Source organism: Bufo gargarizans, chromosome 2 (genome assembly GCF_014858855.1).
Source record: "Bufo gargarizans isolate SCDJY-AF-19 chromosome 2, ASM1485885v1, whole genome shotgun sequence".
Classification (NCBI taxonomy): domain Eukaryota; kingdom Metazoa; phylum Chordata; class Amphibia; order Anura; family Bufonidae; genus Bufo; species Bufo gargarizans.
The window spans coordinates 655,673,213-655,961,570 of NC_058081.1; the positions used below are offsets into that span (position 1 = coordinate 655,673,213).

The 288,358-nt window shown below is 44.6% G+C and overlaps 2 protein-coding genes across 8 annotated transcripts in view; one reads left to right on the forward strand and one right to left on the reverse strand.

Annotated features, from left to right (window-relative positions):
• Positions 1-25,991: 25,991 nt before the first annotated feature.
• On the forward strand, positions 25,992-200,712 carry DSCAML1 (DS cell adhesion molecule like 1). 2 transcript variants are annotated; one of them, XM_044278433.1, is made up of 32 exons: positions 25,992-26,137; positions 37,496-37,642; positions 145,071-145,217; positions 145,321-145,599; positions 147,715-147,990; positions 149,304-149,600; positions 158,112-158,384; positions 162,841-163,119; positions 170,777-170,896; positions 171,187-171,363; positions 176,782-176,981; positions 177,084-177,180; positions 177,269-177,397; positions 179,154-179,321; positions 179,796-179,866; positions 180,543-180,783; positions 181,940-182,086; positions 183,568-183,723; positions 183,838-183,977; positions 186,021-186,174; positions 186,289-186,406; positions 187,047-187,210; positions 187,339-187,437; positions 188,585-188,773; positions 188,946-189,233; positions 195,128-195,283; positions 195,497-195,527; positions 195,735-195,853; positions 196,598-196,753; positions 198,179-198,373; positions 199,317-199,625; positions 200,262-200,712. In XM_044278433.1, exons 2-32 carry the CDS (start codon positions 37,540-37,542, stop codon positions 200,708-200,710), a joined length of 5,727 nt encoding a protein of 1,908 aa, XP_044134368.1. In that variant the 5' UTR covers positions 25,992-26,137; positions 37,496-37,539; the 3' UTR covers positions 200,711-200,712. The 2 variants fall into 2 exon arrangements, with proteins under 2 accessions (XP_044134368.1, XP_044134367.1); XM_044278432.1 differs by having other exon boundaries at positions 196,601-196,753.
• Positions 200,713-263,210: 62,498 nt separating this feature from the next.
• The window catches only part of CEP164 (centrosomal protein 164), a 101,288-nt gene continuing 76,140 nt past the window's right edge, over positions 263,211-288,358 (reverse strand). For 2 of the 6 annotated variants that reach the window (XM_044282244.1, XM_044282242.1), the window contains exons 25-32: positions 287,704-287,774; positions 287,120-287,315; positions 274,198-274,305; positions 271,425-271,533; positions 269,665-269,997; positions 268,934-269,000; positions 266,613-266,735; positions 263,211-265,666 (exon numbers count right to left, since the gene is read on the reverse strand). In XM_044282244.1, the coding sequence (XP_044138179.1) occupies positions 265,570-265,666; positions 266,613-266,735; positions 268,934-269,000; positions 269,665-269,997; positions 271,425-271,533; positions 274,198-274,305; positions 287,120-287,315; positions 287,704-287,774 (1,104 nt within the window). In that variant the 3' untranslated portion in view covers positions 263,211-265,569. The remainder of the gene's footprint in view (positions 265,667-266,612; positions 266,736-268,933; positions 269,001-269,664; positions 269,998-271,424; positions 271,534-274,197; positions 274,306-287,119; positions 287,316-287,703; positions 287,775-288,358) is intronic. The other 4 variants (XM_044282243.1, XM_044282245.1, XM_044282246.1 and 1 more) reach the window with 4 other exon arrangements.

Genomic DNA, 288,358 nt, shown 5'->3' on the forward strand with positions numbered 1-288,358 from the left:
GCTCATAGCTAAGTTACTGGTCCCCTATAATGGTCACAGCTTTTGCCAGCCTGGACAGGAGAGCCTTTAGATACTGGTTCTCATTGAAGAGACTTAGGCCTCATGCACACGGCCGTTGCCCGGCTGTGCCCGTATTGGAGCCTGCAAACAGCGGGTCTGCAATATATAGGCACCGGCCTTGTGCACCCCCCATCATGGATTCACTTGAATGGGTCTGCAATCCTGAAGGTCCGGTTTGGGACACAGGCATGGAACCCCAAGGAAGCACTAGTCTACAGAGTGCTTCTTTGGGGTTTCTGTCCGTGCCTCCACACTACATGCACTACTTTTTTGCGGATGTGGACGGATCACGGACCCCTTCAAGGTGAATGGGCCTGGATCCGTCTCCGGAATCCGCACAGATGTTGCCCGTGCATTGGGGACCGCAAATTGAGGTCTCCAATGCACAAAACGTTCGATCCACGGCCGTGTGCACGAGGCCTTTTTTTGAGGCAATGACCCATGGGACCCATCCCAAAAATAGAGTTCCTCTAAAAAAAAGGGAGTCCAGTTTTGTCAACATATAACAGAGTGGGTGGAGTCCACCAACTGGGCCCCCGTTCTCCAAGGGCCCCTTAGATGTGGTCATTCTATGACCCTTGTCTATAATATATCCCCTAGAGTGGCTCCAAGATAGGACGCCTCCTTAATTTTGCTAGTAAAATGTGAGAATTGACCTCCACAATGAACTGGTTCTTGGCGCTTCTCCCTATGTTTAACCCTTCACAGACCACTGATGTATGTTCCACTGTTCCCTGGACTTCTTTGGACTATAGGCGTATCATTGTATAAATCAGAAATCAGTCTTTTCATACAATGAGAAATTGTTTTTCAGTCATATCAGGGCCAAATTACTTCTCCATAGTTGATTTTTTTCTGCCCGTGACCACATCTACATGTCTGCTCTACAGAGCAGAGACCTATAGCTCTGTGCAGTGAAGGTGTTAACGTATGGCGCGGCGCAGAGACAAAGGCTCGGCGTCAGTCAGCGCGTGTAAGAGGGGTAATTACTGTCAGCCTGGTAATGAGAGAGGAGAGGGTCGGATTGTAACCTTCCCCCATCTCTATTACCGGTTTCACTTCCTTTAGCCGCTTGTTTCCTCAACAACGTTCTATCAGCTGTAATAACTGCAACATGGGAGGTTAGTCCTGGAAGTGGGGGACACCTCTTACCCCTCTCAATGCATTAAAGGAGCCCTAAACCTTAAATACATACCAATTCACTTCAGTAAAAGAACCTCCAAGACCAGTCTCACGTCTGTGTCTACGTTCCTGGAGGTTCTCAGGACCTGGAGATCTGTACCATTAATTAATGACCATAGAGGTGGACATTCCCATGACTCTGCTCAACCTGATAACAAATAACAATAGGCTGTCCTCAGCTTCACAAAAAAAGGTTTATAGTTTTTAAAAAAATAAATAAAAAAGGGGCTGTCCATGATTTTTTTTAAACTTTGGCTTTAAATTGACCATTTTATTACAAATAAATTAATTTGGTTACATTGAGGTGGCCCTCCTTTTCATCACAAAGCCATCAATTCCCGGACTGCTTGATCTACACTACCTTTGGTAGCACAAGACACTTCCTGCTGTCCTCATGATGGCCAGCCGTGATCACGTGACCAGTGCCAATCCAAGAGCAGGGCTGGGCAAGCAGGAAGTGTCTTGCACAGTGTGTATCAGGTAGTGTGAGCAGTGGTGAGGCCATCTTAGATGACAGAAGAAGACCCCTGGAAATAATGTTTTTCAGCTGAAAAATGAAACAGAAGTCACCATGTGATTGTTTTGTTTGTTCGCCACTTTTTTTCTTGAACCGGAGGGTCGTTTTAAGAGTACAGCCAGACGGTGCAGCACAACATACAGTCATTTTTTGCCACATGTGGCCGGCCATACCATAACACTTCTGCTGCTTTTATGTTGTGCCAGTTCCCCCCACTATAGACTCAGGATCTTGTATGCCTTGCAGACATGACCTTCACACCGACATGTGCAGAGACCCCAGGAAGGGGAGTGGAGGAAGAAGGGAGTGGTAGTTTTGGCCCTGGGCGTAGTAGTAGTACTCATAGTTCACGGTGGCAGTTCTCCTCCTGGCTGTCCCTGGGGCCATGCAGTGAATGGAGGGCACACCCTTTCTTCCCTTGGAGCACACCCTGATATTGGGGCTCCTGTCTGGTGGTACTTAGGGTGTTCTTGATGAACTACAACTCCTATCATGTCCAGGCTGTTATAATGGGATATCAGAAGACAATTCAGACAGGGAATATAAGAGGAGAGGACTACCATTTCTCCACTGCTGAACTCCACCCCAGCCTGCAGTGATCACATGACAGTGACATCATCACGGGTCCTTACCACTTCTCCTCTCCACTGCTGAGCTCCAGCCTCTCCTGCAGTGATCACATGACGGTGACATCATCACAGGTCCTTACCACTTCTCTCTAATACTGAGCTCTGGCCTCTCCTGCAGTGATCACATGACAGTGACATCATTACGGGTCCTTACCACTTCTCTCTAATACTGAGGTCTGGCCTCTCCTGCAGTGTTCACATGACAGTGACATCATCACCGGTCCTTACCACTTCTCCTCTCCACCGCTGAGCTCTTCTGCAGTGATCACATGACAGTGACATCATCACAGATCCTTCAGCTCTTCCCCGCACCCTTGAGAATCCCAGACATTTTTGATCATTAAATCATTTATAAATCCAAGCCAGACAATTTTGTTAGGTCCCAGAAAGAGGACATATCCAGGAAAAAGAGGACGTATGGTCACCCTAGTGTTATCTTGCCATGCAAGTTTTAGACCGTCTCAAGATGTATGTTCTCCTTCTTCCAGAAGTTTCACACTAGCACTTTTAGATCCGGCAGGCTGTTCCTGGAGGCAATCGTCTCTGCATTCTGGTATTGTTAGAAATTACATTATGGCCGTCTGCCCCATTACCTATAATGGGGACCAGCGGAGATCCGTCCGCAACCCAGCAAATATGCCAAGAATCGGCCAGACGAAAACCGCTGCGTTTTAGCAATAATTAACCCTTTGCAGTGCCCTTTCTGGGGTACTACGCATGGCCTTCCCTCCAATCCATACATTCTACTGAGTTCTGTACATGGCATCTCCCCCAATACATTGCACCACTCGTATAGCAACCACGCGATCGCCACATTGTGTGGTCGCTTTGTCTAATAGATCCAGGACAGTATTCAAACATTGACAGGTTTCATTTTGTTGCCTCCTGAGATGTCTGCTTTAGTACTTGTATTCCCAATAGCAATTCTGGAGCATCTTTTCTCATAATTCTGCCTTGTGCTGTTCCTCTGGTATTCCTCCAATAAATGTATGATTATTTTGACAAGTGGACTTTACTATTCCACTTGTCAAAGGGGTATGTCCTGGCACAGTCTGAGGGTGCAATCCCACATGTGGCCAAGCCATGCCCACCCGTGGCAATCAATGGCTGCATGAGTTTGCTGCAAACTTGTGTGGCCATTGGTTGTCACAGGCGCTGCAGCGTCGCAGTGTATAGGAATACACCCCCAACTGGTAACACTCAGTTCTCAATATACAGCATCTATATATTTCCAGGAGGAATAACAGAAGATCCGCACAATACAGCAATATAAGACAACACGCTCCAGAATTGTTACCAATGAGGGTTCTTCATATTGAACTGGAATATCTTCTCTCCTAATTTCATGCTGTATATTTGATCTGTTGTCCATCCGTGGCGCTTCCTCCTCCTCGCTGATCTCCCAGGTCCTATTCTGGTGGCAGGTGGCCGCTCCACAGATGTCTCATGTGATTTATAAATATTACAGTCTTAGTTTGATGTTTTTCTTTTTAATCTGCATGATTGGGGTCCGATTTTATATGAAAAGGCAGCATTAGGCTAGTGCTGTCCCTGTTATATTTCAAAGAAGATTATGTGGTTTTAAGGTCATGTCCCCCCCCCCCACCCTGTCCATATCTCATCCCCCCCACTCCCATTATTAAAAATCCATCCCCCTCCATTGCTGGAACAATCCTCTGTTATAATCCCTGGGATTTCTGTTCATATCTGCTCCTATTTCAATTTGCCGGGCTGACACATACAGACATAAGTATGCCAGCCGCCTGCTGCACCCTCTCTGCCAATAGCACCCACATAGCGCCCTCTTTTATTAACACCTTCGTTTTTTGCTGTGCATTTCTTAGCCTCGCTCCGGTATCCTGCTTTTCCTGTTTAATAACACACTACACTGTCAGATTTAGTTTATATGGAAGGGGTATTCCCTATGCCACCAAAGTCACATAGGTGCGGGTCCCACCTCTCAGACCCTTACCTATCTCCAGAACGGGCCCCATGAAATTGAAGGTGAGCGCATCGCACATGCGCAGGGTGCTCTGCATTAATTTCTTACGAAAGTAGCCTAGTGAGCGGGTTTGGCTATTTTTGGAAGTCCCATAGAAATTAATGGAGAGCGGACCACGCAGGCGCAGCCATCGCTCCATTCACTTCTATAGGACTGCCGGAGATAGGGAAGCAAGCACTTAGCTATTTCTGGCAGCCCCATAGGAATGAAGGGCGTCTGCGCTTACATAGCTGCTTTCCTCTCCAAGGGTCCCGTTCTGGATATATTGGTGGTCTATCCTAAAGAAAAGTAATCTAATATGAGACAGCCCCTTTAACAAGAAACATTTAAAATGATCCCTTTTTGGTGACAGATCCCTACTTCTCTGTCTCCTGACCTGTAAAATAGTGGCCGCTATTTTGTGCAATTTGTGTTGGACAAGTCCCATAAAATTTGGATCCGTCAGAATCGAAAGTTTCTGGGAAATTTGCAACGGACTTGGTTCATTTAGAATCCATTCGCTCATCTCTAGCTCCAATTGTTCAATAGGGGATGTTCTTAAAGGGGAATCGTTATGTTGAGAATCCTATTTCAACTGCAGGCAGCAGGTTATAGAGCAGGAGGAGCTGAGCAGATTGATGTATTCAGCGTATATTGTAGTTAATTCATTTCAATCGCTACTCATTTTGAGTCCAGTGGGCGGTCCTAGCAGTGATTGACAGTTCCCTTTATCAGTAACTGAGTAGGACCGCCCATAGAACAGGGATCCGAAAAAAATACGAATGACGTCCGTGTGCATCCGTATTTTGCAGAACGGAACAGCTGGCCCCTAATAGAACAGTCCTATGCTTGTCCGTAATGCGGACAATAATAAGACATGTTCTATTTTTTTCCGGAACGGAAAAACGGACGTACGGAAACGGAATGCACATGGAGTCACTTCAGTTTTTTTTGCGGACCCATTGAAATGAATGGTTCCGCATACGCAAAAAAAAAATAGAAAGGACATGGAAAGAAAGTACGTTCGTGTGCATGAGCCCTTATGCTGTGTTAAAATTAATCTTTAGTAACGACCTTAGACGGCGGCTGCACGGGGGAGGCGTATTCCTTACATATACACTGTAGTCGCCTACACAGACGCTCTGGATTTGCAGTTCGTCTATAGGAAACTGTATATGCATCACATCCATATGGCAATATAGCATTCAAACCGCGTGGAACCCCATGCAGCTGCACTGTTTAAAGGTATAATGTGCATTTTTACTGATATTATCATCATTATTAATGCGGTTATCTTTACGGAGCTCTGTTCCTAATGCCAATCGGCCTTTCTAAGAGTCTAAAAAATTCCCCAGATTCAGTACAGCATCTGTGTTCTCTAAACCTCGCGTGTCCTCATCTGCCCGTCTGTCTTGGTCTCCATTGACCGATCAGTCTGACACTAGACAGACAGGCAGCATGGACTGTGGGCTTAGATAGGACTTACCTGCTCTGTCCTTAGGGGGTTACAATCTGTTAATAATCCTTTAGTCTACTCTTCACACCCATAGAATGGGTTAAAAATGCTTATTGAATAAGAAGGTGCCAGTTTAACTAGGCAAAGAGGCAAAATTATATATATATATATATATGTGTGTGTGTGTGTATATATATAATAAAAGTGATTTTCAGACTGTGTGGCACCCAAAACATAAGGCTAAGTTCAGATCTTCTGGCATAGGGAGAAAATACCAGAATCCAGCATATGCCGGACACTGTCGGAGTCCAATGGATCCCATTCACTACAATGGGGTCTGTCTGGAATACTGTGAAGAAGGTATTTAAATGAGCTTTTAGCAAGCTCTGCTCATTTCGCTGATTAAAGAGGACCTTTCACCACTCCTGACATGCCAGTTTTAATAGCTTCATGCATTCCCTGTGTAATAACGATTCTGGAGCAGCTATTCTTATGTCTCTATGTTATGACGTTCCTTTATTATTTCTACTAGAAGTTATGAATAAATTCCTAGCAGTCTGGAGTAAGGGTACAGAGGGGAGGTAACCAGTTGGGGGGGTGTACCTGCACAGTCTGAAAATGGCAGCACTGATTGGATAGAGTGAGTCTGTGCAGGTACAGACCCCCAACTGGTTACCTCCCCTCTGTACCCTTACTGCAGACTGCTAGCAATTCATTCATAACTTCTAGTAGAAATAATAAAGGAATGGCACAACATAGAGACATAAGACTAGATGCTCCAGAACTGATATTACATGGGGAATGCATGAAGCTATTAAAACAGGCATGTCAGGAGTGGTGACAGGTCCTCTTTAAGGAGATATTGTACCTCCCAAATCCGGTATGAATACCAGCATTCTTCTGGAATCTGTGATGGAGGCCCCTGACAGAACTGATCCAGCAGGGATTGGAGCAGCACTGCAACGGCATCGGTGGGACATCAGTGAAGACGAGTTAAGGTGGGTTTATACGGGACGAGGAGTAGCTGATTATCGGGTAGGAAGCTTTCCTTCCCAACAACTGGCTGCTCGTTAAGTGGAGGTGAAGTGCTGCATTTACAAGCAACGATCACCTCCACAGTATGAAGAAGAGCAATCGCTTGTCCTCACACAGCTGCATCATTTCTGGGCAGCAGATCGCGTTTAGAAACCCTGATCTCCTGCCCAGAAAGGATAATCTAGGTGCCTGCACCAACGACTGTTTCACCCGACGTTTCGTTCGTTCATCGGGTGATCGGCTGCACCTTTAGACGGGCAGATTGTCGGGAACGAGCGTTCGTAGGAATGTTCATCCCTGATAATCTGACCGACTATGGGCACATGCAAACCCAGCATATTTATTCTTTCTTTATTTTTAGCCCATTCTGACCAGTTGTTTAAAAATAAATCAATAAACATAACTACATAAATAAATAAACATACAGATTATTTCCCTGGAAACCCCATTAAATGGGGCCCCCTAAGCCTTTGGGCCCTATAACAGCTTCTATGCCTATAGCAAGCCTATACTTCCATTCAGGGAGCTATGCATACACAAGTAGTATATATTCTGTACACTACTATGAGGACTATAGGAGCTACTGATTTATGACACTGCAAAATCTACATCATACTCCAGTATATAAACTATTTCCTTCGTTATATCAGTAATTAAAGTGACAGAGCCAAGAAAAACATCGGACAGATTGTGAGCTTTGAGACCAGCTCTGTTTGTTCATAGATGAAATAGATATTGAGCTCCTGCATCCGGCCTGACATATGTTCTTTACTGTATTTACATAGGGAAACCATATGAAAAATCTACAGCCGAGGCGCAAGTGAGCTGCTCCTGGAGCCCATTATAGACCACTGTGTCTGTGTATATATATATATATGTGCGTGTATGTATTTAGTGTGTCTGGGATACAGACTGACAGAAAACAGGGCTGGCGTGAAGCCATGGGGCATTTGATTTCCCTGTGGCCTCCCTGCACTGAGGATCGCTCCTGCTTGTAGTAAGAGGTTCATCAAGTGTAGAAATAATTGACAATTGCATTTTTGAGAACGCAGATCAGTGTGACTATTTTTTGTACTACAGCACATTGCATTTCTTACTTAGAAATGACAAATGATTAGTTTACAGTACATGTATATTGTGCTTAAAAAGGTGTTTAAGTCAGTGATGGAGTATTCCCATCTGAGACAATGGGGGCATATTGCTAGGATATATCCCCATTGTCTTATAGGTGCGGGTCCCACTAGGGGTGGGCGATATGGCCTAAAATCTATATTGCGATATAATTTGAAGCATGTGCGATATGCGATATATATTGCAATATATAATTTTCTTCTGTATGTATACAAAAAATACAAATTACAAAACTGCCATCAGACATGTCCCCCAGAGCCAGTGCCATCAGCCCCAAGCCCCATGGCCATCCTTTGCAAATAGATCCCCCACCCCCCCGATCCTCCAGCACCCCCACCCCCAGAATAATTGCTATACTCAACTTTCCTGCAGGGTGCTCGGCAGTCCGCAGGTGTCGCATCTTTCTCCCAGCATGCATTGGGCGGGACCTGACGTCACACACAGCGTCAGCCAGCGGGCTGACGCTATGTGCACGCCAGGCCCTGGCCACTCCAGTACAGCGCGGTGCGGACTGCGGAGTCGGGAGCTGGAGCCACGGAGTGGTGAGAAGCTTCTTCAATTCACTACCGCTCCGTGGTCATATCGCGGTCCGGCGATATATGCGATATGGATAAAATCTGTATCGTTGCACAGATTCATATCGTGCTTATCGCATATCACGTATATCGCCCACCCCTAGGTCCCACCTACATCGAGAACGGTGCAGCTGCCCTCCATTCATTTCTATGGAGCTGCCAAAAATAGCTGAGCGCTGGCTCGGCTATTTGCGTCGGCCACATAGAAATAAATGGGTGCAGTGGCCGCACAAGAGCGGTGCGCTCTCGTTAAATTCTATGGGGAGAGCTCTTGGCAGTAGCCGGACCCAGGAAAACCCGGGGTCCTCCGGCCGCCACCTTCCCCGCTCTGTTCTCGGTGTAGGCGCAGGTCCCAGAGGTGGGACCCGCACCTATCAGACAATGGTGGCATATCCTAGCGATATGCCCCCATTGTCTGAGATGGGAATACCCCTTTAAAGGGATTTTCCAACTTTTCTATACTGATGACCTATCGTCTGGGTAGGTTATCAGTATCTGACCAGGTGGGGGTCTGACATCTGGGAGCCCGCTGATCAGCTGTTTGAGAATGCCGTGGCACTCCTGTGAGCACCACGGCCTTCTCATAGCTTTGCCTAGGCCAGTGACGACACATTCATCGGTCTCATGGCCTAGGCTCAGCTCAGCCTGCATTAAAGTGAATGTGTCTGAGCTGTGATACCAATGAAAGCGTACAGTGTACAGCGCTGTGCTTGGGGAGCTTTGAGGAGGCAGAGGCGCTCTCCAGTGCTCTGCAGTCTCCTCAAACAACTGATTGGCGGGGGGTCTTGGGTGTCAGACTTCCTCTGATCAGATACTGATGACCTGTCCCGAGGATAGGTCATCAGTATAAAAAAGTCAGAAATTCCCTTTGAGCCTCTATGTTCCACACTACCTAGCAGCTGCAGAAAGCCGTTCTGTGACAAAGCCATCTGACCAGTCTCCTGTCCCTCTCTGTCCTCTCCTGAACGATCTTCTAATATGATTCATGCCCAAATCAAAGCTCAATAGATGATGTTGGGAGAGAGTTGGGACGCCCCTATGCCCATCAGATAGTTGACTGGCCCTGCTGAAATTGGCAGGTTCAGCTAGTGATAATCTAATATGTACGGGGGGCTTTAAAAGGACTGTCTGAATTATAGCAGAAAACCCATTCAAAATAGTCTGGGAATACCTGTGATTAGAGGAGAGCCCCCCTCATTTAATAGGCAGGGCAGAGAGTATCTGCAAAGAGCGCCTCTCATTCCCGACATCTGCATTATACACTCGGCATGCTGATTTCAGGGGGCGCTATAATGCCTTGTTTCCCAAGTGGCGGCACTGCCGGGAATTTGCTGCCAGGTGTCCTCACAAATTACAGGTTATCTCCATCGGCCTTAGGAGTGGAATGCCCTGTAATCAGCCTATCGTCGGGGGACCCCTGTAAGACAAAGGACCTGTCCACAGATTTTATATTGTATATGTTCCCTATTGTATGTCCTGGAGTGGCACAGGAGAGATGGCCATACAAAACCCTTAGGTAACCTACAACTATTACCTCCTGACCCATCCATACACAAACTCGGCTGAGCATGCATGTCTTCTCAATAGGGAGAGGGGTATAAGTCACTACCAGACACTTCTGGAGGTGGCTTGTCTCTTTTGAGAGGATATACTGTAGAAATCCAACATGCTGGACCCTCTCGGGGGACAGATGAGACACCACCATGCACGTTAAATGGTCGACCTGTCCCACCGAAATCGGCATATTACTCTAACGTGTATGACCATATTTACTGAGAGCTGTATATGGAGGTCTGACACAGGAGCAGCTTTCCGAATGCGATGGTGACCTATAGTGTCCTGTGAGGTGCTGTAGTCCTCTGCTGTAGTGTAGCTAATGTACTGAGCCGCGATGTAGGACGAGACGTATATACATCACAGTTTATACACTATCGAGGTGTAACAGTTCACATTATAAGCGGTAAAATTCCTTTAGGATCTGGCAAATTGAATTTCTATACATGATCAGTTGCTAGAACAGGCAATCAGGCGGCAACTTTACCCTCCCTTGCCTTTGTAGACACACGTATGCTTGGCTGAACTGAGCATGCATGTGTTTAAGGGGAGTTAGAGGAATAGCTGTCGGCCAAAGTCCTTTGTCTCTATGACACTCTCTGACCTGTTACATGTGCGCTTGGCAGCTGAAGGCATCTGTGTTGGTCCCATGGTCATATGTGCCCACATTGCTGAGAAAAATGGTGTTTTACTATATGCAAATGAGCCTCTAGGAGCAACAGGGGCGTTGCCATTACACCTAGAGGCTCTTCTCTCTCTGCAACTGCACTTTGGTTGACAGGGCCTGGCATCATGACGTTTCCACTGCCTGACTCTGTCAGTCAAAGTGCAGAGGACGCAGTAGTTGCAAACAGAGCAGAGCCTCTAGGTGTAATGGCAACGCCCCCATTGCTCCTATAGGCTCATTTGCATATAGTAAAACATCCTTTTTCTCAGCAATGTGGACACATACACTGCCTGTCCAAAAAAAAAAGTCGCCACCTGGATTTAACTAAGGAAATAGTTATGAGCCTCCTATTGGATAATTCCTCCATGGGCGATTATCTTTCAGCTGGCAATAATTTATTTAACCCCAACTGGTGCAATGAGTTGTTTCTCATTTCTTAAACAACCATGTCGAAAGACACATCTCGTGGTCGTGGAAAAGATGTTAGTCTGTTTGAGAAGGGTCAAATCATTGGCAGGCATCAAGCAGAGAAAACATCTAAGGAGATTGCAGAAACTACTAAAATTGGGTTAAGAACTGTCCAACGCATTATTAAAAACTGGAAGGATAGTGGGGACCCATCGTATTCGAGAAGGAAATGTGGTGGGAAAAAAATCCTGAATGATCGTGATCGGCAATCACTTAAACGTTTGGGGAAATCAAATCGAAGAAAAACAACAGTAGAACTCAGGGCTATGTTTAATAGTGAAAGTAAGAGCATTTCCACACGCACAATGCGAAGGGAACTCAAGGGATTGGGACTGAACAGCTGTGTAGCCGTAAGAAAACCACTAATCAGTGAGGCAAACCAGAAAAAAAGGCTTCAATTTGCTAGAGAGCATAAAGATTGGACTCTGCAGCAATGGAAGAAGGTCATGTGGTCTGATGAGTCCAGATTTACCCTGTTCCAGAGTGATGGGCGCATCAGGGTAGGAAGAGAGGCAGATGAAGTGATGCACCCATCATGCCTAGTGCCTACTGTACCAGCCTGTGGGGGCAGTGCTATGATCTGGGGTTGCTGCAGTTGGTCAGGTCTAGGTTCAGCGACAGTATGTGCTCCAAGAATGAGGTCAGCCGACTACCTGAACATACTGAATGACCAGGGTATTCCATCAATGGGTTTGTTCTTCCCTGATGGCACGGGCATATTCCAAGATGACAATGCCAGGATTCATCGGGCTCAAATTGTGAAAGAGTGGTTCAGGGAGCATGAGACATAATGTTCACACATGGATTGGCCACCACAGAGTCCAGACCTTAACCCCATTGAGAATCTTTGGGATGTGCTGGAGAAGGCTTTGCGCAGCAGTCAGACTCTACCATCATCAATGCAAGATCCTAGTGAAAAATGAATGCAACACTGGATGGAAATAAATCTTGTGACATTGCAGAAGCTTATCGAAACGATGCCACAGCGAATGCTTGCCGTGATCAAAGCTAAAGGCGGTCCAACGAAATATTAGAGTGTGTGACCTTTTTTTTTTTGGTGGCAACTTTTTTTTTTGGACAGGCAGTGTATGAACACGGGACCAACACAGATGCCTTCAGCTGCCATGTAACAGGTCAGCCAGTGTCACAGGTACAAAACTGCTGACAGATGCCCTTTAAGTTTTTGTACAGTTTCAAATATGCATGACGTATTCTAGGGATAAGTCATTAATATCTAATCGTTAAGGGGGCCGACCCCCAGCACCCCCACCAATCAGTGCCTTCTTAGGCCACTTTCACACTAGCGGCGGCAGCCTTCTCCGAAACATGCCGAGTGGCGGCCGGAATAAAACTACAACATGTCGTAGTTTTATTCCATGTTTGCCGTGCTGCCGCCAGAACCCCGGCCCGCCACTATTACAGCTAATGGGGCCGGAGCGGACCTCTGGCGGCACGCGTGCACTAGCGGCAGCATGGATCCAGCAGGCTGATCACCCGCTGAAACAGCCTGCCGGAGAAGGCTGCCGCTAGTGTGAAAGTAGCCTTAGAATATCAAATACAGCGCCATACATGGTACAGTGGCCGTGCTTGGTACTGCAGCTCAAATTGACTTGAATAAAAAAAAGTCCAGATGACCGATGAACGTGACATCACCGGTCAAGGAAGCACGAATACCACGTCCCTTCCAGCAGCTGATCTGCAGGGATGCTGGGAGTCAGGCCCCCATCTATCCTGAAATATACCCCATGCTGTTCTTCTGTTCTGTGCTATGGTAAGCTAATATAGGAGGGGTTCGTATACAGAGCAGAGGGGATGCATTCAAATACATTTTTTTTTATGGGACCCCCTGCTGGTTGATGTCATCACACAGGCCAGTCTGGGATATATGATGCTCCCTGTGCACACCCCTTCCCATCCTTGCAGAAGGCCAACATGGCCCTGAAGCCAGTTCTGCTATACTTCATATATGAATGAAAAGTGCAGCCGCCAGTACAAGTGAATATCACGGTAATGCACAGTCCACAGCCGAGCGTGCAGACTGCTGCATTCATTACGGCAGACGACCACTCCAAGCCAGTGACCTGTGAATATCGAGAGGCACTTATCAGCACATTACAGGAGATCGCTGCCCTGTAACACGTCCATTCTCCTCTGCTGCATAGAGTACACTGTGTACATCAGTACATCGCACAACACAGTGCGCCGCAAAGGATTGCTGCGTGCAGGATTGCTAATGGTTTCCCATTATCCGGTGACAGAGAGGATTGAAGTCCTACTGATACTACTCACGTGCCATAGTAGATGCCTCTGGGTACTGTCCACAGGGTACACCTATCAGTTATAACAATGTACTCACCAATTTGGTCTGTGCAAAAAAATTACACTGATAATCTACTGTATGCAAATACACTCAATTATTGCAGATTGTACCTAATGATATGCAAATATATTGAGATAAATATTCAGTATAAATTCGGAGTCAGCAGACCTGCGGGGAACAGATTGTGTTCCCAATCACTAAGCATAGCACAAGCCCGCTAGGACAGTGGAGGACGCAGGCCTAGCAACTCCATTTTTTGTCCAGGATTATACACCTTCGGGGCAATTTTTTTCATGATTGCATTTTACTAGTTTCAGGCTAAAAATCTTTTTTTCAATTGGTATTTACAATTTATTAAAAATGTTCATCCGTTTTTTAGATTCAAGGGTTAAAAAATCAGTCTATTTGCAGAGAATCTCAGTCCTTTCAGCCGAGGGCTCATGTGAAGCATCATCTCTGACCTGAAGCACTCATTATAGCTAAACCCTGATCAAACTGACAAGAAATTAGTGTTTATGAGGCTTCACATGAGCCGTCAGCTGACAGGACTGAGAAGTGATACTCTGCAAACAGACTGATTTTTTAACCCTTGTAACTCGAAAAACTGGCTGATCATTTTTAATAAAGACCAATTGAAAAAAATGATTTTAGGCCAAAATGAGTAAAATGAAATCGTAAAAAAAGGTATTGTCCCGAAGGTGTCCATAGCCTAAAGGCAACAGACTTAAGATGCACTGAAAGTGAAAGCTGTAGAGCAGGGGTAGGCAACCTCCGACACTCCAGCTGTTGTGAAACTACAACTCCTAGCATGCATACTTCCTCTGCTCATAGAACTCTCACAGAAATGAATGGAGCATCCTGGGAATTGTAGTTTCACAGACCATGTATGGATGAGTTGTTTCACTTGTAAAAGAGTCCTTCTGCTGTTCAGAAAAGCTTCCTAGGAGTCGTATCCTGCGCCGACTACACGATGGCCAGTCCTCAGAACAGTCCCTCAGAGATGCTTTACACAGGACCTGTCACCTCTCCTTATGTCTCTGTTTTTGTAAATACTTGCATTCCCAATGTAAGAAGAGCACCTCTATATTCTGCCATTCCTCTGTTATTCCTCCTAGAAGCTCCTGAATAAATTGACAACTGGGTGCGACCATACTTCCTCATCCAAGCGGTGTGCCCCTGTGCGCTTCTGCTTATTAACTGGACAGTTTCAGCCTGTGTCCAGATGCACACCCAGCTGCGCATGCGTACCCAACCCCTGACGAAGCATTCTTAGGAAAGGCGTTGGGTGGGTGAGGGACGCTGGTGTGGTTGCCATTTGGCAGATCTTGTGTCTTGAGTTATTTTCAGTACGTGGAGATTTGGCCCCTTTGGGTTCAGTTTACTGTGGATTCATTGTGTAATGGTCCGAATCGTCCGATACTTACGTATAAGATCACAGGGGAGTAAATCTCATTGTGGACACGCCGCATGTTTTTTCCTACCAGTTGTCCCCCAAATCTTCATTTCACCCGTGTTTCGGCTCATGCACACGACCGTATGTATTTTGCGGTCCGCAAACGGATGACATCCATGCGACGTCCGTGTTGCCTCAGTTTTTTTTTTTTTTTTGCTGATCCATTTTAAAAATGCTTGTCCTTGTCCGCAAAACGGACAAGAATAGGACATGTTCTATTAAATTATTTTTTTTTTGTTGCGGAATTGCCATGTGGATATACGGACACGGAGTCATTTCCGTTGTTTTTTTTCATGCCCCATTAAAGTGAATACTTCCGCATACGGACCTGTAAAAAAACGGAATATGTTTATTTTATTTCCTTGTCCGTTCCGTTTTTTTTTTGCGGACCGTATGCGGAACCAATTATTTCAAAGGATCCGCAAAAAAAAATTGAAGTTACTCCGTGTCCATTCCATTTCCGTATGTCCGTTCCGCAAAAAAAATAGAGCATGTCCTATTATTGTTTGCATTACGCACAAGGATAGGACTGTTCTATTAGGGGCCAGCTGTTCCGTTCCGCAAAAATACGGAATGCACACGGACGTCATCTGTATTTTTTGTGGATCTGTATTTTGCCTACCGCTAAATCCAGACGGTCGTGTGCATGAGCCCTTAAGGATGTCTTTTCAAAGGTATTGTTGTCTTCCATGTGATTACTGGGTGCAAACACATTTATGATTGCATTTTAGGCCGGGTCCATTTAGCAGGTGCACACCCAACTAGTAGCACCCGCTTCTCAATTCTGTCATAAATTTCTACATTTTTTAGTTTCTGGTGAGGCCCGACTTAGTACGTTCCCATGAGACGTGGAGACAGGGCAATTACTCTGTAATAATTAACCCTTCTTATCTTCCTCCACCTGACAGATGTTCACAGCAAACACTATGTAGGCCCAGGGTGTGGAGACGTACACCTCACACATGTCATTTTTGCCAACTTCCTTCTTGGTCCAGATGAGTTATAAAAGGGTTTTCTGGGAATCTGTCAGCATGTACTTTGGGAGATGCGCGCTGAGCAGCTGAATCCAACCACATTTGGGCCATGTAGATATGTGGTGGCAATCCAGAGATATGAGCTATTTTATATTATCCTAATTAGCCACTTGGTGCAATGAGGGCGCTGCCGTTGCACCCGAAGCTTCAGTAAGTTTCTGTGCCAGCCACGCTCCCTTCGCTGTGAGTGACAGGGCCAGGCACGATCACCTTTACCTTTATCACGGCAGTACGTGCCCCTCTTTGATCGTACAGTAATGAAGCTCACCGGGTGGATGGAATCCGTTCTGCACATGCATCCATCCGCCCGGCGGGCTGCATTACTGTACAGCGCGTGCGCCGATCAAAGAGTTAAACGCACTGCTGTAAGATTTCAGGGCCAGGCGTGATCACCTTTACACTGTCTGGCCCTGTCACTCACAGTGGAGGGGGCGTGGCCGGCACAGAAACTTACTGGAGCTTCGGGTGCAACGACAATGCCCTTGTTGCACCAAGGGGCTAATTAGCATATTATAAAATACCTCACATCTCTGGATTGGCACATCTACATGAGACAAATGGAATTAGATTCAGCTTCTCTGCACACATCTCCCATGGTAGCTGGATTTATTTCATGGTACGTGCTGACAGATGACCTATCCTCAGGATAAGTCATCAATATCTGATCCCTGGGGGTCTGCAACCCCTGCCGATCAAACGTTTTAAGGGGCCACCGCCCTCAGACAAGCGCTACCGCCTGTTCATTTTACATCAAGCACAGCGCCGTACATTGTATAGTGGCTGTGCTTGGTATTGCAGCTCAGTCCCATTCACCTGCATTGGAGGCCATGGGACCGATGGACATGATGTCACAGGCTGAGGAAGAGGTGACAACCCTTGAGCGAGTGCAGCGGACCCTTCTAACAGCTGATTGGTGAAGGTGTCAGATATTGATACCCCGGAAGCTGTAATCCTCTGGTGGCTCACAACCTATTGGCAACCGTCTGAAGGGGGTTTAGCTGCCCACCTGATTCAGGCAGCGAGACTATTGATCCCATTGAAATGGTTGAGTAAGGATCCAGCCACCATAGAACAGTGGAGAGACAAAGTAGACCAGGTGTATCGCCTAGAGGGGTTGGGAAGAGAGAAAACATGAGAAATTCCTAAAGATATGGAAACCCTGGAAGACCTATAGGCTCAGCAGATCCCCTGATCCTACGTTCACAGAATACAGGCAGCACTCTGACAACCCGAACATTGACAATACCGTGTGACTACTGGTCACTTCCAGTATACTTGCAGGAGGCTTAGGCTTCTTGCAATCGAACGTTTTTTTTTTCCGTTTCTGTTCCGTTTTTTGCTTTCCGTATACGGACCGTATACGGAACCATTCATTTTAATGGATCCACAAAAAAACGGAAGATACTCTATTTGCCTTCTGTTTCCGTATTTCCGTTTTTCCGTTCTGTTCAAAGATAGAACATGTTCTTTAAGGGTCTATTTACACGTCCGTCAGTGTTCTGCGGATCCGCAAATTGCGAATCCGCAAAACACGGACACTGGCAATGTGCATTCTGCAATTTGCGGACCACACATCGCCGGCACTATAATAGAAAATGCCTAATCTTGGCCGCAATTGCGGACAAGAATAGGACATGCTCTATTTTTTTTGCGGAAACGGAAGCACGGATGCTGAAGTGTGTATCTGCAAATGCGGATGCGGACAGCACATTCCGGCCCTACTGAAAATGAATGGGTCTGCACCCATTTTGCGGACATGTGAATGGACCCTTATTGTCTGCATAACGGACAAGGATACTACTGTTCTATCAGGGGTTCCATTCCGCAAAAAATGGATTGTAAACAGATGTCATCCGTATTTTGTGCGGATCCGTTTTTTGCAGACCGCAAAATACTGAAAGGGCCATACGGTCGTAACATAAAAAAATGTGCTTTTTATGCGTACGGGCCCATGTGTATTTTAATACTTGGAGGATGAAAGTCTGCCTACCTGGGGAGATTGGACGTGGGATGAATCCCCCCCCCCCCCCCCTTCATACCCCACCCCGTTTTTTTTTTATCCCAACTGCCCCTGATACCTTACTGACAATTTGCTGTTACGATCCGTACTATGTTTGATAAATAGCTATGTCAATTTAGTATCTCAAGCCTTTGTACTATTTCTATCAGCCATGTATGTTTTACTTCCTCATTAATCAATAAAACGAAATTTATTAATATTGATGACCTACCCTGAGGATAAGTTATCAATATTAAAATCCCAGAAAACCCCTTTAAAGGTGGGTGTTTTGGGCTTATACATTGCACAGAAGAAACTCTAGCGGTAGACATACTAATATTACCCCATCTGGACAATTTTGGCAAAAGCTGACCATCTAATATTCGGTATCCAGGAAAAAAGGATTGGACATGTTGACCCATCCTTTCTTGGGAGATAAATCGCTCCCCACAGGTTTCTGTCAGTGGCATATTTCTCTTTCCCTGTTGAGAACACGTGCATGCCTGGCATAACTAAGCATGCATGTGTATGGGGGCGGGGGGTCAGAATAAATCGCTGTTGGGCACAATTAAACTGGTTATTTTGGCAGCCCCATAGAAATAAATGGAGGGCATCTGCCCTTAACTTTCAGCGATATGCCCCCATTGTCTGAGATGGGAAAACCCCTTTAATACAGGCCTCCGAGAGGGGCCGACCGCGATGTTCATACTTACCTATTCCCCGCCATTGGGTTTGAAGATCTGTCGCTCCCATAGAAATGATTGGAGCGGTGGCACACATTTTCAACCATCCACTGCTTCCCTTTCATGGGGGCTCCATGAGATGCAGGGTCTCAGTTCAAGTGATCGGTGGGGGTCCCAGTAGTAGGACCCCCACCGATCTAAGAGTTATATCTTATCCTGTGGATAAGGGATAGCTTTCTGTAACCTGAATACCCCTTAGACTGACACAGAGGACATCAAGAGGTTATAGCGACTTTAACACAAGTTATCTGTGTAGGATCAGTGGGGATCAGACCTCTGAGGCCTCCATCAGTCAGCGCAGAACTTCAGTACCACACACAGGCACACTTGCCTTTAAAAACAAGGAACAGTCTGCGGCATTCCAGCACCTTCATTCTGCAGATAAGATAGGGTGCAGGTTGTCGGATCCCCACCCATCATACATTGATCACTTACCTGAAAGGGGTCGTGCAACCATGAAATGTCATTTTAATATAATTCAGCATGAAAAACGAGTTACTTTCTGTTCTGAAAATGCTCTCTTTACTTCATTATACTGACAAAACCTGGTGTTTCATATAAATAGTAATGTACACGTCCACCTACTGATTGCATGTGCTCAGTTCCATCCCTGAATTGCCACTAGTGTATCTACTGTTAGAAGTTGTGACAGTTACAGCGAGATAGCTGTAGCAGAAAGGACACAACCCCTGAAAAAAGACACACATCCTGGGCTGTGATAGGAAGAGAGCTGCAGTAAAAAAGACCCCCCCCCCCCCCCGAGTGGTGATAGAGAGAGATGCAGTAGAAAAGACACACCCCCTGAGCTGTGATAGGGAGAGAGATGCAGTAGTAAAGACCCCCCCCCCCCCCGAGATGTGATAGAGAGAGGTGCAGTAGAAAAGACCCCCCCCCCGAGATGTGATAGAGAGAGATGCAGTGGAAAATACACCCCCCCTGAACTGTGATAGGGAGAGAGATGCAGTAGAAAAGACCCCCAGCTGTGATAGGAAGAGAGATGCAGCAGTAAGGACACACCCCCTGAGCTGTGATAGGAAGAGAGATGCAGCAGTAAGGACACACACCCCGAGTTGTGATAGGAAGAGAGATGCAGTAGAAAAGATACACACACCCTAAGCTGTGATAGGGAGAGAGATGCAGTAGAAAATAGACACACCCCCTGAGCTGTGATAGGGAGAGAGAAGCAGTAGAAAAGACCCCCAGCTGTGATAGGAAGAGAGCTGCAGTAGAAAAGACACCCCCCCCAGCTGTGATAGGAAGAGAGATGCAGCAGTAAGGACACTCCCCCTGAGCTGTGATAGGGAGAGATATTCAGAGGCAAGGACCCCCCCCCAAGCTGTGATAGGGAAAGAGATGCAGCAGTAAGGACACTCCGCCTGAGCTGCTGGTCTGAAGAAGATCTAGCAGAACAACTGGAGTAATGAATGGGGAAATCTCCATGCGAGGTACAGGGTTGGTTCTAGCTTTGTCAGAAAGAGATTGATAATAATCATAGGGTAACTTCTTTAAGGATATGCCTTTGATTGTAATGCCAAGAAACCCTCTTTATTAAGATCTGAACAACCTGACTTCCTTGGAAGTCGCTGACTGATAACTAGGGCAGCTCAGATGTCCATGATCCACAGTATTCAATGTCCCATTCTGTCACTGTAACTTCATGCCGTGCAGGTACGGGGTCAGTGATCTCTATAGCCCTTCCTCTAATTACAAAGAAACAATTTACTTATTGAGAGCACAATTAATAATAAAGTAATCCTGTCCATTCAGACATGGCACCTACAACACAAGCTGCGACAATTGCGCATAGGCTTCCTTCAAGCAGGTGTCTGAGCACAGCATTGTGACATCCTTGTGCTTGGGCAAATTCTTAATTTGAAATTCTCCAGGAATATTCTGTCTGGAACTCAAAAGTTCAAGTAAATTTCTATATTTGCTCCAAAAATGTAATCAGCAACCTGTATATTGTGTTGATCTTCACGTATGACTTGGGTCCTTCCAGGGAGCACAGAAACAAATATAAAGGCGGTTCCTAGGAGTTTGATATAGGTGGCCTATCCTCTGGATAGGCCATCAATATTTGATTGGTGGGGGTCTGAAACCCAGCACTCCCACTGATGAGCTACTTGTAGAGGCTGGGGTGGTCCTCATGGCATACCAAGCACAGTGAAGGCCATGTAAGCAATGGATACAACATAATAAGCCGAGGAAGAGGCAGAGCTCCTGCCTGAGCACCATGGCCCTTAGAAACACCTAATTGATGGGAGTATCAAGAGATGGACCACAACCGTTCAGATATTGATTACCTATTCTGAGGATAGGCCCGGCCATTAATATTGAACTCCTGGAAAATCCCTTTAAAGGGTTTTTCTGCAACTTAATAATCTAGCCTCTGGATAGATTATCAATATCCAATAAGTTGCAGTCCATCTCATAGCATCCCAACCAATCAGTTGTTTCAAGGAACCATGGTGCTCAGGCAGGAGCTCTGCCTCTTCCTCGGCTTATGATGTGGCATCCATTGGTTCCATAGCCTTCAAGTAAATGTGATTGAGCTGCAGTATGAAGCACAGTCGCAGTACAACGTACATCTCTGTGCTTGGTATGCCATGAGGACCACCCCGGCTTCTACAAATAGCTCATCGGTGGGAGTGCAGAGTTTTGGACCCCCACCAATCAAATTTTGATGGCCTATATATCATCTATATCTAACTCCTAGGAACCCCCTTTAAATTTGCCTCTGTGCTCCTTGGAAGAACCCATGGCCTTCAAGTAAATGGGATTGGGCTGCAGTATGAAACACAGTTGCTATACAATGGGTGGTGCTGTGTCTGGTATACTATGAAGAGGCTGCGGTGCTTGACCGAGTTTAGCTGTTTACTTCCTGTTTTCCTACCTACAGTTTCACGGTAAATGTTCTAAAATCTTCTGGGTGTCCCCATAAAATGAAATAATACAATAAATACTAGAAAGGGGGAGGAGGGGGAGCAGTGGTGAGGATACATCTGACCTGAGTGCTGTGCACAGCCCTATGGGATACTGAAAGGGCATCTGTCAGCAGTTTTGTACCTATGACACTGGCTGACCTGTCACATGTGCGCTTGGCAGCTGAGGGCATCTGTGTTGGTCCCATGTTCATATGTGCCCACATTGATTGATGTTTTAATATATGCAAATGAGCCTCTAAGAGCAACAGGGGCGTTGCCATTACACCTAGAGGCTCTGCTTTCTCTGCAACTAGAGGCTCATTTGCATATATCAAATCTTCATTTTTCTCAGTAATGCGGGCACATATGAACATGGGACCAACACAGATGCCTTCAGCTGCCAAGTGCACATGTAACAGGTCAGCCAGTGTCATAGGGGAAAAACTGCTGACAGATGCCCTTTAAGCTGCAGAAAACAACAGTAAATCAAATATCACACCAGGAGTACGGCAGCGTACAAGAATAAGCAATACAAAGGCAAAATACACTTGAAAATTCAGGTTAGTGATGTAAATTGGCTGCTGTTCATCTAATACACAATGCTATTGTGCTGGTTTTCATGAAAATATTATTGGTACAAAAATTTTGTTGCCATAGAAACTTGATGCCCGGCATCTTGTGCCCTGAATGCCCACAAAATGACTTGTATGGCTTTACAGTATCTAGTTTGCATTATAATGGCTCATTAACAAGGACAATTTCTCGACATTGTGCATGCATCGGTGAGCACACACACCCACGAGAGGAGCCATACCTCCGCTCCTTGTGCTACCCTTCTAGAGTACAAGGAAACTTCACCCACAAGTGTGCACAAGTGCAAGTGCCCTCGCCTCGACACTTTACATCTAATTAATGTCAGTCCCACCTAGCCAGTAGCCCCTTGAGCACGTTAATGGAGGAAGCAGGACAGTTTATTTCTTACTTGAGTCATTTATATATTGGTTCATGAAAGAATCGAGATGAATATAATATCAGAGTTTAGTTCTTCAGGGAAAATGAATACTAAAGTATCCATATGTCTTCCATAGTGGCCAACAGTCCCAAATTTGCAAGGACTGTCCCTAATTTTCAGAGACAGTGCCTGCAAATTCGGACTGAGGTGAAATAGGCAAGGCTTGTGTAAGTCCCACCCATAATATGGGAGTTCCCCATGGGTTTGGGGACATTCCCAGGGTAGGGCTTACATGCCCCGAATTTACCAACTACAATGTTGGTAAGTATGGTCTTCTATGTTCTTAACTGTAGCATCTCAAACTTACTTAAAGGGGTATTCCCATCTTAGACATTGATGGTATATCGCTAGGATATCCCCTCAATTTCATGTAGGTCCCACACCTATCTCCTAAATGGGCCCCAGAACGTGAAGCAGACTGCACTGCCCACACAGAGCCACCTCTTCACTCACCACTATGGCTTGACTATTTCCGGCAGTCGAGTAAGGGTGAATGAAGAGGTGGCCATGCAGGCACAGTGCGCTCACCGCTCACTGCTATGGGACAGGACGCTCACTCAACTAACTTCAAAACTCCCATAACACGTGAATGGAGAGCATCTGCGCTTGCGCAGTGTGCTCTGCTTCACTTTGGAAGCCCTGTTCCAGAGATAGGAGTGGGTATTTCTTAATATGGTGAGGGTATAGAAGTGGATGTAGGTAGAGATAACAAAGGATAAGTAATCACGGGGCAGTAGGAACTACCTGACAAAAAATGTTGGATCAAGATTCTAAGTCCTAAGTTAGATGTTCGAGACTGAAACAGTCATCTGGCTTCTTAAGGGAAGTCTGCCAGCAGTTTTAACCATGGTAAACTGCTGACAGTAGTAGGTAGTGCTGGGTAGAGCAGTATGCAGTACGCCGCCCTGCAGGGTATTGCGATGTGAGGTCACGGTTAATGGGCAAACCAGGGTTACTCACAGTTTGTAGGGAGACCCTGGGTAGGAGTACAACAGTGATGGAGAGGCTGACACTGGGGCACTCTCTGTATTTAGGGACCAGGCCTGATAGTGGATGAGGTGCCCTGGATGTTGCAGGTGTTTAATGTGCCTGGGGCAAGTTCCCTTTAAGGTTCGTGACGCCTGTGCCTGTAACGGTGGCACACCGGTTTATAGTAATAAGAAGTGAGGAATACGGTGTTGTGGTGAACCAAACTTTCTTTACTGGAAACAGTTCAACTTTATACAGTTTGAGTTCAGTTCCACTTTGCAGCAGCAATCAATAGCAGGCTTTTACATCAATGGCAGGTACACTGTTCTTTGCAAGACACTCAGAGGGTAAAACAACACTCACAGACCAGGCTGCACTCTTCCTTAGAAATCCTGTGCACTATTCCTGAGAACTCCTGGCTGTCTCAATCCCAAGGCCCATATGCCCTAATACTGGCTTTATCCTTGGTAACAAACTTCCTCAGGTATATATCCCTTGCTTGGAGTTAATAATACTTCTGCCCTTCAGCTTAATTGTCTGGCTGGAATACTCTTCTGCTCTGCTCTTTGCTCTGTGGGAACTGCAGGTTTCTCCCAGGAGGTATACTCTTCTCCTGGGGTAAATCTTCTGAGCTAACTCAGCTCAATATCCTCAGGCTGGTCTCCTTTCACTAGCCTCCTGGTGGCAACTAGAAGCCTGGGCTGTCTAGCTGCATGTCGGGAGGAGGCCCCCAGCCTGTCTCTGGCTGGTGCCCGCTCACTTCTGTCTTTCCACAGACTCCTGACTACACAGACTAACCCCTCCCTGTCTGGGCCTAAATATATATACTAGGGGCTCCCTATCTCCCTCTAGGGTCTAGGATGATGAACTGCACCCTAATAGGCCTGCTACACACATCACAGGGAAGAATACACATAAAAGCATATGGAAATACATTAAAATGGACTGTTAAACACACTGCCACTGTCCCTCAGGAGTAGGAGTACCACGTGGCCCAATTGACCCTTGTGTAGTGCCCACATTCACCTAGTGGGACACTACAAGTATAAACATTAAAGTTTTATTCTTAAACTGCCTCCTGAGCTGTGGTAGGTAGAGCATGGACATGTCCCCTTAGATGCAGCAGAAAGGACACTCCCCTTGAGCTGTCAGCTTGATATAAATCTAGAAGAGCAATGAATGGGGAGATCTCTGAATCCATGCAAGGTACAGGGTTGGTTCTAGCTGTCATGTACTATATGATGTCTGATTTTAATTTTTTACATTAGTCATGGGATAACAGATTTGCTATCAGGAGAGGTAAACTATTGTCAAAGTTGTTGCCAGTGGATCTTTTATTATCTGGAGTAGTATGAATATGCCCCCTCCCCCATCTGCCCTGTGTGACAGCTGTAGCATCCAACCAGGAGACCTCTATTGTTGTCACTCAGAGCAGAGGGAAGAGCTTCATTCAGAGGGCACCCACAGTGAAACTCCACCTTTTGTCCATTTGCTGGAGCAGAACCTGGCAGAATAAAAGTTCATATTCACCCTACTGTTGAAAAAAGCACCACAAAAAGTATGTTTGTACTTCTCCTCTCAGTCCCTAACTAGTGCTGTCAGCAGTTTAGCATGGTAAGAACTGCTGACAGTTAAAATTAAAATTCTTTACTTAGAGTCTGTGCTGTACTGTGCTATACATGGTGTCATGGTGTTTTTTTTTATCTCCTTCTTGTGTGACATCTTGCCCTCTGAATGAATGGTTATCACGTCTTACCATCACTCTGTGTCCCTGGAGGAGTCCTGTGTAACATGCTGGGCAGCAAATTCTCTTAGTGGCATATTTGTGTTGTGTGTGAGGCCATTGAGCAATTACAGAACTACCTAACACCTTGTAATAGACTGGTAATGTCTGTGACAGGAAAGGAAACTATAATCTCCACCCACGGAAAGCCCTAGCAGCATTAAAACAATGGTGCAGCACAAAGTCGGCAAGATAATGAAAATTATGTTAAATATATACGAATCAGCTGAGAAAACCCCATTAATACATATATTCTTAATGTTATTTATATCTAGTGGCAACTGAAATATTCCTGTCACCAACACGTGTTTTTTTTTCTCTCCGCAGCTTGCTCTGAGGATGCCAGCACCAGTTTATACTTTGTGAACACTTCTTTGCTGCAGATCACCTTCTCCAGCACAGTGGGGGTTTTCATCCCCTGCCCTGCAGCTGGATCTCCCAGCGCCACCCTCCGATGGTACCTGGGGACAGGAGATGACATTTATGATGTGCCTCATATTAGGCACGTCCACGCCAATGGCACACTCCAGCTGTACCCCTTCTCTCAGTCCGCTTTTAATAGCTTTATACATGATAATGACTATTTCTGTACAGCAGAGAACTCCGCTGGAAAAATCCGGAGTCCAAACATCCGCGTCAAAGCTGGTAAGTGGCATTGCTGTTTGTAGTAGTAGAAAAACTGAAACAGTTTGATATTTGAATGACTGTGCCAACCACATGTCAGCAGTCATATTGACCATGCCAATAATTGACCGTTTTTTTTTACATGCTGACAGCTGATTGGCCCATCACGTCTCACATTGACTTTTCAGTAATAATGAATGTGATTGGTCAAATCCCTCATAGAAGCTGCAGCTTTTAGACTCATTTAGAAAAGACGATACTCTGAGACTCATTCACTTCTACGTAAAAGTTTCTAGAAAATTGACTGAATATATTGCAATATGACAATGACTGTAACCTGTGACACCGGCGACAGATGCTCTATAAACACAAAACATAAGATTTACATAGGAGCGCCTGAAACAAAAACATTTCTGACACGATGTGATCAAATATTTCCATCAATTCTTTTGTAACCTTTGCTAATGAAATGTTTTCATTAATTCATTGTTATATTTCAATATTAATTAAGTTTGAGCTGTGAAAACTGATATTTCATTAGTAGTTCTTCACTGTGTGAAATGATACTGCTGCTGTATATTTTATACCATGACCTGTGCTCTGCGGTGTCCAAAGATGGATTGCCATTACCAAAATTGTAAAATGGATGGCCACTTCTTAGCTCTAGGGTTCTAAATCTGCTTTTATACTGCTGTAGAGGAAAAGAGATTTCCCCGAAAATGTATAAATTATAATTTAACTGCTGATGGTACTGTACAAACACAGAATGAGTAATACGCACCTCATAGACCCCCCGAGCTCCCATACCGACAGTAACCAGTCTCCTGCTACTCTCTGTTTCCTGGTCCAGCGGTGACGTTCTGAAAACGTCTAAGAAATAACCACTGCAGCCAATTTCTGCCTGCATCAGTATCCTGTTGCAGTGGTCACTGTTAAAGGGCTTCTGTCAGCCCACTAAACCTTTTTTTTTTTTTTTTGGTTTACTTATAATCCCTATAGTGCGATCTCTGCATACATAAGCTAAATAATCATTTCGGTCCAGTAGAATTTGTTAAAAACTTAATTTTAAAATATGCAAATTACCTTGCTACCAGCAAGTAGGGCGGCTACTTGCTGGTAGCAGCCGCATCCTCCGATCAAAATATCGCGCCTGCGCCGTACCTGTCTTCAATCGGCGCAGGCGCACTGAGAGGCGGCCGCTCGCTCGGCCGCTCCATCCTCAATGCGCCTGCGCCGATGACGTCACATCTACACCCGGCGCAGGCGCATTGAGGATGGAGCGGCCGAGCGAGCGGCCACCTCTCAGTGCGCCTGCGCCGATTGAAGACAGGTACGACGCAGGCGCGATATTTTGAATTCAAACAGGGCCAGCAGAGGACGATCCCGTTCCCTGGCCCTGTCAATCAACATGCGGAGGGGGCGTCATTAGCATCAGAGGATGCGGCTGCTACCAGCAAGTAGCCGCCCTACTTGCTGGTAGCAAGGTAATTTGCATATTTTAAAATTACGTTTTTAACAAATTCTACTGAACCGAAATGATTATTTAGCTTATGTATGCAGAAATCGCACTATAGGGATTATAAGTAAACAAAAAAAAAACGGTTTAGTGGGCTGACAGAAGCCCTTTAAATGCTCTGCTCACCTGCTTCGGCGCTTCCAGTTTCCAGCAGCTCTGACCCGCCTGCCTCTCTCTCCTCATTCCCGCCAAGCCTTTCGCCAGTCTAGCTCTGTCCCTCCGTGTAGGCTGCAGCCTGTTTCTTGACGGCTGGGCCTCACTCTGCCCATAGGGCACGCACGCATTCCCTCTAGCCCCTCATACGCACCTTATTCTTCCTGAGCCAATGGCTGGCTACCCTGGGATACTTAAGGCACCTTCACCTTATAGGAAGATGCCTGAGCAATAGGTTGTAGTCCCCTAGTGTCCTGCTAGGTGTGCTCTTCTACGTACGTCTGCCATGTACTGACTTCTGCCTGTTTCCCGAATTTTGAACCTTTGCTGCATGACCTGACCTCTGCTTGACCTCCGTTCTCACCCTGAGCCGCTCACCCTGACCTCAGACTGTTTATCAAATTGCACAAACTCTGCTTGATGTTGCCCTGTCCCTGACTACAGTTTTGGCTCCTCAGTGCACCACAACAGTGTCCTTTGACCGTTGTAGGATCATCAGAACAAAGACTGCTCCAAATGGTAGCAGCCTGGAGGTTCCCCTGCAGAGGATTCCAAATTCCTGTATATGGGTTAAAGGATAAAAATCGGGGGCCACTTAGATAAAACACTTAGGAGTAGCCGTAAGCCAAATCTATTCAATTCACACTGCAGATATGCTTCCACTTCATAAAGTCACAAGACCCTGTGGTGGAATATCATTACTGGGCCAGGAAGCAGAGAGCAGGGGGGACCAGGCAGCATTGATATGGTCAGCATTGACCACCATCAGCAGTTTACCCCATAACTTTTGTTGCTGGAAAAAAAAAACTTTAAATATTTGCTGCCGGGAGCCACCACTAGAGGGAGCTTAATAGTATATTCCTATTTATTGTCGATTGCAATTGGGACTGTAACAGAGTGCGCCCATAGTGGTGATTGCCATAATATTTTTCATTTTTCTAAATGATTATATATTATTGGAGCTCTGTAATAAGAATGACAACCCTTATAAAAGTGACTATAAATTTACTAGCACATCATTTTGGACACATTTTGATTGAAAAAACAATCCAAATAGTTGACATTCACTTTAAATGCAAACTGTAATACTTATCGTGAGTTGGTGATAAAAAGAGTGACACAAGTGGTAAAACTGGAGTAAGAACAGATAAGAGAAAGCTATTTACACAAGTCAGCGATTGGTCCATATCGCCGATCAGTGCTCGTTCAGGAAAATCATCTTCTTGTTTGCAAACAATATTTATTTTTTCAGAATAATAGGTGAATTGTTTCTCAAATTTTTCTTCTGTGACCGGTGAACCGTAAACCAATTTACATATCAGGGGAACATTGTGTCGATATATTTGATCAGTTCCCAAACGAAAAAAGACAAATTACCATAGAGAAGATGAATTGTATTTGAAAATGACTATTTATGCAGTTCTCTAAAGGGTATCTATAAGGCTACTTTCACACTAGCGCTTGATCGGATCCGTTCTGAACGGATCCGATCATATTAATGCAGACGGAGGCTCCGTTCAGTACGGATCCGTCTGCATTAATAACTTAGAAAAATTTCTAAGTGCGCAAGATGCCTGAGCGGATCCGTTCAGACTTTCAATGTAAAGTCAATGGGGGACGGATCCGCTTGAAGATTGAGCCATATGGTGTCATCTTCAAGCGGATCCGTTCCCATTGACTTACATTGTAAGTCTGGACGGATCCGCACGGCCAGGCGGACACCCGAACGCTGCAAGCAGCGTTCAGCTGTCCGCCTGGCCATGCGGAGGCGAGCGGAGCGGAGGCTGAACGCCGCCAGACTGATGCAGTCTGAGCGGATCCGCTCCATTCAGACTGCATCAGGGCTGGACGGCTGCGTTCGGGTCCGCTCGTGAGCTCCTTCAAACGGAGCTCACGAGCGGACCGACGAACGCTAGTGTGAAAGTAGTCTAAGATGCCAAAGTTAAGGGAAAGTAAAGGGCCAGGCTTTTTTGGGATGTTGGAATGATCGTGCTCCTTGTTTCTTTGCTATCTAATGCTAGGTTCACACTAGTGTTAGGCCTCTTTCACACGAACGTGTGTCCACTGTGGCCGTATTGCGGCCCGCGTCCTGCAGGTCCGCAATACACGGGGCACTGGCCGTGTGCATTCCGCATCATGGATGCGGACCCATTCACTTGAATGGGTCCGCAAATCCGGAGATGCGGTGCAGAACGGAACAGAACCACTGAACGGAAGCAATACGGAGTGCTTCTGTGGGGTTCCGTTCTGTTCTTCTGTTCCGCATAAAGATAGAACTTGCTCTATCTTTTTGCGGAACGGAGGGATCACGGAACCCATTCAAGTGAATGGGGTCGCGATCCGCATGCGGCTGGCCCACGGTCAGTGCCTGTGCATTGCGGACCGCAATTTGCGGTTTGCAGCACGACCACGGGAGACACACGTCTGTGTGCAAGAGGCCTTAGGCAATCCACCAGCATGTTGCGGCAGGCTGTTCCAGCATAAATGCTGGCCTTTGGCCTGACTTAAACTGCTGCACGCCGCGGTATTTCTCTGGGAGATTGGCGGTGAATGGCAGTATCCAGCAATGCCGGATACAGTGAAATCCAGCGGGTTGTTCTCTGCTGGAACAACCTGCCGGATTTCCTAATGTCGGTGTAAACATACCCTAAGCCCTCTTGCACCACTAACCTCTTCTGACTTGTAATATTTTTGGGGGTAAAAAAAAGGGTCAGAATCTCATTAACGAAAAAAATAAATCTATCCCCTGTTAATCTTCCGACACATTCTGGGTCTGCTGCTAAACTAATCCCTAGCCCTTATAGTGATTATCGCCAGGTATCGGTGGTCTGCTTTTATACAGGGAGTCAAGTGAGTAAGGCATAAACCAAGCTTTTAAAGGCGAATAACAAGTACACAAGTTGGAAGGAGATAAGGCCTTGTTCACACAGAGTCTTTGGATGGTGGAAATTGATTCCATGATTTAAAAAAAAGCCACAGTGGTCACTCAGGATCAATAGGAAGATGCGCTGCAGCCACTGGCATCACTAAAGGCTCATGGGCCCTGGTGCAAGGGTTCAGCTTGGGCCCCCTTCCCTCAGTGCTTTGTGGCCGGGGCCAGGGAAGCACATAGCCTTTCTGCTGCAAACATTGAAACGGATCCCCCCCAACCATGCCAAATTCTTTACCTAACCCCTTCCCTCCAGCCAACTTGACCAACATGCACTTTCTATAATTCCGGTGTCTTCTCATGCAGCACAAAGGTCTTTGGGCCCCCTCAGGCTCCAGGGCCCGGTAGCGACTTATACCTCCTCACCCCCTATAGCTACACCCCTGTATGCAGTTCATGTGGCCATGGTTTATAGGCGTGTCCTTTATTGTCGTTTCTTGGTGCGGTTTCCGGGCAGAAGCCGCTGGAAATCGCTGTGGGTTTCCATTTGTGGTTTAGCTCCATTCCGTGGTCTGCAGCATCCACATTGATAAACCATGGCACAAACAAGATGGGTTTTGGCCACGGTCGAATATGTGGTAGATTTTGACTTTGCAAAACCTGTCATGTGAACGGGGCCTGAAAGTCTTTTTGATAATTTATTAAAAATATTAATCTGCTGGATAATCCCTTTAAACAAAAGCAGGAACAGAGCAAAGAAGGGAAGGAAAACATCCCCTTTTCTTCTACAATCCATTTCTGTTTTTGGGTGGGGTTGGGGTGGGAAATGGACCTTTTACAATGCTAGTCACTCTTTGACATTGGAGGGGTCCACCCTGTTCTGTGGCTGTACACCTTCAATAGCTATAATTATTCGGAATGGCTCTTCCATACACATGAACCCCTTCAAAACCAAGGATCAGGCATGTTGAAATGCAACTGCCTGATCGTTCTTTCCCGCACCTACATAAGGTGTTTGGCAAAAAATAATGGATTCGCCAACATTGTTATTATTTGTATGGACACCTTAAAGTTTTTTGGGGGGATTTTTATATTGATAGCCATCAATATCTGACCCTCTGGGGATCCAACACCCTGAACACGCACCAGTCAGCTGCTTTGAGTAAGCTCCAGCGCCAGATGTCCGAACTACACAGCTCCCTCTACTGTGTGGTGGATGACGCTGGTTACTGCAGCTCCCATTCGCTTCAAAGAAAGCACCAGTGAGGTTATCAGCTCTGTCACGGAGCTGTGCATGGAGCTATGTAGTACTGGCACCAAAGCTACTGCCGGACAGCTGATTTGTGGATGTACAGGGTGTCAGACCCCTACCAATCAGATACTGATGACCTACCCCCACTAATTAGATTCTGATAGGCTTTTTTTTATAAACACCTTTAAAAGCTATATGCACTTTTGGGGACACTTTTTTATGATGACCTTTTTACTCAATTTGGGCTAAATATAATTTTTTCAATTTATAAAAAAATTTTAGCAGTTTTTTGTCATATAGGGTTACATTTTAGCCTAGTTGTGAGCATCTAACTTTTGCTTTGTGCGTCATCTGATAACCCTTTTCTCTGAACTACTAGCAGCTCATAAACACTTATTTAAGCCACAGTCTTATCAGTAAGATAAGAATTGAGCTAGAATGAGTGTTTATGAGCTCTCAGGAAATCAGATGAAGGTCACATGAGCCATCAGCTTTGCTCCCTGACGGGACACAAATAGCTTTGTAATAGAGAATCTCAACCCTGGACAGAGAAAAGGGCTGACATTTTTAAATAAATACCAATTATAAATATATATAATTAATATATTTTTTTAGTTAAAATGAGTACAATATATTAATTTTAAAAAATTGCCCCTAAAGGTGTCCATAGCCTTTAAGATTTCATGTACAGTACATAGATGCATTTTCCCTTGAGAACGAAGGATCAGGATGGTTAAAAATGTCTCAATCCTTCTTTCCCCCACAATATAGGTGGTTTGCCGTTCTTGCTAAAATTGTTCGGTTGGGCCGATCTTGATTTCAATTTATACAACCTCCTTTACAATAGATAAGTGTATTTTAGCCAAGTTTAAGGGTGCAATTTTGCGGAACAGGTGCAGACCCATTCTGTCACACACAGGGGGGGTAAAGAGAAGTGCATCCCTGACTGCCACCCACGCCTCTGTCCATGCCTACTTGCACTTATCCGTCCTAGGTAACGTGGTGACGTGGCCAGCGTCACATGACTCGCTCTCCTGCACCCAGCTGAGCGCCGAGTGCTCGGATCGGCGCTCAGACTCAGCCCTGTTACTATGGAAGCGGAGGACACCAGCCACGCTGGAGAGACGCGCGTGGCCGGGTCCTCCCCCGCCCCTTGTTACTCTGTAGACGAGGGCGCAGCGCGTGTCCTCGCTCCGATGTCACTGCAGGGCGCCTGCTGTGCCTCGTCGGCGCCCTGTGACACATTCTTTGTGAAAGATGTGTGCTGTCCGCATCCGTACTTCCATTCTGCAGCTCCACAAAAATATAGAACATGTCCTATTCTTGCAGACAAGAATAGGCATTTTCTATATAGCGCCGGTCAAGAGCGGTCCGCAAAATGTGGAACGGACACGGCTGGTATCCGTGTTTTGTGGAGCAGCAATTTGCGCACCGCAAAAAAACACTTACGGTTACTGTTCATATTCTGGAAGTAACCCCTAGGGCCCCTGTGTGCTTCTCATGAACCGAATTTTCAACATCACGGGTCCCTACAGTGCTGGGAATTCAGTTCAATAGAAAGAGCATTACGTCTAGCGTACCGGTTGTTAAACAGTTAATAGTACAATACATCAATCTGAACAAGACATAAATTACTGTGTATTGTCACCGAATAAACCTTAACCCAGACCCACATACGGCTTCATTATGAATAGACTTCGGTTAGCTAACTATAATCAGTACCATGGACAGCTCCAGCCAAAAGAAATAAAAAATCCTGCACCCTCTGTAGCCGAGGAACAAGAAAATAAAGCGCTGTACATGTGTATATAGCTTATAATATTGTGCTTGATGACTTTGGAGATACATTGCCCATTGTTTTCAGAAATTGAAACTGTAATCTTTGAATTGATCATAGGGAGACTGAGCGCAGACGATCGCGGCGGTTATTCTTTTTCAAGGTCTTTAGTACTGCACGGTGGTAATTGTTATTCGATAGGCTTGCTAGGAGCAGAATGGATCTATTATAGCGCGAATGGCAAGTCATACTTTCAATATTGTACTTTGCAGAGAGAGGTTTATTGATCAGGTGATACGTTTTCCGTGCATTTGTATTATGGAAGGCTGCGTCGCCAGACTCCGAAATATATACGGCATGCAATATCACATGAGATATAAGCACACATGGATTGGGTTTGATTGGGTTAAATATTGAAAAGTGCAGGTTTACTTTTAGAAATATAGAGACATTGAGACATCCCATATGATGACATGATCTGGGGCCCCTATGATTGCTAAAATGGAAGGGCCCCGTGCTTTTCAGAACACCATATCTTGGATATCTTTAGAGCCCTCACCTCTGTGAACAGATCTTCTAGATTTCACCCAGTTGCATCTAAGGCCCCCTCCTTGCGTATGTCCGCTGTTCCGGTTCACCTTCCCTCCTGCGTGGTGCAGAAAAAAAACCTGAAGCTAGAACTGATCCCATAGTTTTCTGCTGCACACTATATTTGTCCGTCCCGAGCTATCAGTCTGTGAATGCTAGACCTGTGCACCTTCGGAGCTATTTTTTTTTTATTATTGTGGGCTAAAAATCATTTTTTCAGTTAGTCATTATTAAACATTTTCAGCAGTTTTTTAGATACAGGGGTTAAAAATCAGTCTGTTTTGAGAATATCACTTCTCAGGGATCAGCTGAAAGCTCATGTGAAGCCTTATCTCTGATCTCCTGACCTCATAAACACTAGTTTAAGGCCTCATGCACACGACCGTTGTTGTGTTCCGTTCCGCAAAATGGGGTTCCGTTGTTCCGTGATCCGTTTCCGTTTTTGTTTCCATGTATCTTGCTTTATTTTTGGAGGATCACTATACATTAAAGAAAGTAAAAAAACGTCTAAGACAGGTTTGCCATGCAAATGATAAGAAAAAAACTGACGCGGACGACAATCTTGTGTGCTTCCGTGTTTTTTAGCAGTCCTATTGACTTAAATGGGTCCGCGAGCCGTTTTCCGCGAGAATAATAGGACAGGTTATATTTTTTGGACGGACTTGAACCACGGATCACGGACGCGGTTGACAAACGGTGCATTAGCCGAGTTTTCAACTGACGCATTGAAAGTCAATGGGTCCGCAGAAAATCACGAAAAACGGCACAACGGACACGGAATAAAACAACGGTCGTGTGCATGAGGCCTAAGCCATATTCTTATCAGTTTGATGAGAGTTTAGCTATAATGAATGTTCAGGAAGTCAGGAGATCAGAGATACGGCTACACATAAGCTATCGATTGACAGGACTGAGAAGTGATACTTTGCAAACAGACTGATTTTTTACCTGTGTAACTCAAAAAAATCTGAAAATTTATAATAAAGACCAATTGAAAAAAAATGTTTTTTTGCCCAAAATGAGTAAAATGCAATCGTAGAAAGTTGCCCCGAAAGTTTCCATAGCCTTTATCTATTATATATGGCATTGATTTTTTTTGTCTGTTTCCTAATTGCAAAACTAAGTAAATGTTGAAATAATTGTCATAAAAAATTAGGGGTAATTTCACACTTGCGGCAGAGGATTCTGGCAGATAGTTCCGTCACCGTAACTGCCTGCCGGATCCGTCAAAACGTATGCAACTGATGGCATTTGTCAGACGGATCAGGATCCTGATCCGTATGACAAATGCATTGAAATGCCGGATCCATCTCTCCGGTGTCATCCGTTGGATCCGTTTTGCCGGAACACTCTGGGTCGGATATGGCATTAATGCATGTCAATGGGAAAAAATGCTGGATCCGGCATTCCGGCAAGTGTTCTGGAATTATGGACGGAGATAAAACCGCAGCATGCTGCGGTATTATCTCAGTCCTGAAAAGTCAAAAAGACTGAACTGAAGACATCCTGATGCATCCTGAACGGACTGCTCTCCATTCAGAATGCATTAGGATCAAACTGATCAGTTCTTTTCCGGTATAGAGCCCCTGTGACGGAACTCAATGCCGGAAAAGAATAACGCTAGTGTGAAAGTGCCCTAAGTGGTATGTTGCTGCTGCTGTGTAACTCCTTCACCTAGCTGGTTGTCCTGCTGAATCTGACATAGATTGGATAGCACACTGTTCATGTCTTTGCCAGCTCTCTCTGCTGTGCTGGGGAAAATGTTGTGCACAGCAGATCAGAGAGTGGAGAGGAGGGAAAAGCATCCCAAGTTTATAGGAAGAGAAGATCACACATGTAGATAGTGAGAAAAGCTCATTCAAGGCAGTCTGGATAGGAAGAGATCACACAGGTTATTTATTAGTGTAGATGAAACAAGAGCACACAAAGCAGACTCTGTGGCTGGTGGGATTGGGGGTTGGTAGGTGGACAAGACACTTCTCAGCATCAGTGACCGTCAGTACAAGGCTAGGTTCCTCATGAACTGTAGAATAGGAAAATGGTCCAGGAATGAAGCTGCACTGATACATGAGAGCTAGTGAGGACAGCAGCATACTGGATAGGCAGATCTCATGTGTTACTAGTCTGAAACCAGGAGTGTTACAAGTGAATATCAGGGGGTCCAAAAATGAATGAAGATGTCTAACCACTAACATATGTGAAGGCATATTTTTCCTTGTCACAGGTGTCCATTGCCTCTAAAGGGACCTTACTTCCCAGAGCAGTTTATTCCCAGTACGTTGAATAGGACTGAACTGTAGTAGCCGGAACAGTCATAACCATATGTAGGGTGTAGACAATGGGTTCCGTTTACTCTGTGTATTGGCGGGGTCCTGGGGACCAGACACCTACAGATCAGATATGGTAATGTTTGGACAATGGACATTCATGTGAAAATCCCAGAAACTCTAAATTAACACCTAATTTGCATTGCTTCAGGGAAATTGCCCTAATATTGAAGGGGTTATCCCATGATTAATGTAAAAAAATGACAATCAGACATCCTATAGTACATAACAAAGCTAGAACCAGCCCTGTACCTCACATGGATCCAGAGATCTCCTCATTCATTGCTCCTATTGCTATGCTAGATTCTCTTCAGGCTGACAGCTCATGTGGGGTATTCGATCTGCTGCAGCTCGGGGGGCGTGTGTTTTGTGGTGAAGACCAGGGGGGTGTCCTATCTGCTGCTGCACTCTCCCTGTAACTGCCACAAGCTCTGCAGTAGATATGGCTGGTGGTATTTGAAGGATGGAACTGAGCATGTGTGACCACCTCAGTGATGTTACTGAAGTGGACAGAGAAATAACAGGTGGTGCCATACTGATACATTTTATTGAATAACTCAGTGGCTTTGCTAAAAAAAAAAAAATGTAGCATTTTTCTAAAAAAAAATTATATTAAATGTAGAATATTTTTTGTGGGAAAACCCTTTTAAATAAAATAATAATAATAATAATAATATAATATATAGGTAATATTTTGTGCTTCAGTATATTGTTATAGGCCAGACAAGCACCACCTCCGTTTCTTAGATTGTCAAAGACAAGGGTTGTTATTATATTTTTTCTATTACTATTATTACCTGTGATGTTATATGTATTTAGGGGCAATCTCATTGTGTAAAATGTTGACCTATTTAGCTACATAGCTGCACAAGTTATTCACAAGTGCCTGTACCTTAGTTTTCAGGGAGCCGTACACAGTGCGTGTGGAGGACCAGAGCGCCATGCGTGGAAGTGCGGCTGTTTTCAAGTGCCTCACTCAACCCTCCGTGCAGGAGTATGTCAGCGTTGTGTCCTGGGAGAAGGATACCGTATCCCTCATATCAGGTAGGTCAATCCACTGGGCTACATGGCAGCTTGCTGTTCCTCACAGGGATAGTCAAGCAACTTAAAGTCAAAAATTTTGAGGATTTTTTTTTACTACTACTAGGAATTCAATTTCAGTGCTCGGTGCATGATCTCTATTAGGATGCAACATTTGCAGTGAAACGTAACATATTTTGGGATTTTTGTACTCATTCAGTTGCTCAGGTTGATCATCTCAATGCAGTCCTGTGGCCATGACCATAATACGAGGTGGGGTCATTACGGGACTACAGCCAAGTAGCTCCTGCTGAACTCCATGAATTGTCATTACACTTTTTGCCATAAAGTCTTTATCGTTTTCAGTTGAATATGATGTTTATTCAGTTGCTGTCCATGGGTTAATATTTAAAATTATTGCTACTGCTTTATTAGGGATATCTATACATCTTCTCAAGGGAGTGACGGTCCAGTTTTGGACCAGGAAAAAGCACTAAAATTGGTAATCTGAGTGGTTCGAGCTTGATTTTTTTGGATTCTTTGTTCAGAATTTACAGATAATGGTCTACTCGGAACCAGATTTGTACATGAGAAGGTCTTTTAGGAGGTCACATAGTGGGCAGATTGGTTTACGTAGATGGGAAGGTCACAATAACGGAAAAATAATCACATGTCACATTCAGAAGAGCATCTGCTAGACGTGAACTTGAGGAGCTATATTCGCACTGGCTTCCGTTCCTGTCAGCAAAGAACAGGAAACAGAGGTTCGTGGTCTGGTGATTTCTGCTGTACCAAGTAGATGATAAGATCAAAGGTTTGTAGAAGGTACATAAAGCCATGAAATCATCCGGCCTAGCGTCATGGTTGTAATGCAGTGGGGTGGCAAATGGTTTCTTGGAAGACTTTAGACCCCTAAAGCCAACTGTGCATCTTTTGTAAGTGTTCCTCACCAAGATCTCTTTTTGACCCAGCTTTCTTGTACCAGGCACCTCATCGTGATGGTTCCACAAGGATGACAATTTGTGTACCTCAGTGGCTGCACAGTCACCAGTAGAGCATCATAGGGATGTTGTAGAACGGGAGCTTCATGATATAAAGGTGCAGACGGCAAATCATGTCAGCATAGACTTGAATCTTTATAGAGGCTGTTCAGTTTTTGGAAAACAAAAATCCTGAAATATTATTAAAAAAAAACAAAAAAAAACATATACTCCTCCAATCCCTTGCCGGTCCAGCGCGGATGCTCTGGTGGTCTCCCAGTCTTTGTCTTCAAGCTGCCAGCACATAACCACTGCAGCCAACCACTGGTCTCAGCAGTCATGTGGCACACTATTGGCATTGTGGTTCTGTGCCGAGCCTCGATGCCAGTAATATGGAACTTGACCACCGGGGCCACAGATTGGTTGCAGTGGTCACATCATCACTGACAAGGAAGACATGCGGGGAGCATCTGAGCTGGATCGGTGAGGGACTGATGAGGTGAGTAGTGGTATTTTTTATTTGAAGTTATTTTAGGCAGACCCAGTAGCCAAAAGTGGACCTCATAAAGTGTTTCCTAAAGTGAATCTTAGTTGCTGAAGTTATCCCGCAACAACCAGGCCCCATGCGGTTTTACCAGTTGGCCATGGTGGTCTATGGTTTTCTTGAAAGAGCTTTTCTTGCTTTTGCGGGACGTGATCTGATCCCATTTTCTGTATTACGTCTAAGGCCAGTTTCACACCGGCATATTATAGGCACAGTTCTGTGGACACATGTCTGGGCTGACCTGGGGTCTACTGACCTGAATTCACTGCATCATAGAGTTTGAATCAAGAGACCCTTGGTCAGACCGGGGCTCTTGTCCGTAATACGGATGCAAAAATCTGCCGGTAATACAATGTGAAACCGGTCAGGGAAATAAAAACTGTTGCATTTGCCGTAATCCTCCTCAACCCTTTTTTACAAATATACAACAGATTACTAGAGAACACTTAACTGTTCAAATGTAATTCATTTTATTTGACCCAGATTGAAAAAATAAAGTAGCAATTGACTTTTCAATTATGCTTGAGGACTATAAAAATGGAAATCTATCGGTACATCGCTCTGGCCCGCCGTTGATATGATGTGACATTCTTCTTCATGATAATTGGGAGGTTTAATAGCCATAACTGTTTAGGACACCTCTATGCATTTATATATCCAGACGTATATTCACCAAGAGCTACTCTATGTATTATATTGTAACCTCATTGTGTATACACTGTAACAGGGTAAGGCACTGTTCACATCTGACTCGTTCGACGTGTCATAGGCCTCATGCACCCAGTGTTTGCTATGAGTGTTTTTTTGGCATAAACTGAGCTGGTATGTGTCTGCATACCATTTTCCTCTATATGTTTTTGTGGGCTCCTGGCCACAGATATTGATGACCTAACATCTGGATAGGTCATCAATATCAGACTGGTGGGATCCCACACCTGACAACCCCACTGGTCAGCTTTTTCAGGCAGCCGAATCCTGGAAGCTAACAGTATATGGATGGAAGCAGAAGGCTCCATTCACTGTGTAGTTTCGGGCCCTGGAGTACTGAAGCTCAGCTCCCACTCATTTGAATGGAATCTGAGCTGCAGTACCCAGCAGGGCCACTATGCATTGCATGGCACTGTTGCCTCCAACTCCGTACACTGTATAATTTTCAGGTGCTGCTGCAGCCTGAAACGGCTGACCGGTGGGGGTGCCGGGTGTCGGACCCCTTTGATCTGATACTGATGACCTATGTGAACCCCTATAATATGTATATGGCTCTGTATACTTTTCTTTTACAATAACAGCCTACAGGCGGTATCCTACTGTATATCTACAGTATACACCTTCCGTAGAGGCTCCTCCTAATGTACTGTATACCTCCGATGTAGGCTCAAAATGAGAGTTTAAAGGAGTTGTCTAATGACAACAACTTATCCCTTCTCCACCGGATAGGAGATAAGTGTCTTATCTTCTATATCATCCTTCTTCGCCTTTCGCTTTCTAAAACTTAACATGGATAAAACAGAATTCATCATCTTTCCCCCATCTTGCTCAACCCCCCCAACAGACCTATCTATCACGATCAATGGCTGCATACTCTCCCCGGTCAACCAAGTCCACTGCCTTGGAGTGACCTTGGATTCTGCCCTTTCCTTCCGACCGCACATCCAAGCCCTTTCCACCACCTGCCGCCTCCAACTCAAAAACATCTCCCACATCCGCGCTTTCCTTAACTTTGAATCTGGGAAAATGCTTGTACATGCCCTCATCATCTCCCGCCTAGACTACTGCAACACTCTCCTCTGTGGCCTTCCATCCAGCACTCTCGCACCCCTCCAATCTATCCTCAACTCTGCTGCCCGACTAATCCACCTCTCACCCTGTTATTCCTCTGCCTCTCTCCTCTGCCAATCGCTTCACTGGCTCCACATTGCCCAGCGAATTCACTTCAAAGTACTAACAAATACATACAAGGCCGTCCATAACCTGTCCCCTCCCTACATCTCTGAGCTACTTTCCCGATACATCCCCACACGCACTCTCCGATCCTCACAAGACCTCCTTCTCTCCTCTCCTCTTATCGCCTCTTCCCACAATCGACTCCAAGATTTCTCCCGTGCATCCCCCACATTCTGGAACTCACTACCCCGACATATCAGACTCTCACCTACAGTGGAATCCTTTAAAAGAAACCTGAAAACCCACCTCTTCAGACAAGCCTACAACCAGTGACCCTGCTGCCTCTATACCGCCATGACCAGCTTCACCCGCACCTACTGTGTCCTTCTCCCATACCATGTAGACTGTAAGCCCTCACGGGCAGGGCCCTCTCTCCTTCTGTACCAGTTTATACCTCGTCTTGTTCATGCTTAGTGCAATTGTCTGTATTATGTATGTGCACCGCTTATCATATGTACAGCGCCATGGAATGAAGGGTGCTTTAATAATAAATAATAATAATCAGTGAGGGTACAACCACTGGGGCCCCCAGTCTTCTGCCCGGCTATCTCCAGCAGCCCCATGCATGTGAATGGAGCAACAGACAAGTATGGATAGGGGATAAGTTGTTGTCATGGGACAACCCCTTTAACTCAGCTCTGGAATTCAAGATTTAATAGATTTTTTTTTTTCAATTTCTCCATTTTTTTAAAACTTTTAATCTCATGGACCAGATTTGAGTCTTAATTGTGTGTGAGTACATACTGTACTACGGCTTTTATATTAAGTGCATGAGCAGCTTTTTAAAAAAGCTCTGTCAGATCTGTCACATTCTCCATCTGTGTAGCCGAGGAAATGAGTTTACATGAATTACCAGAACTATTCACAGGGACATCTCGGCAGTGATACATGGGCTTCAATGTAGCCAATGCCTCAATACTGGGTTTAGCTCACAAATCGGTCATTCATTAGTTCCTGGACTTATTGTGCCTGTAAACTCGGAGCTTATCGACTTCGGACTCCACTTGGGACATACATTTGTCGTCCTCCTCTGCTGTTCCTTGCTATTTATTGGTTCAATAACAAGGTCTTATTCTTTAACATTCACCTCTGCGTCATCATAAACCTTAAGGGAACCTGTCATCATGAACCTCCATAGTAATCCAAGTAGGAATCCAATGGGTACATTCTTGAGATATCCTTGATTTTGTGATAGATGTTAGATCTGATGATTTTTGTCTGTTCATCGTCGTGCATGTTTGAAATTTCGAGCTGCGAAACGTTTTTTCATTGTATAAAAAAAATTGTATATAAAGAGGGTCATTTACTAACAGATGTACGTCACTTGTTGGTTATTTGCGCCACAATCTGCGACTTTTCTCCGCTCACGCCAGGTCTAAAAAAGGGGGTGGTGAAGGGGGGCAGGCCCATTTCATTTATAATTTTCTAGGCCTGTTTTAGGGATCTGGCGTAGATTTAGACCAGCGGTGGATGTGCCGAAGTTATGTCGAAGCTGGCGCATCTACATAACTTGGGAGGATCCACCCCCAGCTAAAGGGGTATTAAGACCGGCATCTAAAATGCCAGTCTTAATAAATAACCCCCAAAGTTTCTTCATTCCAATTCTCACCAATCCCTCATTTCTCTTGTTCCGATGCTTACCGGACCCCCGTCAGTCTCCACTTCCTGATCCCTCCCGTCACAGAAATGTGACTGGCACGATGAACCACCACAACCAGTGATTGTCTCAGTGGTCAGTTCCAGCGTGTCGAGAAGAACCAGAAAGTAGGGACTGGCGGGCCACCGGTAAGGGCTGGGGAGTGGTGGGGGATCAGTTAGGGGAGTATGACGTATTTTATGATATTACAACATACTTTTTTTTACTTTAATTCATTGTAATCCTACAATAGATTACTGTAGAATTTTTTTGACGAATCCGCCACAGGTCAGCAAAAAACCAATGTTCTACTCAAAGTCATTACTCAACTTCTGCTAGTTGTTAGCAAATTAAGTAAGGCTGAATACACAGTCCAGGAGTAATCTCATAGATCCATCAGACACCCAGATGGGAATACCTTCCGCTTTCGATATACAGGTGAACGGCTAATTATAAGGCTATTACAGACTAATACTATTACTGGTAATGCTAACGATGAGGCTATAATTAGTGCAGCCCCTGCGCAGGTGCAGCCGGAGGGTGGGGGGGTGATGTCTGCCGGATTTCTAAGTATAGCACCATACGTACTGTCACCCTCTCCAGACAGCAAATCTGAGAACATATGACCTATATTACTCCGGTGTCCACTTTTTGATGATTTGTACTAATGTAGTCATTGCCATTCACATTATTCAGTGGTAAGATGCAAGATGTCCTGATAACCTACTGACATGTCATGTTATGAGATGGCAACGTCCATTGTGGGTAGGTGACTGATATACCTTAAAGGGGATGTGTCCTCAGAAAATGACATTGATTAAGTCATTTTGATTTTATTTACGTTTTTCATTTCACTGTCTACTTTATGTTAAGTAACAATCCTGAAATCTTGCAGTTTTCATACTGACCAATAAGCTTCCTAATTGGCTAACACATCCTGTTCTGTAGAGATCACTTCTCAGCAGTCATCTCATTATCACAAGAAGTATTACAATGACAGGTAATATATATATATATATATGTACTGCCCTTCCAAAAAAAAGTCACCACCAAAGATATTTCGTTGGACCGCCTTTAGCTTTGATTACGGCACACATTTGCTGTGGCATTGTTTCAATAAGCTTCCGCAATGTCACAAGATTTATTTCCATCCAGTGCTGCATAAATTTTTCACCAAGATCTTGCATTGATGATGGTAGAGTCTGGCTGCTGCGTAAAGTCTTCTCCAGCACATCCCAAAGATTCTCAATGGGGTTAAGGTCTGGTGGCCAATCCATGTGTGAACATTATGTCTCATGCTCCCTGAACCACTCTTTCACAATTTGAGCCCGATGAATCCTGGATTTGTCATCTTGGAATATGCCCGTGCCACCAGGGAAGAACAAACCCATTGATGGAATAACCTGGTCATTCAGTATGTTCAGGTAGTCGGCTGACCTCATTCTTGGAGCACATACTGTTGCTGAACCTAGACATGGCCAACTGCAGCAACCCCAGATCATAGCACTGCCCCCACAGGCTTGTACAGTAGCACTAGGCATGGTGGGTGCATCACTTCATCTGCCTCTCTTTTTACCCTGATGCGCCCATCACTCTGGAACAGGGCAAATCTGGACTCATCAGACCACATGACCTTCTTCCATTGCTCCAGAGTCCAATCTTTATGCTCTCTAGCAAATTGAAGCCTTTTTTTCTGGTTTGCCTCACTGATTAGTGGTTTTCTTACGGCTACACAGCTGTTCAGTCCCAATCCCTTGAGTTCCCTTTGCATTGTGTGTGTGGAAATGCTTTTACTTTCACTATTAAACATAGCCCTGAGTTCTACTGTTGTTTTTCTTCGATTTGATTTCCCCAATCGTTTAAGTGAACGCCGATCACGATCATTCAGGATTTTTCCCCCCCACATTTCTTCCTCGAATACGACGGGTCTCCACTATCCTTCCAGTTTTTAATAATGCGTTGGACAGTTCTTAGCCCAATTTTAGTAGTTTCTGCAATCTCCTTAGATGTTTTCTCTGCTTGATGCATGCCAATGAATAGACCCTTCTCAAACAGACTAACATCTTTTCCACGACCACGAGATGTTTTTTTTCCGACAGGGTTGTTTAAGAAATGAGAAGCAACTCATTGCACCACTTGGGGTTAAATAACCTGTTGCCAGCTGAAAGATAATCGCCCAGGCAGGAATTATCCAATAGGAGGCTCATAACTATTTGCTTAGTTAAATCCAGGTGGCGATTTTTTATTTGGGACAGGCAGTGTATATATATACTGTAGATAGATAGTAACTCAGGTTACAGTATAATCACAGCTCACACCCTCCCCCTCCCTGCACAATGACCTCTACACAGGTCACAGAGCATGTCCACAGCACTTTCGGGTGGAAGTCAATAAATATCTTTAAACTAAAGGTTCCTATGGTCAGTGCGACTGCTGTAAATCAAAGCTTTCAATATCTGGTTTAATCAGTAAAATATGTTGGTGATACATTCCCTTTTAAGGCTGCCTTAAAGGGGTTATCCGACTATAAAAAGGTCCCCCATATGCTGGGCCCCTCATAATGAATATACTCAACGGGCTCCTTGCTCCCTGAGCCGCTGCTTCTCCCCTCGCGTGGAGGAAAGCATCCAGTGTCGGGGGACGAGCAGCCAATGGCAGGCGGTGACGGGGACGAGCCTCCCTAGTATCGTCGGTGATGCTAGGGAGGCTCGTCCCCGCCTGCCTCTGATGTATTCCAGTACATCGGCCATTGTAAAAAAAAATATATCCCATGTGGTATATGTGCCCTGTAGTAAACTACACAATCCTCGACAGTGACAAGGTACACCCACCCATATCTGCCTAGTGTTTGCCAAAAGGACACATATTTCTGGCGCACAGTTGCGGCCTATTGACCCATCGAAGGTAGAATATCAAGGAATACTCCCAATACTCTCAAGTTATACCTCCAACATCTGAACAGTGCCTTAGATATATTTTTATGACTCTCCTTATATTATTGTGTTTTAGTCCTTTGTATTAGCTGTATTACACAATTTCCCATGTCTTGGGACACAGCAACACTGAAAAACAGTGGAAAAACAGCTGAAGAATGGTCACACAGCCATTTTTTTAGAACAATGCAAGTCTATGGGCATATTCACATGGCTGTTTTTTTCATGGCCATCCAAAAATAAGACATGTCCTATTTTTGGCCATTTTCACGGACCAACAGCCCCCATACGATTGAAGGGGGCCTTTTTTTTAACAGAGGTGTTTCAAAGCATTGGTTATAAAAAAACGTCCATTAAACATGGACCATTTTGCCCTTTTTAACGACTGTCGTGTACCCTAAGAGAAGTTTATCCACAGGACTTCTGAGGACTATTTCAGAACAGAGCGAAATTTTGGACAATGAGATATTTCCCATGTTTGGGGCTTGTACTGTTCATATATTTACTCAGGGCGATCATTAAGCTTCGGATTATAGTACAGCTTTGAATATGATTATCATACATGGCGGAGTCCATGTCCCATGGTAGTGTAAATGAGCGCTAACAGACATCTTTTATGTACAGTTCCTTTCCGACCCTCTTGCCTATAGGGTCTTGGACTTGGGGTTGGGACATATTGGGGCTGGAGGGGGGGTTGGGGGTAAGGAAATATCAAGCTCTCAGCGATCTTCCCTGTGAGGCCCGGCTTGATTCTTATCTCATCACCATGGAAACGGGAAGAGAAGGTGCGAGATGTTTTCATTTTCTGTGTTAATTCAGATATTCAGATGAAGTTGTGAGCTGTGCATAGAGAGGAGGGAGAGGGGAGAAGAGAGGAGGAGGGAACAAAGGAAAGGATGGGGTGCGCTGGGACCGAGGGGGTGATTGATGGACAGATGTGAGAGAATATTCTAAGTGTGGAAGAAATGGCAAAGTGGGAGAATGAGGAAGAATTCAATGAAGACAAGGAGGGAACTTAACGGATGATATAGTCCAGGTGATTGAAAAGAAGACATATTTTCTCCTGGTTCAGCCAGGGCTATTATATAGTCTTCTGCTCTCCTAAAGTCAACCTCCCATGGTGTCCTCAGCAGTCCTCTAGATCTATTACCATAATCGGGGGAATCGTTATTGAGCGTCATCATTCCACATTCACCTCCTGGTGACCATATCAACAGTATTTCTCCACATTGTCTTCTGCTTGAGGCACCTGCTGCACACATTGGGCAGTTTTGATATACCGTAAGGTTATCTTCTCACAAGGTGGACAAGTTGATGAGATTTTAGCAAACATCAGGAAAAAAAATCATCCCGGATTCTGGTATTTAATTTTTTATTTTGGGGTAAACTGTAAACCGATCTCATTGACGGGGGTTCTGACTCACCGCACCTCCGCCGATCTTCCTAGGCCAGTAATGTCATGTCCATCGGTTCTGTGACCTGTTTGCAGCTCATTCCAATTCAAGTGAATGCATCTGGGCTGCAATACCAAGCACAGCCACTATACTATTCACAGCGCTGTGCTTGGTAAGCTGGGGAGAAGGCTGCAGCGCTTGCCGAAACACCGCAGCCTCTTCAAACAGCTGATTAGTGGGAGTGCCAGGTATCGGGCCCCTTAACTGATCAGATATTGATGACCTATCCTGGAAAACACCTTTAAATCCACAACACATCAACTTTCTTTAAGAGATTGTGGTGATGGTGAGTACAATAAAGGAATTCAAGAGGGGCCTGGATGTATTTCTGGAGTGTAATAATATTACAGGCTATAGCTACTGGAGAGGGGTCGTTGATCCAGGGAGTTATTCTGATTGCCTGATTGGAGTCGGGAAGGAATTTATTATTCCCCTAAAGTGGGGAAAATTGGCTTCTACCTCACAGGGGTTATTTTGCCTTCCTCTGGATCAACTTGCAGGATAACAGGCCGAACTGGATGGACAAATGTCTTTTTTCGGCCTTATGTACTATGTTACTATGATTGCATTATCCACTCATATTGCATCCCATATGGATATACTGTACCCTAAAAATCTGTCCTAGAAATGTTAAAAAATTTTGTCCAATCCGCCAAATTTGTGAATATGCTGAATTTTGGGGTTACATTTCTGCATTATTCGCATTGTGCACATTGGAAATAATTGAAATTATCCACTAGTTTCCTTGTTTTTATTGGGTTTATTGTATTGCATTATGAAACATCTCTGGGGAATACTGGTTCTCCTTGAGGAGATCCAGCTGGTATAAGGAGTCTTACAAGCAATGCTGTATGGGGGGGGGGGGGGGGGGGGGGGGGAGTATGCAAATTAGTGTCTCTCTAGTGCCACCTATAGGTAGTTAACCCTGTAAATCAGTGTCCAAACCCATAAAAGAGCATTGAAACATGATTAGGAGGAACATCCAGACCTCCAGCTGTAGATGGCTGGGTTGCTCATTTCATAACTCAAACATGAAAAATAAATAGCAGAACTGAGATAATGAACTCCTTCTCAGGGGCTCTTGAAGTGTTCATGTTGCCAGTACATATCGGTGATGGCACTTTGGGTATTGAACCAATGTTCTTGAGGCCACATGCAGAAGGTGCTTCATGAGCAAAGCAAGGAGGTATAAGGACCCTGGTACACACTGCGCTGATATACTTCTAGGGGCTCGTAGTTTCTGTTTCTCAGTTGTTGGTTTTTTCCCCATCTGTATAAAGGCTCATTCAGACAGCCGTATGTTGCTTTCCGCATTTGATAAGTGATTTTGCAGATTAGATGGCACCAAAAGACGCGGAGAGCACTCCGTGTTCTGTCTGCATCATTTATTCCATTCCACGGCAACAAAAGACAAATAAAACATGTCCTATACTTGTCAATGAAAATCGGGAAGTGGCCCCATTGAAGCCTATGGGTCCGCAAAAGGGCAGAATGCAATCCGGATGTCTTCAGCTGCCAAGTGCCAGTGTCATAGGGACAAATCCGCTGACAGATGCCGCCCGCTGATCAGATTGCACCTTGACCATGGCCACATGATTGCAGATCGGAAGTTAGAGCAGAAGACAAAGTTTGACGATTATGTTACTTAGGGCTAATGCACACGATTATAATTTCTTTCCGCTTCCGTTCCATTTTTTTTTTTTTTTGCGGACCGTATGCGGAACCATTCACTTCAATAGGGCTGTAGAAAATACAGAAGTTACTCTGTGTGCATTCCGTTTCCGCAAAAAAGTAGTGCATGTCCTATTATTGTCAGCAAATCACGGTCCGAGGCCTCATTCAATGGTTCCGCAAAAAATACGGAACGCACGTGGAACACATCCGTATGTTATCCGTATTTTGCGGATCCATACTGTAGAAATGCTATGCGCAGCCCATATTGCTCATGTGTTTGGTGATTAATAAGTTACTGGTTCTGTATACGATCCGCAAGAAACGGATCAAATACGGAAACCATACGAATATGTTTTGTGCAATAACGGAACGGAAGAGGACTTAAATCAGAGGGGAAAAAACCCTCAGATGCGGAACAACAGATCAGTGAAAAACAACAACGGTCGTGTGCATGAGCACTAAGGCTGAGTTCACATCACCGTTTAGCTTTCCGTTCTTCTGATCCGTCAGAAGAAGAGAGAGAAAAAAAAAACGGATCCTGTTGCATCAGTTATGCATAGGATTGCAACTGATCAGGTTTTTTATACAGGATCCAGTAAAAAAATTCATCCTTTTCCATCAGTTGTCATCCGTTTGAGCCATTTCCATTTGAGATCCGTTTTTTTGGGTGAAAACAAAAGTACTGCATGCAGGACTTTTTTCCCCATCTAAAAAAACGGATCTCAGACGGAAATGGCTCAAACGCATGACAGCTGATGGAAAAGGAGGATCCTGTTTTTTTTCTCTCTCTCTTTTTCTGACGGATCAGAAGAACAGAAAACTAAACGGCGATGTGAATGCAACCTTGCAGATGTCTTTCCATTTCTATCCTCCATTGCTGCTGGATTTGCAGCCATATTAGCTAAACCTATAGTTTTATGTAGATCCCCTAACAGCATATTGACAAATCACAATGGGCTGCTCAAAAGTACAAGCTCTGCACCATTAGCAAATTCAGCACTGCTACATCTCTGCTTTATTCCAGGGCACTGCTTGCATGTACAGGTATTGTGTTACTTAGGTATTCATCAGTATATAACAGGTATTCTCCATTAAACTCTCCTCTCGTTTGCCATCCCACGTCTCGCTATGATGAATATTTAAGTTTGCCAGTTTTTCCTCTTTATTATGTAAATGATTTGGCCTTGTTACTGGTTGAGACTTGATGGTGCACAGGCTGTGTACATGAGATCCGCAGCAGCTGTCAGTGATACAAAGTATCTGTGCTCACATTCTGTCAGTGGTACATAATATCTGTATACCTCCTGTCACTGATACACACACACCTATGTGCAAATATCTCCTTTATGACAGGTGGACATGGAAAGGGCACTTTCATTTGTTTAATTTCGCATTGGTACAGCTGTTCAGAGCGCTGCAGCATACTCAGGGCATTATTATATGTGGTGATTGGACTTGTAATATTATTTGTAGTGGGAAAGGAATGAATGATCGTATCCTACTGAGCCTAAGAATCCCTGAAACCCGCTAGACATGATATAAGGCAGGCATGCTCAACCTGCAACCCTCCAGCTGTTGCAAAACTACAACTCCCAGCATGCCAGAACAGCCTACAGCTATCAGCCTACAGCAGGGCATTGTGGGAGTTGTAGTTTTGCAACAGCTGGAGGGACGCAGGTTGAGCGTGCCTGATATAAGGTATCAATATATATAAAAAAGTGCATCATAAATAAGTAAAAAAGTGCAATACTGTATGCTTTGGAATGACAATTAGCATCCTTGTAGTTGGCTTATTAATACTGATGCAAAATACTTCCAAAATGCACCCATGTGAAAGTGGTATAAGGAACTGAAATAATGTGTCCTCCACAAGAAAGGCTTTTCTAAGTGTTATGTAATGGAAAGACATGACCGATGCATTGAATGGTCACTAACCTTTCAACAAACTTTGCAGAAATCAATAGTACAAGCAAATATAAGAAACTTTGTAATATATTTTACTAGAAAAAAATGCTTCTTTTTCCACTTTGAGCCACTTCTTCTCCATCCATCTCCTGATGAATCACCCTCTGCTCACAACTAAAAGACAAGAGTAGAGATAACTGAGGAATCTGCTTACCTGCTGCTTTGCTGATGCAAAATACTTCCAAAATACACCCATGTGCAAGTGGCATAAGGAACAGGAGTGCAGACCTGAAATCAGGTGTCTTCCACAAGAAAGACTTTTCAGACTTTTCTAAGTTTTAACTAAGGGAAAGACATGACTGATGCATTAAATGGTCAACAATCTTTGCATAAATCAATAGTACAAGCGAATATAAGAAACTTTCTCATATATTTTATTTAAAAAAAAACACTTCTTTTTCCACTTTGAGACAGTTTTTCTCCTTCCATCTCCTGATCATTTACCCTCAGCTTATAACTAAGGCTACTTTCACACTAGCGTTTCTATTTTCCAGTATTGAGATCCATCTCAATACCGGAAAAAAACGCTTCAGTTTTGTCCCCATTCATTGTCAATGGGGACAAAACGTAACTGAACAGAACGGAGTGCTCCAAAATGCATTCTAGTCTCATACCGGAGCGCAGCATGCTGCGGTTTGCTTTCCGTCCAGGGATGCGGAGCAAAACTGATCCGTCATGACCCACAATGCAAGTCAATGGGGACGGATCCATTTTCTCTGACACAATAGAAAACGGATCCGTCCCCCATTGACTTTCAGTGGAGTTCATGACTGATTGTCTTGGCACTGTTAAAGATAATACAACTGGATCCGTTCATAATGGATGCAGATGGTTGTATTATCAGTAACGGAAGCGTTACTCAAGGGGGATAGAGGCGCAGACACACATTGATGATGCTGCAGCAGCTAAGAGTGAGTTTTATTCTCACCCCAATGCTGGATTTGTAGCTACACTGCTCAGTACTGCTGCATAATGTCTGCAATGCTACTGCTGCTGTTTCTGAGGATTTTCTACAGAGATGGGAAGCATGATCTTCTCTGTATATGGGAGACATCATGGCAACTATTCCCCACCCACTAGTTCAGGGAAGGCTGACAGTTAGAGATGGAGTCTGTAGAGTGGAAACCGGAGATCAATATAGAATACAAGTCATATGATAGCCAGATATGGTGTTACTCATACATGGCAGCTTATTCTGAAGAGTCTCCAGTAACAACAGTGATGCTTTTATTTATATTGATGAGTCATTGTGGGGCTTAAAGGGGTATTCCAGTTTCAGAATGTCACATTCGTCGATCACTTGTCCTAAGCACACCTCAGTCCCTTTCAAGAGAATGGGCCTGAGCTGTAGTGCCAAGCATAGCCGCTCTCCAATGTGTAGAACTGTGCTGAGGAGGCAGTAGCACTCACAGGCGCGAGGTGGCCTGTTCAAACAGTTGATTGACAGGGATACCAGATGTTAGACTCCCATTGAAGACTTAGGGCTGTTTCACACGAGCGGATGCCGTGCGTGGCATCCGCTCCGTGAAAGAGTGCCAAGACCCGATGCAGACTACAGAGGCACGGAGCATTAACATGACTGATAATGCTCGGTGCCTCTCTGTGACCTCTTTACTACGAAATCACAGTGACAACTTTATCTCACTTTGATTTCGTAGTAAAGAGGTCACAGAGAGGCACGGGGCATTATCAGTCATGTTAATGCTCCGTGCCTCTGCAGTCTGCATTGGGTCTTGGCACTCTTTCACGGAGCGGATGCCACGCACGGCATCCGCTCGTGTGAAACAGCCCTTAGTCTGAGGGTATTTCATCAGCATTAAACTACCAGAAAATTATGACTTCATGAACTTGTTCAAGGTGGACATCTTCTCAGGATTGGAGTGGTTGCCATTTAAAGAGGTTCTCCCACAAATGATAGTCATTGCCTGTCCACAGGATAGGTGATAAATATCTGATTAGTGGGGCCCCACAGGTGGAAGCCGGACGATCACTAGAAATGGAGTCGTGAGCCCATTTTGGACCAGTCATACAATCAGGACAGGGTCGGACTGGGAACTTAAAGTGGCCCTGAAAAAAATACTAAAAACGGCCCAGTTTTGTAGTCGGGTCTGAATTGATGGAAGGCAGGGTCAGCAATACCATATTGTGGCACATTATGCCACCCCAACAGAGCCAAATACCACAAAATACTGCCAGCAGTACAAAATACATCCCCAACAACTTCTACTGGCTGGCAATGAGGAGGGCTCAGGCGGCCTACTGGGCATTGGCCCACCGGGAAATTTCCCTGTAAGATCTATGGCCAAACTGAACCAGGAGAACGTGGCACAACGATGCTCAATTTTGCAAGTACTTCCCACATTTTTCTCTCGATAGGAATCACTAGTAACATTCGAACTCCAAATGTACACTTCTTATGTAGACCATATCTTACCTGTCATCTCCATTCTGTGCTATTGGCAATGCTGACTACATATAGACTTAGCGCACTGATAGAAGTTTGTCTCTCCGCACTCTGTAATAAATCTATGACCCTTGCGGCGGTGAGGCTGGATATCTTGTGTGTTCTGTCTGGAGAACTAGATACCTTTATACTCCCTGTCAGACATACTGAATGTTTGTGTGTGCCTCCTGTCAGCATTACTGAGAATCTGTGTACCAGTCCTGTCAGAAATATTGAGTATCTGTGTACACATCCAGTCAGTAATACTAAGCATTTTATTCCCAGCATGTATCTTCGATACTACGGGGCTGAATTGCTTTGAAATGAGGCTGTTTACCTGAAGCTTTAAACAAATTCCTCCATTTTCGCCCATTTTATTATTGCTAAATGAAATGCATCTCTCTCTCGCCTATCACTTGTTCAGTTATGTACACATTTTATGCGTCTTGAGAAACACTTTGTAATATTCAGAGGCTGAAAAGCTGCATTGTCTTTGCATATAATAGGTCTACGTACAGTACGTAGCCTGTGCCTACCTGCCCTATAGGCTGCCATAGAATATGCTGTCATGCATATGTACATACCATACATTATAAATATAGTGTATATACTGGGAGATAGCTCTGTTTCTGACCATTAAGCACTGAGATCTTTAGGAAGAATCAGCCGGAACATATAATGGTGAATAGCTACACGTCCCTTGTGGTCAGTAGTATATTTGGTATCTAATGGTCCTTGGTACTGCCGTTGGCTACTCTCTGGTTGTCAGAGCGAGTTTGGGACCTGTTGGCCACTGTAAGGTTCCAGACTGGTCCCATTCACTAATGAGCAGTCAGGAGTTCAGGGGCCATCCGTTATTCCTGGATCCCCCTCCCCCCAACACATGGATGAATGTGCATGTGCTGTGGAAGTGGCTTATCTTCCTTGAGAATAAAGGATCAAAGTTGTTGAAATCTAACATCAGGTAGTTGGTATACCCTTATGCCACTAGATGGTCAGCTGCGTTTGGCCTTCATTCATGTAATGTGTATGGCATTACTGCTTGAGCCAACCTATCGAAGTTTTTTTTTATAGTTAGGATACAGCTTCATGGTGCAGCCGGCCACATACAGATCAACCAAACAAAGGGAACACAGTTATTGGCTTACATCACCAGTCACACAGTGATGGTCTATCCTAAGGGTATGTCTCAACAGTTTGGCCGCATGATTTTGCTTTAAAATTGTATGGCCACTAGATTCTGTGACTGGGTTTGGCTGCACCGTCGAGCAATACCCTTAGGATAGACCACCAATATGTGATTGGTGATTTACGCCTAAAGCTGTGGTTTCTTTGTTTGGTTAATCTGTGGGAATTCTTGGGGATCCCAACAAATTGCACATTGATGGTCTACCCTTGGAGATGCTTACCTGTGGCAGCCACTGGCTGTATGATTTTTCGGTAAAATTGTACAGCCATTAGATTCTGTGGGTGGGTTTGGCTCTGCCATTGAGCCATACCCATAGGACTGACCACCAATGTGTGATTAGTGATTTAAACCTACAGCTGTGGTCCCTTTGTTTGGTTGATCTGTGGGAATTCTTGGGGATCCCAACAAATTCCACATTCATGGTCTACCCTTATGCCTATCCTCATTCAGTCAACAACTCAACAACTGTTCCTCCTGACCACCAAATGCACATGCATGCTTGTCTTGGCTAAGCATTTGTCACGGTGGGAGCAGTGTACCCTGAACTCACCAGTCCCATCTACTTGCACGATTCGCCCTAGACAGTGGCCCACAACTTGTCGACAGTCCCTTCCTCAATAAGTGCAAGGGTCTATACGGGAGGGAAGACCAGGAGGAAAATACACTAGTGACATGTCGGCAGCCACGAAAACAGGAATATGACAGAAACCGGAATATGATGGAAACAGACAAGGCAGATCAAAACCAAGAGAGACAAAACTAAACCGATTCAGGAACCGTAAAGCAGACTCAGAACCACACCAAAGTCAATACCAAGATCGGGGAAACCAGAAATAGACAAATCCAATATTCTACCAAACCAGGGTGAAAACCAGGAAGAAATGTCAGGGTCCACATCATCAGGCAAAGATCAAGGTCAGGGTGTAAATCGGAGGTCAAGAATCCAGTAGGCTAGATCTAGTGTTGGGACACCATCATACACATTAGATGGTTGGCTGGTCTCGATGGGTATGGCCGACATCTATCTAATGTGTATGGCCACCTTAGGGATGGAGTGCCTGTTCCTAATGAATGGAAAGCACTTCCCGTTAATTCCTTCCTGATCAGCTATAAACCCGCTAGCACATTGTATAGATGAAGCTGTTATAGCTTATTAATGGCTCAGTGGTCTATTACTATCACCGGCATAGGATGTTAATGATGAAATATTCTGAATTTTGCAATGGCAAGACTGGTTATAAATATAACTTTAGTGAATGGATTTTTTCACTCTTTGTATAATTAGCTGAGCCGTTTAGTTCAATAACATGGCGGTAGTTTACAGTCCATTGTACTTGCCGCTTTGTCATGCCGACTTCCTTAGTGATGGTACTTAAGGATTAAATGAGAATCTGTCACCTGTTGTCAGCTGTTGTTTTATTATATATTCTATATATTCTCGTTGGACTGTTTTTTTTTTTTTATATATCCTGTTGAGACTCTTTTCAGGACTCGTTAATTATAGTTTCTATGGATGGGTCTAAGGGGTTTCCTCTATTTATATTAAGTCTGGTAGGTAGAGCGTGTGGATTTGTTTGATTGACCAATAGCGTTCACTGTTGCTCAGCAGTGTAGGTATACAAGGAATGTATGCTCAAAGAGAAGTGGACTGTGCCCCTAATGAATATACATGAGAAGATACACTATATAGAGAAAAGTATTGGGAAACCTACACATTACACCTACAGGAGCTTTCATGATATCACAAATCCATAGGTATTAATATGGAGTTGTTCTCCCTTTGCTCTTCTGGAAAGGCTTTCTACAAGATTTTGGATGTGTCTTTGGGAATTTTTGCTCATTCATTCATCCAGAAGAACATTTGTGAGGTCGGACATTGATGTTGGAGGGGAGGGCATGGCTTGCAATCTAAATTCTAGTTCATCCCAAAGGTGTTCCCATGGGGTTGAGGTCAGGACAATGTGGCCAGCCAAGTTCTTCCTTACCAAACTCACCCAACCATGGACCTTGTTATACAGCTCTCCATCCGACGCTTGGTGATGTAAGGCTTGCATGTAGCTGCTTGGCCATGGAAACTCATGCCATGATGCTCCAGGCACAGCACAGCTTTTGTCATGATGTTAATGACAGAGGAGGTTTGACCTCTGCAGTTATGGAGTCAGCAGAGCGTTGGTGACTTTTATGCACTATACTCCTCAGCACTGTGTGACTCTGCTGACCTTTATGTACTATGCTCCTCATATATAGCTAACAACAGGATTCACTATCCACAGCAAGTGAGGGTCACAGCTTATCTACTTCCCCTCCCAGCAGAATGACCTCTGCATAGAGCACGCCCACAACACATAGAAATCACTGAACAGCTCCAGGCTACAGGTCCATGTGGCTGTCATAAAGTAAATATTTAAAGGATGTTAACAGTAGCAAAAGCAAGATGTCTGCCCCCATAATCATGTACAGAATAGAAAAAAAAATAACTATCTATATTTTCACAGTAATTGATCTTTAACATGCCTTTGACAATAATATTTATCTGAAAGTAAAGAGGAAATAATATGGAGGCAGCTTAGATGGAACAGGGGATATTTTTCTGCCATCCACCGTCTGTGTCTTCTTCTGTTTCTTTAAGACTGAGAAACTGGATCTGACATTTTACGTGTTAAATATAAAAAAAAGGACGGTGTGATACGTAGATCAAGAACCGCTAGTTTATTCCAGTCCCCTCCAACTTTCTTGAAGGCTTCTTCCTGCAGCTTGCTAGGATGAATAAATGAATCATTGAGAGAGAGAAAGAGGGCTACTGTCTTCCACAAGATGATTTCCGTCCACTGACACAAATCTCTGTATCATTATCACTGCCAAACGCAAACAATGCCCAGTGTCCACCGATCAATTGGAAGCATTTAGTCTTTTGACTGGTGGAAATCAATGTCCCTGAAGCTGCTAATGCACAGGAATAAGGATAGAAAAATAGCACGACCATTATAAAAATTAAAAATGGAAATATAGCAGGCATCTCCTACTAATCATCTTCTACTTTCTAGATGCTGCTCACATTTGTAGACCCCTGGGGGGAGAGAGCGGTAGTTATACATCCCACTCACTTGAATTAATGGATTACCATATAATACACAGACAAGCCAGGACCAGACATGCTGTTTTTTAGGCGGGCCTTACATTTTAGATAGCAGTCAAATGAACACCATACATGTGGGGAAAGGGGCTGCCAGACTCCTCTGGCGGCAACATATCTCTGCTGAGAGCAGAAGGATCAGGCATGGTGACAGATCGCCCCGAGGTCAACCCTTGTGGCATCCAGGCAATCCCGCTTAGCCAGATTTTGGTATTGATGAACTGTTCTCAGGTTACAGGTAGAGTAGGTGGTAGGTCATCGATGTCTGATCGGTCGGTGTCTGAATCCCAACACTCTAACCGATCAGCTGTTTGAAGAGGCCACAGCACTCCAATGAACGCAACAGCCTTTTCCTAGGCCAGTGACGTCACGTTCATCGGTCACATGGTCTATGCACAGCTCAAGTGAATGGGGCTGAGCTGCAATACCAAGCACGGCCACTATACAATGTACGGCGCTGTGCTTGGTAAGATTTGAGGAGGCTGCAGCACCACGGAGTCCTCAAACAGCTGATCGGCGAGGGTGCCAGCAGTTAGACCCCCACTGATCACATACCAAGGATAGGTGATCAGTATAAAACATTTAGACAACCCCGTTAATTACATTTCAGGTATGTAGCAATTTATATTGCACATCACATAAACCAAAATGAAAAATGCTCGTGAAGCCTTCCTTGCCTGAAGAATATTTCCATTGTATTTCCAAGGCCAAAGCTGATTATTTTCATAAGACTTGTAGACGTATTTCTGTAGCGTTCTGCTAATGCACTTATTACAGTGTATGGAGGCTTTAGTTTCAAGGAATAAACCGCTTGAATAGCTTAGTATAGATCTGTATCTGCATATTACATGTATGAATGTAGATAGACTGCCCCCTAGCCATACTTCGGGCTCGTCTGGTTGTTGTTCAGAGGTTTTAGGGCCACACGGTCGGGTTTCCTGATGCAGTTTTGGAAGCCAAAATCAGGAGTAAATTCAAAAAAAGAGAAGCTGTATCTGTCCTTTATACGTTCTCTCCTTTTATGATCCGCTCCTGATCTTGGCTTCCAAAACCGCATCATGAAAGTTGACTGCGCGACCGTCCCCTTATGGCGTCAAATGAGTGACAAAAGCCGTTACAAGAGGGTTGCTGATTTGGTAATATCATGCAAAGACATCTTCTTTATCTACACTGTATATATTGGTGATCATACACATACGTTTAGTGTCAGCTGAACCCGCCGACTTTGGCAGGACAAGTCAACCATCTAATGCGAGATCCTAAGATCAGATGTTGGCGGAAAGGAGGATTGAGCTAATATAATTCAGCAATTCAGCATGCCCGATCCTTTTGTTCTCAGGTGGAATAACAGAGAGGTCTACCAATAGCCGAGGCTAGGTTTACATCTCTGTCTTGCAAATCTGGTAGTCTGCTCAGGCGGAGGAACAGACTACCGGAATGAACATCTCCTGCATAACCAGACACCGACGGGCCCACAGGATCCCCACTCCCTGTAATGGGATCTGGTGGGTTTCCGTCATAAATGCCATCTTTCTGCCGCATGCAGCTTTATTTCTATGGCAGAAAGCGTTGTTTTGCAAATCCGGTAGTCTATTCATACAGAGGAACCAGACTACCGGAATTACTGTAGCCACCATAACCGGGCCTATTAATGTACCTTGCAACAAACCAGCTGATTTTGGCAGGACAATTCAACCATCTAATGCCTGTAACGGGTGTCCTGACTTTCTCCTGACAGTAGATTTTGGAGGAAAGAAGAATCGGGCTGATGTAATTCAGCATGCCCGATCCTTTATGTTCTCAGGTCAAAACAGCCACCACCAGAGGGGTCTGATAACAGTTTAGGCTAGGTTCACATCTCCATAAATCTGGTAGTCTACTTAGGCAAAGGAACCGACTACCAGAATTACCATATCCGGCATAACCGGACACCAACAGGCACTGCCGGATACCTATTCCCTGTAATAGGACCCGCCGGGTTCCGGGCCATCTGCATGCAGATGTATTTCTCTGGCAGAAAGCTAGTATTTGTGACGGAAATTTGACAGATCCCCGCCAGATCCCGTTACAGTGAATGGGGATCCCCCGGTCCCAGTGGTGTCTGACTAAGATGTAAATGAAGCTTTAGGCTACATGCACACGACCATATGTGTTTTGCGGTCCGCAAATTAAAACGGATGACATCTGTATGCCACCCGTTTTGTTTTTTTTGCGGATCCATTGTAACAATGCCTAGAACAGACAAGAATAGGACATGTTTTATTTTTTTTGCGTGGCTACGGAACGGACATACAGATACGGATAGCACACGGTGTGCTGCCCGCATTTTTTGCAGACCCATTGAAATGAATGGGTCCGCATCCTATCCGCAAAAAAAAACTGAGCGGACACGGAAACTAACAACATTCGTGTGCATGTAGCCTTACTTCCCTTTCTCCGTTCAGAACAGATGCACACTCAGCTGAGCCAAGCATGCGTGTGTATGGGGACTGACGACTACTGGAGGTGTATGCCTCCTATGGGTAAGGAGTTGGCACATCTGCAAATTCCTGGGTCTGCTCGGCACTTAGTAGACGCAATTTCCATTTATTAACACATCTGATTAAAAGTGTATTGCTGTGCCTTTGGGAAGCTTCAGATCTTCAAGGCAAGCGTCTTCCTGAGACCCGATGCAGAAGACTGACACCCCCTGAGTGTAGAGGGACAGTCGGGGGAGCTGGGCTGGCATCACACTGTCAGCCAGGGTTGGGCTGGAGACATTAGCATATTGTTCGCACAAACTTCAGAAACAAAACTTTCTTTTTCTTGTAATTTAACTCAGGATTCTGTCAGTTGCTCATCAGCCCAGATTGCAAACTGACACTTTTTTTTTTAGTAACAATACAACAATCTTGATAAAATGACATTTCGTAGTCTGTTGGTAAAATGATAAGTAAAGAAAATTTTTCATTTAAAGGGGTATTCCAGCTTTTTGCTATCTTATCCTTTCAGCTATTCTCCCGATAGGTTAGTAGTATCAGATCGGTGGGGGGTCCAACAGCTGGCACCCCCACCGATCAGCTGTTTGATGGCTGCCGCCATGCTGGAACCTAAACAGGACGGGGAGCTGGAGGCACCAGAATAATGCAGCTCACCCCCCCCCCCCGCCCCCCCCTTATATGGGAGCTGAGCTGCAGTATGCAGACACGGCCACTAGCCAATGGACGGAGAACTCTGCTTCCAGTTCAGTCCACTGTATAGATTTTTAACGCCAACGGGTGTCGGATCCCCACTGATCAGATATTCATCTTTTGTGGAGGATAGGTCATCAGTATCTAAAAGCTGGAGTACCCCTTTAAGGGCTCATGCATACAAAAGAGCTTTGTGCATAGAGGCTGTAAAAGAAATGTGTAGGTCGAGTAGCGCTCGCCTTCATTGTGCTGTTTGGCGGGAATAAGTAACTGATCGGTGGGGTAGGCTGGGACCCTCACCGATCCTGAGAACATGGCTTCTGTAACGTAATGCTCCAGGAGCAGCAGGCCCTGCCGGCCATTCATTCTCTATGGGACTGCTGGAGATAGAGCCCTCAGCTTCTTCTCATAGAGAATGAATGGAGTGGCAGTGCGTATATGCTTGACCTGCCGCTCCACCAGGATGGGGTAACGGGACAGTGGGGGGGTCAAGCGGTCAGATCCCCACCTATACAGTTAGTTAGTGGATAGGGGATGATTGAAGTACGTCACTGGAATACCCATTTAATTTTAATTTACTATTTAACCATCTTGGTAATTGTAATATATCCGTAGTATCCTGATTATCTTCAGCTAATGATGAAGGTATACGCCCCAGACCGGAGCGGATTAGGGAGCAGGATCGGGTGTTAGAAGCACATTCTTCAGGAAATCAGCTTGACTGACAGCTTAGTAAAAGACCCATTTTCTATAACAGACTGTCCTTAAAATGTTCAAAGTGGATTTTCTATCCGAATAACCAGGCATAAGCGAAGATGATAACATAGCAACCACTGGGCTCTGATGTAAATTTCTTTACTACTCTGCTTGTCAGAGATCATTCAGACGCAGAGTTATTTTTCCAGAGATGGTGGGTTGTAATGAGATGAGCGAAAGTGGAGTTATTAAAAACCTAAGCTACACCCCAGGACTGGCTATGTGGATCCGTTAAAAGGGAAGAAATACAGATCGCGCAACTGTTAAACGAAACGTTTAAAATGTTAAGAAAATTACCTATTGTTTAAATCACATTTTTATGTTTAACATATTTTTAAAGAATTTTTGATAATGTTCTTTTTAATTTTCCATGTCAATATCTATATTTAAACAACAGCCATAAAATCTTGCAGTTTTCGCACTGGCCGCTAAGCTTAACTGCAGTTACCTGCTTATCTGTCATTCTAATCCTGCCTGGAATGATATCACCTCTGTGTCTAGATAAGACAGGATCCACCATTCACAGTAGGTGATATCACAGCTTATGTAATCCCCACCGACAGGTCACAGAGCATGGCTAGAAAACTCTCCCATAGACGTCAATGAGGTCCCCTACTGACCATTTTGTCTATGGCCCATGGGGCTGCCGTAAAGCAATTCTTTTAATGCTTTGTAAATGCTGTTAAGAACAGCTCAGGCAAGATGGCCGACCGCCCATAATCATGTTCAGAAAATAGAATTACACAATATACAATCAGAAAATAAAAACAGATTAGAAAAGAAGGGGATGTGTTGCTATATGGTTTTAACTGGCAGAAACAAATATTTGGATGACACATTTTTGGTACCTGGAAAAATTCTCACTACTAGAACAGTTGAAAGGGTTGTCCCATGAAAAATATTGTACAGTTTTTAAACCAGCACCTGGATCTGAATACTTTTGTATTTGCATGTAATTAAAAATTTTGCATAGCCACAGAGTTATTCAATAAAATGTATCTGTATAGCGCTACCTGCAGTTTGGTTTTCTCTTATTTCTTTGACCTGCTCACTGAGATGGCCGCACATGCTCAGTTTCATCCTTCAACTGCCTCCTGAGTTGTGATAAGGGAAAGCTGAGACACACCCCCTGAGCTGTGATAGGGAGAGCTGAGACACGCCTCCTGAGCTGTGATAGGGAGAGCTGAGACACACCCCCTGAGCTGTGATAGGGAGAGCTGAGACACGCCCCCCTGAGCTGTGATAGGGAGAGCTGAGAAACGCCCCCTTAGCTGTGATAGGGAGAGCTGAGACACGCCCCCTGAGCTGCAGCAGAAAAGACACGCCCCTTGAGCTGTCAGCTTGATATAAATCTAGCAGAGCAATGAATGTGGAGATCTCTGGATCCATGTGAGGTACAGGGCTGGTTCTAGCTTTGTTATGTACTATATGATGTCTGATTTTCATTTTTTACGTTAGTCATGGGATAACCCTTTTAAGAACAGTTCGGGCAAGATGGCTGCCCCCATAATCATGTTCAGGAAATAGAATTAAAAAAATCTACAATCAGAAAATAAACAGATTAGAAAAAAAAGGATATGTGTTACTATCTGATTTTAACTGGCAGGAAAAAAAAATTGGGTGAGACATTTAGTTTTTTGGTAGATTTTCTGGAAAAATCTCACTGCCAGATTTTATTTTAAAGGAGTTTTGCACCTTTTTATTGGCCAAAGAGTTTTATGCGTGCGCTCTGTGAGGCCATTATGAACTATGGTACAGTGGGTTTCTGGTCTAAAAAAGTCGCAGATGGCGTTTTTGCAGCTTTTTATGTGGCTTTTGACGATTTTAGTTTCTTTGGTCAATTCTGCAAGAGTTCCATTTTCTAGACGAAAACTCCAGATTAGACCGGGATTATGGCGCATTTATTTTTTCCAAATGACGCATCTCAAGCCATGCCACCTAAAAGTACTAAACACAGATCTCTGGATTCATGGATTTTTTAGGGGCACCAGTTCATAAATTTGGTGCAGGCGCACAAAGCAAAGCCAGACTTAAAACTGACACGAGAACAACCGCAAATGATATAAATGACCCCCTAACCTTAGATTGTGAGCCCCGTTGGGGACAGTTGGATGCTAATGTTTGTAAAGCTCTGCGGTATATAGTAGCGCCATATAAGTGCATACAATAAATAAAAATAAATAAATAAATGCAGTAGAAAAAGAGAGAGTCAATTTAATTCCGTTGCTTTGGCTAATATCATAGATTCCGATTAATTTCTCTTCCATCTGAATTATTCAGTAGATTTTAGCTTGGCCCTTTCATCGTTGCTGTAGAGAATGGATGACTCGGTGGTTATCATGAAGATTTTGATGTAACCCACTGATTGCCAGAGCAGACTCTCGTCAGCTAGGAACGAAGTGCGTTGCTCTCAGCTGTCTTGGTAGTGCGGGTGTTAACATGAGATTTCCAGGGTCCATGTGGCATTCAATGAAGCATCAGGGAACATTCTCCATGTGGGATGAATGGCGGCTCTGGCGCTCTGTCTTTCTCCCGCTGCACGCATCATTTTCCAGCTCTAGCAGTTTCTATCATATTATCACCATACAGAGTACTCAGAGAATACACAAATTCCAAGTAAACTCCAACCTTTACCCTTCCCTTATGAACACGCGGTGGAACACGTTCCCAGATCAGGCGCTTAAGGGCCATAGGGTTCCAATCAAATGGAGCCGGCGAGAGTCTTGATTTCTGGGACAGAAATCCCTGCTGATTAAGTAGCAGACAGTGTGGGTTTTTTTGTACTAAAAGTGGTTTCAGGGCCCTGAAGCAAGGAACGGCGCGTTTACATCTAATCTGCAATAAATAATTCAGCTTAAAACCAAGCGAGGTGTTGGAAATCAGCATCTCTCCTCCTCTCTCCCCCAGCATTTACTAATCACGGCACACAGCATATTGCACGGCTGGAAAATATTGCGCCTTGGATAGTATGGACTCCCATCCCCAAAACAGAAAAATCAGGCATTGCAGATGGCAATTACCATACACGTTGCTTCTGTAGGACAGGACTATTGACACCATATTAAAAAATATTTAAAAAAATATAAAAATTTGAGTTTTCTATGCTTCCTCGGTGACTCCTTGCAATGGATTTAAAGGGATCTTGTAATATCTGTAATGATGAATGAAAGACCAACCCCTACGTATCCTGAGAAGGCATATGGACATCCCCAGCTCAGGGTCCCATGTATTAGCCAGAGCCATCCTGGGACCAGCACAGTATACGGAGGCACTCTAGCAGGCACCATGTATGGGGCTACTCTAGCACGTACAGACACTCCTGGGACTGGCACAGTGTATGGAGGCACTCTAGCAGGCCCAATGTATGCGGTCACTCTAGCAGGTACAGACACTCCTTGGACAGGCACAGCGTATTAGGGCACTGTAGCAGGGACAGTCTATGTGGGTACTCTGGCACACAGTGTATGGAGCAATTCTGGCAGGCACAGTGTATGGAGGCACTCCAGGACAGACACAATGTATGGGGGCACTGTGGGACAGGTACAGCGTATGGAGGCACTCTGGCAGGCACAGTGTATGGGAGAACTCTGGCAGGCACAGTGTATGGGAGAACTATGGCAGTGCGGTGTATGGGAGAACTATGTCAGTGTGGTGTATGGGAGAACTATAGCAGTCATAGTGTATGAGGGCACTCTGGCAGGCACAATGTATGGAGGCTCTCTGGCAGGTACAGTATTTGGGAAAATTCTGGCAGGCACAATGTAAGGCGGAAGTCTGGAAGAACAGTGTGTGGGGGCACTCTGACAATCATAGCATACGAGGGCACTCTGGCAGGCATAGTGTAAGGAGGCACTCTGTTACAGACAGTGTATGGAGACACTGTGGGATAGACTTAGTATATGGGAAGATAGGGGGGGGGGGGGGGGCGGTCAAAGCAACAAAAAATGTCCCTTTCTCCCAGGTACTGGATGTAAAAAGTTGGCAAGTATGTGCTCTGGTGATCCCCACCAGTTTTATTGGTCCTGCAGTGGTGACATCAATAACATCTACATTACCACTGCAGCCAATCCCTGGCCTCAGTGGTCTCATGCCATACATGCAAGCATTACCAGTGATTAGCTGCAGCGGCCATGTGAATGTGCATAGTTTGTAACAGTCACAAATTTGCAGGGTCTGTCCCTAATTTTCAGAGACAGTCCATGAAAATGGATGGGACTTGTGCAAGCCTCGCCCCAGTGGCCTCCACACACTGTTTGGAGACATATCCATGGGTGGAGTGTATTTGTCCAAAATTTACCAACTGCGATTTTGGTAAGTGCGTGTGTGATGTAGCAGCTCCTTGAAGAACAATCTAGTAATCTGGTCTAAAATTTACACATCTCATACAGAGCCATTCATCAGGTAGAAGCACAGCCATCCAGTTTTCTGGCCTAGAACAAGCAGTCTAGGAGGACTAAATTTGAGAATTTAGGAGGAACACTCCTAGAATAGTAATTCTCCTAGATTTATAGACTGAACTCTGAATCACATACAGTATATGTGACCTTATATACATTGCCTGCTTAACAGATGATATCACATATATTTCCTCCATTTTCGCCTTTCTCACGTCAGCTCTCTATCCATCTCCTCCTCCAGCTCTCTGCCTTTATGTCCCCTCATACTTCTCTCCCTCTGACTCTTCTCCTGCCCCAGCTCTCTGCCTTTATATTATCCCCTCATACTTCCCTCCTTTTGACTCTTCTCCTGCTCCAGCATTCTGCCTTCATATTGTCCCCTCATAGTTCTCTCCCTCTGACTTTTCTCCTCCTCCAGCTCTCTGCCTCCATATTGTCCCCTCATACTGTACTTCTCTCTCTCTCTGACTCTTCTCCTCCTCCAGCTTTCTATCTTCATATTGTCCTCTCAAACTTCTCTCATTGTGACTCTTCTCCTTCTCCAGCACTTTGCCTTCATATTCTCCCTTCATACTTCTCTCCATCTGACTCTTCTTCTCCTCCAGCTCTCTGTACTCATATTCTCCCCTCATACTTCTCTTCCTCTGACTCTTCTCCTGCTCCAGCTCTCTGCCTTCATATTGTCCCCTCATACTTCTCTCCCTCTGACTTTTCTCCTACCCCAGCTCTCTGCCTCCATATTGTCCCCTCATACTTCTCTCATTGTGACTCTTCTCCTTCTCCAGGCCTTTGCCTTCATATTCTCCCCTCATACTTCTCTGCCTCTGACTCTTCTAATCCTCCAGTATTCTGCCTTCATATTGTCCCCTCATACTTCTCTCCCTCTGACTCTTCTCCTGCCCCAGCTCTCTGCCTTTATATTGTCCCCTCATACTTCCCTCTTTCTGACTCTTCTCCTCCTCCAGCTTTCTATCTTCATATTGTCCTCTCAAACTTCTCTTATTGTGACTCTTCTCCTTCTCCAGCACTTTGCCTTCATATTGTCCCCTCATACTTCTCTCCATCTGACTCTTCTTCTCCTCCAGCAATCTGTACTCATATTCTCCCCTCATACTTCTATGCTTCTGACTCTTCTACTCCTCCAGCATTCTGCCTTCATATTGTCCCCTCATACTTCTCTCCCTCTGACTTCTTCTCCTCCAGCTCTCTGCCTCCATATTGTCCCCTCATACTTCTCTCCCTCTGACTTCTTCTCCTCCAGCTCTCTGCCTCCATATTGTCCCCTCATACTTCTCTCCCTCTGACTCTTCTCCTCCTCTAGCGACTAGCTCTCTGCCTCCATATTGTGCCCTCATACTTCTCTCCCTCTGACTAATTCTCCTCCAGCTCTCTGCCTCCATATTGTCCCCTCATACTTCTCTCCCTCTGACTCTTCTCCTCCTCCAGCTCTCTGCCTTCATATTGTCCCCTCATACTTCTCTCCCTGTGACTCTTCTCCTCCTCTAGCTCTCTGTCTCCATATTGTCCCCTCATACTTCTCTCCCTGTGATTCTTCTCCTCCTCCATCTCTCTGCCTCCATATTGTCCCCTCATACTTCTCTCCTTCTCCCTCTTCTCCTCCAGCTCTCTGCCTCCATATTGTCCCCTTATACTTCTCTCCCTGTGATTCTTCTCCTCCTCCATCTCTCTGCGTTGATATTGTCCCCTCATATTTCTCTCCCTCTCCCTCTTCTTCTCCTCCAGCTCTATGCCTCCATATTGTCCCCTCATACTTCTCTCCCTGTGATTCTTCTCCTCCATCTCTCTGCGTTCATATTGTCCCCTCATACTTCTCTCCATCTGACTCTTCTTCTCCTCCAGCTCTCTCTACTCATATTCTCCCCTCATACTTCTCTGCCTCTGACTCTTCTACTCCTCCAGCATTCTGCCTCCATATTGTCCCCTTATACTTCTCTCCCTGTGATTCTTCTCCTCCATCTCTCTGCGTTGATATTGTCCCCTCATACTTCTCTCCCTCTCCCTCTTCTTCTCCTCCAGCTCTCTGCCTCCATATTGTCCCCTCATAGTTCTCTCCTTCTGACTCTTCTCCTCCTCTCTCCCCCTCTCACTCGCCAGTATCCCAGTATATTCTGGTAGTTGGGATGATGAATGATGTGGAAGGCCTCTGTGTGCAGGAGATAAAACTCAGGCTGTTTGTTTTCAGGGAAGCAAAATAAACGTTCCCAGTTGAAGGGGAAGAACAGAGACTCATCTGTAACTTATAGCCCTATAAATGATGGCTTCTCAGACAGTAAAATTGCCAGACTAGGAATAGACTGATAGGTTAATATCACCAGTATAAATTTCCAAGACTCTTGGGTTCTGTCTTTGCTTAAATGGCGAAATCTGTAAAGCCTGGCGAGCCACCGCCTTAGAGGCTTGCACTTCAGTGCAAGCGGCAAAACAGAACTGGTGACAGCAAAATCATCCGTCTTCTTCGATACAATGGATAATAAGTGTGTGCATAGTGTTCTCCAGACAGACAAAATGTTCATGTGCTTCTCAAAAAAAAGACTCGCTGGCATGTGGAGGGGAAGAGAACGTAGATGGAAGGGTCTCGGGTAATGGTGGTCTCTGGCAGGCTGCCAGCTTCCAGAGCTTGGCACACACTAATCAGCCTCTCAGGCACGTCCTCTGAACATATCCTGCCAATCAGCAACCCCCTTCTATGCTCAGCTGTACCAGTGTGTAAGCGTGCCAGATGGCAGGGCTGGGCACTGGGGGGGGGGGATGATGGCAGGTATGCCCGCCTGTGTCACCGTGACAACCAGCATGGCACTGCCAAGGAGGGAGGAGGCAGTGCAAAAAAAAACAGGAATAGAAAATTTAACCAGCCATGGTGATACATTTCTGAATCACGTCTGACAGTCTTCTTCCTAATTTTTGCACCTCAAGGTTTCGTGTATTCTGTAGTCGTTTTACATACCCTTGTTTATCCTGACCACTCCCTATTCTGGAATCCATCCCCTTATATAAAGACATACCGCCCAGCTAGGTAAGCAGATGCATCGGATCGTCTACACAATGCAGAGTTCGACCAGTTTGCATAAATCATAATCTGTGTGTAATGTAATGTATGCGGCAGGGAGGGAGACAGACATAAGATAATGATGGAAACAGCACTGGAATGGGGCGGCATAGGGGATACGTAGAGCTTATTAGGGGGCACTGGGTGCAACAGGTGGGGCAAATCTAGATTCTAGATGATCCAGAAATGCAATGTCTTTCCTGTATTCCACCGGTGAGCAGCGAGATAAAGATTGAATTCCGATGCCGGTGTGCAATTATTAGCTATTGAATAGCATTGCGTGCCTTGTGATGTTAAAGGGGTTATCCGAGACTAAAAACTGTACCGCGCAGGGGCGTAGCTATAGGGGAAGCGGCTGCTTTGGGGCCGTGACCCAGAAGGGACCCATCCAGGAGGAGGACTAAAAGATTTTGTCAGGGCCCCCTCAACAGTATTACACAATTAAATTATATACAGTGGCAGTATAGACAGTGTATAAAACGGATGGAACAGCTGCCGGGCCTGGTCTGAGAGAGCGTACTGATATCCAGTGACCGACTTTACTTGTGACATGTTATTATATATGTCTTGGTCTTGGATGTCCAACCTTCCTTGATGTGAGGTGTTATTCATGAGCAACCAGTTATTTATTTATTCTGCCATATAGTATATACCCCCCTTGTGGGTCATTTCCACTACTTGCTATGCAGATTTGGTTGTCCGTGTACCATAATCACCTTTACCTGTAGGTTATCCATGCTTATCTTTGCGTGGACACACATGGTTTCGCAATTGTGTATACTGCCCTGTGCTTCTCTGTATACTGTCTACCATCCTGTCTTTTCCCCATTTTTATATTTGAGAATAAAGTGATATTTTGGTATATTATCTCCACTTGCTTTTTCGTTTATCGATCCTTACTAGCCACAGGAATGGGGGCGACATGAAAGGAAGTGGTTGCAAAAAAATTACTGGGGGAGGGGGGCCCCATTCAAATATTTGCTGTGGGGCCTGGTCATTTTTAGCTACGCCACTGGTACCGCGTATGCTCGGACTCCTCACACTGAATATACTTACCTGGCTCCCTGCGCCGCTCCTGGTCCCTGCTGCTTCTCACTGTGCGCGGATGAAAACATCCGGTGTCGGGGGGGGGGGGGGGGGGGGAGCAACCAATGGCAGGCGGTGACGAGTCTCCCTAGCATCGCGGGTGACGCTAGGGAGGCTCGTCCCCGTCACCACTTGCCATTGGCTGTCCCCCCCCCCCCCCCCCGACACCGGAGGTTTTAATCCTCACACGGGGAGAAGCAGGAGCGGCTCAGGGACCAGGAGTGGCGCGGGAAGCCAGGTAAGTATATTCAGTGTGAGGGGCCCAGGCATATGCTGTACATTTTTGTAGTCTCGGATAACCCCTTTTGCAGAACGGGTGCGGATCCATTCATTTCGATGGGGCCACAAAAGATGCTGACAGCACACTGTGTACTGTCCACATCTGTAGTTCCTTTCTGCAGCCGCTCAAAATATATAGAGCATTTCTATGTAGGGCTGGCCGTGTGTGTTCCGCAGATCCACCTTGACGCTGACAACCCCTATGGTCCGGACCTGTGCCTCAGAACATAAAAAAGCTGACTCACTTGCTGTATCATCTTGACAGTAGTGACGTAACCTCTGAAGGGGTTATCCAGGAATTAAGAAAATGAAAATACCTAAATATTACTTTATAATAAATATATTCCCAAATCCCTTTCATTATTTATAATGGCTCATTTTGTCTGGGGAGCCAACATCAGAGGAAACAAAATGGCCTCCGTCCTGTTAGTACATACAAAACCTGTCCTAATCACACAGCAGGAAAAGTTACTTCACAACACTGAGCTAAAGAGCTGCCTTATCCTCTCTGCTCTGCTTGTCAGGGATTATGATCCTGAATACAGCTGATAAGATCTTTAGTTGAATCTCTGTAGGAATGGAGTTCATGAGGAGACATGAAGTACAGAGAGGATGGACAGGACAGACTGTGGTAATGGAGACTGAATATAATAGATGCTGCTCATTGTCCACACCCTCCTCTTTGTACTTCATGTCTCCTCATGAACTCCATTATTTTAAGCCGGCCGCTGCGCTGCTATACTATACTATATAGGAGGTACAGGGCGCATGATACTTGCAAAGTGTAGGGGGCGCTGTCTGCTTACCAGCTCGCTTGAGCTTAATTTCTTCTCTACTGGTCTCTGTCACTGATGCTGCAGTGCTGATGGTGGGCCTTAACGGGCCTCCTCTGGGCAATTCCAACATGGCACAAGCTCTCACGGGTCATAGAACAGGGGGCCCACTGCCCCACACAGCACCACAGTTTGGTATCTGCAGCACTTGTCTGGGTTCTCCCAGACCTGGATAACAGCAAAGTTATGTAGAGAGACTGACATCTCCAAGTAGGTGTATATGTACTAAGCAAGTGTACAGTATGTGTAACTGTATATATGCTGTGTGTAGGTGTGCCATCTGCCTGCCAGTCTGTCTGCCAGTCTGTCTCATATCTATCTCATATCTATGTATCCTATCTATCTATCCATCTCATATCTATCTATCAATCTATTATATAGCTATCTACCGTATTTATGATATATCTCATATCTATCTACTGTATTTTTCGCTTTATAAGACGCACCCTTTTCCCCCAAAATGGGGGGGGGGGTCAGTGCGTCTTATAGAGCAAATGTGCCAAAATCATGGTGACTGTCGCTTTGCAGATGTGTTGGTCAGCCGGCAGTAGCAAGCTGTAGTGCGGGGTGGGCGGCAGGGACAGTGAGGCATGCTGTATTGTGAGGCAGGGTGGGCGGCGGCAGTGAGGCATGCTGTAGTGCAGGGCAGGGCGGGCGGCGGTAGAAGTGAAGCATTCAATGAAACTGAATGCTGCCAACCCGCAGCTGGGGTCCATTCCAGAGGAGAAGAGAGGAGAGCCATTCTCTTTCTGTGAACTGCCGACTGGTGAAGATTACCGGCGTGAACTGGTGCTCCACCGCATCCACCAATCAGCTCACTCCCGGCCAGCTGACTTGCTGACAGTTTCCTTTTAAATCCACTTGATTAAGGCCTCTTGCACACGACCGTATGGCTTTTTCAGTTTCTTGCTGAACGGGACAGCTGGACCCTGATAGAACAGTAATATCCTTGTCCGTTATGCGGACAATAATAGGACATGTTCTATCTTTGAACAGAACGGAAAAACTGAAATACGGAAACGGAAGGCATACGGAGTACCTTCCGTTTTTTTTTGTGGATCCATTAAAATGAATGGTTCCGTATACAATCCATATACGAAACGCAAAAAATGGAATGTAAACAAAAAAAATTAATGTTTGCGTGCAAGAGGCCTAAGTCTCATACACATGACCATATTGAGTTTCCGAAACCATGGATCTGCAAAATATGGATACCGGCCATATGCATGCCACAGTTTTCTCACTTCTTTCACTGGAAATTCCTATTCATCTCTGCAAAACCGGCAGAATAGGACATGTTCCCAAGGATGTTCTGTCCGCATCTTTTGCGGACCCATAGAAATGAATGCGTCCATAAAAAAATACGGACCAAAGATGCTTTGTCTAAGGCTACATGCGCACTCCGTGGTGTTTCTGGGCGTGCCTCCGCACAGCAAAAAAGTAGCTCACTACTTTTTTGCGGTGCGGACCATCGGATGCGGATCTTGGACCCCATTCAAGTGAATAGGTCCGCGATCCGCATGCGGCTGCCCCTGTCTAAGCCCGTGTATTGCGGACCGCAATTTACGGTCTGCAGCACGGGCATGGAGCCCTAACGTTCGTGTGCATGAAGTCTAAGTCCTTAATATCTTTATCTTGAAAGCTCGCGATATTATTAGACTCATGGTCGTCCAAATGTCCATCTTTCCACTTCCGCCAATCCTTTGTGCCTTGTATTCTTGTTTTTTCCCTTTCCCACCTTGCTTGGCTCATTTCGCTTTCTTCCGCTTCTGTTCCCCCCTCTTCCATTGCACTATTTTTATTTATTTCCTCCCCTCCCACTCATCTCGTTACAGACCCCTCTATCTCGTTCTTCCACTATCTTCCTTATTTCTGCGATCTCTCTGGTTCGCCCTCCCCCAGGCTCCTCTGGCTCAGACGGGGGGGCGGGCGGGTTTGGAGGGAGGTTCATTCTCTTCTTCGTCACATTAATATTCACGCAGCGTTGTGGGTAAATAATTAATATAATTTGTTGCTAGAACAGCTGGCCCTGATGGGGAAGAACTTCTTTCCCTCCCCCTCTCTGTAGATCCCTGACACTCAGTCAGGATTCGATTCGGCAGACGGGTGCAGATCACACGCTGCAGTTATTTTACGCCACATACTGTGGAAAGATGTCACCGCTATATATCAATCAGATAAACACAAGATGATCAATATCTTATTATTCAACACCTAGTGGAAGTTCCATCATCGTAGGTAACTCACCGGCGCCGCTGACATGTCAGGCGTAGCGTCTCTTTCTGGGCGCACGGAGATCGTTGACTAATAGGGAATTCTGTGTTAAGAAATGGACTGTAGATTAGAAGAGCAGGCAACGACACTAAACAACACTAACAATGTGGGTTAGTTAAGGATGTCTGCGCTCGGCGTGCTTGATGTGGTTAGGAGGAGGGCGGTATTTGTCCTGGATTCTATGGGAATCTATGGCGGTGCAGAAAAGGATGTATTAATCATATGAGGCTCTAACGTAGGCGACTTTTATGGGTCTTCAAAGGGTTGCTCTGTTTACAGTGTTCATTTATAGATGAGGATGCTGGAATCATGTAATGCTGAGTAATACGGTCCAGAATATACAGGATATAGGAATAGGTATTTAAGGGAGTCAGTAACCAGAAAATTCACAATGCTTTGTAGGTCTAGCTCAGCTGAATGCAATGATACTTTTCACTTAGCGATTTGTTGCTTCATTCTGGAGAAAAAGTACTTTTGATCCATATGCAGAGGAGCAGTTAAGTGCACTGAGGGCGGGCTCAAGCCACTCTGTGCACCCGTGCACCGCCTACTTCCTCTGTAATCTAACAAACTCAACTTGTAGCCATTGTGCTGGAAACAAGTTTTTGGGAACCAAATGGCCGGACAAGTGTATTAGAAAATGAGGACTTACTGTATATTAGGCTGTTTACAGCTGGAAATCTTGCTTTTTAAATTCTATATTTGTAGAGGGGGCGTAATGAGGACAAAAATTCCCACAATTCAGTTATCTGTGGATGTTCCATGCGCAAATCAATATTCATGGTGTACTTGTCTGAAAAGAGAAATCAAGGAGATTCCAAAAATGTACCATGAGTGATTTTACCATGTGACCCACCCATTTATATAGGGCATGATCAGCATTTCAATTAAGGATGCATATGACCTCTTCACACCCCAAAATAAATACAGACCCCACAAAAAATATAAACCTGCCAATCAAATACAGACCCCAGACCAGACTTCCTAAACAAATTCAGATCCCTACACAAATACATACCTCAGAGCAGACTCCCTAAACAAACTCAGATCCCTACACAAATACAGACCCCAGACCAGACTCCCTGAACAAATTCAGATCCCTATACAAATACAGACCCCAGACAACAAATTCCGATCCCTATACAAATACATCCCCCCAGACCAGACTCCCTAAACAAACTCAGATCCCTACACAAATACAGACCCCAGACCACAAATTCAGATCCCTACACAAATACAGGCCCAAGACCAGACTCCCTAAACAAATTCAGATCCCTACACAAATACAGACCCCAGACCAGACTCCCTAAACAAACTCAGATCCCTACACAAATACAGACTCAGACCACAAATTCTGATCCCTACACAAATACAAGCCCAAGACCAGACTCCCTAAATAAACTCAGATCCCTACACAAATACAGACCCCAGACCAGACTCCCTGAACAAATTCCGATCCCTATACAAATACAGACCCCAGACCAGACTCCCTAAACAAACTCAGATCCCTACACAAATACAGACCCCAGACCACAAATTCAGATCCCTACACAAATACAGGCCCAAGACCAGACTCCCTAAACAAATTCAGATCCCTACACAAATACAGACCCCAGACCAGACTCCCTAAACAAACTCAGATCCCTACACAAATACAGACCCCAGACCACAAATTCAGATCCCTACACAAATACAGGCCCAAGACCAGACTCCCTAAACAAATTCCGATCCCTATACAAATACAGACCCCAGACCAGACTCCCTAAACAAACTCAGATCCCTACACAAATACAGACCCCAGACCACAAATTCAGATCCCTACACAAATACAGGCCCAAGACCAGACTCCCTAAACAAACTCAGATCCCTACACAAATACAGACCCCAGACCACAAATTCAGATCCCTACACAAATACAGGCCCAAGACCAGACTCCCTAAACAAATTCAGATCCCTACACAAATACAGACCCCAGACCAGACTCCCTAAACAAACTCAGATCCCTACACAAATACAGACCCCAGACCACAAATTCACATCCCTACACAAATACAGACACCAGACCAGACTCCCTAAACAAATTCAGATCCCTACACAAATACAGACCCCAGACCAGACTCCCTAAACAAATTCTGATCCCTACACAAATACAGACCCCAGACCACACTCCCTAAACAAATTCAGATTCCTACACAAATACAGACCCCAGACCAGACTCCCTAAACAAATTCAGATCCCTACACAAATACAGACCCTAGACCAGACTCCCTGAACAAATTCAGATCCCTAAACAAATAAAAGACGTCAGATTCCCTAAATAAATATAGATCCTGGCGCAGCCTCCCTAAATACAGACACATCCCCAACACACAGACCTTATAAATATAGATCCAAGACCTCATAAACAAATACCACCCCCTGTTACATAGACCTAGACGAGACAAGACCCCCCTAATAAATACAGACCCAAGTTCTCCTAAATCAGGGATGGGCAAACTGCGGCTGTTGTAAAACTACAAATCCCATCATGCTCTGCTGTATGCTGATAGGTGTAGGCAGACTGGGCATACTGGGAGTTGTAGTTTTACAACAGCTGGAGAGCTGCAGTTTGCCCATCCCTGCCCTAAACAAATACAGGCCCCAGACCAGACTCCTTAAGCAAATTTAGACCATTAAGCAAATACAGACCAAACTCCCCAAACAAATACAAACCTCAAGTTCCCTAAATAAATATTGACCCTAACCCAGCCTCCCTAAATACAGACCTTGTCTCCCAAACACAGACCCCATAAATATAGATCCAGGACCCCCTATAGAAATACTGTCCCTTGTTATGTACACCTAGACAAGATCCCCTTAATAAATACAGACCCCAGTTCTCCTAAACAAATATATACCCTGGCCAGACTACCTAAACAAATATAGATCCCAGTCCAGCCTCCCTAAAACAGACCTCGTTAATACAAATCCAAGACCCCCTAAACAAATACCATCCACTGTTACATAGACCTAGATAAGACCCCCTCAATAAATACAGACCTTAGTTCCCCTGAACAAATACAGACCCCCCCCCCCCCCCCTAAATATAAAAACCACCCAAACCAGACTCTGCAAATAATCACCTCTCTTAGTTTGTTCTGCAGGCCGAGCCCTGAACCTAGCCCCACAGTCAGGACATTCAGGACATTGTCTGGGTCAGTGCTTGAGATTGAAGTGGATCACATTTACCAGGAGAGATGATGTGGGTCTCCTTGGAGTCTGGCCTGCACTTCTGGGTGTCTGGGAGGTCTCCAATTTTCTAGGAGACTCTTGGAAATATGGGGAGATTTGTCAAGTAGTATGATTTATGGGACTGTCCTTCCAGCACCATATTTATGAATGAGAAGAGAATATTCTGTGAATGGAGAGAGTGGTTGTCACCACGCTTCTCTGCACATTGTGATAACACCTCTGATCTCCCTCTTCTTGTGGTGCTGAAAGAATAGATGAGATGATGTCCCTGCGCCTGCTCTCCTGCTCGAGTATAGAATAACCCGAGACACAGATATAGAAATTATTGGTGCTTGAAATCTGTATAAATCAGATAGTGATACATAACCTTTTTTTCTATGACTCTCTCGCTGCCTCTCTCTCTCTCTCTCTTGAGTTGCTGTCCTCTTTCTATCTCTCATTCTCTCTGACTCCCTCTTCTATTTCTCTGTCTTCTGTTTCTCTCTCATTCTCTCTCTCCTATCTTTCTGTCTTTGGCTTGTTCTTCTCTTTTTCTCTCAGTTTATCTTTCTCTCTCTCACTCTCTTCTTTTTCTACCTCTCTCACTCTCTCTTTTCTACTAACCTCATTCTCTCCAATTGTTCTGTTTTTCACTTAACACATGTTGTCTCTCTGACTCGCTCTTCTCCTTTCTTTCTATCTCTGTCTCTCTTTTTCTCTCTGACGTCTTTATTTCTTTGTTACTCTGTCTGTCTAACTCACTTTCCTCTCTCTTTCTCTCTCTCTCTATTTCTCCCTCTGACTTCCTCTCCTTTGTTTCTTACTCTGTCTCATTTTTCTCTCTCTATCTCTGGCTTGCTTTTCTCTTCCTTTCTCTCTGATTCGCTCTTCTCTTTTTTTTCCCTCTCTGCCTCTCTGATTTGCTCTACTTCTTTCTCTCTGTCTCGCTTTCCTGTGTCTCTTTCTCTGACTCACTCTACTCTTTACCTCTCTGTCTGTCTCTTTCTCTAACTCACATTCTCTCTCACTGGCTCACTCTCTGTGTCTCTTTCTCTGATTCAGTTTCTTTCCTCTATTGCCCTTTCACTCACTTTCCTTTTTCACTCTCTCTCTCTCTGACTCTTTCTTTTTTGGTTCTCTTTCCTTTTTCACTCTCTTGACATCTTTTTAGACAGCCAATTAACCTGCTAGTACTTTGTTAGACAATGTCAGGAAGCTAGCACTCTCAGAGGAACCCCAAGCAACCATAGGGGGACATACAAACTCCATGCAGGTGGTGCCCTGATCTGAGCCTCATCTGGTGTGACACACGCACTTCTCGAGTGTGACCTTCTTTCTTTCTAATTACAGAAGCTATAATTAAGATATTTCCAGACATGACAGAATATAATTTGAGTATTTTCAGTGTTTTGTTACCTTATGGTTCATAAGGAAGACCTGGTGCGGTATTTTCCCCTCGATGGGCTCTTTGTCTGTTAACAGTAGTAATATTGCCAAGCTGCTCAGACAAGCCGTGTCCCAAAGGTAAAGACTTGGCATATTCTCATTGTGTCATGCCCCAGTACATCACCACAAGTGCAGGCTTGTACCAAGTCACACAAGCCACATTTGATCACTTTTTGCTGTATTTCTGCAAATCTATTTGTTTTTCTGTAAATCTATTTGTTTTTCTGTAGGACGTTTGGGCCGGATTGTATAATTTAATACTTCAGGGGGTCCTTGAACGTTTAAGGTTGTTTTTGTGTCCGTTTTAAGCCTGCACCAAATAAATGAACTGGTGCCGCTTAATAATCTATGTGGCGTAAGTGCAATGTGGTGAGAGATGTGAGATTGTTGAGGCATTTTGAAAAGTTGCACATACTAAACGTGCCATAATCCCAGTCAAATCTGGAGCTTTCTTCTTGCAGAATTGACGTAGAGACCAAAATGTCGCAAAAAACTGAAAAAATTGCAACAATGCCATCAATGCCGACTTTTTTAAGCCAGAAAACAGGCGTACCACAGTGTTAACTTCTGCATTCTGTCAGTTCAAAGGTATTTGACAGTAGGTGTTAATCAGGTGGCCAATAGTTTCCTAAATAAAACGACTACAGCGTACAGCGCTTAAATAAAACCGACATACTGTGCGTTGACCAAAACAAAGCAACCTAATGCAATGTCTAAATAAAATGTGGTATACTTAATATTGTTGGGGTATTCCGGTGGTAGTGAATGATCACCAATCCACTTGATAGTGGACTGCTAGACTGGTGGGGGTCCGACTACTGCCCCCCCCCCCCCCCCACCTACTACCAGAGCGTGTTTTTTTCTGCGCTCTTTTGCAGGCAAATCTCCATTCCTTGCAAAGTCTGTGGGACTGATGGAGACCAGATAGGTGATAATGTGTTATTTCTGTACCCTTTTACATATAAGTTTCATTTTCCGTACTACTGATCAATCAGAAGAACGGAAAACCGCAAAAAAAAAACAAACAAAAAAAACAGATCCTTTATTTTGCATCAGTTTTTAGCTATTTCCGTCAGAGATCCGTTATTTTAGACTGTAGAAAAAGTCCTTTCTTTACCGCCCCAGCAACCTCCTGCACTCCAGCTTTTGTGAAACTACAACTCCCAGCATGCACACTTACTTGGCTGCAGTGCCAGAGGTTGCGGACCCCTGCATTGTAACCAATAGAGGCTGGGCTGTTACACAATAGCATAGGTAAGAGTGCATGCTCCTGTGGCCTATGATTCCTGGGGACTTTCTGGTATATCACTGGACATATTATTACGCTATTGTATTTGACATTTTTCACATAGGTTTGTTCTCCCTTTTCCTCTATAGTCACTATTCCTTATCTATGAGCAATGAATAAAAGGCAATGCTACTGATCCATCGTGCCCTATTCGTGTGGGTCCGTCTGATGCCTTTCTCTGACATCCTTCCATATTATATATATATTAGTGTATATAGGACCGTCCCGGGCTCTTTACCGAGTGCTGCTTAGTGATTGTGGCCTTTAATGGTGTAAGTGACTAAGAGTAACTGTGCCCAAGGGGGTGGTTACATTAGCTAATTATTCCTCCACCTCTAATATCTGTGAATAACGAGATCCCCTATCCTCCGCCTGTTAATTACATTCTGTGCTCTCGTAAAACCTTTATTATATGGTTAGCAAACCTACAATAATTATTATTAATATATAAGTGGATCCAGGTCCCAGTGACATTGTTACAGCGAGAGGCGGTGTCTGCGGAGCAAGAGCGATGGTGTGAACATCAGGGGGTATACGCAGCGGAGGTTTGTCAGGACTGTGGATGCAGATCCTAAAGAAAGTCTTAGGACTGTGAGACTGTAGTACGTTTACCTGCAGTCCTATGTACATGTAAGTCTATCTGCAGTCCTATGTACATGTAAGTCTACCTGCAGCCCTGTGTACAAGAAAGTCTACCTGCAGCCCTGTGTACAAGAAAGTCTACCTGCAGCCCTGTGTACAAGTAAGTCTACCTGCAGTCCGGTGTACAAGCAAGTCTACCTGCAGCCCTGTGTACAAGCAAGTCTACCTGCAGTCCTATGTACATGTAAGTCTACCTGCAGTCCTATGTACAAGTAAGTCTACCTGCAGTCCTGTGTATAAGTAAGTCTACCTGCAGTCCTGTGTATAAGTAAGTCTACCTGCAGCCCTGTGTACAAGCAAGTCTACCTGCAGTCCTATGTACATGTAAGTCTACCTGCAGTCCTGTGTATAAGTAAGTCTACCTGCAGTCCTGTGTACAAGTAAGTCTACCTGCAGTCCTGTGTATAAGTAAGTCTACCTGCAGTCCTGTGTACAAGTAAGTCTACCTGCAGTCCTGTGTATAAGTAAGTCTACCTGCAGTCCTGTGTACAAGTAAGGCCTCTTGCACACAACCGTATGGTATTTTCAATATTTTGCGGTCCTCAAAAAACTGATCCTCAAAAAATATGGATGACGTCCGTGTGCATTCCGTTTTTTGTGGAACGGAACAGCTGGCCCCTAATAGAACAGTCCTATCCTTGTCCGTTATGCGGACAATAATAGGACATGTTCTATCTTTGAACGGAGTGGAAAAACGAAAATACGGAAATGTAAGGCATACGTAGTACCTTCCGTTTTTTCTCGGATCCATTGGAATCAATGGTTCCATATACGGTCCGTATACGGAACGCAAAAAAATTCACGTAAACGGAAAAAAAACGTTTCTGTGCAAGATGCCTATAGCTACTTTCACATTAGCATTTTCAATTCCGCTATTGAGATCCGTCATAGGATCTCAATGGCGGAAGAAAACGCTTCAGTTCTGTCCCCCATTCATTGTCAATGGGGACAAAACTGAACTGAATGAAATGGAATGCACCAAAATGCATTCCGTTCCGTTTGGTTGCGTCCCCATCGCGGACAGAATAACTCTGCAAGGAGCGTTTTTTTCTCTCCACAATGTGGTGCGAAGCAAGACTGATCCGTCCTGACCCACAATGTAAGTCAATGGGGACAGATCTGTTTTCTCTGACACATTATGGCACAATAGAAAACTGATCCGTCCCCCATTGACTTTCATCCGTCATGGCTATAGAAGACATAATACAACCGGATCCGTTTTCTCTGAAACAATTTGACACAATAGAAAACGGATCCGTTCCCCATTGACTTTCATCCGTCCTGGCTATAGAAGACATAATACAACCGGATCCGTTCATGACAGATGCATGCGGTTGTATTATTGTAACAGAAGCGTTTTTGCAGATCCATGACGGATCTGCAAAAAACGCCTATGTGAAAGTCGCCTAAGTTTACCTGCAGTCCTATGTGCAAGTGCTAAAAAAAGGAAGAACATTGAAGGTAATCCGCTCCGGGGTGTTGTCGGTAGGGTGACTATGTTCACCTCTCAGAGTGGTCCTTTATAGCAGAGGGACGCACCAGAACTGTCGCTGTCTAAGGATACTCTCTAAACGTAACTTTCAATTAGCTTGTTACATCAAAATGGAGAAATAAACAAACAAGAAAGAACAATATATATAATATAATATAATAATTGATAGATAAAGCCCGGACATAGTTGTGGGAAGGATCAGATAAATCGGATGTATATCCAGTAGCCGTAACAGGTGAGGACAATATTTTACCCACAGTTCAGTTGTACAGGGTTTAGACCATATTTATGATGCCACCTTGAAGTTGGGATCAGGAAATAGATCTGCCCCTGCCTAAAAGCAGAGCACCTGCCCTGAAAGGGGTGACCCCACATCTCGGGGGCTAAACCCTTATAATGTCACCCGGAAGGCCCTGAAATAGAATCTTAATTAGTTTTATGAAAAAGAGTCCCGAGACGTTTCCCCGCTATTGATGTTTATGGTTCTTCCAGGGACCAAAGTATGAAGATGACTATCAGATTATCTGATGCTATTGGTTACCAACTGGTGACACCCCTCTGGACATTGGTTACCTACTGGTAACACCCCTCTGGACATTGGTTACCTACTGGTAACACCCCTCTGGACATTGGTTACCTACTGGTAACACCCCTCTGGACATTGGTTACCTACTGGTAACACCCCTCTGGATCTTCATTGCAAACTGCTTGAAATGAATTTATAACTTCTAGAAGGAATAACAAAGGGATTATGGGGGTCATTTATGAATAGATATACACCAATTTTTTGCCGGGAACTGCAATCTCTTTCCCATCCACGGCAAGTACGCCAGTTCTGAAAAACGGGGCATGGTGCAGCCAGCCAGTAGCGCAGGGGCAACACGTGAGGTGCACGGTGGACCGATGAGGGGCCAAATAATAACACAAAGTTCATCAGTTTACTCACGGTTAGCAGATAGCCTCCCTGGGCCGGCAGCACAGTGTTGAGGTGGACAGCACGAAATCCTCCGGGGCATGCTCTGTGGTAGGGAAGCATCAGCCAAGATGGTGGTTGAGGTGCCCTTGATGTTAGGGATGCTTGTTGCGGCTGACTCCCTTGATGGTATTTGTCGTGACGCCAGTACCGTTAATGGTGGTACAACCAATAGTGGTAATAATGAGGTAGACAGTGGTAAGATACAACTCACAACTTTTACTGATGTTGGTTCCAGTTGATACATCAAACAAAGTGCAGTCTTTTGTTAGTACTGGAGTTATTCTGTGAATCCACTGTTTATAGGCTTTCTTGGGCCCTGATTCAGGCTGTGGTTATGGAGTACCTTACTTCAGTTGGTATGCTCAGTCCTATACCTTGTCTTTTCCCACCAAGCTGAATATTGGGACAGGTAGCTAATCTGTTTCCCAGAATTATGGTGTGGCTGCCGGAAGCTATAATGTCCTCCACCATGCGCAAAGGTGTCTGTGGCCCTAAATAGCGGCTGTCATCACCAATGAATCTTTCTGATGCTTGTTTCTATTCCAGTGAGGCAAACTCTCTCCTACTGGTCAGGGATACAAGTATATAGTCCGGCCACAGAAGGAAAACGCTATTCTGCGCCTCACACCCTGGTACTACCTCATAGCGAAGTTTGCTCCACTCACTAATCTGTGGTGTGGAGTCTTCACTCTGCATAATCTCTCCCACTACTCTCTATCTCACTAGGCCTGACCTAAATACTATCCCCATCTAGTGGTGGGATGTATAAATTACACCAGACCAGCCTATGAACAGGGATACAACAGGTGTTGTAGTACAAATAACATACAATATGATAATGCAATTTTAAGCTATTTTGCAGTTCCCACGTGTCCTGAGTGGGACGCTGCAATGGCATGGGCAGGGAAGGCGGGGGGCCGGCCCATCACATTTATAATTTTCTAAGCCTAATTTTGTAGTAGAAAAGGATCAAAATCTATGCCAGCAAGAAAGCCGGCATAGATTTAGGCAGGCGGCGGATGCGCCCAAGTTATGTAGAGGCCGGCGCCTCTGTAGAAAAAGAATAGTCAAGTGAACATAATAACAGAAGGGTTGTGTCCCTGCACCTCGGCTATACGGCTTCATGGTGACGCCCGCTCGTATCTCCAGAACATGGTGCGTATTGCAGGATTGTCCCGTAACTTTGTACTAACGTTTTGTGCTATTCTCTTGTCCGTCTTTTCCATCCATTGTCCATCTGCTCCAGCTTTTTATGTGTGAGGATCCCTGTGTAAATCTCTGCCGGATCCTGTGTGTTCAGTCTGTGTACGTGTGGCGAGTTCATTGCGTGCGCCGTGCCCAGGGCTGCAGCCTCTCACATCAGCGGAGCGCTCTGCATGGATCTGACAGGGAACATGTGGGTTCTGGGGGGGCGTCCTCGGGCTGCATCCTTCATGGATCATGGGAATCCCTCCACCCCCTGCTCTCCACTGTCTCCGCACTTGTATGTCTGACTTTCCTAGCACCCTGGTCCTCTCCCCCAGCGTCTCTTCTGCTCTTCTTCTTGTTTCCGCACTTTAAATTCATTTTGTGAAGGGGGGGGGGGCGATCTCAAACCTTTAAGAAGAAGTGACCGCAGCAGTTCACACACACAGTTTTTTGGCACTGATTTTAGAGCATTTTCACCCCAAAATCAGCTAAAAAAAAACGCCTCCAGTTCATTTCAATGGTAATCAGCACTTGCTTCTTTTTTTTTTACCACGTGCAGAATCCGTTCTGAATCTCCCATTAAAATGAATGGAAAGCATAAAAAAACTGCTCCGTATGCTGTGCGTTTTTTTTTTGCCACAGATCCGCACCAAAAACTACCAGCTGAAAATGCACTTTCGTATAGAAAGCACATCAAAAATGTGTCAAAAACAGACTGAAAAAACATGAAGATTCCGCACTGAATTTTCTAGGTGGATTTTCAAAAACATACCCTAAAAAAACTAAAGCTTTTTTATGGATTCTGCACTGATTTTAAAAGTGAATGTAACTTTAGACATTGCAAGAATTAACATTACGGTACTTACCTTGCTTGGTTTTACTATCTGGGATGACACTTGCATCAGGATTTCCGTTTTTTACAGGAGCGATGACGGATCCATTATGATTCACCGTGATCAGTTATGATCTACTTAATGGATCCATTTTTTTCTCCATTGACTTACTGGCTCTGCATGCTGCGGTATTTTGTTCTGGTAAATTGATGGTGCCCATGGAAGAAACCATAGGAACCCATTACACGTCAGTGGGGGCTGTTAGGCCCCATAGGTCATATAACTGGTGCAGAATTAGCAAATATAGGTGTGAACAGAGCCTTACAATGGGTCAGTCAGCTTTCCATCAGGTACCAGGGTGCATACAATATTGCATCAATCTACTAAATTCTGACCGTCCAAAAATAAATAAATAAATGGAGTGTGACGGAAGAGAAGCTAATGCAAGTGTGAACAGAGCCTTAGAGTGCACCTGCAAAATGTATAAAGTGCAATACCTACCAAAGAGGAGCTGTCCCCTTTACTGACATGTCTGTTTTAGTAACTACTTGCATCACCCGTGTAATAGCAATTCAGGACCACCTGGTCTGCTGTCCCTCTACTATTCCTACTAGAAGTTTATAAATGAATTGTCAGCAGTCTGTGTCAAAGCATCTGGGTGTTAGGGGTGTGCCCCTGCATGGCCTGACACTGGCAGCAGTCCTTAGATAATGTCAGACTGTGCAGGGGCACACCTCCAGCTGGTAACACCCATCTGGACCTTCATTGCAAACTGCTGGCAGTTCATTTATAACTTCTAGCAGGAATAATGTGTTCTTACATCAGCCTTTTTTTTTTTTTTTTTGCAAAAAATTGGCTGAACCTGTGGCTGGCCAACCATGTCATGTGTACAAGGTTGTTGAAAGTCATCTGGGGAGAGAAAAGATCATGCATGTTAAATTCCAACGTGCCCGATCCTACGAGGTGTCTGACAGCGAATTATAGGGGCCATTTAATAAAACATAAAACTTAAAGGGGTTGTCGCACTTCAGTAAGTGGCATTTGTCATGTAGAGAAAGTAAATACAAGGCACTTACTAATGTATTGTGATTGTCCATATTGCCTCCTTTGCTGGCTGGATTCATTTTTCCATCACATTATACACTGCTTGTTTCCATGGTTACGACCACCCTGCAATCCATCACCAGTGGCCGTGCTTGCACAGTATAGTATGCATGAGTGACACCGGACTGTAACTATGGTGTTCACCACTTGCCTTTTCTTTGGCTAGTTTTCACATAATATTTTCCATCTTGACCCCTCGTCCCCTGATGAGTCTGGTGAACACCATAGTTACGGTCCGGTATCACTCATGCACTAAGGGAGGGCCAGTAAATCTCCCTCAAAATGCCGCCTGTATTGGATAATTTTCATATCATTTTTTTCATTCGTCCCCTGATGAGTCTGGGGGAACCCATCAAGACGAAACGCGTTGGGCCATTTTTTCTTTGAGACAGTAAATTGTTTCTTTTGTTTTTGTTTAGGATTAGGGAAGGTATTGTCAGATATTAGGTGTTCCCTCTTCCATCTCCCTGTAATAGGGTTTTGTTAGGGCCTGGTAATAGGGCAGGGTTTCGGACGGGGCCGCTCTTGTGAGGGCGATGACTCCGTATTTAGGAGGTCATTATGGAAAAATAGACTTGACATTGCATGGTAGGGACAGAGCGCATGTACCATCCTACCCCCCATTATTGGCCTCGATTTAATCAGCATTCAAGTGCCAATCGAACTAGCAGCATACCGCTAAGGCTACATGCATACGACCATTGTGTGCTTTGTGGTCCACAAATCTGTGCGCGTTACGCAATTTGCAAAACGGCACGGACAGCCTTTAATATAACTGCCTCTTTTTGTCCGCAAAACGCGGATAAGAATAGGACAGGTTATATTTTTTTTTACGGACCACGGAACGGAGCAACGGAGGCGGACTAGTACACTACTAGTTAGGGCTCATTCACACGACCGTGGTTTGGTTCCACATCCGAGCCACATTTTTTGCGGCTGGCGTGTGGACCCATTCACTTCAATGGGGCTGAAAAAGATGCGGACAGCACTCCGTGTGTTGTCTGCATCCGTTGCTCCGTTCCGTGGCCCCGCAAAAATTATGAGTCTGGTCCTATTCTTGTCCGTTTTGCGAACAAGAATAGGCATTTCTATAAAGGGCCGTCCATTCTGTTCGCCAAATTTCAGAAAGTACACGGGCGGCATCTGTGTTTTGCGGATCCGCAAAATACGGCACGTTCGTGTGAACAAGCCCTTACTCTGACGTTTTCACACATTTTTCGGAATGGTTGACAGCGACTTATTCGCTTACCTTATTGAGAACACCTGCAGACTCACCCACACTGAGTGTGCATGTGTATGGGGAGATCGGATAGTTACTCCCCTTTTATTTAATTCCACCTGATTTGTCCTCTGGCATCAGTTGATTGAAGGAGGAGGTCCACCCTGCTGAGAACGATTGACAACAGCTTAGACTTGCTCTGTCTGCAGCTCTCCTGTAGGGAAAACACAGCAAAACAGTCTGTCGATAGGCGATCAATGGAGCTGTTCACACAGGCGTGAGATGAACATCTTATTTCAATACACAATTGACCGGGGCCCTGACATGGAAGCCCCGTCTCCTCACTCTACAGCAGGGATCAGCAACCTGTGAAACTACAACTCCCAGCATGCACACTTACTCCGTTATTCTTGTATATATACTGTTTAAGGACCCCCATACAGCTCTGGCTACAGGACCCCCAAACATTACTAGATATAGGACCCCCATACATTTCTGAAAACAGGACCCTTATACATTGTTGGCTACAGGAACCCCATACAATATTGGTTACAGGACACCGATACATTACTAGATACAGGACCCCCATACATTTCTGGATACAGGACCCCCAAACATTTCTGGATACAGGACCCCTATACATTTCTGGATACAGGACCCCTATACATTTCTGGATACAGGACCCCCATACATTTCTGGATACAGGACCCCCATACATTTCTGGATACAGGAACATTATGCATTTCTGGATACAGGACCCCCATACATTTCTGGATACAGGACCACCATGCATTTCTGGATACAGGACCCCTATACATTTCTGGATACAGGACCCCTATACATTTCTGGATACAGGACCCCCATACATTTCTGGATACAGGAACATTATGCATTTCTGGATACAGGACCCCCATACATTTCTGGATACAGGACCACCATGCATTTCTGGATACAGGACCCCTATACATTTCTGGATACAGGACCCCCATACATTTCTGGATACAGGACCCCCATACATTTCTGGATACAGGACCACCATACATTTCTGGATACAGGACCCCCATACATTACTAGATACAGGGCCCCATACATTTCTAGTTACAGGACCCTCCATACATTTCTGGATACAGGACCCCCCATACATTTCTGGATACAGGACCCCCATACATTTCTGGATACAGGATCCCCATACATTTCTGGAAATAGGACCCCCATACATTTCTGGATACAGGACCCCCATACATTTCTGGAAATAGGACCCCCATACATTTCTGGATACAGGACCCCCATACATTTCTGTAAATAGGACCCCCATACATTTCTGGATACTGGACCCCCATACATTTCTGGATATAGGACCCCCAGAGTTTATAAACTGAGAGCGTCGGCCAGAAAATTGTACTATATATGCGTTGTTTTTCTATCCAACGCTTTTTGACATCACAACCGATGTGCCGGATGTATATGAACAAACCCACAGAAAACTATGGGGTCAGTTAGACAGTAGCCATATGCAGGCGAAGTAAGCCAATATGTGGTTAGAAACCTGCTGTGGTTGTTAATCATGAGAGGTAGCAATCCAGCCCTTGCAGGGAGGGTGCATGGCATCCTAGTCGGCTCCGTCACTCTACTCTCTTAAAGACGTTGTGCACTAATTTCCCGACCTCTCAGACTAGTGGGAACTTGCTTACATGCTTACCTGATCTCTGACACTGGGTCTCAGCTCGTTTGCTCCCTGGCCCACTTATCTCATGTCTCTCCCTGTAAACTTACAGTTTGATGCAGCTACGCCCAAGCACTGGCTGCAGCAATGATTTGCTCCCCTTGCGTCCAGTGACCATTTGACATGACCCAAGAGTAGCAGTGATTGGCTGCAGTGGCTTCAAACAGGACTTTTACATGGAGGGACGCGAGACAAGCAGCGGAGGCAGACAAGCCTGGACTCTGCACCAGGGATCAGGTAAGTATGACGACCAACGTGGGTCCCACCAGTCTGAGAGGTCTGGAAATTATTTTACAACCCCTTTAAGGTCGAGCAGCTATCTCTCCCGACTCCCCCCATACACATTCAGTTCGAGCAAACATGTATGTATATCCAATGGAGAGAGAGGAGGAAACTGGTGCCAGACACTTCTGGTGGCGCCTTATCTACTAGGAGAACAAAAGGATCAGGCAAAAATGTATCAGTTCTCCCAATCCTTCTCTCCCCCAACATCATCCACTGAGGGAGAGTTGGGAGCTCCCCGTACACATTAGACTGTTGGTTGAACCTACCATCCTTCATTAACCACTTCAACCCCGCTAGCTGAGACCCCCTTAATGACCAGGCCACTTTTTACACTTCTGCACTACACTATTTTCACCGTTTATTGCTCGGTCATGCAACTTACCACCCAAATGAATTTTACCTCCTTTTCTTCTCACTAATAGAGCTTTCATTTGGTGGTATTTCATTGCTGCTGACATTTTTACTTTTTTTGTTATTAATCGAAATTTAATGATTTTTTGGCAAAAAAAGTGACATTTTTCACTTTCAGTTGTAAAATTTTGCAAAAAAAACCGACATCCATATATAAATTTTTCGCTAAATTTATTGTTCTACATGTCTTTGATAAAAAAAATGGTTTGGGTAAAAAAAAAATGGTTTGGGTAAAAGTTATAGCGTTTACAAACTATGGTACAAAAATGTGAATTTCCGCTTTTTGAAGCAGCTCTGACTTTCTGAGCACCTGTCATGTTTCCTGAGGTTCTACAATGCCCAGATAGTACAAACACCCCACAAATTACCCCATTTCGGAAAGTAGACACCCTAAGATATTCACTGATGGGCATAGTGAGTTCATAGAACTTTTTTTTTTTTTTTCACAAGTTAGCGGAAAATGATGATTTTTTTTTTCTTTTTTTTTTTTCTTACAAAGTCTCATATTCCACTAACTTGTGACAAAAAATAAAAACTTCCATGAACTCACTATGCCCATCACGAAATACCTTGGGGTGTCTTCTTTCCAAAATGGGGTCACTTGTGGGGTAGTTATACTGCCCTGGCATTTCAGGGGCCCAAATGCGTGAGAAGTAGTTTGAAATCAAAATCTTTAAAAAATGACCGGTGAAATCCGAAAGGTGATCTTTGGAATGTGTGCCCCTTTGCCCACCTAGGCTGCATAAAAGTGTCACACATCTGGTATCGCCGTACTCAGGAGAAGTTGGGGAATGTGTTTTGGGGTGTCATTTTACATATACCCATGCTGGGTGAGAGAAATATCTTGGCAAAAGACAACTTTTCCCATTTTTTTTATACAAAGTTGGCATTTGACCAAATTCCTTTTAGGAGGGCATTTTTAAACATTTGGATCCCAGACTTCTTCTCACGCTTTCGGGCCCCTAAAATGCCAGGGCAGTATAAATACCCCACATGTGACCCCATTTTGGAAAGAAGGCACCCCAAGGTATTCCGTGAGGGGCATGGCGAGTTCCTAGAATTAATTTTTTTTGGGCACAAGTTAGCGGAAATTGTATTTTCTCACAAAGTCTCCATTTCCGCTAACTTGGGACAAAAATTCTTTCATGGACTCAATATGCCCCTCACGGAATACCTTGGGGTGTCTTCTTTCCGAAATGGGGTCACATGTGGGGTATTTATACTGCCCTGGGATTTTAGGGGCCCTAAAGCGTGAGAAGAAGTCTGGAATATAAATGTCTAAAAATTTTTACGCATTTGGATTCCGTGAGGGGTATGGTGAGTCCATGTGAGATTATATTTTTTGACACAAGTTAGTGGAATATAAGACTTAGTAAGAAAAAAAAAGAAAAAATTCCGCTAAGGGGGGTGATCAGGGAGTCTATATGGGGTGATCACCCCCCTGTCATTGATCACCCCCCTGTAAGGCTCCATTCAGACGTCTGTATGATTTTTACGGATCCACGGATACATGGATCGGATCCGCAAAACGCATACGGACGTCTGAATGGAGCCTTACAGGGGGGTGATCAATGACATGGGGGTGATCAGGGAGTCTATATGGGTGATCACCCCCCTGTCATTGATCACTTACCCTGTAAGGCTCCATTCAGACGTCCGTATGCGTTTTGCGGATCCGATCCATGTATCCGTGGATCCGTAAAAATCATACGGACGTCTGAATGGAGCCTTACAGGGGGGTGATCAATGACAGGGGGGTGATCAATGACAGGGGGGTGATCAGGGAGTCTATATGGGTGATCACCTCCCTGTAAGGCTCCATTCAGACGTCCGTATGTGTTTTGCGGATCCGATCCATGTATCCGTGGATCCGTAAAAATCATACGGACGTCTGAATGGAGCCTTACAGGGGGGTGATCAATGGCAGGGGGGTGATCAATGACAGGGAAGTGATCAGGAAGTCTATATGCGTGATCACCCCCTTGTCATTGATCACCCCCCTCTAAGGCTCCATTCAGACGTCCGTATGTGTTTTGCGGATCCGAACCATGTATCCATGGATCCGTAAAAATCATACGGACGTCTGAATGGAGCTTTACAGGGGGGTGATCAATGACAGGGGGGTGATCAATGACAGGGGGGTGATCAATGACAGGGGGGTGATCAATGACAGGGGGGTGATCAATGACGGGGGGGTGATCAGGGAGTGTATATTAAGTGATCAAGGGTTCATAAGGGGTTAATAAGTGACAGGGGGGGTGTAGTGTAGTGTAGTGGTGTTTGGTGGTACTTTACACAGCTACCTGTGTCCTCTGGTGGTCGATCCAAACAAAAGGGACCACCAGAGGACCAGGTAGCAGGTATATTAGACGCTGTTATCAAAACAGCGTCTAATATACCTGTTAGGGATTAAAAAAATCACATCTCCAGCCTGCCAGCGAACGATCGCCGCTGGCAGGCTGTAGATCCACTCTCTTACCTTCCGTTCCTGTGAAGGCGCGCGCCTGTGTGCGCGCGTTCACAGGGAATCTCGCGTCTCGCGAGATGACGCGTATATGCGTCGTTGAGCGCACAGCTGCCACCTCCGGACCGCAGATCGGTGTTAGGCGGTCCGGAAGTGGTTAATGGGTATGAGGTCTTTAGGCTAATATTCTGTAGGACCTTTGATTGATCTATCTTTTTGGTCTAGTGTCAAATAGTGTTGATCGTGAATATTCTAATCGTGAATTTTTATCACAAACATTGGCACTTTGAGAATTTGCGAATATCTAGAATATAGTGCTATATCTTCGTAATGGCGAATATTCTAGATTTTTTTTTTTTCATCAGTACCCATGATCGCGAATTTTTGTATCGTGAATTTTATCGCAATCAAGAAAATAATGACTGGAGATCACAAATTGTTGAATTCGCGAATATATGACGAATATTCTCCCAAATATTCGCGAAATATCGCGAATTCGAATATTGCCCGTGCCGCTCATCACTGGTGTCAAATAGTCTACCTTGTCATGAAGATCTTGGACCATTGTGCCATTGTTCTTCACACTATTTATTCAAGAGACTGGAATCTTGTCAGGCTCTTTTCAGTTTATCACTGCCATGAATGATTAATTTACATTACCATATTAATGAATGCTCCCCGTTAATTATTAATAATATTGCATTAACTCGATAATAATTCTGCACCAGAAAGTGGGCTTTAAAAAAAAAAAAAATAGCATTAAGTTGATAAGTATCTGGGTAACTCATAATCAGGTTGTCTTTTATCAGATTGTACCGTGTCCAGGGGGATTGGCCGGTAGACCGCCCATTTGATGCCATGCGGTGAGGAGGACTGAGTTGGTATCAAGAGAGCGGCCTTCTCTTACATTACCAGTCTAATCAACGTGCACTAGGATAGAAGAAAGCACTCCGGTGTAGAAATATCAACTTGTGTGATATTCTCAAGTGCTCTGCTCCACTTTAGACCCGGTCTGGGCGCCACTTCCAATGACTATTATAATTTACTTAAAAAACGCCATACAGAAACTGTGCATTTCAATTCGTAAAGTCCTGTCCTTCGCACAACGTTAACCATAAAGTGCCACATACAGTATTCCTAAGTGTCCGGCGTTGTAAAGCAATACAATTATACGTCAGGATTAGGAATGAGCGAACGTATGTTTCAAGTTCGGCCTACAAGGTTCGGGTTATCTATGGATTCGGTTATGGATAACTTATGGTCGGTGGTAGCGGAATCCATAACGGAATTCTTAGATAACCCAAACCTTATAGGCCGATCTTGAAAACACAAGTTCGCTCAACACTAGTTAGGATTACTTGAGTTTAGCTCCAGGTTTTATATCTCAGCAGGGTTCAGCCTTGGCAAGTGAGCCAACTGATTTGTATAGTGAGGACAGTAGAGTTTGCCGGCATTGTCCGCCCAGTTTGCCTGGAGTCTTGCAGCATCTGACACTGAGCTATGATTTTCACAGTAAGTGTTTGTGCTCCTGGTGTAATAAATTATATATCTTTGACTAATGTTTAAGGCGGGATGCTCTGTGTGAGGTACTACTCCATGCTGCACTACGCACTAATACAAAGCGTACCAGTGACTTAGGGAGGTTTGGAGGCCTTGTTCTTTTGTGGTTGGTGCATGACAAAGCTAGAAGAGAAGCTGAATGAAGTGCTTTGATGGAGTGATGACTGTAGATACAGACGGTCAGATTATAAAGAGGGTGAATGAACATTTCTGGAGCCACAGAGGAGCTCGTCATGGACGTTAGATCAGCATTATCTGCCACCAGTCATTCTGATTCATTCTGTAAGCCAACTACCAACAGAACGTCTTGAAAATGGGATTTGCCAAGGTGGATGATGTTGGTCGTTACTTAGCTACCTATGGACATTATAAGACCAGGGCAGGGTTGCTTTGGTCAACCAGAGTATCAGAGGATCCTCCAGTAGGTCCTGACACAGTAGTGGAAACCAAAGGTCCAGCAGAAGACAACTCCATATGGATCTGACTATGGAGTCAGATGATACCTTATATCAGTTTTTACACTGAACTGAACTTCCCAGATACAACATCATAGACTAGGAAGCAAGATCAGGGTTAATTTGGAAACCTAGTCAGAGACTCATGACAAAGGGACATAATAGGACTGTGAAAATGATGGCCCATTATTAGGGATGACCATCAAAATCTGAACGGTGGGGGTCCACCACAAATCGAAAAAGGTTTCACAGCAAGTGCCATGTCCTGCTCATGGTTTGCAGTCACAGTGGACATTTCATTGTACTGTGCCATACTTACCACCCTTTTCGTTGGCAAATTCAGGACATTTAAGCACTGAAACCCACCCAGGACTGCCCACCTATGGGTGGGGCTTACATAAACCCCACCCATTTTTAAGTCCAGGTGTCACCGCCAGACATCTGAGAAGCTCTGACAGACGTTCTTCAGAACCTCCTGCTTGAGGTTCCTTTGTTTTGCTTTCGTTTTGTCATCTCGTTTCCCTCTCTCAGCTGTCATCTAGTTGCACTGATTGTATCCCTTTTAATCCCCTCCCATACTGCATCACTTTGCGGTTTATACAACTTCCTGGAGTGTGTGCATGCTGGATGCTGCAACTGATGCTTCTACAGATAAGTTTGTTCAATTATTTGTGTTTTCCTGTTTGCTTGATCCTAGGTGACCCTGACTCCCTCTGTATTAAGTGTAGGGAGCCGGTGGTCGTGTCCCCTCACTATTATAGGGTGTTCAGGTGTCATACAGTCGAGGAACGAGGGTATGCAATTATCTACCATAGAGATTTTTGCATAGGCTGAGCAGTAACGGAGAGAGCTAGGGCTGTTACAGGGCTTACCCTTTGGTTCCTTAGTTTTGGATCAAGTCAGTCAGATCTTCATTTGTGTCGTCTAGTTTTCTGTAACACCCTCCGTGACGCCAGGACAGCCCAAATTTGAAGGGACTGTCTCAGAAAATTAGGTACAGTCCCTGCAAATTGGGGACTGTTGGCAACTATGCTGTACGGTAGCTGAAGTCCCTTCTCTTGAATGGAACTGAGCTGACGGCTGAGTATAGCGCCACACTTCTCCAAGTCTGGTATTGCAACTCTTCTCTATTGAAATGAATAGAGCTGAAGTGCAATACTACATACGACCTATGGACAGGGGTGGTGCTCTTTTCTGCAAGAAAGCAGCCATTTTATTTTTTTATAATAAAGGGAAAACCACATTTAAGGTGGTTTCTATTTAAAGGGGTTGTCCAGGGTTTTACAAGTCATTGCCTATCCTCAGGATTGACATATATTGAAGTAGAGGATTCACAGTCGAATTCATGGGGCTAATAAGTGGGTACGGAATCCACTAAATCGGTGTATGTGAATGGGGTTGCACATGGATTCCACATGGAAATCTGCGTCTAATCCTCAGCGTCTGCGACGTAGCCCTAGAAAGATGCATTATAGGCAGTTCTCTACTTTTACTGAAATTATTGCTTGTTTGTGGAATTGCCCCATTTAGAAGTGGGATCAGTTTTACCATACCTTTTCTTGCAAATCATAGTCCCTGTCACATGCTTTTGTCCTCCTCCAGAAACAGCGCCACTATTATCCGCTGGTTGTTTCTGGTATTGCACATCAGCCCGTGATTGACTTGCGGTACTTAACGCAGGACAGGGGTAGCACTATTTCTGGGAAAGAAAGCAGATTTTTCCAGTGTCAAAAAATCCTGCATATTTTACTACATTTATTTTTGGTATTATATGGACAGCCATAGCGCCATTTTTTCATTACTACATTTTTGTTCAGGTCGCAGTCCAGTGGTTTTAGTAGCCAGGGGGGTATTTTCCAGTGAAAATCACAGTGTGCTGTGCGAGGACAAGCAAAATCCATTTTATGTGTGCGGCTAAATACTAAATCTGTCTCAAAAGATTTAGATGAATGCAAAATCCTAATGCAGCTATACAAATGTGAGTGAATAAATGAAAGATTAGCAGTCACGGTATTTCCGCTAATGGGTTAGGAATAGTAAAAAAGATAACCCTGCCGGGTTTCTGTGGGGAAAGGGTTAACCAGATGCTACAACCCCAATGACTACGCCGGGCATAGTGATGGCTTTAGAGTCAGGGGCCGCCGACTTTACCACCGTGCAAACCAAGCAAATGCTTGTGGCCCCAGAGATCAGGGGGCCCCCTGCTGGCCACGAGTTGTTGGCTTTAAGAAAGGACTAAAGAGGCGGACACATCGCCTGGAGTCTCTTCCAGCTCCCCAGACTGAACTGGCTATGCTTAGAGTGGGGGTGGAGCTTAATGCTGTGACAGGGCGGAGCTTAGTTGTGTTTGGGGCCCTGGAAATAGAAAAATCACCCCTGTTTAGAGGGGAGCACAGGAGGATGACTACTTCTCCCTATAGCATGGACATCGAATATTACTTATCTAACTTACAGTTAGTAAGAGACGTGGCTAACTGCGTTCATTAAAGGGTTCTTCCAGAATAAAAAATAATAATGTAATAAATAACTGCAGGAAACGCAATAAAATAACAAAAATAGCCAATATTCACCTGTTAAATCCCCCAGTGCTCCTACTAGTGTTTATTTGCTGCAGCAATGATGTCATACACCCAGGTGACCACTCAGCGATCATGTTGTATGTATTAGCATCACTGCTGAGGCCAGTCATTGGCTGCAGAGGTCACATGGATGCAGGGCACATCATCACTGCAGTGACGGTCTTGACAGGTGGGTATTAGTTATTTTAAAACTTTTGACATTTCCAAACATTCCCTTTAATTCACTGTATGTAACGGTAAAAGGGTTTTATGTTCTGAAACAGCGCAGTAACTGGCATCACAGGTTAGGCTACTTTCAAACTTGCACTTTCCATTTCCATTATTGAGATCAGTCATAGGATCTCAAACGCGGGGGGAAAACGCTTCCGTTTTGTCCCCATTCATTGTCAATGGGGACAAAACTGAAGTGAACAAACCAGAGTGCACCAGAATGCATTCCGTTCCGTTTGGTTGCGTCCCCATCGCGGACAGAATAACTCTGCAAGCAGCATTTTTCTGTCCACGATGTGGGGCAAAGCAAGACGGATCCGTCCTGACCCACAATGTAAGTCGATGGGAATGGATCTGTTTTCTCGGACACAATAGAAAACGGATCCGTCCCCTATTGACTTTCAATGGTTTTAGAGACGGATCCGTCATGGCGATTTTAAAGATAACGCAACCGGATCCGTTCATAACGCCGATGCACGATGCAGATGGTTGTATTATGACGGAAGCGTTTTTGCTGATCCATGACGGATCCAGCAGAAACGCTGGTGTGAAAGTAGCCTTAGATTGTTTAAAGGGGTTTCCGAGAGGTTTTTACTGATGACCTATCCTCTGGATAGATCATCAGTATCTGATCGATTGGGGTCCGACACCCAGGATCCCAGCCAATCAGCTGTTTTAGAAGGACCCCTCTAAGGAGCGCCGCAACCTTCTCTACGCTCACCAAGCACAGCGCCGTACATTGTATAGTGGCTGTGCTTGGTATTGCAGCTCAGCCCCATTCACTTCATTGGGGCTGAGCTGCGCCTAGGCCACGTGACAGATGTACGTGACGTCACATGGCCTAGAAAAAGCTGGAGAAGGTCGTGGCTTTACTGCGAGTGCCAGTGCCTTCTCAAACAGCTGATGGGCGGGGGTCCACTGAGGGTCATCAGTATAAAACTCTCCACAATGCCAGACAAGAAAGGCACCACAATTGGGCAACTTTTCCCAGTTTAGTGGAGCGTGCATTGAAAAATGGCTTTATGTTTTTGCCGTCTGACCTATTAGTGCCTAATGGATAACAAAAATCTCCAGGCATCTATTGGTCTGTAAGGGGAAACCATCAGCAAGAGCTCAGTGTTTGTTGAGCGGTCAGCAGAGACCACTGGTGGCTGGTAAGAGTTCCAGTATGGGCGCACATAGCAGAATTGCCGCTGCGGATTTTCGGCAGATCTACGATTTTAGCCGATACAGATACTTGTACCGGGGCTGTGGTGCTTGACACATGAAGAACTTGACACATGGCTGGAAAAAAAAAAATCTTCTTGAGAATTTATCCTCAAGGCTCTGGATTACGCAGGTTTATACCTTGTTGCATGGAGAGGACCTGCTCTTTGTATTACTGCTTCTTTTGGCGACTTTGTTGCTGCTGCTGCTAAATCGCTTGTGTAACCGCGGCCCGGCTATGATCTTTTTGGCTGCAAAAGAGGATCAATGTCAAAGATGTCTCCCACTTTGCTGTGATCAATGTGAATGTTATCTAGCTCAATAATATTGAACCTATAAAGAGGTGACGGCATGTTTTCAAGCATTTAGTTGCTGTAGGACCAATACTAGGCCAGGAGAGAATGTAAAGGGCCGATACAGCAGCCAACAAACTGTTCTTTCCTGATAACTGCCTGCTTGTCCGAAGAGGTGAGAGCTGCATTTACATGCAGCACTCACCTCCGCTGTCAGGGGACGGAGGATCGATCATCCTCATAGAGAGTCATTCTTTCTGGGCAGCAGATGGTGCTGGCTAAACAGGGTTCTGCTGCCCAGAAACGATAATGTAGGTGTCTGCTCCAGAGTACCTAATATATGGTGGAACTGAAGATCTGGTCTGGCTAAAGGGCCGGTCTTCTCAAAGAGGTAGTCTTTGGGAGAGGTTTCCCTGTAGTGCACAGGGATTTGCTATATCTAGTAACATACTGGTAGTGTATGGTATTTCAGAATGAATCAGCATACCGTGCACTCTTACCTCATCAGAATTCCTTGGATGAAGTGTATAATTCCTTTATTACATCAGACTTGCAGTAAAATGTAATTACTTTATATAAATCACAACCCACAATGGACAGACGATAGGCAGAAAAATGATGCATGCCGCAATGTGCTGGCGCATGATTTATTGGGGATTATTTACAGATTGCAAGCATGCAGAAAAAGAATAAAGCTGCCGTCGACGTGCCCACCAATAGATCTGAATCTGCTGACTAAGATGGTAGATATTGCCATGTACAGCTTTCACTCAGTGTAAGCAGGACTCTGCCCATGGTCCTGTCGAGGAACTGCCCAAAAGGCCGTTGTATTGGATCACAACGATGATGTTTTCCAGGACTTTCAGGTTAGAAGAACAATCTGGGTCAAACTGAATTACCATGTGAGATCTAGCGTAGGTCTTGAGGTGGATGCTACGTCACACAGGGAGTCAACCAAAGAGATAAAATTTGTCATGGACCGTCGCTTCATTAGGTCTCTTCACTAGGATAAATATTGATGACCTCAGTCAAGATTGGTCATCAATATCTGATGTGTTGTGGGTCCGACTCCCAGCACCCCCGCCATCAGCTGTTTTACACGGTATTGCTTGGTATTGCAGCTCAATCCCACTCATGTGAGTGGGACTGAAATGCAGAAAGGCCATGTACACACTATAGGAAAAAGCACTGGCCTCTCTGGTGGCCGGGACCACGGGAGTCCACACAGGCACGCATACACAGCAGCTCCGTCCCGGCCACCACTGCAGCGCAGATACGCAACCCCTAGATATCAGCTGTGTATAATGTGATGGAAAAATGAATCAAGCCAGCGAAGGAGGCAATATGGACAATCACAATACACAAACCCAAAATGATCAAAAATTAGTGGGCAGAATTATGAGGGTAATGAAATCTATCATCATAGCCGGCAATGACAAAGTGGGATCAAATTTACAAGCGCCATTTGAAATCATGTACACCAAGGGGTAAATTTGCAATCATTTTTCTCGGTGATTTTGCAATGTGCCAAGGTAGTGTAACAATAAGTCTGGGAGACCCTTCGACAGAAAATTGGGGGAAAGTGCTGTAAATCAGCAACTGCAAAACTCCTAACACTATTTTCCAGCAATTTAAAGTGGATATTTCTATCTTAGACATTCATGGTTTTTCGATAGGGTGTTCCATTAATGTCTGATAGATGTGGGTACGACCTCTTGGACCTGCTCCTATCAACAGAATGGGGCCTCTGAAGTGAAGGAGAGCACACTGCGCATGCGCGGCCACCCTCCATTCACTGCTATGGGAGTTCCAAAAATATCCGAGCATGCTCGCTCAGTCATTCTAGTCAATGGAGATCATGCCGAGCATTTCACTTTGGGTCCTGTACTGGACCTCGCTAGGGTTGCCAACCAGAATTTTTCTTTTTTCTGTACAACTTATCCCAAAATCAAGGACAGACAAAAAAATTTACGGACAAATTGGAAAACCATAATGAATGATAAAAATTATACGTAATCCATGTCTATAGCTCAATATACTGATAAGAACTCGTTACCAGCATTTACCGTGAGCTGCAAAATGATGATAATTACCACCAAAATAATCTAGTCAGGTACCACCAGCCTCCAATAAAAATCATGGACACATCAAAGTCGCCTATTTTTATGGACTGTCCAGAAATTTCGGGACGGTTAGCAACCCATCTGACATTGATGGCATATCCTACCCATATGCCATCAATATCTGAGAGGGACCAATCCCTTTAACAGTATTTTTTAATAATCATACCTTTAGTACTGCTGGCCCTGGGTTGGAAACGGTAACTACAGCTTCTAGATGGCAGAGCTGCAACCTCCCATTTTAAAGGGGTTGCTCTTCTAGTAAAGTGTTTTCTTTTTAAATGTAAAAAATTAGAGTAGCCATGTTTGCTTCACTAATACCGCTACCTTACCTTCACTTCCTGGGTCCCCCACTGCTCTCTACTTCCTGTTTCCTCCCGGAAGTGCGACCACTGCTCCAATCACTGGCTGAGGCCTGTCACCAGGATGGCCAGTCATTGTCTGAGCAGTCATATTTTATGTGTCAAGTGGGGGCACAGGAATGCGACAGTGGGGGCACAGGAATGCGACAGTGGGGGCACAGGAATGCGACAGTGGGGGATTAGTGAGGCATGATTTAAAAAAATAATAATAATATTTTAAATTTTTTAAGCCACATTGACCCGTTGTGTAACATTTTTATTGGCTGGACAACTTTATTATATTCTTAAAGTGCCATGAGTTTGTCACCCATGAAATATTCAATTTGGAGAAAAGAGCCGCTGCTCACACTTGCTTCGTGCCGTGATGCAGTGCCGGATCCATCAGGGGTACCAACTGAACAAGTGAGTTAGGCTCCAAGCACACAACCATATTTTTGGTCCGCATCCAATCTGCATTTTCTGTGGATCGGATGCTGACCCATTTATTTCAGTGGGGCCTGCGTGCTGGTCCGCATGGGTATTTCCATTCCTCCGTCTCTCAAAGCAGATGGAACTTGTCATATTCTTATCCTGTGTTGTGGACAAGAATAGGCGTTTTTATCGTAGATCGGGAAAATGCTTAAGGCATATGGCTGGTATCCGTGTTTTACAGATCCACAATTTGCGGACCGCAAAATGGATGCGGTCATGTGTATGAGTCCGTTGAGATGTCCATTGTTTTGCCTCCAGCGCTAATCTCCCCACCAAACCTGATTGAACTTGCAACAGACAAATCCAGCTCAAGTGTGAACAGACTACACGGAGAAGCAATGTGTACATTGTATGCTCGCTGTGTTTTTACAAGCCGTCCTCGGCTGGTATTTGGATTCCCTTCAGGTCCCATCTTCCAGGATCTTAGCTCTGTCTTATTTCCTCTCTCGGAGCACATTGTGTCCTTGATCCCCCCTCTCCTCCTCGGCTCCCTGCCTCTGTAATGTAATAATCAGTCAGTGTAGTGAACCCTATCTCACACTCTCCTCCCTCCGCAGTGGTAGATATGCACATCCATCCTCATTAACTCCAACCTTCTCTGTTGCCCCTCCTCAATAAAATGTCCCTTTCGTTGCCTTCACTAATTCTTACCCTGTCGCTCTTCTTCCTACCCTCCAATCACCAGTAGTCGAGTAGTTTTCTTGTGAACCCCTGGCTGATAGGCACTTGACAACGCATCTTGCTATTGACCTCCTTTTGCTGTAATTTTACAGATTTACTGTCTTTTCCCTGTGCAGTTCTCGCCCACTTTATAGAGGACCACGACGTACCAAACACGTTGGGGGCCTTTCTGGAACGTCCCTGCCAATTGCTTTACAATTTCCCCTTATCAATTGATGTCTTTCCACTGTTCTCTTTCCATCTTCCTCTTTACTTTGCACTTGCTCTAAAGTCTTGATGATTTTCCCTCGCCCCATACACATAACTCATCATGTAGCCCCCCGTTGTCTTGCCAGATTTTTTTCTATTTTCCATTTATTATTTGCAAGGCTGAGCATTACTCCTGTAATAGAAAGTAAAGTCTCCGATCTATAACTAGAAGGGGCCATTAGTAAGTATTTGCTGATGCCAGGTAAAGTCCAGTAGGCGAGATATTGCCTTGGTCTTCTTTGATAAAGCAGAAGATCAGACCAAGATAATTGCCGCTGATTGTTCTAGAGGCTGGGCGTTTGTTAGAAAGTTCTGCTTCTCCGGTGGTGATTTACGCCGTGCCATGAAGCTGTGTTCAGACCTCTCTCTCCTCCATAATTCTCCAGGGCTCATTCGGGTACAATGAGGACAGGTTCTGAGAGACTGTAAATCTCTAATGAGCTTATCTCCCTCTCTGCTCTCTGGACCACCTGCTCTCATAGGGGCTACGGATGCAGTTACATAGTGTGCAGAAGGTCAGGCTCATAGATGCGCCGCTATTTCCTTTTGCACAGGAGGAATCAATGTGGGTCATTTATTAAGACCTGCATTTAAGACGCCGGTCTTAATAACCCCTATATCTCGCGGTGGAACCGACGAAGTTATGAAGGGTCTCAGGTGTCTTCATAACTTCAGCGCATCCAGTGCCAGTCTATATGTAAGCCAGCTTCCGAACTGTCTTGGACCATTTTCTATGCCTAAAACAGACGTAGAAAATGATGAATGAGACGGGCCTGCCGGCCTGTCCTCTTCCCTGCCCATGCCCACTTTTTTAAGACCTGGCGTGAACGGCGAAAAGTCGCAGCTTGTAATCTGCACCTGAAATACACCCTAATATAGACTGTATTTCAGGACAATAAATGACCCCCAATGTGTTTTATGCGTTTATTATAACCTGCATGCAGGATTACAGAGGATCGGGAGGAGTAACTGACCAATATCAATACCGCACGGCCATTAATAATGAATACTGGATATAAAAGGCAGTTGTGGCTTAACTGGCTGCGCGGTTCTCAACCACAGCCAGCCGTGCCCTGAACGGCTCACACAGCCGTGTGGTCGTACTCTAATGGTCGTGCAAATTTGTTGACCCTGGAGAGCTGCATTCACATAACCGTGCCGCATTTTGCGGTCTGTAAAACACGGATACCGGCCATGTGCGTTCCTCATTTTTGCAAAATTGCGGAATGGATGCGGATCCATTCATACGGTCGTGTGAATGAGCCCTAAGTCAAAGGATGAAAGGGTGACTAGTTAGAAGACCAGCACACAGAGGTGTTCTTGATCGCTCATCTAAAAAGGCCCTTTAACGTTTGCTGTTGGGACCCCACCAAGCTGCTCTTCGAATCTCAACTTTCGGGACCACCACATGTATGACGTGGGAGGTAGCTAGTTAAGTGTTTTATGACATGGGTGTGATAAAACATTGATCCGTGAGGGTCCGCGCAGTGAGACCCCCATGAGTCCTGAGATTTGGTAGAGAGCGGGCTGAGTTGTGTGCGCAGAGACAGATTGCATGTCAGACTCTAGGTGTCTGGGAGGCCTCTGCTGTACATTCTCTCCCATCGCTGAAGCCTGTCAGGCCAAGTCTTGTCACGTCGCAGAGGGCGATGGTTCTGTCAGGCACAGCGACGTCTCATGTCTGTCTCAATGAACCATCATACATGTGACATGAATCTGACTGTACATGAGCTCACATGGTAAATTATGCTTACGGTTGAAGGCAGCGCTCTGTGACTGTTATATGGCCGCTGTTTATAACCTGCTTATATATGGTTTCTTCCCCTGGATCTTCACCTTGGCACGCCTCATCACATCACTATTAGGGCTCATTCAGATGGCCGTGTGCTGTCCGCAAAAATACTGAATGCTATTTGTTTTTTTTGCGGCATCTAATCTGCAAAAAAACGAATCCGCATTTTTGCGGATAGCATAGGGCAGTCTGAATGAGCCCCAAGGCCTCATGCACACGACCATTGTTTTGGTCCGCATCCGAGACGCAGTTTTTGCGGCTCGGATGCAGGACCCATTCACTTCAATGGGGCCGCAAAAGATGCAGACAGCACTCCGTGTGCTGTCCGCATCCATTGCTCCGTTCCGTGGCCCCGCAAAAAATATGAGTCTGGTTCTATTCTTGTCCGTTTTGCGGACAAGAATAGGCATTTCTACAATGGGCCGCCCGTTCCGTTACGCAAATTGCGGAAGGCACACGGGCGGCTTCCGTTTTTTGCGGGTCTGCGGTTTGCGGACATGAGGCATGAGGCTTTAGAGTATTTCTTAGGCTACTTTCATACTCACGTTTTGGATTTCCGTTTGTGAGATCCGTCCAGGGCTCTCACAAGCGGTGCAAAACGGATCGGTTTTGCCCTAATGCATTCGAAACTGAGCCAAACGGATCCGTTCTGACACACAATGTAAGTCAATGGGGACGGATCCGTTTTCTATGACACAATCTGGCACAATAGAAAAAGGATCCGTCCTCTATTGACTTTTAATGGTGTTCAAGACAGATGAGTCTTGGCTATGTTAAAGATAATACAAACGGATCCGTTGTGAACGGATGCAGACGGTTGTATTATCTGAACGGATCCAAATGTGCAGATCCATGACAGATCCAAACCAAACACTAGTGTAAAAGTAGCCTCATATATATATATATTTCCTCTTTTTAGCTTTCTTTTCTAGGACTTGATAAGATTAAAATAGTCCCTTTATGAGGCATTCATGCGTCTGTGCTTACCACAATGCTATCTTTTAGCATCTGCATATTATTTACATGCAGAGAGACATTTTGAGGCTGGAATGTTCAGAGGAAGGTAAGCTTAGGACAGCCAGCGAAATATACAAGTTTTACAGGTATAAAAGACATGACCTCCCATAATACCAAACTGAGCAACTTACCCTAAAAGATCCTGGTTGTCAAATTTTCTATTCAACTGTTTCAGGAAAATATGGGCGACCAGAAACATTACCGCCTTTTACAGCTTTCTCACTAGCTGTCACCCAGTATTTTCTGCCTACTTTAAAGCGTACCTGAGCTTTCAAAAAAAAAAAAAGTTTCCATAATGGCTGTGCTTATCTGTACAATCATAACTGTGAAGGAATAGGTCTTTTTTGAAGTTCCTTAATGTCTTTTTTAGCCTAATTATTCCCGTCTTCAGCTGCACAGCTAGATGCATCTCTCTCAGAAGCAAGGGGCATCTCCATTCTATAGAATCTGCCAATACTGTACTTCTGTGATGTCATTTCCCTTAGTTACTTACAACCTTATGCTTGTTTTCAGGGGGAGGTCACACTTAGGCCTCTTGCACACATTTTTTTTCCCGTTTACGTTCCGTTCTTTGCGTTCCGTATATGGAACCATTCATTTCAATGGATCCGCAAAAAAAAAAAGGAAGGTACTCCGTATGCCTTCCGCTTCCGTTTTTCCATTCCTTTCAAAGATAGAACATGTCCTATTATTGTCCGCATAACGGACATAGGATAGTACTGTTCTATCAGGGGCCAGCTGTCCCGTTCCACAAAAAACGGAATGCACACGGACGTCATCCGTATTTTTTGCGGATCCCTTTTTTGCGGACCGCAAAATACTGAAAAAGCCATACTGTCGTGTGCATGAGGCCTTACAGACACACAGGAGGCTCCTGCGATGTTCAGAAGCAGTGTAGAAGCAGTTCTTTTATCGGGCTCAGGATCTCAGCTAGCTCTGACACATCCTCATTTCCTGTGAACAGTCTTCTGTGTCTCTAGGGATGGATCTTGCCTGACAGGCAGTGGACTGCAACTGGAAGTGGAATTCTCTGATTTCTATTTGTTGACCTCATGTCAGGATATCTCAGCTGGTGACATGCCTCGCTCCAGGCAGGACGTGACCCTCCAGTGGTGTGTCACATTGGGTCAGTCATTGGCGGCAGCAGTGCATGTGATTGCATTGAAGAGACCAGAAGACCACTGAATAGAGCCAGGGGGGACCCCTTTAATGGCAGCTCCAAATTTGATGCCTCCTTGCTGCCTGTGGGTACCATGAGTAAACACTGGAGGCGGCAGACACAAGATGGCCCTTAAAGTTTACCTTAACCTTTCTATATACTTTATTGAAACCTTTGCTTTGCAGGCCAGAGCTCACATCGCTTCTTTTGTCTGTCCGCTTCTTTAAAGCCTGTCATAGCACATCTATACCAGGTTTTAGCAGAGCAGACGCAACAATGTGACCTCCGGCCTGTACAGCGCTCACTGGGCCCCGCGGTGACACCAGTGCACTAGTACACATTGAGGCCTTTTTAAGTTTCCTACACCAACACATATTTGTTTTGGCCACTATAGGGTGATGCAAAGACTGCACTGGGGGCTGTAATATCTACTCATTTGTACATCTTTTGCTACCATAAGGCACTATATGAAAATGGTGTGGACCTCATTTATCAAAAGTGTGCTTTGTTTCCCATAGCAACCTGTGTTAGAAGCGTATTTTTAATTACGTACTGATTGCTTCTTTCCCTTTTTATTATTATATTACCTTTTCTATTCCTTAAATGTAGTTACTTGGTTTAGCTAGTCAGTATATACAGGACCCCATTATGCTGTGAGGACTGCACTCCTGAGTTATCTCAGGGACATGCATTCTGAACACTGGACATCCTGAGGAGATGGGCCAGAAGGTAGAAAGTTGTGTGCATTAACGAAGAAGCTCCAAGAGACATCATGGGAAGAAGGTTGTCTCTCACAACACCTGTCGTAACACCTCGGGGGTGGGTCATATGCTAGGTTAGTAGCGTGGCCGATTGGAGCTTGCTCATTTGTTTGAACACAGGTCTGTGTATGTGAGTTGTTTGCCTGTTTTATCTTTAATATATTTAATTACAGTTAGTAAATATTTTTTATCACTTAGCCTGTGCAAGCCTATTTATGTTCAAAATTGTTGAATTCACGTTAAAAGACAACCATTCAGGGCTCAGCTTTAATTTTTGCATTTAATTGGTTGCAATGGGCAGCAAAGGCAGCCTTAGGCCTCATGCACATGGCCTGTGTCCATATTTCAGTCAACAAACCACGGATCCACAAAATACACAATCCCTCCACTTTTTTTTTTTCTTACTCCCAACAATAGAAAAGACTGTCCTCAGTGTGGACCAGAATAGGACAAGTTCTGTAATTTGTTTAAAGGCCACATGGATCCAAAAAAAAAATGCAAAAGTGTGCGTGGCCCCATAGAAATGAATTGGTCAGTGTGCTATCCACAAAAAATACTTATAGCACTAAGATAAAAAATATATGTTTGTGTGTATGAGGCCTATTACTGTTATACATTTTTAAGAAATGAAGCTAATACTTCTAGGAGGAACTATTCTCCATGATATGGGACATGATTGTATCTTAAAGGCCCACAGAATTTTCCTGGTGCTGTGTTAAATAATATGTGAAATAATATTAATTGATATTTAATATAAAGGATGTATTACACTATACACTGACACCATCTATAGTAATACACTTGGCAATGGGAGGTCCGCATGAGAACGTCAAGACCTATATTTGAAGTCTCCATATATGACAATGTAGAAGCACATACATGTGTAAGACACACCTGTATCTATGGTATAAATGACTGACAGACACTGACAAGGGGGTCGTCTTCTCACTCTCACACTCTGTGGGTGGTTGATGTTGAAGAAGAACACATGGAGCCTTAGAAGAAGATCCCCATCCTTCAACAATGATACTTCAAGGACTTTCAATATTCACACATGGACAATTAGACTAAGACTTCCTAAATTATTTTTGTAAGTAATCAACTTTTATGAAGACTGAAAATAAATTGCATTATTCATTTTTTTTTAAATATAACTCTTGTTGAATCCTGGTGATGAGTCCTCCGGGTGTTCTTAACTCCAAATAACTCATACATTATATTCGGAGAGAATTGCCAAATCAGTTTGATATTTTTAATACATATTTATTTTAAATTTGGCGATATATTACATGCTGAATATTGGGATCCATGTGGCACAGTTCTGGAAAATGGCCATGTGGATGGGACCTTCTAGATGTGATAACATGACGTCTGCACCTGCCAGTAGCCAACATGGTACTACCGTAGGTCTCCATGGTTCCACAATGAGTACTCGGTATATTATAACACTGTGGATAGATCATGATTCCCAGAACAATCCTCGTATTATCCATTTACAGATCCCTTCATCCTCTCAGTACATACACAGAAATTTCCATGCAACATAATCCTCTTCTCGTCCCAGAGCGATGGGGGGGGGCAAAGAGTGAGTTCATGCCAAGCCATGCCAGGCTTCACTAAAAGGGATTATTGAGGAGAGTTGTCAGAGCGTCGTACATTTTACATGTTAAAGTGCTTTGGGAATTGAAGAGCAAATATGTAAATATTTGCACATCGCCATTGATCTTCATACCGCCATCTTTGACTTACTGGAATATAGGAACCTCACAAATAACAAAGAAAACTAAATCAGCAAACACATAATAAAACTCCCAAGAAACGAAATCCCCAAAAGCGTTAACAACTCAACTGTGGCCGAAGAATAGGGTGGGAGGGCGGTAAGCTTGACTCTAGGACACAAGGAAGAGGAAGACAGACCATGCAGGGGAAGTGGGGGGGTTCAGGTGATAAAGAAGGGGTGTGTCTGTAGGGTGGGGCTTGTTGACTTCATGGAGGGATTTGACCAATCATGGTGATGCATGTTCAGCAGATCCCGAACCCTGATCTCCCTGAGGAATATTAAGCAGTAAGTTCCCAAGTAGAAAATGTATTTTAAAACAGTGATTAATAAAGATAAAAAATGTATGATTACTAGTCAGAGAGGTTGCAAAAGTTACGCTAAGGTCTGAGTGACCATTTAACCCTTCAGCATGTTCAGCAGAGGTCACATAACAGACCAATAAGTTGTCGGCATGTAGAAGAAGCTTCTCAATTACGTATACTAAAGCTAGCTACACGAGAGACAACAATCAGCCGCATGGTGGCCAATCAGTTGTCCGAGGGATCATTTGTACAGACAATCCAACCTTCAACATGACAGACTAAACTGTCCAACCAGGGAGTCAGTTGTAGTCCTTGAGCACAATGAGAATTCAGCCAATCATGCTATACACATGTAGTTGCATCCAGGTAAAATTGTATTTAATTCTAAAATCATGGAATATGACAGATTTAGGGTGGCCACGCAAGGACAATCGTCTTACCAAGGATTTCAGGCACAGAGACATCTGCTTGTCTTGAAGCCCTCGGGGCCTTGGCTGGCACACGCACTGTTAACAATTTCATTTCCCTTTCTTAAAAAAAACACACAAAAAAAATGATGGATCAAAAAACAAATATGAAAATCCCTGCGTGCAGCAATCCAGCGCCCTCTCCATAGCCCCAAGGGAACCCCTAGACAAACCAATCCTTCCCTGATGGTTGCATTGGCCCATCGAACTGGGCAGAATCAGGCCATGCATGGCCGACCTTACAGTGAGTAACAAAAACAGTATCATTTATGGGCTGCCTGATAATCTACTGATATATTTCCTCTTCATTTACTTAAAAAATGAATACATTGAATAATTTATTGAATAAGCTCACTCGGTTTGCCTAAACCTGCAGAGCATTGCGGAATTCTCTGCATCGGTAGTGTCAGGCACTGGTCAGGAGTAGCTCTCCGTCCTGCTTGGCAGCCCTTCTTCTGTGCATCTGCGTCTGAACAGATGGCATCCTCTGAACATGGGCATCATCTAGAGTGATGGAGTGAGATTGGGAGGGGGTGACTACAGAGAGAGAGAGAGAGCTTTAGGGATATAGAGGTGCATGAGGGAGGGAAAATTGAGGAAGTAATATACACTCCCTGTGTTTGCTGCAGAGGGAGGTTCTCCTTGATAAGATAAACATTTATCTGGATGGGTAATAAAGTGGGTGGCATTGAGTGAGATAGTCCTGGTACTGCATAATTCAGCTGGTGGTGACAGGTGGCCCATACCTGTCACAGTGATATTCTGGTTACATGGTGTCATTGATCCTCCTGACGCACAATTCTTCTTCTATAATTTATGTCTAACCTGAAGCTCATTTTACACACTTTTCCAAGCAAAGAAGTTCCCGTGTAATGTGGCACTGCAGTTGGCACAGAAGATTGATGGGCCAGCAGACCTATACAAAAGAGAAGAAAAACAGACATAACTAGAAAAAAAATTCTTCTGGCCACTTATGCTCAGACTTCTTTTTCATAGGGTAAATGTTAATAATCCAGGTTTCCCACCCCCGTATTTTACAGCCCATTTATATATTTGTATAGGTTAATCATGTCCCCCCTTAGACGCCTCTTCTCAAGACTAGATAAATACCTTTCCTCATAACTAAATCTGGCCATACACATTAGATAGATGCTGGCCATACACATTAGATAGAAGCTGGCCATACACATTAGATAGAAGCTGGCCATACACATTAGATAGAAGCTGGCCATACACATTAGATAGAAGCTGGCCATACACATTAGATAGAACCTGGCCATACACATTAGATAGAAGCTGGCCATACACATTAGATAGATGCTGGCCATACACATTAAATAGAAGCTGGCCATACACATTAGATAGATGCTGGCCATACACATTAGATAGAAGCTGGCCATACACATTAGATAGAAGTTGGCCATACACATTAGATAGAAGCTGGCCATACACATTAGATAGAAGCTGGCCATACACATTAGATAGAAGCTGGCCATACACATTAGATAGAAGCTGGCCATACACATTAGATAGAAGCTGGCCATACACATTAGATAGAAGCTGGCCATACACATTAGATAGAAGCTGGCCATACACATTAGATAGAAGCTGGCCATACACATTAGATAGAAGCTGGCCATACACATTAGATAGATGCTGGCCATACACATTAAATAGAAGCTGGCCATACACATTAGATAGAAGCTGGCCATACACATTAGATAGAAGCTGGCCATACACATTAGATAGAAGCTGGCCATACACATTAGATAGAAGCTGGCCATACACATTAGATAGAAGCTGGCCATACACATTAGATAGAAGCTGGCCATACACATTAGATAGAAGCTGGCCATACACATTAGATAGAAGCTGGCCATACACATTAGATAGAAGCTGGCCATACACATTAGATAGAAGCTGGCCATACACATTAGATAGAAGCTGGCCATACACATTAGATAGAAGCTGGCCATACACATTAGATAGATGCTGGCCATACACATTAGATAGATGCTGGCCATACACATTAGATAGAAGCTGGCCATACACATTAGATAGAAGCTGGCCATACACATTAGATAGAAGCTGGCCATACACATTAGATAGAAGCTGGCCATACACATTAGATAGATGCTGGCCATACACATTAGATAGATGCTGGCCATACACATTAGATAGAAGCTGGCCATACACATTAGATAGAAGCTGGCCATACACATTAGATAGAAGCTGGCCATACACATTAGATAGAAGCTGGCCATACACATTAGATAGATGCTGGCCATACACATTAGATAGATGCTGGCCATACACATTAGATAGACGTTGGTTGACTATCGGATGAAAATAGTGAACACGGCTGACTTCTATACAAACAATCATTCATTCTTAAAGGTGTTGTCCGGGTTCAGAGCTATGACATCTCTGTCCTGCGGGTCCATGCCTCTTTTAATACACAACACTATTATTCTGGCCTTAGAAGCAGCTGATTGACATTGTATGCTGTTATTTAGTCTATGATACACCCAAATGCTTCTCTACAAGTGAATTTCCCAGTTTTACTCCCCCTAAGGCATATAATGCATGCAGATTGCTAGTCATAGTAATAGATTATTAGAAGCCTGATAGATAACGTTACATTTATCCACACTAAACCTTATGTGGAGTGTCCATGTCAACTTGTAATTTATAGACATCTTCCATGGACTGCACAGTACTACATAGCTTGGTGTTATCTGCAAAAATAAAAACAGCTGTATTAATTCTATCTTCTGTATAGTTAATGAACGAGTTAGAAAATAGTGCATTCGGCTCTGAAGCTTGCTTACTTATTTTCTTTCAAGAACAGTGCCACATCTGCCCACTGGTTGTTTTGGGTATTGCAGCTCAGCTGCATTGAAGTGAATCCAAGCTGAGCTGTAATATCACCCACGACCTGCGGCCAGGTGGATATCCTTGTGCTTGTGGTGTAGGTGGACTAATCACAGTCACTCCATTCTAGGACTGTATAGAGTCAGTGTGGGTTTGACCCTTAAGGGCTCTAACAATTCACCCTGCTGCTGTCAGCTCTGCAGGTGTCGGTGACGTACATGGTATCCGATGTGTCAGATCATTAAATAGCAGACGTGGGTTCATGAGAGACATTATTCTCACACTGACACATTCACGCGACGTACCAGTCACCCACCTGAACAAAGTGAGAAAAGAATAATGCGTTACGTGTTGTGATCAAGGGCTATAGGTGATGGGTATTAACGTACCTATAGGGGTGGACCTGCAAAATGGGCACTGAAGAGTCACTAGGACTTGTCATGGACATTGATAACGCTATATGGAAATGTTTCACTATTCATTTAAATGCTCCATTGTTGTATCGAGCATAGATCCCATCAGCCGAGTATGCATGTGTATGGGAGGTTGAAAGGAACAGCTGTCAGACAAGTTTCCATGTCTATGGGGGGTCAAGAAGAATAGCTGTCCAGTGTCGGACTGGGGTTCTTTGGGCCCACCTGAGGAAATTATGCTTTGGGCCCAAACCCCAATATCATCCATAATGTCTAAGAGGTTTTTATTCAAATAAGCAGACCCTAGGGGAAAGTGATTGGACCAAGAGGCAGCTCCAAACGGGTTTTAGTGACTGGACCTCTGGGGCCCACGGTGGTACCTCCCCCGGAGGATACTGGGTGGGCCAGTCCGACACTGCAGCGGTCAGCCGAGCATGCATCAAGGTTAAAGGCTGTCAGCCAAGCATGCGTGTGTATGGGAGGGGTGAAGAAAAACAGCCGTCGGCCAAGCATACATGTGTCAGCCGAGAATTCATATGCATGGGGGGGTCGAGAGAAACTTTTGTCAGCCAAGACAGCTACCGGACGCATACACATCTAGTTCTAGAAAAACTGGATGATAACCGATACAAATCCCATTACAGCTTTTAAAGAGTTTGCTCCACCCGGTAAATCCGCCCCGATGTGCAGTGCTACAGATGAAGCAGAGCTGAATTTTCTTTTTTCATTTGTTTCCTGTGTACACTGCAATACCTACTTTGCTACATCTGTATATGATCAGTTTCCATATTATTCTAAAACTGGGCAGATGGACTATAGGAACCTGTGTGGAGGCTGGAGCCACAACTGTAGATGTTTCCTTCTTTACCTTTCCTTTCGGCTCACAATATCTCAAGATGACCAGCTTTGAAGAAAAGGTTTGCATTACTCTGTAGGGTGCTGCAAGTAACGCAAAAGTTTTCTTTTCAATCCTGGTCATCTGATGTCACTCATCTCAGGACACCTTGCATGTAGAGGAACAATAAGAAAGGAAACATCTAAATATTGATTGTCACCCATCTTTCCCAAAACTTAATATAACTAGAAAAATCCAAGTTGACCATTTAAAGAGGACGCATCATCTCTGCTGCCATGTCTATTTTACTAAATACTTGCATTCCGCAATGAATCATTCCAGAGAATGTTTTCTTAGAACTGCTCCTCTGTTATTCCTCAATGAAATGTACGCATAAATTGACAACTCGGTGTTACCATTCCTCTTGCTAAAAGGGTGTGCTCCTACGCAGTTTGTGGGTACGACTACATGGCGCGGTCAGGTTGGGTTTGTGGCATGGCCACGCTGTGGTTGGGTACTGCGCAGCTGAGCATTTTGGAGCGGGCCCTAAACTAATGAGGACCGCACTGTTCAGTTGGTCTGCATTGTTAATGACCATGCAGAGCTTAAAGTGATATTCCCATCTCAGACAATGGGGGCATATCACTAGGATATATGCCCATTGTCTGATAGGCGCGGGTCCCATTTCTGGGCCCCACCCATCTTGTAAACTCAGCCGGCAAAGTCCCAGAGGGTGCATTCATTTCTATGGGGCCGCCGAAAATAGCTGAGCGCTAGCCGCGCAAGTATGATGCACGGGGTACGCTCCCATTCACTTCTATGCGGAGAGGGCTTGGTGGTGGCCAGGCCTGGGGTCCTCCAGCCAAAACTTTCCCTGCTCCATTCTCGATATAGGTGTGGGTCCCAGTGCTTAGGACCCGCACCTAGCGATATGCCCCCATTCCAGATGGGAACACTCCTTTAATAATACAGACCAACTAAACAGTGCGGTCCTCATTAGTTTAATTGGGGCCTGTCGTGACCAAAGTGGCCACGTGGTATCCGACTGCAAAATGGCTGCTTCGCAACCACAACATGGAAGGGCCCATGGACAAGCAATGTGACCTCTATAGTATACCAAGCACACTGCTGTACATTGTATAGTGACTGTTCTTGGTTTTGCAGCGCAATCCTATACACTTAGCTGCACAAAGGTCATGTCACCAATGGACGTGACATGCCGTGGAAGAGGCCCCTTCCAACGGCTGATCAGCAGGGGTGCCAGGAATCAGCCCCTACCGATCAGATATTGATGACCTATCTTGAGGATAGACCATCAATATTCTAAGTCCTGAACAACCCCTTTACCAACCTGATCTCAGGTTCGAAACACGTTAGATTGATATTAGGGCAGGTTCGAAACGCGTTAGCTTGATATTAGGGCACGTTATATCCAGAATCCCAGACACACTAACAAGCATATGGAAATCCCTGATACAATGTATGTGACTGTATTTATTTTCCTAACCTTTCTTGCCCCTGAATCTCGTTCTGTTATTCTGCGCCTGCTGCTCATAACCAAATTATTTTCCTAGTGACCAGAGTCTCCGGTCCCATTTCATAAATCCATTGTCTGCTTTAATTATTTTGCTGGCTCGGCTTACATGCAACGTCCGTTAATTGGATTCCATCTTGTGTGAAAGAGGAGGAGAGAGTCGAGCGAGTGATTTAGCAGAGTCACCCTTTGTAAATTCTCTCCATATCATTCTATTATTTACCATTTTGGTTAGATGGAGGATGCTATGGGTCAGTTTATTGTCACCTGCTAAACCCACATATATCGGTAGGTGATTCTTTTACGGTATGCCATTCCTTGCATCATGTGGCATCTTTTATTTTAGATTTTCACATGTGACCTACAGCTATAATAGGTATTGAAACACAGCTTGCGTATTGATCAGTTAATGGTGGTGATCTATCATGTTCTCTCGTCCTGATCAAAATTTGGACTCCTCATTAGTCCTACGTAATACCCCTAGAGCAAAAACCCTTTAACACTCATTAAAAAAGAGCGAGGGCCATGTAACGTGGTATGTGTGTGGAGCAGAGAAGTCAAATAATTGGGTAAATTAGGAACTTTATTATGCATTCAGATAACCAAATGCAGATCAGCAAAGCCAACTTGCCAATACTCATTCACGGGCAGATCTGAACCTACCAAACCACTAACACGACTAGGTAGCTGACATAAAAACAAGTGTAAAGTCAAATATTTAGCCATTGCATAGCTCAGAAAATTAACTTTAATTCCATCTTGCACCATATTTAAGAGTCCACTGGGGATTGCCAAGTGTTCTGGCTTTTCATCAATAATGCCTCCCCAACCTCTTCTTTCATATTGGCTGACGGGTCTGCAAGAGTGGCAAGAGTCTGCTGGACATTGACAAGTAACCTGGAAGTGGATTGTCATCCATAATTCCTCCCCAACCCCTCCTCTTTTGTCTTGATGTGTCTTGTGAGAGCGGCAAGAGTCCATTGGGCATTGCCAAGTGTCCTGGCTATTTATCAATAATACCTCCCCAACCATTTCTCTTTCATCTTGGCTGGCGGGTCGTGCAAGAGTGGCAAGAGTCTGCAGGACATTGTGAAGCGCCCTAGCTTTTGGTTAGTAATGCCTCTTCAACACCATCTTTCATCTTAGCTGATGGGTCTTGCAAGAGTAGAAAGAGTCCACTGGGCATTGCCTCCAAACCCCATCTTTTATCTTCGCTGATGGGTCTTGCAAGAGTAGAAAGAGTCCACTGGGCATTGTCAAGTATCTTGGCTGTGGCTTGTCATCATAAATTCCTACCCAACCCTTCCTCTTTTGTCTTGGCTGATGTTTCTTGTAAGAGCTGCAAGAGTCCTTTGGGCATTACCAAGTATCCTAGTTATTTATCAATAATGCCTCCCCAACCATTTCTCTTTTCATCTTGACTGACGACTTTGCAAGAGTGACAAGAGTCCACTAGGCATTGCTGTGTGTCCTGTCTTTTGGTGAGCAATGCCTCCCCAACCCCTCCTCTTTCATCTTAGCTGAAGAGGGGCTGGAAATTGCCAAGTGTTTTCACTTTTGGTCAACAATGCCTTCCCAACCCTTTACCTTGGCTGACAGATCTTGCAAGAGTCCGTTGGGCATTGCCAAGTGTCCTGGCTTTTCATCAATGATACCTGCTCTTCCTCTTTTATCTTAACTGACAAGTGTGGTGGATCGGTGTTGTTTTAACCTGCGTTCTGGGCAACTCCTTATGGATGCACATGAATGCAGCAGAGTGCAAAGTCACTCCATATATGCCGCCCCTGGAGTGCAGACGCAGGATTTTGATGGCACAAACAATGAGATAAGAGAATGCTAGACATGTCAGCCAAGATGAAAGGGAATGGATCATTGATGAAAAGCCAGGTCACGTTCCTGGCTTGGGAACGCCAGGTGGACACTTGCCATTTAATTTGCATATAGGAAACTGTGTCCAACTTATTATCCAATGATAAAAATGTAGGATTTGTAGACCTTCTGCCTTGTATATTATTTCCTTCTCTCTACTGTAGGAAATGTGTGACTAATTATGCTATTGACATAGTATTACCCTGACCATTTGAGGCCTTATAGCAGGGTGGCTTGCAGTCTGCTTTTTTGGAGCCGCAATAATGGTGCCATCTTTCCCATATTCTACATTGTAATATCTGTACAACAGTGTAGGGAGAATAATGGTGCTTCCATATAGCAGTGATCACAAAAAATGATGACATAACAGTGCCTCGGTAGTAGTGCCGCTACATTCATGTAGTCAGATTGACCCTAAAATACAACACCTATCTCCTTTATGTTCCTTCTTAATTACCACCAGCAGTCCCTCGAATGTACCACAGCTATCTCCTTCTGTGCCAGACTGCATGGACTGCAAAAGTCCAAATATCATAATTACCTTTTATCAGGGCTAGTATGGTCACTCAGGGAAGTGTCAGGACCCCCTGACTATCTTACTGAAGTCTGGACTCTTATTTGAGGCTCAGCAGACCTCACGTGGCTTCCATGACACAATATGGGAGACATTATATATTTCCAGGTTGGTAAAATGTTAAAGCTTCTTCAGTTGTAACGGTGAGGCCTTCCAATGCTGCTTAAACATGACAAATTTTATATTTTAGGGAAAGCCGATCTAATCACAAACATTAGGTGCTAGTAGACATTAAAGAGAACTAGGCTTGAGAGAATCGGGTTCAGATTGCTCTATCCGAACTCGATTCATTTGAAAACTTCGTTAAGAATATGGGCTCCGTCCTACTGTAAAATGTATTACCTCCGCCGAGGTCTTTCCGACGTTTCTGCAAATTTCACAAGACTTACTTCGTCTCACCTCTATCATGTGTCACTTCACAATTTACCTATACAGAACTTCTACTCTGCACCTCTCACTCTTCCTTTCTTCTGGCCTGCATTTCCAGCACTTTTCTGGCCTAGCCATGGTAGACATGTAATCCAGGGCTGGTCTCTCTATCCACTACCATATTTTGCATCTGTTCGCTTCATCGGCTTAGACTAGACCCTCTCTGACCTGGCACAAGTCTAGTCTAAACTGGACTAACCCCTCTTCCGTGTATAGCCCTATCTAGCGGTGACTGTGAATACGGCCTATGAACAACTTATATATATACAGTAATGCATGTACAGATGTAGCCGAGCTAAACTTGACTCTAATAACACATGTGACAGTGTTATATCAGTTATCTTGTGACACAAGCTATTGAAATCCATAGAAAATTCAGTTAATAGCTTCTTGCCATTCTTTACCTAAAGGAAACCTGTCACCATGATTTTGCGCATAGAGCTGGGGACATGGGCTGCTAGATGGCCACTAGCACATCCGCAATACCCAGTCCCCATAGCTCTCTGCGCTTTTATTGTGTTAAAAAAACATTTTGATCCATATGCAAATTACCTAATATGTGTCCTGTAGCCGGAGATGAGTCAAGCGGAAAGGAGCCCAGCACCGCCCCGCGTCCTCCGAATCTCCTCCTTGCTGGCTGACGTCACAGAGCTGGAGCGCCGAAATCTCGCAATGCGCGAGCTAGCGCGTGCGTAGTTCGTTCCCTGTGCTGATGCCAGTACAGGGAATGAACATGATGTCGACACTGCGCATGCGCTAGCTCGCGCATCGCGAGATTTCGGCGCTCCAGCTCTGTGACGTCAGCCAGCAAGGAGGAGATTCGGAGGACGCGGGGTGGTGCTGGGCTCCTTTCCGCTTGACTCATCTCCGGTTACAGGACTCATATCAGGTAATTTGCATATCGATTAAAACGTTTTTTTAACACAATAAAAGCGCAGAGAGCTATGGGACCTGGGTACTGCAGATGTGCTAGTGGCCATCTAGCAGCCCATGTCCCCAGCTCTATGCGCAAAATCATGGTGACAGGTTTCCTTTAAAGGGGTTCTCCGGGAATTTAGAAAATGAAAATACGTAAATATTACTTTATTATAAATATATTCCCAAATACCTTACATTAGTTATATTGGCTCGTTTTGTCTGGGGAGCAATCATTAGGAGAAACAAAATGGCGGCTGTCCTATTAGTACACACAAAACCTGTCCTAATCACACAGCAGGACAAGTTACTTCACAACACTGAGCTAAAGAGCTGCCTCATCCTCCTCTCTGCTCTGCTTGTCATGGATTATAATCCTGAATACAGTTTAATATGATATTTAGCTGAATGTTTGTGGGATTGGAGTTCATGAGGAGACTTGAAGTACATAGAGGACAGGCTGTGGTAATGGATACTGCATACAAGAGCTGCTGCTCATTAGCCACATCTGCTCATGAACTCAATCCCAACAGAGATTCAGCTAAAGATTTTATCATCTGTATTCAGGATCATAATCCCTGACAAGCAGAGCAGAGAGGAGTATAAGGCGGCTCTTTAGCTCAGTGTTGTGAAGTAACTTGTCCTCCTGTGTGATTAGGACAGGTTTTGTTTGCAGTAATATGACTGCAGCCATGTTATTTCTCCTAATTATTGCTCCCCCGACAAAACAAGCCATTATAACTAATGTAAGGTATTTGGGAATATATTTATAATAAGGTAATGTATTTTAATTTTCTTAATTCCCGGAGAACCCCTTTAATGTGTTAACCATCAAGTTTAGCTCGGTTGCATCTGTACTATACAAAATTATCATTTTAACCCCTTTTTGCAGTGTACTGCTGCTCTGCAGTGGGACGCTGAACCTGTGCCTAAAATAAAACCTATGCCAGCTCGGAGCTGGTGTCGATTTCAGTCATCATTTACCCAAGAAAACTGTCATAAATGATGATAAATGTGCTGGGGCCGATACCTCACCCACAGCCCGCCCTCACCGCACCCCTTTGGAAAGTGGCGAGGGCAGCATAGAAAAGGCATTTAAAAAAAACACAAACTTGTAGTTTGTGCCTTTTTTGCACCAGAGATTCATGGTAAATGACCCCCAATGACATGCGTTGTTTTTTTTTTTTAAGCAGGGGGGGGGGAACAATGACTGTCTATGGCACAAATGCCAGAAAACATCATAACAAGAACATACTGCGATATTCCAAAAATAGACCCAATACAAAGCCACTGCAAAAACGCGTGTTTATACTGTTTTTCAAAAATTGTCATAGCTAAGCTCTGGTGGTTTGAGCAAAAAGGCCCAAAACACGTCACTGGAAAGAAACACAGCAAAAACTGTCAAAGCCGCCAGCTAATGTCATCATGCAGATGTTCTTGAGGGGTCTTGTGGGTTTTGGTGGATTTTTTTTTCTACTGGACTTTCTTGCTGGGTTTATATGTAAAAATTCCAGCACCATATGTTACACGGAAGACTAAGGGAAATATTAAATGCAATGGCATTTTTTCACTTTTCCATTGCATTTTTTGTGATAATGGCTTTAAAAGAAATATAAAAATCACAGTATACTGTGAGTTTGGTGTTTTTTTTCCCCTTCATTCTCTGGAGTTTTTGGTCACATAGACCTCCATAGGATTTTTTGTCCTGCTTGTTGTGTTTTTTAATGTTTTTTTTGCATGACTTTTATTTTGTACCAGTGCCTTTTCCTCATCCACACAGCCATACAGTGGAAGTGACATTACCATGGCTATTAAATGTTTTTTTTTTTTTAAAAAGCAATGAAAAAACCGCTGGTGGTAAAACACACTATATGGACAAACATGTTAAAAGTGCAAAAAAGAAAATCATAGTGAGATGTTTTTTTATATGGCGTTTTTAGGCCCCCCAAATACGCACAACACAAAGCTATGTGTGGCAGCGCCCTTTTGGCTGTGTGTGTGTCCTGCGCAGGTGACTGGCGCTCCATGCATTGATTCCTGTATATTCTTCACAAAAGGTAATAATTTAGGGATACTAATTACATTGCAACGCGGGGAAATTCAGGATCAATAAGGAGGCATTGTGTGAGCGGAGCCGTGTCAGACATTCCTCACTTCAGCGCATACCAAATGACTTCTGAGGTTGAAGAATTTTAAATAACGGCAGTAAAAAGGCTAAATCGTGAATCCTCGTGTCAGACCCTCCTAAGAAACTGATCTAAGAGTCCGATGTCAGATGGCTTACTGAAAAAATATTTATTAATCGCCCCAAATATGCATGCGTTGCAGCACATTGCCACCTATATCACTGTTTATCCTGATAAACTAAATGCCAGAACAGCAGTAAAGACTGACACGGATAGAACAGAAAGGGAAAGGTAGCCAGGGGAATGTAACTCCATAACAATACAGATGTATGAAGCATCTGTGGGAAGCTGGTTGACAATCGCTCTGAGCACTCAGGTTATTGGTGGTCACTCAACATTTGATATTTATATAGGAAAGCAGGAGAGCTCAGAAGTGGCGGAATAGACTGAAAAGGCAGATTTGACAAATCTAACAATAGAGGTTTTTACATGCTACGGAAAATTTCCAGATGGATTTTTAGCCCCCCCCCCCCCCCCATGGAAACAAAAGCAGCAGAAATAAGTAGCATGGGATTGAATGGAAGTTAAGCTGCAGTTACCTAGTACGGCCACTACACTTTGAACGGCGCTATGCTACCGGCTCCTTTCAAAGTCCTAGTTTCAGATCGGTGGAGGTGCAGAGCCCGACCAATTAGATAGTAATGATCTATCCATATTGATAGGTCATCAATGGGAGCCTGGAAGACCATGTTATATAACTCAACTATGCATTCATACACGGGCTTTACACACGTCATGTTACATTGCTGTTTTATTTGGGAAGAAGTGCTCTTTTAAGTTGGAAGCCACAGTGGCGATCATGGTGTCCCATCACAGTTAGGCCTCTTGCACACAAATGTTTTTTTTTTTCCCTGTTTACGTTCCGTTTTTTTTGCGTTCCGTATACGGACCGTATACAGAACTATTTATTTCAATGGATACGTAAAAAAAAAACGGAAGGTACTCCATATGCCTTCCATTTCCGTTTTTCCGTTCAAAGATAGAACATGTCCTATTATTGTCCGCATAACGGACAAGGATAGTACTGTTCTATCAGGGGCCAGCTGTTCTGTTCCGCAAAAAACTGAATGCACAGGGACGTCTTCCATATTTTTTGCGGACCGCAAAATACTGAAAAAGCCATACGGTCGTGTGCAAGAGGCCTAAGACTGACCCTTTAGTGCCCTCCACACACTAATGGTGCTCCTTTAGTCAATAATGATGCCAGTTTAGTGTCCCCAATATAATATGATGGCCCCATAAGTCGCAGTTACACTGAGAGGCTCTGCTCTCTCTGCAACTGCTGCAACCTCTGCACTTTGATTGACCGGGTCAGACAGTGAAAACGTCCTCACACCTGGTCCTGACTTCTCCTAAAGTCAAACAAAGTGCAGAAGGTGCGGCAGTTGCAGAGAGAGCAGAGCCTCTAGGTGTAATGGTAACGCCCCGGTTGCTCTTAGAGGCTCATTTGCATATAGTAAAACGTCATGTTTCTCAGCAATGTGGGCACATATGAACATGGGACCAACACAGATGCCTTCAGCTGCCAAGTGCACATGTAACAGGTCAGCCAGTGTCATAGCTACAAAACTGCTGACAGATGCCCTTTAAGTGTATCTTTGTTTGCCCCTGTGAGGAGGTGCCTAAAATTATTTGTTGGTTTAGAGGGCTAATCCGTCCCATAAAAAAAATTTAAATAATGCCCAGAATAGCATGAAAAAAAGTAGTCATTAATCATCGCTGCTCCTGATCCAAGTCCCCACTGGTTTCTACTGGTTCCTGTTCCTTCTCAACCAGCCTCAGTGGTGACCCACCTCAACCACTCATTGGCAGAACTGTCATTTCCTGTGTGTGACCCGGAAGTAGAAACCAGTGAAGACCCAGGAAGTACAGACCAGTAGGCACTCGGGAAGCAATAGGTGACTAGTAAGGGATCGGTTAAAGGGGTTGTTTCACTTCAGCAAGGGGCATTTATCATGTAGAGAAAGTTAATACAAGGCACTTACTAATGTATTGTGACTGTCCATATTGCTTCCTTTGTTAGCTAGATTAATTATTCTAGTTTTCATGGTTACGACCACCGTTTAATCCAGCATCGGTGGCCATGCTTACACAATGTAGAAAAAAAGCACTGGCCTCTCTGGTGGTCAGGATCATAGGAGCGCACATAGGCTGGCACTTTTTACCACCGCTGATGGATTGCAGGGTGGTCGTAACCATGGAAAACAAGGAAACAAGAAGTGTATAATGTGATGGAAAAATGAGTCCAGCCAGCAAAGGAAGCAATATGGACAATCACAATACATTAGTAAGTGCCTTGTATTAACTTTCTCTACATGATAAATGCCATATGTTGAAGACAACCCTTTTAAGTAAATATCACTATTTTTTTATGCCATTCTACCCCTTTAAAATTAACAACTTACCAACCCCTTGAAGTGCACACTTGGAACACTGAAAGAGGATAAAAAGAGGCACGGTGCATTCTTATGCTCTTGTAAATTCACTTATACTCTAGCGGAGTTGTATAAATTGAGTTACGCGGCTACTAATGTATGCGCGGTATGCGCTGTGGATGTATGCTGTCCGAGGTGCTGAAAAGCCCAGCCATCTCTGCCCTCCCTGCTGCTGATGCTCCCGGGCGTCCCACATACAAGTCTGAACTCTCGTCACCCCTTTTATATCGCTGTGTGGCTCATTGTTCCTCGCACCGCCTCTCCTCTCTTCGCCGCCACATTCACCCACCGCTCTGCCGATTGTGTACTCAGTCTCATGTGCCGGAAGCCGCATTTAGTGACTGCAATAAATCCCACAAGCGAGAAGACAGGGTTGTGTCATTATTTGCCAACGTACAGATTGTAATGAACACCAGTCCACGGTGCACACATGGACTAACACAACGCCATACACACCAGCAGGCACAAAGAGCGCAAAATGCAGCCAAAAAGGATACAAAGTGGTCCAAACGGAGCAAAAACCCTCAAGGGGCTTCATTTTTAGGCTTGAGACGACACACATCATACAACTAAAAACTGCTGTGTAGCAGTGCAGTACAGGGAACTGAATGTGGTCGAAGCACATGCAAAAAAATAAAATAAAAAATCCAAAAACTGCAATTTTTTTGGCAATTTTGGGGTTGCAGCAACTCTTGAGTCACACTGCAACCCCATTCAGTTCATTAGCATTACGTGTTTCATGCCCAAGGCCCAAGCCTTACTCAAAATGGTCGTATGAAATAAGCATAAAAAAAAAATCCAACACTGACAAATTTTGGGCAATTTTGGGAGTCACACTGCAACCCCATTCAGTTGAATGACTTCAGGGGTGTCGTGCCCAAAATCGCCATGTAGCCCAAGCCTTAATCAAAATGGTTGTGTGAGATTGGCATAAAAAAAAATCCAAGACTGCTACATTTTTGGGAATTCTGGGGTCGCAGCAACTTGTGATTTATGCTGCAATCCCATTCATTTCAATGGCTGCGCTGATACCGAGCGATCTGGGTTCTCACAACGGGTGTCGTGCCCAAGATCGCCATGTAGCCCCCGCCATAGTCAGGTCATATGAAGGGTCGGTACCCCACTTGTAGTTCCATTCAGCCCCATCCTCTTTAGGCCTCTTTCAATGGGTCCGCAAAAAAAAAAACGGAAGGTACCCTGTGTGCATTCCGTTTCCTTATTTCCCTTCCGCAAATATATAGAACATGTCCTATTATTGTCCGCATTATGGACAAGGATAGGACTGTTCTATTAGGGGTCAGCTGTTCCGTGCCGCAAAATATGGAATGCACATGGACATCATCCGTATTTTTTGCGGACCGCAAAATACATACGGTCGTGTGCAAGAGGCCTTAGTGAAATCAGTATGTTATATACGGTGTATATATACATATATATAACCTCACCTGTCAAACTTCACTGTGCCAGAATTGACCGTTCGGCACTGCTAGATCTGCGTCTTGACAGCGACCAGGTTAGCGAGTGCACTTGTAGATTGTCACATTCAAAAAACAGCCCATAACCGGACAACACAATAGTTAGGGGGGTATGGCTTACCGAGAAGGAGCGCGCATGCAACACCAGAAAGACACTGAGAGGCGTTTATCATGCCCCCGTGCCAGAAAGGTAGCATTAAATGTTTGCCCCCCAAAAATGCCAGTGTAAGTGTATGCAGCACTCTTCACTTTTCAGGGATTATGCAACCCAACAGATTTGGCGCAAATTACACCTGAAATCTGGCGTAGTTTTCGGTTTCTGGCTCACAGACCCCTCGAGATGTGGCAAAGGTGCAAACTAGCTCAAGACTGGTATATGAAACTATGGATAAATTCATCCCACTGTGTGAATTTTCCCTTTCTAACAGTATATGGCGGTAGTATTCCCTGATGTGTACCGCTGCAACAATATATGCAGCAATACAATAGCTTATGTCTCTCGTTGACTCCCATTGCAAAAGTAAAAATGTATACATAGTGGCCAATAGACCCAAATTTGCAGGAAGTAGTCCCTAATTTGCAGAGACGGTTTATGCAAATTCGGAGGCCAAAATAGGTGGGATTGGTGCAAACTCTGTCCGTAAGTGGGCGGCACAAGATTGATTTATGTAAGACCACCCAAAAGTGGGTGTTCCTGCCAGGGTTTAGGGCTAAAATGTTGGTAAGTATACGTGTACTACACGATATACGGTCTTCTTACTGTATCCCTCTGTACAGGAAAGCTCTGCAGACTACACTTACCTATACAGTACAGTATGCCGCCATATACTAGTCCTGCATAAAACTTCCATATGTATTGGTTACTGTTGCTTTTCAGTTTTTTTTCTTTTTTGGCCTTGTTTTCACTTTATCTCTAGGTTTGCAGCTTTCTACACAAATCAGAGCGTCTCTTGGAAGACTCTGTATTCCTCCCAGCATGCTCTGCTTCCTCTGCTTTTTAACAGTAATAATAATGATGCCCCCCGGACAGACTGCTAGGAATCACTAACGAGCCTCCACATCGTGTGAATGGAAATGAAGGAGGAGAAGTGTAGGGGTAGAGACGAGGGTGGGATCGGGACACTCCGCAGACATAGGAAGTCTTCCGCACATTATTCCATCGATATATACTGTATGTATATGATATACGTCACATCCGTACTGGACGCTCCGCAACTCGAGCAGGACCATAAGAGACGTTCCTGGAATTGGGGCGAATAAACTGAGTGGCCTAACGTCTCCACGCTTATTCCCGCAGCCATGACTCCATCCCCATAGACGCTCCCATTCCTTCATTTAGTAATGTTCTGTCTTCTCAGCACCTCACGCGCAGCAGATTCGAAATTTCTGTGACCGATAATCGGTTCTGTGGGTGAGAACAGGGTCGTTTTGGCGGCAAGCACATGGTTTTCTGCAAACCCCATTCAGATAAATTGGACAGAAATCTGCTCTCTGTTATTACACCATATTGGTGACTGATACCCCAAGACTTCTGGTACCTACCAGTCACCCACCTTCTGCTGCTGCTCTACATCTACACCTTATCCACCTGTCTCATTACCCGTCTGTTAGGCCAGTTGCACACTGTCAGTTTTTCCATCACTGATTTCCATCAGTGATCGTGAGCCAAGACCAGGAGTGAAGCCTACAGAGAGATAAGGTATAATGGAAAGATCTGCTCCTGTTCTGTCTTTTTGACCTGCACCTGGTTTTGGCTCACAATCCATGATAAAGATCACTGACCAAACACTGGCTGTATCAAACTGGCTGAACTTGCCCCTCATTGGGGATTTGCTCAATTTAGACAAAGGTCAGCTCCGAAACGACACCGTTCTTTCCATTGTGTGGTGGATGTAGCCTGTTACATGAAGTGAATGGGGCACTGCTGCAGTTACAACCTCTGTCCACTGCACAATGATGGTCGAACCCCCACCTATCAGATATTGATAGTCTGACTGAGGATAGGCCATCAGTAGTAAAACACAGGACAACTTCTTTAAAGGGGTTGGCCCGTCTCAGGCATTGGTGGCATATCGCCTCTAGGACTCCCACCTATCATAAAAACGGAGCCCGTAAAGTCAAGGAGAGCAGACAGCGAATGCATGGCCGCCTTCCTTTTATTTCTATGGGACTCCCCAAAGTAGCTGAGCATTGCACTCGGAGGTCCCATAGAAAGGAAAGGGACGTGCACTGCGCACGCGCGGCCTCCACTCCATTCAGTCAGTGTTCGGCTATTTTCGGCAGTCCCATAGAAAGTAATGGAACGTGCACTGGGCAAGAACAGCCTCCACTCCATTCAGTGTTCGGCTATTTTCAGCAGTCCCATAGAAAGGAATGGGACGTGCACTGCGCAAGCGCGGCCTCCACTCCATTCAGTCAGTGTTCGGCTATTTTCGTCAGTCTCCTAGAAAGGAATGGGACGTGCACTGCGCAAGCGCGGCCTCCACTCCATTCAGTCAGTGTTCGGCTATTTTCGGCAGTCTCCTAGAAAGGAATGGGACGTGCACTGCGCAAGCGCGGCCTCCACTCCATTCAGTCAGTGTTCGGCTATTTTCGGCAGTCCCATAGAAAGGAATGGGACGTGCACTGCGCAAGCGCAGCATCCACGCTATTTACTTCTAAAAGGGGCTGATGGCTATTTTCGGCAGTCCCATAAAAAAATTAAATGTATGCACAATCAACAATGTATGTATACATTCAATTTGCCTTAATGAAAAGAACATTTTTAAAAATTTATAAAAAATGAATGGAGGGCTGCAATGTATTCGCTGTCCGCTCTCCTTCACTTTGCGGGCTATGTTCTAGAGATAGGTGTGGGTCCCACCTCCTAGCGATATGCCACCAATGTATGAGATGGATCAACCCCTTGAGATCATTAAAACAAGCAATTTTTTTGCATTCAGCCCTTGTGTTCTCCTTTCTGAAAGCAGAGAAAATCTAATCGAGCGCTATTTTGGTCCGATTTCTGCACTAGACTCGCCCATTCAAGTTAATGGGTCAGTCGGTCGCTAGGAAGTACTGGGTGGCATTGTTAGTTTTTTAAAAAATGTTATGGGCATGGAATGACCTACAGACGGACGGAAAAAATGGACGCATTAGAGGGTCATTCACCGGTCTTTGATTCCCCCCTATGCTCTCGAAGGATGCACATAATTTATGATGGGCATGCGTCGCGTCATAAATAAAGCGCATCTGTGGCAGTCCGTGCGCCTGAAGTGAAAAAGTACTCCACTCCCTGACTGAGGTAGTGTTTCCAGGTATAAATGTTAGTAAATCTGCCAGGCCCCCCCCACTCCCAAGTGGCGAGGATGGGGTAAAAGTCACAAAAAAGGGGTCTTTGTGACTTTTTTACACCAACGTATATGGATAAAGTTGGAATGAGTGTGTCATGTAACGCTTTGTGACGGTGCCGTTTCGGTGATATTGTCATATCTCGGAATTAATATTACATTTCCCTGCAGTCCTATGTAACACCAAAAGGTATCCCCTTGTAAAATCCACTGGTGCGGACTCGGCTCTGCTGCATCTCGATACTTTTTCTCACCCTATATCTAAGATGGCTTATCTCATTTGGATAATGTACACACACACACACACACGTATAATATCTCCCTCCTGCTCGCTCGCTCTCATCTCCATCGCTCCCGCTCGCACATCTCCTCTCTCGCTCATCGGTGATTGGTGAAGCTTCTCTGGGCGCTGCTCATTTTGCAGAGGATGTAAATATGTCTATAAACTCATTAACTGTTTCAGCGCCGGCCAATATTAGGCTCCCCGCTGCGGCGTTTGGAAAATTCCTAAGACAAAGCTGTGTCGTGCATCGCAACGTCCCCGATTTTTAGTCCACCTTGTAGCTCTACCCTATCTGCCCCCCTGACTTTTACAATGAATTCATGCCCCCCCCCCCCCTCCTATCCTACCAAATCACGTTCCAAATTTTGACACTTTCCCCGCCGCCATCCTAATTTCCCCTTTTCTCCGCGCAGCAGAAATCCTAATTGTCCTGATCAGATAGTAGCTGCTTGATAGGATTAGCAGCCGCCCTCCCTGCTCTTTAATACCTCGCCCTCCTGGGCTGTCGTTTTCTGGTATTAGCCGGCGCTCTCGCTCTCTTTCTTTTTTTCGGCCTCCTTGGGAAGACTAATTAATTTATACCCGTAGCAGCTGCTTGACTGAGACTTTTTTTTTTTCCTAGGCAGATGGGCACACATGGCATTAGAGCAAGGGGTAATGCCACCCTGGAAGGACGATGCTTCCGTTAAGTGTAATGAATAGGTTCACCGGGGAGTCCAGATTTGTTCCATCCACGATGCTGCTGTTCTTCTGCCATTCTTCGTCTTCTTTCCGCTGTCTCACACTTTACACCCCCTCTTCTGCTGTCTCTGTTTCTCGCTAACAACACTTCCTATCGTCCCTCCTCCGTTTGTCTTCATCGCCACTTCATGACTCTTTCCATCTTTTTTTTTTCCCCGCTTTGCGTTTACCCTTTATGCCCATGCACCAGTTTTTTGTTTGTTTTTTGTTAGTTTTCTTTTTTGCTTTTGGGTATAGCTTTACGCTTTCCCTTCTCTTCTCTATCTTTTCCCTATCCCTCTATTTGCTTCTCTTCCTCCTACACTCTGCCCCTTTCTCCCTCCCCCCTCCTCTCTCTTCTCTCAGAAAATCCATTTAAATGCAATTCTATTCATAAGGCCCCTCTCATGCATGTCTAATGAATTTCAGGGAGAATGCTCTTGCAGTGTGGCCGAGTAGGGACCCAATCTGCGGAGTGTGTACAAGTCATTTGGTGCAAACCCTGGGTGTCTTCCCACTCTGATTACGGCTTAATTAGAAATAAAACCTTGTAGCAAGAGTAGTGAAAAGAGCCCGAATTCTTTTAACCCCTTCCCCTCGGTGACACGGATTTGCACAGCCCTGATGGACAGCTGGTGCTCCGGGCTCGTAGGACATGACACTGGTCACGTGTTACTCCATGCATGTATATCTACTTGGTGCATTGTCTACAGAATGGGATCTTTTCCATTCCCCAAAACCTGTATTTCATGAGGGCCAAGTCTCCTGTTTGTTTAGCATCTGAATAACAGCTTACCCCCCCCCCCCCCAAAGATAAGTAGACATTTACGGCATATGCATCTCCCCATTCAATTCAATGGTTGTTCCAAAAATAGGTGAGCGAGCTCTCTCGGCTATTTTCAGAACTCCCGCAGAAGTCAATGCTGAAAGCCGCATCCAATTATCCATTTGCAGTGTTGCAAGACAAGGCCCTGTTCTTGAGAGTGGTCCCAGAGTTGGGATGCGCTCCTATTAGACACGTTGCTAGGGAGGCTCGTACCCCCTCCCCGCCTGCCATCATCCGTGTACAGGGAGAAGCATCAGCGGTGGTGCGGGAAGCAGGGAGTGGGGTAAGTAAATTCTGTGTGAGGGGCCCGGCACAAGGGGGGGTCTGTTTATGACATTGGATAACCCCTTTAAGAACGTATTCATATGTAGCAGATTTGTTGCAGAATTTCCTACGCTGGAAAATCTATTCCATTGACCTGAATTTGGTCATTTTGGGTGCAAGCAGATGCTTTTCTGCAAGCACCATTCAGAATTTTTTTTCATACAAGGCCACGCCTCTAACTCCACCCAAAGCATAACTATACACACCCAGTCCCCTTAATGCCCCCACATAGTAATTATTCCCCCTTTGTGCCAGCACATAGTAGTAATGTCCACACTGTGCCCCCTTTACAGTAGTAATGCCCACATTGTGCCCCTCAAATTAGTTATGCCCACACTGTGCCCCCTTTACGGTAGTAATGCCCATATGTGCCCCTTCACAGTAGTTATGACCACATATGTGCCCCCTTCACAGTAATAATGCCCACATTGTGCCTCTCATAGTAGTTATGACCACATTATGCCCCCTTCACAGTAGTAACGCTCACATGTGCCCCCTTCACAGTAGTTATGGCCACATATGTGCCCCCTTCACAGTTGCTATGCCCAGCTATGCCTCCTAACAGTTATGTCCAGATGTTCCCCCTCACAGTAGATATGCCCACATATGTGCCCCATCACAATAATTATGCCCAGTTATGTGCCCTCTCACAGCCGTTATGCAAAAATATGTTCCCCTTTACACTAGATATGCCAAGATATGCCCCCTCAGAGTAGTTATGCCAAGATATGTGCCCCTTCAGAGTTGTTATGCCTACATATGCCCCCTTCATAGTAGATATGCCAGATGTTACCACTTCATAGTAGCTATGCCCAGATGTGCCCCCTCAGATTAGTTATGTCAAGATATGCCCCCTCCACAGTAGATCTGCCGAGATGTGCCCCTTCAGATTAGTTATGCCCACATGTGCACCGTTCATAGTAGTTATGGCCAGATGTGCCCCCTCAGAGTAGTTATGCCAAGATACGTGACGCCGTCACAATAGATATGTCAAGATGAGCCCCCTAAGAGTAGTTATGCCCAAATGCGCCCCCTCAGAGTAGTTATGCCCACAAAAAGTCCAGCAAGTAAAAAAAAAACTAACAGTAAATACCCACCTGGTTCTTACGATGATCACAGCTGAGATGCCAGTGCTCCCCAGCAACAGCACGATGTACTGTCACATATGGCGCTTGCTGTGTAGGAGGATTCCCAAGGCTGATTCCTCCGTTCCTCCTACACAGCCAGCAGCGCAATGTGTGACTGCATCATGCTGCTGCTGGGGATCGCCAGCAGCTGAGATGAATGGTGAAGCGGGAGCGCACGTCTCCCTGCTTCACCATTACAATCAGCTGAGAGCGAGACATACCTTGGCCATTACAGTACAGCCACTGACATCCGGGACTGTCCCGCCAGATCTGGGACAGTTGGGAGGTATGGACCTATCCTGAGGATAGGTCATCAATATAAACAGGCTGCACAACCCCTTTGACCTCCGTAAGAGGGTTGTTTACATCTGAAAACTGCCTAGTCATCCCCATTGACTTGTATTGTCGCTCAATACAAGTCTATGGCAAAGTCAAATTTGAACATTGTTTCTGCTGTGCTGTGCTTCTCCACTCCACCCCTTCCACTAGAAGGTTCTAGTTCAGTTAGAAACATTATATAAGGAGAGCAGTCAGAGCCCCTAGTTGTCTGAAGATAGGGACCATTATTTAGTAGGAGAGACTCTGCCAGACTGCACAAGTTACCAGAAGAAGACGCTGAGATGGGAATACTCTGCCACAGAAACACCCTGGATCACCAGCCCTTTCACAAGGGAGCCAGCCAGACAACTGACCCACAGACCCTGGACCCTTTGACCAGAGTACCAGCCTTCAGAAAGAGAGAGGGACAGCTAGTTCAGGCCTTTCTCGGCACAAAACCTTCTTCTACCAGAGAAGAGACTGGAGAAGCCAGCTTAGTGTCTTGCCTGTATTGTTTTGCACTTGAGTTCCTCCAGTAAAGAAGCACGCTGGTTTACTGCAGACCCTGACTCTCTGGACTTATTTCCCATTTGGGTGCACCGCCTTGATAGTGTCCCGGAGACCCAGCGTAAGCATTGGGGCCACCCAAAACCCAGCCACTGCATGCACACTTGTCCCACACCTACAGTATACATTAGAACCAAACATTATACATTAGAATACAAACAATCACCTCTTTGAGAAAATCACTCCCTTATCCAGACCAGATGTCCTATGACAGACATTCAGTTCCACCATATAGTCTATATACTGGCCATCCTATTTGAGAAGACCACCCCCTTATCTAGACCAGATATCCTGTGACAGATTTTCAGTTCCATCTTATAGTCTACATATTGGCCATCTTTGAGAAGACCACCCCCTTATCCAGACCAGATGTCCTGTGGCAGACGTTCAGTTCCACTATATAGACTACATACTTGTCATCTTCTTTGAGAAGACCACCCCCTTATCCAGACCAGATATCTTGTGGCAGACGTTCAGTTCCACTATATAGACTACATACTTGTCATCTTCTAGGAGAAGACCACCCCCTTATCCAGACCAGATATCCTGTGGCAGATGTTCAGTTCCACTATATAGACTACATACTTGTCATCTTCGTTGAGAAGACCACCCCCTTATCCAGACCAGATGTTCTGTGACAGACGTTCAGATCCACCACGTAGTGTACATACTGGCCATCTTCTTTGAGAAGACCATCCCCTTATCCAGACCAGATGTCCTGTGGCAGACGTTCAGTTCCACTATATAGACTACATACTTGTCATCTTCTAGGAGAAGACCACCCCCTTATCCAGACCAGATGTCCTGTGGCAGACGTTCAGTTCCACTATATAGACTACATACTTGTCATCTTCTTTGAGAAGACCACCACCTTATCCAGACCAGATGTCCTGTGACAGACGTTCAGTTCCACTATATAGACTACATACTTGTCATCTTCTTTAAGAAGACCACCACCTTATCCTGTGGCAGACGTTCTTTAAGAAGACCACCACCTTATCCAGACCAGATGTTCTGTGACAGACGTTCAGATCCACCACGTAGTGTACATACTGGCCATCTTCTTTGAGAAGACCATCCCCTGGAAGACCACATTTCATTGCGATTACCAACATTTGTAATGTAAAACTGAAATATGATAGAGAGAGATCTGCACTTCATGATAGCCTTGCCCCGTAGCGGCGTCTTACAGAGTATTATGTAGTGTGTATTACATACTATTTGTGCTTTGAATGATGGTGAGCTGATGTATGATATTATTTCTCAACATTATCAGAACTAGAGATGAGCGAATTTCACATTTCGAAATTCGTTCATGCTTTGTTTGGTGGTAAAAGCAGAATTGCGTTATGGATTCCGTTACCACGGACCATAACGCAATTCTATGACGGAAAGCATAACGGAATGCCTTTAGAGGCATTCCGTTATTCATTCAGTCATAATCAAAGTATATGGCCTGCATAACGGAAATGGGACTGATCCGTTTTGCAGCCCATAGACTTCTATTATGATGGAATGAATAACGGAACGCCTCTAAAGGCATTCCGTCATAGAATTGCGTTATGGTCCGAGGTTACTGAATCCATAACGTAATTCATCTTTTACCAGTAAACGAAGCGTGAACGAATTTCAAAATATGAAATTCGCTCATCTCTAATCAGAACCATTGCCAGCGTTTGCTTCTAGATAGCTGAGCTCCAGATCTGTAGTTCCTTCTCTGTGCACCGCTTTCTTCTCAGTTCAGCCTTTCCCTCAAAACGTTCCTTCTCCGCTCTCCACCCTTCCCTGGAGAGCGCCCGTGCTGAGCGCTGCTTGGGGACTCCCCAATTCAGTTTGACAAATGTCGATCGATCCAGATTGGCCGCCAGGGCTCCATCCAGCGCACATTAATCTGAACGATGGGGTGGCCTCCTCCTCCTCCTCTTGCTCACTTCATCCAAGTAATGAGACGGTGCCCCCACCCCCGTCTCTCCGCCGCCCTCACATCGCACTTTATTTTAACTGCTGCTGATCGATCGGCCGTGTTTGTTTCGGTATGGATTAGCTGCTACAATAATATCACTTACACCTCTTAGGAAGACGCGTGAATGTTCGCTTTCTTGTGCTGAACGCTGCGACGCTAACATTATTTGATCTTAAAATCAAGAGGCTGGCTGCAAGTTATTCCTGTCATCTTGTCTTCTGGATGAGGTCAAGGAAGGGCCGTACACTTATACATCTAGAATCACATCCGCTGATGATGGACATGTATGGAAGCACGTGTATGTGCTGTGTAAATGGAGCAATTTATCATGCCGTGTGCAAACATTTTCATGTATAGAAAGGTGTTGAATGTGTATAGGGCCATGTACATGCATAGACCTGCACTGGGGTACATGGGGTCCAGGGGCATAGCTACAGGGGGTGCGGAGGTAGCAGTCGCTACCGGGCCCAAGAGCCTGAGGGGGCCCAAAGACCCTTGTCCCACCTAAAAAGACACTGTTATAGAAAGTGCATGCTGGTCAAGTTACACCTCTGGCTGGAGGGAAGGGGTTAGGTCAAGAATTTGGCCTGGGAAAAGGGGGTGCCGTTTCAATTTTTGCCTCAGGCAGCATGAAGGCTATGTGTTCCCCTGCCCCTGACCACAAAGCACTGAGAGAAGGGTAGGGCCCAACCTGAACTCTTGCACCAGGGCCCATGAGCCTTTAGCTACGCCACTGATAGGTTCCAAACAAGTGTAGACTGGCCATAGACCCATAGACAAGTGGCTGCATCTCCCCTGCCAGCAAAAATCAACATCCGGTGACTAGCCTCCTTGTGTCACATGTAATGTCACACGTGACACAAGGGTGCTGGTCACCGTCGTGGCCTGCTACTTGGCTGCACCTATCCTAGCGATCTACCATCAATGAGATGGGAATACCCCTTTAAGGACAAATTCAGCTTCTCTTTTTTTTTTTTTTATTCACTCCTGGTTTGGGCTTCAAAAGCTGCATAAAAAACCTGCTTGCCTCACTTTACTCGGAGTGTATGGGGGTGTCTGACCCCGACGTCTCCTGTCAAGCATGTTCAATTTCATTGCTCAACCCTTTAGCTCTCAAGGAAAATAGACCACCACCGGAGGTGTCTGCCAGCAGCATACTCCCTCTCCCCATTGAGAAAACGTGCATGCTCAGCCCAGCTGAGCGTTTATGTGTATGGGGAATAATACCTGTTGGTCAAACAAGTATTTTGCCGATAGTGGTTTAAGGTGCGTGGCCACCTTTAAAGGCTATGTACACCTTTGCTCATTTGGGGCTAAAAATAATTTTTTCAATTGGTCTTTATTAAAAATATTGAGCCATTCTGTCACAAAGGGTTAACTGTTTTTATAGCTGTGCGTATTCCTCCTTTCACTTTGTGCCGGTCATCTAATAAACCTTATCTCTAAATTACTAAGAAGACATAAACACTTAATTAAGCCACATTCTTAAGAACTGAGCTATAATGAGTGTTTATAATGTCAGAGAGCAGAGATAAGGAGTCCTGTCAGCTCCCCAACTGACAGAAAAGAGAGAAAATTCTGATCCTTCTAAAAGAGCATCTAAGCTATGTACAGAGAAAAGGACTCCATATTTTTAATAAGAGACAATTGAAAAAATAATTTTTAGCTCATAATGAGTACAAAGCACTAATTAAAAAAATTGCCTCTAAAGGTGTACATAGCCTTGAAAGGGAATGTGCCCTCAGAACATAACCTAATGTTTAAGTCACATTTTTATTTTAAACACGTTTTTAAATAATTTTTTGTGATTTTTTTAAAACATTCTCCATGTCACTATCTATATAAAAAAAACTAAAATCCTGCAGTTTTTGCACTGGCCACTAGGCCTAAAATATATTAACACTTTCTGCCTTTTGCCTCCAGCAACAACCGCCCATCCCAGCACCTTGGTTGACGCGCACGCGACCCCTCCTGGCTCCCTTCCTGTCTGACCTCTGCTCCATCTGATCCGGACTGCGAGCTCCTTAGTCCTGCATCTGCTGCATTTCACACTGGCCAATCAGCTTTTAGCAGTGCAAAGATCCTACTGTTGATTGGCCGCTCAAGCACACACAGAGGCGCGCACCCGGCGTGGCAGTTCTCTGCGCTCACGTGCTGCCCGGTATCAGTTCAACTTCAAGTTATCAACCAGTGAGTGCAGCCCCCCCCAGCAGACTTCATAAAAGGTTGGGCGCCCTGTAGGCTCATAGATTACTCAGGAGGACAGTGTGCTTTCCTCCTACTCCTCCCCCCTTTACCCCCCTTCCCCCACCAGGGGGGGGGGCTGGTAAGCACACTGTACACCTGAGTCCTCTATGAGCCTACAGGATCCCCCCCCCCAGAACATCACTCATCAGGAAATATGATTGGTAACATCAGCAGCAAGGAGTTAAATGTCCCCCAAAATGCCCGGGCACCTCATTTATTCCCCAGCACCCGCATTGCTCCTGATGCCCGCACAGCCGCCACTGCCTCTGTCCCGTCACGCAGATGAAAACATCTGGCGACATGGTAGGCAGTCAATAGCAGGCCACGATGGGAACGAGCCTCCCTTGCCTCGCGGGTGACGCTAGGGAGGTTCATTTCCAACACGGCCTGCTATTGGCTGCACCCCCCTCCCTATTGGGCATAAGTATTATCTGTATCCGGTGCCTGAGCATTTTGGGGGGCATAATGGGGCCACTTTAGGATACCAGAGTTTTTTTCATTTTTACATTTTCTTTTTTCTTCCCTATCTTCCTTGAGCCATAACTTTTTTATTTTTCCGTTCACGTTTTACGGGTTTTGTAAAAAAAAAAACGACCTGTGCCCCTCATTCTCTGGGTCAGTACGATTACAATGATACCACATATGTATAGGTTTTTTATGTGTAAATAGTGTAAAAATAAATTAAACCTTTGAAAAAATGTGTATACTTTTTTTAGTTACTGCTACAAAGTGGGTAATAATAATTAAAAAAAAATTTTTGATCCCTAACGGTTTCAGTAGGTCATGTATACATTTCTTTATTGGCAAATGGGGGTGTGACAGGGGGAAGAGCCAGGACAGAAGGTGGGATGGGCCAGGGGTGGATAGTGGGCGGGGCTAGGGGGCCCAATTCAGATTCTTGCTATGGGGCCCAGTGATTTCTGTGCCCCTGGTGTTATCTATACAGATGTGTTATTTGTCATTGTAATCTTGCCTGTTGTGATAATGAGATGACTGCTATAAATCATGACATATTATCAGGACTCAGGATCGGACTGGGGTTCCTTGGGCCCTCCAGAGAAAATTATTCTTGGGGACCAACCCCCATATCATCAATAAAGTCTAATAGGTTTTGATTTAAAGAAATAGACCCTAGTGGCAATTTATTGTTTCTAAAGGCAGCTCCAAATGTTGTTTTTTCTCTGGACCTTTGGGGCCCACCATGGTATCAGAGCCTGAGCCCACCACAGGATCCTCTGGTACTCTGGTGGGCCAGTCCGACACTGTTAGGCCTAGTGGCCAGTGTGAAAATTGCAGGATTATATTAAAAAAATATTAAATATTGAAAGTCACGTGGAAAAACTTACCAAAAAAAAAAAAGTTTTCTACAAAAGCACAATTTAAAAATTAGGTAATTTTCTGATGACACATTGCCTTTAAACTGTTGCATGGTATACCAGACACAATAGGACACAATAGGATACAATTTGTATCTGAGATTTGCCAAATTCATAAGTTGATGTGAATTTGGCTCAATTCCACTTTTGCTGATGAAAGCGTTACAATATTGACCTGTGGGATTTACGTCAGTTTCCGATTCCGCATAATTTCCCGCAGTCCTACACGTTATTATCAGAATGCTCCCAGGTAAAAGCTGAGGATCTGTTACTTTAGCGATCTTGTTTTATCATGTATATTAATGCATCCTTAAAGGCCTCGTGTACACCGCCACATTACGTGTCATGCGGAGCCACAATATGGTACCCCCAAAATAGCTGGGGACCCTACTGTGTACCGTATGCCTCATACATAAATAATTTTTTCTATCAGATTCATTTGGAGAAAATCTTAAGTGCTTCATCAAAAGTCATTATTATAGGCGGGAGAATTTCTCAGTAATGCAGTGGCACTCCGCATGATCCCTACTCTTAGGGCTCATTCACACGGCCGTTGTCCCTCCGTTGCCGTATTGCCATCCCTATTCAAGTGCCTGTGCATTGCGGAACGCAATTTGCAGTCCACAGCACGGGCACTGAGCCCTTACATTCGTGTGAACAAGCCCTTAAAGTCCGAGATGGATTCACTTTTACCATAATCTGTAAAGAGGAGCCTCTCCTGACCTGTCTGTTTTAGTAACTGCTTGCATCCTGCTTGCATCCAGATTATCTTCAGCTCAGGGGACATGTCCTTTCTGCTGCAGCTCAGTGGGTATGTCATTTTTGCAGCAGCTCAGGGGCATGTCCTTTCTGCTGCAGCTCAGTGGGTATGTCATTTCTGCTGCAGCTCAGGGACATGTCCTTTCTGCTGCAGCTCAGGGGCATGTCCTTTCTGCTGCAGCTCAGGGGCATGTCCTTTCTGCTGCAGCTCAGGGGCATGTCCTTTCTGCTGCAGCTCAGTGGGTATGTCCTTTCTGCTGCAGCTCAGGGGCATGTCCTTTTTGCTGCAGCTCAGGGGGCATGTCCTTTCTGCTGCAGCTCTCTACTTGTAACTGCCGCAGCTTCTAACAGAACATATGGCTGGTGTTAGTTGAAGATTTAAACTGAGCACGTTCGACCAGCTCAGTGAGACAGACAAAAAATAAGTAAAAGAACAAAACAGCAGGTGGCGCTATACAGATACATTTTATTGAATAGCTCCCTGGCTATACTAAATTTTTTATTATATGTAATTACAAAAGTATTCAGATCCAGGCGCTGGTTTGAAAAGTGTAGAATATGTTTCCTGACACAACCCCCACAAAGCGTGCATCATCCAGACCTGAAATATGTGAATGGGGCACAGACTGCTGTATTAATACATTATGGAAATGATCGGATCTCTAATGCATCCGCGCTGGAGCCTTATTGATGTGGCTCTCCAAAGCTTTTAGTATGGGACTATAATAAGTCGTACTTGGGCAGGTTTCTACGGAAGGAATGTTTTTGGAAGCAACAAGAGACGCTAAAATATTAGCTTGAATTTAGGCATAAAACACCTTCACGTGGTGCCTGAGATTGGCGCGGCGCATCAGGTCTGAGGTTGCAGGACCGAGGACACAGGTTTCTGCCGTGTCTTTTAGGATGTCATATATCATTAGAATTAGCGCTAAGTGGCACGTGTGAAAGCAGTTACAGCTGATTTCTGAGTAGCCAAAGGATAAGCGGCTTTACCGAAGCTGGAGCTATGACTTCTCTGCCTAATCTTTGCAGCCTAATGAGTCGCTCTATCATTCTCTGTGTAATCTCCTTCCTGAAAGAGAAGCCATTTTCCCCCATAGAAAGGTTGGATTATATTGTTGAATAGTCCCCCGGGACTGTGCACAGGAAGTTTATTAAAGACCTCACATGTTGTGCTCCCACTGTGGTCTTCCATGAGTGATGGTCACTACGCAGGTCAATACCCCGGAGTCACTTTCTGATGACGTTAGTTCTTGGTACCACAAGCAGCAATGTGGACAGTAATGTATGTGTCAGAGCCTGGCTCCGGTCTGTTCTGCAGGAGGACCTTTGCACAGTGACTGGTTAAAGGGAATGTGTCATCAGAATATGGCCTATTATTAAAGGGTATACCTGACCCTTGAAATGCCCCCTCATATGCCCAGGCCCCTCACACAGAATGTGCTTACCTTGCTCCCCGCCACCCGTGTCACCTCTGAACCCCGCACGGCCACCGCTGCATCTCCCCGTGCTCAGATGAAAACATCCGGCGTGGGGGATGCAAGCGGTGACAGGGACGAGCCTCCCTAGCATCGTGGGTGATGATAGGGAGGCTCATCCCTGTCACCACCTGCTATTGGCTGCCCCACCAACGCCGGATGTTTTCATCTGCGCACGAGGAGATGCAGCGGTGGCCGTGCGGGGTTCAGAGGTGACACGGGTGGCGGGGGGCAAGGTAAGCACATTCTGTGTGAGGGGCCCAGGTATATGGGGGGGGGGGGCATTTCAGGGGTCGGATAAGCCCTTTAATGATATAGATATTTTTAAAGAATTGTGGTGGTTTTATTGTAAATACTCTGTGGCACTGTTTATACGTTAAAAAAATAAATAATCTAAAATCACCCAGTTTTTGCTCTGACCACTAATAGGCACCACTTTCTGGTCTGTACAAATCACTTTTTAGCAGGCATCTCAATATCTTCCCAGACAGGATTACAATGACAGGTAACCTAAATATTGCAGGATCTACCATTCACAGTAGGGGATGGACACAGCTTATCTACTCCCTTTCTGCACAATGACCTCTGCACAGGGCACAGAGCATGCCTAGAAGAGTCTCTCATAGGAGTCAATGAGGTTCCCTCTAGTCTGTTGGGCCTATGGTCCATAGTGACTGCCGTAAAGCATATCTCTAAATGCTGTTAACAACAGCTCAGGCAAGATGGCTGCCCCCAACACCATGGTCTAATCACAAAATATAGGCCTATAGGGGGAGGGATTTACTATCCCCCCCCCAACCTGTGTTTGTGAATTTTTAAACGCTGCTTGTGACTAATTTTGTTGCAAGTGCCGTTTATACGCCACCCTCGAAAAGGGGGCGTAGCGAAGATGGGGAGGGGTGGAGCCATTTTTATCTTGTTATTTTTATCATTTTATCTCTCCGTCTTCTTTCACGAGAGTTTTCTGGCATACAAGAAGACTGAAATTTGCAGCAGCTCGGAGCTGCTGTAGATTTCAGTCTAGGAGCACTAACTGCCAGAGGATGCACCTAATGTATAACAAAGAGTGTGCCTTGTCATAAATTAGGCGTGTCCTCCGTCAGCTCAGAGGATTACGCTGGTTTATGGTAAATTTTCCCCCATGTTCCTGTTCTTTATTCAATCTCTTTAGCACTTTCGTAGAATATTCTTTCGGATTCCGGGATAGTAGCGTGCATGCTCAACCCCTACTCCATTCAAACAGGGGTGGGGGACAGGACTCCTCGTAATTGTGGGGGTCCCAACAGTCGGACCCCCACTGATGATACACTTATGTCCGATCTGTGTCAGTTTTGGTACAACCCCTTCAATGACTGTATCTGGGATATGTTAAAGATTTTGTGATTTGGGAACGTACTCCATATATACAGTCTGTGTAATGCCTCCTTCATGTGCACGTCCCCGTTCTCGCTACAAAAATCCAAATGACAGCGTGAGACATTGCTGACCCTTCATCATCTCCCCTCATTAATCTCTTTCTCTCCACAAGTTTTCTGCCGGTGACAAGCAGAACATGAAATAATGATTATCGTTATATGATCAGCCTGAAGGACTGAAGGCTTGAAAGTGTAACCTAAATGGGACATAGACCTCCTTGATCACATTTCATTTTGGGTTGGACCTTCATCCATGGGACTGTCAGCGGCGTTCCATACATTTAGAGATGCTGCTACCTGATTAACTAGTAATTAAAAGAGAACTACACCTAAAGGCTGAGAACGGCCCTGGAGACCCCCTTCTGAGACCTCTAGGTCCCTACTGCTTCCGGTTGAGTCATTGGCTTTCTCCTCAGGTATTTTATACAACGGCGCTCGGCTCCGATTTTAATTACCCCATTTCTGTGAAGCGTAAATAAAATAATTGTTTCCATCCTAGAAAAAGTCTGGGTAATCTGACAATCTAATGTAGGGCTGTCGGACACGCTTTTGCTTCTGCTCTCGCAGACAGATTGATTTGGAAGGGGATGATTTTCCCTGGTCAGTTTCTGTTAGCAGTACCCAAGATGTCTGGCAGCCGTTCACCCTCCTTCCTTCACACAAGGAAGGAGACACATATTTTTGGCCGAAACATAAGTGTTAATTCAATATCAATAGTGTCTTCTTGAAGTCCGCGATTTTACAGTTTACATATGGATTTTCTACAAAAAAGAACGTTTTCATGTGGTATTACATGGTGGCCATTCAGATGTGTGGTCAGGTCAGGTTTGGGTTGGTCCCAACGCTACATGGGGTCCAGGAACACTGTTGAGTTGTTACCACGTGTTTCTGTTCTCTGAAGGGGATGGTGAGGCGTGGTGCACCTCAATGGAAAATAGGTCCAGAGAGTCAGGGTCTGCAGTAAACAAGGCAATGCACTGAGCTGGGTTCTCCAGTCTCCATCCTGGCAGAAGAAGGTTCCATGCTGAGGAAAATCCTCAACTAGCTGTCCCTCTGTCTCTCAGAAGGCTGGTACCCTGGCCAAAGGCTGGTGGCCCAAGGTCTGTAGCTTAGTCTTCTGGCTGGTGTCCTGGTCAGACGGCTGTGGCTCAGTTTCCCCATCTCAGTGTCTTTTTATGGTCATTAATGCAGTTTCTATACAAGTCAATGGGAATGCAGTTTTTTCAGCCATAAACAAAATAGCTAAACCAGACAGTCGAAAGGTCAGTGTGTCTGTTTTGTCCCCTCCAAAACTTTGCATAGTCCCTTATAGTAAAGCTTCATTCACACAACAGTGTTTCACGGATGTGTACTGTACGTCTTCTCCACGGAGATGCGTGTATTCAGACATCAGTGTTTTAGCACGGTCCGTGGGTCAGTGTTTTTAGCACGGAAGCATGCTCTATTTTGTCCGTGTTCACGGATCCATCGCGTCCATTATTGTCTATGGGTCTGTGAAAACCATGGATGCAACACAGATGCCATCCATGTTGCATCCGTGTTTCACGGATCATTAAGAAGAGATGCTTTGAAAATTATTTTTCAGCTGTTCAGTGTCAGTGAAAACACGGATGTAACACGGACAGCAAAAAAACGGACACACGGACCCAACACGGATCCTTCACGGACAACTTCACAGATGCATCACTGACCACCTGCTCGCGGAATTGAGCACGGACGTGTGAATGAGGCTTAACTGTGTATGGTTTCTAACATCTCAGTGCATAGGTAGAAAGTCCCAAAGTCTTTGTTTTTGTTTTAGATGACTGTGTATTAACCCTTTCCACAGTGCAGTGCAAATATGGTGCAATAACAGTGAAAATGAACAGGATACAGTACAATTAACATATAAAATGCAGTTCAACAATATAAATCAGTGAAAAGTACAAATAACTACATAAATCTCAGTGCAAGTTAAACCATTAAAGAGCAATAAAGTAGTGAGTTAATGACTTTGCATAGTATCAAAAGGAGCAAATGTCCACAGACATCCATAGTCCAAAGTACCCTTGCTCCAGGGCACTACAAATGGCTATCATTGTAATATAAGGACACCTAGAATTCATCTACCCCCCATGACTTCTACATGCCCTTAATATTCCATATGGACAGGAGGTTAATACACCAGTGATTAGATGCAGACGATCATGTGTGGCAGATAAGGACAAAAGATTAAAATAAAATGTGACATTTGTATGAACTGTTTTATGGGTACTGTGTATATGAACCGTTATGGAGGTGCACAGATCAGTGGTGACAGATACCTACGGTATATATACCCTGTGCCATAAGTAGCAGTCAGGCAGTGCTCTCTATAAATAGTGTCTGGCAGATTGAGCTCTGTGCATTACATAATGCTGCATGCTGTACATAAGGCCTGTATTTAAAAGCCGCCAGACTGTGCAATTAAAAGACTGTGTAGGTGACAGGTTTGGCACTTGCAATGCTGACATTGGCTGAAGGGGGAAATGAATGACAACTCGACTAATGATCAGCAACTGAAACCTGTTTATTCCTGAATTCCTTACTCTTTCATGTACCGTACTTCTCTAAACTGATAGAGTGTAGAAAGTTTCTGAATTCTTCTCCTAAATCCTTCCGGGGCTGGTCAAGTTTAAATTCAAGATCAGTTCCTATCTCGACCATCTAAACTGAGCATCATCCTCATGTATGTGTGGGGTGCTGTGATTTGTGGCCTCCTATTATGTATAGGGTTAGTCCTGTTGCAGGGTTCATTAAAGGGGTTTTCTGAGTGTTTTCTACTGGTGACCTGTCCTTAGGATAGGTCATCAGTATGTGATTGGTGGGTCTGACACCCGGCACCCGTGCCGTTCAGCTGTTTGAGGAGTGCCACAGCCTCTTCGCGGCTTACCAAGCATAGCACTGACAATTGGATAGGGGCTGTGCTTGACATCACAGTTCAGCCCCATGCACTTGAATGTTACGGAGGCCATGTGACTGAAGGCTTAGGAAGAGGCCGCTTCACTCCCTGGAGCGCCGTGGCTTCTTCAAACAGCTGACCGGCACAGGATGCCAGGAGTTGGATCCCCACCGATCCTGAGAACAGGTCATCAGTATAAAATACGCAGGAAAACCCTTTTGAAGGATCAGACTTTGACTTACGCCTACGATAAGTGGCACTAGAGAGAAGGAGAGATTCACTAAGATAAATGCTTCAGAACTCTCGCTCAGTTTGCACCAAGAACTGGCGTCCATGCCTTGCACTACATTTATGATGTGTTTTAGACACTTTTTGCTCCTTATTGGACAAGGTGGCATGGCTTAGAGCAGAAGGGATAAGGCTTAGCGGAAAGGGGCATGGATTATAATATGAAAACATGCACCACATTGTGCCAAAATTGGCAGAAAACTTTGCTGCAAAGTCAGCCAACCAATAGGTGTCTAACCTCTAGCAAGGTGCACCGAATGTATCATGCAGCCTGAGCCACAGCGATGGACTCTCTGGTCTGAGTTTACGATATCAAAATTTTGGACGGGTTTCTGGGCTCCTGGAAGAGAGCTAATTTGCATATTTTCCCATGGAGCTTTGCCTGTAACACTCCTTCATTTTAACAGAATCTCCTCAATAAGAACCAGTACTAGTAAGATTAGTAATGTTCTCCATTTTGCCTTCTCTTAGAGGGGAGATTTGTCACCTCACCATCCGGTGCCCTTTACATCCTTGATGTCCAGAAGGAGGATGCCCTATCTACTTACCGCTGCATCACCAGACATCGGTACAGTGGAGAGACGCGACAGAGCAATGGAGCGCGTCTCATAGTGTCAGGTGAGTCCCCTGTGTTTTCTAATGACAAATATCAGAAAAATGTCTCCATATATTCCCATTAATATCCACCGTACAATACACCTCTTGGTTATTTCCTCCACAGAGCCTGCTGAGTCCGTCCCCATTCTCCTCGATGGGTTCCAATCCCATGAGGTTTTCGTTGGGGATAAAGTGGAGCTACCATGTATTGCCTCAGGATACCCAAACCTGGCCTCTCGTTGGATTAAAGATGGCCGCCCTGTTCCCTCAGACAGTCGTTGGAGTAAACGTTCTACAGGTCTGAGTATGACAGACCTACGTCTAGAAGACAGCGGAACCTACATTTGTGAAATCACAAACAGCTTTGGTTCTGCGGAAGTCACCGGCATGTTGACCATCATAGGTAAGGTCACCCTATAGCTTGGATATACTGGTATACTTCAGTGTGACGTTTTGCACTGCGTAGCTGTATCAGTGTCTGGTTGCTTTAAAGGAAAGCAGTTTCTAGTGGATATTTTATTTAGGGATTTATCTAATAGGTGGGATATCGTACATGATACCACCTGTCCAAGTGACAGTCTACATGTCCGGCCAAGTAACGACAAGTTTATCTGCTTTACTGGAGGGCACATCATGGCGTCAATGTGTGTGAACGATCATGACAGGACAGGAAGGAGGACTAGGACAAGTGTGATATTGTTCAGTGGCATTTACACAGAGTCTGGCAGATACTGTGTTAACGAGGGCAAGAGGGGGGCACGTCGAGGTAAAATCACAGTTCAGGTTAAAGGGAGCTGTTATGTGGTGGCTTCTTAGAAGAACATTCTTATGAGTGATTTTTAAAATATGCTCATTGTCCTTCCTTCCTTAGAAGGTATTTCTTCAAAAGCACGTCCACATTTTCATGCAGATTCCATGTCTTGTTATATCGGTAAATCTGCTCTGCCGTTCATACAGTTGTAGATTTTAAAGGGGTTTTCTGGGAGTTCAATAATTGATGACAAGTCCTAAGGATAAGTAATCAGTATCTGATCGGTGGGGGTCTGACTCCTGGTACCCACACCAATCAGCTGTTCGACCATCCTTGGCTCTTTCTAGGCCAGTGACGTCATGTTCCTTGGTCACAGTGAAAGGGGCTGAGCTTCAGTACCAGGCACAGTCACTATACAATGTACGACTCTGTGCTTGGTATGCTGTGAGGAGGCCGCAACACTCACCAGAGCCCCGCACCCTCTTCAAACAGCTGATTGGCCAGGGGGTGTCAGGTGTTGGACCACCACCATTCAGATAATAATGACCTATCCTGAGCATAGGCTATCAGTATTGAACTCACATGCCACTTACTGAAACAGATTCCATTTGTATGGGGCTGATCTACGGCATAACAAACTGCAAATATGCAACAGAAATCCAAGGATCAGCCTCATATTTTCTGCTGCGGAATCCATGGAGGATGTTTCCGATGGGAAAATCAGTTGCATTACAAAAAGCTCAGCTATTGTTTGGGTTTTATTTTTAAAACCTTGGTTATATGTGTTCAGTTTTTGTTTGGTTAGTTAGTGAAAGGATTTGCTCAGTTTAGAAAACCCATTTCATCTACTCTGTTAGCCCCAGAAAACCCCTTTAAGGGGTCAGACATTGACTTATAGAGTAGTAGGAAATTCTGAGTTATTGAAAGGGTCCCTAATTAAGGATCATTATCGCTTGGCCAAAGTGGAGAGCGGTTACAAAGATTGTACCACTGATTTCAATGGGCATTGTGTAATGCTCTGTTTCCCCTGTGGAGGCACTGCAGGGAAACTGAACACTTATTTCCAGGTGGTTTCTCCTCAGATTAAGGCCTCTTTCACACAACCGTATGGCTTTTTCAGTGTTTTGCGGTCTGTTTTTCACTGATCCATTGTTCTGTTTTTTGTTTCCGTTGTTTCTGTTTCTGTTCTGTTTTCCATTCCGTTTTTCCGTATGGCATATACAGTATACAGTAATTACATAGAAAAAATTGGTCAGGGCATAACATTTTCAATAAAAAATTGAAATTGAAATGAATGGTTCCATATACGGAACGCAAAAAGCGGCAAAAAACGGAAAAAAAAAAACTGTTGTGTGAAAGAGGCCTAAAGCTGATTGGTGGGGGTCCCAGCAGGACACATTGTGATCTCCTTATTTGTCAAGGAACCCTTGTCAAGGTAGGGATTGTGTAAAGCGGAGAAGTTTTTTAAAGGGTTGTCCCATTAGGACAGCTTATCGCCTGCCCACAGGTTACAGAATACGGTAATTGACTGATCGCCAGGAGGCCAACCACAGTTGATCATGAGAACGTTGGCCGTTGCGTCCCTGTTTGAATAGAGCGGCGGTCTTGCATGCACGTTGCTGCTCCCTTCAGCCCTATGGGACTGCCTGAGATAGCCAAGCTTTTTTACTCAGCTATCCCTTTTAAGAGGACTCCTCAGCTTTCCTTACATGTCTGATTTACTAAATACTTGTTTTTCTTTCTTCCATGGTTCCTCTTCCATCACAGAAAAGCTCCGGGTGACTTTAACACCCAAGAAGCTGAAAACAGGGATTGGCAGTACCGTCATCCTGTCCTGTTCTATCAGTGGATCACCGGGCTACACTGTGAGATGGTACCGGAACACAGAGCCCATCGAAGCTGACGAGTTCATTTCTATACGAGGGACAGATAACGAAACACTTGTCATAAGCAGCGCTCAAAAAATACACTCTGGGGCATATCAGTGCTTCGGGAGCCGTAAAACACAAACTGTCCAAGACTTTGCAATCGTGGTGCTAGAAGGTAAGTAAGACCTCTGTCCGCGCAACTACTAAAGATTAATATCAAGATTTTATCTATTGAAGGGGTTGAGTTATTCAGGGACTGGGATCAGATAACAATAAGAAAAAATATGCACCCATGTGACTTGGCAGCAGTGATGACCTCAGCGGTCCCGTGCCATATACCGCTGAGGAAAGTGCTTGGCTGCAGCAGTCACCTGTAAGTACATGCATTTCGGCAAGTAAACAACCCGGGGGTGTCATAGTAGCCGCCATGCATGAAGCCGTGGGGAGGGATCATGTGGGTGTGTATTGCTTTTCTGTAATGTTATCATAGTATCAAACTTTGGACAATTCTGACAACCCCTTTAAATCAGCACTGTGGCCGCTTACTTCTCAGGATCAATAGTGGTCCCAGAGGTATCAAAAAGTGATGGTTTATCCAAATGAGATCACATGAGAGTACCCATATAACGTATGACCAAATAAATATACAGATTACTGAACTCAGAGGTGAATACTAATATTTAGTAGGGGATTTGTTGTTCCTTATAATTCACATTCCAGCTGCAGCAGAACCTCTTTTTGTTCCCCTGTGCACACTGTTGGACTGGCCCACCAAAGGATCCTCTGGTGGTCCAATTGTCTGATACCATAAAGGGCCCCAAAGGTCCAGGAGAAAAGCAACATTTGGAGCTGCCATTGGAGGCACTAACTTGCCACTAGGGTCTATTTCTTTGAATTAAAACCTATTAGATATTATTAATCACATGAAATGTTGGCCCCAAGAATAATTTTCTCTGGTGGGCCCAATGAATCCTATCTGACCCTGCCTGTGCAGTGCCAGCAACAGTGTTTTTCCATATAATGGCAAGTCTTTGTATATTCAGATTATCCTACAGATGTGTCCACCCTATTTTTGTCAGGGATTCCCAGTCTCTCACTATAGAAATTCAATACAATATTGCAACATGCTAGCAATACCTTCAACAGACAGCAATGCACATTGCAACCACTGGGTGGTCCCACATAGACGCATATGGCATAGACTTCTCCTGACAGAGCGTCACAAACTTATCATCTCAGGATATGTTGAGCAAAAATAGATAAGAAAGGACACATCAGTAATTACAGAAAAGGCCCACATTTATTATCAAGAACTTTTTGTATGAAGGTGGACACAGATGTACGGTACTTCATATCATGTAAAGCAAAACATTTTCTCCTCAATACTTTAGGCCACGTTGGCCAATGTCTAAGTAATTGCATCCAAGTAAACACCGTCACCTTACCTCACAAAATAGCAATAGTAATCTCATCTTCTTGTCCTTACAGATGGGACGCCTCGTATACTCTCTTCATTCAGTGAAAAAGTCATGAACCCGGGGGAGCCCTTTTCTCTTATGTGCTCTGCCAAAGGAGCTCCTCCTCCTACAATAAGTTGGACCTTAGATGATGAACCCATCCAGCGAGATTCAGGCCACCGCTCCAATCAATACACTGCTTCAGATGGCAGCACCATAAGTTACATGAACGTGAGCAGTCCACAGATTTTGGATGGGGGTGTGTACAGATGTTCTGCACGCAACTCTGTGGGGACTGCAGAATACCAAGCTCGAATAAACGTAAGAGGTGCCTGTCCTACTTCTACATATCAGAATAGGGTCTATGAAGCCTCCTTGGGCGTGTTACCTGGGCACCCTCTGTCTTCTTGTTTCTCTTTCGTTCTACTTTCCTTCCACAATTCCATCACTTATACCTTCCTCTTAGAGCTCATGCACATGGAAGAAATTTTTATGGCTTTGATGGGTACTGCATGTGTGGATATAGTCCCCCCCAAGAAGTAATGCTTCTGTGGAGAACACCAATGTGTTTCCGAAGTCTGATAAAACATGTTGATGCATACAATACAGTTGTGTGCATGAGCCCTTAAGCTTCTCTTCACCTTTCTTCATTTTCATCAAACTTTTAGTTGTAAGACATCCAACATTTACATCAACCTTTTGAAAAAGTAAAGTCACCCAAAACAGTCAACCAGTTGACCAAATTTTTCCAGGATCAGCATATTGATGGCCTATCCTCAGATCGGTGGGGGTCTGACTCTGAGTACCACCACCGATTAGCTGTTTTAAAGGGCCACCACGCTCTTGTGGGATCTTCTGCTTCTTTAGTGTTTACCAAAGTCTATCTATTTGCAAGCCACACATATGTTCAAGGCAGTGCAGATTATTGCAACTTAGTCCCTTTTCAGTGGATAAGACCCAGCTGCAATGTTCTGCACCGCTGCTACTTAGCAGATGGCCTGCAGGTCAGGGTACCAAAGTAAAGACTGAAGAGGCTACAGCACTCAAACAAACACTGCATGCCCTCCAAGATTGACGGGGGTATCGTGAGTCAAACTCCGAACGATCTGATATTGGCGACCTATCCTGAGGACATGCCATAAATATGTTGATCCCAGAACACCCCCAGAACAGTTGTTTTTGGCCTGGGAAGCCTCAGTTGACCAGGTATGTGTGCAGGGAATATGTTGTATTACATGGAGGCCATTCAGATTAATGGCCGTCCATGTAATACAAGGACATCTTGAGTCCACCAGAGTGGGAGTCACTTGTACAGAGCAGATCTTTGTCCTGGCTCATAGAGGGTGGTCCCAAGTTGGGAATCCTCTGTATGATGTTTATATGCCCTAACAGATTACATGTATAGGGAGTATCTTCATGAGATAAGGATACTTTCACATTTGAATTTCTAAACCTGTCAGTCATAGCCAAATAGGGCTATGCACCACCAGATGCCCATTGCGTACAATGGGATCTGACGGGGATCTTGCCCGTTTCCGGTATGAGTGCACTCATGCCCAAAACCATCCAGATCCTGTTATAATAAATGGGGTCCTGCGGTAAACGGCCCTATTTGGCTATGAATGCCGGACTTAAAAATGCAGATGTGAAACTAACCTAACCCCATTAATTGATGATACCATACCGTGAGGTTAGATTACAGGCAGCCTTGTAGAAGCTAAAGTCCGCTATTTATTGAGCCAAACCATGAAATTGACTAAAAGAACACAAGTCCTGATCAAACGAAATTGTAGGATTGTCCATCTAAAAAACTCTTTGAAAGGAGCGACGAAGCTTGTTAGGTGATTGGGAAATAGGAGGGTCGATCAGTTGGCACTTTTGCGCCCACTCTCTTAGTTTTTGATGTGTTGTATGCTTACAGTATATTGTTCCCTCTGCTTTGTGTGCCAGGCGGAGATCTTCAACTTACCATTTGGAATCATTACTACAAAATCAAGCATTCAAATCTCCAAGCAATTATCCGGCCTTAGATTTTATCCATTTTTAAGAGGCAGAGTGTAGAGCGACGAGGCTGCCTGAGGATTTCAGATTTGAATATTTATATATATTTTATATGTAAATGACTGAAATAGCGGCCTGGTGCATGGAGGACATAACTAGAGGTACACACTGTGCTTGTGTATTCTTCACCTAATTTTCCGCAGTCACAACTATAAATTCTACATGTAAGAATACAGCCAGGGCCACCACCAGACGTTTTGGGCCCCATACAGCATAATTGCCAACAGTCTTGATTTTGCCAAGACAATATCATGAAACAGGCTGTAGAAGAAGTGTTTTGTGGTCTATTTGATGTTTTTTGTGGAGTTTATTCTTTTTTTTATTAGCAGATGATACAATTTCTCTCAAGGTGCTAGGTTACATTCCCACAAAGAACATTTATCAGTTGACTGTGTCCATAACTCCCATAGAGTTGTACGGAAAAGCAGCTCATAGGCCCATCTGCTGCTCCATACAATGTCCTCACCATGGACGTGGTGGTGAGGAGGACCCCCTTGTACTAGTGATCAGTGCGATCTCCAGCAATCTAATATTTATCATTTAAGGGCTCATGAACACAAACTTATTATTCTCCCATGTCTGTTCAGTTTTTTTTGTGGCCCGTATGAAACCATTTACTTCAATGGGGCTGCCGTGTCCGCATGGCAGTTCCGCAAAAAAATAGAACATGTCCCGCATAACGGACTTGGATAGGAGCTTTCTATTAGGGGCTGGCCTTCCATTCTGCAAAATGCGGAATGCATGTGGCCAATATCCATGGCCGTGTGTATGAGCCCTAAATCTATAGACAGATAAATCTTGTATGGAAAAAACCTCTGTAATACATGCGGTTTTTACACAAAAAAGTAAATGCAATCGGCTCACCGCCTTTGCCAGTCCTCGGTGCACGGATCCTTAGAAGCAAATCCACATTGTAAAAACAAAGTCTTTAATTTCAAATAGTTTTTTAAAAAAGTCCAAAAATGCAGCAGGACATCTCCCCTTTATTCATGACGTCATGGAACAAAATGGGGAAGATTTACCAAACTGGTGAAAAGGAAAACTGGCTTAGTTGCCCATAGCAACCAATCAGATTCCGCCTTTGATTTTCCATAGCTCCTTTGGAAAATGAAAGGTGGAATCTGATTGGTTGCTATAGGCAACTAAGCCAGTTTTCCTTTAAACCAGTTTGGTAAATCTTCCCCATTGTGTTCTTTAATATCAAGGCCCAAACGCAATCACAAACAGGCCCGCCATCGGTTTTCTTTAAGGACTCTAGCGATAGAAACATAAGGGTCTGTTTAGTTTTATAGTATATGAGATGAATGGACCCTGTACTTCCTTGGCCCTAGGACTTATTTATCAAAATGAACAGTAAGTTTGAGTGTGTTTGTTGCCTATAGCAACCAATCAGAGCTCAGCTTTCATTGTTCCAGAGCAGCTTAAGAAAAGAAAGCTGAGCTCTGATTGGTTGCTATGGGCAACAGAGATTGATTGTTAGATGCTGATCATATTGATAATTAGGGAAAACACTGTAAGCTTTATAAGCTTATGTTTATGAACCATTATGCCCTGGCACTGTGGTTACTAGCCATATATTTTAGGAATACCTTTTTGCTAGTTTATATTGGTGCTTTTATGTATTGAGCCAGTTAGTAAACTGGATTGTAATCCCACATATTGCTGGTGAATAGACCATATAAAGGGAGTCTGTCAGCAGTTTTGACCCATGAAAAAGGTGTGAGATAAAGCTGTTTAAACATACCTTGGGCATATTTGCCCACTAGTAAATTAGAAAAGTAGACCTTTAGCTCCCCCCAACCCAGGAACACCCCCAAACTGTGTGAGACCACCCATTTATGGGCAGGGATTCATAAACCCTGACCATTTAGCCCTGGGAAGGTCCAAATTTGCAGGACAGTCCCTGCAAATCCAGGACGGTTGACAACTATGCTTGTTGGCAGGGGCGTAGCTAAAGGCTCATGGGCCCTGGTGCAAGAGTTCAGCTTGAGCCCCCATTCCTTTAGTGCTTGTTGGCAAGGGGCAGGGGAGCACATAGCCTTCCTGCTGCCAGAGGCAAACATTGAAAGGGCACCCTCCTCATGCCAAATTCTTGACCTAACCCCTTCCCTCCAGCCAGAGGTATAAATTGACCAGCATGCACTTTCTATAAAGCCAGTGTCTTATGTGGCACAAGGGTTTTCGGGCCCCCTCAGGCTCCTCGGCCCGGTAGTTGTTGGGTGCTTATGTTTCTTGCACGACTAAAGAGGTGAAGCTTTAATGTCCCTGGCACTGCGCTTACAAGTGCCATGGGGGCGGTCCCTTTATGTGCAGAGTCCTGGGCTTTCTGAACTGAAGGCTTCCTGAGCTCATCCCCCACCTCCTCTGCTCTGAGTGACAGCTGTAGTGATCCTAGTTGGACGCTAGAGCCATTATTCAGAGTAGAGGTAAGGGATTTTGAAGCCCTCAATCACTGCACATGAAGGAACCACTGCCATACAGGAACATGAGTGCTTACTAAAGTATGTTTTAATATCTTTAGCCCTTAACTAGCTAACCCTGTCAGCAGCTTTCAGGGATAAAAACTGCTGACAGACTCTGCTTAAAGTAAGTCAAGTAGAGCACCTTAGTACTCCACTAGTCGAGGAGTTCTGCAGAAATCAGAATGATGTAGAGATCTACCCTGGACACTATGTAATACCTTTGGCTGTTGTAGGAAAACTCCAGGTGGTGTGGGACTGGGGCTCCTTGGGGCCCACCAGAGGATCTTGGGCCCAACTCCTATATAATCAATAATGTCTAAAAGAAATAGATCCTAGGGGCAGTGATTTTCTCTAAAGGCACCTTCCAATGTTTTATTTTTCACCCGAACCGTTGTGGACCACCATTTCATCAAAACCTGGGCCCAATGGAGGATCCTGTGGTACTTTGGTGGGCCTGTCCGATGCTGACCCCAGGTTAAACTAATATGCTGTGTTAAGTTCAGTGCTGGACCTGCAGGAATGGGTCATGACACAGGGACTGTCTCTTTTATGTTCAGTGCTGGATCTGCAGGGGCGGGGCATGACACAGGGACTGTCTCTGTAGTATTCTTTGAATTCCATGCTCCACCCTCTCAGACCCTGCCATAGGTATAGCACCATATATCACTATTGCCTGGAGTGTTCCCATCTTTATATCTTCTAAATATACTCCATCTTGGAAATGTAAATCATCCTTTGTATAGTTTGCTTAACACGGCACATTGATATTTAGCTTTAAGGCTGATCACTCCCTTGAAAAATACAAGTACCACTTTTATCTTTGGTTTGTGACCCAGCCAATGTAATGACTGATATTAGCGAGTCTGTAATCAGATCTCCGGGTGATTCATGGAGCTGGTCATTCACATCACATTTTCATTAGAGGACATAAATCTGAAGCGCACTTACCATCATAAATATCTCACTGTTTACCAAGCGTCTGCCCACCGCCGCACACATCAGCACTCTCCTGTGCCAGGAAAAGGCTTGCCCATAATTGACCTACAAATTGACATCCTGCAAATCAGTTCCTCCTTAAGACGACAAATGGGTTAACCCCAGCCTCCTGGAAGATTGGCCTCTGTCCTGTTTCCGCCTTGGGTTCAAAACCATTTTTAAGTCCTTGCTCAGTGACCTCTATTAATGACCCGCCCGGACCCCTTTAAGACGCATTTATCTGGTCGCCATAGAATTCATATATTATTGTGCGCCAATTCCTGTTGTACCAGGGATACATGCGTGAGTTCAGATATGCATTTTTCCACTTGCAGCAGATGGCGGTCATTTTTATTAGTACCTGTACGGCATTATAAGTGCCTTCAGGTATACCAAGCGCTCGTTGGCAGATATACTCCTCCCTTGAAGAGAAACACTGAATTAACAAAAACACGAAGACTATAAATCCCACAGTTTTTTAACAAAATCACCCGTTTGTTGTGCAAATGTGCAGATGCTTTGAAACGGTGCCAGCAAAACCAAGCTTTTGATAAATTTCCCCTCGCAGGCTCCTGTCTTGGACGGGCGGCCGACTCCCGCCAGCTCTGTGCACGCTGTTACTGTTAGGTGGTCCCAGAAGTCAACAGATAAAGAGCAGCACTTCCACTTGTATTAAAATAATGTATTATGGCTACCCATGAACCTTTGGCGCTCGTTACTTAAAGGTCTAACTTACTTATCTGACATTATTGAGATGTACGGCTTCCGAGCTGCCATGTGCACATAATGGACCATTCCAAAATTGCAAGGTTGCTGTTTCTACCAGGTGCAGTTTAGCCATTGGATGTCGGGTATAACAGGCGTTGTCTGTTTTCCCCGAAAAGGAATATCCTTCCCTTTGCCTTTTATCGCATGGTCATGTCAGATCTTTTCATTGACGAGATTTGAACAGATTGGTTGTAAACAGGGACATAGCTGTATGGGGTACAGAGGTAGCAATCAAGCCTGGTCCCCAGTGCCTAATGGGATTATCCCATGATTAATGTAAAAAATGAAAATCATACATAATCCATTACATGACAACCTATGCCTCACATAAATCCAAAGATCCCCAATTCATTGCTCCAATTGTTCTGCAAGATTTATTTCAAGCTGGCTGCTCAGGGGGCATGTCCGTTCTCAGAGGCCGTGTCCTGTCTGCTGCAGCTATTGGCAGTTGAAGGATGGAACTGAGCATGTGCGTCCACCTCAGTGAGCAGGACAGAGAAATTAGAAAAGAACAGGCAGCAGGTGGCGCTATACAGGTAGATTTAATTGAATCACTCAGTACCTATTAATACAATTTTTATTACATGCAATTACAAAACTATTTAGATCCAGGTGCTCTTTTGAAAACTGCATGATATTATTTGTGGGACAACTCTTTAAAGGGGTCCTAAAGACCCCTTTACCAAATGAGATGACCCAGTATCACAGCAGGCTCATGGTATGTTGGGGCTACATTGGAGATTTTGCATTGGTGCCCAGTAGTTGTAAGTTACCCATCTGTTTTAAAATCAGTGTAGACCTTATATAATATTGCAGCACAGAGCTCTTATTGCTTGAAGGGATTGTGTCGCTTCAGCAAGTGGCATTTATACACGTCTAATGAGTATGACCAGCTTAAAAGGGTTGTGTCACTGCAGTAAACAGCATTTATCATGTAGAGAAAGTTATTACAAGCCACTTACTAATGTATTGTGATTGTCCATATTGCTTCCTTTGCTGGCTGCATTCATTTTTCATCACATTATACAGTTTTTGTTTCCATGGTTACGACCACCCTGCAATGCATCAGCGGTGGCCACGCTTGCACGTTATAAAAAAAGGTGCCGGCCTCTCTGGTGGCCGGGACCGCGGGAGCTCACATAGGCTGGTGCTCTTTCTAATAGTGTGCAAGCACGGCCACCACTGATGGATTGCAGGGTGGTCATAATAATGGAAACAAGCAGTGTATAATGTGATAGAAAAATGAATCCAGTCAACGAAGGAAGCAATATGGACAATAACTATACTTTTCCCTAATGGCAGAAGTCGGAGGAGAGAAGGATTTCAACATATCTGATGCTCTTGTTCTCAGGGATATAAGCCGTCTGTAGAGGTGTCTGGCAGCAGTTTATACCCCTCCTCCTGTTCAGAAGACATGCATGCTCGGACCTCTGGTCTCCGAGGATGTCCTGTATGGGCAGCCCATTAGCCCAGTCCCTTACATGCAACCTAATAGGACAGTAGGAAGCTGCCTTTAACGTGAAAATGAGCCCCCTTATCTAGAAGGACCCTGTGCAGCTGTCTGGGTCGTACATATAGCATGTCCACCTCTGAGAAGGCCCAGAAGTCGTATTGCGGCTCCATACTGAGCTGTAATATGGCTGATGTACAGAAGTAATTTTTGCTGAGGGTCATGCGTGATTTCCATTTATGAATTTTTTTTCTCCTTATGGGGAATTCATTCTTCTACTGAACTGAGTACTTGCAGTCATCAGGAATAATTTTATGAAAGTGTCTATGGCAGAGACCTGCATTCACACTTGGGGTGCCTTCACACGTTCCTCAAATTTTTGCTACGGACACAAAAGCCGCAGCAAATCCGTGTCAAGATCTCCTTTGAATAAATGTGTATTTAGAGGCGGAATTGTCTGTAGCATAAAATTACGGTTCCTACGAAGGCCGCCCTTAACCACAGGACTTTAGCTCTTATATTAGACATACTGTATTGAAGTCCTTGCTACACAGAATAGTACATTTCACCAGAATTTTTCCAGAAACAGTGCGACTCGTGACCATGGTCTGTGTCTTGCATTGCAGCTCCTCGCCATTGAAGTTAATGGAGCTGAGCTGCAGTATCTGGCACAACCCGTGGACAAGAGTGGCGCTGTTTCTGAAAGAAAGAGACCTTTTTTTCTAATCTCAGACAACCCCTCGCAATAGCTTTACAGGAGCCCCTATGAGATCTGTTAGAGTAAGCAGATTGTAGACTATACATTCTCCTATAGCGTAAATCCCAACATTTCTAAATATCCATTGGCTTTAGTCTCTCGCAGTAATCCTTCATTTATGGGAAATCTCTTTCATTTCTCTCCATCGTCTAATCCCTTGGTTATCCTTCATATCTCATATTCCTCACCTTTTGCTCTGTTTCCTGTACTTTTCTCACTTTCAGTAATGATTTCTGTACAAGTCTTTTACTGCTCCTCGGGGGTGGTCTTTTCTTATTCCCTTGTCTTTAACATTCTTGCCCCTAACTCTTATGTATCTCCTTGATTTGTGTCCACCTAATGTACGTTCCTTGCACCTCACTTCAGGACCACCTAGTATCCGTCCTATGAAGAACCTGACAGCGGTGGCTGGAAGAGATAGCTTCATTCATTGCCGGGTAATTGGCTATCCCTACTACTTCATCAGTTGGTACAAGGATTCTCTACTGCTCCCCGATAACCACAGGCAGGTGGTCTTCGAGAATGGGACCCTGATGCTGAGTGACGTACAGAAGGGAATGGATGAAGGCGAATACCTGTGCAGTGTCCTCATTCAACCGCAGCTCTCCATCAGCCAGAGCGTCCACATCACCGTCAAAGGTCAGAGGGCAAATGGGATACACAAAGACGAACCGCCGTAGTGAACAGCCCCGACATTGACTTACAATGCAGTGACTTTATGACTGACTCACAATACTGCAGCTTTGTATCTCTATCCACAGATTTATAGCATGGAGAAAGAGGCCATTGCTGCATCCGCATCTGTTATTAGGAAATCAGTATCCTCTATGCGTATTACACTTGCTTAAAGGGGATGTCCAGTTTTAGAGAAAAACAAATGTGACAGCTTTTTTACAAAAACTGTGTCGCACCTGTTTTCAGGCTGTTTGTGGTATTGCGACTCAGCTTCATTCACCGCAATACCAGACACAGCCTATGGATAAGTGTTGCGCTAGGAAAAATATTTGAGTCTGGAAAAAACGTAGCCACCTGAACCACCCCTTTAAAGAAACAGTTAAAAAAGCACAGGTGAATGTTAAAGGGATTTTCCAAGGCTTTTATACTGATGACCAATCCTCAGAATAGGTCATTAGTATCTGATCAGTGGGGATTTGACACCCAGAACCCCCACCGATCCGCTGTTTGAGAATGCATCGGCGCTCGCGGTACTGCTGTGGCCTTTGCCTAGGACAGTGACGTCACGGTTCATGGGTCACTTGCCTAAGCGCAGCTCAGCCCCATTAAAATAAATGTACAAGTACAACCGCTATACACTGTACAGTGCCGTGCTTGGTGAGTAGAGAGAAGGCCTCAGCGCTACTGCGAACTGATCGATGAACGTGTCCTCCCATGGCCTAGGTAAAGCTGAGAGAAGGCCACGGCTCTACTTCGAGCACCATGCCTTCTCAAACAGCTGATCGGCGGGGGTGTTGGGTGTCGGCCCCCTACCGATCAGATACCCCTTTAACACATTAGGTAGTTGTCGTCCGACAGCTATCTCTACCAACCCACCCATACACATGCACCCCCAGCCAAGCATGCATGTGTTCTGAATGAGAAGAGGGGAAGGAAGCCACTGCCAGACACCTCTGGTGGTTACTTATCTCCCCTGTGAACAGAAGGAGCGGGCATGTTGGAATCTAACAGCCCAATCCTTTCTCCTGACATCTGCTGTGGACATGGACACCCTCTTACGCATTAGATGGTCCACTAATCCCACCAAATCAGAGGATTCTGCTGACATTAATCTAATGTGTATGGCCATGGCCAGAGGTTGTCTGTTCCCAAAATCTAAATTCTTATGTATGTATGTGCTCCTGACACCCCTCACCATGCGTATATATGTCCCCAATACCTGATCTTCTAGGAAAGCTGGGTAACAAAACGTAGTCCTAAACGATACTGTCAGTTCTGTACAGATTTGACATTCAGGAGTATATAAGAGGGTATAAAATTGTTGCCATGTAACCAGCCATATGGACAGCCACGCTAAAATTTTGCCAAACATGTTTTTCGACATGTCCCTTCTCAGCACGGTCGCAGCTCTAGGGTGCATTCACGCCACGGTATGTATTTTGCTGTCCGTGAAACGTGGATCCGCAAAAAATACGGGTGACGTGCTTGTTGCATTCGTTTGTTTTGCGGACCCATTGTAACAATGCCAAGAAGAGGACGTGTTCTATCTTTTTTGCGGAACCGCAGAACGGACATGCAGATGTAGACAGCAGATAGCGCGCTGTCCGCCTTGTTTTGCAGCCCCATCGAAATTAATAGGTCCGCATCCAATCCGCAAAAAAAAATGAGGATCGGACGCGGACAAAAAATATGGTCGTGTGAATGGGGCCTTAAGTTCCTCAGTGCTACCTTCCATTGAAATGAATAGGAGGCAGAAACCACACGGCAACTGGTGAAATTTCAGCGCAGCTATCTGCACCAAAGCTGCGCAGTTTAAACCCAATGTGTGAACGGACCCTAAGGGAAAGCACATACTGCGTTAGTACACTATACATATGCCAGAGAACGCACCCAGCGTATAGGTTAAAATTATCATAGGCCCCCATTTAGTGTCCTTTTGACCCCCATCAGGGTGGCATGTATCTGAGTACCATCCCGTACACAGGGCCACCGCAGGCTAAGGTATACTTTTTACAATGGGACCCTAAGAGTGACAGATGCCACCCATCACAGTCCGATGTGAGATGTATATATTGTACATCCTCAACATATAGATCCAAAAGAAGCCAGGATCGTATTTTATACAGAGGCTAAGAGAGGCTATCCATCTGTCCAGTGCAGAATTAACCACTCGTATGCCCTGCTTCTTGTACAGCTCTGACTGTGGCCCCCCTCTCCGCCTCCTCCTCACCCCTGATCTGTTTCTCTGACAAGCCCCAGCACAGGGACCTGCTGTGTAAACACGGCGTATTAATGCCCTGCCCTTTACTCCCAGTCTCCGCTCGCTGTTTTCCGTAGTGTTTGTTGGCTTTTAAAAAATAATGCGTCCGTCGTGGTCTCCTAGATCTGCCGGAGACTTAAAAGCTTCTCCAGCACATCAATTATTCAGGAGCACCCGGGGAGAGATCCTTCCTAATGAATAGAGCGGCGTGTGAGAGCCAGACTGAGATTGTGCGCGGCTTCCCTGTGTTACTCGGCACCGTCGCTGAGGCCGTCTATCGCACTCTCGTCTTACTGTGGGTAACAACTTCAAGCTCCTATAGGTCCCATATGATAGAATAGTGTAGCAGAAGTACAGGATACCGGATTTTGACGTGTTTATCGCCGGATCACCATTGACTCTAGTGGCATCTGACGGGGATCTGGTCTTAGTCCGGTAAAATGCCGGCTTTCTGCCAGACAAAAAGTCGTACATGCAGGGCTTTTTGTCTGGCCAAAAGCCTGACATTTATGCCAGAAAGTGCTCAGATCTCATTATAGTCAATGGGGTTCGGCGGTGCCAGGTCGTGTCCAGCAATGCAGGATCCAGTGAAATCTGTTCCTCTGCCGGAAGTGCTGGATTTCCGGATGCTGATGTGAACTTAGGGTAAGAAGCAGAGCAGGATAGAACAGAAGCCAGGTAACCAATGTGCCTTCAACATTTACTATTTTTTTGGTTGTTTTTTTCTGTTGATGCTAATATTTTAATTTTCTCCTGATGTAGTCAAACCGATTCCTAAAGTCTATGGTATTATATGTACCACTAAAAAAAGAGAAAATATTCAGTTAAATTTTCTTAGCACCTAGTCTGCTTAGTAAATACTTAGGGAGGCTGTCAGCAGTTTTATGCCTGATAGCCTGCTGACAGCCATAGGCAGGGGCTGGGGAGAGCAATACAAACTTAGAAAATACAATACAAAAAGGTTTTTATTATCAGGAGTAGTGTGAATATGATATTTTATTCTGCCATGTTCTGCTCCAGCAAGTGTCCAGAAGGGCGAGCTCCACTGTGAAATGCTCTCTGCTCTTTTCCCTCTGCTCTGAGTGACAGCTGTAGTGGTCTCCTGGTTGGATGCTACAGCTGTCACTCAGAATAGTGGGGAGGGGCTTTAAAGAAGCTCAGTGTAGGAAGCACTTTACAGTGAAGATACACTTCCTGGGAATTTGCTGAAGTATAATTTGTCAGAATAAAAGTCCATTCACACGTCCGTTGTTTCTTTCCTGATCTGTTCCGTTTTTTGCGGAACAGATCTGGACCAGATCTGTAGCCATTCATTTTCAATGGGTCCTGAAACAAATCGGACAGCACAATGTCAGATATTGAAAATAAATGGGTACAGATCTGGTCCAGATCTGTTCTGCGAAAAACGGAAAAGATCAGGAAAGAAACAACGGACGTGTGAATGGACCCTTAAACTTCATATTCACACTACCCCTCATAATAAAAGCTCCACAAAAGTTATGTTTTTCCTGGTTTCCCCAGCTCCTTCCTTGGGCTATCAGCAGTTTAGCATGGTCAAAACCACTGACAGACTCCCTTTAATGAAATTAACAGTTCTGAAGCACCGTTGCTTAGAAACCTGCAGTGTGCCATCCCTCTGATATTCCTACACGAAATGTATGAATTCGTTGGGCATGACCATTTTCCTTATCAATGACGCCATTGACAAGGTTAATGGTAACTCCCAGTTTTCAACTTAGGCTACTTTCACACTTGCGGCAGCAGGGTCTGGCAGGGGAACAGCCTGCTGGATCCGTGCTAACACTAGCCACCATGCCGCCAGAAGTCCACTCCGGCCCCATTCACTATGGGGGCTGGCCAAAGGTCCGGCCACAGCACAGCAAACATGCCGACCGCATCTCGGCTTGTTTGCTGTGCTGCGGCCGGACCTCCAGCCCACCCCCATTATAGTGAATGGTGCCGGAGTGGACTTCCTGCGGCGCGGTGGGCTAGTGTTAGCACGGATCCAGCAGGCTGCCGCAAGTGTGAAAGTTGCCTAATTAGAAGGAATAACAGAAGAATGACACAACACCGTTCTAAGGAAAGACCAGTGACTTACACTGATTGTGCATGTATGTGAAGGCTATAAGGTGACTAATTCTGTCTATATTTACCTCTCAGTGCCTCCACTTATTCAGCCCTTTGAGTTCCCCCCTGCCTCCATCGGACAACTACTTTACATCCCATGTGTTGTGTCCTCCGGAGATATGCCCATTCGTATCACCTGGCGCAAGGATGGCCAGGTCATTGTCTCCAGTTCCGGCATCACCATTGAGACCAAGGAATTCATGAGCTCCCTGCAGATCTCCAGTGTATCTCTGAAGCATAATGGCAACTACACCTGCATAGCAAGTAATGACGCGGCCACGGTGAGCCGGGAGAGGCAGCTTATAGTGCGAGGTAAGAGCTGGTGGGATAGCAGTGCTGTGTGCGACAGAGCAGGAGAAATGCTACATCAGCAGGAAGGAGCTGACGTGAGACGGGCGATGCTCCTGTAAAAATGTGTCCAAACCAAAAGCAATGTATGAAAACCTTAACCATTGATGTGCTATCTTATATGTGTGTGTGTGTGTCCTTCTGGGCATTTTCCAAGCACCGCTGGCACTGAACAGTGGGTCAGGTACTGGAAATGCAGGTACAGCTTCCATATGATCAGACATTTTTGGTCTTTGCCATTTCCATGGTCCGTGTAGCTAAGCATTATTTATTGCCTTCCATTTTTTATGTGTAAGCTGTTTTGACCCTTTTCAGGAAAAGTTTGTTTTGGCTAATATATGCCAGAAAATGTACTTAAAGGGGTTTTCTCAAATTTTTGGATAGTTCATCAGTATCCGCTGGGGGTCTGACCCCTGGGACCCCCGCCAATCAGTTGTTTGCAGGCCTTGGTGTTTGCAGTAGCTCCTCAGCCTTCTCTCTGCACATCAGGCACGGCGCCGTACATTGGATAGCTGCTGTGATTGGTATCGCGGCTCAGCCCATCTCACGTAAGTGGGGCGGGTATGCTCGTAGGCCATGTGACCAATGAACATGACATCACATGGCCTAAGAAAAGCTGTGAGAAGGCTGCTGTACTACTGCGAGCGTCAATGCCTTCTCAAACAGCTGATTAGTGGGGTCAAGGTTGTCGGACCCCCACCGATCAGATACTGATGACCTAACCAGAGGAAGGTTATCAGTAAGAAAATATCTCAGAAAACCTTTTTAACTTATACATCTACCCTGCCCATAGATTTCTTTTACCCAAATATATAGCAAGAAAATGTCTCAACTTTATTGAAAAGCATAATATCACAACCATATGCATTTTAGACGCTGGTCTTAATAACCCCTATATCTGGAGGTGGATCTGCCTAATTAATGAAGAGGCGCTCTGGCCTTTACATAACTTCGGCGCATCCAGCGCCAGTTCTGAATGTAAGACATCTTCCGAGCGGTCTTACATTTAGACAATTTTCTACGGCCCGTCGTCTTCCTCCCCCGCGCCACGTCCACTATTTTAGACCTGGCGTGACTGGGGAAAAGTCACTGATTGTGGAGCAAATTACCCCCATAGTGTCCGAACGCGGTGTGAACCTAGCCTAAGCAGCCGTACATGGTCCCATTTCCCACACATGTTGGAAATGGAATACATCTGGTAAGGGGAAGTTGTGAGAACCAATGATCATCCAAAATTGAGTTTTTCCTGTACTTCCCTTGTGATTATCTGTAAAACGTATTTTCTGTATGAAGCTCATTTTCCATCTGTCAGCCATGGTGTGTCTGAATTTAAAGTAGCTGCCTAAGAAGATGAGGCTACAGCCATTACTTTCATTGGAAGTAAGCTCACAGTAGCGTCATGCTTGTCGTTCTGTCACTTACCAGTCACCCCGTCTATACTGTAAATTGAATGTCCCCTTCCCACTAGCTTTTTATTTTCTCTTCTACCAGAGCAGAGCTGTTACTACTTTTGCTAGACAAAAACTAGCTGAATACAAATGTCTTAATTTTATGATATTTCAGCAGCCATCGGTGAGGAGCCGTAGAGGAGGCAGAGGGAAAATGAGCACAGCCTGGCAGAAATAAGTGTCAAAACTTGTCATCGCCATTGTATTTCTAAACTTAACGCAGGAACGTGTGAGGCTGTGCTTTCTTAATTAGTTGTCTTGTTAAAGGGGCATTTATCATGCAGAAAGAGTTAATACAAGGCACTTACTAATGTATTGTGATTGTCCATGTTGCCTCCTTTGCCGGCTTGATTAATTTTTCCGTCACATTATACACTGCTCGTTTCCCGGAGTTATGACCACCCTGCAATCCCCCAGGGGTGGTCATGCTTGCACTATATAGGAAAAAGTGCTGGCCTCTCTGGTGGCTGTTACCGCTGAAGTGCAGACAAGCACGCGTGCGCAGCAGCTCCGATGCCACGCCCCCTGTATCTGCGCTGTAAGGGTGGTTGTAACCATGGAAACGAGCAGTGTATAATGTGACGGAAAAATGAATCAAGCCGGCAAAGGAAGGAATATGGACAATCACAATACATTAGTAAGTGCCTTGTATTAACTGTATCTACATGATCAATGCCATTTGCTCAAGTGAGACAACCCTTTTTAAGATGCATTTCCCTGTGGCCCCATGCACTTCATGGAACCACAAAATACTGATGCCTTCCATTTGCGCGCTGCAATTTATCTCACCCCCATCCATAAAAAAAGACTGTTGCCGTTCGCATTGTGGATCAGAATAGGACATGTTCTATCATTTGTAGAATGGCCACACGGATCCACAAAAAATATGGATGTGTGCAAAGCCCCATAGAAATGAATGGATGAGTGTGCTGTCTGCATGGGCCCGACACCCCACACTCTACCAATCGGCTGTAACCTAGTAGCTCTGGTGCCAGACGACAGCACCAAAACTCCACAGCTCCATCCATTGTGTGGTGGACGGAGCTGGTAACTGCAGGTGCTGCTCCCATTGAAGTGAATACTGCAGTTACCAGCTCCGTCCACTGCACAAGGGATAGAGCTGACGATAGTCCATCAATATCTAGTATATCAGGTTAGAGACATTTTCTGCTTTGGGCGCTCTGGTTTTGTTATAAAGGCCCCTTCACAATAAGCTCAAATGTAAAAAAAATTTAACATAGCAGAACAACGTGAAAAAATAGCCGTGGTGTAAACCCGGCCTAAGTTGATCACAAAGCATTCTTCTGCTAGGTCCCCTGGCGATCTACTGTAATTTGTGGAGATACCTGGCAGTAAGTGTGCAATTTCTCTACAGCGCCACCATAGGGGAAGTGAAGCACTGCACAGTGTCCATTCAGATCAGTGGGTTGTCTGTGTAATGCAGGACAGGACAAACCTTCCAGAATGAGAAGATCTTTGGAAAGCCTCATGCACACGGCCGTTGCTTGGATGCTCCGTGCATTGGGGACCGCAATTTGCGGTCCCCAATGCACAGGCACTATCTGTGCGGTTGCCACAGCGGATCCAAACCATTTAGCTCGAATGGGTCTAATCCCATTTAGCTCGAATGGGTCCATGATCTGTCCACACCGCAAAAAAATAGAACAAGTTCTATTTTTTGCGGTGCAGAGGCACGAAGAGAAACTCCATAGCGCTTCCATGGGGTTCCGCGCCTCCATTCCGCTTCCATATCAGATTGAATGCTGTTTGCAGGACGCAATATGGGCCACGCCCGGCAACGTCCCTGTACATGAGGCCTAAGGCCCCTTTCACACGGGCGAGTATTCCGCGCGGATGCGATGCGTGAGTTGAACGCATTGCACCCGCACTGAATCCCGACCCATTCATTTCTATGGGGCTGTTCACATGAGCGGTGATTTTCATGCATCACTTATGCGTTGCGTGAAAATCGCAGCATGCTCTATTTTGTGCGTTTTTCACGTAACGCAGGCCCCATAGAAATGAATGCAAGCAAGTGCGGATGCGGTGCGATTTTCACGCACGGTTGCTAGGAGACGATCGGGATGGAGACCCGATCATTATTATTTTCCCTTATAACATGGTTATAAGGGAAAATAATAGCATTCTGAATACAGAATGCATAGTAACATAGCGCTGGAGGGGTTAAAAAAAATAAAAAAATTATTTAACTCACCTTAGTCCACTTGATAGCGAAGCCGGCATCTCCTTCTGTCTTCATCTTAGCTGTGTGGAGGAACAGGACCTGTGGTGACGTCACTCCGGTCATCACATGATCCATCACCATGGTAAAAGATCATGTGATGGATCATGTAATGACCGGAGTGACGTCACCACAGGTCCTGTTCCTCCACACAGCTAAGATGAAGACAGAAGGAGATGCCGGCTTCGCGATCAAGTGGACTAAGGTGAGTTAAATTATTATTATTATTTTTTTAACCCCTCCAGCGCTATTTTACAATGCATTCTGTATTCAGAATGCTATTATTTTCCCTTATAACCATGTTATAAGGGAAAATAATACAATCTACAGAACACCGATCCCAAGCCCGAACTTCTGTGAAGAAGTTCGGGTTTGGGTACCAAACCTGCGCGATTTTTCTCACGAGAGTGCAAAACACATTACAATGTTTTGCACTTGCGCGGAAAAATCGCACGTGTTCCCGCAACGCACCCGCACATTTTCCCGCAATGCCCATGTGAAAGAGGCCTAACTGTTTTCCACTTTGGCCAAGAGAATAGGATCCTAAACAGAGGACCCCTTCAGTATTAACTCAGAATGCTCTAATAGGGTATATGATCCATAGAAAGTAAGCTTCCTTTAAATATCCCTATAGCAAAAGCATAAAATCCACATTGGAAAAAAGTCCACAATGTGAACAGGGTCTAAAGGTTCGGCGAAACAGCCGAATCTAATTTTCCATAACTTGTCTTGCACCTTTAGACTCTGTTCACATGTGGACTTTTTTCCTATGTGGATTTTATGTTTTTGTTCTATGGAATATTTGAAGAAGCCTCTAAAAAAAGCAGTGAAGCAATATTTGGAAGATGTATTGATGATATGGAAGCGAGTTTGGGAATCTCACAAACTACGACACATTAAAGGGGTCGTCCTGGATTAGAACAACATGGCTGCATTATTCCAGAAGCAGCACCCCACCTGTCCTTGGGTTGTGTCTTGTATTGCAGCTCAGCTCCATTGAAGTGATTGAAGCTGAGCTGTAATACCACACGCCACCAGTGGGCAGGAGTGGTGCTGTTTTTGGAAGAAAGAAGCCATCTTTTTCTAGTCCTGGAAGGTAATCCACTGGCTGTTGGCGTTTTGACTTATTTCTCATAGGGTGGATGAAAATAAGTTTTCTAAAGGAAGACAAACTCTTTAGGCATCACACCGCTCCCTCTGAAATTCGGGTTACAACTCTACCGCCAATTTTGAAAGAATTATCCCATGATTAATGTCAAAAATAAAAAATCGGACACCAGCCCCTATTCATTGCTCCAATAGCTGTGCTAGCTTTATTTCAAGCTGGCTGCTGAGTGGGGGCCCTTTCTCAGGGGTCGTGACCTGTCTTTTTCAGCTGGATGGAACTGAGCATGTGCGTCCACCTCAGTGAGGCGGATAGAGCAATTAGAAAAAGAGCAAACAGCAGGTGGCGCTGTACAGATAGATTTCATTGAATAACTCGGTGGCTATACAACATTTTTAATTACATGCAATTACAAAAGTATTCAGATCCAGGTGCTGGTTTGAAACATGTAGAATATATTTTGTGGGACAACCCCTTTAACTAATGCTAAGAAACCCTTAGTCTCATTGGGGTACTATAGTAACATCCGCTGCCAATAGCCAAGAAGCCACATGTAGTAAAGCGAACCATACACATTAGACCTACATAGACTGAACCTGCTGGTTTCGGCTCGTTCTGCCGACTAATGTGTATGGGACCTCCCGACTTTCCCCTGACAGGTAATGTCGGAGGAGATAAGATTGGGCATGTTGGATTTCAGCAGCCTAATCCTTTGGTTCTCCACTCTCCCCATCCTGGGCCAAGCATGCATTTGTATGGCGGGATCGGGGGCCAATAGTTATCTTGTGTGTATGGCCAGCTTAGTGTAAGTCCATGACTATGGGAGATGGTCATAGGCACGTCTCATCTAGGTCACCGCCATGTAAATCTCTATATGTAGCCTGTCCATAGACAATAGGTAAGTTTTAGGTCGGCCCCTTCTTCAGCCGCAGGGCCCCACGACTGAGACAGACACAACATAGAAACGTCAGCCCGTGCTACCTGCAGAAAAGGATCCGTGGAGGAGGACATTTTTTTTTAAGCAAATGGTGAAATGTAATTTTGACCGCTTACTTCTGAGTGACAGCTTCCAGAGGGTTAATGGGCCCTGTGGATTTAACGAGTTTTTAATGCGCTGTGTTAATGTAAGCATGAATATGTGATGAGCTTGTGATTCAGTGCGGCATGGTGATATAATCATGAATATATAATGAGCAGCGGCACATACAGATAAATATTCATTGGTCTGTGTTCGCCTGGAATAAATATCGCAGGACAGATGTGGGGAGCGGCGTGTGTGCGCTGGAAGCTTATGGTGGGCACTAAGTGAGGCATGTGCATTCTCATGTGTGGGAGGTGCAATGCTCTGCATACATTCTACTTGAGCGGGCGGAATTCAGATGCGGTGTTGTTGGCATCGAAAGATCTGCTTGATCTCGGATTCCAGTTTGTTTGCTTTTGATACAGTAACTGGCTGCGGAGCTCTTCATCGTCCTGGGTGTGGGGTAAAAACGCAGAGTACAAAGACATACTCACTGCTTTGATTAGAGGCTCGTTAAGACGGCTGTATGCTGTCCACAAAAATGCGGATCCGTTTTTTTGCACATTAGATGCAGACCTATTCACTTCCATGCGGCTCTTTTCTTCCATTTTACGGCTCTGCAAGACAAATAAAACATGTCTTATACCTGTCAGTGAAAATCAGGACGTGGGTCCGCAAAAATGCGGAATGCAATCCGTTAAAAAACGGATCTGCATTTTAGCGGACAGCACACGGCCGTCTGAATGAGCCCTAAGGGCTCATGCACACAACCGTATCCGTTTTGTGGTCCGCAAATTGTGGATCTGAAAAATACGGACACCGGCGGAGTGCATGCTACCATTTCTGCAAAATGTCGGACGAGTATAGGACACGTTCAATCTTTTTTGCAGGATCGCAGAACGGACATACAGACGTGGACAGCACACGGTGTGCTGTCCGCATATTTTGTGGCCCCATTAAAATGAAAGGGTTCATATCCGATCTGAAAAAAAATGCATGAGCCCTAAGGGAGCATTCACACAAGCCTATTTTCAGTCCGGTTCCACAGCCGTATGTCCATTCCACGACCCCGCAAAAAGATAGAACATGTCCCATTCTTGTCCATTTTGAGGACAAAGATAGGACATTTCTGCAGAAATGGTTGCATGTTCTGCAGATCTCACTCGGACCTATTCATTTCTATGGGGCCGAAAAAAATGCGAACAGCCCAAGGATATCATCCATGCAGCCAAGCCTCAAATTATAAAAGTTATCCTATTCCTGTCCTTTTTGCGGACAAGAATAGGCACTTTTTCAGTGGTGCCAGTGAAAAGTGCAGGATGCACATGGGCCACATCTGTATTTTGCAGACTGTAAGATGGATGCGGTTGTGTGAACGCTCCCTAAAATGCGGTACTTTTGGAGAAAGGTGCAATCCTCTGCATGGCTTTGAGCGCAATGGGCAGTGTTCTGCATAGCGCTTGGAGGGAGGTGCATCGCTCTTGCAGGCTTTGGGCATGCTCTGTGTGGTTTGGGGTGCAGGGTGCTGCGTGATGCAATGCTCTGCAAAATGACAGTAAAGACAAATACTTTGAGAAATATGCAACGCACAATCTAGAGTGTTCTGCAGCCATCTCCATGAGGATCGTTGCGATCCAGGTTCCTAGAGAAGAAGGGGAAAAAAAGTGCGGTCCTTTCATAGTGATTTCAAAGTAAAGCGCTCTGCATTGTGAATGCGCAGCAGTAATGACATGCATTATAAACACCCTGTTGTTGTATTATGCTCTGCGGTGAAATGGAGCTTTATCTTTTCCCTCTTGTCACAGTGCCCCCCAGATTTGTTGTTCAGCCAAACAATCAAGACGGAATTTACGGCAAAGCTGGGGTCCTGAATTGTTCTGTCGACGGCTATCCACCTCCAAAGGTGGTCTGGAAACATGCCAAAGGTGAGAGCGGCGGTCCTACCACACACACAGTCACTGCGCACACCCTCCGCAGCACGGTGCTGCTAGGTACCTGCCACCTCACAATGACAGCTCGCCATGATGCGGTTGTATACCGACATATAGACATCAAACAGATGCCGTATCTTCCTCCCCATCTCGTGTACTGCGACACTATGGGCTGCAGCTCTTCCTCTGTCACACATCATTAAGGCTCAGCTCCGCGCATGGCGCAGCCACAGAAGTGCCAGCTTCCATTTCATATTCATCAAATGTCTTTTGTCTTAATCTAGGCAGTGGGAACCCCCAACAGTACCACCCGGTGCCGCTCACTGGCCGGATCCAGATTCTGCCCAACAGCTCCTTACTTATACGTCATGTTCTGGAAGAGGATATCGGTTATTACCTATGCCAGGCCAGCAATGGCGTGGGCACCGACATCAGCAAGTCAATGTTTCTTACTGTGAAAAGTAAGTTCTGAATACACAAGACTAGGACGGTGTTCTCCTGAAATGTGCATGAAATAAAGCTCTGGTTGACATCCGCTGCAAATAGATGGAAGGGAATTACCTGACTAGCAGGTGCCTAGCCTGTAGATAGGACTGACCGAAAATGTAATGCAAATGAAATGTTTGGCAGATGTTAGGAGAAAAAAGGACAGGGAGGTTGAGTTACAACATCGGTTTCTGGCAGCAGCATTGTCCCCATTGCCCACTGAGAACACATTCATGCTTGTAAAGGGGGTCAGGAGGAATAGCATTTTTCTGACACCCTCTAATAGACCAAAAAAAGGAACCTGACAACCACCAACATAACACAGATTTGTACCTATGAAACTGGCTGGCCTGTTACATGTGCGCTTGGCAGCTGAAGGCATCTGTGTTGGTCCCATGTTCATATGTGCTCGTTGCTAAAAAAAAAATAAGTTTTAATATATGCAAATGAGCCTCTAGGAGCAACGGGGGCGTTGTCATTACACCTAGAGGCTCAGCTCTCTCAGCAACTGTCACGACCTCTGCACTTTCATTGGCAGGTTTCAGTGTGATGACATTTACACTGCCTGGTCTGGAGGGGGTGCGGCAGTTGCAGAGAGAGCAGAGTCTCTAGGTGTAATGGTAACGCCCCCGTTGCTCCTAGAGGCTCATTTGTATATATTAAAACATAATTTTTCTCAGCAATGCGGGCACATGTGAACATGGGACCAACACAGATGCCTTCAGCTGCCAAGTGCCCATGCAACAGGTCAGCCAGTGTCATAGGTACAAAACTGCTGACAGATGCCTTTCAATCTGGAGTTTTCTTTTAAAGGGATAAGTTCTTAGAATAACATTGTGATCAAGAGTCAAAATGCATACCTTCCATGCAGCTGCAATGGCCTCAGTGTTAATCATTTTAGGCTAGTCCTACCCCTTTTCTTTTCCCCCGCATCGGTCTCGCAGCGTGAGTATGCAGCAGCTCCCGTCCTGACCTCCTAACACTGCCAGGGTTGCATAGCATTGACAGCATATGTCAGTGTTGTACAATACATTCCAGACCTCTAAGGGTTACATAGCATCATAAATCAGTATAATTCTATGCTACTCTGGCAGTGCTGGGAGGTCAGAATGGGAGCTGCCGCATACTCGCGCTGCGAGTCCGATGTGCGGAACTCTCTCGTCTGAAAGGGGCCATAATATGATCTAACAATTCCTCATGACAGAGGTTACACCTGAATACAAGCGCATTATATGGCATGGACCCCTACAGGCTCCCACGGACTGCGGGGTGGAGTAATCTCCCCTAAAAGGGATGTATGGAGTACAGTGGTAATAGTTTTTTTTTTCAGTTGGAATCATATGGAATCCAACAAGAAGTACTCTGTATCAGAAGAGGACTTATATACCGGTAGCTAATATATAATACAGCCGGGGGCATGACAAGAAGCGGGACAAAAAGTCACATTTATTACTCCATTGTGCTCCCCAAAGTCCATTGTGGGTTTTGCGAGGATTATGTTTTAAGCATCACTTTGTGGTGTAATCTGGCCTGACTTCTGGAGGAGTTTCATAAGAAGATAAGAAGGTTACAGCGCTTATGTTCAGTTATGGGATATTGATGAAGTATTAGCGATGACATTCTAGCAAATCAATATAAAGCTGTAGGGCTGCAGCCTGGAGGAGGGGGTAAATCTGTCACCCTGCAGAGACCCCTGTAATCCTGTTCAGTCTGCTCTTAATTAATTAACTGGCGTTTAAAGCATGCGGTATGTTCTCACGTAGTATTCCTCTTTCCTTGCGTTGCATAATATATTGGTAACATTTATTATTTTACAGTATTTAAATGCATTTTATTCCAAGAAATGAAACCAAGGACACCGAATTATCAGACTAGAATAACAGCTATACAGAGCACCATATATGTAAAGTTCACTTAGGGAACCTGTCATCTGGATTTTGTGTATAGAGCTGAGGACATGGGTTCCTAGATGGCCGCTAGCACATCCGCAATACCCAGTCCCCATAGCTCTGTGTGCTTTTATTGTGTAAAAAAAACGATTTGATACATATGTAAATTAACCTGAGATGAGTCCGGTCCCTAAGATGAGTCCAGCGTGAAGGAGCCCAGCACCGCCCGCATCCTCAGAATCTCCTACTTGCTCCCCGGCGTCAGAAAGCCAGACCGCCGTAATCTCTATGTTCTTACATTCCTCTATTATTCCTGCTAGAACTTTATGAATAAACGTCCGGCTGGGTCTTACCAGTTGGGGGGGGGGGGGGGGGGGTGATACCTGCAAATATAGACTCTGGCAGCACTGATTAGACAGTATCAGACACGCTGGGACACACCCCCAAGAAGTAACATCCAGTTGAACCTTTATTGTATTGTTGGCATTTCATTAATAAACTTCCAGTAGGAATAACCGAGGAATGACACAACATAGAGTTGCAGAAACCCCAGAACAGGGTCACTGCAAAGGGTATATTGTTGTAATGTTATGTTGCTAAGTCAAATGTTGTGTTTGTATACGTAATGGCACTGTATGGACAGTTTGGGGTTGAAAGGAAGGAACTTTATTAAAAGTGCTCCAGAGAGAAGAAATTAAGATGTCCAGAATCTGCTGGCTGTGCACTGGAGTCAGACAGCAAGGTATTGTGCACATTTATGGTAGAGAGAGACTTTGCTGCTGTGAAAGGGAACGTTGTTATCACACCCTTCCACACCTGGAGACGTTTAGGCATCTGCTCCCCTCAGTCCAAGGATTTGCAGAAACATTTACAAAGAAGCTCACTGCATGCCTAAAGTTCTACTGAGAGACTTTAGAGAGAGACAGAGAGAAGTACTGTAACCTCCATCATTGCTGTCATCCATACATTGCTATTGGAATTGCACTGGGGTAAACTTGGAACTGTGACTTGTTACTGTCAGATGTACTACTACTCCTATTCTGAACTTTAGTAAAGAAGGGCTTATTTATTTACACCAGGGATGTCAAACTCATGGCCCGCCAACTGTTGCAAAACTACAACTTCCATATTGCCTGGATAGCCTACAGCTCTCAGGGCATGCTGGGAGTTTTAGTTTTGCAACAACTGGAGGGCCACGTATTTGACATCCCTGATTTACACCAACTGGCTTGGTTATTGGCCAATTGGTGTAAATTGGAACTTTGCAGTGTAAAGGGGAGTCACAGCCGATTCTGGGGATTCTGCTTGATAGTAAATGTGGTGCCCTTGATGTTTGGATGGGCGCAAGGCAGGGTGCGTTTATTGCAATGGCCAGTGTATGGCGTAGGAGTCAGGAAACCAGGCCAAGGATAGAAGCATAAATGTTTCTCTTTACTATATTTCAAAATAGGGGGATAGCAGTTCCAGTTGCACACTGCGCAATTCTCTCCAGATAGCGATGTATGAATTTTGGCAAGGGTGGGCGTTATGGCCCTCTTTCCTCTCAAGCTTGCTAATGTCTGTAAGTAGAATCTATGGCAGACAATAGTAGTCTTGCCATGGTGGCTGTAGTTTCCACTGCAGGACACAGGGCTCTGAAGTTACGTTTGACCAGGACGTGTCCAAGTATCAAGGTTGTTTTAACAGTATCCCTCCACTGCAGTAAGGTCTGAATGGCAGTAGTCGCTGTATTTCTGGCTCCTTTAATTGGCCTTGCAGATTCCAAGTTTTCCTTTTCTCCCTCTTTCTCTTTCTGTCATTCTCTAGCTGTAGATATTGCAGAGATCTGTTAGTCTCTGGAACTTGAGGCCCAGGAAGAAGCACTTTGCTTCCTTCTTCTCTGAAACTCCAGTCTAGACTCTCCCTAAAGGTTAGGAGTGGGGCCAGCCCACATCTAACCTCTTAGGAGGGCTGACCCCGGGTGATTAACCCTGGTTTTGCCAGCCATACACACTACACTGATTGAAATACACAACATGGTATAACAATATTTTAAATAACATTTAAGAACAAAACTACTGTATTTGCAGATACACCCTGCACTGGGGTACTGCAGATGCCCTTTAATTATTTTTTTTTCTCAATCGCTATGGAATTATATTGTATTGGAAAAAATGCAGATGTTCTTGTACCTTTAACAAATTATTCTGTGTATTATGTTTCTTTGTTGATAAAATCAGGCAAAATGTGGATTACTGTTATTGAGTTTTGGGAGATTTTTTTGGTCTTACACCTAAAGGTGCCCAAAGTCATTGTAAGAGCAAAGATGACCAAATCCACCGATATTGGCAGGACTGGCATATGTTCATGGGGACACGCCAACTTTATCTGTTGGAGGAACAAGTGAATTACATTAAATAATCCGCTGCCTGAGGTGTCTGACTGCAGCTTATACCCCGAGCCCCATTGGAAACATGTGAATGTGCTTCCGAGTGTGAATGGGGCAGTTGAGAGTAATGAGCACTCAGCCGGCCATTATTGAAGGTGTATGGGCACTTTAGTCTCGCAAAAAAAGATTTAGGCCTGTATGATGGCAATTATTTTGGAATGCAGTACTAGGACTGTATATAGAGTTGGGGTCCGTACGGCTCCCTATTACAGAGTTGTAATTGCTCCATATGCCGCCATATGTCTCCATACAGCACCATCATACAGAATTATTGTCTCCTGGAAGCATTGCTTTAGTGTAACGCACCCAATGGAACATATTACAACATATGGAACAGATATAACTTCTGTATGGTTCCCTATAAAATTGGAGGAATAGGCAGATTTTGGGCTCCTAGAATTCCATGGGTGCCATATTACAGCTTTGTACAAGTCGTAATATGGCCGTGGGCATGAACCATAGTTGATAGTATCCTTCATTATCATTACCGCTCTATCTTTCTTTATTTCTTGCTCTTTCCTTCTGCCTTTCCTTTGCATTCCTCCTTCATTCCACCCTTCCCTTCTTCTTTCTCTCCCTTTGCTCTCTCCCTCCGCACCCTACTCTTTCCGTCTTTCTCCTCCTCTCTTCGGCCGTACTACAAATTGAAATGATGTGGAGCGTGTCTCTCTGCCACTTCACTGGAGACGGCTTTACAAGCGCAGCGAGCGATAGCTCAGCTGCCCGCGGCCTCCGTCTGCTTCTGCAGCTTCGACCTGAGCCTGTAATATCGCGGATGGGAGGGGGGTTAGTGCCCCCAGGTGGAGAGATCTCAGAATGCTTGCGTTACGAGACTGTGCACATCTGACGTGCGGCGTGCAGAGCAGCGGATATAGGAATTCTGATCAGTGACTATTTTATGGTCATGGTCGGTGTAGGACCAGACATGTTTCTGTGCCATTGCCTGTGCCCTTCATAAAACATTGTCTCGGAGTTTGGCAGCATATGACTGTGCAGTCTTCCAATAAACCAATCTGTTTCCCCTCTGGCCATCTGCCTAATCCTTCCATGCTTTTTTTTATTTTTTGTCACTTTAGTTCCTGCCACCATTACTTCTCACCCCAATACAACTATTGCAATCAAAGGCCAGACAAAGGGTTTAAACTGTACAGCGCGAGGAGAACGCCCCATTATCATCCGCTGGGAGAAAGGCGACACGGTCATAGATCCGGACCGGAACCTGCGATATGTGATCGCCACCAAAGACAGTGGAGATGAAGTTATCTCAACGCTGACGGTGAGGGTGGAGCTCGATGGATTCGATGGATTTTACGTTTATATTGAAATCAATAAAAATGTGAGATGATCTTGTTTCTGACGATTATATTTGTTCCCGTAGCTTAAGCCGGCGGAGCGCGGAGACTCTGTGTTTTTTTCCTGTCACGCCATAAATTCATATGGAGAGGACAGGGGCCTTATTCAGCTCACCGTGCAAGGTACAGACACAGAGAAAAGACATAGATTTTTTAGGGGGAGGGGGTTCATTCACCTTTCTGACTTTTTTAAAAATTATTAATCTGGCAGAACCTCCAGACCCCCCTGAACTGGAAATTCGAGAAGTTAAAGCTCGCAGCATGAATCTTCGCTGGACGCAGAGATTCGATGGAAACAGCATCATTACTGCCTTTGATATTGAATACAAAAATAAATCAGGTAACGCTCTTCTTCCAGGGGTGCACACTGAGTGGGGTGCAGGGTTTGCAGTCACTTGTGGGCTTAGGGCCACTCTGCCCCATGGGGAAGTACCAGTGCTTATTATCCCTGTACTGGGACATAACTGTGTGCATAGCTTTTAGTTTTATCACAATGTTTATTTTCCCTGTTCTGTGACATCACTGTGTTATTAGTAGTATCCCTGTTCTGTGACATCACTGTGGTATTAGTAGTATCCCTGTTCTGTGACATCACCGAGGTCCCTGGCCTTTGAGGTGACATCACAATGTTTATTTTCCTTGTTCTGTGACATCACTGTGTTATTAGTAGTATCCCTGTTCTGTGATATCACTGAGGTCCCTGGCCTTTGACGTGACATCACAATGTTTATTTTCTCTGTTCTGTGACATCACTGTGTACACTATTCCCATACTGTGACATCACAATGTTATTATCCCCGTTCTATGATGTCCCTCTAGTCCTTAGCCTTTAGCAGTGACATCACTATATTTATTTTCCCTGTTCTGTGACATCATTGTGCACATTTTTTCCATACTGTGACATTACTATGTGTAATTAACCTTTCCTATAAATTAGTATAGATGTAGCAGTGCTAATATCAATAAATATTACATCACTGTGTTAATATATATCGACCTTAAAGTGTCACTGAGATTTAAAAAAACTCAGTGCTGAGTGCTGAGACCTGCAAGGCAGGGATCCAGGCGCGGCGCTGCACAGTGATAAGGCCGGCTTGGTGAACAGGTGAACAGTATTTTACTGGAAACTTTCAGCAAATGTGCAGAGACCTGTACTACTAGTAGTAGGAACGATCCTAATTAACAGTTTCAATGAACTTTCAGCTGGACAGAGAGGATACACTCCATATGTCACACCCAGATAAAATCTTTACATATGTCTGTGCTCAAAACTGATCCAGCCTGGTGGTACAGTATTCTCTCAAGAGCAATACTCTCCCGAAATATAGTGCTACCATACCCACTGAGAGGTGTAGCCCTTTAATAGACCAGCAGTCTTTCCCTAGAGTATGCCTGGGAACTGGAAGCTTCTAGCCCAGACAAATGCTGTGAAGCCAAATAGCCTTAAATATGTATTATTTTCGCAGACTTATACTAATCAAACTCCCATGAATCCCTTAAGGATGACCTCCATACGTGTATGGTGGAAGTCTGGGGTTTTAAACAAGCTGGTGCCATAACCGCCTGGTTTCTGCTGTTTTAAACAGCAGACAACCAGAGGCAATATTTATGATCAGCGTTATTGCCGATCACAGACATTTCACCCCTCAGCTACTGTGGTCAATTCTGACCACGGCATCTGAGAGCCTTTTCCATTGAAGCGCTCCCTCATGGCTCCACCACACGTTGATCAAGGGAGCCGTTCATTCATTATGGTAACCTCAACCCTTAGGCTCCAAGTCTACCACAGCTATAGTTCCTATGGAGCTGAGCAACTTGAATGGGACGAAGCTGCACACAGGCCCTGTAATCAATGAACGTGACATCACTGGCTTAGAAAGAGGCTGAGCTGAGCACCACGGCCTCTTCTCTGTCCCTCTTACCTCTTGAGCCTTGCTTCAAAGAGTTAGCGGGGGGGAGTGGGAATGGAGGGACCTCCTTATGCCACTGATGGAGGACAGGCTCACTATTGGCACCACTACTTATAAAGTTATCATAGGCAATTCTAGCACCCAGTACTAAAAAACACATCTAACAATCACCTCCTTTTCCTCTAGACACCTGGGACTTTAAACAATCCACCCGAAATATCTCCCCCATCATCAACCAGGCTAATATTGTTGATCTGCACCCAGCCTCTGTATACAGCATACGAATGTACTCCTTCAATAAGATTGGGCGTAGTGAGCCAAGTAAAGAGCTGACCATCAGTACCGAAGAAGCAGGTAAGTGATCGCCGAGGTCCCTATATTATGAGATACGTTAAGCATGCATGAATGTACAACGGATAGCCACAAAATAACTGAAGGGATAGTAATGACCACATAAATCAGTTGCAGTTAATAAAACCATTTTGACACCACTTCTCAGACTCTCCTCCTTAAATCTTAATTTCGTTCTCCAACCTCAGATCCATTTTCCAATGGCTACTCCAAGTCAAGTCCAAAAAACACATAGTGTAGGCCCCATTCATATCACATTGGGGACATCCGCTCTCATGGAGAGGTTAAACATTCTAGAACATTTCCTTTGCCTGCCTGACCTTGCTGAGATATTCTATCTAGACCAAAGTCAGCCAAAGCAGCTTGTGGTGTGCTCCTAGTTTCATAGAGCATATAATATAGTATGTGTGAACATGACCAACATGCTCTGGAGATATCAGATGTGACCATGCCATTGATATGTTCCCAATTCCACAGCTCCCGATGGACCACCCATGGATGTCACACTTCAGCCTTTAACTTCTCAGAGTATCCAAGTGACCTGGAAGGTAAGGTGGATTTAGGGGCCTTCTTATTGCATATGTAATGTCATAATAATTAGGATTTATTTCATTTGTGCTAATTATTTGCCTCCCTTCACTCTGCGTTCTGCAGTGTACGGCATAGGTTTCCTACCATGAGGAGCACATCTGTCACCCATAGGCTCCCATTTCTAAAAAAATGTTGAGGTATATGTTTCTTACTGAATTCTTCTGTATGGATGGAATAGTGTAGTCTGCTGCAATATTCCCTACAGCAAGAAAACAGCTAAACCAAAGTATGGGGGTCAGAAGGAGAATCGGGGTCTGTTGATCCCTTTGATGTCTGTGACAGGAGCTCTCGTGTAGGGGAAGAGCAGTATGAAAAGAGCTCTTTTGTTGGAACGTTCTCTAAATCTCAGTTTCCTCGTCCATTGCTCACTTGTTCCTACTATGCTCCAATATTGCTGTATGCCTATTCCTGTAAAATATACTGCAGTTGATAAAGGAAGATTTTCATTTTTAAGAGCTAAGTAACCTCCTCTTGACATAATCGTCAGCCCAGTGCCTCATATGTATTTTTATTGTATAGTATCCGATGCCGTTTTAGATATATAAGTGACTTTCTCATGGGTCAATTCATTGCATTTCTGGGATGCTTGCCTAATGTTGGCTGACTCACATTTCAATAACCTTAATCTCCTAGGCACCAAGAAAAGAACTACAGAATGGCGTGATCCGTGGGTACCAGATTGGCTACAGAGAAAACGGGCCAGGTAGTAACGGCCAGTATAGTATCGTAGAGATGAAAGCTACAGGAGATGGGGAGGTCTACACTTTGGACAACATGAAGAAGTTTGCTCAATATGGAGTGGTCGTCCAAGCGTTCAATAGAGCAGGAACTGGACCGTCTTCCACTGAGATCAATGCTACTACCTTAGAGGATGGTGAGTGCGGTATTATTCTCCGTGTTGTATCATAACTATAGCCGATACGCTAACAGAAGCCAACCCTTAGTATTCTGCATAAACAGAGAAATGTTCTAATTGATGGGATGGCTACAGGTGAGCATACATGTAGAGGTGACTCTAGTAATCTGGATGGACTGGGCCTCCAAAGGATTCTCCAGTGAGACGCACAGCAACAATTAGGACATGTCCTATACTTTGCCGCAACATGTGGACCATGGACCCATTGAAGTCAGTGGGCCTCACCGTGATGCGGCATGAACACAGCCTCAGTTTTCAGACCACAAAATACTTTCGGTTGTGTCAATGCACCCTAAAAGTCCAGCAGAAGACAACCCATTTGGAGCCTATCACCTCACGCACACGACCGTGGGTTTCGTCCGCATCCAATCTGCATTTTTTGTGGATCAGATGCAGACCCGTTCATTTCAATGGGGCAGCAAAAGATGCGGACAGCATCCATAAGTCTGTTCTGCAGCCCCGCATTTTGCAGACATTTCTGAAGGTCCCATGCAGGTCCCAATACATATTCACACACCATGGAAAATGTATCTTTGCTACTTACTCCTGCGGACTCTGCACAAGATAGCCAGCAGATTAGCCTGATGTGGACTAGCCCCATTGAACGGGGGTTAATCCTCGTGCACATCAGACCAGAATTCAGTGTGCTAAAATATGGTACATGTCAAATTTACAGTTTGCAAATCTGACACGTGTGAACATACCTTGCTTGAGCATACGCTATTGTACAGGATCGCAACTCTATGAATTACCATGGAACATGGTGCAATTCTGTTATGTCCCATGCATATGGTGTCGGACAGAAAAGACGCTATATGGCTCCATACAGTAGGACTCCCTAGAAGTCTGCTGGCTCCATGCTATGGGTGAATGACTATTATACCAGGTCATTTCTGTTCCTATGACATTAGAGCTCGATTGACATATGCTATACACTGAGAAGAGCTCCAGGCATATATACCAAATGTATCCATAGAGCTCCTTTACCTGATGGAAGCCAAAAGAGCATCAATATTGTTTATATGCTTATAATGAATGTACATAGTTTTATATGTTATGTATTCATGGGTGTCACTATACTACTGTACTACAATCTACTATATATCATTCACAGTGCCAAGTCAGCCTCCAGAGAACATACGAGCTCTTTCCATCACATCTGACGTGGCTGTAATTTCTTGGTCTGAGCCACCTCGAAGTTCTCTGAATGGGGTTCTTAAGGGTTACAGAGTCATCTACTGGTCACTCTACCCTGATGGAGGTAAGTTTTAAATAAGACAATTAGGAGAGAAAGAAATGGGCTTGAAGTTATTTGGCAAGTGGATTTTTGGTGCTTTAATAAAGAAACCCTCAGGCTCCCCATTACTCATGCTCATTCTCCTCCCTTCCTGGTTATAGACTTGTGTTTATACAAAAGCAACCAATCTGAGGAAGCAGAGCCACAGGGGGTGGGAGAGAGCAGCATACTGAACCAATAAGGAGACAGAGGGCGTGTCTTAGACTACCTCAGACTCCCTGCAGGCACTGCAGCCAATCTGTAGTCACAGACTCCAGCTCTGCTTAATATAGATGAGATAAAAAGCAGCCAAGCAGCTAGATCTGAAGAAAATTAATAGCAAGTACATTTCATTTTTGACCTCCTGACTGGACATTCACCTTAAGAAAGTTTTTGTGTTTTATGGAGAAGATCAAACTTTTTCATGTAGCACAGCAGGTGTGGACCCACTGGGTCACTGAACAGATTTCACTTAGAGCTTTGACTCTTTGGCATCTCACTCCTATGCAGGAATCTGGACTTTGCCGCAGGGGGATTATCAGCCCACCACCTTTGGAAGTAGTTTCTGTTCAGTGACTGCTGACCCACCTGGGTCATGGCGGCAAGGGCACAGATGCAGATAAATGATCAGTGGACAGGCTGAGGTTAATGGAGATGTATTTTGCTAAACCCAGTAAACCAACAACAGGTCAGGGCAAGCGGGTCAGATTGAGCATGATAAACAGGCAGAAGTCAAGCACAGCAGTTTAGAAAGGTCAACTGTGTTTGCACGATCTAGACTGGCGAAGAACCTTACTGCTCAGGCACTTTCCCATAAGGGAAGGCGCCTTAAATGACCCATGGAACACAGCTATCGGACTAGGGACAGATCAGGCACACACTGGACTTTAAAGGACTTGTAAAGTGCAAGCACGCCCTAAGGGACCAAAGCAAGAACTAGTAGACAGGAGATGGCCAGAAGAGGACTACAGTGTAGCACCAGACAAGACACACTGCGGCATCTATGCCCGACGGAAGCAGAGGGACACTGGCAGACATGAACCAACGGCAGCAGAGAGCTTCTTGAGGAATCAGGAGATGCTGGGGACACTGACCATCAGCATCACACTATATAGCATGTGGAGTGGTGTATAGTGAAGGTGTATTTCATCCCCCTGTATATTTACATCTCAATTTTATTGAATCCTTATTACATCTTTTAGGAGTTCTAATCATATGGAGGTTGTTTGGAGGTTCCTTGTATTGTTTACCGACTGAACCCATCTGTACTGCCAGTCAATGTGTATGATGCATACGTAGACTTCAGTGTAAACAGCAGGTGCACAGACTCGGGGGTGTAGACAGTGCACAATGCCACTGTACAGTCTTGGTCTCCAAGAATATAGTGTAAATTGCAAAGTTTCATCCATGTTTAATATTATCCCATGTTTTCCATCTACTAGATGCTGTACCCTTTTTGTCTGCAGAATGGGGAGAAATGCAGAATATAACCACCCCTCGGGAGCGAGTGGAGCTGAAATCTCTCGAGAAGTTCACCAATTATAGCGTGCAAGTCCTGGCTTACACTCAGGCAGGGGATGGAGTACGCAGCAGTGTGCTGTACCTGCAAACCAAGGAGGACAGTGAGTAGTGTGATGTCTGATGACGTGGATATTGGAGCATTGCTTGTAACCGGACAGTGAATTGTGTAGTATAACCTGCATGCACACGGCTAACGACTCCTGTACTTGATTCAGTCCCAGGTCCCCCTGCAGGAATTAAAGCTGTACCAGCCTCATCAAGCAGCGTTGTGGTCTCCTGGCTACCTCCAACTAAACCCAATGGCATCATTCGCAAATATACCATATTCTGCTCAGTGCCTGGATCTGGTCAGCCTGTAAGTGTGATGAAACCTAGTAAACCTGTATATTCATGCCACAGTTTATCCATGACCCATCACCTTTAGGTCTTTATGAAATTCTGGACTGATAAAACCTTATTACCAGTTGGTCGCTGTATTTGCCCTTATCTTCTTAGAGGACCTCAGGTTGGACTGGTTCTTATGTGTCTATTCAGTTGGCCAAGTGAAAATGAAGTTGAAGGCACGAAGGTGAACAATAAATAGGGTGGTATTAGGGGAGAAAAACATGGTTGGTGTTGTTCTGGAAACAGCACCACAATTTTCCAATGTATCTGGTTCTGCAGGTCAACTTCATTCAAGACCAAACGCAGCCCATGGAGAACGAATGTAACCATGTTTTTCTATCTTCATATAACCCCTTAAATCTGAAGACGCGTTTTTGTCATTTTTAGGCTCTGTTCACATCTGCGTTGTCGCTTCTGGTTTTTACAAAATACACAACGCTGTGAGGGATCCATCACACTGTGGACACCCAAGGCGTCCAACTGACCCCATTGGTTTTCTGGAAGAATAGTGCTGCATTCAGGACAACTTTTTTTTTCAATCTGCAACAGGACAACATAGATGTGAACCTTCCTCTATGAAGATGATTCCTTCCTTTAGTGAAAAGAGTGTCAAAAATGGCAGTGTATTGCTAGGATATGCTATTACTTTATGAACAGTAAGGGGCCAGTTCTGAATCTGTGCTGTAGCCCCTTCATGGTCTTTCCTTGCACAGCGCCACCTACTGTGCAAGGTAACTGCAGCACAGTTCCTTTCAAGCGAATGACGCCGCTAATAGTTCCCTCTACAGCAGGGCGGTCACAGTGCTGAATCAGTCTCCAGCTTCTTTCTCAGGATGAGTGGGGGTCCCAGAGGTTGGACCTTCAATGATCATAAAGTGATGGCATGTCCTAATATGATGCCATCACTTTTGAGATGGGGTACCCCTTTAATGTATGCTTTATCCTCTCAAACATTCACTATTATTATTATTTATTTGAGAACGTCATTAATTCCATTGCACTGTACAACTAAGAAGGGGTTCACATAAATAATTTAAAACACATGTACAACAGGCATGAACTTGGTAACAAACTGGTACAGAGGGGGTGAGGACCCTGCCCGCCAGAGCCTACAATCTACAAGAAAAGAACACTGTAGGTGAGGGTAGGGCTGCTCATCTGGCTGTGTGGTGGCAGCATGCCTATTGCAGTTGGTAGGCCTTACTAAAGAGTAGGGTTTTCAGGTTGTTTTTGAAGGTTTGACTGTTGGGGGAGAGCGTGGTGTACTGCGGTATTGAGTTCCAGAGTAGGGGAGAGGTATGTAAGAAATCTTGTAGGTGATTATGAGACAAGGAACAGACAAGAGGAGAACAAAGGAGGTCCTGAGAGGATCTGAGATTATGTGTGGGGACATATCGGGAAAAGCAGGTCAGAGATGTAAGGAGGGGACAGAGTAGTTGTTAGTATTTCGAACAAAATTTGCTGGGTAATGGGGAGCCAGTAAAGGACTTGGCAGATGGGGGAGAAGCAGAGGAGAAAGGAGGGGAGAAGTGGACCAGACAGCAGGGTGGAGGATAGATTGGAGGCATGAGATGGTACTAGATGGGATGCCACAGAGAAGGATGTTGCAGTAGTCCAGGTGGGAGATGATGAGGGCATACACTTGCATTTTAGTTGACTCAGAATGCTGTCACGTGCCCCTTCAGCTTCCATTACTACTGTTTCCAGCTCTGTGTTCTCTGCCACCCGATGTTTTCTATTCCTCTCTCTAAGGGAGGAAGATTCATCTGAATAAAATGGAAATCTTTGAAGTTTTTACTCTTTTGAAGTTTTTTTTTCCCCTCAGTCTCTAGATGGTAAAGATGATGCTGCTGGCTAAAAAGTAGCAGCTAATTAGCTTTAATTAGGTATGAGTTAAATAATTTTCTTATATGCAATTCCTAAAGCCACATTGTATGCATGTTAACACTTTGCCATCCAAATTTTCTGCTTTTTGTACCTTGATTTGTAACTGACCTGATTTTTTTTTTTAAAGGCACCCAGTGAATACGAGACCAGCCCAGAATTTCTACATTACCGGATTATGCATCTTCTTCGAGGGCAGCAATACATGCTCTGGGTAGCGGCTGTGACATCAGCAGGACGGGGCAACGTGAGTGAAAGGGTGATGATTGAGCCAGCAGGAAAAGGTAGGGACCAATTTTCTGTACTTTTACATTAAAATCATATGAAATATGGAATACAATAGAATTATCTTAGGATTTCAGCTGCCATAATAATGAGAGCCATATATTCTATCACAGCTCCTGCCAAAATTATATCATTTGGTGGCACAGTGAGTACTCCCTGGATGAAGGATGTCCGCCTGCCATGCAGTTCTGTAGGGGATCCAGCTCCAGCCATAAAATGGACTAAAGACAGGTAATTTTGAGTTATTAACCTTTAAACCATGTTATTTTAGCAATATTGGTCCACAGATCTTCAAGGGACATGAGTTTCCACTTCCATGGAACAATCAAAGTTTGAGAAATGTTCTTAAAGAGATTGTCCTCTCCTTTGCTATGATGGCCTGTCCTCAGGATAGTATGTGATCCGTGGGGGTTCAACACCCTGCTGCCCACCGATCAGCAGTTTCAGAGTAGCTCCACCGCTGGAACTACACAGCTCCATTCATTTAGTGGATCGAGGTATTCCTTTTTGCAGCGTTGCTCCCATTTACATTAGTGGGAACACCATTGCAGTAACCAGCTCTGTCCATCAGGGGGGTGTCAGCAAGGTGTGGAACCCCAAATTGATCACCAAGGTTTCGAACCCCCACCATTCAGATATTGATGGTCTATCCTGAGGACAGGCCATCAGTAGTAAAGGAGTGGACAACCCTTTTAAGGTTCTTGACTATTGCTTGAACGTTACACCTTTGTGTCAGACATTGATGACTTCCTTCAGGTTAGCTGTAAGGACATGACATGTCAGAAAATATGGAATTTCTTTGGTGTCATTATAGACTTCAAGTGTATCCATCCTGCCATGGCAATGAAAATCTCTGTCTCTTCTCCCATAGTGAGGACTCTGCTATTCCAGTGGCACTAGATGGGCATAGGGTAATTCACCCGAATGGCACTCTCACACTACGTTCTGTCAAAGCAGAAGATTCTGGATACTACACCTGCACAGCTACTAACACTCTGGGTTTTGACACAATAATTGTTAATCTCCTTGTGCAAGGTAAGAAGGGAAGGTCTGGCAGATCATTCATGGACAGAGTTAAGGGCTACATGATAAAGGAAGAGAATTGTAGTCTAGTCATTAAAAGTTATATTGTGTCGTAACTACTTGTCTCATTTCTCCTGAAGTCCCTCCTGACCAGCCTCGCCTCACAGTGTCTAAATCTTCAGCTTCATCTATAACATTGGCCTGGATCCCAGGAGACAATGGTGGAAGCTCTATAAGAGGTATATTTATGTTGTCATCTTGCAGTATCATTCAATGCAAGTTGTGTTTGGTTTGCTTGTAAAAGAGTCCATTCACCTTAAGTATTTCTCCTGATGCCCCAATACACATGCATGCTCGGTGTCACTACATAAAAGGATCAAGCATTGAAATTTAAGTTGCCCAATCCTTCTTTCCTCCATTCTCTTCTGTCAGGGAGAGTAAGGAGACCCCCATACACATTAGATAGCCTGCCCTACCAAAATTGTTATGTTCGGCTAATGATGTCTAATGTGTATGGAGACCTTTAGGTTGTACATTGAGACCTGTATTGTAGCAGTGCACCACCTTTGGTTCTGGTTCAAGGGTTACATCAGATTTAAGCACCACTAAGGGGTGTAATAAAACTTAAAAGGGGTATTCCCCCTGACATAACATCAGTATATCAGTGATGGTTCCACTACTAGGATGCCCACTTATTGGAGAAAAGGGGTTCCAATGCCACATCAGAGAGTAGGAGTATGTATGTCTCTCTCCACTACAGTATAGTTTACGGGAGTGGCTTTTCATAAATACCATAAACTACAAGGTGTAGTCCCCCACACATGCATGGCCAGCTTTCTACCTCATGTCCTACTGTAGGGAGGACAGGGCATCAGGGGATTTATGGGGCACCACAGAAAATACCACGCTTGCACTGCCCCTTCACGGCTTCACTAGGCATAACACAGTATAGTAATATGGGCTTCATGGTTGGAGGTCACACACAATGACATCACGCCCTTGAACCCCTGCTTTAGAGCTACCAGTACTTTATAAGGCCAGGTTCAGATATGCGTTCTGGTAGAAGAACGGACTACTAGAGTTCATCGTATCCAGCATAGCCAGATAGCACCATGCACCACCAGATCCATTTGACTATAATGGGATCTAAATAGGGGTCTGGCACTTTCCATGATACATACAGTATTCTTTGACCGCCAGAAGCCAGCATTTATGCCGGAAAGCATCTTAAACCCTCTTCAGATCCCACTATAGTCAGTGGGATGTGGTGGTGCACGGCAGTATCTGTCTATGCCGGATTCAGTGAACCCTGCTGGTCTGTTCCTCAACCAGAGTTCACAATGCATATGTGAACCCAGCCTAAAATGTTCTCTTTTCCACCTTTAGGCTTTGTCCTACAGTACTCTGTAGATAATGGAGAAGAGTGGAGGGATGTTTTCATCAGTTCCTCTGAGCGATCATTCCGCCTGGAGAATTTGCGATGTGGAACTTGGTATAAAGTTAAGCTGGCAGCCAAGAACAGTGTTGGAGCTGGAAGAATCAGCGAAATCATCGAGGCCAAGACTCATGGGAGAGGTAAGAACTTCCTTACTAGAGAATTTCCATTTCATCCCCTTTACCTCTGCTTGTTAATTTTTGATCATCTCCCTTGCTCAGGCTCTATCATTGTGGCATTCTAACGTTGCCTTATATTTCACCATCATTACTTTGGCATTTTAACCCTTTTTTTTATTTTTATTTTTTACAGAACCATCTTTTAACAAAGACCAGCCCCTCTTCACTCACGTGAACTCAACTCATGCCCGCCTGAACCTCCATGGATGGAACAGTGGAGGATGTCCCATTACATCTGTAATCCTAGAGTACCGTCCACGCAACAGCTGGCAATGGCAGAGTCTGAAGGCTAATGTTACAAGTGACGTGTTCCTCACCGACCTCCGAGAGGCCACCTGGTACGAGCTGAAGATGAGGGCATGTAACAGTGCTGGATGCGGGAATGAGACGTCACAGTTTGCAACACTGGACTATGATGGGAGTAAGTACGCTGTCTGTATTGCGCCTGTGAGGCCCGGCTTACTGTACTGTATCAGGTTTTTCTTTTATACCCTGAAGGATTCCATTTTTACAGTTTACAAATAAGGCTCCATTCAGATGACCGTGTAAATGGTCTGGATCCGTTCTGCAATTATGAGGAATGGGTGCGGACCCATTTATTTTCAATGGGGCCTGGAAAAGATGCGGACAGCACACAGTGTGCTGTCCGCATCTGCACTTCCGGTCTGCAGCCCCGAACTTCCGGTCCGCGGCTCCTCATAAAATAAAACATGTCCTATTCTTGTCCGCAATAGCGGACAAGAATAGGCATTTTCTATTATAGTGCCCATGTGCACATGGTCGGTGTCAGTGTTTTGCGGATCCACCAAACACTTACGGACATGTGAATGGACCCTAAGAGCACAAATAATTGGGTCAGAAAATTGAATATTCGGAAATAAAGGCACTATACAGATTTGGCACCCTGTCACTGGAAAATATGCCACATAAAACATAACTTTTATTGAGCGTATAGTAAAAACCAAGACATGGTAACTTTTACCAACTTGGAGGCCTTAAACACATAAATTGCAGTAAATTGTCAAGTGGTGCCAGGAGATGACCGGATCTACTGGGCACGAGGGTGATGTAAGTGACTCCTTTGTAGGCCTTGAGATTGATGCATTTTTCCTTATGGTGCCCAGGTGTCTTTTACATCTAGCCGTAGGGCATTTTTTCTGTGCATCTTCATTGTGGAGTTACTTCCTATTTTGTATTGTGATTCCCATGATGAACCAGTGCTTGGGGGACAACATGTCAGGACAGTGTAGAGATTTAATAGGGTGCATTTAGGGGGCGGTTCCTATGTGGGGTTGCTCCTTCTGAGTCATCTGACTAAAGAAAAATTGACTTTGCCAGGGGTCTTAAAAATGGATTAAAACCATATCGAAGGCACATCTCCCAACCGTCCCAGATTTCCTGGAAAGTCTGGACATGTCCTGCCGAGTGCCAACTGCTCCATCAGCTCCCCTTTATTACCACATCCCACATTGCTGTTTGATTAAAATACCCTCTGTACCCAGAGCTGCTGCGGGGCAGTATGGTGTCTCAGTGGTTAGCACTGGGGTCCTGGGTTCAAATCTGACTAAGATCAACCTTCTCCAAGGCATAAGATGTAATATTAAGATATGTATTAGTCACCCTGAACGACATGTAATAATAATACATATTATATAAGGGTGACTAGTACCGTACATAGTGGCTTAAGGATAACAAAGTCAATGTTTTGGAGCGGCCATGACAAAGCCCTGATCTCAATCCTATTGAAAGTTTATGGGCAAAGCTGAAAAGGCAGGTGCGAGCAAGGCGACCAACAAACATGGCTCAGTCACACCAGTTTTGTCGGGAGGAATGGGCCCAAATTCTGACCAACTATTGTGAGAAGCTTGTGGAACGTTTGACCCAAGTAATACAGTTTAAGGGTCCATTCAGACGTCCGTAGTGCATTGCGGATCCGCAATACACCTGGCCGGCACCCCCATAGAACTGCCTATCCTGCACGGTGACATTAGACTGGGTGTGCATGGGCAGAGGTACAAGAAAGAAAGAAAAAAACATGGCCATCATTTTGCCATTTCCTATCAAAAAAATAAAGACATAATAGTGGCCGTTCATCAAAGGAAACAGGAAGCAGTTGCCCACAGCAGCCAATCAGATTTTACCTCTCATTTTTCATCAGCCCTTTAGAAAATGAAAGCTGAGATCTGATTGGCTGCTAGGGGCAACTGCTTCCTGTTTCCTTTGCAGGATGAATCTCCCCCATCCCACCTTTGTATTTTGGAGAGGATACAGCACACGATGGCCGCGCTCACGTCTTTCATGTGCAGTTCGATGCTTTGGGGGCATTCATTCAAATAAACACTGCAGTTAATGACAAACCCCTGGTGTTTGATGTAAAAGAAGCCATTTCTATTCATTTATTAATCCCACACCTTGCATGTTCACACTCCGACAAGCCTTTGATCTCTAGAACTAGTTTTACAGAAACTTTTTTTTGTGACAGGTTTTAATTTAGCTGGAAAAACATATTCTTAAAGGTTTCTGCGCATGTGAACGTGTGTCTTTGATTTGCTGCTCTGAAGAGATGGATATTCATTTAGAATAGGCCAATGCATGATGTACTGAGGATGGTATTTGGCCGAGTCTAGAATGTACCATAAATACATATACTGCCCCCTGTTGTTCATTTCACCCCTGGATGACGCTGGTTACTATGGCTTCGCTATAGTTGTTCATAGTTTGCTTGGCTGTAGTTAAATGACTGTAAAGTATTAGAAAACATGTCTCCTTTCTTCTTAGAACAGCGCCACACCTGTCCACAGGATGTATATGGTATTGCAGTTCAGCCCTGTTCTATTTAGTGCAGCCGAGTTGTAATAAAAGGCACAATCCATGGACGGGTGTGGAGCTGTTTTAGGAAATCACTTAACATGTCTGTTTTAGTAAATAATTGTATTCCCCATAATCACAGAATTCTGCAACGCATTTTCTTAAAACTCTATGTTGTGCCATTCCTCCACTATTCCCATTAGAAATGTATGCATAAAGATACCACTGGGTGTTACCAGTTGTGGGGGGGTCTCTGCACAGCCTGACACTGTCCAGTCGCTGCTGACAATGTCAGACGGTGTAGGTACACACCTCTTTGAGAAAAGAAATGCTAACGCCCAGTTGACAAGTTACAAAAAAAAATGTCTAATAGGAATAACAGAGGAACAACACAACACATTATAAGAAAAGATACTACAGAATTGTTATTTCATGTGGTATTCATTTAAGTACTATAAGTTGCCGGCCAAGGCCAGTATTGGCCAGTATTGCAGCAAACAGCGGGTCTGTAATATGCGGTCACCGGCCATGTGCTCCCATTTATTTGTTCTGTTTTTTTACAGTGTGGACGGATCACGGACCCATTCAACTTAAATGGGTCTGGGTCTGTTGTGGCAGCCCCACGGATGGTGCCCGTGCATTGGGGACTGCAAATTGCGGTCCCCAATACACGGAACGGCCTCACAATGGCTGTGTGCATAAGGCCTAACGGACATGTCAGGAGAGGTGACAGCTCCTCTTTAGTTTTCTATGTTTGTGTTAACACTGGACACTATGGTCCTTCATTGATTTCATCAGGTGCCCAGTCATAAGAACCCTTTACATGGGCTGACTGAGCAGACAATTACTATGAATGAACCATTCAGTCCTGATGATTGTCTGCTCATAAGAGGTGAGAGCAGCATTTAAATGCAGCAATCATCTCTTCTGTATGGGGATGAGTGATCACTACTGCGATCTATCACCCCCATAGGGAATCATTATTTCTGGCCAGCAAATCCCCATTTACACAAGGTGGCGGCTATAGACACATTTGCACTGATTTTTTTACTGTTTATTTGACTCTTAAAGTCATTGTCCAGGATTTTGATGTTGATGGCCTAGCCTCAGGATAAGCCATCAATATTACATCAGTGTGGGTCCAACACCCTTCCAATCAGCTATTCCAAAGTAGCTCCGATTCCAGAATGACACAACTTCATCCATTATGTATTAAATCAGGGATGCTCAACCTGCGGCCCTCCAGCTGTTGTAAAACTACAACTCCCATCATGCTCCGGGCATGCTGGGAGTTTTATTTTTGCAACAGCTGGAGGGCCGCAGGTTGAGCATCCCTGTATTAAATGAAGCTGGTTACTGCTGCTCCCATTGAAGTGCAATAACCAGTTCCGTACACTACACAATGGACAAAGCTGTGTAGTTTTGGCACTATAGCTACTTGGGAACAGCTGATCATCGGGGTGTCGGACCCCCACCAATCTGATATTGATAGCCTTAGGGACTTTCTAAATAGTCTTCATAAAAAATTTCCAACCATTTTGCTTCTGCAGAGTCCTTCACCTATCTGCTGGTGCTGCCAAGTCAGACATAGATAGGGAGGAAAGCGAACACACATGGCAGTTTGCAGGGGAAGAAAGCAGCATCCTGGACACACAAATCAATCATATAGACTACAATATTAGGCTTCATGCACACGACCGTTTTGGTCCGCATCCGAGCCGCAGTTTTTGTGGCTTGGATGCGGACCTATTCACTTCAATGGGGCCGCAAAAGATGCTGTCCGCATCCGTTGCTCCGTTCTGTGGTCCGCAAAAAAATATATAACCTGTCCTATTCTTCTGCGTTTTGCGGACAAGAATAGGCAGTTATATCAATGGCTGTCCGTGCCGTTCCGCAATTTGCAGAACGCACACGGACGCCATCCGTGTTTTGCGGACCGCAAAACATACAACGGTCATGTGCATGAGTCCTTACTAAAAGGGAAAAGTCTGAAACTAGGAGCTAGTTGCAAACTGAATATCAGGTGGTCTGAGAATAAATTAAGGAATGAAGATTGCGGACTGAAACTGTTGTGCCATTCCTCTACTATTCCCATTAGAAATGTATGCATAAAGATACCACTGGGTGTTACCAGTTGTGGGGGGGCCTCTGCACAGCCTGACACTGTCCAGTCGCTGCTGACAATGTCAGACGGTGTAGGTACACACCTCTTTGAGAAAAGAAATGCTAACGCCCAGTTGACAAGTTACTAATAAAAAGGTCTAATAGGAATAACAGAGGAACAACACAACACATTATAAGAAAAGATACTACAGAATTGTTATTTCATGTGGTATTCATTTAAGTACTATAAGTTGCCGGCCAAGGCCAGTATTGGCCAGTATTGCAGCAAACAGCGGGTCTGTAATATGCGGTCACCAGCCATGTGTTCCCATTCATTTGTTCTATTTTTTTACGGTGTGGATGGATCACAGACCCATTCAACTTGAATGGGTCTGGGTCTGTTGCGGCAGCCCCACGGATGGTGCCCGTGCATTGGGGACTGCAAATTGCGGTCCCCAATCCACGGAACGGCCTCACAATGGCTGTGTGCAAGAGGCCTAACAGACATGTCAGGAGAGGCCTTACTAGAAGGGAAAAGTCTGAAACTAGGAGCTAGTTGCAAACTGAATATCAGGTGGTCTGAGAATAAATGAAGGAATGAAGATTGCGGACTGAAACTTAGTGCAACTTTATTTTTAACTCAAAGTGTACTGTAAGGGTATTTTTAAGTACTGAAGTTCTGTCCCCTTTAATTTTGTCCTCTTTAATATTATGTTTAATACTCTGTGTAGTAAAGTTTTCCTTGTACTGTAGTGGTTTAGAGATAGTACCCATCCCCCATTGTGCTGATAAGAACCCATTCCTGAGTGATCTCAGAGACATGCATGATGCACACTGGAGGAGGGGCTGATGGGAATAACTGTGGTCTGCAGTAACAATTACTTGCCACTCCATTGAAGACTTAATTCTAGGTAGGATGTAAGGATTGATTTGCCCTATCTCTTGTACACCCTAGGGTGTCGTCCATGAGCTATGACATGGCGACCGGAGTGCCACCCCATATTGCATGTTGCATATTTAGGCTAATGATGTTTATTTACTTTTTAGTATTCTGTGTGATTTGTTTGTGTTACCGTATATTTAATCACACTTAGTAAATATATTTATTCACTTAGCCTGCATAAGCTTATTCATTCTCAAATCTTTTGAATTCACGTTACATTGCACAAAGTAACCAATATCATATGTAAAAGTTATTTATCCATGTAAAAGGCGTCCATAGCTTTTGTGAGACTTAAAAGCCTAAAAGTGAAATATGGGTGTCTGCATGGTCCTAGAACAAGTAGCAATGTCTCAAATGCCTACCAAATTACCGGTATATGTAAATGCTCATTTTTTTTCGTACATATTGTTCTAGCTATGAGGAATATTTGGGTTTAACTTAATATTGGTCTTCTTCTACAGGTACAATTCCACCCATTAAGTCAGCACAAGGTGAGGGAGATGATGTGAAGAAACTGTTCTCCATCGCTTGTCCTGTGATCTTGGCCACATTGGGAGTAGCCCTTTTGTTTATTATACGGAAGAAGAGGAAAGAGAAGAGACTGAAGAGGTTGAGAGGTGAGTAGAGGTCTTTAGTCCTGGACCAACGTGACCATGGAGGTATCTGCAAATCCTGTGAGCCTCCAGTAGCGCGTTCAGCTTTAGAACTGACTGCCTTGCAAATAATAGACTACGTTTGAACATACGGTTCTTATCTCTATTTCCATTTTAGTATTACCTTGTTCTGTCGCCGTGATGTTTAATTAAAGAATTTCTGAATTTGTTTTACAGATGCAAAAAGTCTTGCAGAGATGCTGATCAGGTGAGAGTCATTCTACAATGTATCCTATACTTTTAAATATTTACCTGTGTTATTACCACATGCTATAAATGATTCATTCCTATATTATGATTGATTGCATTGATTATTATACCCTCTCCGGATTGTGTGGCTAGTGTGAAATCTTTCTTGCTCATTCATCATCATTTGTAAGTTTCTAAACTCGCAACCTTTTATTCTTTATACCAGCAAAAATAATCGCAGCTTTGACACGCCTGTGAAGGGTCCACCTGCTGGACCGAGATTACACATTGATATTCCCAGGGTGCAGCTCCTCATTGAGGATAAAGAGGGTGTCAAGCAGCTTGGTAAGAATCATCTTATACATAGATGAGAGAGTTCCACTCCAAAACATGCCACCATCCCCGTCCCAATGCTGGGCCCGGGCAGCAGGGCTAGGGGTTAGTGATAGTATTTGTACATTATCTCTAGTAGTCAGAGAGGATTATGGGTCAATATCTAATATCTTTGGGGGTTTAGACTGGTAAATGGGTCATTAGTATTATCGCTGGATGTCTAGGGGTGTTAGGGCTTAAAGGGGTTATCTAGGATTTTGATATTGATCATCAATATCAGATCGGTGGAGGTCTGAGTCCCAGCATCCCCGACGATCAGCTGTTTGAAAAGGCGGGTTGTGCCCCCCGTCCATTGTATAGTGACTGTGCTTGATATTGAAGCTCAGGCCATTCACTTGAATGGGAATAAGCTGCGCCTAGGCCATGTGACCGATATAAGGTGACATCACTGGCCTAGGAAGAGGCCTAAGTGCTCACCAATCTGGTATTGATGACCTATCCTGAGTATAGGCCATCAATAAAAAAATAAAAAAAACGGATTACCCCTTTAACATGTGATATTATTGGTGGTCTAGGTCAGTAATGGGGCTGATTATACCTATAATTCCATTTTACCTAGTATAAATGATATCCAGACTAATATTTAGTATAGCTCTCCATAGCGATGCGTGAGCTTGCTTTAAATCCTATTACGTTAATATCGATCTCAGTACATTATAATAACATTGCTATATGTTTTCTTTCTTATCTCTTGAGCAGGTGACGATAAAGCAACACTGCCTGTAACAGATCCTGAATTTAGCCCGACTGTAAACCCACAAAGCTTTTGCACTGGAGTTTCCTTGCATCATCCTGCACTGATACAAAATACAGGACCACTCATTGACATGTCCGACATTAGACCGGGAACAAGTATGTAATCAAAATGTCAACATTTGCAATTTAGTTACTGAGTTACTGCCTGTATTGTATTTCAGAGCTGTATACACAATCTTGCAGGCTTCAGAGCTGTAATCTCCCAGTATTCTTTGCCGTGTCATTGTGTACACAGAGCTTGCTGTGGTAATTGATTTGCATTCTTGGAAGTATAAGCTTGACACCAGAGCCTGTACAGTATATTAGCTCAAAAGCCTACGTACTTTCATACATGCGGCACAGCAATCCAGCAGGCTGTTGCAGCAGCTTACCAGAGTTTTCCGGATCCGGCATGCCTGTCACACCCCATAGAATGGGAGCTGGCAGGAATCTGGCTGCTCCATGGCATTTTGACAGAAAAAAAATCTCTGCACATTTATCTGTCCGAATCCGAGCCAGATCTCCGCTAGTTCCCATTATAGGCTCCAGCGATGATAGGCCCTATCCGGCTAGGCCGGACCCGGAGAACTCCAGCAGGCTGTTCCTCTGTTGAATTGCTGTAGCATATGTGTGGGGCTAGATACAATTGGGCATGTGGGTCAATAAGCTTACTAACTGCTCTGAAAAGAAACCAGCAGAACTATGGATGCAGATCTTTACTATAAGCATTTACTACATAACACAATATTTTATGTATATTAAAGGGGTTATCCCATGACTAATGTAAAAAATGAAAATCAAACATCATATAGTCCAGGGCAACCTCTTTCTAACAAAGCTAGAACCAGCCCTGTACCTCACATGGATCCAGAGATCTCCCCATTCAATGCTCTGCTAGATTTATATCAATCTGACAGCTCAAGGGGAGGGTCTTTTCTGCTGCAGCTCAGGGGGCGTGTCTCAGCTCTTCCTATCACAGCTAAGGGGGCGTGTCTCAGCTCTCCCTATCACAGCTCAGGAGCCAGTTGAAGGATGAAACTGAGCATGTGCTGCCTTCTCAGTGATCCGGACAAAGAAATAAGAAAAAGAACAAACAGCAGGTGGCGCTATACAGATACATTTTATTGAATAACTCAGTGGCAATGCAAAATTATTAATCACATGCAATTACAAAAATATTCAGATCCAGGTGCTGGTTTGAAAACTGTAGAATTTAATTTGTGGGACAACCCCTTTAAGCCACACCTTTTGACTAGTACCCTCGACCTACACCATTTCCCATGGGAGATATTAGCTGTGTTCTCTGCAGGATTTCTACACGGCTGTTTTGTAAACCTGCAGAGAATCCTGCAGACTGACAAACCGTGTGATTCTATCAGTCATCTCTAGGTTTGGTGTTCCTTCAAGAGAGGAGATAACAGTATGTTTCACAGTTTCCTTTAACAATTTGTAATCTGACAGCGCCATATGGTACATTCTTACCATTCTAGGGTGACAGAGGCCGCTTTTGGTAATAACCCGCTTGCTGTGTTTTAACTCTAGACCCAGTTTCTCGGAAAAGCGTGAAATCTGCTCACAGTACCAGGAACAGATATTCAAGTCAGTGGACACTCACCAAATGCCAGAGTTCTACCCCAGCGCGAACTCTGACCTCTGACTGGAGGACTGTTGGTTCTCAACATGGCATTACTGTGACTGAGAGTGATAGTTACAGTGCCAGTCTTTCTCAGGACACAGGTAAGTAAACTTGGCACAAAGTGTGGCCTCTAATCCATAATGGTCATGCACCTCTTACAAATTGCGATAATTAAAATACGTTGGAGTTGGGTTAATGCATTTTGTTTGAGCAACATTTATCTATTGATTTTTTTGTAGACCATCCTCTCTAAACAGTACCTGTCACAAGGATCATCCCTATTCAACCAAGCATATGCCTGGTAGGGTTTATCCTGCTGATTACAATCATACCTGTCATGCAAAAATCTGTTGCAGTGTTCCCAAGAAAAAGACCTTTTATTCTTTATGCAAATTAAGGCTTCAGTGCACCAAGGGGTTGGGCCTAGTCCTCGGAGCACCTCAACTTTCCAGTCCTGGCCACACACATTACATATAGAATAAAAGTATTTTTCCCAGGGAATGCTGCAAGTATTCGTTAATCAGCAGGGTAAACCCTGCCAGGCAGTATGCCTAGTTTAAGGGTTGATACTACGGTCAGGTACTCTTTAAAGGTGTTGTCCGAGATTTTAATATTGATGACCTATCCTAACGATAGGTCATCAGTATCAGATTGGTGGGAGTCCAACACCCCTGCCAATCTGCTTTGGAAAAGACTCAAACAGCTGATCACTGGTGCTCCGTGATCTGTTCCTAGGCCAGTGATGTCACATTTATTGGTCACGTGGCCTAGGCGCAGATCAGTCCCATTCAAGTGAAACTGCTGATCAGTGGGGGTGCTGAGTGTCAGACCCCCGCCAATCTGATATTGATGACCTATCCTGAGGATAGGTCATCATATACAAATCTCAGGAAAACACCTTTAGGTTCTTCATTTGACTTGAAAGTTTGTGTGCAGCTTCTGGCCACGGGCCCTAGTTGTATATTTTAAAGCTTTTGAGAAAGTTCTTGAATTCCTATGGACAGTTGTGGTGAAGTTACCTTGTCCATATATTTTTCTTTGCAGATAAGGGCCGCAACAGTATGGTCTCCACAGAAAGTGCATCCTCCACGTATGAAGAACTAGCACGTGCCTACGAGCATGCCAAGCTAGAAGAGCAGTTACAGCACGCCAAGTTTGAGATCACCGAGTGCTTCATCTCGGACAGTTCCTCTGATCAAATGACAACTGGAACCAATGACAATGGCGATAGCATGACCTCTATGAGCACTCCCTCTGAACCAGGCATCTGCCGCTTTACTGCTTCCCCTCCCAAACCACAGGACAGCGATCCAACCAAGAATGTGGCTGTGCCCATCCCCCACAGAGCAAAAAGTAAGCGGGCCCTTAGTTACTTTAAAAATGTCTTCTGTTTCAAAAATGTTACCTGTCACTTCAGTGGCTTTATATGTAACACAGTTACTATGTATCCCCGGTGTTCCAGCCGGCAGGTACAGCAAACAATGCCAGGGATTGGCCGGAGAAATATTGCAACGGTTTTTGTCCAGCTCACTCACGCCATATTTGCCGGGTAGTGGCCGGATTTCTGCTAGACCGCATTATAGTCAATGGGGTCCGTCGGGAAGGCGGTAGTATCTGGCAGTGCCGGATCCGGCAAACTCCGGCAGGCTGTTCTGTGGTGCAACAGCCTGTTGGCGTTCCCTGATGCAAGTGTGAAACTAGCCTAAGCTGATGTATGACAAAATCAACCTAAATTGGGCATAAATCAACTTAGAAGAGAGTTCAGAAGAGGAGAGAAAGGGTCTGGATATCGAGCTGCCAGCCAGCATGATGGATTTATCACAGAATGGCTTTCTGCTGCTGATATAAAGTGTGCAATATAGCAGCTGTAAAAGCCAAACCATGCAACATTTTTTTTTATAAAAACCAAAAAAAATGCTTTTAGCCAGAAATACATTAAAATCAATAAAATGGCTCCAAATCACTTACCATTCTTTTTCTTTCTTTCAGGTGAATATTGCAATCTCCCCATGTACATGAAATCTGACCCCCATTTTCGTAAGCCAGACCCCCATGACTCTTGTCCAGTGGTGCCGCCCAGAGAGGCATCTATGCGCAATCTATCTCGGGGCTATCACTCTCGCCATCTTACTTTGGAGCCAGGTGCCAAGCCCCCACCTGGTCTATCGCACCAAGCCCCATCCAGTGTGAATTTACCTCAACGGACTCTGCACATGGCTGGGTCATCTGCCTCTGCCCCATCAGCCCCAGCAGCTACAGCACCCTCTGCCCCTGCTGACCCTGCTGCTTCTGCTGGACCTTTAGAAAATCGCCTGCCTACCCAACACAGCAAGATGGGAGGTTCCCGGGACTCTTTGCTGGAAATGAGCAGCTCTGGAGCTGGTCGGGCACAAAAACAAGGAGCTGGAGCTTACTCCAAATCTTACACTTTGGTCTGACACCTACCCATGCAAACACACCTACCCCACTTAATCACAGACTGCAAAGACCCGTCCCCCTCCGCAGTGTCTTGGCTGTATTTCTATATTTTGAAAAACATTTCAAAAAAGAAAAGAAAAAAAAACACAAAGGACGAATGAAGAATTTAACAAAAACTTGGTGATTGACATTTTTGTATGAAAAATAACTATTTTCTTCTTCGGGATAAAAAAAAAAAATAATAATAAGAAAAGAAACCTGTATTTTATCTGTAGAAGGGTGAAGTAGGAGCGAGAGTGAGGACGCGGTGAGTGAGTGTGCCGTATGCAGTGAGTGTGAAGGTCGCTGGTCGCAGTAGCATGTTAATGCAAATCTCAAGACACATATGGATTTACGTAAACCTTTAAAGTGAACCTGTCACCCACTTCTAAAGCCATATCTGGTGTTTACAATCCAATAAATAATTTCTAGAAATTGCTTTGAACTGTTGACTCCTGGTGAGGGATAGGTGCACTTTAAGGAAGATGAAACAAGACGTAGCTCTGCTGCAAAGTGAAAGTGAGTTTGTAGTGTGTTTGGTGGTGACTCCAGACGGATTAATACTAATGCAAAAAATTGTGGTATAAGTATTTAAATAAGGGACAAAATATTTATGATATTTCCAGTATATATGTACTAATGAAAAATGAACACCTGGAAAACTTAAAGGGAATCTGTCAGCAGTTTTATGGTGTCCAAACTAAGGGTAACATAAACTAGTGACAGATCCTCTTAGTAAAATACTGGGTCGCTTTCTTTGACGTTTTGCTAAATTCTTGTATTGAACAGCTCCAGCACACGCCGATGAGTCCTGGATTTCTCCACCCCTTCCCCCCTTCACGCTGCTAATTCAGTTGTAAAAATCGGTCAATCAGTGGCAGGGGCGAGAAAGCCAGAAGCTCATGATTATCAGGACTCGGCATGTGCTGGAGCTGTTAGAACACACAAGTATCAAACTGGTGACCGATTCCCTTGAGGACCCATTCAGACGGCCGTAGTGCTTTGCGGAGCAATTTGCGGATCCGCAAAACACGGATACTGGCCATGTGCGTTCCGCAATTTGCAGACCGCACATGGCCGCTACCATAATAGAAAATGCCTATTCTTGTCTGGGATTGCAGACAAGAATAGGCCATGTTCTGTCTTTTCCGCAGAGCCACGGAACGGAACCACAGAGGCGGACAGCACACTGTGTGCTGTCCGCATGTTTTGTGGCCCCATTGAAATTAATGGGTCCGCACCCGTTCCGCAAAATTGTAGAATGGAAGCGGACTCCTTCATATGGCCGCCTGAATGAGCCCTTAATGTGACTGAGCTGAGATTGACAAAGTATAAACGGCTAGTGGTGCTTGGTCAGTGACCAAGGTGGTGCACCCTTTATTTTGGATTCTGTAGCAGAATATATGGAAGCAGGGTCACATTAATCCTGTGGGGCATCTCCCCTTGCTGTGATACAGACTGCTGGCATGGTGATGGTCATACAGATGCTGAATGTCCTCCTGTGGTATGTCATAAGCTCTTTCCACTTGGGCCCATAGTTTAGCCTAAGTGGTTTTTGGCTGCTATGCTGGTGAAATCCATCGCCCAATCAAGTTCTCGACAGGGGCCTGGCCAGGAGAGCTGCTGGATACCCTGAAAAGCACATTGTATAGGGCAGACAGTGTGTTGTTGGAGACATCTCCTAACCGAGTCAAAAAAAGGCAGTAGGACTTGTTCCACAATGTCCTGGACATACTAAAGGCTAGTCAATGCTCCCTCCAGGAATACCAGACAGGAACAAGCATGGTAGCTAACCCCACACCATGACACCTGATGTTGGTCTTGTGTGTCTCTGCACTATGTATGATGGCAGTATGCACTCCAGCCCTCCCGAGAACTCTGATGTGGCCTTCCATGGAAAACAGTAGTGTTCAGTGATGAGAGCAGGTTCTGCCCTGGTACTAATGATGGCTACATTACACTTCACAGGAGGGCTAGAGAGTGCCTACTGCCATCATGTGTAGTGCAGAGACACAATAAACCACCACCCATCTGGTATTGGTTGAGGGAACATTGACCAGTCTTTGGTATGTCCAGAACATTGTTGAACCAGTTCTACTGGGTTTTTGACATCCTCTTCAGGATATTCAGCAGCTACTGTGGGCAAGTCGATTACCAGATCCTGATATTGGATGGGGCAAAATCTGGAACAAAATCAGTGTTCGATCTAACACTGTGAATAGGGACGTGCAGCTACAGACTTTTTTCAAGGGTGTTGTCAGGCAATAAAACCATGGCACCCAATGTGTCTCAGATAACACAGTTCAATATTCACTGAACAGTGGATAGCAGGTCGAGTAGATTTTAGACATGTAAGAACACGGCTGCAATACTGTGTATACTGGCGTGTGGGACCTTACTGTACCTCCTTATGCCTCAGACTTTGTACCGCATGCAACATTGGATGTCGTTTGTACAGATGTATTCTCCTTTGAAGCACTGTTCCTAGGGAAGAATACATGTGCTCTACTAGTGTTGAGCGAAGTGAAGCATTCGAAGCGGAATTCGGTACGAAGTTTAGGAAAACTTTGTTTCGCAATGAATGTGAATTTCCTTGCACTTCGTGGTAACGAATCAGATTTTCCTAAAATGGCGGTTGCACGTGTTCCAAAGCAAAACTGAGTGTAGAGGAGACAAGCCTGGGAACGCTAGATCACCCATAATGCCGTGCAGCCAGCCAATCCACAGATAGACATCCCCTGTTATGTCGCAGCCCTATAAACCCCTCATCCAGCACAGTCTCCACCATTGCCTTGTGAGCTGAGCATAGGGAGAGACACGGCAAGCACTCATGCGCTAGGGACAGTGTTGCTGATAATGGAAATTAATAGAAGAATATTGGAGAGCGAGAGTGAAGGGAGACTTATTCTGCATCAGTTTTATTCATTCCTACATTTACTTATTCCTACATCAGCCATAAACTAAGATATTTAATTCAATACCAATAAGATGGAAGCCTTTATTATTCCATTGCCAGCGTGCCAAACAATACCATCCAATCTGCACCCCTTAGAGGAGCCAGGTTTTAATGATGACCATGCTCATCTTTTGCTGGCTTTACTTCTTCCAAATCATCCTTCAAAGTCTCCATGTCCTGGAAAAATCAGCAAGATCAAGGGCTCATGCACACAACAGTATTTTGCATTCAGTATACTGGCCCGTTTTTTGAGTTCAGTATGCGGTACATATACTGAACCATTCATTTCAATGGTTCAGCAAAAAAAACTGAAGTGTCTCCGTGTGCATTCCGTTTCAGTATTTCCGTATTTCCGTACTGTGAAAAGATAGAACATGTCCTATTCTTGTCTGCAAATCACAGTGCTTGGCTCCATTCAAGTCAATGGGTCCGCAAAAAAAAACGGAACACATACGGAAATGCATCCGTATGTCTTCCGTATCCGTTCCGTTTTTGCGGAACCATCTATTGAAAATGTTATGCCCAGCCCAATTTTTTCTATGTAATAACTGTATACTGTATATGGCATACGGAAAAACGGAACGGAAAAACGGAAACACAACGGAAACAAAAAACGGAACAACAGATCCGTAAAAAACGGACCACAAAACACAAAAAAAGCCATACGGTCGTGTGCATGAGCCCCAAGAGAGAGGAGGAGCTGGATGTTCCTGATGACATATTCTCATTGATATTAGATGATGTGGAAAAGGAGGAGAAGCAGATGGCAGAAGAAGAGGTTCGAGAAGTGTGTATGCCAGCATATTGTGCCCCCACTTAAAACCGCCTATACAGTGCAGTCTTCATTATTAAATAAAAAGCAGCTGCGGGCAATTTGGCCATCTGGTTCTTCACCGAAGGATGGACGCAACCCGCCCGCAGCACAGACGCTCAGTGTGGTTGTACCCTGCTTTATAGCGATTCGTGATGAATTAATTCATAACAAATCAAATTAATTGGGGAACTTCGATGGAGCTGCTGAATCGAATTTTTCAAAACTTTGCTCATCTCTAGCAAGTACAATACCCGACAGAGCAATAATGCAGCAGCATAAGGGCACTATACAGCTCCACGCTAGGGAGCAGCATGGCCTCCGTGTCCTGCTTGCATGGGCTCCATGCACATGGCTCAGTCATGGAGTCAAAACCATATTTTTATGATAAAATTTGGTATATAATGGAGGAATAATAAACATTTTATTTAGTATTTTCATAAAATGTCTAGTCAGTGGCTCACCACTAAAATGACTATACCGAGTGGTTAGAAGAATGTCAGTAGGAACCTCTTCATTCCAAGGGGGAATTGCTTTACCAAAGTGATTTGAGATTTTCTAGATTTCAAATCTAACAATTTCATCCCAAAATCCAGTCAGATTGATGTACTACACATACTTACATACATGCGATAAAAGCATATTGTTGGTTCTGCAACTCGGTTCACACATCTGTGGAGGCTTCACCAGGAACCTCCATCGGAGATTACATAAAATTGTTGGACACCATTGTTCAACCGAACGGCCCCCATTGTAAATCAAAGGGTCCATGGGGTGCCGATGGTGCCTTACGTGGGATGGATCTGGCATTCCATTATTTTAGTTTTTTTCCTTCTGTGATGATCTGTAACATTCTGAAATGGAAAGTCATAACAAAGTAGGATCTGTCCATTTGCGATGGCAGCTTCATTAATATTGGTTATATGAAAATTTGATCTATCCTGCAAAATGGGACCAACGATTATAAAACCAGCTACTATAGTCTATGTGTTGACGAACTGGTCTTTTGGGAGACACCTATGTCATTTCCCGTCAAAAAATTACTTGCTGGTTGAATAAAAGTAACTTTAAGTCAAAATTTGCCAGGGGTATGAATAATTATGGGCAGCACTGTATAACCATGTTATAAGGGAAAATAATTACATCTACACAACACCGAACCCAAACCTGAACTTCAGTGAAGAAGTTCGGATCTGGGTACCACATTCAGTTTTTTATCACGCGCGTGCAAAACGCATTGCACCTGAGCGATAAAAACTGAACAACAGAACGCAATCGCAGTCAAAACTGACTGAAATTGCGTACCTACTCGCACGGGTTTGCCGCAATGCACCGGGACGCATCCGGACCTAATCCGGAGACGCTTGTCTGCAAGGGGCCTTACAGTAAGGCCCCTTTCACATTCTGCGCGGGTGCGATGCGTGAGGTGAACACATTGCACCCGCACTGAATCTGGACCCATTCATTTCAATGGGGCTGTGTACATGAGCGGTGATTTTCACGCATCACTTGTGCGTTGCGTGAAAATCGCAGCATGTTCTATATTCTGCGTTTTTCACGCAATGCAGGCCCCATAGAAGTGAATGGGGCTGCGTGAAAATCTTGCTTGCTTGCGGATGTGGTGCGATCCCGGGACCCCATTTACTTTATTATTTTCCATTATAACATGGTTATAATGGAAAATAATAGCATTCTTTAATACAGAATGCTAAGTATAATGTCAATTGAGGGTTAAAAAATAATAAAAACATAACTCACCTCATCCACTTGATCACAGAAACGGGATCCTCGTCTTTGTTCTTCTTGAAGGACCTGCAAAAGGACCTTCGCTGAGCATTCTGTATTAAAGAATGCAATTATTTTCCGTTATAACCATGTTATAATGGAAAATAATAAAATCTACAGAACCCCAAACCCAAACTTCAGTGAAGAAGTCCGGGTTCGGTTCTGGGTACCACATTCAGTTTTTTCTCACGCGCGTGCAAAATGTATTGCACTCGCGCGGAAAAAACTGAACGGAACGCAATCGCAGTCAAAGCTGACTGAACTTGTGTGCCTACTCGCGCGATTTTCCCTGAACGCACCTGCATCGCCCTCACCCGCGACGCCCGTGTGAAGGGGGCCTAAGAAAAAAATTATTACAAAAGTTTTTTTTTTTCAGTATTAAAACTCAAGAAAAACTATACATATGTGGCATTGCCGTAATTGTACTGACCTGTAGAATGAAGAGCACAACTCAGTTTTACCACATAGTGAAAGCTCTAAAAACAAAACCCGTAAATCACTTTTTTTTTCACATTCCACCCCATTTGGAATTCTTTTCCCGCTTCCCACTACATTGTATGCCATATTAAATTAAGGCATTAGAAAGTACAACTTATTACGCCAAAAATAAGCCCTCAGACAGCTATTCGAAAAGGAAAAATAAAGAAAAGATATGGCAACGGAAAAGCAGGGAGTGAAAAACGAAAACACAAAAATGGAAAATTGCTGTGTCTGGAAGGGATTAAGCTCACCATCATCTGGAGAGGTGGATCTGTATTTAGTAAGAGCTGGTAATAACATACAAACACCGGTGCAGAACTGCGGATATATCAGGTAAAGTGGTGACCAGGGGGATAGTTCTGAACCTATTGGAGTACCACTGAAGAACGCAGCAATCAGCTTCTTCACAGCTTGAAATTTCTGCTTAGAGCAGACAATGGATTTTATCTCATTGCACGTCAGATATATAGAAGATGCACCGTAGGCGGCCACTCGGCAGCGTACGTCTCTATCGCTGGCAACAGCCTTCTAACATGAACATAGTCCATAAATTAAAAACGCTTCCAGATGTACTTAATATTCAAGTAAGACAAATCAAAGGAGACCTTCCACCTACTGATGATGCTGTTGGATCCGTGCCCCGGTAGCATTATCTTTAATCATTCTAGACAGTATTCTAGCTTTACAATAATTTACTTTAGCTTGGTTTGTGTTACACTTAACGCCCTTGCTATCTATAGGAGTGGAGAACTGAAACTCTTAAGGAGACATTTATCAAAATTGGTGTAAAGGAAAACTAGCTTAGATGCCCATAGCAGCCAATCAGATCGATCCTTTCATCTTTCAGAGCTCCATGGAAAATGAAAGGTGGAATTTGATTGGTTGCTTGGGGCAACTAAGACAGTTTTGAGAAAGTTGCCTCAAACTTTTGTCTTCTATAGTCCTATATTTTTTGTTCCCCTTTTGTTGTAGCAAAAATGAGTTGCATCCACTAGATCCATAATGGTTTATCTAGATTGTTTGAGTTTACCATAAAGAAGCATTGTAGAAATACTAAATAGCCCTTTGGGCTGAGGAACCATTGACCTATAGGATAGCTGCCTTATATCTGGTGGTATTAGGCAGAGCTTGTTATTATTATTATTATTTATTATTAAATCGCCATTCCATAGGCGCCTGTACATATGAGAAGAGGTGCACATACATAATACAGACAATTGCACTAATCATAAACAAGACAAGTTACAGACTGGTACAGAAGCAGAGAGGGCCCTGCCCGTGAGGCTTACAATCTACATGGTATGGGAGAAGGACACAGTAGGTGCGGGTGAAGTTGGTCATGGCGGTTTAGAGGCAGCGGGGTCACTGGTTGTAGGTTGTCTGAAGAGGTGGGTTTTCAGGTTTCTTTTGAAGGATTCCGCTGTAGGTGAGAGTCTGATATGTCCGGGTAGTGAGTTCCAGAGTGTGGGGGATGCACGGGAGAAATCTTGGAGGCGATTGTGGGAAGAGGTGATAAGAGGAGAGAAGGAGGTCTTGTGAGGATCGGAGAGTGCGTGTGGGGGTGTATCGGGAAAGTAGCTCAGAGATGTAGGGAGGGGACAGGATATGGATGGCCTTGTATGTATTTGTTAGTACTTTGAAGTGAATTCGCTGGGCAATGGGGAGCCAGTGAAGGGATTGGCAGAGGGGAGAGGGAGAGGAATAATAGGGTGAGAGGTGGATTAGTCGGGATAGATTGGAGGGGTGCGAGAGTGCTAGATGGAAGGCCACAGAGGAGAGTGTTGCAGTAGTCTAGGCGGGAGATGATGAGGGCATGTACAAGCATTTTCGCAGATTCAAAGTTAAGGAAAGTGCGGATATGGGAGATGTTTTTGAGTTGGAGGCGGCAGGTGGTGGAAAGGGCTTGGATGTGTGGTCGGAAGAAAAGGGCAGAATCCAAGGTCACTCCAAGGCAGCGGACTTGGTTGACCGGAGAGAGTGTGCAGCCATTGATCGTGATAGATAGGTCTGTTGGGGGAGTTGAGCAAGATGGAGGAAAGATGATGAATCCTGTTTTATCCATGTTAAGTTTTAGAAAGCGAAAGGCGAAGAAGGATGATATAGAAGATAGACATTTTGGGATTGGTATGAGCTCATTTGCATCTCCTCTTCCCAGAATTCCAGAGGAGCATTGCCTGGCCTCCTCACGCTGATTAGGTGCTCTCCATAAGGAGATATAGTATCCCCTGATTCCCTTTGGGCTCATCATCCTTCTCAGTGCAGTCAGTAGTAAACATGTATTAACTATCCACAGAACTGGTGATAGATGTGTGATCCCAGGGGGGGTCCACCTCCTGGAACCCCTAGCGATCACAAGAACTGGGAATGGAGGGGTGATGGGCATGCCTGACCACCTCACCATTTACTTCTGGGGGAATGCCTTTGCTATCTACATTGGTGTTTTAACTTAAAATAGTCATATATTTGCCTGCTTTTAAAGTATAGTGTAAGGAACATATCTCAGGATGCAGATAGTATGTTATGAACCTACCCAGACTCAGACTGGCCTACAGGGGAACAGGTGGATCCCCCCAGTGGGCTCCAGAGCATCGGTGAACCCCCAGTCCACCCACCGCTTTCAGAAGTGGCACATGGTGTTACAACCGGCAACCAGCCGTATAGAAAACTGGGTAGATTATTTAAGAGACTACCCAGTTCATTATTATAGATGCTAGCCGGTATGCTCTTTCCCCAGGGACCTGCCTTCTCGAAGTCACTGCAAGGATCCTATAATTAATTGTCTTAAGCATCTTGCTGCTGCCTGCCACTGTGTGAGCAGATAATATCTGCATGTAGCTGTACATTGGGCCCCTAGTATGAATTTTACTAGTGGCCCTGGGAACCCCAGTCGGTTGCTGCTAGGTGAGTAGTGCAAGCCATGACCTCCATAAACAGTGCAAGTGCTCCATGTGTAATGTGGTTTTCCAGGAATCTTTTTACCACCCCCTCCCCCCACTTCCATCTGGCAGGACCTGTTCTCCGCCGCTCTGTTCAGGCTCCGTAGGTCTCAGATTGTCATCACTGGATTTCCAGCACACTTCCTGGACATGTGGCGCTGCAGCCAATGGATGGCCTCAGCGGTGACATCTATCCCGTCCACTTTTCAAAAGTGGTGGGACCAGCAGAAAATGACCCCCAAAAAAGTACATTTCTGGCGTAGACCTTTGATACACTGCCACTATGGTGTTCAGAATGAGCACTCTACTTATGAAGCACCCTGTTCCACTTTTTTTTGACATATAAGTCTGATAAAGCAGGTGAGGCAGAGGGCAATTTTTTATTTTGATCACAATTTTTTTAATAAAAATGTTGTGTAAATTGTAAATTCATGATAAATCTGGGGAGTCGTTCCACTTTGCCTTGGGAGTGTTTGACCCACGCGTGCTGGGAAACTGGACGGGACAGAGTGGGCTCATTCTAAGTTTTGCTATGTGGCCCCATGAGATCTGTGTACGTCAATGACCTTGTCAAAGTAGTGGGAGATTCTGCAGATTAGGACTAGACGTCATAGTGACAGATGGCGAATTACGATGAACCCTGCTCAGTACATACAGTATTTACGTTTTCCAGATGAGATAGGTCACTGGTTTGGTCCTACGTATGTATAGAGGTATGATTACAGAAATCCAGTCATTCTGTTCCTAATCCAGTATCATGTAATGTGTGCAGGACTGCCTGGTAATCCATGCTGTAGCTGTAGTACGCCAGTAGGGTGGGTATTAATATTTATGCCTGCTGCATATTTTATGCATTATCTAAGCACTACTGGATCTGATGAGCGAAGAACTAATTCCCCAACTTGAAGGCTGAGAAAAGGGACCGCATTATTATTTATAGTCCATGTGCATATGGTTTACAAGACAAGTGGGGTATTCTTCATGAGCGTTACTAAGTCACAACGTGAGGTAGGAAACAAGGGTCACAATTTAGAGGAAATTCACAGGTTGCAATCATGCTGCAGATTTCACCTGTGTAAGATCTGCAGCAGAATACAGAACTAGATATGAGGATGAGATATAACAAAACCTCATCCACATGCTGCAGAAACTTTCTGCATGGAGATTGACCTGCGGCACAGCAGGTGAGCGTGCAGAGCATTGGATTTCATGTACCATAACTGATCCGGAGTAATGATAATATCTAACGGAGAAATGGAATATGGATTAGTTGTTATAAACAGCAGAGACACTATTTGGCCCCATGCACACGACCGTTGTTGTGGTCCGCATCTGAGCCGCAGTTTTTGCTGTCCGCATCTGAGCCGCATCCGTGTGCTGTCCGCATCTGTTGCTCTGTTCCGTGGCCCCGCAAAAAAATTATAACATGTCCTATTCTTGTCCCTTTTGCGGACAAGAATAGGCATTTCTACAATGGGCCGCCTGTTCCGTTCCGCAAATTGCGGAAGACACACGGACGGCTTCTGTTTTTTGCGGATCCGCAATTTGCGGACCGCAAAAAACGGAACGGTCGTGTGCATGAGGCCTATATCTGAGACAGTTTTTTGATATATGAAAACCAATATCGGATGTAGTGGCAGATACAGAGCCTGGTCTCGGGAGGGGCACAGTCTGTCAGACTTTCACTGGCACCGCCGCAGTTGTCCGCAACCTGTGATGTCCCTTCCCTGTCCCGACCCGTGCGGCGCTCCTCTGTTCTGGACTTCCAGTTCCCGGGCCTGGAACTTGGTGGGAGGGCCTAATTAGAACGGCGCAGGCTTGTACCGGCTTGATTCTGGCTAGCTGGCAGTAAGATGCACTGGGGGGGGGGGGGGGGGGCGGGTGGAATCGACAGGGCGGGCACACCAATGTCACTGCTGCGCAAGTGTATGTGAAGGGGCCCTGAAAAACGTATTAACCACTTCAGCCCCGCTAGGTGAAACCCCCTTCATGACCAGAGCACTTTTTACACTTCGCACTACACTCCTTTCACCGTTTATCGCTCGGTCATGCAACTTACCACCCAAATGAATTTTACCTCCTTTTCTTCTCACTAATGGAGCTTTCATTTGGTGGTATTTTATTGCTGCTGACATTTTTACTTTTTTTGTTATTAATCAAAATGTAACGATTTTTTTGCAAAAAAATGACATTTTTCACTTTCAGCTGTAAAATTTTGCAAAAAAAACGACATCCATATATAAATTTTTCGCCAAATTTATTGTTCTACATGTCTTTGATAAAAAAAAAATGTTTGGGCAAAAAAAAAATGGTTTGGGTAAAAGTTATAGCGTTTACAAACTATGGTACAAAAATGTGAATTTCCGCTTTTTGAAACAGCTCTGACTTTCTGAGCACCTGTCATGATTCCTGAGGTTCTACAATGCCCAAACAGTAGAAAACCCCCACAAATGACCCCATTTCGGAAAGTAGACACCCTAAGGTATTCGCTGATGGGCATAGTGAGTTCATAGAACTTTTTATTTTTTGTCACAAGTTAGCGGAAAATGATGATGATTATTTTTTATTTATTTTTTCTTACAAAGTCTCATATTCCACTAACTTGCGACAAAAAATAAAAAATTCTAGGAACTCGCCATGCCCCTCACGGAATACCTTGGGGTGTCTTCTTTCCAAAATGGGGTCACTTGTGGCGTAGTTATACTGCCCTGGCAATTTAGGGGCCCAAATGTGTGAGAAGAACTTTGCAATCAAAATGTGTAAAAAATGACCGGTGAAATCCGAAAGGTGCACTTTGGAATATGTGCCCCTTTGCCCACCTTGGCAGCAAAAAAGTGTCACACATCTGGTATCGCCGTACTCAGGAGAAGTTGGGGAATGTGTTTTGGGGTGTCATTTTACATATACCCATGCTGGGTGAGAAAAATATCTTGGTCAAATGCCAACTTTGTATAAAAAAATGGGAAAAGTTGTCTTTTGCCAAGATATTTTTCTCACCCAGCATGGGTATATGTAAAATGACACCCCAAAACACATTCCCCAACTTCTCCTGAGTACGGCGATACCAGATGTGTGACACTTTTTTGCAGCCTAGATGCGCAAAGGGGCCCAAATTCCTTTTAGGAGGGCATTTTTAGACATTTGGATCCCAGACTTCTTCTCACACTTTCGGGCCCCTAAAAAGCCAGGGCAGTATAAATACCCCACATGTGACCCCACTTTGGAAAGAAGACACCCCAAGGTATTCAATGAGGGGCCTGGCGAGTTCCTAGAAATGTTTTATTTTTTGCATAAGTTAGCGGAAATTGATTTTTTTGGTTTTTTTCTCACAAAGTCTCACTTTCCGCTAACTTAGGACAAAAATTTCAATCTTTCATAGACTCAATATCCCCCTCAGCGAATACCTTGGGGTGTCTTCTTTCCGAAATGGGGTCACATGTGGGGTATTTATACTGCCCTGGCTTTTTAGGGGCCCTAAAGCGTGAGAAGAAGTCTGGAATATAAATGTCTAAAAATGTTTACGCATTTGGATTCCGTGAGGGGTATGGTGAGTTCATGGGAGATTTTATTTTTTGACACAAGTTAGTAGAATTTGAGACTTAGTAAGAAAAAACAAAAACAAAAAAAATATTTCCGCTAACTTGTGCCCAAAAAAATGTCTGAATGGAGCCTTACAGGGGGGGGTGATCAATGACAGGGGGGTGATCAATGACAGGGGGGTGATCAATGACAGGGGGGTAATCACCCATATAAACTCCCGGATCACCCCCCTGTCATTGATCACCCCCCTGGTAAGGCTCCATTCAGACGTCCGTATAATTTTTACGGATCCATGGATCGGATCCGCAAAACACATGCGGACGTCTGAATGGAGCCTTACAGGGGGGTTATCAATGACAGGGGGTGATCAGGGTGATCACCCCCCTGTCACTGATCACCCCCCCTGTAAGGCTCCATTCAGACATCCGCATGATTTTTTACGGATCCATGGATACATGGATCGGATCCACAAAACACATGCGGACGTCTGAATGGAGCCTTACAGGGGGGTTATCAATGACAGGGGGTGATCAGGGTGATCACCCCCCCTGTAAGGCTCCATTCAGACATCCGCATGATTTTTTACGGATCCATGGATACATGGATCGGATCCACAAAACACATGCGGACGTCTGAATGGAGCCTTACAGGGGGGTTATCAATGACAAGGGGTGATCAGGGTGATCACCCCCCTGTCACTGATCACCCCCCTGTAAGGCTCCATTCAGACATCCGCATGATTTTTTACGGATCCATGGATACAAGGATCGGATCCACAAAACACATGCGGACGTCTGAATGGAGCCTTACAGGGGGTTATCAATGACAGGGGGTGATCTGGGTGATCAGGGTGATCACCCCCCTGTCACTGATCACCCCCCCTGTAAGGCTCCATTCAGACATCCGCATGATTTTTTACGGATCCATGGATACATGGATCGGATCCACAAAACACATGCGGACGTCTGAATGGAGCCTTACAGGGGGGTTATCAATGACAGGGGGTGATCAGGGTGATCAGGGTGATCACCCCCCTGTCACTGATCACCCCCCCTGTAAGGCTCCATTCAGACATCCGCATGATTTTTTACGGATCCATGGATACATGGATCGGATCCACAAAACACATGCGGACGTCTGAATGGAGCCTTACAGGGGGGTTATCAATGACAGGGGGTGATCACCCCCCTGTCACTGATCACCCCCCCTGTAAGGCTCCATTCAGACATCCGCATGATTTTTTACGGATCCATGGATACATGGATCGGATCCACAAAACACATGCGGACGTCTGAATGGAGCCTTACAGGGGGGTTATCAATGACAGGGGGTGATCAGGGTGATCAGGGTGATCACCCCCCTGTCACTGATCACCCTCCCTGTAAGGCTCCATTCAGACATCCGCATGATTTTTTATGGATCCATGGATACATGGATCGGATCCACAAAACACATGCGGACGTCTGAATGGAGCCTTACAGGGGGGTTATCAATGACAGGGGGTGATCAGGGTGATCACCCCCCTGTCACTGATCACCCCCCCTGTAAGGCTCCATTCAGACATCCGCATGATTTTTACGGATCCATGGATACATGGATCGGATCCACAAAACACATGCGGACGTCTGAATGGAGCCTTACAGGGGGGTGATCAATGACAGGGGGGTGATCAGGGAGTGTATATGGGTGATCACCCGCCTGTCATTGATCACCCCCTGTAAGGCTCCATTCAGACGTCCGCATGTGTTTTGCGGATCCGATCCATGTATCCGTAAAAATCATGCGGACGTCTGAATGGAGCCTTACAGGGGGGTGATCAATGACAGGGGGGTGATCAATGACAGGGGGTGATCAGGGAGTGTATATGGGTGATCAACCGCCTGTCATTGATCACCCCCCTGTAAGGCTCCATTTAGACGTCCGTATGCGTTTTGCGGATCCGATCCATGTATCCGTGGATCCGTAAAAATCATACGGACGTCTGAACGGAGCCTGACAGGGGGGTGATCAATGACAGGGCGGTGATCAATGACAGGGGGGTGATCAGGGAGTTTATATGGGGTGATCATGGGTGATCAGGGGTTTATAAGGGGTTAATAAGTGACGGGGGGGGGTGTAGTGTAGTGTAGTGTGGTGTTTGGTGCGACTGTACTGACCTACCTGAGTCCTCTGGTGGTCGATCCTAACAAAAGGGACCACCAGAGGACCAGGTAGGAGGTATATTAGATGCTGTTATGAAAACAGCGTCTAATATGCCTGTTAGGGGTTAAAAAATTCGGATCTCCAGCCTGCCAGCGAACGATCGCCGCTGGCATGCTGGAGATCCACTCGCTTACCTTCCGTTCCTGTGAGCGCGCGCGCCTGTGTGCGCGCGTTCACAGGAAATCTCGCGTCTCGCGAGATGACGCATATATGCGTGACTGTGCGCAGGGCTGCCACCTCCGGAACGCGAATCTGCGTTAGGCGGTCCGGAGGTGGTTAATCATGGGTCCAAACATTGTAAGATAACTATCTGTATATGTAGCGCGGCACCCAGGGATCTCACTGCACTTACTATTATCCCTGGGCGCCGCTCCGTTCGCCTGCTGTGTCTCCATTACCTTCTTCCGCACTGTATGGTAATTGCTACTATCAGAACACCAGGGAGGAGTCTGCCCTGTTTCTCTCTGGGCGTTCTTTCTCCCTGACTGTAGCGCTGTCCAATTGCAGAGCAGAGCTCATAGCCTGGGAGAAGGGACGCCCAGGGAGAAACAGGGCAGACTCTAGCAGAAGGGAGTGTAATATGATCCTAGGCTTCTGCCAGCCCCTCCCCTCCCCGCCCTGCAACCAATCAGATCTGAAGCAAGCAGCACTGAGTCACACCCTCTAAGAATCAAATGAGTCTACTAGTTATAGACTCATTCGATTCCTTGAGTTAAAAGAATTGTGTGTCACCAGAACAATACACGGAGTCTAATGACCAGGTTGCAGCAGTATAAAGCCCTTAAGTGCCCTCCATACAATAGAACGCCTCAAGAAGTGCCCCCCACTCAGTATAATGCCCCTAATCACCCCTCAATAAAATAGAATGCCTCAAGAAGTGCCCTTCACTCAATATAATGCACCTAAGTACTCCTCCATATAATAGAACGCCTTCAGAAGTGCCCCCTACTCAGTATAATGCCCAAATGAGTGCCCCCAGCTCCCCCTTCCTGTTCCAGCCGTCAGTCAGGTCACCACTGATGTCACTCTCATTACCTATCCGGCTCCTGAGCTTCGGTACTTGCTTCTCAGCCCGAGTCAGCAAGTTAATAGAAGATTGATTAAATTCATGAATCGGTTCTTTTGAATGGACTGATTCAAATGAACCGATTCATGTAAAAGATTCGAACTTCCCATCTCCAGTGCTATATCTGCCCCAGGTTTTCAGTTTTTCAATTTTTTCAGCCAACCGTTTGTGGCCAGCAGAGGGAGGGACCGCTGATGTCTGGGGCCCCAAGCATTTTCTTGATTTGCATGGAGGTAAAGTCCACCCCATCATTCACTTCCAGTATATTATTTTATCAATGAAACTTCTACATGCAGTGATCAGAACATTTCCACCAAGAACCCCCCACCCCCCCATTGTGTGATAATGGTACATAGCTGTTATAGTCGCCTGTAGCAGTGTTCATGAGCACATCACCTCTAATGTCACAGAAGTGCCAGGGCACGAGGCTGAAGGACCCATCTAATATGGCCCTTACCCAGTGCCATTGGAGGACGCCCTGATTCCTGCTAAATCGGCTGAGGAACCTGCACTTCTCAACACCCTGATGAGCCGGCGACGCGTGTGCCCACTTCAGAATCTAGGACATCTTGATTAGAATGGATGAAAACTGTAAAAGTCTGGACGTTGGTAAAATACACTAAAAAAGACAGAAAAGTCTAAGACAAAAATTCATCGGTTTCATTTGTTTTATTATATTCGTTACTGAATGCCAAAAACAGAATCCATAACAGTGATTTCTGCGGGATATCAATAATCATCTCCATCCGTCATATTCCTGTGGGACCTAAACAGACAGAACTTTAAAACCACTTACCCAGAATTGTATAGGAGCCCCCTCGTGTCACCAAAACAACAGGCATGGACTCCACACCTCTAAAGGCCCATTCACACGGCAGATTTTAAATCGTTTGCAACTTAGTTCCATTGAATGGAGATAAACTGTGAGCGCACCGCAACATGTCCCTTGGCATGGTCACGGGCCGGCTTTAAGGGAACCCCTCACGTTGACCATGTCTGAGCTGCAGGCAGCAGGTTACAGAGCAGGAGGAGCTGAGCAGATAGATATATACTGTATGTCATGAAATATAGCTAAAGACCCGGGTTGGCACTGCCACGTGTGTCCAGATTAAACTGGAGTCGGCATCCTGTGGCAGTGTGACTACGGTGGCGCTCAGCGTGCATAGATCTACAAACATATGTGGTATAAGAATGATTCGCGGGTCGCGGCATTTGCTCTTGCTGCAGTTCTTCATTCTTTTATTTGGTACAAAACAGTTGCCAGTGCGGGCACGTACACCGTTTCAGGCAACGGCCGTTTCACGCTTGTTGCTCTGCGTCACAGGTCGGCGTGCACATGTATTTATGCTCTTCCCGACGTCATCACTATGGCATATCTTATCGCATTGTTCATGTGCCGTCCTGACATGTTCTATTAGTCTCGGTGAACCTATGCCTGTCTCAGTTGATTTTTTATGTTCTCTGAATCTCACATACAGACACCTGATGTTTTTTCCTATATGAAATCTACCACATGGGCACAGAATGACATATACCAAGTATTGTGAGTAACACATGAGATGAATTGTCTCACTACCTGCTGGATCCAGGGTTTCCCAACAAAAAATACCTTCCAAGTTAAGCCACACCCCAAAGTGGGTGTGGTTGTGGGCGTGTCTTAACACTGGGTGTTAAGTCGCTGTTATACTGTGGCTGCCACTAATATTAACGCCTTCATTATTGCCCCCCCCCCCCCCCCGGTAATATTAATGCCTTTATTATTGTCCCCCAGTAATATTAATGTCCCCATTAGCGCCCCCCCCCCAGAATTAATACTGCCCCTATTAGTGCCCCAGTAATATTAATGCCCCCAGTAATAGTACTGCCCCCTCTAGTGCCCTCCAGTAATAGTAATGCCCCCATTAGTGTGCCCCAGAATTAATGCCCTATATTAGTGCCCCACAGTAAGAGTAATGCCTCCATTAGTGTGCCCCAGAATTAATGCCCTATATTAGTGCCCCCCAGTAAGAGTAATGGCCTCATTAGTGTGCCCAGTAAGAATAATGCCCCCATTAGTGCCCCCCAGTAATAATAATGTCCCCATTAGTGCCCCCAGTAAGATTATTGCCCCTCATTAGTGCCCCCAGTAAGATTAATGCCCCTCATTAGTGCCCCCTTCTCTGCTACTGTAAAAAAAAAGGCCTGTCCTCCAGTCAGCAGTGAGGGTTCCCCACAGCACGAGCAAATGGAGGGGATGAGCACAATGGAAGCGTTCATTAGTAACAGTCCATATAGGAAAATACCAGCAATTATTATTGCCGATAGAAAAGAATTACCGGCACCGGCAGGGCCACTAAAATACCCGCCTTGCCAGTGAGATACCAGCCGGGTGGCAACCCTAGCTGTATCCCTCCTATATTCAAATACTTTAGGGGTCATTTATCAAACTGGTGTAAAGTAGAACTGGCTCAGTTGCCCATAGCAACCAATCAGATTCCACCTTTCATTTTGGACAGCTCCTTTGAAAAATTAAAGGAGGAATATGATATGGTTGCTATGGACAACTAAGGCCAGTTTGACTTTACACCAGTTTGATAAATGAGCCCATTTGTCTTCATCATAATCTTACATGCAGAACAATGTCCACACTTCTAGTTTCCTTGTGGGTCACATTTCTCTAACCAGTTATTCTTTCTATCCTGGAATCTACTCCGCACTACACTGTCTCTAATGGTGCGGCTCTTCCTTCCCTGCTGGTTCTCTGTTTCAGGGCCTCATTGTGTGTTAATGTGTGCCAATTACCGTATTTACAATGGCCTTGCGTATTAAAGGCCATGGAGGTGTACTTGAAAGAAAAACTGCTTGTTCATTTTTTTTCTCTCTCCTGTTTCCTTCTCCTTCTAGTGACTAAGTCTCAACGCCTTTTGAAAAGAGTCATCCAGTATATGTTCCGGAAATCCTCTCTCCAAGAGTCGTCTTTTTAGATCTCTGGATTGATCAATAAAATCCTTTTCTTCACTCACAATCAGGCTTGGACTGGCCCACAGGGGTACAGGTGAATCCCCCCGTGGGCCCCTGAGAAAGATGGGCCCCTAGTCTCCCACCCCCTGCACAGGTGGCACATAACACAGTAGACTTACTGCACTACATACATATATTCCATGTACAGCTCCTCCACCAGACGATGTTCATGTGAAGAAACTCCCCAGTTTATTATTTTAGACACCATCAGAGCTGAGACGACTTCTAGGTATAGAGGAAAGCTGCCAGTGTGCTCTTCTCCCCAGGACCCTGCAGGGACCCCCATATTCAATCATCTGGTAGCATTTTGCTGCTGGGTAAGCAGGTCATATTTGAATGTATTCATACGATGGGCCCCCCAAATAAATTTTACTGGTGGGTTCTAGGCACCCCAGTCCGATACTGCTCACAGTTCTTCTTAAGTGTACAAATTGTCCATATGGGACAGCTGTGTTAACTAGTGTTGGGCGAGCATGCTCGGCCAAACACTAAGGCCCCTTTCACACGGGCGAGTATTCCGCGCGGATGCGATGCGTGAGTTGAACGCATTGCACCCGCACTGAATACCGACCCATTCATTTCTATGGGGCTGTTCACATGAGCGGTGATTTTCACGCATCACTTATGCGTTGCGTGAAAATCACAGCATGTTCTATATTTTGCGTTTTTCACGTAACGCAGGCCCCATAGAAGTGAATGGGGTTGCGTGAAAATCGCAAGCATCCGCAAGCAAGTGCGGATGCGGTGCGATTTTCACTCACGGTTGCTAGGAGACGATCAGGATGGAGACCCGATCATTATTATTTTCCCTTAAAACATGGTTATAAGGGAAAATAATAGCATTCTGAATACAGAATGCATAGTAAAATAGCGCTGGAGGGGTTAAAAAATAAAATAAAAATTTAACTCACCTTAATCCACTTGTCCGCTCAGCCCGGCATCTCCTTCTGTCTCCTTTGCTGAACAGGACCTGGGGTGAGCATTAATCACATGACCAGGACCTGTGATGACGTCACTCCGGTCATCACATGTTCCATCACCATGGTAAAAGATCATGTGACTGACCATATGATGACCGGAGTGACGTCATCACAGGTCCTGTTCATGTAATTAATGCTCACCCCAGGTCCTGTTCAGCAAAGGAGACAGAAGGAGATGCCGGGCTACGCGAACAAGTGACTAAGGTGAGTTAAATAAATTTTATTTATTTTTTTAACCCCTCCAGCGCTATTTGACTATGCATTCTGTATTCAGAATGCTATTATTTTCCCTTATAACCATGTTATAAGGGAAAATAATACAATCTACAGAACACCGATCCCAAGCCCGAACTTCTGTGAAGAAATTTGGGTTTGGGTACCAAACATGCGCGATTTTTTTCACGCGAGTGCAAAACGCATTACAATGTTTTGCACTCGCGCAGAAAAATTGCGGGTGTTCCCGTAACGCACCCGCACATTTTCCCGCAACGCCCGTGTGAAAGGGGCCTAATTTTACTGGAGCATCGCGATGCTCGGCAGATGGCGGTGTTCGGCCGAATACCGCGTGTGCTCGAGCGTGATGCTCGAGTTTCCTCTCCACACTTTTGTTGGCTGCTACGCAGCCAATAAACATGCATGTAAGTACTGCCATTCACTGTAATGCCGTAGCCATGTTGGTTAGTGGCATTACAGTGATTGGCTGGCCGGAACGCTTTATCAGGTGCTATATAGCACCCGATGACACATGTATGGCTCATCCTTAGTCAGGGATAGCTGGAATGCAGAAGGGAGAGAGAGTGTAGGAAGTGATATAGGAATATTTTCGCTTTTATACTTGTTATAGACCCAAAAATCCTTTTAATGACTATTGTATTTTGCAGCAATATATAATTTTACCGCAACCTGCACTAAATAGCTTGCAATTGTTTGACTGCTGCAGACAGCGACATTATCTGCGCTACATCTCCTGTCTAACGTGTCCGTAGCCTAAAAATATCTGTGACATCCAGTGTACTTTTTCCATAGACGGTGTCCCCTGCGGACAGTTACATTACCTGCGCTACATCTCCTGTATAACGTTTGCGTATCCAAAATACCAGTGACATTCAGTCTAATTGTTTTGCTGCTGGTGGCATCGACATTACTTGCGCTACATCTCCTGTATAACGTGTGTGCATCCTAAATATCAGTGACAGTCATTCAGTGTAATTTTTTATTAGGCGGTGGTGACAGCAACATTACTTGCGCTATACCTCCTGTTTAACGTGTGCGCATCCTAAAAATATCTGTGACATTCTGCGCATACACTTACAAAACCTGCGCTACTGTACGTGTGACATACTTACAAGCATATATACCATTTAATATGGCCGTGCTGCTGATGGTGCACGCAGAGGCCGTGGCCCTGGGCGCGGTGAAACTGTGCCTGCTGCCAGAGCACAAGTAACACACTCATCCACGATACGCTTCAAGTCCCAGTTTGCAGGGCGGCGCAGGACACCACACCAGTGCGACCAGGTGGTCGGTTGGATTGCAGCAGATAATGCTTCCAGTCGGTTAGGCACCACCCCGTCTTCCACAAAGTCCAGTCTCAGTAGCCAAGAGCCTGGTCAACAGAATCCTCACCCTGATCCTCCTTCCACCCACCATGGAGAGGTTGTTGTTAGGTCAACTAGTCAGGAGGAAGACCAGAGTGAAGAAGTGGAAGAGGAGGTGCTAGACGATGAAATCACTGACCCAACCTGGGAAGGCAGCAAGCCGAGCGAGGACAGCAGTACAGAGGGGGAGGGATCCGCAGCACCGCAACAGGCTGGAAGAGGCAGTGGGGTGGCAAAAGGGAGAAGGCAGGCCACACCAAACAGGCCCACAACTCTTCTCCGGAGCACCCCCTTGCGGCAATCTCTCTTGCCGAGGGGTAGGTGTTCTGCAGTCTGGTGCTTTTTTAAAGAAAGTGCGGATGATAAAATTGTCAGATGCCTCCCGCCATGCACCTGGACCTTCGCAAGCACCATCAGCGACCACATCCACTTCTGTGTCCCAGCGCAGCATACAGATGTCTATACCCCAGGCCTTTGAACGAAAGCGCAAATACCCAGCCACCCACCCACAGGCCATAGTACTAAATGCGCACCTTTCAAAATTGCTGGCCCTGGAAATGTTGCCATTTAGGCTCGTGGACACTGAGGCTTTCTGCAGCCTGATGGCGGCGGCTGTCCCACGGTACTCTGTCCCCAGCAGCCAATATTTTTCACTTTGTGCAGTCCCAGCCTTACACCAGCATGTGTCCTGTAACATCACCCGTGCCCTGACCAACGCAGCTATTGGGAAGGTCCACCTAACGACTGACACATGGACAAGCGCTTTTGGCCAGGGACGCTACGTTTCCCTGACGGCACACTGGGCGAACGTTGGGGAGGCCGGGAGCGAGTCGTACCCTGGGGTGGCACAGATGCTACCGACGCCAAGGATTGCGGGGCCCTACTTCCATCAGGGTTTCCACCACCACCTACGTTAGTGGCTGCAATCCCCCTTCTCCTCCTTTGCCTCCTCCTCCACTACCACCTCTGAATTATCATCTTGCAGAACCAGTCAGTAGCTGGAAGCAGTGTAGCACTGGAGTGGGGAAGCGGCAACAGGCCTCGCTTTAACTGATCTGCTTAGGGGACAAACAGCACACCGCCGCAGAGCTGTGGCAGGGGATAAGGGACCAGACTGAGCTGTGGCTCTCTCCACTCAACCTAGAACCAGGCATGGTTGTATCTGATAATGGTCGTAACTTGGTGGCGGCTTTGGAGCTGGCCAAGCTCACACACATACCATGCCTAGCCCACGTATTCTACCTAGCAGTTTCTCAAAACCTACCCAAATTTGCCTGAGCTACTCGTAAAGGTGCGCCGCGTGTGTGCCCATTTCCGCAAGTCATCTACAGCTTCCGCCGGTCTGGCAACGCTGCAGCAGCGCTTGCAATTACCAGCTCACCGACTGTTGTGCGACATGAGCATGCGCTGGAACTCCACGTTCCACATGTTGGCCAGGCTTTGTGAGCAGCAGAGGGCAGTAGTGGGCAGTAGTGGAATACCAGCTGCAACATGATCGTCACCTTTCCAGTCAGTTTCCGCTCTTCACAAGCGACAAGAGGGCATTGATTTCTGACCTCTGTGAGGTTTTACGCAACTTTGAGGAATCAACTCAAACGCTCGCTGCTCACAATTAAAGAGGACGCTTTGCATGTGGAAAAAATGATATCATTGTGTAAAACTTACATAAATAAAAAAAAGTATACATATTAGGTATTGCCACGTCCGTAACGACATGCTATATAAAAATATAATATGACCTAACCCCTCAGATGAACACCCTAAAAAAATAAAAATAAAATATCTGTGTCAAAAAGGCAATTTTTTGTCACCTTACATCACAAAAAGTGTAATACCAAGCGATCAAAAAGTCATACACACCCCAAAATAGTACTAATCAAACCGTCATCTGATCCTGCAAAAAATGAGACCCTTCCTAAGACAATCGCCCAAAAAAAAATAGGGCTCTCAGAATATGGAGACACTGAAACATGATTTTTTTTTAATTCAAAAATGCTGTTATTGTGTAAAACATAAATACATAAAAAAAGTATACATATTAGATACCGCCGCATCTGTAACAACCTGCTCTATAAAAATACCACATGATCTAACCTGTCAGATGAACATTGTAAATAACAAAAAATAAAAACGGCGCCAAAACAGCTATTTTTTTGTTATCTTGCTACACAAAAAGTGTAATATAGAGCAACCAAAAATTATATGAACCCTAAAATAGTACCAACAAAACTGCCACCTTATCACATAGTTTCCAAAATGGGGTAACTTTTTGGGAGTTTCTACTCTAGAGGTGCAATCAGGGGGTCTTCAAATGTGACATGGCAGCTTAAAATTATCCCAGTGAAATCTGCTTTCCTTCTGCGCAATATGGCGTTCCTTTCCTTCTGCGCAATGCCGTGTGGCCATACAGCAGTTTACGACCACATATGGGGTGTTTCTATAAACTACAGAATCAGGGCAATAAATATTGAGTTTTGTTTGGCTGTTAACCCTTGCTTTGTTAGTGGAAAAATATGGATTAAAATGGAAAATCTGCCAAAAAAAGTGTAATTATGAAATTTAATCTCCATTTTCCATTATTCTTGTCGAACACCTAAAGGGTTAACAAAGTTTGTAAAATCTCTTTTGAACACCTTGAGGGTGTAGTTTCTAAAATGGGTGGTTTGTATTATGTAAGTATAACTTATGTAAGTATTATGTTGTATTATGTAAGTATAAAGTGACTTCAGACTTGAACTGGTCCTCAAAAAGTGGGTTTTGGAAATGTTCTGAAAAATTTCAAGATTTGCTTCTAATCTTCTAAGCCTTCTAACGTCCCCCAAAGATAAAATGGCATTCACAAAATGATCCAAACATGAAGTAGACATATGAGGAATGTAAATTAGTAACTATTTTTGGAGTAATTTCTATCTATTATAAAAGTAGAGAAATTGAATATTACTAATTTTTGTGAAATGGCAGAGTCCTGAAAGGATTAAGGTGTAGAAAATGGTCTAAATGTAAGATAGCAAGGAAAACAGTCTTACATTTAGACTGGCGCTGGATGCGCCAAAGTTATGGAGGGGCCAGCAGCTCTTTATAACTTCGGCGGATCCACCGCCAGATATAGGGGTTGTTAAGACCGGCGTCTAAAACGCCAGTCTTAATACATGACCCCCATTATCTATACATCTCAAAAAAAAGATACAAAGGCATTCTTTGTGGTGAATACATCCTCATCCTCAAAGGCCGTAAGGAACACATGTAGATGAGACAGGTGTCCCCATTGCAGGTCCTGTCTTTTGATAAAACCATCTATTCCCAAACATAAATGCATCATGCTTCAAAATAAACTCCAACGACTCTCCTACAAACTCAATATAATCACTGCCTTTCTTCTGCTGTTCTAAAATAGGTACTAACCGCTGCATATGGCGAACACCCCATAAGACCTGCCATTTTGAAAACGATTTAAAGGGAATATAGCACATCATTTTCACCTATATCACTTCCAATCATACCTGTGTGTACGCTGTGTCTTTATTCCATGTCCAAAAAAAGTCTTCTTATTATGCTAAAAAACGACTGAAACGGCTCCCAAGTGCCCGGCTAGGCGAGGTTTGCTGTGCCAAGCTCCCAAAGCAAACCGGACTTAAGAAGAGGCGGGGAGGCTGCTTTAGCTGCTCATATCTAGGGATTGGTAGCAGCTAGAGATATGGGCCTGGTCTTGTTTGAAAGCTGGCATTTCAGCATTATATCCATTACATCGGAAGATATAGCCGTTAGGAATCAAGTCAGAAGTGAAATCAGTGAAACCTGTTTTTACTTTCCCTTTCAGTTGCATTCTCTGTCCTCCGGATTATAATGTTATGTCAATAATGTTGACAAAGTGCAGAGGGTGTGGCAGTTGCAGAGAGAGCAGAGCCTCTAAGTGTAATGGTAACGCCCCTGTTGCTCCTAGAGACTCATTTGCATATATCAAAACTTCATGTTTCTCAGTAATGCGGGCACATATGAACACGGGACCAACTTGGATGCCTCCAGCTGCCAAGCGCACATGTAACAGGTCAGCCAGTGTCCTAGGGACAAATCTGCTGACAGATGCCCTTTAAGGGGTTATCCAAGATCATTATCATCCATTGATGGAGTTCAGGAGAGGTCATCAATATCAGATTGGCGGGGGTCCGATTCTACAGGACTGCAAAATGATACACTGACATTAAAAGGGTACTTTAACTATTATTTCCGTAAATCTCTTTATGAAACCACAAGACTTATAGAAGACATGGATCCTGAAAAATGGCAGAAATTGTAAGCAATTTGTTTAAGAAAGGTTTATGGTGTATTCAGATGGTGCAGTCGAACCCCATCAGAAAACACATCCAAAAACTGCATGCACCATTGCTATGCTTTTCCACATGGATACAATTTTTACAGGTGAAACACATTTATTTAACGTTCTTCACCTGTAAAAACTGCAACCGCACTGAAAACCGCTACAAAAATTGCAATGTGGCTTTGATGCATTTTCAAAAGCACCTCAGTTGCGACGTGTGAATTTACCTTTACAAGAACAACCAATAGGAAAAACATAAGAAAAACAACTACAATTGAAATTGACAAATTGAGTTATCACAGACTTTTTGTGTCCATGCAATATTTTAATGGTAACGAGAGGGATTCTCTGCTCCTCCAGCCCCATGGTGACCCAAGAGGCAGCATCAGGACTGGATGTCTTATGTATGTGACCGTCCATACCTGTACACAAAATATAGTGCTGTTTCTACCTCTAGAGTCCATATCTTGTGGAGACCCAGCGTTTCACTTTGGCCATGACGGAGGAGGCAGCTATAGTGGAGAATCCCTTTAACAACTACAATGGTAGAATACGAAGTCTGAACCATGAATATCTGTATGATCTCCAATAAGATGAATGTGTTCTGTTACTGTATTAGAGAATGGGGTCATGTATGAAGAAGGGTTCAGAATGACAAGTGGAAATTTAACTGAATATCTTGAAAACATCTCAAGTTTCATTGTTTAGTTGACAATTTTACAATCTCACCCCCACCCATGATCCTGCCACTTAACAGCTACATACTGATCTGCAATCTTCTGGCCTTAATTATATTAAAGTCCAATTACGTGTCATTTCTTGGGTTCAGCAGCCATATTTTTTTTAGAAAGTTGCTTTTATTACTTAGTGCTGTGTTTATAAGTGGGAGAGGATGCCACCAGAGGGAGTGACCATAGGCGTCCCATAGCAGAATCTGGAATGGGGTCTGGATCCATCAGAACATGAAACTCTCTTGACCTTCACTAGGACTCTTGTATCCTTCACTACATTTAGTGATCGTCTGGTGATCTGCATAAAATGTACCACTTTACCAACTTCCATCATCCAGACTGAGTAATCAGTAATAGCACCGCATACTGCGCTACTGAACCCCATAGCGGCTGCTATGCCCGCAGCCCTGCACTTATACTGTATGCCCATGTTCACCAGATAAAGACAGATGGGAGGTACTATATGTGTTCACATCATTTTTAGGGAGACAGTACTGTTCCTATATCATTTACAACAAGGTAGGAAGGCAGTACTATCTGTTCATACATCATAGATAGAGAGAAAAGGAGACAGTACTGTATGTTCCTATATCATTAAGGCTGAGGTCACATCAGCGTTCAGCCTTTCAGTTTTTCTGCTCCATTACAGGAACAGAAGAACGGAAAGGATGGATTTGGCACATAACTGAGCCGAACGGAGCCTGCAGGACTTTTGTCTCTTCTTCAAAAATCTTCCTCTGAAGGGAAACCTTACAGACCCCATTATAGTCTATAGCAGGCATGCTCAACCTGTGGCCCTCCAGCTGTTGTAAAACTACAACTCCCACAATGTCCTGCTGTAGGCTGTTCGGGCATGCTGGGAGTTGTAGTTTTGCAACAGCTGGAGGGCCGCAGGTTGAGCATGCCTGGTCTATAGGGTCCGTTCAGCTCAGTTATGTGCCAAATCCATCCTTTCCGTTCTTCTGTTCCTATAACAGAGCAGAAGAACGGAAACGCTGATGTGAACTCAGCCTTAGGCCCCTTTCACATGAGCGAGCTTTCCGTGCAAATGCAATGTGTGAAGTGAACGCATAGTATCCGCACTGAATCCTGACCCATTCATTTCAATAGGTCTGTGCACACGAGCGCTTTTTTCATGCATCATTTCTCCGTTGCGTGAGAAACGCTATATTCAGCGTTTTTCACGCAGCCCTGGCCCCATAGAAGTGATCTCGATACAGTCCAGGTGCAATGTGTTTTTCACTGATGGTTGCTAGGAGATGTTTGTAAATCTAAATTTTTTTAATGCGCGTGAAAAACACAATAAAATGCATTGTACCCGCGCGGAAAAACTGAAACACTGAACACATTTGCAGACAAAACTGACTGAACTTGCTTGCAAAATGGTGCAAGTTTCACTGAATGCATCCTGACACAATTCGCATCGTTCGTGTGAAAGAGTGCTTACAGGGAGATGGGGGAGCACTAATGTCTGTTCCTACATGATTTACAAGGAGGCAGTACTGTCTGTTCCTATATCATTTATAGAGAGACAAGGAGGCAGTACTACCTATTGCTATATCATTTACAGAGAGACAAGGAGGCAGTACTGCCTGTTCTTATATCATTTATAGAGAGACAAGGAGGCAGTACTGTCTGTTCCTATATCATTTGTAGAGAGACAAGGAGGCAGTACTGTCTGTTTCTATATCATTTACAGAGAGACAAGGAGGCAGTACTGCCTGTTCCTATATCATTTACAGAGAGACAAGGAGGCAGTACTGCCTGTTCCTATATCATTTACAGAGAGACAAGGAGGCAGTACTGCCTGTTCCTATATGATTTATAGAGAGACAAGGAGGCAGTACTGCCTGTTACTATATCATTTATAGAGAGACAAGGAGGCAGTACTGCCTGTTTCTATATCATTTACAGAGAGACAATGAGGCAGTACTGCCTATTCCTATATCATTTACAGAGAGACAAGCAGGCAGTACTGTCTGTTCCTATATCATTTATAGAGAGACAAGGAGGCAGTACTGTCTGTTCCTATATCATTTACAGAAAGACAACAAGACAGTACTGCCTATTCCTATATCATTCACACAGAGATAAGGAGGCAGCACTGTCTGTTCCTATATCATTTATAGAGAGACAGGGAGGCAGTACTGCCTGTTCCTATATCATTTATAGAGAGACAAGGAGGCAGTACTGCCTGTTCTTATATCATTTACAGAGAGACAAGCAGGCAGTACTGTCTGTTCCTATATCATTTACAGAGAGACAAGCAGGCAGTACTGTCTGTTCCTATATCATTTACAGAGAGACAAGCAGGCAGTACTGTCTGTTCCTATATCATTTACAGAGAGACAAGGAGACAGTACTGCCTGTTCCTATATCATTTACAGAGAGACAAGGAGGCAGTACTGTCTGTAAGCAAATAGTTATATAGCTTCTTCTATAAAGGTGACCAGCACATTACTCTGAAACCTACGGGAGATGGTGGTCACCCTGTAGCCACAGACCCCCACTGAAAATATACATTCTATTAAAATGAATTAAAAGGCAATGCTATACAGGCACACATGAAGGGGTAGGTTATTATATAGATAAGTTGCACTGCTATAAATTTGATATGTTATTTTATAGCCCTCTTTCATACATGACCCCATTTGTGAGGTAGAAGCCCCTGATCTAGTGTGAGAGGTGTTACTTGTGCTCATTTAAGTTGCAGGGATGATTTCTGGTCAGCAGGTCCATTCCACTCCAGGACAGAGCTGGATCGGACATGTCCAGTATATCCAGACACCTACACCTGCTGATGCTTGTGCTGCTGATATTTGCGGTAATGACTCTGAATGGTGAGGGCAGCTCGCTCAGTGGCATCTTTTGTCGATAGGTCCCTCCGTGGGCTCCTCAGACCTGTCGAATAGACAGAGAAGAAAGGTTTGCCATGGTCCTAGACTTCTTCCTCATTGACTATAAATAGTAAGCATTTGTCCTCTGTTCAACTGGAAGGATTAGGTAGATCTGATCCGATTACAGTATGGACGTGAGGGACATTTTGGGAGAGGACAGATATTACGTGACAATGATACAATGTAATTCAGAGCTACTCCTTTTGCAGTGCTTCACAGACATCATCATTATTTGGTGTCCCCCAGGGGGGCTCACAATCTACATTTCCAATCAGTATATCTCTGGAGTGTAGGAGGAAACCAGAGAACCCAGAGGAGACCCACACTAACACAGGGAGAACATACAAACCCCATGCAGATGTCATCACGAACCTAGGACCTGTTGAGCCACATGTGTTAGATGTGGATTTGTTGCAGATTTGTCTTGGATTTTACCCGGTGCATTGTGAAGGATGAAATCCGCTTTGGAAATCCTCAACATAAATTGACATGATATGGATTTAAAATCCGCACTGCAGGTCAATTTCTGTAATCTATAGTGGAAATTCCAGTTTATCTGCCACTTCTCAACCTAAAGTGGATCTGTCATCTTAAAGCGGTTTTGGGTGTTTAACATTAATGACCTATCTTCAATATCTGACTTCTGGCACCCCCGCCGATCTGCTTTTTTAAGAGGTTGCCATTTAGCTGTTTGAAGCCCCGTGGCCTGAACAGCGGGGGTTGTGGGAGTCTTATCTCAGCGATCTGATATTGATGACCTACAATATGCTGAGGATAGGTCATCAATATTAAACACCTGGACAACCCCTTTAATATGCGGCCCTATGCAGCATATTACAGATAAGAGTTCACTGATATAACATGAGCTTAAAGCGGCCCGTCACGTACATTTCACCCAGCATTGGCCATTAGAACATTGTAAAAGCATTATATCCATACCTTTATGTCATCTGGATGTTTATCGCATGTCTAGGAAAAGCACTTTTATTCCTATGAAAAACGTCTCCCAATTGCCCAGCTGGTGGAATTTCAAAGTGCCCAAGCCTGCCCGCTGCCTGCTCCTCTCCTAACCTCCCATCACAGTGGCACCAGGGGGGAGTCTTGGAAGGTTAGGGAGAAGGGCGGTGGGCTTGGGCACTTTGAAAAGGAAATCCGGCCATCTAATTGGAGGGGGTGCCAGGAGTCAGACCCCAACCAATCTGATATTGATGACCTATTCAATATCTTTTTACTGCACAACCCCTTTAAGCACAATACGACCTGCAGTGTAAAGCATGAAGTAGATAGAGGACAGCAGCCTAAGCCTGGGGTAATAATAACATTTATGAGATTTTTAGACCCCAGGAGGTGATATAGCCATCTAAAGTCACAGGTACACACAACTCAAAGACATTTATTGTTTAAAGGGAATCGGTCACCCTGATTTTGGACTATTATCTACAGTAATACACGTGTAGAACTGCAGATATGGAGTCCAGATCACTCATTTTTATTTTCCTACAACCCCCCTCCTCCCCCACTGTCAGCAATTAAACTTCCCTAAAATACACAGTCCGGACTGCTGTGCTGTTCTAACATAATGGGGAGGACTCCTGTGCGCATGCACCGCAGTACTGACAATGTATTTCAGTGCAGCTCTGAGCGCTGACAGCGGGGGAATCGGGGTCAGTAAGAAAAAAAAAAAGTGATCTGGACTCCATGCAGTACTACTCATATATTACTGTAGATAATAGTCCAAAATTGGGATGACAGAATCCCTTTGAGAGCATGATTGGACATTTTCTTTAATTTAAGTTATTGCTGCTGTTTGTAGAGGCTCCGTTCATTGGTAGACCACCTTCTATTACTGGGATCAGCAACCTCCAGCTTCTGTGAAACTACAACTCTCAGCATGCACACTTGTTCTTGGAACAGCTGCCGTGTCGGGTTTGCTGGCCTCTACTACCTTTATATGGTAGACAACCCCTTTAAACTGCGTATCCATCTTTGGGGCGCTCATATATCAAGAGAATGGGGGTCCAGTAACCCCTGTCTGGCACTCCAGAAAGGAATATAAGCGTTAGCGGTGGATATCTAAGCACGCTGCTCTCTCCATTGTAGTTTATGGCAGCTGTGAAAAGCTAAGCAGTTACCACAATACCCATAATTTACAATGGAGAGCTACATGCACGCTGGTCTCCTACTTTCTAGAGTGCTAACTGGTGGAGAAGTTGGACCCCCCATCCTCCCAATAGGTGGAACATCATAAATGTCTCAGATGGTAATACTCCTTTAAAAGGGTTATCCTGATAAATATAATGATGAGCTATCCCCAGCATAGGTCGTCATTATCAGATCGATGGAGGTCCGAGTCCCAAAAACCCTAACGATCAGCTGACCGGAAATTTCCAAGCACTACACTGTACATTGTATAGTGGCTGTGCTTGGTATTGCACCTCAGCCCCACTATCTTTATAGGGGCTGAGCTGCAAGTAGGTCATGTGATCGATGTATGGTGATGTCACATGACTTAGGAAGAGGTCACGGCGCTCATGAAGCGCTGGCCTCTACTAACAGTGGATCCTAGGTGTCCGACCCCCGCTGATCTGATATTGATGACCTATCCAAAACTAATTTCTGGATAACCCCTTTAAGTTTTAGGCTGGGAGGTGGGGGCTACGCAGCGACATGTGTCACATTAGATTGCAATGTTGCATTACGTTGACTCGCAATGTGACGTGATCTACTGTGACACGAGAGTCACAAAATTCCAACACTGTTGGATTTTTGGTCACAAGTAGCTTTGCCATCATAGACCAGCGCATACCACAGTGCAAGTAGAGTGAGATGGTGATTTGCCTGTGACCTTTCTGGGATTGGACTTTTTTTTTTTGTCTTTTATAGCTAAATTACAGCTCTAAAATAGTTTCCCGACAGTACAGTAAGTTGTTTTGGCAATTTTTCTTGCGCAATACATGTTGCTGCATAGTCTCAGCTTTATCGCAGCCCTTCCGAGTGTTTCAATAGGACAAATATTTATTGGATCAGAAAAGGTTGTCACTCTTGGTCTAGAGCCTTTGGTGTCCACAGAAGAGGAAGGGACAACATGTGTTGTGTCCCAGAGCCGTCTACCACTCCTACATTCCTATTGCTAGTCTGTTTGCCATCATTGGATTGGTTTGCACCACGAACTGTATCACCAGCATCAAAGTGTCATTTTGTTACATGCAAAAACTGTTATGTTCATGTAATGTGCCTGGCAGAGAGTACATTTAGATAGAATGGAACTTACCATTCCATTCTCCCCCCTTTTGGACTGTAGTGGGCTAGTCCTGCTTCCTACCAAGGGAGAGGTTGCAGGAAGCTGAAGTGGAGTTGAGAGTTGGAGCCAGAGAATGAAGCAGCACGGTGCAGTGAGGGAGCGTTTTCCCATCACTGCTGCAGTAGCTTTGGAAAAGTAGCTCAGAGAGCAGCCCAATCCTAAAGAACTTAGTACCTCTGAGAGCCAAAACGGTGCCAAAGACACCCTTCTCAGCAAAACAGGTCACAGGATACCTCACTCTCATAAGAAACAGTAACTGAAGCTGATAGGAACCAGACTGAAGCCAGAGATTAGCACATCAGAGAGAGATAAAGCAAAGTATTCAAGTTTACCTGCCAGTTTACCCTTAGCCTGCTAGAGCCAAGAGAAAGATCAAGTATTGTTTGGATGACTCAAGCTTATTCAAGTAAAAACTGTTAAACTTCACTAAATCTGGACTCTACTTACTCCACCAACTACAACTCCTTTGTTGCTACGGAGCCTAACCCCAGGGAGCTACAGTATGCAGGTAGGAGCACCATGACACAAACTATTAGGGACAAAACATACCACTCGGCATTCCTGAACACTAGGACTAGATCGCTCCAGGAGGGCCGCCTGCCACACATGGCTAGGATCAACCTGGGTCTCCATTACGGTGCTAGGTTTTACAACCCAGGACATAAGGGTATGGTGTTAGTCATGCCTGCCATGCTCTTACCCACAGCAGTGTAGATGTTAGTCAACCTTCACAGATACTTGGCACCCAACAGAAAGGCAATGGGACTGACCATGACTGGATTCCCTCCAAGGGCTGCCTGTATGGTACATACACCATTCACCACAACCATGCATCGACCTGATTTATGACTTGACACAGACTTTAGAAATTTTAATCACCACATTTTCTATAGCATGCTTGCATACGCATGGTGAATACTGACCTCTCGCAGGGTACGTTGTACAGGAGTACTGACAGCTTCCTCTCCTCTACAATGTGCAATAAACATATGAAGGGTTAATATGCAGTAGAAAAAAGAATTCTATAAAAAGCATACAGCGCATAATAGAAATGACACATATATTGGCATTACAATAATCGTGGATGCCCCCATAGAGTATTGTTTTGTAAAAACAGAAGGGGGGGGGATTGATAGATGGGGGCTTCAGAGACAGAACTCCTCACCTATCAGATATTTATGGCATATCCTGCAAATATTGACAGGGCCAGGTTCCTGCATAGTCATCTCGCCTGGTCCTGTCAATCGAAAAAGAGAAAGCAGGAGTAGCAGAGAAAGCAGGAGGAGCAAGGGTGCACAGAGTGGCTTGGACCCGCCCAGTGTGCACTTAATCGCTCATTTGCATACGGATTAAAAGTTTTTCTCCAGAACTAAGTGAAAGGTGTCATAACATTCAGCTGAGCTAGTCCTACATGACATTGTGCCCGGTTTATGGTGAATTTCCCGGTGACGGTCTCCTTTTTATAATCTAATTATCTGTTTTCAGTAATCTTGCTCTATGGACAGACATCTCATTTCTGCTTTGCAAGTATATTTTGGGAGCCTCTTGACATGAAGAGAAACCTTGCAGACTGTGGAAGGATTGGTGCAGAACCCAGGATCTACTGGAGTTTTATATCCAGCAGTGCAGTAAAGAAAGTTTAAAGGGTCACTATCTTTTCCAAAAACGGCAACCCGCACTGCTCCCTAAAATGAGGGGAGAGAAGTGCACCCCTCGCTGCTGAGGACAAAAGGGAGTCCGGTCCATAGACTTCTATAGAGCCCATCTCATGCAGCCAGGACATAGAGCGTGACATGCGCCCACTTCTCTCCTCTCGTTGTAGGGATCAGTGGGGGTCTCAGCGTTCAGACCTCCACCATATCAAAAGTTTTTGGAAAAATGAGAGACCCTTTAGTTTTTCCTGTTCCTTCTGTGAAGGAGATATCCACCACATGAATATCCTGGCTGGAGTTATCTGTTACTTCTGTCACAGAACTCTTTTTGCAGGAAGAGCACATTGCATGCGTTTTGTCGGGGATATGCTGCTCACGTATAACATATCTGGTTGTTATGTATGTCTCGCACTACTGCATGGGTATTTCAATATGGGCACTGGATTCTGTCCCAGTAGGGCACCTGTGTGTGCTAACAATATGGGCACAGAGGAGGCACTGTTAACTGGCTCAAGTCACGGGCGCCCCTAGACCATGGCACACGGAATGGACCTAATATAACATACGTCTATCATATGACCATATTATTTTAGAGAGAGAGAGAAAAGAGAGAAATATATAAAGAAAGAAAGTGAGATATACTATATAGAAAGTAGAGCTTAAAGGGGGTTATGCCATGATTAATGTAAAAAATGAAAATCGGACATCACAGAACAGGACAATCTCTTTCTAACAAAGCTAGAACCAGCCCTGCACCTCACATGGGTCCAGAGATCTCCCCATTCATTGATCAGTGATTTTGTTAGATTTATTTCAGGATTTCTGGCTGAGGGGGCATGTTCTATATACTACAGCGCTCTATCACAGCTCAGGGGGCATGTCCTTTGTCAGAGGGTGCGTCCTTTCTGCTGCAGCTCTCTTCCTGTAACTGTCCACAGATTTTCACATTAGATGTGGCTGGTGGCAGTTGAAAGATAGAACTGAGCATGTGCGACCCCCTGAGTAGTTGAGCGTACAATTACTATACAGATTAAACACCAGGAGGCACCACTATGATAAACTAAAGAGAGCAGCTCACAGATGGAATTTTTTTGAGAAAGAAAGTAAATTACAAGAGTAGTTGAATTATATTATCATGATTAGGGATGAGCGAATCGACTTCGGATAAAACATCCAAAGTCGAGTTATTACTCGAAGACTCGCGAGACTTTGCGAAGTAATAACTTTGGTTCATCGGAGCCAATACATTCTAGTACTGTACAGAGCGCTCGCTCCACACAGTATTGTAGCAAAGTTTTATGCAAATCGAATTTGGATGTGTCATCCAAAGTTGATTCGCTCATTCCTAATCATGACATTTCATGATGGCACAACCCTTTTAAGTCCAAGCAATGGGAGCAGATAGAACAAGCTCTTGCTTTGCACATAAAGCACTGCAGTGTCCGATAATATATTAGGGTACTTTCACACCAGCGTTATTATTTTCCGGTATTGAAATCTGGTAAAGGGTCTCAATACCAGAAAAAAACGCATTAGTTTTGTCCTAATGCATTCTGAATGGAAAGCAATCTGTTCAGTATGCATCAGGATGTCTTTTGTTCCGTCCCTTGTATGGTATTTGACCGGACAAAATCCCGGAACAATACCGCACTTGTCGGATCTGGCATTAATTTCCATAGATATGTAATAATGCAGTTTTTCCGGTCTGCTTATGCACCAGGATATAGGAGGAGCGGGTTTCTCTTTTGATTTTCGAAAAAATTAATACCGGATCCGTTATTCCGGATGATACCGCCTAACGGATCCGGGAAAAAAAAGCTTTCCATTGCTGGAACTGCCTGCCGGATTCTAACAACGCTAGTGTGAAAGTACCCTTAGTTATGGGGTCAACACCAATTAAACATTTAAGAGAGAGCTTTCAATGTAACATGGTTATAGCGAGCATCAGCCTGACTGGCACAGGGTACTAAGTGACTAGTGCGGCAGTCATTGCCAAGCATTGGCTAGGCAAATAGTGCAGTGTGCCAAACATACATGTGAACGTTCCTTTGGCGCTTGCTTCATCTGTATTCATCCTTAGTGTTGAGCAAGAATATTCTAATTGCAAATTTTTACCGCGAATATCAGCACTTTGAGAATTTCCAAAGTTCTAGAAGATAATGCTATATCTTCGAAATCGCGAATACTCTAGATTTTTTTTTTTAGCACTAGATAAACCTATTATCTTTTTTCACTTATTGTATTATAGATTCTCTTTATCCTTAGTATGCCATCTATACCTTTTTTTTTTCTTTTATAGTTATTATTTTACCTATCATTAATATACTTTTATTACAAGTATTTGACTGTCTATCATTAATAATTTCTTTTTATAGATGCTAAATAATTTTTTTAATAAATCATTACCTATAACACACAATAGACAACATATAACAGACAATCATACAAAGGCTGCATGCCAAAAGCCAGGTATGTGCAAGCCAACAATCTATCCATGAGACAGATACAGTTAGAATACCTCACAAAGGCAGCCTTGTGCACTATGAGACATTCAAGACCAGCTCTCATCTGACTAAGAGCCAGTAAGCCTCAAAGTTGCTTGATTTTTTTTTGTTGGATAGCTTAGGGGACCTGCGCACCTAGATCATTATCATTAGGGTGAACATTTAGATTCAATAACCTTTCTACACTGTTTTGTCATGTAAACTCATTTGCATAAACATGTACATATGGGAAAGATATGCAAATAGTAGGCAGATTCTACTAATTTGCATGTCTTTCCCATATATCCATGTTTATGCAAATGAGTTTACATGACAAAACAGTATAGAAAGGTTATTGAATATAAATGTTAGGACAATTAGAAAACTGAAAAATTTTATGCAGCCCTCCAAGTGAGTGAGAAAATAGTTAGCTGGCATCCCAAAAAAAAATATTTAAATTTTTGTCACCCTAATGATAATGATCTAGGTGCACAGGTCCCCCAAGCCTTCCAACAAAAGTCAAGCAACTTTGAGGCTCACTGACTCTCTAGTCTGTGTGGATAGAGAGCTGGTCTTTAATGTCTCATAGGGCACAAGGTTGCCATTGTAAGGTATGCTGACTATACCTGTCTCATAGATAGTTTGTTGGCATAAAGTCTTTGTGTGATTGTTTGCTATAGGTAATGAAATTGTGCACGCAATACGTGCATATTACATTGGCGATTTTTACAATCGTGAATTTTCGGTGAATAGTCAGCTAAAAATTCATGAGATATGGCGAATTTGTATATTGCCTATGCTGCTCATCACTGTTATTGCTACAAACACTTAGAAGAAATATTAAAGGGGTTGTCCTCTGGATAGGTCATCAGTATTTGATCAAAGGGGTCCAACAGCTGTTTGAGAAGCACGGAGAAGGCTGTGGCGTTCAAACAACTTATCAGCGGAGGGTCCCAGATGACCTGTCCAGGAGGAAAAAAAACCTCTTGTAAAACCCCTTTAATATACAGACGTGGACAAAATTGTTGGTACCCTTTGGTCAATGAAAGAAAAAGTCACAATGGTCACAGAAATAACTTTAATCTGACAAAAGTAATAATAAATTAAAATTCTATAAATGTTAACCAATGAAAGTCAGACATTGTTTTTCAACCATGCTTCAACAGAATTATGTAAAAAAATAAACTCATGAAACAGGCATGGACAAAAATGATGGTACCCCTAGAAAACACAGAACATAATGTGACCAAAGGGACATGTTAATTCAAGGTGTGTCCACTAATTAGCATCACAGGTGTCTACAACCTTGTAATCAGCCATTGGGCCTATATATATGGCTCCAGGTAATCACTGTGTTGTTTGGTGATATGGTGTGTACCACACTCGACATGGACCAGAGGAAGCAAAGGAAAGAGCTGTCTCAAGAGATCAGAAAGAAAATTATAGACAAGCATGTTAAAGGTAAAGGCTATAAGACCATCTCCAAGCAACTAGATGTTCCTGTGAGTACAGTTGCACATATTATTCATAAGTTTAAGATCCATGGGACTGTAGCCAACCTCCCTGGACGTGGCCGCAGGAGGAAAATTGATGACAAATCTAAGAGACGGATAATCCGAATGGTAACAAAAGAGCCTAGAAAGACTTCTAAAGAGATTCAAGGTGAACTTCATGCTCAAGGAACATCAGTGTCAGATCGCACCATCCGTCGTTGTTTGAGCCAAAGTGGACTACATGGGAGACGACCAAGGAGGACACCATTGTTGAAAACGAATCATAAAAAAGCAAGACTGGAATATGCCAAACTACATGTTGACAAGCCACAAAGCTTCTGGGAGAATGTCCTGTGGACAGATGAGACAAAAATCGAAGTTTTTGCCAAGGCACATCAGCTGTATGTTCACAGACGAAAAAATGAAGCATATCAAGAAAAGAACACTGTCCCTACTGTGAAACATGGAGGAGGCTCTGTTATGTTCTGGGGCTGCTTTGCTGCGTCTGGCACAGGGTGTCTTGAATCTGTGCAGGGTACAATGAAATCTCAAGACTATCAAGGAATTCTAGAGAGAAATGTACTAGCCAGTGTCAGAAAGCTTGGTCTCAGTCGCAGGTCATGGGTCTTGCAACAGGACAATGACCCAAAACACACCGCTAAAAACACCCAAGAATGGCTAAGAGGAAAAAATTGGACTATTCTAAAGTGGCCTTCTATGAGCCCTGACCTCAATCCTATTGAGCATCTTTGGAAGGAGCTGAAACATGCAGTCTGGAAAAGGCACCCTTCAAACCGGACACAACTGGAGCAGTTTGCTCATGAGGAGTGGGCCAAAATACCTGCTGAGAGGTGCAGATGTCTCATTGACAGTTACAGGAAGCGTTTGATTGCAGTGATTGCCTCAAAAGGTTGCGCAACAAAATATTAAGTTAGGGGTACCATCATTTTTGTCCATGCCTGTTTCATGAGTTTATTTTTTTACATAATTCTGTTGAAGCATGGTTGAAAAACAATGTCTGACTTTCATTGGTTAACATTTATAGAATTTTAATTTATTATTACTTTTGTCAGATTAAAGTTATTTCTGTGACCATTGTGACTTTTTCTTTCATTGACCAAAGGGTACCAACAATTTTGTCCACGTCTGTATCTATTATTTGCTGTTTTATGGAAAACCATCAAAATTCCATCCACAGAACTGCACAACATTTAACAGACATGTTCTTCTTCGTCTACCTCTTGGTCTCGGCTCGCCCGTCTGTTCTGTGTTACATACTGCACATGCCATGGAAGGGGCTGGTACATAAGATACGGGGCTTGTTCTTCTCGAAATATTGAGCTGCCTAACTGTAAAAAGAGAACACAGCGATGAGTTCAGGTCACAGTCCACACCTGCAATGGTTAATGTCAACCAAAATTAAGTAGAACAGTTTAATATACTGGTGCCATTTTCCTTCATGATGAAATATTTTCTATATTAGGCATGTCAAGATTTTTAACCAAGCCATTGAGAAATGGTGCTTAAAGCGTCTCTGTACTTCCACACAATTTAATTTAATTTAATAGAGAATGGTGTAACTATGAAATTCCTAAATCACTTAATTTAAAAAATCTGCCTGCATCCACCTGAAAAAAAGCTGTAAAGTCATGGCCACTAGGGGTCTCACTTCCACCTAATCTGGAGTCCAGTGCCTGTTGTCAGGCACGATTTGTCCCTGGTAACAGAGACAAATAAGATGGCAGAAAGGAAATGGGGGGGTGTCAGAACTAGCAGAGATTTTGGGCCTGATAAAAAATAAAAATAAAAAAATAAATTAATTAAAACAACAGCTTCTATAACAGGAGCCTCCTGTGTGTCTAAAAGTGTGATTTTCCCATTCGTATCTGTTATGTGAGCTCCGGAACTGAAAACAAACATAGTGGGAAGTAAGGGAAAAGACTAGAATTGAGCGAATCAAATCGAACGAAGTGGAATTTGATCCTATTTAAAAATAAATTTGATTTGCCTCGAAGCTGAATTTCCTTGTGCTTTGTGTTAGCCAATCGATTTAACCTGAAATAGTGTAAAAAAAACTAAAAATTCATACTTACCCCCTTCATTTGCTCGCGATGGGCCGCCAGGCGCCATCTTGATTGAAGATCTCGGCCGAAATCCCGTGAGCAGTGACATATGATGTCACCATGCCAGCCAGCCAGCATGATGATGTAATCTGGCACGGAGCGAGATTTCGTGCCTGATCTTCAAGCAAGATTGTGTGGGCCGGCCCGTCGCAAGCAAATGAAGGGGGTAAGTTTGATTACATTTTTTTTAATGTTAATTTTATACAGTTTTTACACTGAGATCTCGAGATCATGTATGAACGCAGCATCTAAAGGGGTACAATGACGGGGGCTGCGCTAGCACATCTCCCTGTCATTGCACCCGCTACTTAAAAAAAAAAATGCACTTTCGTCACAAAGCAATTTTTTTTGTAAAATTCAGCAAATCAGGCAAATCAAAATTTTAAAAAATTCGCTCATCTCTAGAAAGGACATCACAGCAGTAAAGTACTGGCAGATTCCATAGAAGGGAGACACCCCCTGCTTTTGAGTAAGATGCATCTATCTATGTAGCTGAAACAGAAAATAATATGGCTGAGGGAGCCATTGGGGAAGGCCAAAAAGGAACTGTTCCTTCACAGTTATGATTGTACAAAAAAGCACAGCCATTATGGATTTTTTTTTTTTAACTCAGGTACGCTTTAAATTCAATCTTCATATTTTATCATCCTGAAATGCTTCGGTCCAAAAAAATACTCATCAAGGTCTAAACATTTTTATACTGGATCAATAAACTATATACCAGTTGGTCCTGTACACTGCCGGTAATCTACTGGTTTGACCCAGGTTGCCCAGATACCTGAAAAAATTAGGTTCTAATTAATACTGTGGCATGCGGGGTCGTGCGGTACTCAGCCACACTGTGTGGCCATACCCTTAGGGTATGACCATATGGTCAGTTTCCTGATGCAGGTGTGAAAGCCAAAACAAAGAGTAGATTCAAGAAAGAGAAGTTGCATAGGTCCTTTATACTTTCTCTCCTTTCTATGATCTGCTCCTGATTTAGGCTTCCAAAACTGCATGCAGAAACCTGACCGTGTGGCAATACCCTTATATAGATCTGATTTACAGATTTACTTCTAGCTTCCAATACACAATAAGGAGCTTTGAATCAATGGACGAGGACTCTTCTTGGACCTATGGAGAATAAAGCTATCTATACACATTTGGCCGGTAGCTTTCTCTCTCGACTTCCTCCGTTTGCAATTGTTGACCAATGACGTCACAGATGTGCTCGATGGGTGACAAATCTGGAGACGCTGCAGGCCATTGTGGCAGGTTTAAGCCACGCACACTGCTCAGAGTAGCACAAGCAACATGTGGCCTGGCATTGTCCTTTTGAAAAACGGGTCCTGGCGCATTTTGGAGAAATGGTCGCACCACTGGTTCCATGACTAAATCAATGTAACGCCGAGCTGTTAGTGTACCTGAAACAAAGATAGAGGAGAACAGCTACAGTACATTATGCCACCCCACAATCCCAGGAGGAGAACCATGTGACTTTCCCTTGTAAAGGCCTCTTCAATGTTCGTGCAGATACCTTCTGATGATTTGCCGCCCTAGGCTTAGGATGTGACGTCTAATTTCACTTGCAGTGCAGAATGGATAATTACACTCCATTCTTCTAATCAGATGATCAGTCTGTACAAAGGTTCGCCTCTGTTCACCTTTTGCTGTCATTCCAGTTAATCATTGTTCTCCTAACCACCAGGACACAGCACATTAAACAGTGCTGACATCTTGACCTGGGTGTGTAGTGATCTGCCAGATAAACCAAGATCGCTCAGTTCAAGGATTTTGTCCCTCTCAATTTGCGACAAGTGGTGATAACTGGCACATCGATGAACAGGAAGCATCACACAATCATCAAAGACGACTTAATACGATTTTTGAGGTTTCATATGGCTTAAAAATTCACATGCCACCGATTGGAGCTAGGTGCCTAAAAATATGATCTGCAGATGTTGGAGACACCTGCTACTTCCTCGACTTGCATAACCTTACCGATTGTCCTTCTTGGTGTTGCCATTTCAACATTGAGGAGTGTATGTGCCTTCATGTCTACATGTAATCAATAAGTGTGATCTGGATGCTCCTTACATGCACAGATATTGTGGGGTGGGGAGCACCAAAGAGACATCCTGCACAGCGTGCCATCTAACCTAATGCCAGCATGCAGCCAAATTCTCTTGGCCAGCAAGGGACCCCCTGACCTATGGGGGCTGAAGCATTTGCTTGACTTGTGTGGTGATAAAGCCCGCCATATGCAGCTTGCGGTGCCACAGCACTGTCCTCTTTGGCTCGCCACTAAGTCAATACTAAATCAACTAAGCTGTCATTGTAATTTAAAAATAGGTCTTCCCTCTTTCCACATAAAGAGCTAAAATTTGGAAAGGAGACTCTTCCAGTAAAGCATTGCAATGGTAAGGGCCTTCTGTTAAAGGGAACCTGTCATAAACTTTTTGCTGCCCATACTAACAGCAGAATAAAGTAGAGACACGGTTGTTGATTTTAGCTGTCTGTCATTTATAAGTTAAAAATAAGTGGTTTATGAGAACCAACATCACAATCATGGCAGACTGGGCCTGGAAAAGAGTAAGGGCCACCTGAGAAGAGTCATGGTTATTCATAAATTCCTGCTCTCCCTGCCCACCTGCTGATGACTGACAGGCCTCTACCTAATTTTCTCCCTTTTTCTCTAGGAGAGAACTGCCGATCATCAGCAGATGGGCGAGAGAGCAGGAGATTATGTATAACCAGGACTCTTCTCAGGTAGATTGGACTCTTTTCAAGGCCTGGGCTGTAATGATTATGATGCTGGTTCTTGGCAACCACTGACTTTTAGCTCATGAGTGACACACCACTTAAATCAGCATTTCTGTCACTAATTTATGCTGCCCTCAGTGAGGTCAGCATAAAGTTGATGACAGGTTCCCTTTAACTTTCGCAAGATGGGAATAAGGCCTCTTTCACATGTCAGTGAATCGCGTACTCCACGGACAGCCATCTAGCCATAATGTGTTTATTCACACATCAGTGGTTTTCCAAAAAATCGCTGAGAAATGCACTACTTTTGTCCATGTTGCAGACCAAAGACACCCACTGAAGTCTATGGGTGTCTTTGCGGAGATTTATCAAAACTGGTGTAAAGGAAAACTGGCTTAGTTGCCCATAACAACCAATCAGATTCCACCTTTCATTTTCTGAAGGAGCTTTAGAAAATGAAAGGTGGGATCTGATTGGTTGCTAGAAGCAACTAAGCCAGTTTCCCTTTACACCAGTTTTGATAAATCTCCCCCTATGAGACTTTGAAAACCACTGACACAACATGGATGGTATCCAGTGGTTTTCATGGACACATGGAGCAAAGACAGACTCTACACGGACATCTTCATGGATGAAACATTGACTATCTTGCCATGGACATCATCACTAACAGCGATATGTGAAAAATGTCTAAGGCTTCTGTTCTGCCTCTCCAATCTGAGCATTAAAAGTGTGATCTCTGTAACTTACAGTTGTGATGAGATAGCGGTAACCATCAATCTTAGTTGAATTGGCTGACTCCATCCAAACAACACCTTGTAGATCGTGAAGAAGTTTATTCCAAATTGTGCAGATACACCGATGAACAAATGGATAGGTCAAAAATCATGGTGTGAGCAGCTAACAGGATACATGTGGCTGAGATGAAGAGTGAAGCCAGAATACAAGGACGAGAGGGAAGGAGACTATACAGAGAGCACAGCAGGAGGGGAAGAGAGAAGGGACACACACAATAAAAAGGCAAACCATGCATGTGTAACATGACACTCCCCGTCGAAATCTTTGATTTCTAATAACAATAATAAACTTCAGATAAGTCCATGAATAATAGATGTTTCTTCTTCTGGAAAATCTGCGAACCGAAAAGGAACAACAAAAATTCAACAAGGAAAACATTACTACAATACTTGTAGACATGCTCTTTAGTGTTGACTGCGTTAGGAGGGAGATAGATCCGTGAGTCCATCTTCAGAGGGGATGCCAGCAACATGCACCAGTCCTTCTTACCTCCCTTTAATCAAGTTGACTTGAAGGGCTGTCTTTAGAGGGGTTGAGTCCCTTTGACATATTGTGAATCTCTTGCGAATATACTTCATGTTGGACACATTGGATGATGAGCCTTTCCGCTTGAGCAAACTCTGCAATTGTGGGGGATCCTTTACAGATGAGCCACTTATGACACTCTTGATTAGTATCAACGCTGTTTGCAAAGTGATGAGCAATGTGAATAAGATGTGTAGTCGCTCATTCAGCAGAAGACCACTTGGAAAAACGTTCAAACGATAAGATTTCAGTTTCAACCTTTGCCTCCACGGAGGTATTAAGTGTAACTACAATGGCCTTGATTTACTTATCGGACTCCTGATCGATAAGTTCAAAGTTAAACTCTATAGGGCTTGAGAAGAATTTGTCATTCAAGAGTACTGGTGGAGATATCCATGATGTATCCAGAAAAGCATCAGCAGGTACTGCACAACTGCCTAGGTCGGCAGGGTTAAGAACAGTGGGTACATAGTGCCATTGCTCGGGAACAGAGAATTTCCTAATGCATTCCACTCGATTGAGGTGTACAACCCGGAGATAGGCTACCGCAGCTATGGCTTCCATGGATACATCAGCGAAGACATGGATCTCTAGTCTGGTGGCATTCTTCAAGGACACAAGAGTGTAAGATCATGGTATCTTAAACTGTTCCAATGCCTGGAGGGACTGCTTCCAGGATTTCCACCTTTGAGTAAAGGGGTAACCCAGTCAGTGTTCTGTGAAGTAAGTTGTCTTATTAATATCTTGCCCTGAATAGTAAAGGGTGTTATAAATCCCAAGGGATCATAGATACTGTTTACTGCAGACAGTACTCCTCATTTTGTGAAGGGCTTGTCACAGACTGATGTTTGAAATGTGAACGTGTCTTGTTTAACATCCCACAGCAATCCAAGGCTGCGTTGCGTAAGAAGGTCAGACCCTAGTTGGAATTTCCTAGCACTGACAGCATGATCATCAGAAGGAAATGCTTTCATTACCTCATTGCTGTTGGAGATGATTTTGTGTAGTCTGAGGTTGGCAGTAGCGAGCATGTTCTGAGTTCTGGTGAGAAGGTCGATGGCTCTTTTTCCGTAGGTAGAGACTTGAGACCGTCGTCTAAGTTCTTTTCAACAAACTGACATGCATCAGACCCGAACTCTTGTTCGCCTTCTTGGGCCGTTTTTTTCTCAGTCAGTAAATGGCAACTGCAGGGGAAGGGCTATTACCGAAAAAGCGTACTTTCATCCAATAGTCTATAACCTCGTTGTTGATATCAATTTTACAGTACCATCGGAACTGGAGGAAGTTTCTGTTGTCTTCACGGACGATGAAACAATGAAACATTTGTTGGATGTCGGTAATGATGGCAATTGGTTCTTGTCTAAAGCGGAGTAAGACTCCTAGGAGGTTGTTGTTCAGGTTAGGCCCAGTGAGAAGATTGTCATTGAGAGAAACGCCTTCATGACGAGCACTTTAGTCAAAGACCACCCTAATCTGGTCAGGTTTGCGAGGATGGTAGACACTAAAACACGGAAGGCATTCTTCTCCTTGTGCAGGCTCAGCATGATCTCTCTCAAACACCTTCTGCATAAAGTCGACAAAATGTTTCTTCATCACCGGTTTCCGGTTCTTAAAGAGATGAACAGTAAATCTGTATGCTGTCTATTATTTGAAATTCTCTTACTTGGGGTGCAAAATGATAGCGGTGCAAACCAGCTGTTGGAATCATCTTGGTAGAACTCTTTACTCATGGTTCTCAAGAATTCTTTGTCTTCCATCGTGGCAGCTAACTCGTTGTCTCTTGTGGTTACCTCAAACACTGTGTTTCCAATGTTGTCATCCCAGGAAGATAAATGCTTTCTGCTTTCCTTTTGTCACACAGATTTTCTTTCACACTGTAGTGATGTTGTTGTTGTGGTAAACAAGTAGTACGTCCATTTGGCAGAATGTGTGTTTTAAAGGAAGAAACTGAGAAAGGTTTACTGGCGTTGCTAAGGCAGACATTGCCTATGATGACCCAGCCTAGATCCAGATGCTGGGCGTAAGGTGCATTATGTGAGCCGTTGATTTGATGGCAAACCTTGTGCACACTTAAAATGTCTCTCCTGAGTAACAGTAGGATATCAGCATTTTCATCAAAGGCTGGTATTTGGTTAGCTATGTCCTTCAAGTGAGAATGGTGCAAGGCAGCTTCAGAAGTGGGGATCTCATCCTTGTTAGTTGGGATATGATTACACTCGATGATAGCAGGCAAGGGTATTTGCTTGTTGCTATTGAGAGGAGCAACTACCAGGCCACTGGATCTTCTACCCAAGACTTCTGTAATGCCTGCACAAATACCTAGGGTATAAGGTAGAGCATCTTCTGCTATGCCTAACAGATCAAAGAACCTTGTACTTGCAAGCGATCGGTTGTTCTGATCGTCAAGAATGGTATACAGTCTTATGGCCCTTTTAGGTTGGTCCTTTGTGTATACACGAACCAAGCATATCTTTGCACAGGATTTCTCACAAAGTCCTTCCCCACAGACTTCAGTGTATGTAGAGAATACTGGGGTGCTCCCCGCCATGCTTTGCCCTGGGAGGGATGTCTGTGGATGGAGTAGAGCTGTGTTGGTACAGATGAAGGGCTGTCACTACCGCATTCCATGCATTTAATGACAGCCTTACAGTCTTTTGCAAGGTGTTCTGTGGAGGTCCAGCATCTGAAACAAACTCCAAATCCCTTTAAAAGTGTCTTACTTTCTTGTGGAGGTTTCTTTCTGAATCCGATGCATTTCTTAAGTGGATGTGGCTTGTTATGTGTGCGACATTGGCGACTTGAATCCTCAAGTTTCTTGTTTTGCCCAGTCCTTTGAAGAACTGTAGCGGGTGCAGGCTGAACATCAGTTCTCTTCACTGATACTGGGCCCTTGCGGTCTCTTTGCGTTATACGTGTGTTTGCAAGTCCTGGAGGAGGTGGACTGAGAGGGTTAAAGTCACTGTAGAAGAAACTTGGGTCACTCTTTGAGTCCGCGATTTCCCTTATGATGTCATAGAAGTAGGAAAAAGGAGGAAAGGCAACTCCGTATTTTTTCTTGTAAGTTGATCCCTGACTAAGCCATTTTTCTTGAATGCCATATGGTAGCTTAAGGACAATAGGGTTGATGCCATGAGGGGTGTCAAGGTAACTAAGTCCAGGTGGGAGGGTGTCAGCCTTAGCTAGTTGAAGCTCTAGTAGAAGATCACTGAGTTCTTGTGTGTTGGTTTGTAGCTGTATAGTAGTGGGTTTGTTAGAAGGTACCGCCACTTGAGAAAGTGCAGTAGGTGCAGAGAAAACACCTCAGTTGAGTGCTTTGGCTGCTATGACAGAGTGATGGAGTTCTGAAAAGGTCCATGATGAATCTGATGCATAAGATGTAACAGAGTGACTGCTACTGACACTTCTTTCATTATCACTTATGGCCTGCTCTAAGACTCTTAGTCTTGCCATGTCTTTTTCCAACACTTCTTTCTGTGCTTTATTCCTTGTAGCTTCAGCTTCCGTCTCTGCTTCCGTCCGTGCAGCTTCAGCTTCCATCCGTGTAGCTTCAGCTTCCATCTCTACTTTCTTCCGTGCGGCTTCAGCTTCCATCTCTGCTTTCTCTTGGGCGAAGGCTGCCTGGATTTTAGAAGCTTCTGCATCAGCGGTGATGAGTTGTTGGCTGAGAGTAGATGTTGATCTTAAGGATTTGGAAGATCGTGTAGAGCGCTTAGAAGTTGTGGAGAGATGGGATCTGGATTCATGGAGATGTGCGATTTTTACTTCTGCTTTTGTCTTTGTTTGTATTACTAAATCATCTCTTGCAAGATGGAGCTCATTCAATTCCTTTAATTCTTGTAAGGAATCTTCTGTGTTGTACCGCTTTAAGAGATCAGCATATTTGGCAGACAGTCTTTGATAGTTCTCATAAGCAGCATTCAACTGCTTAACAGCGCCCTCTAGGTGCAATACCTCATGAGTTGGTTGAGACAGAGCTGACATGCATTCAACAGTGTTAGACCATGAGTGGCTGATGTTCTGCAGCAGTTCTTCTTTTTCAGTCTCATAGTTCTGTTGAACTTTCCAGGTTGGTTTTACTAAACGTTTTTGTTTTATGTAGCTTTTAGGATCTAACTCCTGATCTGAAGGAAGTTTAGGTTCTTGCTGTGTATTAGGTTCCTCAGATTGTACATTGCCTTGCTGGTGCATTGTGATGATAAGCATAGGGTTAAATCACAAGGTATGTGTTTGCATAGAAATGTATCAATGTTCTGGCTAGAGAATTGGGTTTCCTAGGCAACCAGTGGGGAGAGGAGCAAGAGGGAATAGTATAGTAATGGCTGCTGCAAAGTTACTTTTGTTTGCATACAGAGCTTAGATTCACTTGCAGGTAGAAATGCATATGGCAGTACAGACAGTGTAGAAGCTGATTATATAACTAGTTGCATGAACAATCCTTTCAATCAATCTATGCAGAAAACTGATGAATCCTATGCTGAGATTTGCTTGCTGGCTGGATTATGAAGGCTTGCACTGTGCTTTGCTGCTATATTCCAGTGTCCATATACATCTCACTATACATGCATAGCTAGCAAGGATCCTTTGAAAGATATTTGGCTTATCTTCTAAGATCGTTTCACTGATTTTTTTGACTGTTCTGCCTCTCCAATCTAAGCATTGAAAGTGTGATCTCTGTAACTTACAGTTGTGCTGAGATAGCGGTAACCATCAATCTTAGTTGAATTGGCTGAAAGTGACTCGATCCAAATGACACCTTGTAGATCGTGAAGAAGTTTAATCCAAACTGTGCAGATCATACACCAATGAACAAATGGATAGGTCAAAAAATCATGGTGTGAGCAGCTAACAGGATACATGTGGCTAAGATGAAGAGTGAAGCCAGAATGCAAGGGAGAGAGGGAAGGAGACTGTACAGAGAGCACAGCAGAGAGGGAAGAGAGAAGGGACACACAGAATAAAAAGGCAAACCATGCATGTGTAACATGACAGCCTCGTTCACATTTCCGGGTCCATTTAATGCCTGTGAAAAAAATCAGTCCATGTTTCATCCATGAAGATGTCCATGAAGACTCCATGTTTGGTCTGTGTGTCTGTTTTTTTTGCATTCAAAAGCATCAGTGGTCAGGGAAAAACGGACCTAACATGGATCAAATATGGATGCCATCTGTGTTGTGTCCATGATTTTTACGGACCCATAAAAATCAATTCAAAGTAGCGCACGTCTCTATGATTATTTCACTAACCCACGGTCAGTAAAAAAAAAAACATTGATGTGTGAACAAACATATTAAAATCAATGGGGCACATTTATTGAAGTGTTTGCACCTGTTTTAGGCAGTCTTATTTTTTTAATCGAATACCAAAATTGCTCCTGTTTTGGAGGCTTTTTTTTTGCCTTGTTCACGTATTTTGATTTTCTTTTTAGACTAATTGAGAAATTTTAAACTTTTCTTTGTCCCTAACCATTTTGGGTTTTTTTGCATTAGAAGTTGCATTTTCCGGGAGACAAGCAACTGTTCTCTGCATAGATGCAACTTTTTTCACGCGGAAGTAAATTACCCCAGCCTAAGGCCTCATGCACACGGCCGTTTTGGTCCGCATCCGAGCCGCAGTTTTGGCGGCTCAGATGCGGACCCATTCACTTCAATGGGGCCGCAAAAGATGTGGACAGCACTCAGTGTGCTGTCTGCATCCGTTGCTCCATTCTGTGATCCGCAAAAAAAATATAACCTGTACTATTTTTGTCCGCGCTTTGCAGACAAGGATAGGCATTTACAGTGGGATGCGAAAGTTTGGGCAACCTTGTTAATCGTCCTGATTTTCCTGTATAAATCGTTGGTTGTTACGATAAAAAATGTCAGTTAAATATATCATATAGGAAACACACACAGTGATATCTGAGAAGTGAAATGAAGTTTATTGGATTTACAGAAAGTGTGCTATAATTGTTTAAACAAAATTAGGCAGGTGCATAAATTTGGACACTGTTGTCATTTTATTGATTTCAAAACCTTTAGAACTAATTATTGGAACTCAAATTGGCTTGGTAAGCTCAGTCACCCCTGACCGACATACACAGGTGAATCCAATTATGAGAAAGAGTATTTAAGGGGTCAATTGTAAGTTTCCCTCCTCTTTTAATTTTCTCTGAAGAGTAGCAACATGGGGGTCTCAAAACAACTCTCCAATGACCTGAAGACAAAGATTGTTCACCATCATTGTTTAGGGGAAGGATACAGAAAGCTGTCTCAGAGATTTCAGCCGTCTGTTTCCACAGTTAGGAACATATTGAGGAAATGGAAGACCACAGGCTCAGCTCAAGTTAAGGCTCGAAGTGGCAGACCAAGAAAAATCTCGGATAGACAGAAGCAACGAATGGTGAGAACAGTCAGAGTCAACCCACAGACCAGCACCAAAGACCTACAACATCATCCTGCTGCAGATGGAGTCACTGTGCATCGTTCAAGCATTCGGCGCACTTTACACAAGGAGATGCTGTATGCGAGAGTGATGCAGAGGAAGCCTGTTCTCCACCCACAGCACAAAAAGTGCCGCTTGAGGTGGGCTAAAGCACATGTGGACAAGCCAGCTTCATTTTGGAATAAGGTGCTGTGGACTGATGAAACTAAAATTGAGTTATTTGGCCATAACAAGGGGCGTTATGCATGGAGGAAAAAGAACACAGCATTCCAAGAAAAACATCTGCTACCTACAGTAAAATATGGTGGTGGTTCCATCATGCTGTGGGGCTGTGTGGCCTGTGCAGAGACTGGGAATCTTGTCAAAGTTGAGGGATGCATGGATTCCACTCAGTATCAGCAGATTCTGGAGACCAATGTCCAGGAATCAGTGACAAAGCTGAAGCTGCGCCGGGGCTGGATCTTTCAACAAGACAACGACCCTAAACACTGCTCAAAATCCACTAAGGCATTTATGCAGAGGAACAAGTACAACGTTCTGGAATGGCCATCTCAGTTCCCAGACCTGAATATAATTGAAAATCTGTGGTGTGACTTAAAGAGAGCTGTCCATGCTCGGAAGCCATCAAACCTGAATGAACTAAAGATGTTTTGTAAAAAGGAATGGTCCAAAATACCTTCAACCAGAATCCAGACTCTCATTGGAACCTACAGGAAGTGTTTAGAGGCTGCAATTTCTGCAAAAGGAGGATCTACTAAATATTGATTTTATTTCTTTTTTGTGGTGCCCAAATTTATGCACCTGCCTAATTTTGTTTAAACAATTCTAGCACTTTCTGTAAATCCAATAAACTTTATTTCACTTCTCAGATATCACTGTGTGTGTGTCTCCTATATGATATATTTAACTGACATTTTTTATCGTAACAACCAACAATTTATTCAGAAAAATCATGACGATTAACAAGGTTGCCCAAACTTTCGCATCCCACTGTATATTAAAGGCTGTCCGTGCCGTTCCGCAATTTGAAATTCATGTTTTGCGGATCCGCAATTTGCGGACTGCAAAACACACAACGGTCATGTACATATAGCCTAAAGGTGCATTTACATGGCCCAAGAATCAGGCAGATTATCGGGAACAACCGTTCCTGCACACAGCCGTTCCTAACAATCGGGCCGTGTAAATGTGGTGCAGATCTCCCGATGAACGAGCTAGTTCATCGGGTGATCATGCCGTTCATGCAGGCACTACCAAGCGTCATTTCTGGGCAGCAGATCGTGATGCACAAACAGTGATCTGCTGCTCAAAATCCATAAGGGCTCAAGCACATGAACGTTTTTTGCGTTCCGTATACGGAAATATTTATTTCAATGGGTCCGCAAAAACTATGGAATCTACTCAGTGTGCATTCCGTTTCCGTATTTCCGTTCCGCAACATTTTGAGTCATGTCCTATTATTGTCCCCAAATCGCGTTCCGTGGCTTCAGTCAAGTCAATGGTTCAGTTATGCATACGGAATGCATCCGTATGTCTTCTGTATCTGTTCCGTTTTTGCGGGACCATCTATTAAAAAGTTTATGCCCAGCCCAATTTTTTTTATGTACTTACTGTTAAACATTATTGTATGCTTTCATTTCAGTTTGCGATCTGCAAAAAACAGATCAAAAACAGAAACCAAAACAGAAAAACAGAACAGCAAAACGGAACGGAAACACTACTGAAACAAAAAATGGAAAAACTGATCCGTTTAAAATGGACCACAAAAACCATATGGTTGTGTGCATGAGCCCTAAATCTGTAAGAGGACGAGGGATCGTAATAGTGACCCCTCATCCTCATATAGTGAAGAAGATCGTTGCATGTAAATGCGCAGGTTTCCCTTACTGAACGAGCAGCCGACTGTCAGAAAGGAACACTTCCTTCCCAACAATCGGCCGTGGAAATCCACCTTAAGTGAATATGAACCTCTCATACAGTACTTAAAAAAACATCCGCCAGAGGTCAGACTAATAACAATACATCGAATCTAATTCATGAACGGCTGTGCGACTAAATAAATACTCGGCAAAAGAAAGACAACCGAATAAAAATATGCCAGTCTAATTTTAGGCCCAAACACAGACGAGCTTGATAAATGTGCCCCAATGGGTACGAAATGAAATAGCACAGATCAGTAAAAAAACGAAAACGTGAACGTGGCCTAAGAAGCACTTCTGTAGGTTACACACAGACACACATACAGTATGTTATATATTAATTCATTACAAATTTACATTTAAATGAAGATACCATTTGACAGACGCATTGAATACATGTTTTAGGACGTCAAAGGTTAAATCCCCAACCAATCATCAGCCATTCTCGTACTATAAGAAAAGTTAGACATCATTTGAAGACTTAATACATACGTTTAGCATACCGCGCAATTACTAAGTGTAGCTCAGAGCAAGAGTGGATATCACTAGCTGATTGCCACCGGTACATCTCTCCCCGTAATGATAGATATATAGAGACAGAATAGCAGTGCTGTATACATAACCAGATACTGACCTTGCCAAATACCCGTACCACAAAAAACAGCGCTGTCATAAGAGACGCCAACATGGTGACAGACGAGCAGCAGTCTAAGAAGTGGCCAGTGCAGGCTGTCAGCAGCAGAAGCTGAATTCTGCTAATAGGATTACAAGACTAGATCCCTCACCTGCTGTCCTGAGGATTAATCCTTCTGAGGAGGGACACAGCACCACGGGGGAACCACAGCGCACCATGCACGGAGGAAGATCAGCATTTGCGGGGGGGGGGGGGGGGGGGCTTGCTTCCACGGGTTTTCTGTCCGTGCATCTGCACTGCAGAAAAAGAGTAGTGCATGCACTACTTTTTTGTGGTGCAGATCATGGACCCTATTCAAGCAAATGGTTCCGCATCCACAGGCAGCGTGCACATGGTCAGTGCCCGCGCATTGCGGATCGCAGCAAGGGCATGGCCGGCACACAGTCGTGTGCATGAGGCCTAAAGAGCATATGTCAGCAAGTTTAACCCCCATTAAACCATGCATATAAGGGTCTGGCTACAAGGCAAAATTTGTTATAATGTACTTCAATGGTGTGGCAATTGGACATGCTGCGACTGCAATAGTTGGATTTTACTGGCAATAGTTGCATCGCATTGCAACAACATTGAAATACATTATATCAAATGTTGCACGACACATGTAATCGGACGCTAAGGCCTGGCAGGGTTGATCAGGCGGAGTTAAAGCATCCCTTTTTATGCAGACATGATTGAATTAGGATTTGTCATCAATATGAGATCAGTGGGGGTCCAACTCCTGGTCCTCCGCCAATCCCGTGAGCACTACGGCCTCCTCACAGCTTAGGCTACTTTCACATTTGCGTTCGGGGCCCCCGCTTGTGAGTTCCGTTTAAAGGCTCTCACAAGCGGCCCCGAACGCATCCGTCCAGCCCTAATGCATTCTGAGTGGACGCGGATCCGCTCAGAATGCATCAGTCTGGCAGCGTTTGGGCTCCGCTCAGCAGGCGGACACCCAAACGCTGCTTGCAGCCTGGCCGTGCGGAGGCAAACGGATCCGTCCAGACTTACAATGTAAGTCAATAGTGGCGGATCCGTTTGAATTTGACACAATATGGCTCAATTTTCAAACTGATCCGTCCCCCATTGACTTTCAATGTAAAGTCTGGACGGATCCGTCTGCGGCTACTTTCACACTTAGAATTTTTTTACAATATAATGCAGACGGATCCGTTCTGAACGGATCCATCGTCTGCGTTATATGAGCGGATCCGTCTCAGACGGATCCGCTCTGAACGCAAATGTGAAAGTAGCCTTACACTGGCATATGTTGTATAGCGGCCGTGCTTGGTATCGAAGCTCAGGACCATTCACTTGAATGGGACTAAGCTGTGTCTAGGCCACATGGCCGATGAACGTGACGTCACTGGCCTAGAAAGAGGCCTAAGCGCTCATGGAGCACCGCAGCCTCTTCGTACAGCTGATCGGTTGGTTTGCCGGGAGTCAGAACCCTGCCAGTCTCATATTGATGGCCTATCCTAAGGATAGGTTATCAATATGTAAATCCTGAAGAACCTCTTTAAGGATAAATTAATCTTTTAATGTTTATTTTAAATGATGGCTTCAGTGCACTGAATATTAATTATTGATATTTGCACAAATATTGGTAAATAATATTTCCCCTTTACAGAAATAAAAAAAGAAGTTGTATTTGTCCTTTATATTTTGTCTCCTTTTATGATCCACTCCTGATTTTGGATTCCAAAACTGCATCAGGAAACCTGACCATGTGACCGTACTCTAATATACAGTTAGGTCCAGAAATATTGGGGCAGTGACACAATCTTCATGATTTGCGCTCTGCATCCCACCACATTGGATTTGAAATGAAACAACTGAGATAAAATTGAAGTGTAGACTTCCATGTTTAATTCAGGGGGTTGAACACAATTATCCTGTGAAAAGTTTGCAACCATGTTTTAATACTTTGTAGAGAATCCTTTGCAGGCAATAACTGCCTGAAATCTGGAACCCATAGATATCACCAAACGCTGGGTTTCCTCCTTTGTGATCCTTTGCCAGGACTTTACTGCAACTGTCTTCAGTTGTTGCTTGTTTGTGGGTCTTTCTGCCTTAAGTTTTGTCTTAAGGAAGTAAAATGCATGCTTGATCGAATTGAGATCTGGCCATTGCAGAATATTTCATCCTCTTTGCTTTAAAAAACTCCTGGGTTGCTTTCACAGTATGTTTTGGGTCATTGTCCATCTTTACCGTGAAGTGCCGTCCAATCAACCTTGCTGCATTGGGTTGAACGTGAGCAGAAATTCTATCCCTGCCTGTACACTTTTCATTCATCTGTTTCAGTCTTCAGTCACATCATCAATAAACACTACTGACCCATTGCCATTTGAAGATGTGCTTGCCCATGCCATCACATTGCCTCCACCATGTTTTACAGAGGATGTGGTGTGCTTTGGATCATGAGCTTTTCCTAGCATTCTCCATACTATACTTTCTTCTTCCCGTCATTCTGGTACAGGTTGATCTTAGTTTCATCTGTCTAAAGAATCCTGTTCAATTCTTTAGATGTTTTTTGGGCAAAGTCTAATCTGGCCTTTCTATTTTTGAGGCTAATTAATGGTTCGCTCCTTGTCTGTATTTGCTGAAGTCTTCTCTTTATGGTAGACTTACATACTGATACACCTACTTCCTGGAGAGTGTTCTTCACTTGGGTGGATGTTGTGAAGGGGTTTTCTTGACAATGGAAAGGATTCTGTGATCATGCACCACAGGGGCATAGCTAAAGGCTCATGGGCCCAGGTGCAAGAGTTCAGCTTGGGCCCCCCTTCCCTCTGCTTTGTGGCAAGGGGTCGGGGTGCACCTAGGCTTTCTGCTGCCTGAGGTAAAAATTGAAACTCCGCCATGCCAAATTCTCAACCTAACCCCAACATTCAGCACTACTAAACATACAGGGTAATACAGCACCACATACCTCTTAAATCCAGTGATGTCTCCTCGGAGGTAGATGTTATATTTCCTCATCTTCTCCATTCAGACCAGACCGCCATGATGATTTTTTTCAGCCGCATATCGTCTCTGCAGAGTTTGACAAACAGACTTAGTTTCCTCTTTTTCCATCATCCTCTCACCTCCTGAACACCCCATCCTGCCACCCTCAATACTGTGCCTGCGGTGCTCCCCAAAACTATACTGCAGAAACAGTCCCTCTGAAAATACTAGTACCACACAGATAGTGCCGCTGTCAATTATTGGCACACAGTGCCCTAAGAAATAACTGCACCCAGTAAATAGTGTCCTGACACAAATAGTATAAACATAATATCCCCCAAAAATAGTTGTGCTAAGCCAATACTGTGCCAGGGTGCCCCCTACAGTAATAGTAGTCTCGAAAGTCCCCCTAATAGAAATAATTATCTGCCAGAGTACATAGTGTTAACAGTTCCCCCAATTGTAATAATGCCCCCATTGTGCCCATACTAGTAATCATGTTCCCCATAGCCCCGCAGTACTAATACTTCTCCTTATAATGTATGCCAGTACAAAAATAACCCCTTTTAATGTACACCAGTACAAAAATTACCCTGTTACATACCCTGTTTAAGATCAGACCCCCATATCAGATCATACCTCAAATCAGACCCCCATATCAGATCATACCTCAAATCAGACCCCCATATCAGATCAGATCCCAAATTAGACCCCCATATCAGATCCTCAGACCCTCATATCATACCTCAGATAAGACCCCCATATCAGATCCTCATATCACACCATCATATCAAACCTCAGATTAGACCTCCATGTTAGACCCCCATATCAGACCCCCTTTAGACCTCCATGTTAGACCCCATATCAGGCCTCCATGTCAGACCCCCCCCCCCCCCCCCCATATCAGAGCTCAAGTCAGAGCCTCATTAGACCTCCTTTGACCACACATTGTGGGTTTACAGCAAATGCCACACCTGGAATCAACTCCAGACCTTTTACTTGCTTTACATGCAGCTCATTAAATAGCCTTTGAGACAATTGTCCTATTACCTTTGGTCCCTTGAAAAAGAGGCAGCTACAAATTAAAGAGCTGTAATTCCTAAACTCTTCTTCCAATTAGCATATGAATACCCTAAAATTAAAGCTGAGTCTGCACTTTAAGCGCATATCGATTATATAACTGTATCTTTCATAGGTTTGGGTAAACAGCTAAAATTACAAAACTTGTGTCACTGTCCAAATATTTCTTGACCCAACTGTATTTTCTAGTCTGTAAAGAAAATGAATATTAATGAGGCTCTGTCACCCGGATCAACCCTACCCTACCAGGTATATAGCCTGGTAGGGTTGATGACGCGGATTAAAACGATACCTGTTTTTTGTCTGTCGGTGGTATCATTACGGAGAAAATAAAATTATGCAAACTAACTATTCGAGCGATGCTTCAGCGACGCCCCCCTGCCTTTAGATTGACAGCGCTAGACCGCACACGTGTCCAGAACGTCACGCGAGCACATCTTTGCTCATTGGGATGAAGCCGAAGATGTTGTGCGCATGCGCCGTTCTGGACACAAGTGCGGTCTACTGCTGTCAATCTAAAAGCAGGAGGGAGTGATGAAAAGCAGAGGGGCGTCATTATGGAGCACCAGGGGAGCAGTGCTCAAACCACATAAGCCTGCCTCCTGGTGCTCAAATAGTTAATTTGCATAATTGTAAAAGTTAATTTTTCTCTGCAACGATACAACCAACAGTTATAAGACAGGTATCGTTTTAATCTGCGTCATCAACTCTACCAGGCTATATGCCTGGTAGGGTAGATGCGGGTGACAGAGCTGCTTTAAATATCTTCAGGACTGAGCTTATCCCAGACACAGTCCTTACATTATATTTGTGACACTTGTATTTTTGCTTGTGCAGACTGACACCTTACTAACGGTGATTTCAGATGGCCGTTTTCTGAACGACCTGTCAGTCACGGTTGGTCTGTAAAGTTTCTTGTCCTGGTTAAATGATAAATGGCTGACAATTCTCTGCCTTGATCTTTGGCTTCTTTTGATAAGGCACACATTTGTCGTTCAGCTTGAAGGACTTTCAAAGTATTGACCAAAAAAAATCCAACACGTCAGATGAACTTTTCCACATAACTGTCATCGGCCAGCTTCTGTTACGTACCAGTCACAATAAAAGTTGCCCTATATGCCTTCTAAAATCTGTAGTCTACGGCCAACTTTACACCAGAGCTTTCCAAGTTTGACTTTAGAACCAATTCATTATTAGAAATATTGAAGCAAGGTTTTAAGTCATTATGGTATAATGTGGCTCCACAAATTACTCTGACCTGTGCGTGACTTGAGAACTAGCGATTAGAAAACCCAACTATACACAGTGGTGCTGGAAAGTCTGTAATCCCTTCAAATTATTTTCTATTACTGAAAATTTTTACCTAAAGCTACATTAGATTTTTAGATAAATCCTAAAAATAGATAACAATAACCACATCTAACAAACAAATCAAATATATTAGACTTGATCATTTATTTTTTGAGAAGTATTTATTGAGGACAATGATCCAATATCACATGTCTGAGAGAGAAAACTATGTGAACCTTTGCTTTCAGTATTTGGTGTGACCCCTTGTGCAGAAATAACTGCAACTAAATGTTGTTGATTAGTTCAGCACATTGACTTGTAGGAATTTTAGCCCATTCCTCCATACAAAATAGCTTCAACTCTGTTATGTTGGTGGGTTTCCACCCATGAACTGCCTACTTCTGGTCCTTCCACAACATTTCTAGTGGATTAAAGCATACCTAAGTTTTCAAACAAAAAAGTTTGCGTAATAGCTGTGCTTCTTTGTACAATCGTAGTCTTTTTCAGCCACATTGTTCCCTGTTTCAACTGCACAGCTAGATGCATTTCACTCAGAAGCAGGGCGTGTCTGCATCTTGATTGACGGCACTAGAGTATGACTTTGACTTTGTCTAGCACGGTCAATCAGGGGGAGGGGGGCCTGTTTAGATGTCGGTAGGCATCGTATAGCGGTGCTTGTATTGAAAAAGCCCGCCAGCAAATGAATAAAAGTATGATCAACAACTGTGGTGCCAACAGGTTGGAGAAAGGTACTAATTTAAACTGCAGGATCACCCCTGACAGAGCCGCTTTATATGAAGTGATTTAGAAATTTGCTAGTTACACAATTTTTTATTAAATTAAATGAAATTGTGTGCAAGTACAGTGACTATTTAAGGGCAGGACTTTGACTTGGCCATTCCAACACTTTCACTTTATTCTTTAAAGGGGTTTTCCAGGATTTTAATATTGATGACCTATCAACATCGACATCACAGCGGTGAGCAGGTGTAACTACAAGCCGTCCCATTCATTTCAATGGAACGGCTCATTCCTATTTAAAGCCAACAGGTAAACAAACAAGGGAAGGCAGCGCTTGCACAGAGCATGTCCTTCCCTTCAACCAGCTGATCGGCGGGTTGCCGGGTGTCAGACCCCTGCCGATTTGATATTGATGACCTATGCGGAGGATAGGTCATCAATATTAAAATTCTGGAAAACCCCTTTAATCATTCTTTGGTAGAGTGTGCTTAGGGTCGTTGTCTTGCTGCATGACCCATGTTCTCGTGAGATTCAGCTCACGGACAGATATCCTGACATTTGCCTTTAGAATGTTCTGGTATAATTCAGGATTGATTGTTCCATCAATGATGGCAAGCCGCCCTGGCCCAGATTCAGCCAAACAGGCCCAAACCATGAGACTACTACCATTCTGTTTCATAGCTGGGATAAGGTTTTTATGCTGAAATGCAGTATTTTCTTTTCTCCAAACATAACGCTTCTCATGTAAACCAAAAAGTTCTACTTTGGTCTAATCAGTCCAAAAAAAATTGTTCTAATAGCCTTCTGGCTTGTCCAGGTGATCTTTAGCAAACTGCAGACGGGTAGCAATGTTCTTCTAGGAGAGCAGTGACTTTCTCCTTAAAATCCTGCCATGTACACCAATGTTGTTCAGTGTCCTCCTGAGAAGTCCAAGAGTCAGCTACCGCAGAGATGGACTAGCACTAAACTTATAATGAAGTTGGCAGACCAGGAAGTGGTTTGAAACCTGCCACTTACATCATCTTTGGGCACCGGCTGCCTTACTAACGATACCGCAGTGCAGGAGAGCCAGGGTCTGGTACAGGCAGGAGCGGAAGAGCCAGCCTCGATCCTGAATGGATGAGTTAGGCCAAATCCACATGACTGTGCAGCAGATCGCAAACCACAGGTCTGCAAAACATGGGCACTGACCGCGTGAATACCGCATTTACAGACCCATGTTCTATCTTTTGCAGCATGGAGGCATGGACCCAGAAGCCCACTGGACCACACGGAAGCCCTTACATAGGCTTCGAGGTCTGTGCCTTCACGCCGTGAAAGATAAGGCATGTCCTATCGTTCTCCACATCTTGTGGATCACTGACCCATTAATGTTAATTTGCATTTCTCCAGTTAACTGTTTTACAACAAAATGCCGCCTTTCAGGAGTCAAGACCAGACACAATTTTGAAGGACGTGTCAAATAATTTAGAGCGATTCAAGCCGAGGGAGGTTTTTCTGTAGCGCAGAAAGTACAGCATGAATTGTTCATGTTTCCAGTTGATTGTGAAGGTTTGAGAATTGTTTTCCTCTTCAAAGATTAGGATACATATATGGAGATAATTATCTTCCCCACTGAGCCCACATTCACCATACAATGAGATTCGCACAGGCAAAGTACAGTATATGGATTTAATCTGAATACAAAACCAATTCACACAGAGCATACAAGGAGTATAAAATGCCAACAAGGTGACACTGTTATTACCACAGTCAATAAATACCAATGTACCGCTGTAAAAGCAACACAACCAAACACAAAAGACATGAATACGTCCATTAGATTTGCATAGTAGCAAGGAGAGGTAAAGAGGAGCCGTCCCCTCTCCTGACATGTCTGTTTTAGTAACTACTTGTATTCCCCATGTAATACCAATTTTGGAGCATCTGTTCTTATGACGCTATGTTATGCCATTCCTTTATTATTCCTGCTAGAACTTATCAATGAATTGCCAGCAGTTTGCAGTGATGGTCCGTGCACAGTCGGACGCTATGCAATCAGTGCTGTCAGTATCAGACAACCATAGTCCAGCAACAGGTGGAGGACGGCAACAAGAGGTCGGCATAAGTAACACGATGAAGAGAATAACAAAGGCCAAAAGCAAGCTGGGGTCAGTTGTGGAACCACAAGTTTCAGCAATCCAAAGCAATAAACAGGTTGGAGAGAAGTCCAAGAGCCAGCAACAACTGAGGGAGACTTGCACTAAACCTATGATTTAAGTCTGCAGACCAGAAAGTGGTTTTAAACCTGCCACCCATGACATCAGCTTCAGGCACCGGCTGCCCTTCTAACCCGAGACTGCAGTGCAGGAGAGCCGGACCAGAGTCTGGTACAGGGACACACCCCCTAACGGGTAACACCCAGCTGGACTTTCATTGCAGACTGATGGCAGTTTATTCATAATGTCTAGAAGCAATAACAGAGAAATGAGTCATAAGAATAGATGCTAGAGACTTGTTATGACACGGGGAATACAAGTAGTTACTACAACAGACATGTCAGGAGAAGGGATAGCTCCTCTTTTAAAGGGGTATTCCAGGCTTTTCATACAGATGCCATATCCTTATTATAAATCAATAATATCAGATTGACGTAGGTCTGACTCACCTAAATGGAACTGAGCTTGCAGTACACCCCCCCCCCCTCCCAATCCCTATTCTAAGGATAAGTCATCTATATTTAAAGGGCATCTGTCAGCAGTTTTGTTCCTATGACACTGGCTGACTTGCTGTATGTGGACTTGGCAGCTGAAGCCCATCTGTGTTGGTCCCATGTTCATATGTGCCCGCACTGCTGAGAAAAATTATGTTTTATTATACGCAAATTAATCTCTAGGAGCAATGGGGGCGTTACCGTTACACCTAGAGGCTCTGCTCTTTCTGCAACTACCGCATCCTTTGCATTTTGACAAGGCCAGGTGTGATGATGTTTACACTGCCTGGCCATGTCAATTAAAGTGGAGAGGGCGCAGCCATTGCAGAGAGAGCATAGTCTCTAGGTGTAACGGTAACACCCCCATTGCTCCTAGAGGCTCATTTTCATATATCAAAACATCGTATTTCTCAGGAATGCGGGCACATATGAACATTGGACCAACACAGATACATGTGCGCTTGGCAGCTGAAGGCAACAGGTCAACCAGTATAATAGGTACAAATCTGCTGACAGATGCCCTTTAAGACCTATGAAATGCTATATTACATGGAGGATATTTACTAAAACAGTCATGTCCGGAGAGCCGACGTCCTCCTTCAGATATTGCCTACTTGAAAGACGTCCTATCCTTACAATAGTCCTGAGATGCCATCACTTTAAAAACCTGGAAAAATCCCTTTTTGTGCAAATTGCGTTGTTCGTTTGTAAGATTTGGAACATGATGAAAAGTAGTTGTGTAAGTCCACAATGAATGCTTCCACTCCCAGGTCTCCAGAACACCCACGTGTGCACCGCTGGGTCTTCACAATCAGGATCTGAATGGTTGGGGGTCCAAACTGTCAGCACCGTTTCCTTTTATTCCATAGGAAGCTTCTAACATTTTGTAAACTCAGATACACAATAAGGCAAAGTGTAAAATCAACAGGCACTAGAATATACTCTATAGGTGTCCTACAGGTGACACGATGTAATGGGCAATGCGTGTATGACACTGCCCATAGCGCGTCTCTGTACAAAGTGCACAAGCGAATAGTGATCTCTGATCCAGTATAAAAAATATCTACACAATTTATAGAAATGATTCTCCCTGCAGAAGAAGCTTAGGAATAGGACATACTTGTCAATGTAACCACGGGGCTATGGATTCGGACCATCCTATTACCACTATGGATATTTAGTGCACATAATCTTTAAGATCTGTAAAACTTCACCCTTAAAGTGACCCCTGAACATTTTTTTGTTCTGTCCACATGGGCGTTATGTTACTTTCATAAAAGCCAATTATTGGGGAGCAGCCTGGATACAAACATTCGTTCCCGATGACCGGCCCAATCCTTGGCCAGTGTAAGCCAACCAGTAGTTAGACAAAAGTGTCTAGCAAGATGCATACATTTACCATACAGAAAGAGGCACTGCGATAAATTTGGTGCATCTTTAGACTGTCTGATCTACGCTTATGCTGTCTAAATATTAGACAGGACTCGTAAATCTGCACCTGTATGTGCTCCCTCTAGTGGTGACTGCCGGTAGTCAGAATGTTAGGTTTGTATGTCTATTTAGGGGATTTGGAGCTTCTTTATCCTACATAAACAGACAAAATACAGCGTTTTACCCCTGCAAAGAATTTTGAACCCAAGAAGGTGGAAACTCACTTTACAGCTGTCTTTCAGAATATACTGGAATTACCACCTATGAGGGTTGTATTAGAGGGTTGTTCTAACCCTTTCATTTAATGGCCTATGCTCAGGACAGGACATCAATATCTGATTGGTGGGAGTCCGACACCCCGCCCCCGTCAATAATCTGCTTGGGAACAGCTCTAGCACCGGAACTACACATTTCCATCCACTGTGCAATGGATGGAGCGGTGTACTCCTGGTGCCAGTGCTACTGCCAAACAGATGGTCGGCAGGGCTGCAGTGTGCTGGACCATCCAGATATCGATGGCGTATTCCGTGGATAGGTCATCAGCATAAAAGGAGAGGCCATCCCCTCAAAGGACTCTCCAGAGGTTAAAGGAGGTGTCTCCCATAGTAACATAAATGTAGGCAGTTGCTATTTATGCAATTCCCTAACCTTATTTAAAGGCACACTAACCCTAATGTCTGCAACATATAAAAGGGCAGCATATGGAAAATGCTATTGATATCATTCATATATATGTCAATTTTTCTGAAGTTCTCAGAACTGGAGATGTAAGAGATACAGAAGTGACCATGCAGCAGGCATTTTTCGAAAACTCCTTGTCTAGCGCAATCCCATTATAATATGCGTCTTCTCTCCAGCCTGAAGTAACCGCTAGTTGGCAATGCTGCATTCATCTGCACTGCGACAATACTTAGGACAGACTTCAGGCTTAGTGTCCTTTTTGGTATGCAGAATCCTTTGGACATTTCATAAAACTCCATCTTTGAGACCTTTTTTTTCTTAAATATGTTACGCATGGATAGCAATTCCCCGATACAAGAAGGCAGAGTTTCGCTTTAATATCTGAGACCTGCAGTGTTACGAAAAAGTTCCCAGTTCTGAAACGTTAGAATTTTCCTAAGTCTGTACATTACAGAATTACGTACAGTGAATGAGATATCAGACCAATTTATCTGTAATGCAGAGTCCGTCCCATCCGTCTGCCGAGGCGCACTCCGCTGCTCGACTGCTAGTAATGATAGACTTTGATTTTGTCATTTTCGTCCAGGCCCAGCTGCAAAAGTCCTTTTCCCGTTGGAGACCGGTTCATACGTGACGGGAGAAGACTGCATTCAGTTAAGGAAAACCTATGGTCCATGTGACTGCTGTAAAGCATATTTCTGAATGCTGTAAACAGAGGCAAGATGGCCGCCCCCATAGTCATATACAGAAAATAGAATAAAAACAACTGCAATCAGAAAATAAAAACAAATTAAACTCATCGACATCTGGTTTTAATTAGCAAAAAAATAATATATCACATTCCCTTGAATGACAAGTCTGTTTTAGTAAATAATTGTAGAACCAATGCTGTAGTATCCTTTTCTTATAACTCTGTGTTGTTCTGTTCCTCTGTCACTCCTACTGACAACTCGGCGTTACCATTCCTCTTGCTAAAGGGGTTTGCTGAGATTTTGATATTGATGACCTTTCCTTGGATCGGTGGGGATCTGACTTCCAGCACCCCCGACCATTAGCGGTTTGAAAAGGCCGGAGCAGATTGGCTTTTTTCCTAGGCCGTGTGACGTCACGTTTTTCAGTCACATGGCCTTTAAGTGAATGTGGCTGTGCTGCGAGTCCAAGCACAGCCACAGCTTGGTAAGCTGCAAGGAAATGATCGGCGGGGGTATCGGAAGTCGGACCGCCGCCAATCTGATATTGATGACCCATCCTGAGAAGAGATCATCAATATCTAAATCTTGGAAAACCCATTTAAAGGGGTGTGCCCTACGTAGTCTGACGCTGTCAGTACAGACTGGACAGTAGGGACACACTCCCTAACTAATAACACCCAGTTGTCAATTTATACAAAAATTTCGAGAAAGAACAACAGAGAAAAAGCACAACAGAGAAAAGATGCTTCAGCATTGTTATATTATGGAGAATACAATTACTTCCTAAAAAAACACGTCAGGGGGGGTGTCCGCTCGTCTCCCAGTACGCCATCCTATAATGCAGAGCTTTCAGCCGCCCGTGATGTCACCAGCTCTGGTCTGTGTATTACAAGGATACACCTTGGGGTCGTTCTTGTAATTCTCCAGCCATTTCTTGTTGGTGTCGATCATGGCCTGCAAGGTCTGCTTATCTGCGTGCTGGGCTCGTAACGTTGTGCTCTGCATGTTCCTGAGCTGTTCCCTGCAGGAGAGATACGATGTCAGTATCTGACAGATATCATATACCCTAAGGTCAAGAGAGGAGACAACACAGAGACTGATACAAAGCGGCATAATGAGCACATCGTAGACTGTCCGCGGTTCTGTTCTGCGGACAAGAATAGGCATTTTTTAAATTCTAACTGCGACCATGTGCGGTCCGCAAATTGCCGAACGCACGTGGGCCGGTATCTGTGTTTTGCGGATATGCAAAACACTACGGTCGTGTGAATGCGCCCTTACACTGGACAGGGTCATGGCTTCTGCCAGTGCAGCGGTATATAGTGAGACAGTGCCATAGCTGATGGAAAAGATACAAATCCATTTAGTTCAACCTGTAGTCTGACTGTTGACCTAGAGCAGCCCTCCAGCTTGCTTGTTGCAAAACTACAACTCCCAGCAAGCCCTAATAGCTGTAGGCTGTGCAGGCATGATGGGAATTGTAGTAGTTTTCCAACAGCCGTTGGGCCGCAGGTTGGGCATCCCATACCTAGAGGAAGGCAAAGCAACCCCTATAAGGCAGTTATCAAGAATCCTTATGACACCAATTAGGCTCAGAGATGTAGTGGGTCTTAAGGGCCCTATACACATTAATGTGTAGCCGGCCAAACCCACTGAGAATAACCGTTTCGCTGGAGCTCCCGACAGGAGGGAAGGATCGGGAAAATTGTTTGTTTGTTTTTTCTACAAGGAGATTAGCGGCTGCCAGAGTTGTCTAGTAGCAGCTTTCTCCACCCTCCCCATTGACAACACATAGACGCTTTGCCGAACTGAACATGTATGTGTATGGGGGAAGTCGGGAGATACAGCTGATCAGACAGCTATTGGCTTTGTACGGCACCTTATAAAGAGCGTCTTACACCTGATCTTCATTAAAGATGTCTATCTGGTGTCAGATTCCCTGTATATACTTACCAAGATATCAGCACTCCATTTCTGGGCAGTGCCACCGTTCTCAGGCTCTGGACAGACACTGCTGGTAGCAGCCCCTGTTGCTAAGCCAGAACCCATCTGATGAACTTTCTAACAGTGAGAAAGCTTCTAAGAGGGGGGCAAGGCTGGACACATGAGACATTATGTGGGTTCTGTGTTTCTTAGGTTAGGTTCACATCATAAATGTGATGCACATTTAGCATTCATGCAAAGAAAGCCACAGAGACCCACAGTTACGTTATGCAGATGGAGGCCAAAAGAGCGCCCATATGACTTCCGTCTGGCCAGTATACCACATAAATATGGAATATTGCAGTAGACTACGCTACACCATTCACTACAATGGTATCCAGTAAACAAAACACAAAAAATCTTTACAATGGAACCAAAGGGGGCCATTCTATGGCATCTCTGGGAGGCATACATTTAAAGGGAACCTGTCACCTCAAAAACGCATATAAAACCGCCAGCATTACCTTATAGTAGCCCCCAGTCTGCGCGAGACTAATGCGATCCCAGGCCGCACTGCAGGATGTCAATCACACACAGAGGGGACGGTTAGGAGGACGTGCTTGTCTTGTCTTGAAGCAAGAAGGCCCTTGACTTCAGGCTGACCGGCAAGATGGCGCTTAAAACATTGTTTTTGCCATGTATGGAGCATCAGATTGGGGGCTACTATAAGGTAATGCTGGCGGTTTTATATGCATTTTTGAGGTGACAGGTTCCCTTTAAATATGGTGTCTGAGCTGCAGGCAGCAGGTTATAGAGCAGGAGGAGCTGAGCAGATAGATATATAGTTTTATGGGAAAAGATTCAGTAAAGCGTGTTTTTCATTCATTTCAATTCCTGCTCATTTTGGGCTTTAAAGTGCAGAGGCGGAGCTACCAGTGATTGACAGCCATCTCTGAATACACAGTCATAGAGGGAAGGCTGTCAATCACTGGTAACTCCACCTCCTCAACATCAAAGCCCAGAATGAGCAGGAATTGAAATGAATGAAAAACACGCTTTACTGAATCTTTTCCCATATATTTTTCCCACATTTATCAAAAACTAGGCCTAAAGAAAACTGGCTTACTTGCTAGTAGCAACCAATCAAATTCTGCGTTTCGTTTTTCATAGCTCCTTTGGAAAATGAAGGGATCAATTTGATTGGGTGCTATGCGCAGCTTAGCCAGTTTTCCTTAGCTCCCCCACAATGTATAGCAGATGTAACTGAAGCATTCACTGATCCTTGAGGTTACTCACTCAGCAGTAACATATCCTAATTTATTATCTGTGTGTAGCGGTTGCTCAACAAGTAGCGGCGTCCCTCCTGGAAAAAAAAGAAGAAGACAGGTACGGTTTAAAGGACAGACCATCAGTATCAGACCGACAGGGAGGGGGGCAGGAGTCTCTGCTCTCAGTGGGCACTGCTGCTCTGCCAATCACTGGCTGAGGCGGGTCAACACTGCAGTCAGTGATTGGCTGAGGGCATTCACAGCCATTTCCTGCCAGGAGCAGGAAGTGGAGCGCAGCGGGGACCCCGGCACCATCAGAACAGCAGCGGTGAGAGGATCAGTAAGATTTTTTTCTTATTATACCATTCCCTGCTCAGGGGAACTCTTTTTTGACTGAGCTTAAATACCCCTTCAAATCCCCGGCCCCCAATTCTGCCACCCAGAAGGGCCATGCCACCTCTCTGACTACCCGATGAACACTATCTGTAATCAGAGACACTCTGCTGCTCTCAGATTGGACAGCTTTGGCCAATCCGAGAGCAACGCTGGACAAACAGGAAGAGTCTTGGATGGCGGTGTGCAGTATGGCCCCTTGGGTGTCAGAAGAAGGGCCTTGGAGTTGATGAAACAGAGGGCACGAGGTAAGTGTAGTAGGCATTCCCCAGCTGATTAGACATTTTTGTCTGGAACCGGAGGGTCACTTTTAATCCAAAATCTACATTTTAATCACAACATACATTTTAAAAATTCTTGACTCACCTGGGAAATACTTTCTCCATTTCTCTGCCACAATGGCATCCACTGTCTGGGCAGCAGAGGCTGAAGCAGCATTTGAGTGGGCACCAGTTCTCCAAGCCCACTGGGATAGCGAATGGCTGCCAATCTGAGGACCGATTCTGGACAATGATGCGTACGCAGAAACAGGGATGCCGGCCATGGATGGAGGCTGGCTGTGTGCATAGAGTATGGACTGCGGGTCATAGGACAGGGATGATAAAACACTGTTCAGCTCAGCCGTGACGTGACGCAGGGACTGGGAGAGATGCTGGACTTTCAGTGGGAGGCTGATCTGGGACCCCGGAACGTCGCCTGCTGAAAAAGGAAAGCCACGAGGAAAGTGTAAAAAAAGTTAAATTTCCTAAAGCAAGCAATTCTCCTGTTGACTAACTGGAGTTTTTTTTCTTAATTTTAACATACAAGTTTAACCCCTTAAAGATGGGGCCTATCTAGGCCTTCAGGGCACAGTGTTTTTTTTTTATTTTTTATTTCTTTCAGCAACTTTTCCATTGACATAGTTTTTTTTATTTTTTGTGCCGAATGAGTTGTACTTTTTCTTAAAGGAGAGAGGAAAAAATGCAATTTCTCCATTGTTTTTCAAAGTTTTGTTTTTTTATCAGTCACCGTGTGTCAAAAGCAAAAGTTGATAAAGTTTTTTTTTATGTTTAAATTTGGCACAATAAAAAAACACACTTTTTTTAAAATGACCATGGCATCTAAGGGGTTAAATGGCCCGGATCAGAGCTAGCTTTGATCTCCGCTATTGAGGCACCGTGTCTTACTGCTGATGCCATCACAATACCGCACATGTATGGCGGTTGCACATTATATAAACAGCACGGGGTAGGGTTAGATTAAAATGCTTAAATGATCACGCCTCCTGCAGGACAAACCTCCCTGAATCACCATGGTTCAGGTGAAAATACACTGAATTAGGCCTCTTTCACACTTGCGTTGTCCGGATCCGGCGTGTACTCCACTTGCCGGAATTACACGCCGGATCCGGAAAAACGCAAGTGAACTGAAAGCATTTGAAGACGGATCCGTCTTCAAAATGCTTTCAGTGTTACTATGGCAGCCAGGACGCTATTAAAGTCCTGGTTGCCATAGTAGTAGTGGGGAGCGGGGGAGCGGTATACTTACCGTCCGTGTGGCTCCCGGGGCGCTCCAGAGTGACGTCAGAGCGCCCCATGCGCATGGATGACGTGCCATGCGATCACGTGATCCATGCACGTGGGGCGCCCTGACGTCACTCTGGAGAGCCCCGGGAGCCGCACGGACAGTAAGTATACTGCTCCCCCGCTCCCCACTACACTTTACCATGGCTGCCAGGACTTTAGCGTCCCGGCAGCCATGGTAACCATTGAGAAAAAGCTAAACGTCGGATCCGGCAATGCGCCGAAACGACGTTTAGCTTAAGGCCGGATCCGGATCAATGCCTTTCAATGGGCATTCATCCCGGATCCGGCCTTGCGGCAAGTCTTCAGGATTTTTGGCCGGAGCAAAAAGCGCAGCATGCTGCCGTATTTTCTCCGGCCAAAAAACGTTCCGGTCCTGAACTGAAGACATCCTGATGCATCCTGAACGGATTTCACTCCATTCAGAATGCATTAGGATAAAACTGATCAGGATTCTTCCGGCATAGAGCCCCGACGACGGAACTCTATGCTGGAAGAAAAGAACGCAAGTGTGAAAGAGCCCTAAAATGAAACTGAAAGCAATACACAATCATGGAGTCTCACCTCTGTGTGCGTCCATACTGCTCCCGCTACTGGTGTCATCTGAGTCGCTCAAATTAAACGTCACTATTTTTTTGATCCTTCTGCCTTTCAGAGTATCATCTTCTGACACCTTACGAAGAGGGGTAAGCGAAAAATTCAGATTGTCAGAAAAAGTTAACAGGTAATACACAGGTTTTTCGGTTCATCAGTAAAGGCTCAGAGAACGATCAGAGAACATGGGAATAAAGTCATGTCAGATATCAAGGGAAAAATTCTGGAACATAAGCTTCAGACACCAATATCTAGTAGGATGCAAGTCACATAGGAGAGTGAGCAGGAGGTGGTCAGTATTAATAACACATACAGATAAGGCTTCTTAAAGGTGCCAGTTACATGGTTAAAGTAGTTGGGCAATTTATAGGAAATGGCCATAAACTCTTATGATATGGTCCATACAACTATATCTGTGTTTGTACTTTACGCCAGCTGTGAATGTGATGCCCCCTGCTGGCCACGTATAGTCTACGTAAACCCTGGAAACAGGTGGCTGCTGTGTCCATAGGACAATGTGACCGCATTCTTGGCTGTCCCTGGCTTCATTCACTTCTATGCAGGTGCTGAGCACAAACTGAACACGTCCAGCGCAAGCGCAGTTACAGGCATCGGGTTCTCCCATAGCTGTGAATTTGACGCATTCAAGAAAGGTGTATTCACACTGGGGCATGTGTAACAATTAAAGGGGTTGTCTCACAGCAAATAGCATTTATTCATGTAGAGAAAGTTAATACAAGGCACTTACTAATGTATTGTGATTGTCCATATTGCCTCCTTTGCTGGCTTGATTCCTTTTTCCATCACATTATACACGGCTCGTTTCCATGGTTATGACCACCCTGCAATTCATCAGTGGTGGTCGTGCTTGCACATTATAGGAAAAAGCGCGAACCTCTCTGGTGATCAGGTCCATAGGAGTGGGAGTAGGCCGCTGCTTTTTCATATAGTGTGCATGCACGGCCACCAATGCTGGATTACAGGGTCGTCATAGCCATGGGAACGAGCAGTGTATAATGTGATGGAAAAATTAATCCAGCCAGCAAAAGAAGCAATATGGACAATCACAATACAGTAGTAAGTGCCGATACAGTAGTAAGTGCCTTGTATTAACTTTCTCTACATGATAAACGCTGTTTGCTGAAGTGAGACAACCCCTTTAAAGGGAACCTGTCACCAGTTTTATGATGTCCTAACTAAGGGCAACATAAATAAGTGACTGATTCTCTTAGCAAAATGCTGGGTCACTTTCTTTAATTGACCCAGTCAATCTGCCAACATCTTGTATTGAAAAGCTCCAGCTGATAATGATGAGTCCTAAATATTCATGAGCTTCTGACTCTCCCCGCCCACCTGCTGCTGAATGACAGTTTGTTTCCATAGGAATCAGCAGCAGGTGGGCAGGGCAGTGGCTATAGCTCTGAATTAAATATATGCTGGACTCACTGACATCACGCTGGACTCAAATCAGCTCATTAGCATGCGGCATCTTTGTGTGTATATTATGAGGTAACCATCTGTCACACCAGTAAGTGAATACATCTAAGGTACTTTTTAGTAGTTAATGATTGTATATCATTAGATTATAATCAAATATCCACATGACAGGTTCTCTTTAAGTCTAAGTTTACACTGTCTAAAAGGGGTTGTGCCATAAACTACTTTTCACTCTAAAGTGTATTTTCCTCAATCACTCTAGCTCCCATTCCTCCTTGGATTGTTTTATTATTTACCTCATTTGCAGTTTTCTCTTATCCCCCATGCTTGAATCCTACTTCCTGGTTTGTCATGTGTCTGACTGTCCCATCATGCCTTAGGGCAGGGAAATGTGTCCCGGCATCAGCAAATCATGTGACACTAACCACGCCCCTTTTTTTCTACCAATGACGCTGCCTGCGTCCTACATTACAGGGCCCTATGCAGGACGTGAGCAACTGCAACCGAATATGAAAATGATATTTGCCCCAGGGTGCGATGCTCCACTAATAACTTTAGAATAAGGCAATTTTGATAAATGGTGGTATTTGGGGGGGAAGTGATATAACAGCGATATCTGTTGGGTGGGATACATTTATATTAGTGGCACAACCCCTTTAAATTTCGTCAAGTTTATCACAGTGGCTGATGCTAGATGATAAATCTAATCATCTCATCTGAATGATCTCATGTTATACGACATTTCCCCTGCAGTGATCGCGGTCAGCTTCTTCCGGGGGGGAACCACGGACTCCTACAGTCACAAGTGAGCTGAAAACAAGCTTTTATACATTTATTCATACCTTGGATGTAGTTTTCCCTAATTGCAAAACATCAATGGGCACCTACTACCTAAAAATCTTAAATTAGGCCACTGCATTAACATTGATTCCTGGAACCAGTTTCTGCTTTAAAACCCTGTATTTTTCTCTGCAGTCACACGCCAAGCCCACCATCTGCTGCGCTACTGCCGTCCCCTGGAGAGTGCTTGTGCCAGCCACTACACCCGGCCGCAGATGTGTGAATGTACGGCTTGGATTACAGAATGATGCTGCTGTGCATTACGATGAATACCGGCTGCCCCTCTGAGATAATAATACAGTGATAACTCCCACAAGCGCACTGCAATATGGCATAAAACACACATTAGTTTGCTTATAGGCCCTTATACGATTTTTTTTTAGCAGGGTTAGCGGCTCGCATATGTCAGCGGGGGGGGGGGGGGGGGAAGGAGCGCAGTAGAAGCCGCTCAGATAAGAACTTCTACCTCCTCAAGGAGCGAATCCTCCAGCTCCTGCAGACGTTGCTCCTTCTCCTGCAGCAAGACATGTCCCTTCTCCATTGTGCTGCGAATGTCTTTCAGGTTGCGAGATTCCTGCAGGGACAGGCAATGCATTAGGATCTACAGGGAGCTGCTTTGTAAAAACTACCGAGACGTGAATAATGCACAAGGTGAAAATCGAGCGACACAGATGGCGGCGGTCTTCATACAATGAGGAGTATGGAGACAGTGATAATGAACAGGCCAGGTCCATAGTGACAGTATTATAATATACCGTCCCACATAATGATACAGAGCATTTATATCTTATGTACAGGAGAAACTCGAAAAATTAGAATATTGTGCAAAGTTCATTTATTTCAGTAATGCAGCTTAAAAGGTGAAACTAACACATGAGACTCATTACAGGCAAAGCGAGATATTTCAGGCCTTTATTTGTTATAATTTGGATGATTATGGCTTACAGCTTATGAAACCCCAAAGTCACAATTTTGAGGTCCCCTTTGCTCAGGGGGTATGGATTAATTAGCCAACTAGCGTGTGACACTTTGAGCCTAGAATATTGAACCTTTTTTTTTTACAAAATTCTAATTTTAAGCTGCGTTAATGCAATTCCTTTTAATTTACATTACTGAAATAAATGGATTTTTGCACGATATTCAGAATTTTTCGAGTTTTACCTGTATGAACCGACAGAACACGGATTAATACGCCGGTAGTGACCATGCTGCTGTGTATACCAGTCAATAACATGCTGCTCTCGTGTCTTACCTTCTCCTCTCCCGTTCCTTTAGCTGGCCGCCGCCCTGCGTGACAGATGCCTGCTTCTTCTTGTGGTGCCTGAAAACTGCCAGCATTCTTGTGGGAAGAGGGAGAGGAGACTGGGCCCTCAAGGCCATCCAGAAAGTAACAGTATGATAGCCTGCATAATTTAAAGGAGCCCTAAAACCGGATAACTGGAATTGGAAGACATTTAAATCCTATGGAGACCTGTTTTTTATAACTGCATAGTACTTCCTTTGAGCTAAAAAAAAAAATCAAATTTTCTATGGAATACATTTTTTTGACCATTTGCTCTCTGCAGCCAGGACCCGTTCACATATCTCTAGTGAATATATCAGGTCAAGGAGACAGGTTGGTCCATCAGAGGAGGTGTCTGATGGCTCGTCCTAGAAGCCAGGCGGCTCATAAACATTTATTGAAGCTGAATCTTTAAACTGATAAGAATTCAGCTTAAATAAGTGTGTATGATCCCTCGGATCCGCAGAGATAAGGGTTACAGACCCAGCCTCTGACGGATTTCATTGAGAAGGGGACAGAGCAAGTCAACACTACATGTGCAGAGATGCAGACTGCAGAGACAAATACCGTAGTTAACATTTTGTTCATAAAAACTATTGGAAAAAATATATGTTTTTTAAGCCCAAAATAAGTACAATGCAATAATAAAAAAAAAATAGCCCCAAAGATGTCCATGGCCTTCAAACGGGAATCTCAGTAATTTGAAGTTGTGCCCCATCCATGGGATAGAGGATAAATATAAGATTAGTGGAGGGGTCCTACTGCTGGGACCACCACCGATCATGAGGATGGGGACCCCATACTCTGCAGCACCCCTCGAAATGGATGAAGCAGCAGGTCGAGCATGCGCATTGCCACTCCATTCATCTGTACGAGACTGCCGGACATGGCAGAATACAATGCTAGTCTATATCGGCCAGATCCCAGAGAGATGAATGGACCTGCCAACCCATTCATTTTAGAAGGTGCTGCAGGCTACAGGGCCCCTGTTCTCATGCTCAGTGGGTTCCCAGTGGTAGGAACCCCACCAATACAATCGGTGGATAGGGGATAACGTCAAATTACTGGAATACCCCTTTAACAATGGAGGAAAGTAGCAAGTTTACATAGCAGTCAGTCTGCTAAGATAGATGGAAGAACATCTTTCTCCTGATGTGCCTGATACAGTGGGGTGAATACATATTATGAAAGGGTGATATACAAAATGCTTTGAGCACTATATGTGCCATCTATTTTTTCTTAAGGTAGACTGTTAAAATTAGGTTTGCAATCATTGACCCAAGGAATCCATTCTTGCCTGGTTTGGCCAACAAAGGACTTTCTCATCCGTATGATTGGGGACACAGGCTTGACCATAGGTATAGCTGTTGCCGCTAGGAGTGTGAGCTCCTCCCTCCAGCTATACCCTTCCTACAGTGACTAAGCTAAAACAGTTTTAGCTTAGTGTACATAGGAGGCAGACCTTCCCTGTTTTGCAATTTTTTATTTTTTCCTTTCTTCCAGCTGGATTACAGGCAGTCCTAGCTGCCTGCATCCTCACCCAGGAGACGGGGGACCAGGGGTTCCCCAAGCCCACTGCTTGTTCCCGGTCTCCAGAAGACAAGGAGGACCAGAGGTTCCCAAAGCCTCTGCATCCCGCCAGCCTTCGGGTCACCGCGGCCGCCACGATAAGTCCCTTCTGCTTCCGGTGTAGACGGTCGAGGCCTCTTTAGGAGGGACAGAGGGATTGGACCTGCGCTTTCCTGCGTTATAGCCCGGGGCCGACTCCATTTTGGGGGCAGGGCTTGAAGTTCCCTCCGCTTCCCCTTTCTTTGTGTCCTGGCACAGATGCTTAGTCTTTTCTACGCTTCTCCCACCGCCTGCTTCAGGAGGACCTCTGCGGGACGCTAATCCAAGGCACCTCTGGACAAGCTACATTGAGGGACACAGGCCGGGTAAGCTCTGTCTTCCCTTACAGGATTTAACCTAACCCCTCATGCTCCTGCCTGTCACTACAGGGTCCCACCATGTCCAAGTCCAGACCCCCAGACCCCAAAACAGGCGGTGACTTCTGTGCTCCCTTTTGCCTGTGCTTCTTGTCACACAAAATTATCCTCCGGTCAGTTAGATCCCCTCTGCTCTTTATGCACTGCTCCACCACCAAGTGGCTCTGCCCCTGACCCAGTCACCCCTCCTGCCCAGCCCATGGTAGAACCGGAGTGGGCATGTTCCCTGTCAAAGATGGTACAGGACGTCTCCCATACCAACAAAGCCATTGTGGAATTACTGTGGTGTTTGTCCGCAAGGCCATCCTCTGACCAGTCCTGGGGCCCATTCCCATTGCGGCCGTCCCGCTAACCAGGCCAGGCCACCCTCTCCCAGAAGGGTGTCTACGTCCCCAGTTTCCTCTACCTCTCCGCCACGTCCCAGAGAGTCTCACTCCGGCTTGTCCTCATAGGAAGAGGCATGTTCTGAGGAAAGATTGTCAGATGCGGACTTTGTCTCTCCTGAGGACCAGTCTTCCAAACTGTCCTCCATGATGGCCAATCTCATTACAGCGGTTATAGAAACCTGACAGGTGGAGGACGCTGCACCCTCATCGGCCGGTTCGAGTTTTTCCTTCAGACGGTCCCGTCGCTCGCCCAAATGTTTCCCCAACCACCTGGATTTTAATTCCTCTCTTTCCAAGGAATGGAATTTTCCTGATAGACCGTTTGCTTTACCAAAAAGCTTAGACGTCCTTTATCCATTTCCAGAGGATCTGGCTAAGAAGTGGTCGTCCTCTCCTATAGTTGACCGGCCAGTATCCCGCTTGGCAAAACATACCACTTTGCTTATAGCGGATGGGGCTTCCTTCTCTGATATAAGGGATATACAATTTGAATCCTAAATAAAATAAAAAACATGGGTGAGTGGACAAACTACGTCAGGGTCTCTCCTCGGGGGAACTTTCCGATATTGCCCTGCAGCTCTCCCATGCCAGTTCGTATATTTGTGAAGCCTCTTTGGACGCGGCCAGACTAATGGCCCGCTCGCCAGCCCTTTTAGTGGCTATTCGCTATACCCTATGGCTCTCCTGCTGGGCAGCAGACAATGCTTCAAAGCGGGCCTTGACGGCCCTTCCCTTTACAGGCTGCAGACTTTTTGGCAAACGCCTGGACGAGATCATTTCTGATGCGACAGGTGGTAAGAGCAATCATTTATCACAAAACAGGGCGCGTTTTAACAAGTCAAAAAAGCGTAGAGCTCTTTTTTGTCCCGTTCAGAGTTTTTCAAGCCCCAAGCAGCCAACCGACAAGTCCACCCCGGATCAGAAATGCAACCCCATCCTTCCTGGCGTCCCTGTCAACAGGGCTCCAAGTCCTATAACCCCAAGACCTCCTCTGCATGACTTGCGGTCTTCAGCACCCTCCGGTCGAGTGGGCGGGTGTCTTAATCTTTTTAGTCATTTCTGGTTGGCTCACGTTTCGGATGCCTGGGTGATAGAGGTCATCCAAACTGGAATTCATGTCGTCGTCCCCCCATCACAATTTTTTCACTCATCTCCCCCGACCTCTCCCTCCGCAACAAATTCCTTTTTTCAGGCCATCCACACTCTTCTGTGGCAGGGAGTGATCGTCCTGGTTCCTGCGCAAGGCCGTTTTCGCGAGTTCTACTCCAATCTATTTGCGGTCTCCAAGAAGGAGGGTACATTCCATTCCATTCTGGACCTCAAAGCACTCGACCACTTCCTTCGGCTCTGCCGCTTCTAGATGGAGTCCCTGAGATCGGTCATTGCATCCATGGAACCGGGGAAGTACCTGTCCTCGACAGACCTCAAGGACGCTTATCTCCATGTCCCCATTTGCGTCAGTCACCAGAAATTTCTCCGGTTCGCAGTGGGTTCCTTTCACTACTAGTTTGTGACCCTCCCGTTCGGCCTGGCCACAGCTCCCAGAGTCTTTACGAAGATTCCAGCGGCAGGTCATGGCCCTGCTCCATGCCAGGGGTACAGTGGCGATTCCATACTTAGACGATATTCTTATAAAGGGTCCGTCATTCTGGGCAACAGCGGACAGCCTACGCATAGTCCTGGACACCCTGGAACGCTTTGAATGGATCCTGAATCGACCAAAGTCCTGTCTTTATCCATCTCAGCGGCTAACCTTTCTGGGCATGTTAGTCGACACCTGTCAGACCAAGTACTCTTGCCCCCAGAGAAGCTATCCACTCTCAGTCTTCAGAGTCTCCCCTTGTTGCGGCCCCATCCTCTTCCCATTCGTCACTGCATGCGGGTTCTGGGCTTCATTGTCTCTGCCTTCGAAGCAGTGCCCTATGCTCAGTTCGATACCAGGACTCTTCATTGAGCCATTCTAACCAATTGGGACCATTCTCCAACCTCCCTGGACCGGCTCATACGTCTCCCTGCCCCGACCCGCCGGGCCCTTAGGTGGTGGTTGGTTTCCCCGATGCTGACGTCGGGCCGCTCTTTCCTTCCTCGCCGCTGGATGGTGCTGACAACAGATGCAAGCCTCCGGGGCTGGGGGAAGTGTTGGAAAATCTCTCCGTTCAAGGTGTGTGGTCACGCGAGGAGTGCTCCATACCAATCAACAATCTGGAATTGAGAGCGATTCATCTCTCTCTGCTTTATTGGACCGACCATCTCTGGGGTCGTCCGGTTCCAGTTCAGTCCGACAACTCCACGGCTGTGGCGTACCTCAATCACCAGGGCGGCACCTGGAGCCCAGAAGCCATGGCGGAAACAGCACTAATCCTCAGCTGGACGGAGAGCCATGTTCCAACGCTGTCAGTCCAACGCTGTCAGTCTGAGCGGATCCGCATCCATTCAGACTGCATCAGGGCTGGGCGGAAGCGTTCGGGTCCGCTCGTGAGCCCCTTCAAACGGAGCTCACGAGCGGACAGCCGAACGCTAGTGTGAAACTAGCCTAAATCTGTTAATGATTTAACAGTGATCATTTTTCTAAATATATTTAACTAAATTCCCACCCCTTAGAAGAAAACCAAATTACGTACCGGTAATTCCCTTTTCATGAATCCTCCATGACGGCATACCATGAGAGATGACCCGCCTCCAACCAGGTAGGGACAGGAAGTATAAGTTTGACTCTCCTCCGGCTCCTCCTCAGTGTCTTTCTGGATCGACAGCCTAGAGAGTGTTCTTTCGAATCTTTTTTTTTTTTTTTTTTTTTGCACACCATCACACACACCATCACCTATGTGTAGGCCTATCATAATCTTATGAACGTATATATTTACATTTTTTATTTTTTATTTTTTTTTAGGGTGGGGAAACCCCTATGCCGTCATGGAGGATTCATGAAAAGGGAATTACCGGTACGTAATTTGGTTTTTCCCTTTCATCCTCCATGACGGCATACCATGAGATATAACATATTAACAATTTTAGGGGGGGATTATGGCTTGAAGGACTTTCCTCCCAAAGGCTAGATCCTGACCTGCCTTAACATGGATTCTATAATGTTTAATAAAAGTATTAGGGCTAGACCAGGTGGCTGCCCTACAAATTTGGTCTAATGAAGCGTTTGCCCTCTCCGCCCAAGAGGCCGAAACCGATCTCGTAGAATGAGCTGTAAAGGCTTCAGGAGGTGATTTCCCTAGTGCTTTATATGAATCTGAGATCGCCGTCTTAATCCATCTTGAAATGGTATTTTTTGTCGCTCTCTGCCCTTTGTTTAAGCCAAGAAACTGAACAAACAAGGAATCCGTCTTTCTGAAAACCTTCGTGGCCTCTAAATATATAAGCACTGCTCTCCGCACGTCCAACTTATGAAACCTCTCCTCCCCTTCTGTTTTCGGGTCGTCGCAAAACGAGGGAACCAATATCTCTTCTTGCCTGTGAAAATTAGACACAACTTTGGGAAGGAAGGAGTTGTCTAACTTAAACGTAATTCTATCTGCAGAGATAACACAGAAAGGTTCATTAATTTTCAGGGCCTGGATTTCACTAACCCTGCGGGCTGATGTAATTGCTACTAAGAACAGGGTTTTAAGTGTTATATATTTTATAGAGACGGATGATAAAGGTTCAAAGGGGCTTTCTGTTAAACCTGATAGAACTAAATTAAGATCCCATGGTGGAGTCATAGCTTTCAATGAAGGTCTCAGTCTATCTGCCCCTTTAAGGAATCTGACAACCCAAGAATGATTTGCAATTTTTTCATCAAAAACTGCACTAAGGGCTGATACGTGAACCCTCAAAGTATTGGGACGAAGACCTTTCTCCAGGCCAGACTGTAAAAAACCTAGAATTGAAAGGACCGAAAATTTTTCAGGGGATACTTTTTCTTTTACACACCAGGTATTAAAGGTTCTCCAAACCTTATTATAGATCTTAGAGGTTGTCTCCTTTCTACTGGCCGACATAGTATTGATGACGGGATCTGTCAGGCCTTTAGTTTTTAAGATCAACCTTTCAGGTTCCAAGCTGCCAAATGCAGCTTTTCCACCTCGGGATGGAGAAGGGGACCCTGCGACAACAAATCCTGATCCCAAGGAAGGATCCATGGACTTTGGATTGACATGATCTTCAAAAGAGGAAACCATGATTTTTTGGGCCATAAGGGAGCTATCAAAATAACATGGGCTTTGTCTTGCCTTATCTTCTTTATTACCCGAGACATTAGTTGTAGGGGGGGGAAGGCATAAGCTAGATGGAACCTCCATTTTATTGAAAAGGCATCTATGCCTTCGCTTTTGTCTCTCGGATTGAGGGAGAAGAAACGGTCTACTTTTGCGTTTGTGGCTGAAGCAAAGAGGTCTATTTGGGGAACTCCCCACTTTTGGGTTATTTGGAGAAAAACTTCTTCCTTCAGACTCCACTCTGTTTGATATATCTTGACCCTGCTTAGGAAGTCTGCTTTCACATTTAAGCTTCCTTTTAAATGGACCGCTGAAAGGGATCTTATATTTCCTTCTGCCCAGGAAAAAATCTTTTCTGTTATTTGACTCAGACATAGGCTTCTTGTTCCGCCTTGATGGTTTAAGTACGCTACCGCTGTGGTGTTGTCTGATCTTATTTGGACATCCTTTCCCTCTATGTCTTGACTCGCCACTTTTATGGCCTCCCAAACTGCCATCAATTCTTTTTGGTTTGAGGACCAAGTTTTCTGGTGGTTTACCCAGGCCCCCTGGAAATTGTGATGAGAGTAATGCGCTCCCCACCCCCAAGGACTTGCATCTGTAGTGATGAAAACCTGCTCCTCCGTATTCCACGGAATTCCCTGGCGTAGGTGGCTTACTTGTTTCCACCACTGAAGACTCTGATTTACCGAACCAGGAACCAGAACTGTCTGTTCCAGAGAGCTCTGGCTTCTGTCCCAGCAGGCCAGCGTCCACTGCTGTAGAATTCGAGAGTGGAACTGAGCCCACTTTAATGCAGGGATGCAAGAAGTCAGGGTCCCTTGTAGTCTCATGGCTTCTCGTATCGAACAGGATGGATGACTCTGAAACCGTGAGACCTTTTCTACCACTCCAGAGACTTTTTGTTCTGTAAGAGACGTTTTCTGACGAGTGGTGTCCAGGGAGAGACCCAAGAAAACTATTTCCTGGGACGGGATTGGCATTGATTTTTCCCAATTTATTAGCCATCCCGCCAGATACAGCGTCTGGCAGGTCACAAAGAGATTGTTCTCTAGTGACTGTTTTGACTCGCCTACTATCAGTAGGTCGTCTAAATACGGAATGATCAAGATATTCCTCCTTCTCAGGTGGGCCACTAGTTCCAGCATCACCTTTGTGAAGACCCTGGGGGCCGAGGTTATCCCAAAGGGTAATACCTGGAATTGAAAATGGAACAGAACTTTCCCCAAATAAACCGCTATCAGCAGGAACTTTTGGGACTGTTTGCATACCGGAATGTGGTAGTATGCGTCTCTTAAGTCTAGGGAGGCTAAAAAGTCCCCCTTTTTCAGCAGATTCACGGTTGATCTTATTGTCTCCATTTTGAATTTGTTGTACTGTATGAATTTGTTTAAGTTTTTTAGGTTTATTATTAACCGAAATTTCCCGTCTGGTTTTTTTTACTAGAAAAACGGTTGAATAATATCCCTGACCTTTTTGAGAATAGGGAACCGGAATTATGGCCCTTTGAGCCAGAAGCTTCCGAATCCCTTCCTCCAGATTTGTTTGGAGAACAGTTGTCTTTTGAATGGGAGTTACCCTGAAAATATTTGAGGGAGGAGGAAAACGGAAAACTATTTTGTAGCCTTCTGAGATCGTATTTAAGACCCAAGGGTTTGTTGTAATTTTTTCCCAGTAGTCTAAAAAACAACTTAGTCTCCCTCCTACCTGAGCACTGGCGTCATTGCTTTGACGGTTCCGTATTCTTTGAAGAAAACAGGTACCCTCTACTCTTCTGGTTTCTTCCCCTTGACCAGCTTGAGTCCCTGTTTGTTTTCTTTGCTTGAAAGGGGGTCCCTTTTTTAACTCTCCGAAAGGGAAATTTCCTCTTCCCGGAATCTCTGGGAAAGGTCTTCTTAGAATCGGAAGCCTTTTCTAGGATGGACTCTAAATCCTCTCCAAACAATAGATTACCATGAAAAGGTAAGGTACATAATTTTAATTTTGAACTGACCTCACCTGACCAGGATTTTAACCAGAGGGACCTTCTTGCCACGACCGCTGACCCAGATGCTTTAGCAGCTATCCTGACAGATTCCGCAGTGGCATCAGATAGGAAATCTACCGCTTTGATTAGGAGCGGAAAGGAATCTTTAAGATCACCGTATGTACTACCGCCTTTCAGTAGGGATTCTAACTGTGTGAGCCATTTTTTTAATGATCTGGAAACTGAGGTTGCCGCTAGGTTTGGTTTGAACAGGGCAGCACAAGCTTCCCATGTTTTTTTAAGAGTCTGATCTGTCTTTTTATCCATGGGGTCCCTTAATGACCCCATGTCTTCAAAAGGTAAGGCGTTAGGACCCTTCACTAATTTAGACAGAGAAACATCTATCTTAGGGCAGGTGGTTAACAAGGCTTCGTCTTCGCTAGAGAAGGGGAGACGTCGCCTTATTGTCCTAGGAATGAATAGTTTCCTATCCGGGGACCTCCATTCTCTTTTAATCAGATCGTGCATGTTTTTATGCACTGGAAAACCTCGGTTAGATCTCTGTTCAAAACCACTGAACATCTCGTCATGGACTGATCTACAGATTTTTTCATCAGAAAGATCCATAGTGGCTCTAACTGCCTTAATTAATTCTCTGGTATCTTCCGATGAAAAAAGATAGTTTTTAAATTCGGAATCTGAACCAGAATCTTCAGACCCGAGTTCCCCTGGCTCTGAGTCCTCCTCAAATTCTGAATCAGATGCTTTTGTCGCTGGTCCCTGCGCCTGTTTGGAGCAGGAAGGAATTAATGAGGTGTCTGACATAGCAGCCCTGATTTCTTCCCTAATTGTGTTTTTAAGTTCTTCTTTTAGGGACGGAACTAAATCTTTAGAAATGTTGTCCGTGCATTTTTTACACACTTTCCTAGCAGAAGAATCAGAAAGTTTAATAGAACAGAGACTGCACTTTTTTGCCCTCTGACTAGATTTTGCTTTCTGAGCACTCTCTTTCTCGCTCTGCACACATACAGAAAGAAAGAAAATACATAAGGGTTAATCTAACAGAATATACTGCCTTTTACCCTTGTCCTGGTAAATTACTCACTGGTACGGATCCCTGAGTGTTCTCCATAATTTCACCTGGGTCCAGCATCTTTTTTAGGGAAACAAAAGTCACTGTTCCCCCCTTTAAATAGTTTTTACCTCCAGACCTCAGATCAGAGGACGACTTCCGCCATAATCCTGTGCGCTTTTTTTTTTTTTTTTTTGAATTTTCCCGCCGCCGCCGGCATGCGATCCACCGCCCGGAAGTGCTCTCAGGCCCCAATCCGGAAGTGAGCTGTGGAACGCTTCGTGGAACGCATGACGCGCGTCCACTTCCGGTGACGACACTGTGAGCGCCGGCCATGCCGGATCGCAGTGTGGAGTATCGCAACCGACCGGAGGGACTCCCTGAGTGTCCGGCCCCACGTGGACCTGTCTGCCCGCACCAGCAGCAGGTAAGAGACAGGTCTTCCAGAGCCCGGCTTCCCCAATGGGGACCGGACTCTGCTGCCTCCTCACATGGCATCCACTTTCCTTCTTCTATTTCTTTCTTCATGGTCAGCGACCATAAGAGAAAACCCATCTCCTACCTGGAGGGACAGGAAGACACTGAGGAGGAGCCGGAGGAGAGTCAAACTTATACTTCCTGTCCCTACCTGGTTGGAGGCGGGTCATCTCTCATGGTATGCCGTCATGGAGGATGAAAGGGAAAAATGAACATATACTTACCTGACTGTTGTCTTCCGTCTCCCCTGGTTATGGCCACCGCTCTTCTCCGGAATCGCCGTGGCCGCGCTTGCGCAGACGACTTTTTCTTTTCTCCCGGCCGGCCGTGCGCAGTCCCGAAAGCGCGCACCGACGCGCGCGGCCGGGTCGGGAGAAGACTTCAATCAAGATGGAGCCCGCCCGTGCCAAAACCAGTAAGTGGACAGCACGCCGGGAGCAGGTAAGTATGAAAACGCGTGATGGGAATAACCCTTTAAATTCTTGGGATCCTAATCTAGTGCTCAGTGCTTTCCAGTCTTCACCGTTTGAGCCTTTGCAGCAGGTGTCCCTTCGTTTCCTGTCCTTCAAGATGGCCTTTTTGGTTGCGATTACTTCCATCCGTAGGGTGTCGGAACAAGCGGCTCTTTCCTGTCGGTCGTCCTTCCAGATCCTCCATCAGGACAAAGTAGTCCTTCACCCTGTTCAGTCCTTCCTTCGAAGGCTGTGTTGGCATTCCATCATAATGAAAAGATCACTCTCCCTTCCTTTTGTCCTACCCAGTCTTATCCTCGTAAACAGTCACTCCACACTCAAGTTTTGGTACGAGCCAGTCTCATCTATCTGTCCCAGACGTAATCTTTTAGACGGACGGTTTTTCTGTTCGTCATTCCAGAGGGACCGAGACGAGGGCTGGCTGCGTCCAAAACTTCCATTTCCTGATGGATTTGTTTGGCCATTGTGGAAGCGTACCGCGTCAGTGACCGGGACCCACCCTTTCGGGTTACTGCTCATTCTGCTTGGGCAGTAGGGGCCTCTTGGGCAGTGCATCACGGGGCTTTGGCCCTTCAGGTATGCAAGTTGGCTACCTGGTCATCTTTGCACACATTTTCCAAGTTTTACAGAGTACACACCTTTGCGTCTTCTGACGCTTCTCTGGGGTGTCGAGTTTCGCAGACGGCGGTTCCCCGATTGGCAGGAGGGGTTATTGTTATACCCACCCTTGGGACTGTTCAGTAATGTCCCATGGTCAAGCCTGTGTCCCACAATGATACGGATGTAAAAAAAATGTATTTTTGTACTTGCCGTAAAATCTGTTTCTCTTCCGTTCATTGGGGGACACAGCTCCCACCCGTTCTCTCTTTTATGGGCCTCTTATGGCTCATGTGGTTCTGAGTTTGTACATAGTTTGGTTTCCTGTTTTTGTCTTGCTTCTCCTACTGCTTTTGCACTAACTGTTTTAGCTTAGTCCCTGTAGGAAGGGTATAGCTGGAGGGAGGAGCTCACACCTTTGTGCTTCGTGTCGCCTACTAGTGACAGCAGTTATACCCATGGTCAAGCCTGTGTCCCCCAATGACACAGTTACATGTCTAGTTATTGTGTATGGCTAGTTTTAAAGTCTCTCCATACTGCAGGACACATTTTATATATATATATATATATATATATATATATACACATATATATTATAGGAAAAATGAGCGGCACTCCAAGAATAAAAGTAGTGAACCCTTTATTCACACCAGTGGTGCAACGTTTCGGCTCTGATCGCGAGCCTTCCTCAAGCGGCTTGAGGAAGGCTCGCGATCAGAGCCGAAACGTTGCACCACTGGTGTGAATAAAGGGTTCACTACTTTTATTCTTGGAGTGCCGCTCATTTTTCCTATAATATTCATCAGGGAAATCAGTCCATTCCCTTTGGGACGTGCACCCGCCTTCTCACCTGGAAGCCAGTGCCGCCATTTTTCTTTGTATATACACATATATATATATATATATATATATATATATAAACTATTGCTATGTACACATTACCTCCTCTAGATTCTTCCGTATTCCTTCTAGTTTTTGGGACTCCTGTGCTTCCTGAGACTCCTGCATGTTGTGACGCCACTCTTGTTTGGCTGCTTTCAGCAAAGTCTGCCGTCGGCACATAGAACGGGTCTGAAGGCGTAAAAAATCTTTGGCCCTTTGAATGGAAGATCCTTGTGATGATATGTAAGAACGCATACTAAAAAGGAACAAAAAATGAGAGATCAATGAGAGACGATTCTTCTATAGAGAGAGGAGACAAATAAAGGGATTAGATCATTTTTATGCTCTTACTGTACAATCATAAAAAGCACTTTGGAAAAACCTGCAGGTTTCTGCAAACTATCCAACCATATCATACAGTATGAATAGGGGGGTTTCCAACTCATCCCCAAAAGCAGTTGTTGGGGGAAGAGAAGGACTGGGCAGTTGGATTTGACCATTCCCGTCATTTGTTATCAGGGGAGATAAGCCACCTCCAGAGGTGTCAGCGGCTTACTCCACTCTCCCCAGTGCATGTGTTTGAGGGGGCAGGAGAAAGGCTGCCGGCCAACAGCTACTGGAAGTCTATGGCCAGCAAAACTTACTCATCAATGCTGGAGTCCAGTCCAGGGATGTGTACCGGGGTTGACGATGCTTTAGGAAGTTCTGTACGGTACTGTTGAAGAGGGGAGAAAGTGTCAGTCATTGCTGTTAGTGGTGCATAACGCTGTTAGAGTCCTATTTAGGAAGCAGAAACGATAGACCGTACAGTATGTAGAGAGATCTAAACATTGACATTAACATGAAAGGCAGAATAAAGTAGTCTTCTTCACTACTCTACTCGAGAAAAAAACTACCTTACAACTAATGATCTGAGCAACAATTGTGAAGTATGTAGTAATTAAAAGGGTTGTCTGGCCTAGGACACGACAAACTCAATGGTCCTAACCTGTGCCTAATTAAAAAAAAAAAAAATTACCTGTTCGCAGTACCATGGCAATGCCACATTCCCTGTCGGACCAGAAGTGGCTTTGTCTCGTGACCATCGTGGCCAATCACTAGCCTCACAGGTTGTGTGCGCTAGAACGGTACATCACTAGAAGCGACAGGCTGTCCTTGCAAATGTGACTGCTGAGGTAACTGGACCGGAGGAGGCAGTTAATGGGGCAGAGGTGCGGGAACGATGGGACTGTTTTTTGTTTATTGGGCAGAGGTTAGGACCATTAGTGTTGCCTGCTTCTTGGCTGGACAACCCCTTTA

What these genes read in the sequence shown, in the direction of transcription:
- DSCAML1 (XM_044278433.1), top strand. Translation starts at nt 37,540, where the DNA reads ATGCGTGGAAGTGCGGCTGTTTTCAAGTGCCTCACTCAACCCTCCGTG. An exon ending in TGCTACTACCTTAGAGGATG is followed by an intron (nt 180,784 to 181,939) that starts GTGAGTGCGGTA and finishes TATCATTCACAG; the next exon opens with TGCCAAGTCAGCCTCCAGAG. An exon ending in GTCACTCTACCCTGATGGAG is followed by an intron (nt 182,087 to 183,567) that starts GTAAGTTTTAAA and finishes TTTTGTCTGCAG; the next exon opens with AATGGGGAGAAATGCAGAAT.